The sequence below is a fragment of the Dysidea avara genome, chromosome 6 (assembly GCF_963678975.1).
Source record: "Dysidea avara chromosome 6, odDysAvar1.4, whole genome shotgun sequence".
Lineage (NCBI taxonomy): Eukaryota > Metazoa > Porifera > Demospongiae > Dictyoceratida > Dysideidae > Dysidea > Dysidea avara.
Window position 1 is genome coordinate 8,631,193 of NC_089277.1, and position 288,358 is coordinate 8,919,550.

At 37.9% G+C, this 288,358-nt stretch overlaps 17 protein-coding genes and 2 long non-coding RNA genes across 28 annotated transcripts; 9 read left to right on the top strand and 10 right to left on the bottom strand.

Annotated features, from left to right (window-relative positions):
* Positions 1 to 13,183: 13,183 nt before the first annotated feature.
* LOC136258145 (uncharacterized) lies at positions 13,184 to 37,236 on the bottom strand. Of its 2 annotated transcripts, XR_010702600.1 has the most exons (5): positions 37,126 to 37,236; positions 36,959 to 37,058; positions 36,771 to 36,855; positions 31,669 to 32,320; positions 13,184 to 14,215 (listed from the first exon to the last, which is right to left on the bottom strand). It is a non-coding gene; the product is annotated as an uncharacterized lncRNA (long non-coding RNA). The 2 variants fall into 2 exon arrangements; XR_010702599.1 differs by lacking the exon at positions 13,184 to 14,215 and having other exon boundaries at positions 31,211 to 32,320.
* LOC136258144 (uncharacterized) lies at positions 23,750 to 27,532 on the bottom strand. Of its 3 annotated transcripts, XR_010702597.1 has the most exons (4): positions 27,491 to 27,532; positions 26,353 to 27,155; positions 24,656 to 25,371; positions 23,750 to 24,464 (listed from the first exon to the last, which is right to left on the bottom strand). XR_010702597.1 is itself a non-coding variant. In XM_066051455.1 (3 exons), exons 2-3 carry the CDS (start codon positions 25,013 to 25,015, stop codon positions 24,279 to 24,281), a joined length of 546 nt encoding a protein of 181 aa, XP_065907527.1. In that variant the 5' UTR covers positions 25,016 to 25,371; positions 26,353 to 27,179; the 3' UTR covers positions 23,755 to 24,278. The 3 variants fall into 3 exon arrangements, 1 of the variants encoding a protein (XP_065907527.1); XR_010702598.1 differs by lacking the exon at positions 27,491 to 27,532 and having other exon boundaries at positions 26,353 to 27,356; XM_066051455.1 differs by lacking the exon at positions 27,491 to 27,532 and having other exon boundaries at positions 23,755 to 24,464; positions 26,353 to 27,179.
* Positions 37,237 to 38,350: 1,114 nt separating the features above from the next.
* Positions 38,351 to 41,685, bottom strand: LOC136258905 (uncharacterized). Its single transcript, XM_066052279.1, has 4 exons — positions 41,220 to 41,685; positions 40,310 to 41,155; positions 39,144 to 39,860; positions 38,351 to 38,955 (listed from the first exon to the last, which is right to left on the bottom strand). The coding sequence occupies exons 2-4, from the start codon at positions 41,141 to 41,143 to the stop codon at positions 38,479 to 38,481; spliced, it is 2,028 nt and encodes a 675-aa protein (XP_065908351.1). The 5' UTR covers positions 41,144 to 41,155; positions 41,220 to 41,685; the 3' UTR covers positions 38,351 to 38,478.
* Positions 41,370 to 42,983, top strand: LOC136258907 (pituitary-specific positive transcription factor 1-like). Its single transcript, XM_066052281.1, has one exon. The coding sequence runs from the start codon at positions 41,533 to 41,535 to the stop codon at positions 42,685 to 42,687; it is 1,155 nt and encodes a 384-aa protein (XP_065908353.1). The 5' UTR covers positions 41,370 to 41,532; the 3' UTR covers positions 42,688 to 42,983.
* Positions 42,925 to 56,112, bottom strand: LOC136258908 (uncharacterized). Of its 2 annotated transcripts, none has more exons than XM_066052282.1 (7): positions 55,959 to 56,112; positions 55,700 to 55,865; positions 52,993 to 53,128; positions 44,602 to 44,725; positions 44,205 to 44,353; positions 43,622 to 43,762; positions 42,925 to 43,101 (listed from the first exon to the last, which is right to left on the bottom strand). In XM_066052282.1, exons 1-7 carry the CDS (start codon positions 55,969 to 55,971, stop codon positions 42,943 to 42,945), a joined length of 888 nt encoding a protein of 295 aa, XP_065908354.1. In that variant the 5' UTR covers positions 55,972 to 56,112; the 3' UTR covers positions 42,925 to 42,942. The 2 variants fall into 2 exon arrangements, with proteins under 2 accessions (XP_065908354.1, XP_065908356.1); XM_066052284.1 differs by lacking the exon at positions 55,959 to 56,112 and adding an exon at positions 55,918 to 55,941.
* On the top strand, positions 55,901 to 59,136 carry LOC136258909 (ATP synthase subunit O, mitochondrial-like). The gene is made up of 6 exons (XM_066052285.1): positions 55,901 to 56,033; positions 56,119 to 56,172; positions 56,271 to 56,381; positions 56,433 to 56,678; positions 58,795 to 58,881; positions 58,934 to 59,136. The coding sequence occupies exons 1-6, from the start codon at positions 55,989 to 55,991 to the stop codon at positions 59,045 to 59,047; spliced, it is 657 nt and encodes a 218-aa protein (XP_065908357.1). The 5' UTR covers positions 55,901 to 55,988; the 3' UTR covers positions 59,048 to 59,136.
* A 560-nt stretch (positions 59,137 to 59,696) lies between these two features.
* Positions 59,697 to 67,535, top strand: LOC136258906 (palmitoyltransferase ZDHHC9-like). The gene is made up of 10 exons (XM_066052280.1): positions 59,697 to 59,904; positions 62,622 to 62,788; positions 64,738 to 64,893; positions 65,230 to 65,255; positions 65,431 to 65,542; positions 65,649 to 65,697; positions 65,757 to 65,859; positions 66,804 to 66,907; positions 66,956 to 67,022; positions 67,126 to 67,535. The coding sequence occupies exons 1-10, from the start codon at positions 59,744 to 59,746 to the stop codon at positions 67,462 to 67,464; spliced, it is 1,284 nt and encodes a 427-aa protein (XP_065908352.1). The 5' UTR covers positions 59,697 to 59,743; the 3' UTR covers positions 67,465 to 67,535.
* Positions 67,536 to 78,667: 11,132 nt separating this feature from the next.
* LOC136258459 (uncharacterized) lies at positions 78,668 to 139,484 on the bottom strand. The gene is made up of 23 exons (XM_066051769.1): positions 139,090 to 139,484; positions 131,678 to 131,782; positions 125,333 to 125,434; positions 109,964 to 110,062; positions 98,940 to 99,038; positions 96,369 to 96,467; positions 94,072 to 94,170; positions 92,612 to 92,710; positions 90,253 to 90,351; positions 87,793 to 87,894; positions 83,316 to 85,294; positions 82,889 to 83,253; positions 82,744 to 82,833; positions 82,618 to 82,686; positions 82,461 to 82,514; positions 82,130 to 82,405; positions 81,980 to 82,075; positions 81,843 to 81,926; positions 81,650 to 81,784; positions 81,230 to 81,529; positions 80,893 to 81,174; positions 79,187 to 79,252; positions 78,668 to 79,008 (listed from the first exon to the last, which is right to left on the bottom strand). The coding sequence occupies exons 1-23, from the start codon at positions 139,177 to 139,179 to the stop codon at positions 78,719 to 78,721; spliced, it is 5,079 nt and encodes a 1,692-aa protein (XP_065907841.1). The 5' UTR covers positions 139,180 to 139,484; the 3' UTR covers positions 78,668 to 78,718.
* On the top strand, positions 135,540 to 136,645 carry LOC136257860 (uncharacterized). Its single transcript, XR_010702218.1, has 2 exons — positions 135,540 to 136,346; positions 136,402 to 136,645. It is a non-coding gene; the product is annotated as an uncharacterized lncRNA (long non-coding RNA).
* A 36,452-nt stretch (positions 139,485 to 175,936) lies between the features above and the next one.
* On the top strand, positions 175,937 to 178,864 carry LOC136258221 (zinc finger MYM-type protein 1-like). The gene has a single exon (XM_066051551.1). The coding sequence runs from the start codon at positions 176,020 to 176,022 to the stop codon at positions 178,636 to 178,638; it is 2,619 nt and encodes an 872-aa protein (XP_065907623.1). The 5' UTR covers positions 175,937 to 176,019; the 3' UTR covers positions 178,639 to 178,864.
* Positions 178,865 to 181,714: 2,850 nt separating this feature from the next.
* On the bottom strand, positions 181,715 to 231,969 carry LOC136257909 (uncharacterized). 4 transcript variants are annotated; one of them, XM_066051228.1, is made up of 23 exons: positions 231,611 to 231,969; positions 224,216 to 224,317; positions 216,921 to 217,022; positions 213,607 to 213,705; positions 209,136 to 209,240; positions 204,633 to 204,731; positions 204,269 to 204,367; positions 199,370 to 199,471; positions 186,594 to 188,560; positions 185,543 to 185,907; positions 185,375 to 185,491; positions 185,234 to 185,317; positions 184,721 to 184,777; positions 184,394 to 184,669; positions 184,269 to 184,343; positions 183,957 to 184,061; positions 183,802 to 183,888; positions 183,226 to 183,294; positions 182,894 to 183,175; positions 182,733 to 182,843; positions 182,622 to 182,684; positions 182,514 to 182,567; positions 181,715 to 182,183 (listed from the first exon to the last, which is right to left on the bottom strand). In XM_066051228.1, exons 1-23 carry the CDS (start codon positions 231,686 to 231,688, stop codon positions 181,894 to 181,896), a joined length of 4,788 nt encoding a protein of 1,595 aa, XP_065907300.1. In that variant the 5' UTR covers positions 231,689 to 231,969; the 3' UTR covers positions 181,715 to 181,893. The 4 variants fall into 4 exon arrangements, with proteins under 4 accessions (XP_065907300.1, XP_065907301.1, XP_065907302.1 ...); XM_066051229.1 differs by having other exon boundaries at positions 182,739 to 182,843; positions 231,611 to 231,968; XM_066051230.1 differs by lacking the exons at positions 216,921 to 217,022; positions 224,216 to 224,317; positions 231,611 to 231,969 and adding an exon at positions 210,307 to 210,537.
* Positions 231,949 to 251,562, top strand: LOC136257911 (homogentisate 1,2-dioxygenase-like). The gene is made up of 14 exons (XM_066051233.1): positions 231,949 to 232,068; positions 238,365 to 238,430; positions 238,480 to 238,568; positions 238,627 to 238,732; positions 238,785 to 238,841; positions 238,902 to 238,993; positions 245,716 to 245,830; positions 246,245 to 246,344; positions 246,395 to 246,519; positions 246,572 to 246,676; positions 246,825 to 247,004; positions 247,947 to 248,069; positions 248,699 to 248,853; positions 251,420 to 251,562. The coding sequence occupies exons 1-14, from the start codon at positions 231,994 to 231,996 to the stop codon at positions 251,442 to 251,444; spliced, it is 1,413 nt and encodes a 470-aa protein (XP_065907305.1). The 5' UTR covers positions 231,949 to 231,993; the 3' UTR covers positions 251,445 to 251,562.
* Positions 251,468 to 259,788, bottom strand: LOC136257910 (T-complex protein 1 subunit theta-like). The gene is made up of 20 exons (XM_066051232.1): positions 259,641 to 259,788; positions 259,499 to 259,589; positions 259,192 to 259,271; positions 258,912 to 258,968; positions 257,916 to 258,060; positions 256,937 to 257,019; positions 256,835 to 256,880; positions 256,458 to 256,522; positions 256,332 to 256,392; positions 255,716 to 255,792; positions 255,593 to 255,664; positions 254,988 to 255,094; positions 254,793 to 254,859; positions 254,609 to 254,696; positions 254,100 to 254,215; positions 253,295 to 253,366; positions 253,053 to 253,145; positions 252,106 to 252,180; positions 251,695 to 251,814; positions 251,468 to 251,634 (listed from the first exon to the last, which is right to left on the bottom strand). The coding sequence occupies exons 1-20, from the start codon at positions 259,695 to 259,697 to the stop codon at positions 251,566 to 251,568; spliced, it is 1,641 nt and encodes a 546-aa protein (XP_065907304.1). The 5' UTR covers positions 259,698 to 259,788; the 3' UTR covers positions 251,468 to 251,565.
* Positions 259,743 to 261,512, top strand: LOC136257912 (headcase protein homolog). Its single transcript, XM_066051234.1, has 2 exons — positions 259,743 to 259,883; positions 260,149 to 261,512. The coding sequence occupies exon 2, from the start codon at positions 260,152 to 260,154 to the stop codon at positions 261,391 to 261,393; it is 1,242 nt and encodes a 413-aa protein (XP_065907306.1). The 5' UTR covers positions 259,743 to 259,883; positions 260,149 to 260,151; the 3' UTR covers positions 261,394 to 261,512.
* On the bottom strand, positions 261,465 to 263,057 carry LOC136257913 (dual oxidase maturation factor 1-like). 2 transcript variants are annotated; one of them, XM_066051236.1, is made up of 5 exons: positions 262,798 to 263,055; positions 262,693 to 262,750; positions 262,506 to 262,643; positions 262,208 to 262,454; positions 261,465 to 262,155 (listed from the first exon to the last, which is right to left on the bottom strand). In XM_066051236.1, the coding sequence occupies exons 1-5, from the start codon at positions 262,951 to 262,953 to the stop codon at positions 261,585 to 261,587; spliced, it is 1,170 nt and encodes a 389-aa protein (XP_065907308.1). In that variant the 5' UTR covers positions 262,954 to 263,055; the 3' UTR covers positions 261,465 to 261,584. The 2 variants fall into 2 exon arrangements, with proteins under 2 accessions (XP_065907308.1, XP_065907307.1); XM_066051235.1 differs by having other exon boundaries at positions 262,208 to 262,643; positions 262,798 to 263,057.
* Positions 263,058 to 263,151: 94 nt separating this feature from the next.
* LOC136257908 (dual oxidase 1-like) lies at positions 263,152 to 269,930 on the top strand. The gene is made up of 18 exons (XM_066051227.1): positions 263,152 to 263,346; positions 263,402 to 263,470; positions 263,534 to 263,692; positions 263,744 to 263,931; positions 263,985 to 264,237; positions 264,321 to 264,490; positions 264,800 to 265,032; positions 265,118 to 265,282; positions 265,336 to 265,615; positions 265,697 to 265,858; positions 265,936 to 266,129; positions 266,198 to 267,540; positions 267,603 to 267,890; positions 267,995 to 268,369; positions 268,436 to 269,106; positions 269,162 to 269,317; positions 269,404 to 269,545; positions 269,602 to 269,930. The coding sequence occupies exons 1-18, from the start codon at positions 263,205 to 263,207 to the stop codon at positions 269,709 to 269,711; spliced, it is 5,100 nt and encodes a 1,699-aa protein (XP_065907299.1). The 5' UTR covers positions 263,152 to 263,204; the 3' UTR covers positions 269,712 to 269,930.
* Positions 269,931 to 271,643: 1,713 nt separating this feature from the next.
* On the bottom strand, positions 271,644 to 273,046 carry LOC136257916 (uncharacterized). Its single transcript, XM_066051238.1, has one exon. It carries the CDS (start codon positions 272,852 to 272,854, stop codon positions 271,694 to 271,696), a length of 1,161 nt encoding a protein of 386 aa, XP_065907310.1. The 5' UTR covers positions 272,855 to 273,046; the 3' UTR covers positions 271,644 to 271,693.
* On the top strand, positions 273,038 to 274,691 carry LOC136257915 (metal regulatory transcription factor 1-like). Its single transcript, XM_066051237.1, has one exon. It carries the CDS (start codon positions 273,089 to 273,091, stop codon positions 274,595 to 274,597), a length of 1,509 nt encoding a protein of 502 aa, XP_065907309.1. The 5' UTR covers positions 273,038 to 273,088; the 3' UTR covers positions 274,598 to 274,691.
* A 1,665-nt stretch (positions 274,692 to 276,356) lies between these two features.
* LOC136257190 (dual oxidase 2-like) lies at positions 276,357 to 282,932 on the bottom strand. 2 transcript variants are annotated; one of them, XM_066050261.1, is made up of 18 exons: positions 282,718 to 282,932; positions 282,595 to 282,663; positions 282,378 to 282,536; positions 282,135 to 282,322; positions 281,793 to 282,054; positions 281,505 to 281,683; positions 281,187 to 281,419; positions 280,937 to 281,101; positions 280,604 to 280,883; positions 280,365 to 280,526; positions 280,115 to 280,308; positions 278,692 to 280,034; positions 278,356 to 278,643; positions 277,889 to 278,263; positions 277,124 to 277,794; positions 276,912 to 277,067; positions 276,684 to 276,825; positions 276,357 to 276,627 (listed from the first exon to the last, which is right to left on the bottom strand). In XM_066050261.1, the coding sequence occupies exons 1-18, from the start codon at positions 282,863 to 282,865 to the stop codon at positions 276,518 to 276,520; spliced, it is 5,124 nt and encodes a 1,707-aa protein (XP_065906333.1). In that variant the 5' UTR covers positions 282,866 to 282,932; the 3' UTR covers positions 276,357 to 276,517. The 2 variants fall into 2 exon arrangements, with proteins under 2 accessions (XP_065906333.1, XP_065906332.1); XM_066050260.1 differs by having other exon boundaries at positions 278,356 to 280,034.
* Positions 282,933 to 288,358: the final 5,426 nt, after the last annotated feature.

Consider the following 288,358-nt stretch of genomic DNA (forward strand, 5'->3'; position numbering starts at 1 on the left):
AGTTAATCTTATAGACAGTTCAGCAAGAAGACAGTCACCATGTGGAGAGTTAAGCAAATATATCACTATAGAAATTCAGAACATTACAAGTCACCCTGAAGAAAGTTCAGCTATAAACAAGCCATGCACTGTGTAGAGAATTCAGCTACAATTAAGTCACTCTCTAGAGAATTCAGTTACACAGAATTCAGCTACACACAAGTCACTGTGGAGAGAGTTCAGCTACAAACAAATTACCTTTTAGAGTGATCAGCTACAAAAAAAACACTTTGCAGGGTGTTCAGCTGCAACAAATCAACCTTTAGAGCAATCAGCAATGAACAAATCAACACAAATCTACCTGTAGAGAGATCAACTAGAAACAAATCACCCTGAAGAGAGTTCAGCTACAAAAAATCACCCTGTAGAGACATCAGCTAGAAACTAGACACAATGTAAGGAGTTCAGCTACAAGCAATCACCCTGTAGAGAGTTCAGCTAAAACAAATCAACCTACAGAGAGATCAGCTACAAACAAATCACCTTATAGAGAGTTCAGCTACAAACAGATTACCTGTAGAGAGATCGGCTTCAAACAAATCAACCTGTAGAGAGATCAGCTACACACAAATCAACTTGTAGAGAGATCAGCTACAAACAAATCACCCTGTAGAGAGATCAGCTAGAAACTACACACAATGTAAGGAGTTCAGCTACAAACAAATCACCCTGTAGAGAGATCAGCTACAAACTAGACACAAAGTAAGGAGTTCAGCTACAAATAAATTACCCTGTAGAGAGTTCATCTACAAACAAATCAACCTGTAGAGCAATTAGCTAGAAACAAATCACCCTGAAGAGAGGTCAGTTACAAAAAATCACCCTGTAGAGAGATCAGTTAGAAACAAATCATCCTGAAGAGAGGTCAGCTACAAAAAAATCACCCTGTAGAGAGATCAGCTACAAACAAATTGCCCTGTAGAGAGATCAGCTACAAGCAAAACACCCTGTAGAGAATTCAGCAACAAAGAAACTACGATGTAGAGAGTTCAGCTACAAACAAATTACCCTGTAGAGAGATCGGCTACAAACAAATCAGCCTGTAGAGAGTTCAGCTAAAACAAATCAACCTGCAGAGAGATCAACTACAAACAAATCACCTTATAGAGAGTTCAGCTACAAACAAATTACCCTATAGAGAGATTGGCTAGAAACAAATCAACCTGCAGAGAGATCAGCTACACACAAATCAACTTGTAGAGAGATCAACTACAAACAAATCACCCTGTAGAGAGATCAGCTAGAAACTACACACAATGTAAGGAGTTCAGCTACAAATAAATCACCCTGTAGAGAGTTCAGCTAAAAGAAATTAACCTGCAGAGAGATCAACTACAAACAAATCACCTTATAGAGAGTTCAGCTACAAACAAATTACCCTATAGAGAGATCGGCTACAAACAAATCAACCTGCAGAGAGATCAGCTACATACAATTCAACTTGTAGAGAGATCAGCTACAAACAAATCACCCTGTAGAGAGATCAGCTAGAAACTAGACACAATGTAAGGAGTTCAGCTACAAGCAAATCACCGTGTAGAGAGTTCAGCTACAAACAAACCAACCTGTAGAGCGATCAGCTAGAAACAGATCACCCTGAAGAGAGGTCAGCTACAAAAAATCACCCTGTAGAGATATCAGCTAGAAACAAATCACCCTGAAGAGAGGTCAGCTACAAAAAAATCACCCTGTAGAGAGATCAGCTAGATACAAATCACCCTGAAGAGAGGTCAGCTACAAACAAAACACTTTGCAGAGAATTCAGCTACAAACAAATCAGCTTGTAGAGAGATCAGTTACACACAAATCAACCTGTAGAGAGATAAGCTAGAAACAAATCACCCTGTAGAGAGTAGCTACAAGCAAAACACCCTGTAGAGAGTTCAGCAACAAAGAAACCACCATGAAGAGAGTTCAGCTGCAAACAAATCACCTTATAGAGAATTCAGCTACAAACAAATCACCCTGTAGAGAGATCAGCTAGAAACTAGACACAATGTAAGGAGTTCAGCTACAAGCAAATCACCCTTTAGTGAGTTCAGCTACAAACAAATCAACCTGCAGTGAGATCACCTACAAAAAAGCACCTTGTACAGAGTTCAGCTACAAACAAATTACCCTGTAGAGAGATCGGCTACAAACAAATCAACCAGTAGAAAAATCAGCTACACACAAATCAACTTGTAGAGAGATCAGCTACAAACAAATCACCCTGTAGAGAGATCAGCTAGAAACTAGACACAATGTAAGGAGTTCAGCTACAAGTAAATCACCCTGTAGAGAGTTCAGCTAAAACAAATCAACCCGCAGAGAGATCAGCTACAAATAAATCACTTTACAGACAGTTCAGCTACAAACAAATTACCTTGTAGAGAGATCGGCTGCAAATTAATCAACCTGCAGAGAGATCAGCTACACACAAATCAACTTGTAGAGAGATCAGCTACAAACAAATCACCCTGTAGAGAGATCAGCTAGAAACTAGATACAATGCAAGGAGTTCAGCTACAAGCAAAATCACCCTTTAGTGAGTTCAGCTACAAACAAATCAACCTGCAGTGAGATCACCCACAAAAACGCACTTGTACAGAGTTCAGTTACAAACAAATCACCCTGTAGAGAGATCAGGTAGAAGAATTCACCTTGTAGAGAGTTCAGCAACAAAGAAACCACCATGTAGAGAGTTCAGCTGCAAACAAATCACCCAGTAGAAAGATCAGCTAGAAGAAGTTACCTTGTAGAGAGTTCAGTTACAAAGAAACCATCGTATAGAGAGTTCAGCTACAAAGAAATTACCTCGTAGAGAGTTCAGCTAGAAGAAGTCACCTTGTAAAGAGTTCAGCTACAAAGAAACCATCATGTACAGAGTTCAGCTACAAAGAAACCACCTGTACAGAATTCAACTACAAACAAATTACCCTGTATAGAGATCAGCTAGAAGAAGTTACCTTGTAGATCGTTCAGCTACAACAATTCACCCTGTAGAAAGATCAGCTAGAAGAAGTCACCTTGTAGAGTGTTCAGTTACAAAGAAACCATCATGTAGAGAGTTCAGCTGCAAACAAATCACTCTGTAGAGAGTTCAGCTACAAAGAAACCGCCATGTAGAGAATTCAGCCTCATACAAACCACCTTGTAGAGAATTCAACTACAATCACCCTGTAGAGAAGAAGTTACCTTGTAGAGAGTTCAGCTACAAAGAAACCATCATGTAGGGAGTTCAGCTACAAGAAACCACCATGTAGAGAGTTTAGCTGCAAACAAATCACCTGTAGAGAGTTCAGCTAGAAACAAATCACACCGTAGAGAGATCAGCTGGACGAAGTCACCTTGTAGAGAGTTCAGCTACAAAGAAACCATCATATAGAGAGTTCAGCTGCAAACAAATCACCCTGCAGAGAGTTTAGCTACAAAAAAATCACCCTGTAGAGAGTTCTGCTAGACGAAGTCACCTTATAGAGAGTTCAGCTACAAAGAAACCATCATGTAGAGAGTTCGGCTACAAAGACACCACCATGTAGAGAGTTTAGCTGCAAACAAACCACCTGTAGAGAGTTCAGCTAGAAACAAAATACCCTGTAGAGAGACCAGTTAGAAGAGGTTACCTTGTAGAGAGTTCAGCTACAAAGAAACCATCCTGTATATAGTTCAGCTACATTTCAAGTCACCCAGTAGAGAGATCAGCTGCAAAAAAATATCCTGTGGGGAATAATGGGCATGTAATAAATATATGTATATAATTTGTATAATTACTAATAAAATCAAAAATAATTGAAGTACTAAAATTCTTCTTTAAGTTCTTTTCTTCTTCCTGTGGTAAAGAAAAAAACACATGGGTTAAAAAAGCCCCAAAGCCAGCCATAGGCCGGCTTTGCAGTATACAAATACAAAAAGAAGTGATATCTAATCAAAAACAGCCAAGCTGTAAAAAAAGGTGCGGCCCCCAAAAAGGCCATGGTGAAAAAAGATGTGAAATCCAAGGTGGCGGCCAAGAAATGGCTGTGATGGTAGGTTAATGGTTACATTTTAATAACGACAATTCAGGTGAATTTTGTGCCGCTTGGCCTTGGCACCAAATTCACCTGAATTGTTGATATTAAAATGTAACCATTAACCTACCATCACAGCCATTTCTTGGCCGCCACCTTGGATTTCACATCTTTTTTCACCATGGCCTTTTTGGGGGCCGCACCTTTTTTTACAGCTTGGCTGTTTTTGATTAGATATGATAAACTGGAAGAAACGTTTTCTTCAACAATAATTATTTGTGATCTAAATGGAATAGTGTGAAACCAAAATTCTGTATACGTAAACATACAGTGTATGTGTTTAGGATATTATGAGACCACTGTATGACGTTCAAGTATGTACATACCTCTACAGAAACTTGTAAAGCTGTATCTGCTGCTTGTTCACTACATTTTTCAACGTGATACAAACAAAGCCGACATAGGGTATTTTCAACAGCTGATATGATTATTGGGTGCATCTATATTTATTAAAAATGGTAAATTCAAAAACATTTGTATGAACTAGTTGGACAAAATTACCAGGCAATAAATTTTACTTCACAAATGATTAATGGTAGGTATATAATTTAGAACTTTTGTCTAACCACTACAAGCTTCACTTTTGATAATATGCAAATTTTTATCAGAGGAGTGAGCAGCAAGCAGACAAATCCAATTCCACATTGCTAATGTTGCTATATGCAACTCTTCTTGTCAACACCAATAATGGATCAATGAAAGCAGTGTTGAATCCACCATTGTGCCCTTCCTTAATCAAAATAGGTAGGTGACCACAATTAGGTCATACCAAATTAATATTACGTTTCATGAAGCTTTTATCCCTCTAGTAGTGACCTGGCAGTTTGACAAAAATTTCAGACTGATTTATCAGAGTAAAATGGTTGCTCTATTAGAGTATCTTGTAAGGTTATTTTGATAAGCACTTTTCCTCCCCATTGCTACTACACCTCGTAATAGACTTCTATTTTATAGACTTCCAATTATGCAGGTTGGCAGGCAGTCATTATTAGTTTTGATAGTTTCTCATGTAACTATAGCAAGTGAGAGTACTTCTGTTCCCATTAACCCAGTTGATGCAAATACTAGCGGAGTAAGTGTGATTAGATATTATTTCAACCAAACAAACCAACTACTCAGGGGCGGATCCAGAGTTTGGAAAGAGGGGGGGCACCTTGCTGAAAAACAGTTGAAGACCAACAAAAAAAAAAAAGTCACAACAATAATAACTAGTTATCCTTTACCAAATATATCACATCTATTATGTAAAATAAAATCCTATTTATAGCTTCATAGGTAAGCTACACTGCCTCATAAACATTGTAACTGCTTTATTAGAGTAATTGACTGCTCTATTAGAGTATCTCGATCTTGTATGCAATTTCTTGAAGGGGGGGGGGGGGGGGGGGGCATTTGCCCCAAATGCCCCATCCTGGATCCGCCATTGCTACTGGGGTCACAAACTTAACCCATGACATCTACGTGCAAGCCAGATAGCTATATACTCATGTAGTCTCAGAACATGCAACTAACCAACAATTGCAGTTTAAACTGTCACACCACAGACTACATTAAATTTCACAAGCCACTATTTGTTACACGTTCTTACAAGTAGCCTTCATTCCTTCACTCCCAGGTAGTCTGGCCTCATGCAGTCATCCCATGGCCACATGTTGCAAGAAGATGTGCCTTATTATTATTATTGTTTACTGAGCAGTCAGCCCTGCTGGTGTGCTCAGGAATCACATAAACACAAATACATTCTGAGGTACAATAATATGATCGGAGTCTAGATCAGTATCTGCAATTTCAATTGTATCAGTTTGTAGTATGTTCCAGCCTTGCTGAGGAAGGAAATGTTCACCCACGTAGCTGTCTATAGAGTTCACAATATCGTGAGGAGTACACTGGCTATGTCATGCCATTCAACCAAGAAATGTGGCTCCGTAAAACAAATGAAAACGGTAAGTTCACAAAAGCGAAAAATTTTTTTAAGTCAAAGTGGGCCCAAAAAGAATTCGCATCTTGGCGATAGAATTGCGTGTTCTCTGTAGTGGTGATCACGTTTCAAGATGGCGGCCAGCACCTTATAAAACTATCACAGCAATTTATTTATACGTACTTTAGCCATGTGGATATCAGTAAACTGGTGTAGCTAAAAGAGAAATTTGTGTATTCCAAGTTCATACAATTTTCTTGTTTCACTGCTTTTATTTTTGCATCCCTACTTGGATTGCTTCCCCTTGTTCTATTAACACTGTATAGACAGCTATGGTTAGAGTAAATGTGGTGATATTTATGTTGATTTTGATCTTTGCAGATATGGCAGAATCCACAGTCAGAGCTTCTTCGTCTGAGTCATCAGTACTTCCCCTTGAATATTGTGCATTGCTTCAGGATGAAACAGAACTCCATAGTACACCATTTCCAGTAAATGTTAATATTAATAATTTGGATGATGTCCAATTCTACAATCTTGGTGAGCTTGCAGCTGAAGTAGGAAGTCCATTACACAGTGACAGCGAAGAATTAGCCAAAGAAATTGTAAAGAAATGCGTTGATCCCAATGACACTCTCTATCGGATTGAAACTGATAAAGCATTGAAATTAAAAGATCGTTCAATCAGTATGCTGCCAGATTGTGTTTTCAAATCTGAGAGAAACTGTGGTGACGTCTTAGTTTTCAAAGATAGTTCAACATTGTTATACATTGAAGTGCATTCTAAACCTGCATACGTTCTTACTGCTAGGAAAACTGTTCTTCTTCTATTTGGCTTCCTACGGCTACTTAAAGCTTTTGGTGTCAGTGAACCAGAAATCACTGCATTTGCATTCCCCCGTATTGATGTCAAACGTTGCATTGTCAAAGTAAGCTTAAGATATGATTCCACATCAGTGTCGTTTTGCTATTCCATAAAATGCCTTACAAAGGGAGAAGTTTGTTTAGAATTGCTAGAAGCCATAAGGGGTAACCAAGGTGTGTGTCTTAGAGCACATGATAGGCCACTCAGTGACAATTATGCAGTTTATCTGACAACACTGGAGTGCAACAGTCTTTTGAACAATTCTCGACTTTGCAAGTCGAAGTTTGGAATTTTGCTGATGAACAGCTACAAATGTTTGAAGAAACCATTCCTTATGAGTTCAATCCATCCATTGAATAGTTTAGTCTCTGGAGTGAGCATTTCACAAGGCATAGTTCCTGCTTACCAAAAAAAGCCTCATGGGTTCTATTTATACAATAAAATATGCCACGATCCTTTAACTGATGACGAAGCCAAGGATTGTTGCCTTGAGCTGGTAGAGAAGGTGTACAAAGTCATTTGTGATATACACAACAATGATATTATGCACTGTGACCTTAGAATGCCTAATATATGCTTTAATGAACAATACATGCCTGTTCTGATAGATCTAGATTTTTGGAATGAGTTTTCTCTGTTCGGTCGTGATGTTGACATGGAAATGTTGGTGGCGAGTTGTTGAGATTGTTTCCTCAACAAAATCCAGTCGATGGCTTCATAAAGGAATTTATGGATGGGAAATTTAAAAGATCTCTTCTTCGGTACTCGGTTGTTTCTCGTGGTACAAGAACCTTAGAGCAAGTGATCAGAAGTCGTTGACAATTATTTACTTTACTGTCCATTATAATTAGCATGCTTGTTTACTGGTTACATTTGCTGTAAATTGTGAAGTAAAATGCACCACAGACTATGAAAAATATTTGAGGTTAATCTCTGCACTTGCAAACATAGAGCCACTAGAAGGGATTGCAGTAATCAATGCTAAGGGAGCAATTAATGCCACAAATCTTAATTTAGACTCAAAGAATGCAAGTTAGTAAACTTCTTAAATTTGCCTTGGGAGAAGGGTCAAAATTTGTGCACCAATTACTTGGCAAGTATAAGTTGCTTGTGGCTATTTTACCGCCTATTTACATTCTGTATTTTCCAAGTTTTTACATTAAACTATAATGCCTGTAAGTGGAGGATGAAATAGAGAAGAGAGATAATCTAGGAAATGCGAGTCACAGCAAGTGTGTGTGGTACATTAGACATGTTGCTAAATGAGTTTACTTGAATCTCAAACTAGACCAGCACCCAAACAGTTGGTTGTCTCGCAGGCAACTTGCTTGCATGCTATAGCTACTACCAGGCTTCACAAATCCACATGCTATAGTCACCTATACTTCCTACAAATTGCTCCATGAGTCATGGCTATACAGAAAGCCAATACAATAAGGTCATTTATATACTATGTATAGCTACGTAAATATGCAGACCTTATCATCAACGTTAACCATGCAGAATGTTTTACAATATATATACACACAATTTGTATATGCTATAGGAAATATACATACACACAACTAACAGTTGTACAGTCTTGGGATCCCTGATGTTAATTAGCTATGATGGAAGAGCAGAATTTGATAGCTAATTGTCAAGTTTATCATAATAATGAATTTAATAACACAAGTCACACAGCAGTGACAGCATATAGATACATATCGCACCAGCACATAAGGTATAGTATATAATCTAGATTAGGATGTTTTACTGTGACTGAATGCTTCATGCCAGCATGCAGTCTCTAAATAATTAATGCTTTGCTTTAAACTATTAAAGTGAGGTAATTTAGCATAGCAGTTGTCTTCAGTGCTGGACATATTGATAGCTGTTGTTGTAATTATAAATATCTTGACTTTGAACGCAAGTAACTACATAGCTAATCCTTCGTGTATATAAAATCATATGGATACAAGGGTCAAGTGTGATATTATATAAAGTAAAGATAAAATTTAATGGCAAGTAAAATAAGTAACCACATACTTTCCATACATGGTGTTGCAATTGTGAATGTGGTTTTGTGCACTTGTGAGTGTGAATGTGTTGCAATTGTAATATAGTAGTGACTGACTGGCCACAATCACCACCACATCACAAAACAGCAGTTCTTAGCTACGTATCTCAGTACTGAAATGAATAGAGTGTAACTTGCATTATAAGCCAATCAAGTGTGTGACCTTAGTGTAATGGCATGGCATAAAGTTATAATTTGTAAAAGTTTGCAAAGTAACTTTCATGTATCAACATGGCATGCCCTATTTTTGCAGACCCACTCAGTCACAATTATGTGTACATTGTTATACTAAAGTTTACCGGTGTGCACTATTAATGATGTATGCTGTATTAGGTATTTTTAGTCCTTGAACTTGCTGTATCATAGGATGAACACTCTTGTGAACAGCAGTTTGCATTTCTAACTATTCTGCACACTTTGAATGTACTTTACACTAAATCAATCATGACAATGATCTATTTACATAACCACATTATATGCTACCACTCTTATTATGTCTATTTTATGAACTAGTATACCTGGGGAGAGTATGACAATTATGGTTGTGGGCTGTTGTCTGGTGTACCTTGAATTTTAAATTCTACTGGAGGGAATTATAATAAACCCAGTGAAATTATTATACCAATTACCAAAGTGAGAGAGAAGAGGTAACAGTAATGCATGCAGTTAAACTACAGAGAGCAGCATAGTGTGTACAAAAACTCTGAGATACAAGCATATTATACACGCAAACAAGGTTCAATATATTACTTTGTATACACGTACAGCACATTCGCAGGCCAGGTGTAGCTGCCAGAAATTTGGATTTTCTGTTAGAGACCCAATACTGATGCGTTTAAAAATCTTTAGTCCGCATGCTCTCTTAAACTATACATATTTTGCATACACACATTTAACAGATATCATATGTGACCGGATTTGCAAAAAGGGGACAGACATTCAATTCTACGAGCTTAAAATACCATATCATAGTGATCAAGAAACATATTAACCTGAAATTTGCTCCATCCACTACACTATGTTGGCACTCACTACTAACCAAATTGTAAGTCAATAACATATTCCAATCTGAAGTTATGAGTCATCAAATTTGATATAGTGGTTGTGTGAGGAAGACCCTTTTTCACAAATCCGGTCACATATAGCAGTGGTGACAAAATTAATATATTTCTGTACTACATGTCTGTACAATGAATTTGAAAGTTTTAGAGACTAAACTAAAGATTTTCATTTACACTCATTGCTATTTTTGCCATTTGCATTCACAGATAAATATCAATTTACATCCACATGTACACCTCTGTGACAGTGACAAGGTAACCTCATAAATCCATTATCTGCATAAAGCCATTTAGTTAGCAGTACACACACCCTATATAATACGTAATATGTTATAGTACAGATATCATGGTATTCATAAAATATATAGATATACATATTAGGAAAGGTTGCCATAGTGCGAGTCTTATACCATAATATCTGTAGTATAATATGTTAATACAACATCCTGGTTCTCACCTGGAAGCAGAAGAGCAATCTCTAATTTCTAATATTTTTATACCATTTCTAGTGCTGGTTAGTGATTCCTTGTTTTAAGGAGTATGTGCATTAGTTGCAGCCTGCAATCTTCTTGAAAATTTGTTCTAACAATCCATAGCAACTGTTGCTAGGCTAAAAGATTAAAAGTTTTTGGCAGTTGCTTAGCAAACATTGTATAGTGTCAAAATCATTTTTAGAATTAGTAGTGGTTGCCTAGATGATGCCTAGCAATGGATGCTAGGCAACAATTGTGTTGCTAAGTAACAGGTATTGGTTACTATGGTAGCATTAAATCGGACATGCCTAACTGGTAAAACAACTAAAGACTATCAAAAAATTTTTTGCCAATCAGATGCATATCAAATGTACAAGTGATATACTAATTCTATTGGCTAGTATATCAAAAATATATGACAAACTGCTATTGGAGTTTTAGTACAGGAGATGATATTGATGTTGTATTATTATACAATACTAGCTACATAGGTATAGTAGCATTCATATATAATTATGCAGGTATGTCAGTATTTGGTAACTGCATGTATGGATGTACGCATCCCTGATATCACTAGGATAAAACGATAGAATTTTATATCAAACAGAATGGTCTGTAACTTACCACAAAGTAGCACTAGAAGAATTGAAGAACACACACATGCCATACCAACATATAAAAGTCAATACCAGGACAGTTATGTACTTGTTTAAATCATCCTGAGATACGTAGCATACATTTCATGCTAGATGAATTATCCCCAAATATTTTACCTGGTTATATTTTATATCTTACAACATTTGTTCCTTTAAACATGGTTGTCATGTCTTCATCTCCTCGGTTTCATTATTATCAAAAAAAAACCATGATCAATTTTGCATGAAAATACCTTTCAACTTTATGCCTCAAAATTAAATTTAATTTCAGACCAAAATATCAGCTGAAGAGTCCCTTATGGTAAACAAGTGAACATATGGCAACCAGGTTTAAGTTTCAAAAATATTTTATGCATGCACTCATAATTTAATGTAGTTTTAATTTGTGAAGATAAATGGCGAGCATGCAAAAATTTATTCAAGAGACCACTTTCCATATATGGTATTACATGATTACCAAGAATCAATGTATACTGTTACACACTACTGTGGTTGTGTTGTATTGTAACTATTTTATGTGTACTGGTCTCCATAGAAACTGTATTGTAAACCATTCAAGTGTATAGCATTGTTCAAGGAATGCTGCATAAACTGGAATGATGACTTGATTTCATGTTTGCATACTTAGTTGCTTTGTTATTTACGTCAATTTGTACAAACACATGTACACATACACACATACAAACACACACTACACACGCACACTCACACACACACACACACACACACACACACGCACACACGCACACCCGCACGCACACACGCACACACACACACACACACACACACACACAACATGCACACATATGTGAGTAAGTGCAGCTGATATGGACACCAGTCCATGATCACAAGTATAACATCCACATTTGGTCCACTGATCATGAGTTATTGGCAGACACCAAAATGTACATGGACAAACAGACACAATAATTAGTGGCTAAATAAACTACATTCATTGTGTATAACTTGCATTGGAACTCTTTGCTATGGGCATGGGAACTGTCTTAAGGGTGATACAGTAGCAACTAATTATAACTGACAATGGACTTTAGCGAGTACATTAAAATTAATATTATTATTGATTTAATATGCATAATAAATTAATTTATGATACAAATCAGTATGATGCTTTGATGTGAGTCATTGACATAATCATATGTAAGATGTTGATAGAACACTTTGTCATGTTCTCAAACTTTTAGTGTAGTCTGTAGGAAACCACGGAGATCAAGGGGCTACTCCCAGCCATAACAATTGGTAAATTATTTCACCTGCTGTCTACTGGCTTCTTTGCTATGTATTAAATGTAATATTCATATCAATTCCAGGAACACTGACCAGTTGATACAAGAGTATTGTTATACTTGTTAGGACCATAAGTTGATAATTTTGAATGTGAATACCTTTGAACTTCACCAAAGGGTATTAGTGCACCTAACCTTTAACTCTACTATTTTAAAACAAGAAATTGTTTACATAAACATAATCAAAAATGTGACTAAAATGCTATTATCAGTCTGCCTTTGATTTCCACTACAGATTTCCATGTGGCTGTCATACAAGGACTAGAATGTAACAGAATGTAGCTAGGCTTCAATATATTTTATTATATAATACCCTGCTGTCCTTAAACCAATTACAATAGTTTTAAAATGTTGAAGCTTGATTTGAGTTACAGGTACCTTGTATACGATTAGTAGAACTACCATTACTTGTAGGTACCTGACCTGACAGTTTAAATATGTATGTATGTGGAGAGTATGTACACAACAGTCCACTAAACATGTTACAAATTCCAGAGAATCCTTACAAGTGAACTGTGTAGGTAAAGATGTCATGTTGGCCAACACTCTAATGTGTGGAAATCAATTCTTCCACTGACTAATACAAGATGGCATACACATAGGATTAGCTCACTGTTTACCAACATGAAAGACATGAGATATGATGACAACTACGTATAATTATGTTATAACCACATATTTCATTGCTTTGCTGTAATTAAAATTTTACCGAAACCTCCAATATCACCAATTAGAATTTAATGAATGATTTTGTGAGCTAAAAAAGCATGACAGCATAGGATTAAAGTATGTATTTCAAAACACAAAAAAATGTGTACATTTTTAAAAGTGCTTGGTACAGCATTGGAATGAGGATCTAATTATAACATGTGCAAATTAATCAGCAAGGTATTGCTACCATGATCATGCACCTAATTATATAAAATGAAATAAATGACGCAGTGATACAGATTGTTCTCTTTAACATGATCATATTTAATAATAGCGGTGTGTATAAGCAAACTACATTACATATAAGTGACCAGTACTCTTTATTGAGTTTCCCTCAAACTGACACATCGTCATAAGCTCTGGTGTCTTATACTCCAACATGCTGTAAACTCACCTCTGAAATACTGAACCTACTGCAACATTGAAATGATTGGATGTCAAGTTATCATCTATACTCTACACAGCACAGTCACGTGTGGTTTAATCTGGTGATGATACTCTGGCCATATAGAGGAACATCAGTGTAGCAAAAAAATTGAGTAAAATTAACACTTCCGCACTAGTACTGTTATGCAAAGATATCCATGACTAGGTGCCAGCATCTTGAACTTGACTAAATCCTTTGTAAGTGTAATCATTAGTTGTACTGGTCTTGCTGTTGAAGATCCTTGCCAGTGAAATGTCCCCTTACTCCAGGCATTAATAGGAAGAGGAAAACAACTTACATAGTGGTAATCTATAGCTATAATACTGGACACCATCATTGAAGTCAGGCTAAACCCATAATACTCCTGTATGAAAGTTGACACAACCACTAAAATAAAAATAATAAACATTAACTGTTCAGTTTACATTGTAGTGAGAGAAAACAACACACAGACATGAACACTCCTACCATCAGTAATACCATTAGTAGTTTGAGTAACAGCTATTGAGCTTCCATAAAAACGAAACATCTTATGATCAGAACATATCATTCCACATCAAACAAAAACCACATGCCAGGTCACTTATAGCATTTGTCTTCATGATGGTTAATGCAGTTCATTAATTGTCCACACTAGCTAGCATTTAACCACACTAAAAGGAACGATTTCAAAAATAAAAGCACCAAACAGGATCATGTGTATAAACAACATATGGACATGGTTCAAGTGTTCAGAATAAAACATATATTTTAATTAAATTGTAAAGATAAAAGTTGCGAGTACACAAAATTTATTCAAGAGACCACTTTTAATATAATATCATGGTATTATGTGATTACCAAGAATTAATGTGTACAGTTAAAAGAATGATGTTGATACATAACACTTAAGGAATGGCCTAACCATACCAGATCAAAAGCTTTCACCTAGTCATAACTGTGTATACTGAAATACATATATCACAAGACATGGGTGACAGCAGTTTGTCCTCGCTCACTGAGTAGTGTACTGAGTGTTTTACCAAATCATTATTGATGTGTGACTTTACGTATATTAATTGTAAAAGGTGTTGGCCTTTGTTGAATTGTCTTTTAATTATGAGTGTATAAGCACCCACATATACGTACGTACGTATGTTATATTATACAGGTGTTCTTAGTTTACTCGCAACATAATATTGTAGCTGTGGTGATGAATACCCTTTCAGTGATCATGTATACACACTTTAATCATTGTGTATACTTTGAATATACTTCACACTAATGATATCATTGGACTATCAAATGCTGTAGCATGTTTCACTATACCTCTTAACACAACCATATCAAGATTACAACACTTGAAGGAGTTTCTAGCCTTTAAGAGAAGAGTTAGGATAGTCATAGGGTTGTACCCAATGAACTGTTGTTTGATGTATGCTGTATTGAAGGTATGTGGCATGTATGCATTAGTGTGAGTGTGAGAGAAAAGAGGCCACATTCATGCAGTCAACTCATGCAGTCATAGTACAGTGCTTAATATCTGACAAAAGCCTCTAGATACCGGCATACATATGTCAAGACACCACTACACCATATTATAGTACATTCAAAACTACTAATCAAGCCAATATTTATACAGGGATTGTCATTAATGAAAGGGAGTCTCTTGTCTTCTTATTAGTAAGTGTATGAACAATGGAAAGGATGAGGAGAAGAGGTCTAAATCTATTTTAATACATGACATATGCACACACATAGATATCACATAGTGACACACACTATACTGGATACCACACTACACGGTTAAGACCAGACTAGAGATTTTTTCATATAGTCCAATGTTTCTTTTAGCAAGGTCAGCTTACACCAACATCAGTAGTGACAGGGTTCCCACAATAATAACCTCATGAATTCACAGAAAACCATCATCAGCAATGAAGCCATTCAGTTAGCAGTACACAGTACATGTTGCTGTCAGACCTTCTGTGCTGGCCACTGTAAAGTTATAATAATAATAAAGCCGGATTTTTAAGGGGGGATTTTTTTTGTAGATTGCCACCATTCAAAATTATGAGGGAGAAATTTTTAAGGAGAACGTTTTTGATCTACATACACATCCCTGATATAACTGTAATGGAATGGTAGAATTTTATATCAAATGGAAGTATGGTAGCTACTTGTCTAATACCACGAAGTCCAACACATGTTTACTCAATTAGCTCTAAGAGCCACTTAACCAGTACACACATGCCATATATACCAACATACATACCACGGATTAGGTTGGGTATCATATACTTCAGTAATAAGCCTATGACCCATGGAGGTATGCATTTACATGTAACTATGCACCATCAAATATATTGCCTGCATTTTAGTGCTGTAATTCTGTTTCTTCGAATCTATATAGCCGTATGGTATAGTCGTCTTCATTCAAATAGGTACTGTATAGTTAGCTAGCTATACAGAAACATTTTGTGCTAAGCTGGCCATGGAATTTTTATGAGACAAAGAATTTTATCATTATGCTTTTGAAGTTCATAAGTCCCAAAATTTTACAGCACAATAAAAGAATCCCTCGTGTGTATGTACACAACATATGGCAACTGAGCTCACCTATAAAATCTATTTATACATTATAGCTAATATAAAGGTGTGAAGATGAATGTCGAGCATACAAAATTTATTCAAAAGACCACTTTCCATATATGGTATTAAATTACTACCAAGAATCAATGTATACAATTATATACACCAGTGTGGTTGTGTTGTATTGTAATAATTTATAGTGTGTGCTTGTCAGTCTACCCATAGGACCTGTATTGTAAACTATTGTATGACATTGTTCAAGGAATATTGACAACAGTCACGACTGGATAGTTAGTTCTGTGCTTGATGTGGACACCTGCAGTTCATGGTCACAACACCCACACACATTTCAGACCCCTGAATTATTACTGGTGGACACAAAAATAATATTACCAGAATTAGCATACATTAATAATATTATCTAACAATATCGATACCGCCTTAAATAAATATATGCTTTGATGGGAATCACTGAAATATGTATAAGAATGATGAATAACACTTTGCCATGTTCTCAAACCATCAGTTTAGTCTGTAGAGAACCATGTTGGTTTTATTCAGCCATAACAGTTGAAAAATAATATAAAATTATTTCATCTAGCACAATATCCATGATTGTTTTACATCACAATAAACTCAACACTGACACTTGTTCATTGTTATCTATAATACAATACTGACTGGTACTATCCACTGGCTTCTCTGCTGTGTAAACAGATGTAATATTCATATCAATTCCTGGAACATGTACTAGTGGTATCAGTTGATACAAGAGTATTGTTATGCTTGCTAGAACTGTAATGATAACTTTAAAGGGAAATACCATAAGCAAAGATCAGAGTCTTTGTGCATTTAAAAATTCAATATGTGAATGATTAATTTTAAAATGCTGGGCTGTTAAAAGATGCCATAATTAGCTATCAGTCTGCCCACCACTATAGAGAGGTCCCGTATATGTCATAAACTTATGACACAAGGACACAACTGGACATACTGTAATAACAAGCCTTCAATGTTAATTATTACCCTGCTGTCCTCAAACCAGTTATTTTTAAAAATGGACTTTGAGTTTAGTATATAACTATTAGTTATAGGTGCTTGTTGTGGTCACGTAGACAGTAGTCCCTTGTAGTTTTGTAAGGGTTTGCTTATGATAGCGGAAGCATTGCGTGCAGTGTAGTGTAGGTACCAGGCCCGACAGTTTAAATATGTACGTGGGCAGTACGTACACTAAACATGTCACAAATTCCTTATAAGTAAACTGTGGGTACGTAAATGTGTCATGTTGGCCACCACTCTAATGTGTGGAAATAAACTTTTCCACTGACTAATACAAGATGGCATACACACAGGATTAGCTCACTATGCAAGACATGAGATATGATGGGATGTAAAGAACCATGTTACCACATAATTTGTTGCATAACACAACAATTAAAATTTTACCACAACTTTCAATAAAACCAATTTAAATAATTTAATGAATGATTTGAGTGCAAAAAAGGATCACTGTATGGAATTAAAGTATTCTTACACAACACAAAATGTACAAACGTGTATGTTCTCCATATTGTTATTTACTGATGACTGTGTCATCTTTTTGCTTGCTATAATTTGATGTTTTAAAAGAGGCCGACTTCCCTCTCCTTATCACCCACATGGTCAGAGCTGCAGACACTAGACCAATGATGATTCCAACAATTAACATCCCAATTACAAGGCCCACTGCTGGCCCTGTGTCTAAATCCTTTTTCTTTCCTCTTTGACAAAAGTTGGAGATGACCTTATTATAGAAGCACTTGGCTGAACATTACTGTGATTAGGACAAGAATTGTTTGATTGCATTCTTATTGATGGTGTGATGGTGAGTTCTCCCAGTGTGATACTAATCTGTCCAGAGTTCACCGTGTCCATCAACATGGATACAATTTGGTCCCATGGTATAGTGTTGGGGTGTGTGGAGTAGGGAGGGGTCATTCCATACCAAAATTAATCAACAAAAAAAAAATCCTGACACCTTTAGATTTTTATGAAATTTGGCATAGACATGGACTCTACTAAGAAAATTTCTCACACCAAAATTAGGCTGATTCTATTGATCTCCCTTTAAGATATAACCACTTCAAGTCTATTGCAAAATACTACACTGGTTTAATAAAATGGTCATAACTTTGTCAGTGATTATCACAAAACCTTTCTGTTTAGAGTTTTGGAATGCTTATTAAATTCTCTTTCAAGTAATATATAATTCATTATAATTACTCAAAAGAAAAGGTCAAACCACAAAAATGTGACTATTTCCTCTGATCTTACTTTTTTTCAAAAAAGAATATTTCAATTACTTTCATTTTTTTTGTTCAAATATTCTTCTAATTTCCTTCTTTCATGACAGTATGTTTGAAGTTGGGATGGCAAGTAGATCATGAGTTATGGCTACATATGTAATTTTACATACTACCATGAGTACAAGTATGAACACTACTATAACAATACAAAAATTTTAAATTAAATTATAGTATGAAATCTCATCAGAACGTGGCCAAGTTGCAATACACATACAGTTGAAGACATAGTATAGAAGTATCATCATCAATACGCACCATTGTTGAAGACACACCAATATCTCCTATTGCTATGTATATTGATGCAGTTATGATAACAACATGATTTTGGTGCAAACACCATCACAAGTCCATAATAGAGATTTTATGAACTCCTGATGCCATATAGTGGGAGGGTTTAGTAGCAAATTATCTTATGAAAGGTTTGACAAAATTGTGGAAACTTCACATTAACATTATGAAGTTGGAGGGTAAATCATATTCCTTATTCGCCATATTCGCAAATTCTTCAGCTAAACGTTTCTGTTATTCTGTAGGACATCTGTACATGTCAGCAGACACCACATAATAACAAAAGTTTGGTGGAGGAAATATTTGGTGGAGAATTTGGTGAATAAGGAATGATTACATTGGAACCTATCTAAGCTGGTCAAAACTTTGGGCCAGTCACCTTCAGGCAGGTGGCTGCCTTTGAAAGATGGAATAGTATAAAGATATCTCATTTGGAAAATTTATAGTTGGCCCTTATAAGGTGGCTTTTCTATACAGTCACTGTATCAAATCAAAACCCTCCAACTTTATAATTTTAATAGAGGCCTTTTGTGAAGTTTCCACAATTCTGCCTAGCCTTTCTCTTATAAAACTTACAGTATCATAAGATAATTTGCTACTAAGCCCTCCCACTATATGGCATCAGGAGTTCATAAAATCTCTATTATGGACTCGTGATGGTGTTTGCACCAAAATCATGTTGTTATCATACTGCATCAATATACATAGGAATAGGGGATATTGGTGTGGCTTCACCAATGGTGAGTATTGATGTTTCTGTTTAATCACCTTATGATACTTCTATACTATGCCTCCAGCTGTACGTGTATTGCAACTTGGCCACGTTCTCATGAGATTCTATACTATAATTTAATTTAAAAGTTTGTATTGTTATAGTAGTGTTCATACTTACAGCTGTATACCCCCGGTAGTATGTAAATTACGTATGTAGCCACAACTCATGATCTACTTGCCATCCCAACTTCAAACTTACTGTCATGAAAGAAGGGTATTTGAAGAATATTTGAACAAAAAATGAAAGTCATTGAAATATTCTTTTTTGAAAAAAGTAAGATCAAAGGAAAAAGTCACATTTTGTGGTTTGACCTTTTCCTTTGAGTAATTATAATGAATTATATATCACTTGAAAAAGAATTTACTAAGCATTCCAAAAATCTAAACAGAAAGGTTTTGTGATAATCACTGACAAAGTTATGACCATTTTATTAAACCAGTGTAGTATTTTGCAATAAACTTGAAGTGGTCATATCTTAAAGGGAGATTAATAGAATCAGCCTACTTTTGGTGCGAGAAAGTTTCTTAGTAGAGTCCATGTCTATGCCAAATTTCATGAAAATCCAAAGGGGTCAGGATTTTTCTTTTTGTTGATTTGGCATGGAATAACCCGGAGAGGTGAGTCTAACACATGCAGATTAATCAACAAAGTATTGTTACCACGATCATACACCTATAATAAACGATGCAATGATGCAGACTATCCTCTTTATTTTGTCTATATTTAATAATGGAGTGTATTGGCTTACATTGTGCATAAGTGAATTGCTGCTCTAACATATGTATAAGACTACATACACACTAACTAAACATTCAGGATTTTTTAACACTTAAGTTGATTCCTCCAAGTCTTGTAGCTGGTATGTTGGCAGCTTCTGATAGTGCCAGTCTATTTCTAGCCCTCAGCAGGCTGTGATCAAGAGAGGTATATGGTGTACCATCAGGAAGGGGAAGAGTTAGCCTCAATAAAGTGTACTGGTCAACACCAAAACAAACTGACACATCAAATGGATCATAATCTGGCTCTGATGTCTTAAACTCCAACACCTCATACATTATTCTCTGATATACTGAACCTACCGTAGTAAAGTTACCATCTACCACAAATCTCCACGGGACAGACATGTTGGAAGTGCTATTAAACCAACTAGCAATACTCCATATAGAGGATTGTGTAGAAAAATAACCAGTAATGCCACTTAAAGGCCTTTAACTAAAGTGAAACGGGACAAATACCAGAATGAGTTGAAAAAAATTCCATGATGCAACTGACCATGATGATATAGCTCTTCAATATGTCCATATTTAATAATGGTGTGTATCAAACTATTGACTGACATTATCTATAACACACATAGGTGACCAATACAGTTTATTGAGGCTGACTCTTCCCCTTCCTAATGGTACACTCTCTTGATCACAGCCTGCTGAGGGCCAGAACTAGACTGGAACTATCACAAGCTGTTATATCAGCTACAAGACTTTGAAGTGTCAATGTAAGCATTTTCTAATTCCTGTATGTAGTGTTGGTCAGGATGCACATAGTACAGAATCAATTTGATCAGTAAACAGACTCATTAAATGGATCATAATCTGGCCTTGTTGCCTTGTACTCCAGCTTACAAGTTACAATACTTAGTCTTAAGGTTGAATTTGCAATATCTTTGTCATCTTTATCTATTACAAATGTAATTGCATTTGAACTACTGTTCTTACTGCCCACTGCATTGCATTGACCATTGTAAACATATCTGTGTATTTACCTAGCACCATTCAAAATGGTAGAAAGGATACTATAGATTGCCAGAATATCTAATGGTACAACTACACTCTCAATGAGGGTGCAGTGCAAGGCTTGGCAAAACTATAGAGACTATTTTACAAGCTTACATACGTAGTACTGGGTAGGTCACATGAATTCTATCACGATAATAATTTCTTGCTACCATATCACAATATTCATTATATTGCCCACCACTATAAGCAGAGTAAGCAGCTTGCCAATTGTGGCAAGGCTTGGCAGGAAATGCTACATTTGTTTTGTAAGTGCAATTGCAATTGCAAATACCTAATACAGCATACTAGCTAACAATTCGTGCACACCAGTAAACTTCTAGTATAATATAGCAACAATGGCCTGCAGCGCAGAAGTGATTGTGAGCACAGTGACTTCCAATCACACTCTTTGGAGTAGATCATAGATAAGCAAATATTTAATTATAATTGTGACTCGGTCTGCAAAAATAGAGGATGTGATAACATGAAATTTTCGCAAACTTTCATGACTCATAACTTTATGCTGTTCAGCCATTATGCTAAGGTCACACACACACATTAATCATTTGGCTTTATAACACTGTACTCTGTTACTGAGATAAGACTCACCATTTCGCTATTACAATACAACACATCCGCACATATAATGTAGCCATAATCTACCAATACATTGTTCTTGTTAATCATGTAGCACCATGATTGAAAAGTACATGGTCACTTGAATAATTTACTTGCCATTTATCTTTACAATTTACTTTATTCCTTGACCCTTGTATGCACACAAAGGACTATAGCTATATAGTTACTTGGTGTCTATAACAAAGTCAAGATACTTATATGACAGTGTTGATATGAATACTAAACAGCTTACGTGCTTTGAAGCCTGCAACTCTTTCACAATTTACTGCAGGGATTTGACTAAAAGTACCTCAAGATCCAATCTTGAGATAGCCATTTTCTATTTCATGGTCTATTCTTAATTTCATTAAAAATTACCTTATAAATCCAACTAGTTTTAATTTTCTGTCTTACAGTCTACAGTCCACTATAAAATAAAATTGCCTTATGATCCAATAAATGAGGCTTACATGTACATAATTATACATAGTTATCATGTAAAATTTGCACTTGCTATATCTATATTTTTAAACTCACTTCCAGATCTCAACCATTTCTCTAAAATTAGCTTCCAGATTCATTTTTGGCACAATTGCGTTTCAAAATTTCCCCTAGGGAAGTACGTATGCCCCAAACCGTGCTAGTTAGTCAGAAGCCCCTACAGTTTTCCTCTTTACTGGCACTTTGTCACACAAGCCCTCTCTTTACTACACAGACACAATAATTAATGGCCGGTACATCTTTAAACATCAAAATGGGTCTCAAACCAGCTTCATACACATTAGCTAATTACAGACTTACAGTGGGACCCATTGGCTGCTAGAATGGGCATGCTCCATCGTAAGGGCTATCAGAGTGGTAATCTATACTGCTGAATAACCAATATAGATAAAAGTGCACTAATTAAATTTCTTATGCATATCAAATTATTACTTGAATTTGATGGAGTCATTGATATGATATAAGAATGATTTTGACATATTATCCTACATGTATATACTCAACCCATCAGATTATTTTTAGATACCACTCAGATCAAGGGTATTTCCCAGCCACAAGTAACAATATGATTTAATCTGTCATCATCATCAGCACATCACAAAGTGCTTACTGACACCATTCACTGGCTTTTTTACTGTACCATAACTGGAAAATCCAGTGGGAGCCCGGGAAGCTTTGGGGAGTTTGCCACGATAGGATTTTGGCAAGAAAAAGTTTGTCTAATTTGTTAGTAGCAAATATTATTTGTATTAAACAAATGTTTCAGTGGATTTTAGTTTGGTGAAACACCACTCACTCAGTAACTCACCAAACTTTCCAGCTATATGACATACAGTACATACGCATGTAATACTCATATCAATACCCATGACTTCAGTAACATGTTATTACTAGTGTGGACAATAATGAATACTCTTACAGAAAAGCCGTATAGTATTTAAGCCAACCCTTTATATAATAAGGAAATTTTATTTTAAAGATATATGCTAAAATGCAATTTCTGATTGCCTTGGGTGTCAAAAATTTATAGAACAAAGAAATATGTACATTTCATGCCTAAAGATAACAACTTGTAGCTAGCTCAACATTAATGTATTGTTGGCATTGTTGCCCTAAACCAATTTTTATGATGAAACTAGACTTCCTTTTCAATGTACTCGCACAACACTGCATAGAAGTTGAATGTTGGGCTAAAGCCCTGAAATGCGGGACTACTGTAGCAAGTATCTATAACCAATACCTAAGCTATAATATAATATATATGTATGCATGTACTCAACAATCTGATAAACATACTAAAGCATTACTGAGTAGGTAAATTATTTTCTTTCTCTATAACATATTTCCACAGACTCTATAAATTTAATGAATAAGAAGCATGACAGCACCAGAGTTAAAGCAATTTAAGCAGAACATAAAATGTACAAATGCATGTGTGTGCTTAAAACACAGTTCTTATCTAGATGACTGTGTCGTCCTCCTTTAGCCTGCTGTAAGTTGGTGCTTTAGATGTTGTTGACTTTTCTCGCTTTAACGCCCACGTGGTCAGAACTGTAGCCACTATGCCAATGATATTTCCAATTACTAACATCCCAGCTGCAAGGCCCACTGCTGGTCCTGTGTCTAGTCCTTTGCTTTCCACTTTGAAACAAGTGGGAGATGACCTTATTATTGTAGAAGTCACAGTCAGGCATTTTCTCAAGAAATCATTGCTTCACCATGGCTTGGCACAAGTGGGAGACAATCGTGCTGTGGTAGCACTCAACTGGGCACAAGTGGGAGATGACCTTGCCATAGAAGTCACAACAGTGGCATTGATGAGATTAGGACAAGTATTGTTTGATCACATTCTTATTGATGGTATGATGGTGAGTTCTCCCAGTGTGATACTAACCTGTCCAGAGTTCACCTTGTCCATCAACATGGATACAATCTGGTCCCTTGATACAGAGTTGGGATGTATGGAGTAGGGAGGTGAGTCTAACACATGTAATTTTACCAACAAGGTATTGTTACCATGATCATACACCTATAATGGAATAAATGACACAATGATACAGACTATTTTCTATACGTATATCAATATGTTCATATTTAATAATGGAATGTATTGGCTTAAATTACATTATGAATAAGTGAATAATATTGTTTCTCTACTATGTGCTAACACTACATAATCTGACCACTAACTGAACATCCAGGAATTAACAAAACACTTACGTTGATTCCTCCAAGTCTTGTAGCTGGTATGTTGGCAGCTTCTGATAGTGCTAGTCTGATTCTGGCCCTCAGCAGGCTGCGATCAACAGAGGTATATGGTGTACCATCAGGAAGGAGAAGAGTTAGCCTCAATAAAGTGTACTGGTCAACACCAAAACAAACTGACACATCAAATGGATCATAATCTGGCTCTGATGTCATGAACTCCAACATCTCATATGCTATTCTCTGATATATTGAACCTACTGTACCATTGGGTAACCGATAAGTGAAGTTACCATCTACCACTACTCTCCACGGGACAGACATGTTGGATGAACTATTTAACCCAGTAGCAATACTCCATATAGAGGATTGCATAGCAAAATATTGGAAAAAACCGTAAAATTAGTAATGTCACTTTAAGGCTGATTGTTACGCACAGATATCCATGATTCGGTGTCAACATCACGAACTTGACTAATTCCTTTGTAAGTGTAATTGTACTGGTCTTGCCACTGAAGATGATCCTTCAATCCTTGCAAGTGAAATGTCCCATTAGAATCCCTCACTGCAGATGCACTTGTGGCATTAATGGGAAGAGCAGAACAAGTCCCATAACGGTAAGATATATAATATTGTACACTCTCATTAAAGTCCTCAATGGTGGCAACTGGACTGTCAGAATTGGCATATAAGTCCAATCTGTATAGCTGCTGACTAAACCCATAGTACTCCTGTATGCAAGATGATATGACCACTAAACTAACATCACATTGTAATGAGAGGAAACATGACCCCTACTATAATGTGTTGTTAAGCATGGTCACATCAAAACCTGTTCATGTAACAGCTATTGCTACCACGAAAACAAAACAATACATGTCTTCCCACTCCTATCCTAGCCTTGTGTACCAGACAAAACCTTTGTCAGTAGGTAGGAGAGATAACCCTAATATACTGCTAACAAGAATATGAAAAAAAGTAAGAGCCTTACTTCTTAATATCATGAACTCTTGTTACAAGCAATTCTGTAGATTGCTGATGATAATTTTGATCAACAGTCAACAGAATTTGCTGATTCAACAAACATAGAAAACTCAGCATGATTAGCTATCGGCAGTGTTGGGAGTAATGCATTACTTATGTAACGCTTATGTAACGCGTTATGTAATATTATTACTTTTGTGGTAACTAAGTATTATAACGAAATATGCTATAAAAACAGGTAATATAACTCAAGTTACTTCACTTACAAATGTAACACATTACCTAAGTAATATAATTACTGTAACGAATCTAATATTACATAATATTATTACTACAAGTAACCAAGTTACTAATCTCATTCATAATCCACTGAGTAGCACCTAGCCACAACGAAGTAATGAAGCCTACTGAATGAAGCTTATTCACCAGCTTCTTACTTATAACCAAGATTTGCACATTGTCCAACAACGCAATCATGTCAAGTGATAAGGTCGTAGTTTCACACGTGACAGCCTAAGGCTGTGGACACAAAGTAATATAATATGTAATATTATTATAGTTACTTTATTTTATGGGTAATATGTAACTGTAACTAAATAGTTCAGTTGCAAGTAATATGTAACTAGTTACTTTCAAAAAGTAACTTGCCCAACACTGCCTATAGGACAAAACTTACAATTGGAAACTGTGGTATGGCCATGCAAAGCTGCAAGCACATATTAACTTACTCGGAGGTACAAGATCACTTTGCTCATGGGGTTGGCAGTTTCATACAATACAGTGTAGTAGTCTTGTGGTAATGGAGGTAGTGGCTTGCCTGTTTGTCTTCCAAGACATGGCAGGCCTGGGGGTACACGAAACAACTCATCATCAGCAGGACCAGGTCAGAAGTTAACAAGAGTACACATTATACACTTCATGGATTGAACCATCAGTAGTATTCTTATCAGGATGAGTACTATTGATCACAACCTGAAATGGGATCATCACAGGATTATAGTTCCAATTCGTTTGAGTGAAGTAATAGTCAATTGTGTAATTCCTCTGTGAACCTGTGTTAACGTTACACGACTGCCACCTATGACAAGGAACACCACGTACAGTTTCAATCTCAATATATGTCTCATTGAACTCTGCCCCAAACATCAGAAAATGTGTGGTTTGTACAATGTGAGCCGCACCATTAGCAAATTGTGCACCAAAAAGGAAACGTGCAAATCGAGATAAATTAGCATAAAGTGGAGCGGCCACGCAACTTTTCTGACCATCAGCTCCAGTAATAATGTGAGACACCTCCATCGTATCATAGTTAACAAATGTCACATTGCTCCCAAAAGCTGAATAGCTCTCAATACGACCACGTTGATCAATGTTGTCATAAAACTCGGTCACGTGCAGGGTGAGATTGAGGTGCATGATGTTGGCTTCAATTTCACTTGAGAATTGGTCAGGAAATGTTGGGAGTGACGGGCCATCATTCATGCAAGAAAGACAATCCTGAGCACATCCAGATTCTAGTAGTACGACCATCGTAATCAGTGGCGGATCCAGGATGGGGCATTTGGGGCAAATGCCCCCCCCCCTTCAAGAAATTGCATACAAGATCGAGATACTCTAATAGAGCAGTCAATTACTCTAATAAAGCAGTCACAATGTTCATGAGGTAGTGTAGCTTACCTATGAAGCTACAAATAGGATTTTATTTTACATAACAGACGTGATATAGTTGGTAAGGATAACTAGCTATTATTGTTGTGACCTTTTTTTTTTTTTTTTTTTTTTTTTGGTCTTCAACTGGTTTTCAGCAAGTTTTTTTGGTTTTTCAGAAAGGTGCCCCCCTCTTTCCAAACTCTGGATCCGCCCCTGGTAATCACTTGTGCAATTATGGGACACATCTTCGCCTCTGAAATGATAGTTTACCATAATCAGAGCAAAAAAAACCACCAGTGATATAATAGCCCAATTTATACACTTACCTAGCTTCGATACACTACGATGCGGGCAGGGGTTACCATCACGTGATCCGTAGGGATGGTTTGTACATAATAACGAACCCCAAAAATTTATACGCGCGAGGCGCCCGCGGGCATGAAGCGTTGTGAAAGTGTAAACCCTAAAATTTTAGCCAGCGAGGAGGATTAAAAGAGCACGTAACAAGTGATGAAATTACGTCACCACTAGCTTTCATCCACAAAACAAACAAATTTAGCTATCTTCTCTCATATACAGACTAATTTTATACATTTTTCAAGTCATTTGTACAATGATAGCTAAGAAATTATTTGAACTGAACTGACTAATTCAACTAGCTTTCCAGCTTCACTGGCAGGGGTGGGAAAGATTTATTCACATGTCCTCATACACCCTGTAGCTGTTGTGGTCCTTTTGGTGCATGCCTAGACTACACGTTGCTATATGGGATCAAGCCACAGGGTAATTTTTGGATTCCACAAACTTTTGTAGTTGTAAGATCCGACTCTCCCTGCTTAGCACACAAGCTGATCACTATTCATATAGCTATCAATAGCATGAATATTATTTGGTCAGAAGGAGGTACTATGGTGTGTGTGTTGCTGCACACAAATCTGATACACATGCCGGCATTTACCATGCTGGCTTGGACTACAACTAACTGTTCTCTCTCTCTCTCTCTCTCCTCACACACACACGCACGCACGCACGCACGCACGCACGCACGCACGCACGCACGCACGCACGCACGCACGCACGCACGCATGAACGCACACACATGTGCACGCACGCATGCACTTACAAACATGGAGCCACTTTATACAAGAAGGGTTTGTAGCAAGTAATGCTAAGGACCAAGTTATTTTGACTTAAAATGACTGGTGTACCCAAGCGGTATGTTGCTTTATTTTACATTCTATGTTTCACTTCTATTTTTACTTTTGATTTATTAGCTAAGTGGCGTCACAATAGAAAGAAGGGAATGTGAGTGTGCATGATACATAGTTGCATCAATAATCTTTCTAAACCTGTCAGACCAAGTTGCATTTTTTATTGTTATCATCTGGTACCTGCATGTGCTTGCTACTACCAGTTTTAGTTTGGGCTCCACAAATCCATACACTTACACTTATTATATGAGTCACTCCATGAGTCTACAGAAAATCATCACAGCAATAAAGTAGCTACATATAGTTATGTAGATATACATAGCTTACAGCAGGCCCTAAAATAACATTAGCAACCAGCCATGCTGAATGCTTTGAAAGATTATATGTACGTATAAATACCGTGACATTGTGATTTTACAGTTCTGATGTAAATTAATTATGATAGAAGGATAGAATTTTGGGAGCTACTTGTCAGCTGGCTGTGCACCATGAACTATTAATACTGAATTATTTACACAAGTCACACAATATAACAACAAGCACACAAGACACACACCACCTATTGGATATTTTACTCGAGCTGAATGCTTCATGCATCCTTTTAACTTGAGGTAACTTAGCATAGCAGTTGTCTTCACTGAAATATAGCTAACCAGCTAGCTATTGTCATATAAATATCTTTACTTTTAACATAATAGACACCAAGTCGCTAGATAGCCACTCCTTTGTGTGTACAAACATATGGATACAAAATGGGGGGGGGGGGGGGGGGCAATTGAAACAATGATAATGGAAACGGAAAGTGGAAATGAAAAACGGAAATGGTCAAATTGTCATATAAATGTTGTTCCCTATACAGTAAAATTCTACAGTTTAGAGTCATAGCTACACCAGTGTGGATGTGCGTATTGTATAGTGACTGGCTGGCCACAAGCCACAAAATGGCAGGTCATATCTCAGCAACAGAATAGAGTGTCTGCATTCTGTAACTTGTATTGTGAAATCAATTAAATTTTTAATAAGTGCTGAAAAGCATTTGATCTTAGCATAATTACTGGTATAAAGTTATTAGTTACGAAAGTTTGCAAAGTATGCAAATTGATGTGTCCACATGCTGTATTAAGTATTTTTAGTTTTCCAATCAGTTGTACTTGCTTCAACATTATGTATAGTATAATTATGAACACTCTTGTCAATGGTTATTTGCACTGCTAACCATTGTAAGCACTTTCGAATTTTCTTTGCATAACTATGAATCGTCACATGGTCTATTTACATAACCACATCACATGCCACCACCTTTATTATGTATAATTTTGTAGGTGATATTATGGTTGTGAGTTGTTGTCTGATGTACTTTGAATTTATATTGTACAGTAGGGCATTATTTAAAGTCTGTGAATTATCTATACCAAAAGTGTGTACGTGAGTGAGAGAGAGGAGGTAACAGTTATGCAGTTAAATTCCTGACAGCATGCAACATAGCTAGTGCTTGGTGGCTACAACAGCTTCTGGATATGAGCATAATTTCTATTATCATATTGTCTTATTTTGTATACTCAGCATATTCACAGGTTTAAGTGGAGAATTTCTGGCTTTATAGTACATTCAGGAACCTATTACATAGTGATGATATTTCTGCACTATATGTCTCATCTGTACAACAAAAAGTAGTATAGTTTTAGAGGCCAAACTATGCACACTCTTTGCTATATTTTTGCATTTGCATTCACAGATATCAGCTTACATCCATACATACACACACCTCTGCAACAGTGACAAAGCTCTCACAGTAACCTCATCATCAACAATGAAGCCATTGTAGTTAGCAGTACACATACTATAATTATATAATTTATCAACTATTGGTATGTCAGCTGCAGTAGTCATAACATTCCATTAAAAAAAATATATATATATTTTTTTTTCAGTATTTTGTAACTGCCAGCATAAATGTACACACCCTGATTATGTGTAACTGTGATGTATGTAGAATGTTGCCGTAGTAGCTAGCTACCTACCACACAAAGTACAATTTGATTAGCACTAACAGTCACCAGAAAAAGAACACGCACACATGCCATACCAACGTAGTTACCAAGGCGATATACTCCATACATCACAGTTACACATAATCAGGGTGTGTACATTTATGCTGGTACGTAGGTTAATTAAGTCTTAAAGACTGGGGCAGTTACATGTGCTTGTTTTACCCTGAAATAGTATGTTTCATGCTAAATGAATTATCGTCAAATATTTTACCTGTTACATTTCATATCTTGGTATGTAAATCTTATAGTCATATGTCTTCATTCAAATAACTCCTTTTATTAAAAAAGGAAATCATAATAAGTAGTTGTGATACTGAACCAGAAAATATCTTTCTACCTTTTCCCCAAATTCAGTATTAAATTTTAAATTTAGACCAAATTGGGCATCGAAGAATCTCGTGTGCATTATTAAACAAGTGAACATAATAATAATTATGGCAACTGAGTTCAAGTTTTAAAAATAGTTTGTTTTTAAATTGTGAAGATAATTGGCAAGCATACAATAATTTATTCAAGAGACCACTTTCCATATATGGTATTACATGATTACCAAGAATCAATGTATACTGTTACACACTAGTGTGGTTGTGTTGTATTGTAACTATTTTATGTGTACTGGTCTCCATAGAAACTGTATTGTGAACCATTGTTGATTTCATGCATGCTTGCATTCATAGTTACTTCACTCAATTTTTACACAAGTACACACACACGGTGACACACTACACCCATTTTGGCCACTGAGTTATTGGTAAATACCAAAATCATGAACAGACACACACAGTGAACAGACACATGCAATACTAGATCACCCTTAAGACACCAGTTCTACCACAAGTCTGGTATATACAATGGAGTCGATTTAGATGTGCCTGCATGCCATTAATCATTAGCACCTAACTGACATGAAACTTTAGCAAGTGTATTGAAATTAATATTGCTCAAGTTAGCACACTTGATTTATCATGATTAGTGTATGCTTTCATGGGCCTCGGACTCATTAATATAATCATATGTAAGAATTATCAGTTGATATAACACATGTTCTCAAATATTTCAGTCTATAAGCAACCATGTCAGATCAAGGGCCTAACAGGTGAACATTTCAAACATTATTGTATTATTATTTCACCTATTATCATCATCAGCACAATATCCATGATTGCTTTACATCACAATGATCTCAACACCGACACTAGTTTATTGTTATACAGTACTACCTGGCACTGTCCACTGTATGGCTTCTTTGCTGTGCTTATATTCATATCAATTCCAGGAACATGTACCAGTGGTATCAGTTGATACAAGAGTATTGTTATACTTGCTAGTACTATAAAGTGATAATGATAACTTTGAATGTAAATGACTTCACAGAAGAGTCTTAGTGTACCTAACATTTACCTTAAAACAATAAATTATTTACATAATATTGTGACCATGCTGTGTACAGTAGAGAGAGATAGGTAACTTCAGTTATTAGACATCCAATGTTACAGTAAGTTCAGCCGGTGAGATGGGGTTATTACAAGTTGGAGTACAAGATATCAGAGCTGGGTTATGATCCATTTTGATGTGACGGTTTGTTTTGGTGTTGATCAAATTGATTCTGTACCATGTGCTGTCCTGTAACATTGCATATCCTGACAGGAATTGGAAAACACTTACATTGATGGTATGTTGCAGCTTGTGATAGTTCCAGCCCGATTCTGGCCCTCAGTAGGCTGTGATCAAGAGAGGTATATGGTGTACCATCAGGAAGGGGATGCTCAATAAAGTGTACTGGTCTATAAAATGTAAGCCAGTAGATTGCTACACACCATTATAAAATATGGACATATTAAATTTGTATCATAATATTCCATTATAGGTGTATACAACACCTTATTGGTTAATCTTCATGTGTTAGACTCACCTTCCTACTCCATGCATTCATTCCACCAAGCACTTTTGTTAAAACTTACTGTCTTGTAAAACTACGTGTAGTAATACTTTAATCCTGTCAGTGCTGTTGTGCTTTATATATATATATTTTTTTTTTTTTTTTTTTTTCGCTCTCAAAATCACTAATTCATTAAAAAGTTCACTGTCTGTGCATACTTTCTTCAATGCTATCATTTCATTAATATCAATTTCATGAGCTTTGTACACCTAGAAAGAGCTCATATAAACATAATTACAAAGAAATTATATTGTATTGAAAGTTAAAATTTATTTGATGTACAAAAATTAACAAATTATGCTGTAACATAATTATAGTTGTTTACGTCCCAACGTATCTCATGTCTTTCATGTTGATAAACAGCAAGCTAATTGAAATTTATGCCATCATACACTAGCCAGCTATGGAAAATTTGATTTCTACACATTTGAGGGCTAGCCAATGGCACACATTTAGCTCACTTATAAGGGTTCTTAAGAATTTGTCAGTAACATGTTTAGTGGACTGTTGTGTACATACTCACCACATAGGAACATACATATTTTAAACTCTCAGGCCAGGTATATAGTACCACAGCACTGCATGTAATGGTAGTTCTGCTAACTGTACACAAACCCTTACAAAACTTTACAAGTTAGGGGTTACCATAATTATACGTACGCAACCATGGGGCTAGGTGTCCTTCTGTCACAACTACATAACTATGTAAATATGGAAACTCTATAACTCCTGTATTAAGGATGACACAACTGTGACGTACCAAAATATTTAATAAACATTAGCTGTTTTACATTGTAGTGAGGGAAAACAACACACAGACATGAACACTCCTACCATAATACCATTAGTAGTTTGAGTAACAGCTATTGAGCTTCCATGAAAATGAAACATCTTATCCTTCTTAGGCCTCTCCTATCCCATAATTGCATGCCCAGTCACACATTTGTATTCATGGAAATGCAATTCATTATACTAGCTAGAATTAAATAAATGACTTTGAAATAGAAACACCAAACAGGATCATTTGTATAAACAACATGATATGAATATCAGGTTCAAGGGTTCAAGAATAAAAAATATATATTTTAATTTAATTGTAAAGATAAATGGTACGAGCACACAAAGTTTATTCAAGAGACCAATTTTCAATATGATATTATTATTATGATGATATTACATGATTGCCAAATTTAATGTATACAGTTATACAGCACTATATACTGAATTGTGCTGTATTATAATAATTCATCGTGTGTACTTGTGAACCACACTTGTATGACATTGTAGTCATCATTTAATGACTAGATTATGTTTCTCCATTACAAGCCATCAACAGGAGTGAAGTTTACTGCTTTTGTGCTAATTTGGTTATTACTCTAACGCACACACACACACACACACACACACACACACACACACACACACACACACACACACACACACACACACACACACACACACACACACACACATAGACATACGTGTGTGTGCGTGTGTGTCTAGATTTGACAAAACCATCTTTCACAAACATCCTATTCTTTTACTTTTACCGTAAGCTATTGACCTACAATTTCAGTTCACTCAATTCTCTCATTGCATTATGCAATAACAGGTCAAAATTGAAAAAAGTGATGGCACACTCCTACATTGAGTTATGGTCCTTTAAAGTCACAAATCTGGATGTGTGTGGAAGCCATTAATTGTGACAAAATAATATGAAAATTCATGTCACTTAAGCTTTAATGAGAATGAATATAATACTCATTAAGGAATGGCCAAATCATGCATGCCAGATCAAAAGCTTACACCCAGTAAACATCATAACAGAGTTATACTGTAGGGTGGTAGTAGTGTTTGTTCCTGCTCACTGAGTAATGTACCTAGTGTTTTAACAAGTCATTAGCTACTGATGTGTCATTTGTTAATTGTAAAAATGTTGGCCCTTGTTGGATGGTTTTTATAATGTAAAATAACATGAGTATATAAGTACCTACAGTTTGTAGCTCACACAGGCTAGCCTGCACGAGCCCATGGAAAGAAATGTGTTTAACTTTAAATGGTAACTGATGTATGTTGTATTAGGTGCTCTTAGTCTTCAGTTATAATTAGTGGGAGACTTGCTTCAACATTTTTCATAACATGTAGCTATGATGAATATCCTTTCAGTGACCACATATACTTTAATCATCGTGTGCACTTTGAATGTACTTTGCATTAGTATCATTGGGCTATCAAATGTTAATAATGTATTTAGCATGTTTTACTACCTTTTAGTTAACACAACCATATCAAGATTACAACACTTGAAGGAGTCTCTAGCTTTTAATTTACATCCATTAAATTTGTGAACTAAAATGTGTTAGGATATTATAGGGTTGGGCCCAGTGAGTTGTTGCCTGATGTATGCTGAATTTTATATAATTTGTATTGAAAGGTATTAACTCTTGGTAGTGTATTATACACCAGTGTGTATGTGGTATGTGTAAGTTTAAGTGTGAGTGTGAGAGAAGCCACAGTCATGCAGTCAAGTTCCAGATCAGTATAGTGCGACAAAAGCCTTTGGATGCTAGTGTTCATCTGTTAAGACACCGCTACACCATACTGAGAACATTCAAAGCTACTAATCAAACCAGGCACTACGTTTATACAAAAATACTTGGGATTGTCTATTCACAGGTGTGAGAAGGCAATCTCTGGTTTACTTAATAAGTGCATGACCAATGGAAAGGATGAAGAGGAGAGTAAGCTATGATAGGTACTGATACGTAAAATTAATTTAATCTGGTCAAACTATTTTGACATGACATACGTATGGACACACATGATATATAGATATCACACATATATTGGATACCAAACTATGCATATGTCAAGACTGGCTCTGATCAGACTAGAGATTTTCACATAGTCCATTGATTGATGTTTCTCTGGCAAGGTCGGGTCAGCTTATACCAACATAGTGACAGGGTTCCCACAAATTAATTTACAGAAAGCCATTGTCAGCAATGAAGTCATTTAGTTAGCAGTATAACATATAGTAGAATTTTTTAAGGGGAAATTTTCCATGGATTGCCACCATCCAAAATTTCTATGGGGAAAGTTTTTGCTGATGGATCATTTATAATATTCAAACAATACCAGCTGCAAATTTTGAGGGGGGGGGGATTTCTGTGGATAACTAGCTACTAATCCATGAAAATTGCTAAAAATTTCCCCCTCAAAGAAACCTGCTATGTGGTATACCGACACCAGCAACCTGTATTAATTTAAAGCACTACAAAATTTGTCAGTGCAGGTAGTCATAACATTCCAATTACTATGGTAACTACATACATTCCTGATATAACTATAATGGAATGGTAGAATTTTATATCAAATGGAAGTATGGTAGCTACTTGTCTAGTACCACAAAGTCCAACACATGTTTATTCAATTAGCACTAAGAGCCACTTAACCAGTACACACATGCCATATATACCAACGTACCACACAGCTAAAATATTCTATGGATGGTGGGTATATACTACATACACAGTAATAAGCCTATGATCCTGAAATGCATGGAAATTTTAATGCTTTATGTATTGAAATCTTTAGCTATGCACCCTCAATTAGTTTGCCTACATTTTAGTGTGGTAATGCTTAAGAATTTTATCCCTTCGAATCTATAGCCTTATGGTGCAGTTGTATTCATTCAAATACGTAGGTACTGTATGGATCGCTGACATTTGTGTTATAATAGCCAGCTATGGCTCTTTACCAATGCACATATATGAGACAAAGAATTTTAACATTATTCCTTTGAAGTTCAAATTTACGGCACAATAAAAGAATCCCTGTGTGTGTGTGTACACAACATATGGCAACTGAGTTCACCTATAAAATATATTTATACACTATAATATGTTGGTAAAGTTGTCTAGATAAATGGCGAGCATACAAAAATTTATTCAAAAGACCACTTTCCATATATGGTATTAAATTACTACCAAGAATCAATGTATACAGTTATATACACCAGTGTGGTTGTGTTGTATTGTAATAATTTATAGTGTGTGCTTGTCAGTCTACCCATAGGACCTGTATTGTAAATGATAGTAAAAAAAGGAATGTTACCCAGTACTGAACAGTCACATAGAATGATGACTTCACCATGTATACAGTACATAGATAGTGCTGTACTGCATACATAGCTGCTTGTGTCAACACACATGCACACACACACACACACACACATACATACACACGCACTACAGTGACTATACATATTCACACTGCATATAATTATAACTTACAAATTCTGCCTTCTCAGTCTGACAATATCATACACTTAGTGATCTTGTAAGCAAGCATAATCCAAAGGACAGCTGATGTGGACACCTGCAGTTCACAACACCCACACACATTTCAAACCTTAATGGTGGACACAAAATAATATTACCAGAATTAGCATACGTTAATTATTATCTAATAATATTGATACCTCCTTTAAATCAGTATATGCTTTGATGGGAATCACTGAAATATTTATAAGAATAATGTTGATATAACACTTTGCCATGTTCTCAAATCATCAGTTTAGTCTGTAGGGTACCATGTCGGTTTTATTCAGCCATAACAGTTGAACATTTTCAAACAGTTTTATTTCACCTATTAGCATCATCAGCACAATATCCATGATTGTTTTACATCACAATAAACTCAACACTGACACTAGTTCATTGTTACAGTACTGACTGGTACTATTCACTGGCTTCTTTGCTGTGTATACAAATTTAATATTCATATCAATTCCAGGAACATGTACCAGCTGCAGTGGTATCAGTTGATACAAAACTTTAACAGTGTTATTGTAATACTTGCTAGGACAATGAAGTGATAATGATAACTTTGAAGTGTACACAGAAGAGACTTATAGTGGATTTAAAAAAAACATTATTCATGCTTATGCACCTATCAATGTCAAGCCCCACCCCTGGGGGGTCCCCATACACCTACTGGGGATTTGACATCTAAATCTTGCCCCACCCTGGGGCTTTAGACAGCAGCAGTTTGCTGGCCCACAAATATGTAATAAATAAATCAAATCCCAAATAGAAACCCCTCTTTTGAGGAGGGGACATAGCTTGACAAGCTTCTTAGTCCCAGTACTGGGGAATTTGGCACTAGACTTTGTCAAATCCCCCTGTATTCCCCCACCTAGCCAGGGGTGGATGGGGCATGACATTAATAGACGCATTAGCTATGTGAATAATATCTTATATTTTAAATGCTAGGGTTCAGTAAGTAGGGTTGCTTTTAAAAATTACTCAAATGAAATCATCATTTTCCATATAATGTCATAAACTTGCGCAACAACATGGTCTTACTGAATCCATATGCAAAATCTAGCAAGCCCTCAACCTTCCTGTTGTCAGTTATTTAAAAAAATTGAACCTTGAGTTTATAACCACCAGTTGTAGGCGGTTACTATCATTACAAAGACAGTGGTCTATTACATAGACGGTAGCCCTTGTAGTTTTGTAAGGGTTTGTTTATGATAGCTGAAGTACTATGTGCAGCGTTGTGTAGGTAACTGGCCTGAGAGTTTAAATATGCATGTGGGGAGTATGTACACAACAGTCCACTAAACATGTTACAAATTCCAAAAGAATCCTTATAAGTGAATTGTGTAGGTAAAGGTGTCATGTTGGCCAACACTCTAATGTGTGGAAATCTATTTTTCCACTGACTAATACAAGATGGCATACATGTTGGATTAGCTCACTGTTTATCAACATGAAAGACATGAGATATGATGGGATGTAAACAACCATGTTACCACATAATTTGTTGCATATTACATCAATTAAAATTTTACCACAACTTTCATTGCTACCAATTTAAATAATTTAATGAATGATTTTGAGAGCAAAAAAAGCATGACAGTGCAGAATTCAAGTACTTTTACACAACACAAAATGTACAAACGTGTATGTTTATGAAAGCACTCCATATTGTTATTTAGATGACTGCGTCATCCTTTTGCTTGCTATAAGTTGATGCTTTAAAAGAGGCCGACTTCCCTCTCCTTATCACCCACATGGTCAGAACTGCAGACACTAGACCAATGATGATTCCAACTATTAACATCCCAATTGCAAGGCCCACTGCAGCCCCTGTGTCTAATCCTTCACTTTCCTCTTCTTTGACACAAGTTGGCCCGGGAGATGACGTTATTGTAGAAGTCCTTATTGTAGAAGTCACAGTAGTACTTGGCTCCACGTTACTGGGATTAGGACAAGAATTGTTTGATCGCATTCTTATTGATGGTGTGATGGTGAGTTCTCCCAGTGTGATACTAACCTGTCCAGAGTTCACCTTGTCCATCAACATGGATACAATCTGGTCCCTTGATACAGAGTTGGGATGTATGGAGTAGGGAGGTGAGTCTAATACGTGCAGATTTACCAACAAAGTATTGTTACCACGATCATACACCTATAATGGAATAAATGACACAATGATACAGACTATTTCAATATGTCCATATTTAATAATGGAATGTATTGGCTTAATTTACATTATGCATAAGTGAATAATATTGTTTCTTTACTACTGTACAGTATGTGTTAACACTACATAAACTGACCACTAACTGAACATCCAGGAATTAACAAAACACTTACGTTGATTCCTCCAAGTCTTGTAGCTGGTATGTTAGCAGCTCGTGATAATGCTAGTCTAATTCTGGTCCTCAGCAGGCTGTGATCAAGAGAGGTATATGGTGTACCATCAGGAAGGGGAAGAGTCAGCCTCAATAAAGTGTACTGGTCAACACCAAAACAAACTGACACATCAAATGGATCATAATCTGGTTCTGATGTCTTGAACTCCAACATCTCATATGCTATTCTCTGATATATTGAACCTACTGTACCATTGGGTAACCGATAAGTGAAGTTACCATCTACCACTACTCTCCACGGGACAGACATGTTGGATGAACTATTAAACCCAGTAGCAATACTCCATACAGAGGATTGTACAGAAATATATTGGAAAAAGCCAGTAAAATTAGTAACGTCACTTAAGGGTTGATTGTTACGTACAGATATCCATGATTCAGTGTCAACACCACGAACTTGACTAATTCCTTCATAAGTGTAATTGTATTGGTCTTGCCGTTGAAGATGTTGCTTCAGTCCTTCCAAGTGAAATGTCTCATTAGAATCCCTCACTGCAGATGCACTTGTGGCATTAATAGGAAGAGCAGAACAAGTCCCATAACGGTAAGTTATATTGTAATGTACACCCTCATTGAAGTCCTCAATGATGACAACTGGACTGTCAGAATTGGTGTATAAGTCCAACCTGTATAGCTGCTGACTAAACCCATAGTACTCCTGTATGAAGGATGACACCACCACTTAAAACATTACATTTTAGTGAGAGGAAACAACACACATGCATGAACATCATGTGTTACTGACAATATATTATTATGCACGAAGGCATTAAAATCTACAGCTATTGAGCTACCATGAAAATGAAACATCTTATTACATACATGTCTTCCCACTCCTACCCTAGCCTTGTGTACCAGACAAAACCTTTGTCAATAGGTAGGGAAGATAACCCTAATAAATTGCTAACAAGAATATGAAAAAAGTAAGAGCCATACTTCTTACTATTATGAACTTGTGCTAACAATTCTGTATATTGCTGGTAAATTTTTTGATCAACAGTGCTGACTCAACAAGCACAGAAAGTCATTGTGATTAGCTATCAGACAAAACTTACAATTGGAAACTGTGGTACGGCCATGCAAAGCTGCAAGCACTCATTAACTTACTCGGAGGTACAAGATCACATTGCTCATGGGGTTGGCAGTTTCATACAATACAGTGTAGTAGTCTTGTGGTAATGGAGGTAGTGGCTTGCCTGTTTGTCTTCCAAGACATGGCAGGCCTGGGGGTACACGAAACAACTCATCATCAGCAGGACCAGGTCGGAAGTTAACAAACGAGTACACATTATACACTTCATGGATTGAACCATCAGTAACATTCCTATCAGGACGAGTACCATTGATCACCACCTGAAATGGGATCATCACAGGATTATAGCTCCAATTGGTTTGGGTAAAGTAGTAGTCAATTGTGTAATTCCTCTGTGATCCTGTGGTAACGTTACATGACTGCCACCTATGACAAGGAACACCACGTACAGTTTCAATCCCGATATATGTCTCATTGAACTCTGCTCCAAACATCAGAAATTGTGTGGTTGATATAATGTGAGCTGTACCATTGTCAAATTGTGCACCAAAAAGGAAACGTGCAAATCGAGATGAATTAGAAGCAAGTGGAGTAGCCATACAACTTTTCTGGCCATCGGCTCCTGTTGTAATGTGGGACACCTCCATCATATCATAGTTAACAAATGTCACATTACTCCCAAAAGATGAATAGCTCTCAAAACGACCACGTTGATTAATGTTGTCATAATATTCAGTCACGTGCAGGGTAAAATTGAGGTGTATGATGTTGGCTTCAATATCAACTGAGAATTGGTCAGGGAATGTTGGGAGTGACGGGCCATCATTCATGCTAGTAAGACAATCCTGAGCACGTCCGGCTCCAATTAACACGAACACTGCAATCACCACCTGTACACCGCTAGTCATCTTGAGGTAATGCTATTTTTTAAGACCAAAAAGAAACCGATATGAAAGTGTATAGATACACATAAAAAGCACCCACCTTCGCAACAATCTCTGGTTCAACACAAGGATTCGCTAAGATTCGGGCAGAAAGTAACCGGAAGCACGTGCTGTAAAGAGCACCTGACCTGGCCGTAATACGTCATCGCAAAAATTAATTCAATCACATAACACACTAAATGCGTAGGCAGGCCGACTGTGTAAATTAGAGAAAAAATAGGTCAGTGGCGTGGGCACTGGAAAACACCAAAAATTAAGTGACGGAGCAGTAAGGGTAGCATCACAGAGTGAGTCACTACTGAGTAAAAGTAAATGCTTACAGTTGGCAAAGGTAGACAGTTTTACATGACGTAATGATTGAAAATCGTACAGCTTCGAATTCGCTGCAGCAATTACCCGGTTTTCATTTCTACCTCCAGTCAACCGCCGCTCCGGCCTCCAGCAATTTGCAACAACCAATGGCAAACCTGCACAACGGATTGCCACCTGCGAAACAGCAAGAAATCGTGGAGAATCGCCTATCTACAGAGGTGACTGGGTCGCCCACACATTCATTAAGTTCTGAAGAGCAAAGCCCTACAAGCGAACAGGCGCGATTTTTGTACCCTCCTCCAACCACTACAGTGATTAGCAATCTAAGCTGCACTCCAGTGCCTGTTGGATCAGTCTCAGTGTTGCGATTGCCGGTAACTCACAGTGCCCCCTCGTTTATGCAACTCTGCCGTTCACCGCCAGCTGAACACAACCTGATTGTTAAGCAAGAAGTGGCCAGCACCGGTGGTTATCCTGTTGCGAAAGTTGTACCGTCCGTGATCCAATCTGTAAGTCTAGAGCCTAGCAATAGAGTGCGCCTGAATAGCTACGAAGAGCATTTGGCAGCTACTGAAGAACACCAAGGAATGGCTATGTCTACAGCAGGCGCTACACTAGTTCAGCCTTTCCCTACCCAACCTCGTTACCACACAGTAATCCAAAGCCCAAGAGACATTCATAAAAACCTTCACCCGCTGCAGCCCGTAGATCCGGAATCTCCGGAGGTACAAGGCCTAGAGTCATTTGCACAGGCATTCAAGTCAAAACGTGTCAAGCTGGGCTTCACTCAAACCCAAGTCGGGGCTGCCCTTGCTGAAATTCATGGAACTGACTTTAGCCAAACCACAATATGCAGATTTGAAAACTTGCAGCTGAGTTTCAAAAATGCACAGAAGTTGAAGCCAACCTTGGAGAAGTGGCTAGATGAGGCAGAAAGACAAGGAGGCAACCAGCCTGGTGATCTCTCTCCAGAAAGAAGACGGAAACGACGGACAACAATTGGCTCAATTGCCAGAGAGTCTTTGGAACAAGAGTTTTACCGACAACCCAAACCATCGTCAAGTGACATTACCAAAATAGCCGAGGCACTTCAGTTGGATAAAGAAGTTGTAAGAATCTGGTTCTGTAATCGACGACAGAAAGAGAAAAGAGTGCGGACATCACTAAGTAGCAGTAGTAGCATCAAAGATGAGTAACTATAAGTAAAATACACGCATGCATTCTTTTGTACTGTATAACATAATAGTTGAGATATTGCCACATATGCCATTCGTATGAGATTTTTTAATCAAATGTCCTTTTTCTTAGCTGCAAAGTTTGTTAGTACATTTTCTAGTATTGTTATTGTAGTTTGTGCAGTAGTACCGTAGTAGGCATAAGATGCCTCCGTAAATTACAGATGTGGTGTGCTAATGTCTTCACATGTATATATACAAGTTTTGTATCTGTTTTCAATTAAGATAATCATTACAAGATTGCAACAAATTGTTAATACTAGTTAAATGTGCTGTGAATTCTGGTCGGGTATTTGATAGGTTGTCAAAGTTAGCTACTACTTCCCCCACATCTTTGCAGCCAGTTAAACACTTCTTTAATGGTGCCTCACCGTTCTACACACAAATGAAAAACACACATGTGTGAAACCACTCAGATGTTATAGGCCAACCACAGGCACATGGTAGGTTGGCTTAACTAATCCACAGATATTTGGTGGTTTTTTTGATGGACAGTCATTCAGGTGGGCCTAGACTCAAACACATACCCATGAGCTATAATTGAGTGTGAATAGTCAACAGTCTAATATTGTCATTGGCTGGAATTAACCATAAAATCCATAATGCATTCAGGAAGGAACATCTGTTAAAGATGCCAGTCCATACTCCTACGATAAAGAAGCAAATTCCTCAGTCAGCCTTGATCACATTTGACACCAAAATGATATTCACGACCCTCCCAATATTGTTAACATCGTAGCTCAATTTACCAAACCAACTTTGTTTTAATTTTAGCTAATAGATATGATAACAAAAGGCGACAGTGCTTCAAAACATTCCTGGTTGGGTATGCCAAATAAGCACATGGTCGATTATTACCATTGTTACATCACAAACACACAGTACTACATCACACTTCATTACTACACATCAAATGAAAAGTGACAACTGATCGTCCTGTGTGTGGCTGGTAACCATAAGAGAAAAAGGAATGGACAGAAACATCATCATCCAAACCCAGCTGAGCATTGTGTGGTGAAAACCTTGCCCCTCCATGCTATGTGAACAAGACAAATGATATAACATGTTTATCACAATAATGTCATCATTTCCTCATTGTTTCAGATAACTATTATTTTATAAAATTCATACTTGAAAGTTCCTAATGGATAATTACTAAAGGATATATTTGACACTTGTAAATATCTTTTAAACAATCCGCATCCTCAGTAAGAAGTCATAACCAATTAATTGGGTATTTGTATCTGTGAACTCTTTTTAAGGATACAGAACTGTGGGATCTACATGGTTGTGTAACAAATAAACACACACCGAAATAGAAAGTTCATGGTTGGCTTACACCAAGTATATGTACATGAATATGGAAATCCAATAGCATAAACTAAACAAAACCTCCACTGAACTTTTTAAAAATATAGGATACATAAACAATAATATAACAATGTTTTGATTGTAGACAATTATACTTATTAACGTACAATGTATACAACCAGTTTTCCAGTTCTCTGTACTGGCACTCCATTCAGTTCTTCGACGATGTCTTGTGCTACTTCATGTACTCCGTTAGGTCCAAATATCCCCATCACGACATCATCGCTGATTTCAGGAGTAATGGCCAAGTCTACACCTGTAGCATCCAATGGTATCATCTATTGTTGCTAGAACAATAATAATTGTATAACCTTGTTAAGGATATATTAAATATAAAGAAGCTGATATCACCCACCATTTCTACAAGATATGACTAGAAGTGGCTTGAACTAATTCAATAAGGTACAATAATCAATAGAGGTATGAAAGAAACAGCTGACAGATGGAACCATATAAATACAAGCTTTCTTTGTTTGATGCGTGGTTGTGTGGTGTGGTTCTAACCTTGAAATGCCCACGTGTGGAAGAGAAGGTTGATGTGTTGCAAGCTGGGATCAATGCCATTTTCAAAACATGGCCTGGAGTGGACTGTTAAGAGTACATCCAACTGGGAAGGTTGTGTTGCCATCTGTTGTAACATAAACACCAGGCCACTAAAAATGTAAGCTGATAATAGAACTTGTATGGCATCCCTGCCTACGTCAATTCTACTACTGGAATATTCTAGTGTGTGTTTATAACTTGACTAAAAATCTATAATTAAACACAAAATTATGTTTTCCAAATATATATAATAATAAAATCCTGATTGGCTAAATAAACTGTTTGATGTATATGAATTAAATAACGTATGATGCCATACAAGAATATAGAAATCACATATGTAACTTCACACACTGTGAAGGAAGACCAGCTCCATGCAGCTCACCAAAAGATGTAAAAACAATTCTAGGCTAGAGGTCACTTTTTACATAACTGCTCATTTAATTTTTAGCCCTGTAGTTTATACATGTTGTCTTGCAGCCTTTAATGAGCATTTCAAATATCAATCTATATTCATTGTATGCAATATATAGTATTGGCAATTATTTTCAGCTAATTGTCTCATATTATGTTATACAAAACAAGCTGTTGGAATGCTATAGTAGTAATTGTGATTCATACCCCCCCCTCCCCCCCACAACACACATCAATAAAACATAATTCTCACATTAAATGCTCAAATCGGCAAATTTCTCAATACACACACACACACAAACACACCTAGCAATGTAACAGTCAGGCTATGATAAGCTATTATAAATCATGAGGTGTAACTACTGCCAGTTTATGGGTCAACCATAGCTGATCCATTACAGACAATAGCAGCGTTATTGTCAACAGCTCAGCAAGGAGGACCAGGTGAGTGAAGCTGTAGACATGTCTTGATGTGGTATAGTTAATTGAAAGAAATGCAACAAATTATATCACCATTAATACCAAAAAATTCATTGTAAACATTTAGTAGCTGGTACTAGATGAATTTTTCAGAAGTTACTCAACTGATGTTTTTGGACTGAAAATGTCATAGAAACCAAACCAAGTTGTAGCTAGACCTAAAATGGTTTTGTTAACCATGTACTGAGATATGCACTCATTTAACTTGATCATTGTTTATTAATTATCACTCTAGAGACACACAAGAAGGCCCAAACAGGAGATCACAATCTTGACATTCAAGTTCTGTTGAAATCCCAGAACAGGTGGTAACTTGAACCCCAAACAACCTGCATTCTATGTAAATGCCTAAGGATCTATAAGGAGCCATACAGCTGGCCGGCGATACAGAATGTCCTCCTGCAGACTTGGTGTTCTCAGCATCTTAGAAGTCTTGATCACGTAAGTTACTGTACTTGTCACATTTTCATTGCTAATAATATAGCTGTAAGGATTTCTTAATAGCTACCATAAACTTTTCATGGAATGCCTAATAAAGTATGATCAGCAGTCAGAGGATACCCCCTGTACTGTAGCAAAAAGGGATAAGTGCCTACATATTATAAAGCCTGAGAATAAATAAATGGTGGCTGTAGCCGTATACACAAAACAAGGGACTAGCCATCTGTTGTGTGTACAAATAACTAGCAATTAGTAAACACAATATACATATTGGCGAGGTGCTAATTGTAAAACAGAAACTTTTCTCATGGACATGATTATGTAACAGGTAGGCAAGTGGTACAAAAATCATTTACGTGTATGTCAACTGTCACAGGTCAAGAAAGTTTTGTTACATAATCGACAAAGCTTTTATAAACAACACCTTCAAAATGTAATTATCTGTGTTAGCAAGCTGGTAAGCCCACCTGTTTTGTGGTGGTAAAATAGGACGTTCGACCATAATATAGTTATGTCCTTGTAAAGGGCCAATATTATTAGTTATTACAGGAGTCTAAGTGATTAACTCAAGAATAAGACACAAATTTAGCCATGATCTCTGTAGCAATGAGTATTCTGAGGAACTAAGATGGTACTAAGCAGTATATCTAGAATCAGATTTCCCTCCCTCACACCATGTAGTGGTAACTACTGCACTAGGTGATAAAATACTTATCACTTATCATCATTGTCCTTTGATCCTCAAGATATAATAACACTTTGAGATGGTGCCTAATTAAATTGTCAATACCTCCGCATGCATGTGTATGCTTGGTGGATGTTGTTGTGCAAGGTAGGTACGCATGTTAATATGGCTTTGCAGGTATCCAATTCACTAAAAAATAAACCATAGTAAGATTTTATTGTTGTGGTACATGGGCTAGAAAATTGGAAAGTACAGAGAAAGTTTATGGTATCTATCTATAGTGTAATGTAACGTAGTATATCCATAAACCATATAAGCTTTAATGATATGGATAGAGGAATAAGTTCCAAGTTACAGACAGTTATGAAGTATTAGCCTAAGTGTCTTCTGTACTAGTACAACTAAATGATCCAATATTTTAACTACACAGCAAAATGATGTAACTACACTTCTTCTTCATGCTCATTAAATTATTCCTTTAACAGTCGGCATGATTCAGAGAAAACAATGAAACAATAGTCACTCATGACAGCAACACTGAATACACACAGATGACAGCATGAGTCATACTCCTTAGAAGCACTTTCATTTTAAAAATTAAATAAGTATGCCGCATCAAGTCAGTTTCAACTATGGTACTATCAAGAGTTCATATGAACTCTTGGTACTATGCTATATATCAACCACAGTATGCATGTACAGACGTACAGGTGTATCCACCTATGCAACTAAAAAACGAGAACATCTATCCATCTTGTACTTCTGAGCTAAAATTTTGACAACATCTCAGAAAACGTAAAGCCATAAAATAATTTATAAAATATTATAAATAAAACTATTTTAAATTGGAAAGTTTTAGGCTGATCAACTCATACTAATTTTAAATATATATTTGACATAATTCACTAATTGTAGCTATGTACATACATTCCTTGCAGATGGCAGTTCACTACAGATTTACACACATGCATGTACACATGCATGTATACTCACACACACACAGTTTTTGTCAGTACACAGATAGGATTATTTCCAATATGTACAAACACACTGTATCATGACTTCGAATTCAGATTGTGCACGTAACATGACTACGTATTTTATGTTTCTTAAATGGAAACATGCAGGAGAGATTTTAAATAGAATATTTATGTGACTTACATCAATCACAATTGAGTCCTCAGTTTGAGCATTTCACATACCATTAGATTATATTTTCCCAGAGGTGCTTGCAACATTTCAAGTCATGGCTATACATAGCATCAAATTGCTACGTAGCTTAGCAATCGCAAATTTTAAAAATTCATTTTCCCTGGACCAGGTATTAAATCAAGTCAAAATTCCCAGACACAAAATATTTTTGTGTATTTCATAGACGGAATTAGCCACAATCATCATTTATAGGTGAAATGAGATATTTAAATATTTAAATGTACACATACAATTTTAATTACAGATTTAGTATTAGAAATTTATAATTGGTGCACACTTAGATGGATATGTCACATCTTAATTAGTGACCACCTCATTAATAAGACCACTTTGAAACCGTTACCACCCAAAGACTCCTAGAGCTTCCTTCATATTGAGTTACTAAGATATACCTCTCTTAGCTTGTTAATGAGATCACCTCATGCAGAGACCACATTTCTTTGCGCCACTAGTAAGACTTCATTCATAAACAGACACTTTTTGTCATAACATACTGCAGTACAGTGTGTTAAGTGTATGTCACATACACAGTACGTACACAAAGCCTGAGCCATTCTATGTCATATGTTGTGGTCCCATACAAAACAGTTCAGCCAATTTACTCCTCTTTGTAAATGTTATGATACAGCAATACCACAGAACGTTTTACAAGCCCTAACTAGGATCGTATTATTTTTAAAAACATCTAACTGGTAAAGTATTCAGTGTCCAAACAACGCATAGAACTGTGAATGGTTATGATGCAATGTAACACGTTTTAGCACCAAAATATGGTCTTGACAATGAGGTAGGTTACACATGAAGTATGGACACCTTAGGTACAGAGTCTAGAGGTGGTCGCTATAGAGAGGTAGGGGTGGCCTTACTGGCGGTCCTGTTAAAGAGATAACTCAGTGAGGTTTCACTATAACAACACAGTAAGCATGGATGGTACATCAGACCTGTGTCTAGCAATGACAACTAGTTGCTAGGCAACTAATCTAATTTTGCTGGGCAATGGATTATTGCCTTCCAAAGAAAAACCTCAAGACACTTTCAAGCAACACCAACACATTCCAAGAAATTTAACAAATACAGTACATAGAAACAACCACCAATTACCTGCATGGATAATTTAACTATGCTCCCTCTAAACTATTATGAACTCTTGATGTAACTGATTAGATCTTACATAATTCTTTCTGACTGTAATAAGTAAGATACTGTACATGTAGCTATTTAATTACTTTACTAATCATTTAATTATTGTGTATGTACTGTAATGTACACAATAGTAATATTGAAACGTTGAATAAAGGGCATTCGTAGGACGATGTGCAAACTGAGCAGGTTTCTTTGATATAGCACGAAGCATTTATCACCAAAAGCAGCAGTCATAGACTTAACAATTAAAGTGAAGGTAATCATATCACCAATTTGCTTTGCACTGTCAAAAATTTTAGACATAATATGTATTTAGTAGCTAATATAGCATATTAATATTATAGGTTAGCCAATCAGTGATCCACGACAGCATATTAGAATAATGACAAGCTGTGACATCAAGAATATTGGCCATTACTTTCCCAGGATTGCCTGTAAACAAAACTCATACAAATATGAGACCAAAAATTATATAAAATGATTAATATATTTGGTTATTAATTAGAGGATGTTAGCAGTCAATTTGAAAGGTGTCAATAAAATTTTTCATTCAAACAATCTACACAGTTTACGACAACTGTGCAAGAGCCAATAAGTGCATGGATTCATAAACAAAAGTTAAACCTGGCATACACATTATAATACACAGTTTATTTGAGTTACTATGCTTTAGAAAAATCGTTGTACTATTTTCTGGAGACAGTCCAATTTTGGAGTGGTACATGGTTATAGTTTACCATAGAGAGATCTACATTTGCATCACTACTTACTGTAACATTTTTGTGCCTTAAGTTATTGAAATAACAATTACAGTGCAATTTCCCTCCAAGATTTTGTTCAAATCTAACTCACCACTTTTAGCATGGTAATGAACATGAAAATCCATTGATCCATTATATATTACCAATGTACATTCATGCATATACATCTAAACCTGAAGTACCGTATAATGGCATAATCTCATGGTTACTCTTTTCGATAAGTGAGTTATATCCCACTAAAACATGATATCGAATGTGTGTGTGGAAGCCACATTTCATGTACCGTAACATGTTTGCTAAACCTGGTGATCGATACAGACAATAACCGACAATTCAGTACAAACTCACTAAAAAGACCAATCCTATTTGCAAATTACATTGATATTGTACACCTGGCCACATGACTTGAGTGAGTCACATGTTTGATAGTCAGCATAAACAATAGCCCTGGATCTAAACAGGTTAAAACTTCACAATGTGTTCACCAGGATTTCACTTAAAGCTGTTGTTTGGGAAGTATATGTAGATTGTGGTATTGTGGCAATATATTTGGTCAGTTAACAATACCACAAATATTTGGTTGTGGTCACAATTGTAGCTCATGAACTCCTCTGGTGGATAACAAGTGAAGAACACACTAGCATACATTGAGTACAACAATATATATTACTGTATCTCAGTATGGCGAAAGTGTGAGCAGTGGTGGTACATACCAGTTGTATTACATTCACTGTATCCTGTAGTGAAAGGGTACATGTGTTTGTACACACACACATACACACGCACTTACACATGCACACGCACCACACATACAATCACTACACACACACACACACACACACACACACACACACACAGACACACAGACACACACACACAATCACTACACACAGACACACACAGACACAATCACTACACACAGACACACAATCACTACACACAGACACACACAATCACTACACACACACACACACACACACACACACACACACACACACACACACACACACACACACACACACACACACACACACACACACACACACACACACACACACACACACACACACACACACACACACACACACACACACACACACACACACACACACACACACACACACACACACACACACACACACACACACACACACACACACACACACACACACACACACACACACACACACACACACACACACACACACACACACACACACACACACACACACACACACACACACACACACACACACACACACACACACACACACACACACACACACACACACACACACACACACACACACACACACACACACACACACACACACACACACACACACACACACACACACACACACACACACACACACACACACACACACACACACACACACACACACACACACACACACACACACACACACACACACACACACACAATCACTACACACACACACACACACACAATCACTACACACAGACACATGTGCACACACAATAAAGTAATTGCTATTAATGTTTTCACTTTACCTACAACGAAGAAATTGGTTACAAATTCATGAGCTTGTACTTCATCAAAATTACCATAGTACTACTTTCCCCATACCACACACTATATTAACACCTACCAATAACTTACTACTGATATGCAACAACAGCACAATTGGAACAAATGCTAATAAACAATGGTGCTGTTCAAAGCATTGCCAAGACATCTGTACGTGACATCTGTCTATTGGATGTACACAGAATGTGACCATGCATTGTTAAAGATTTTTTTAAAAAATAAGGACACAGTACATGAAAGCTTCATACAGTAAGGATGGAGTGTACAGCAGGTATATGAAGCTTTCCACTGAAAAAAATCTACACATAATTAAGCAAGGAACATGCACGTAGGTAGATCTCAAAAATGTTTCTAAAAGTTTGTGCTGCACACAGTTGCTACAAGATTCGGTAATTAGGCCGCTGCGTAAAAAAGGATACTAGAACCCTGAAATGTGTCATTTACCTACATGTATGAAGTGGCCTGCCCCCTGCTTAATAAGGCCACTGCACATAAAGAGACCAGCCATTTTTGAAAGTCTCAGATGAATTATTTCAGGAGCTTACAAGCACTGAATGTGCCTTTGGCGCTTATAAACTCCTGGTCATTTATGTACAAAGCAACTTGCCCGACACAGCTGGCCTGGGATTAGATCATGCTTCTATTGAAGGCATATAATACAGTGGGATATCAACCACAAAATAAACTAATAAAAATTTTCGGTTGTCTATCACATGTCAAAACAGCGAAGTTTCATCATCACATGAATAAGTCATAACAAGTTATGATATGATCACGTTTCACTTTAGTTTTCACACGTCAGTACCGGACAGTGCGGATACAACACTGGCCACAAAAATTTTGTGCGTAGCAGTAGTTTGTACTACCGATATGGTAAATCCTTTTAAAACACTTAATTGATAAAAGCCAGGTATAAACATGGTGTTTACCCTAGAAATCACATGTTATCAAAACATCCTTTAGCAGTAATAGCATTTAGCACTACCCCAGAATTTACAGTTTCCCTACAGCTGTAATAACTTCCTGTGTGTAGCGAGTGCTTCACATGTAGTGTTAAACCACAAAGAACACGTCACCAGTTCTAAATCGAATATCCACAGCACGTACATTGTAGAAGGCAGTTATGTTGGCCTAACTTTTATTGCTTCTACGAAATGTAGTGACTCCGCTAGTGAGTATACCACTACACTATCGTGCTTCTGTGAGTGGTTGTAATTAGAAAGAAATACGAGTCATTGTGCTGAGGATTGCATGGTGGTGTAGCTGACAAGGAAGCCATGCTTTGACAGTCAACATGACTAGCAAAACTATTGAAACGGATTTTTATGTACGTATGTAGTAGCAAGTGCTACCATCAATTCTCATACTACACTGCGTTACACTGAGAGGCACACCACCACTACAAGCTAGCTATACACAAACACAATACTTCACTATACCCACCATGAAGCATCAATATTGTAGGAAGACAAGCTGGGTAGATTGGAGCAATGTAAATAAAGCTTTTTGCTCAAGGAAAACTGGGTATCACTGAACATCAAACATGGGACATTGTGAGTATCACTACTATATACTGTGATGTCTCACACACTACAATACACAGACACACACACTCACACACACAACAGTTCTCGCTCACTCACATTCTGATTCAACACAGCCTGCAGTTCAACTGGTAGACAATGATACAATGATCCCTTTTGTATCACTGGTCCACTGGGCAAGTGTACTAGCAGTAGTGGTAGTGCCATGTGATAATCTTCATGACCATATACTCCACTAGTAGGAAATAATATCACAAGTATCAGTACTGTATGTATTGTACACGTGTCCACACACACACACACACACGCACACACTATATACACACACGCATATGTGTACACTACACACATACGAACAATTTTCTTGGTAAGAATCACATCACACAAAAATTTAAATTTACTAAGTGCCACTTCATTAAGGATGTCATATAAGGGAGTGACAAATTATCCTCCTCAACCACCACACACACAAACAAGCAAGACATAGAAGTGCTATGTGATTAATAAATAAATTTGAGTTAAGTTTTTATTCGTTTGCTGAATGGCTTCAAGTCAGGTACAGGGAGATACCACGACCTTAAAAAAGATTTTCATAAACATCACAGTAGAAATATAGATTTGAAGATAAACGTGTTGTGTGACTGGAATAACTCGACATTGCGAAATAAATAAAAGAAAGACAACAACAACAACAAATGAGAGAAAAAGTATACAAAAACAGCTAACGTGTAATAAGACATAATGCAAAATATGTCCACAAAATGTTGTAAAAGCTTACAGCTAATGGTGAAATCTCTCCAAGCAAATTCAGGACATAATTGAAAATCTGAGAAAAGTATTAACAGGTCTATAGTGTAGCTTCATATCGATAGAGGACAATCTCTATATTGTAGTAAAAGGTCATTTCTTTAAATGGCAATAGTGGTATATAAAAATTTAACTACCAACGCTTGTTCTTTGACCCGATACCTATTGGAAATTTCTTACTTGACTGTCGATTTCGACTCTGACCGAGGACAAAGATCGGACTATTTGGAATGTAAGATTTATTGGAATGCCACCTCCTAGCTATAATACAAGTACTATATAAGCCATATACTATGATGTAGATTACACTATATAAGCCATATACTAGGATGTAGATTACTAAGTGCTTGGAATGTCACTAAAAGAAGTATCTGTGGAATTCATCTTTAATCAGTGCCATATTCATTAGTGTGCTAATCTATGATTTTTTTTTTTTTTTACTGAGTGTGACCTTAAGTCTACAAGATGAATGAAATGATGAATCCAGTTACATAGCTACCTGTGTTGAATGTATATAGTGGAAGTGATGTTATTTCTTTTAAATTGAGCATCTTTACTTCCTGTAGCTCAGGGTCTATATTAAAATGTAATGAAAGATTAATGAGCATTAAAATCCCCATCATTCTAGAATCACATAATGTCATTTTTAATGTGTATATATACACACGTATTGGATTTTTTTAAATGTATTAGGTGGCTTGACCAAATATGTACATGTGTAGCATATCCTATACTGTTCTTAAAATGCATAATGTACTAACCTATGTCAAGGCATCTACAGTGTACACGTACTAATGACATTGTATGGCCCCATACAAATATTTTGAATTAACTCTTGGGTACACTATAAAATTTAATGTGTATTCTGTTGGTCAATCACTATAAGCAACAACTACAAGCACTTTACGTTCATCATACATAGCTGTACAGTGCTCTAGTGTAATGGTGATGTTTTGTGTTAACTTCAGGTACTATGTGTATCAAGGATGACTTTATGAAGATGTACCAGAAATTGGTAAACGGTCAATTGTTTTGGGTTCTATTGGGGAACATATCTCGTGATATCTGGAAAGACAATACACACGGACTGCTTGGCAATACTATACTGATGAAACAGGCAACACACAGAAGTACATTAAGGACATTTGAGCACTCCCAAAGGTATGGGTACTATAAGTGTAGTACAGTACAGCTTGGTTCCACACCTTTCGGTTGTCACACCTTGTACGTAGGACTAAAGTAATTGTCTGTTTCATGATCATGGATCTCACTGGGTTATTTTAGTCAAACCAGAAAATACAGTTCATCACATATTCACTTCAAAATGGGCATACAGACATCGTAAACTTTCTGATACATAGTACAATTATTGGTTGTAAAAGCATGCCAAATTTTGCTAAAATTGCATCCTTTTAGTGCGTACTTTACAATCATGTCGTGCCACCAGATATTGATGCCACCCCTATATAAATGCACTATCACTGTTATGCGCAAATTTCAGCATGTAGTGTGCTAGTAGTTAGCAGATACATACATAGCTTATCTGAAGAAATTTAGGCATCTCATAATTAATGCAACAAAGCAGAAAAATTTACTACTAACAATAGCAGTGAGAATTTCTAGGCTTTTTTTGCAGTTTGCAGAAATCCATTAATATATCGATTCCTCCCATATAGCTAGTGTATAAAACTTAACTTATACAAATGGCTATAAGGGAAAAGAGAGTATTTATCCATAATTTTTGTTTTTAAAATCACTACCCCATTAGGGACCTACAAGAAAGCTGAAAGAATAAGAAATATTGTTGAGTGCCCCCAGTCCAGAAAGTGACTTGTTCCCCATTGCAATTTGCTAGTGTATATGTAAAGAGCTACATCTGCACTTCCTTCAGTGTGACATCTTGTACATCCCAAATAAAGCCAAGTGCTGCACTCCATGATTAAACGTTTACAGCAATGGTGATTACACAAGAGCTACAATACACACATATATACATTACCATTGTGGTATACAGAAGTATGGCATCATTTCATGAAGTAGTGGGATGGCCAGAGGGTCTTCTACACTCCATCGGTCCCTCAACGATACTTGGAATGCCCCATTATCCCAAGTACCCAGCACTGTCTTATTCTTCTGCCTAGCAATCCACCATGATTGTTGTTGATCTAATTATGGGATAGAACAACAGCAGTTGGTCACCATAGATACGGTAAATACCCGGTGGTTAGAGTTTACAAAACAATTAGAAACACTCTTACCAGCAGCGGCCATTTTACATCGCAACCAAAATGGCGGCAGCTATCGGTGGAAGAAGGTTGCTAGCCAGTGCACAGGTAATGATGATGTTATAGTACTAATAGCGGTGTTCTTGTTTTATGCTCGCCGTTTTACGCTTACATCTCTTTGCCGCTCTTACAGGTTGCTGGTCGAGTGTTTTATAGCGCAGCAGCTACTCAGGAAGGCTTGGTAAAGGTAAAGGAATTTTTGTACAAGCACTACTTATTTTGTACACGTTTCTATTTGTGCTTACGTCGTAGCAAGTACCGATTTTTATTTGTTTCTATTTGTAGCCCCCCATACCTGTGTTTGGAATTGAGGGGAGGTATGCTCATGCGTTGTACTCTGCAGCATTCAAGAAAAACAAGCTTGATCAAATTGAGAAGGAATTAAATGATTTCCAGGTATGTTATGCCTTTCTTGTTACCTTGATCAAGTGTCGTATGTTCTATTAGAAATTGCTCACTGCAGAACAGAAACTGCAGGATTTCCTATTAAATCCTACCCTTAGGAAAGATAACAAACAGGCTCTGATTACTGATATTATGAAGAAGCAGAATTATTCCAGTATGACGGTAAACTTGTTTGCAGCACTGACAGAGAATAATCGGCTAAACCGGATTGACTCAATAGTCAAGACATTTAACAGGATTATGAGTGGACAACGTGGGGAAGTGGTGTGTACCATTACTTCAGCCAAGGTACATATTTTGTAGCGTGCGTTGTGTGTGCGCACGTGTGTGTGTGGTAAGTAGAACTATTAGCTACATGCATTTTGACTTCCCTGGATTGGAGATGTGATTTAATATAGAACTGGTTCCTTTTTTCTTCAACTGTTTTTGTTATGCTTGTTTTGGAATTGTTTATGTGCAGAAGAATGGTCATACTAAAACAAAAATTGTTCATGCCCAGATCAAATCATTTTCTCAATTCAATCCCACTATTGTGTCAATACTGAATTTTTACAACTGGATTCAAAATATTGACAAGCCCTGCTTACCACTTAAGGTGTAGCATGTTTGCTAAAGGTTTGGTGTGGCTTTTATTGGCTGAAAGCTATATTTGTTTATAGGTGTGATTTCCTAGCCTTGTTGAGCTATCATCTCCATCACTCCTTAATTGTGAGGGTATAGAATAAGATAGAAAAAAGGAACACAAAAGTAATGATATTTATGTAGGTGAATAGGACTACTCATCCATAGCAATAGTTGTACCAGCTCACAATACATCAGACTAGTTTATGTGGTGAATTTTTGTTCCTTTGTTTCTTAACTGGGTGGTGGGTGACTAGGGCAGGTCTGGGCAGCATGGATGTAATTGAGTACAAATTTCGGTTATACCCTAAAGCCATATATTCATATAATTGACATTGACCCATCCTATTACTGTCACCATTTTACGAGTTTTGAGTTCCTCTCGCACATGAAAGAAAATGAAAAGCCAGGACTTTGTCAAGAGAATTTTCATAAATAAAAAAAAATAGACAGAGTGGACAAACTATAAAACTTTTGAGGGTTTAAAGTGATTTTTGTTTGAGTTACACTTTCTGAGTAGCAGTGTATAGCAACATTATTTAGAAACTACAGAATAATTCATGAATTACAAAATACATACAATATTTACAATTGGCTAGATTGTTTATCTAACTAGAAAGGAATACTGCATGGGTGCCAGCAAAAGACTATTTACTGCTTAGTTTCTATATAAACACATTTTTTAAAATGCTACAATAGGTCTCTTTCCCACAGAGTGGGATTAACCAAACACTTTACTTGTACAGGTTAAATCTACAGTGTAATAATATGTGACCCACTGAGCAAAAAAAGGTGATTTTTGCACATTCCACGGTTTCCATTTCATTGTTTCTCTGTTATAAAAGAGTGGACAGTCAAAATTTCAGCCTTTTGTGATGAATATAGCATTGGAGAGACAGTTGGAACAGGAATGTATTTGATTTGTACAGCAACAACATGGCAAATAAGCTACAAGTACTTAACTTATTTAATTGACAAAAAAAGATGACGACAGAAAGCTATTTAGACGGGGTTTGGCTCTGCCTGTTCCTTATGAACTGGCACATCAATCAAGGTATAGTGTTTCCCTGTACGTCTCCATGTGGACAAAGAAGGCCATTTCCACAATGAAATGACAACAGCAAACTTTATTTCTACCGCATCATATTTAGGCATCCATAACTCATGTGCTGTACGCTGTATAAAAGATTTTCTTACTCCCAATGAACAGGAGATGGTTGGGCTTTCTTGCCAAAATACACTTAAAAACCGACATTTATTCCCTAATTTAGTCAAGGCTATGCTCTGTAGGGTTAAAAAAGATGCAATTATTGCATGAGGTTTAATGCGATTGTTTGTTTTGAAATTGAAACACAACTACGCAGTTTGGAAAGTCTGTAGTGTCAATTTGAGTGCTTGTTTTCACCAAAAATACAAAAGCTTTCTTGTTAATAAGTCAACAAATTGACATGGTTAGTGACTGTATACACAAACTGTATCAAATATGAGGCCTAGCATAGACACAAATTTGACAATAAGTACGATAATTATTGCAAAATGCGATAATGTTACGAAGACTAAACATGTGTGATAATCATATTGCAGGGACTTGATTAGGCAATATTGGCAATGTATTGAAATATTGCTCCGCCCTAATACTCTGTATATTACTGAAGTGGGAATTAAATAGTATAGCTGCAGGTGTAGATCTACTCACTGCTTTTTTTTTTGATAATATAGAATTGCTAATACTTGCTCAAAATTTCTTTATGTGGTTCTCAAATTATGTTTCTCTTTTTTGCAGGTATTGACAGATAAAAGGGCAAAAGCAGTTGAAAACATGTTGAGTAACTTTGTGAAGAAAGGAGAAGTGCTGAAGATTGACAGAAAGGTAATCCATCTTCCCGTACATCCACGTTTGTACCTGTTGTCTTTCAATTTAGGTGGACCCATCTCTGCTTGGTGGATTGGTGATCGAAATAGGAGACAAATTCGTAGACATGTCCACCGCTACACAAATTAAAAGGACAATAGGGTCACTACGAGAATCATTGTAACCACTCCAAACTGTTGTGTAGGTTTATGTGTATCATTCATTATATAAAAATGTTATGTGAATTTAAAAAGCAATTTATTTATCTAATGACGTATGGCTTGAGTGTTTGTGATTGTTTTCAGATGCTGGTGAGTCATTGGGTTCTTTTCGTTTGATCTTTGGTACTATTTTTCTTATTTTCTCTGCTTTTGGAGGTAGAATGGTCCTCATTTTCTGACCAAACTCAGGAAACTGCAGTGATAAAAATTCGGGCGCTTGAAGGTGACACATAGTGCGCTTATTAATTAATATGAAATAGTTCAGGTCTATGTAAAAGACACTGCATGACTTACACTTTTTACACCAAGCATCCAGCACACTCCAACTGTCAGAGATCCTACTCCGATCACTGAATAAAAGGTACCCCACATCAGCGCTCTTGATGCTAAATGATAGGGGTTTTCAGCACCTGGTGCTAATTTGGGGATCAAGGAGAATCTTTTGATGCGCGATATACCCAATCTGGCTGGTACCACCGCACACACAAATCCAAACAATCCTCCAGCCAAACTATAACCGATTATCCGAGTGGTATGTGAAGCCCCTTCACTGACCCTTTCATTTTCTTTCTCCATTACATGCAACCCGATTACATGGGTACAGTGGGTGCGCTTTATTTCGATTTACTGCTCTTTAATTGGAGTATGAACCATTCCTAATGATTAAGTATTTACCAATGGTGCAGAGAAGGTGGAAGAAGTGGCCTGGTAATAATTCCTTCTACTTCGATGGACGGTTCATGACCGCAAAACAAGCGGGTGTACTGTTTTTCGTGTTGATATTGATAGCCATTGTAGCCGTATTGTTTTTTGCTTTCGAGTAAGTCCCTACATATTGTGTTGTACTTCTGTAGTAAGTTGTATTTCTGTGTTAGAATTAGCATTCGTCAATCTGCAGAATTTATCCTCGAAATTATTGGTGGAATTTTCACGCACTGTTTCGTTTTATCTACTTACCCCGTGATACACTGCTTGCAGTCTGTTAGCCATATTTGACATCATATATTGTCTGGTGATATTAATCAAAGCAAAAAGATACATGTAAGCACTTTAACCTTTAAACCCACATAACTTAGTCCAGAAAACTTGCAGAAAGTGCTGTAACTTATGTCCTATGGCTACACAATTTTAAAATTCTACCAAGGGTTTACCCTAGCGCTAAATGGTGGGGCCACAACTAGCTTTGTAAGTACCTTTTTGGTAAGGAAACTTATGTACCTTTATCCACATCCCAATGTAATCTCGTCTTCGCAGACCCATTCTCCGGGGTGGCGCTTATCGATTAGAGATTATAAGCGTCCCCTCCGAAAGGGTCTGGTGAAATGCCCATACCATTTTTGTCCGAGAAATCCCCAACTCTGGTGAGTGATAATTGGTGTTTAATACTTACACAAGATTTTACAAAAGGTAACTATTAAATAATATTTGTGATGATGTCAGTAGCTTGTAACAAGAGCTTTGATTAATGTGACAAACAATAAACATTACACTTAGGTCAATGTTGTAACTAGAATATAAAAATTGTGTATTCTAATATTTGATAGATTCTCTGTATGTCACAGTTGTGGTTGTAGTGATTTTGCTCTCTCTTATGATTAAAGAAAGATAGACATTGATTGCCATATTTGCTTGCTTGGGGCCTCCTGGAGTTATAAGGAGGGTCTTCCATGCTACATATTTATCATTTTATGGCTGCGCAGCACAGACTTAACAAAAGCAAAGCTTACCTCAAATTGTCACCTCTTGTGTAGTTACTAAACACCAATTATCACTCGCCAGAGTTGGCGATTTCTCGGACAAAAATGGTATGGCCATTTCACCAGACTCTTTCGGAGGGGGCGCTTATAATCTCTAATCGATAAGCGCCATCCCGGAGAATGGGTCTACGAGGACGAGACAAAACCCAATGGTGGTTACTCCTATTAACTTGCGACAAGTTCTGTTTGCTTCGCCATTAAATTTTCTATTAGCATAGATATGTGATTCATCCCACAATCAAAATTAGACACGTGGCAAGAATTTGAAACTCGAGTGGCTGTTGTTCATCACTTCATAACAAGTAAGCGACTGCAGATACAGTGTGCATTTAAACTTCTTAAAGTAGTCCAGTGAACAGACGTTCAACCAATGTGTAGTTTTCGGCTGTAGGAGTTAAGATAACTAATGTTGCTGTACACGCCTGTATTGTGTAAACACAAAGTTCTGTTTAAGGGTTAAGTATGAGTTACACATACCCAGAATTTGTCTTGACTTCTTGTCATTTGTATACCTGAAGATCTTATCTGTTTGAATTCCTATGATAGTTTGTTCACGCTGAAAGCAATTCCAGCTATACCCTCCACTCGTAGAACCCCCCATGATGTATTGCCATTAATTTGTGTGATATTGCACAACCAAACATGGTACTTGGCAAGTTCTTTTGCCACATTTCAGGAGAAGTATTCATAGTGTGGGTTAGCTAGGAAAGCCACACAAAGTTTTGGACAAAGGTTTCTGAGAGCTGTAATTTATTGATTAGTATACATGTACTTTGTATCAACACTGAATTGTTGGGGGTTGAATGGATTGAACTTTCTTTAATGTTTGATAATGTGTCCTCCTTTGCCCTTGAGCTTACCACTGGCTTCCTTCTCCATTTTGAAACTTTCTACCTGACCGAATGTGAAGAGTTGTATAGCTATGCATTATCAGAACATATGCAAAGGAGCACACATGCGTCGTATTAATACAGTTAATTTTTTGTACTGATATTAGTGTGTATGACTGGATAAGGTGACAGGTGCCTTCTCACATATTGTTATACATGTAAAGTATACCTTCCTTTCTTGTGTGTCCCAGTCCTCTACATTTGCAGTAAGTTGTCTTTAAACATTGACTACAGCAATGTCTAACATTTGTGTGTATGTGCGTGTGTGCGTGCATGCATGTGCATGTTACGTCAAGTCAGGTGAGCAAACTTTCAGTGAATGGTGAGGTGAAATTTGCCATGTACCTACTTTCAAGGGGGATAATCTAGCTAGGCCCATTACAAATTAACCTTTTGTAACTCATGATATCACTAAAGTTTTTTTTGTTCACCTGTAAGAGATTTTCATTAATAGTTTAATGACTACAATGGTACATGTATTTGTATGACATGAGGACCAGCTAAAAGTGTTTTGGCTATTGAGGTATCCCAATTGTCTTGCTATCCTTATGCATGTATGTGACCGGATTTGACAAAACCAGGCGACCAGATCTGTGACTTTGAAGGACCATAACTCAATGTAGGAGTAAGTTATCACTTTCAAATTCTGACCTGTTGTTATATAATGCAATGAAAGGATTGTGTGAAATTTGGAGTTCAATAATGTGCTGAGTGGTCAAGTTACAAGCGGTTAAATTCAAATAATTGGATGTGTGTGGAAGCCTGGTTTTGTCAAATCCAGTTGCGTATGTAGTGTGTGCTAACAGGCTACTTTGTGACCCTATACTATATAATGTAGTTAAAATCTTCTTGGTACACAGATATAGTGAAAACGTGTTTGTTCCTTGCAGTGCTCGTTACCTTGCTAAAGAGGTTAACCCAATATTTCCAATAATTGGAGTATTATTATTATTCTATTGTGTGGCATTTCTACTGCGTACTGGCTGTATTGACCCTGGGATAGTACCTCGAGCATCACAAACTGAAGCTAACTACTTCATCAAATTATCCACTCCAGGTGAGTACTAAGTAATGTACAGTAAGTATTGTAGATGATGTACTGTATGTGATGAAGAATAACTTGATACCGTAAAGTCGAGTTGTTGAGTGCTTGCGCTTATAATTTTCAGAGAACACTTTTTGTTAAAATCATACTATCTGTTAGGTGCATATGCCTAATAAATAATTGTGGTAAGTGTGTGACACAGAATCACTATGTTGTGAGAGTAGTTAATAGTTTGTTCCAGTCGCCGTTCCAGTCGCCACACCAGTGTGCAAGGATATTTGACTCCATTTTTGGGTGAAATCCTTCGTGGTAAACAAGATTAGCTACCACTATCCAGATGGCTGATTTGCTGTATACATAGCGAAGGGAGACCTCAAGAGAGACGTTGGCACTTGAGTAGACAATTATTTTTTCAGTACTTTCAGCTTTTCTTGCTTTCTTTTGTCACATTTTGCCATGTGCACTTATCATCCATGGTTAATTGCAAGAAATGTGTATGCACTTAACAAATAATATGCGCTTAATAGATACATGCGCTTAACAACCCGCTTGACAACCCGATCTTGTTCTTTGCCCGTACTAGGGTGAGAGTCAGAAGATGTCGAAGTATGGATTTGTTGGATGAAGGTGCGAATAGCGGCCATCTGCTCATTTGAAAATGGTTCCACCATCCCGTTGCCCTGTTCCTTCTCCTTCCCCATGTCCTATTACACATTGTCTTCAGCCATCACTCAAATACTCAATTTTCCAGTAAGTGACAGCACGTGTATTAGACTTCACTGCCACTCTCCATGCATGCGCTAGTGCTAATTAAAGCCCACCCGTGGTGCTGCTTTCTCCTATTAACTGTGTTAAACTTTATGTAAAAACAAGTTGTGGGTTTACATTTTATATGCATCATCCTTCATCATAGATGTATAATTTCCATCTTTGGTGTTGCCAATAATGTATTGCTACACAGTCTTCCAAGTGCTCAAAGATAGTTTGCTTAGCCACATACCCAATCATGGACAAGACCATGTTTGGTCGGAAATCATTCCTTACGTACTAAAGAAGTGTGAAGAGGTTAATACATTTCCAGTGCTAGCCATCTTTTGAATATTTTGTAATGATGCTGTTTTTCAGATGTTGAGGGAAATAACATTTACTGTATATTTTCTGCTAATTCTATGTATGCCAATGGATTTACAATATGTCACACGAGTATGACAACAAGTAGGTGTCTTTGTACATTATTATACTACAGGAACGTGCTTTGTGGATTTATTGTGTTCCATTCCTGTTTGTTTGCAGCACAAAGGTATCTATTTATGGGTGGTTTGTTTAGTGCATCAGTACGTGTGTGTGTGTTATTTCTAAGTATGTTTTTGAGTGAAAGCAGTCTGAATAAGTCCATTTATTTATGTGAAGCCGTAAAGGATAAAAGATTGTGGTTGCTTGTGTATTGCTTGTTGCATAAAATCTGTTCTGTATAGAGTCTAAGACCAAAAAACTTAGTCTACGCTGAAGACTTTCTTGCTTCTTTCAAAGTGGTGTTTTCCATTCCATGATAGGAACACATGGACAGGCTATTCAATGTCAGAATACAGTGTTCCCTCCAGTTCAATTAACTGATGATCCAAAGGGTAGAAATGAATGTTCTATTAGAGTATTTTGTCTAAAGTGTACATACCATTATTTTAACAGGACTCTGTAAGTCTGTATATAAATGAATGGGTTTCATTTATCCGAACTCTTTGATTATCTGAATGCACTCGGAGCCCAATGAGTTCACATAATAAGGGACCACTGTACTTTTATAGATTAGCTACTCTAATAAAGCAGTCAGGTGTGTACCTCACATAGCTTATACTTCAAATATGATTGTGTTCGTTGCCACCAGCCATTAGTATCATTAGTACATTATGTGGCTTGTATTCCTATACATCTTCTCATTAACGTTGTTGTTACACACCGTCTAGATCCAATCAGTGGTGCTCAAGGGTTTGTGGGAACTCCAGCTCGCTACAAGACAGTAGTTGTAAATGGCCTGGAGGTGAAACTAAAGTTCTGTGTCACGTGTAACTTGTTCCGGCCACCACGAGCTACTCATTGTGGAATATGTAACAATTGTGTAGGTGAGTTGGAGGCTCGTATTATAACTGTACCATAGGAAGTAAATGGATTTGTTATGTATGTGATATTTGGTGGAAGCCACTTGCTTATCAAATCATACTCTTGTCCATGCATAGCAATATTAAGGGAAGATTCTCACAGTCTTTGGATACACTCTTACATTATTTCAGGCCATTCTGTATGCTTTTGTATGAGCTCTACAGCTGTAGCATTTACAGTACTTGAATACTAATGTATTTACACATGTATGTATGTATGCCTATTAATTATGTGTACTTGCACACTGTTACTTTGTGCAGTATATGCTTGAGTTGAATATGTTCACTTTATTTGTTTAGAACACTTTGATCATCACTGTCCATGGGTGAGCATAATTGTGTGTGTGCGTGCGTGCGTGCGTGTGCAAGTGTGTGTGTTGTGTGTGTGCATCTATGCAATGTCTTAGTGTCTCAGTCTTATTGCCACCATGTGACCTTTGTGATAGTGAGAAGGAGGTGGTTAGTTGTTTGTAAAGTGACCTTGTTGTCTGCTGTTTGTAGGTTGGCAATTGTGTGGCCAAACGTAACTATCGTTATTTCTACATGTTTCTTGTGATGATTGGATTTACTGCTGTCTATGTGGCTGGATGTAATGTTGCTACAATAGTACTGAGTGAGTGTTGTAGATAGAACTACATATGTATGTACGTATCCTACAGGAAGACACATGTTCTAACTACTCTCCTATATGGAGTAATATATCACTTTAATCTCATTAGATGCTAAAGATGATGATATTACAGAAGCTCTCAAGAACTATCCTGCATCGTATCCTTCAATGTTTGATCAACAATCTTGTATGTGTTCCTTGACTATATGTTTTCTAGCGTAATTGAGTTTGCCATTTGTGGTCTCACACTATTATCTGTATCTGGATTGGTTGGATTCCACACTTGCCTGATTGCCAACATGAAAACGACCAATGAAGATGTTAGTAAAATATGTATGAGAAGTGATTCGGTGGAAATGTTTACTGTAGTAAACTCTGATCCCTCATATAACACTATGAGACGAATGTTTAATTAGAATATTTCGATTTTCAGCAGTAGATGTGTACTGCATGTTGTATCTGGCTGAATCTGTTTTGCCTTTTCCATCTACATTCCTTACTACATTCCGTCCAGCATTTTTTTGTATGGAGGAATTTTTAAGAGTACTTATACCATTGTCTGGGAACACTGGTGTTTGAGGTTCTATTGTATAGTTCAGATGTAGTAACTGAACGTTTTTGCATCGCAGTCTGAAAACATTAACCACTGACAAAGTTTGGCATTTAACTTTTAACTTGTGTTAATGCTTTTGTGCTAGTGACTGTCTGGCAGATTTCTCTCCCTTTTTGATGATGGCATAATTATTATTTGGTGACTAGAGAGCTACATTACTTGCCATGTTTGTAGAAATTCTACAACACTGACGCCACAAGTTGTATGTAATCCAACGTTGAAACCGGGTCACTACTGCTGACCCGGATGACCCACTGACCCAGATTTGACCCGGATGTGACCCAGATTAATTAAAGCTGAGACGTGTTTTGGCTAGTCTCGGGCGAGCGAACGAGTCTACATTTTAAGCGTTCGATTCGCATATGTTGGTAATGCGATAAGTGGGCGTGGCTCACGAAAGAGCTACGCAATAGCGTTTATAAGTTCCACGTCGTCAAACGAACAATTTCGTTTCTCACGTGATCCAATCCGGGTCAGACCCGGATAAATTGTAAACCGGGTCTGACCCGGATGACCCGACCCGGTTTCAACGCTGATGTAATCCACTGATTTAATGCAGTCAGTACCAAAATAATTGGCTTTGAAGCTATCTATGACCCATAATACACTTGTATGTGTGCTCCCTTTTACGCTATGATTTATCTTACACAGATCAAGAAGACATTCAGTGGATCACAAGGTGGTACTAATCCATACACAAGGGGAAACATTATTAAGAATTTCTTGTCTACTTTGTGTGGACCACTACAACCCAGGTAATGAAATATTGTCATGTGGACAAATAGGTTACTTGTAGTTTATAGTTTGATCAATGCCCGAGGCTTTGTACGAGATGAAGATGTTCTTGCAGACTATGGGACGACTACAAGTGTAAGTGAACCCTTTGTATGTAGTGGTGTGTGTGTGTGCACATGTGCACATGTGCATGCGTGCAAGCAAGCAACATATAGACGCCATGTTTATTTTCTTTCAGCCATTACCAACAACCAGTGATGAAGATGAGACAAGGAATGATCTCCCTGGCTCTTCAGCAACAGTGGGTGCATGGATGGATGACACCAACGAAGATGATGACATAGGACGTTCTGATTCCTTGACTGTCTTGATCGAATCTGATCCAATAGCTGCTGCAGCTGTGATGAACATTTCACCAACTGAACCACAATCCAGTCAACAAGAATTTGAAGTTCATCCTTTGACATTAGATAGTGTTCTTCACGACAGCAACAGTGGGGGTGATGTTAACATGTTACAACAACAAACCAGCACATTAGATGACAATGATGAGGACACACAAAAGTTGTTATCATGAGTGATTTTTAAAGTATTTTTTGTAATTTAGTTGTATAATGATGATAATAAAAATAATTATTGCATTTTAAAGCTCTTGGAAAATGTTTTTGCACAAACGAACTTTAAAACTAGGGTCATGTTCACTACAAGATGCATGCACTTCTGAGCCTTCATAACTGTAAATGTCTTCAATGTAGTTAAGAGTACAAACATGTTCAGTATGTGGTGAATTTTGGACAAGAATGTGTTGTGGTGTAGATCTATGATCAGGTGAATGCAAATGGATTATGCCTATGTCTGAACATTTGAAATTTTGTTTGAACATTGCACCTTCACTGAATAGAGGTTTTTTGATTATTACCAGTTCTGTGATATCGATGTTGTAGTTGGATGAGTGACCTGCTAGCTAGCTAGTTTGTCTCAAGTCAGTTATAAAAAGGCTTTATGGACTGAATTATGTTGTGATAGTGTTAATAAGCACTAATGTACAATAAGATAACAATAGTGATTCTAATTGTGTAATGGTAAGGTTAATCATTGCAAATAAAAATAACTAGCTATCTTTTGTTGCAACCTATTATTCTGTTAGTGTAGTTTGATAGCGTATAGATAGATTGTAGATCAAACTTAATGGTACTTAAAATAAACACATACATATACTTTGAATGGCTACTGGTTTGTGGTCTGACTTACAACTAGCCCAAAGCCACCTTATCAGAGTTGTACAGTTATTACTATAGTATTATTGAATCACAACCATACCAAGGTGTGAAAGTAGCTATAGTACATAATAGTAGTATATATGCCATAGCTATGACATCTATGTACTTATCTTTATGAGGACTTACCCTCCTATTCATAATATGGTTCGTGCTCACCTGAGCCCTTGTTTCTTGTTAATGACTATCTAATCCAAAACAGCCAAGCTGTAAAAAAAGAGTGCGGCCCTGAGAAAGGCTATGGTGAAAAAAGATGTGAAATCCAAGGTGGCGGCCAAGAAATGGCTGTGATGGTAGGTTAATGGTAAAAATTTTAATAACGACAATTCAAGTGAATTTTGTGCCAAGACCAAGCGGCACCAAATTCACCTGAATTGTTGTTATTAAAATTTTTACCATTAACCTACCATCACAGCCATTTCTTGGCCGCCACCTTGGATTTCACATCTTTTTTCACCATAGCCTTTCTCAGGGCCGCACTCTTTTTTTACAGCTTGGCTGTTTTGGATTAGATTTCACTTCTTTTTGTATTTGTATACCCCAAAGCCGGCCTATGGCCGGCTTTAGGGATTTTTAACCTGTCATTTTTTCTTTACTACAGGAAGAAGAAAAGATGAAGCAGGGTGATTTCTTTGTAGCTGACCTCTCTGCAAGGTGATCCTTCTAGCTGATCTCTCTACCGGATGACTTGTTTGTAGCTGAACTCTCTACAGGGTGATTTGTTTGTAGCTGAACTCTCTACAAGGTAACTTCTTCTAGCTGATCTTTCTACAGGGTAATTTGTTTGTAGCTGAATTCTCTACAGGGTGATTTGTTTGCAGCTAAACTGCTGAACTCTCTACAATGTAACTTCTTCTAGCTGAACTCTCTAAGGGTGGCTTGTTTCTAGCTGATCTCTCTACAGGGTGACTTGTTTCTAGCTGAACTCTCTACAGGGTGATTTGTTTGTAGCTGAATTCTCTACAAGGTAACTTCTTCTAGCTGATCTTTCTACAGGGTGATTTGTTTGTAGCTGAATTCTCTACAGGGCAATTTCTTTGCAGCTGAACTCTCAACATGGTAGTTTCTTTGTAGCTGAACTCTCTACAATGTAACTTCTTCTAGCTGAACTCTCTACAGGGTGACTTGTTTCTAGCTGATCTCTCTACAGTGTAACTTGTTTCTAGCTGAACTCTCTACAGGGTGATTTGTTTGTAGCTGAATTCTCTACAAGGTAACTTCTTCTAGCTGATCTTTCTACTGGGTGATTTGCTTGTAGCTGAATTCTCTACAGGGCAATTTGTTTGCAGCTGAACTCTCTACATGGTAGTTTCTTTGTAGCTGAACTCTCTACAATGTAACTTCTTCTAGCTGAACTCTCTACAGGGTGACTTGTTTCTAGCTGAACTCTCTACAGGGTGATTTGTTTGTAGCTGAATTCTCTACAGGGAAATTTGTTTGCAGCTGAACTCTCTACATGGTAGTTTCTTTGTAGCTGAACTCTCTACAATGTAACTTCTTCTAGCTGATCTCTCTACAGGGCAATTTGTATGCAGGTGAACTCTGTACATGGTAGTCTCTTTGTAGCTGAACTCTCTACAATGTAACTTCTTCTAGCTGAACTCTCTACAGGTGATTTGTTTTTAGCTGAATTCTCTACAGGGCAATTTGTTTGCAGCTGAACTCTCTACATGGTAGTTTCTTTGTAGCTGAACTCTCTACAATGTAACTTCTTATAGCTGATCTCTCTACAGGGCAATTTGTTTGCAGCTGAACTCTGTACATGGTAGTTTCTTTGTAGCTGAACTCTCTACAATGCAACTTCTTCTATAGCTGATCTCTCTACAGGGCAATTTGTTTGCAGCTGAACTCTGTACATGGTAGTTTCTTTGTAGCTGAACTCTCTACAATGTAACTTCTTCTAGCTGAACTCTCTACAGGGTGACTTGTTTCTAACTGAACTCTCTACAGGGTGATTTGTTTGTAGCTGAATTCTCTACAGGGCAATTTGTTTGCAGCTGAACTCTCTACATGGTAGTTTCTTTGTAGCTGAACTCTCTACAATGTAACTTCTTATAGCTGATCTCTCTACAGGGCAATTTGTTTGCAGCTGAACTCTGTACATGGTAGTTTCTTTGTAGCTGAACTCTCTACAATGCAACTTCTTCTATAGCTGATCTCTCTACAGGGCAATTTGTTTGCAGCTGAACTCTGTACATGGTAGTTTCTTTGTAGCTGAACTCTCTACAATGTAACTTCTTCTAGCTGAACTCTCTACAGGGTGACTTGTTTCTAACTGAACTCTCTACAGGGTGATTTGTTTGTAGCTGAATTCTCTACAGGGCAATTTGTTTGCAGCTGAACTCTCTACATGGTAGTTTCTTTGTAGCTGAACTCTCTACAATGTAACTTCTTCTAGCTGATCTCTCTACAGGGCAATTTGTTTGCAGCTGAACTCTGTACATGGTAGTTTCTTTGTAGCTGAACTCTCTACAATGCAACTTCTTCTATAGCTGATCTCTCTACAGGGCAATTTGTTTGCAGCTGAACTCTGTACATGGTAGTTTCTTTGTAGCTGAACTCTCTACAATGTAACTTCTTCTAGCTGAACTCTCTACAGGGTGACTTGTTTCTAGCTGAACTCTCTACAGGGTGATTTGTTTGTAGCTGAATTCTCTACAGGGCAATTTGTTTGCAGCTGAACTCTCTACATGGTAGTTTCTTTGTAGCTGAACTCTCTACAATGTAACTTCTTCTAGCTGATCTCTCTACGGGGCAATTTGTTTGCAGCTGAACTCTGTACATGGTAGTTTCTTTGTAGCTGAACTTTCTACAATGTAACTTCTTCTAGCTGAACTCTCTACATGGTGACTTGTTTCTAGCTGATCTCTCTACAGGGTGACTTGTTTCTAGCTGAACTCTCTACAGGGTGATTTGTTTGTAGCTGAACTCTCTACAAGGTAACTTCTTCTAGCTGATCTTTCTAGAAGGTGATTTGTCTGTAGCTGAATTCTCTACAGGGCAATTTGTTTGCTGCTGAACTCTCTACAATGTAATTTCTTCTAGCTGAACTCTCTACAGGTGACTTGTTTCTAGCTGATCTCTCTACAGGGTGACTTGTTTCTAGCTGCACTCTCTACAGGGTGATTTGTTGTAACTGAATTCTCTACAGGGCGATTTGTTTGCAGCTGAACTCTCTACATGGTAGTTTCTTTGTAGCTGAACTTTCTACAATACAACTTCTTCTAGCTGAACTCTCTACAGGATGACTTGTTTCTAGCTGATCTCTGTACAGGGTGACTTGTTCCTAGCTGAACTCTCTACAGGTGATTTGTTTGCAGCTGAACTCTCTTACATGGTGGTTTCTTTGTAGCTGAACTCTCTACAATGTAACTTCTTCTAGCTTAACTCTCTACAGGATGACTTGTTTCTAGCTGATCTCTCTACAGGGTGATCTTTTCGTAGCTGAAGTCTGTACAGAGTGGTTTGTTTGCAACTGAACTCTCTTACATGGTGGTTTCTTTGTAGCCGAACTCTCTACAAAGTGACTTCTTCTAGCTGATCTATCTACAGGATGACTTGTTTCTAACTGAACTCTCTATAGTGGATCTGTTCATAGCGGAACTTTCTACTGGGCGATTTGTTTGCAGCAAACTCTTTGCATGATTGTTTCTTTGTAACTGAACTCTCTACAAGGTAACTTCTTCTAGCTGATCTCTCTACAGGGCAATTTGTTTGTAGCTGAATTCTCTACAGGGTGATTTATTTTAGCTGAACTCTCTACATGATGGCTTCTTTGTAGATGAACTCTCTATTAGGTACCTTCTTCTAGCTGATCTGACTACAGGGTGACTTGTTTGTAGCTGAATTCCCTACAGAATAACTTGCAATGTAATATAACTGAGTAAATTATACATGCAACTGAATGCTTTATTAGGGTGACTGTTCTATTAGAGTATCTCGATCTCGCATTTGCTGCACGTAGTTGCCTTTCGAATCATAACTCAGTGATTTGTAATCCGATTCTTCTGTACTACTGCAAGAACTTTCTATGATGATTATTCCAGCTACATACAGATTTTCAGCTCGTTGCTCTAAGCGGTTTGTCTGGTAGACACGAAAACTAATAATTTTTTTATTCATAAAAATCGATCGCGTAATTTTGACACAGGTTGGGTTTTGTGTCATATCTCCATGGTCTTTATCTCGATTCCTTTCAAACCACAAAAAGGCACTCCTACGATGGTTGCTCCATCTACATATCAATTTTCAACTGATTCCTCCAAGGGGTTTACCCTGTAGGCGTGACAGACCTTCGACCTTATTTTACGCAAATAATCGGTCATAACTCCGTGAATGTTCATCAGATTCCTACCAAAGTTGGTACGGAGATCCACCTTAATGAGCCCTTTAAGTGTGCCAAATTTCAGCCCAATCCGAGCACGCATTCGTGTTTTATGGCGAATTTTGCGAAGTGTGCGAAATGAAGAAGATGAAGAAGAAGAAAAAAAACGAAGAAATTAAAACGAAATTTTGTTCGCTCGTATCTCGGAAATGGCTGGAGCGATTTTCTTCAAATTTGGTATGTAGACTCCCCTAACTGGGCGGCACGTCTCTAGCAAATTTGGTGCCAATCGGATAAGGGATCACAGAGCTACATAGGTGTGAAAATTGCGTTTTCTTTCTTCCTGTTAATATACTCACGGTGTGGCGCGCCGGCTTCTTGGGCCGCACGACACACTATCGTGTGTCTTGATAGCTACATGGCTGTCGAAACATTTTTGCATAGTATGGCTGTGAAGCCATTTAAACCCTGGAACTGTTTACGGTAGGGACTTAACAAAATATCTGTGGAAGACCTAAATTGGATCTAGGAAGCATGTGTGTCATGATCAAAACTCAAAAGTTATACAAAAAAGAAAGTTTATTTCTCTATAGCTAGACTGCATTTGCAAATTGCTTTCAGCCTTTATAACCTGATAATGAATGATGATAACATTTAAAACATATCACTAAACAGACAGTTTACAGGGAGTGATTATATTATTCCAACAACCTCATTTACTTCATGGTACTTCCCAGCAGGGCCGCCCAGAGAAATTAAGGGGCCCAGGGCAGGCCTTTCACCCAAGTTGTAAGGTGAAGACCAAAAAAAAAAAAAAAAAAAGGTCACAACCTGCTGGCAATGACAATAACTACCCATCACCAACCATATCTCCTTATCTATAAGCTTGCTATACTGCTCCTCTGAAGAATACTGTGACTGCCCTATTAGAGTATTTAGATCTGACTGCTCTATTAGAGTATATCGATCTTTTAAACAGGTATTCAGGGGGCCCTTCATGGGGCCTCCTGGGGCCCCTTTCAGGCTGGGGCCCGGGGAAAAATGCCCCAGTTGCCCCCCCCTGTGGGCGGCCCTGCTTCCCAGTATATAGTGCATACATTATAAGCATATTATATAATATATACTGACATGTCTCTTTGAGTTTTGGATTAGAGAGGTTGCAACTTGCAATATTACTGATCACTGTTGAGTGGAAATTGCTATACTGTTCAATAATACGTTTTAGCAACATCACCTAAAAATGCTCAGATTTGGGCATGTGTATTTTTTTTCTGCAATCAGCATAGTCTTCAGGTTCAGGTTTCTGACTCCCTGCTAACTTGTTGACTCCCTGCTAACTTGTTGCCTCCCTGCAGGTCCCTAGAGGGATGGTTGAACAAATATACTGCAGAAATTATGAAATTGCAACACCAAAAAATCTTTTTCATTACTGATTATACAGTGTACTCACTTGTGGTGACCTCTATAGTAATGTAGGTCATAGTGAATATTGTGACAAAAGTAATGTATTTTATTATGTTTAGTAATGGATTCATGGACACATATAAAACCAGGAACAGAAAAAACATGCAGTCATGTACCATGGGAGATTTTGATATAGGGTCATTGATATATACAATATATAACCCATGCACTGTTGCTTTCATATGTACAATAACTGACTGAACATTTTATTCGCTAAAACCTTTACGCACACAATGCATGCATGGTATTTGAAACTACCAAAACAGATACTATTGCCATTCACTTTAAAACTACTATATTATGGTTTTTGAAATTTACAATAGAAACCAGGCCTCTTATGTAGGCCTGCCACACTAAAGCATCCTCCAAAGATAAATGGCATCAAAATGTTGCATCACTTTAATCTACTCCCATGAAAGGGATAAATGTTAGCAATGAAAGTAACAGTTACCCAGTTTACTTAAAAAATCCAAATCGATGGGAGGGATTGTTTTACCACTTGAATAACAGAGGAAGAAGAGTTCACAATCATCTAAACTGTAAAATTTAGCTTTACTATATACAAAGCTGATCTGCAAGATAGAAAATGCTAACATGGTATAATAATCACTCTTACATTAATCCATTGGTATACATACCAACATGTGCATACAGTTCTAATAACAAAATTAGTGTGTTTTGAAAAATCTTCTGTGCATATGCTTGGCATCTAATTGTATGTGCTTCAGAGTGCTATTGTGTTGGACAAACTCTGCTAAGACTTTAACTGCATTCTCTGAATGTTAGTGCATTTAAGGTCAATATTGCTTTAAGCTTGGAACTTTTTTTATTAACGCTTGTAAAATCAGAACTGTGGATGAACCCAAGTCATTATTAGACAGAAACAACTCTTCTAGGTTAGTGTTGTACTTAATGACATCTGTCATGTGTTCCGCCACTAGTCCTGACATGCCGTTCCTATTTAAATTGAGTTTCTTGAGTTTAGTAAGTCTTGCTAAAGCTCTCACAATCACAACTGCAGAAAAGTTAAAGTTATTGTAGGACAAATGCAGTTCCTCTAAGGAAGCATTATACTTGATAGCATCAGCCAAGATATCTGCAACTTTCCTAGTCATATTATTACCATTCAAATCAGTTTCTTAAGCCTTGAAATTTCTTTTATAGCTTCCAAAATCTTGGTTGCAAATAGTTGAAAATTACAATTAGACAAGTATAGCTCTTCTAAACAAATGTTATTATTAATTACACGTGCTAAGCAATTTGCTGCATTATTGAGCATCGCATCTTTGATGCTAATGTTGTTGAGATTAAGCACTTTAAGCTTTGAAACACTTTGTAATGTTTGTAGGAATATGTGTACAGATGACTGCAAAGGATTATTAGACAAGTACAGTTCTTCAAGATATGGATTATAATTAATTAATTACATCTGCTAAACCTTGCACCAAATTTTCTGACAAACCATTATTGTTAAAGTTTAGCTTTTTTAAAGTTGATATTCTCATCAAAGCATTACAAATAACTATTGCAGAAGATTGCAAATTATTGTTGGACACTAACAATTCAGACAGGGAATTATTATTAGTGATTACCTCAGCCAAACCATATGAAATGCTGCTTGACATCTTATTGTCATTCAGGTTAAGCTTTTTCAGCTTTGACAGACTCTTTAATGCGTGTATGATCACAACAGCACAACCCTGAAAACCATTGTTAGGTAAACTGACTTCTTCGAGTTGAATATTGGTTTCTATGGCTGACACTAAAGTTTCTGCTGCTTCTCCTGTAATAGTTTTATTACTTAACTGAAGTATTTTAAGATGCATACTATCTGTTAATGACTGCAAAATCAAAGAAATGGACAATTGAAAATTATTGCTACTTAAACGTAAATCTTCTAGGCCATTGTTACATTTTATCACAGCTGTTAGTTCTTTTGCAACATTCTCTGACATGCTATTTCCACTTAGATGCAATATCTTTACTGTGGAAAGGACTTGCAAAGCTTGTGCAATCACAACACCTGATGATTGCAATTTATTGAAACCCAAGCAAAGATCCTTTAGATTAGCTTTAGATGTTATGACAATGACTAAGAGCTCACCTACATCACCTGAAATACCATTGCTATTTAAATCAAGCCCTTTTAGATTATTATTTATCTGTAGTGCTCGTAAGATTACATCTGCTAAAGACTGAAAATTATTATTGCCCAAATGCAACTCTTCAAGGCAAGTGTTGCTTCTTATTACTTTAGCCAAGTGTTCAGCTGAAGATAGTCCTGATATATTGGTGCAATTTAAATTCAATTTTCTGAGATGTTTGCAAAATTTTATCTATAGAAAACTGTAAATTGTTGTGGCTCAAAGATAACTCATCCAGGTGGGTATTGCTTGTTATAACATCAGCTAAATGCTCTCCTACTTCACTTGAAATTTTATTGCAATTCAAGTTGAGTCTTTTTAGGTTAGTAACCCTTTTCAAAACCTGCAAAATTGCAAAATTAGGTGAGTGCAGTTGTAAACGATTACCAGACAGGCGAAGTTCCTCTAAATAAGTGTTATTAGTGATGACAACTGCCAAAGATGATGACATAGGATGTTTTGATTCCTTGACTGTCTTGATCGAATCTAATCCAATAGCTGCTGCAGCTGTGATGAACACTTCACCAACTGAACCACAATCCAGTCAACAAGAGTTTGAAGTTCATCCTTTGACATTAGACAGTGTTTGTCACGACAACAGCACTAGGGGTGGTGTTAACATGTTACAACAACAAACTACCACATTAGATGACAATGATGAGGACACACAAAAGTTGTTATCTTGAGTGATTTTAATGTATTTTTGTAATTGTATAATTATGACAACAATAATTATGATTACAAAATATTGCAATTTAAAACTCTTGAGAAATCCTCTACGAGGCACAACCAATCATGAATTTGCCTAAGTGCTCATCTTTCCTTACTACGTTTCTGTTAGCACATGAAAACAGTTATACTATGAAAAACTGTAAATGTCGTAACTAGTGAGATAATTATAAAACTTTATATAATGTAATCAGTTTTGTATGAATGTGTTGTGACAGTATTAAAGTGCTTCATAGTAATTAATCAAGTCTTGGTACTAGATCATTACACTGTACTTTGATTGCAGGAGAACCCCTGCATATATCTTGTGATCATGCAAAGATCTTATTAGTAAGGTGTTCTGGTTTCAGGATCCAGTATGCATATATCACTATGGACAATTCCAAGTGTTAAAGTATTCACATTTCTAGGGTTCCATTTTGATCCAGTGAATGACATTGGTGGGTCAATGTAAAGGGTGAGTGGGGTAAGCCCCATATGGTGAAACCTTACTTTAACATGTTATATCCTAACCCTTGTGGACTACCTAGTGCTCAATTGAAAAATCTGTAGCTAATTCTGAAGTTTTTCTGGTCTGAGTTGGATATATAATGTTCAAAAATTTACTCCACAAAAATGCTTTTAGGTGTTTCCCCTAAATCTTAATTTATGCCCTTCAGTGCTCCCATTATGCTCCTAGACTAACAACATTTCTTATGAACATTTAATAATAATAATTTTAATCAGTGAATGCTTTATTAGAGTATTTCACTACAAATGACTGTTCTATTTGAGAATCTATTGCACTTCCTCTGACTGCTCTATTAGGGAGTATCAATCTAATTTCAAGGAAATCAGCTTCATACTCTACCATAGTTTCAAATATCCACCTAATATACTAGCATTATGCTGGAATAGCATTTTATTATGCTGGCATATTACTTATAAACTCTCCTTAAAACTTGATGGTGGCAATACCTTTAGTGGTAGCATGGAGAATCAAAATTACCAAATAATGTGCTATATTATGTAATTACTACTACTGTTTGGGTGACAGCTGCAGACTTCCCACACAACAGATTTTTCATTTGCAATGATCTAAATTATACCAATTACGTATTCATCATGTTAATATGCATTTGATATGATTAATTTCTATTATTTTATGAATCTCTCAAGCCCATTTTTTGGATGCCTTAAGACCATTCTGATAAGCAATGCTCAGTCACATTAATTATTGAGCTGTGTCCTTAATATTGCTATGGAATTTCAGTGGTAGACTCATGGGAGGGGAGGAGAGGGGTATACAGAAAGCTGTATCAAAATGTTTTATCAAATGTTTAACCATTTGAGGTGGTTTTTATAGCTATTACTTATCAAAATTCTGTGATCAGTCTATGCATACGTATGTGTTTCACAGATATTAACTATCCAGCATAGGCTTTCAAATAATTTTAAGTAGTATGGTGTAGTAAAGTTGCTATCAAATCAGCCTAGGTATAGTATTGTTGTTATTTAAATTCTCAGGATAAAATAGTTAACTAGATACCTAAATCATCTCAAATTTGCTTATCAAGATAAAAGTAAATCTTCGTAATCTGTTGTAAATCAATCATAAAGGTGTCAAACTAGCTGGGAAAGTGAAAAAAAATTGGCTTTACAACCACTACTTGACTTTACATCATTTGACTTTATGTACAGTTGTGTTTACAAAACAGTCCTATGATGTCACATCATTATCGAGATAACATTGATTATCGAGATAAAATGATTGTCACTTATGGAGATATAGGTTATACTATTGTCGCACAGCCCTGTAAACACATCATTACTGCATGCATGTTAGTAAATGGTGCTACTAGGTGAAGTTAATTAAAGAAAAATATGGAATTGTATGTAAAGACATCACTAAAATTAATTTTGCAACAATTTAACTTCGTTTTCAATTTGTTCAGTAGCAGCTTCACACCCTCTAGTTTCTTTAAGAACCTTCAAAAGTGTAGACCAAGTCCTAGGCCCAATACCATAGCCAAGAGACAACCAATCTCGGAATACTTCCTCACAACACTCCTCAGGGTAGTTCCTGTACTTGATATCAATAGTGTTTAAGACTCCACTATCAAATTCCAGTGAATCAGCAAATCTTCTCCACTTAGCAGCAATCTTAGGAACAATGATGTTATTGATATGTTTCATTTTGGGCTCTGTAAATGCAATCATTTGTATTATGTAAGCTGGAACACCTACTCTTTGTACATACAGACATTCTTTAGAAGCATTCTACTCAATTATGCAAAATAAAAATTTTAATTGTGCGCGTGATCTTATAATTCACTTGCACTGGATTACACTTGCCTAGATATACATGTAATACACTCTTACTTTGCTCTAGTATGCTATCACTGGATGCTGCAGTTCTGGTTATTGTAGCTGTTTGCTCCTGGATATCTGTAAATGTATTCACAATGAGCATCTGCATATATACATTGTATGCATGCGTGCGTGTGTGTTGGTGTGTGTGGGTGTGTATGTGTGTCTGGTAATTGAAAAGTTCCAGGATTGATGCCTGATTATGCCAATCTGGTGCTGTTGTTTCCTTGAGCAAGAAACTTTGTTCACATTGCTTCAGTCTACCCAGCTGTATAATGGGTACCTGGTGGCCTGGTGTCTACTGGGGAAGCAGCCCACCCAGCTATAACATTAACAGATACCTGGCGTTTACTGGGGAAGCAAATGCCCATCTGTTTAATGGCATTAAGTAAAACTTCAGGTTCAGCGACCTCTCTCCATGAGACCTGGACAGTCCTTCTACATGCCCTGTCCCAGTAGGATTTGCCTCAAATGCCTGAGTGGTGCACAGGCATCTCAGTGCTAGTTTACTGGATGGTAATAGCTGTGTTTCGGATGGCTGATGGAGGCTATATATGTGCTTTTTGCTTTGTGTGTGTGTGTGTGTGTGTGTGCGTGTGTGTGTGTGCATGTGTGTGTCAGAGCCAAGTAGCTAGGGCATCGGCCTGGTAATTTAAAGGTTCCTGGTTTGATTCCTAGTTACACCAAATTGGTGTTGCTGTTGTTTGCTTGAGCAAGAAACTTTACTCACATTGCTCCAGTCTACCCATGCAGCTGTTTAAATGGGGACCTGGTGGCCCAGGTGCCAACTGGGGAAGCAGCCCACCCAGCTGTAACATCAATAGGTACCTGGTGTAAACTGGGGAAGCAAATGCCAACTGTCCATGTCTCACATAGTGGGTGAAAGTCCAGGTGAGACTTTGGGTGCCCACACCTTCACCTGTGAGCACAGTACAGCCTCCTGTAGGTTACTAGTCCTATTTTCTGCACCTGTGTAGTGCACAGGTGTCTCAGTGCTGGCTCACTGGGTAGGCATGACCATGCTAGCATGATAGCTGAAGGCTTTACTTTTGCTTTTTGTGTGTGTGTGTGTGTGTATTTATGTGGCCTTATTGCTGAGTACATTGTAGTATTGAAATGCTAGGTATTCAGCCTGGATCAATCTAAGGGCCTATGCTGGAAGCATGGTGCACAGTGGCTATGCATAAACATCATTGTGGTACAGTTTTAGCAGTGTGATATAGCACTCTACAGTTCAACAACTTTAATTCTAGACTGTGACAGGTGTATAAGTCTCTGTAGTTTTTACATGAGATACATGGTACAAGAAAAGTTGCATGTCTTTTAAATGGTTATTAATAATCAATATGTTGTTTTTTCAAGCTGTTATACATCACCATGTCCTAGCATGCTATCCTGTGAACTCCATGGAATCGGTGAAATTTCAAGCTTTGTTAGTAAATTTTGAACTATGTTTTGATTCAGAAGGTTGCTATTGATTTTCAATGTGGTAATGCGGTGTTGGTAATGGCAACAATTCCATCATCACAGGATTGGGCAAAGTTTGCTTCTCCGCCCACAGCTTAAGTAAGGCAAAGATTTTCTTTTTTCTTGAAATGCTGTGGCTGTAAAAAAGACTATCATTCAAATCTATAAAAACATTTAATGGCAAAAAGTGGTATATGGTAGCATGTCTACTAATCTGCAAACGCTTAATTTTAAATGAATGCACAACTTACCGTTGATATTCAACTCAAGACAAATCTCTTCAGCAACACATTTTAGTCTTGTAACCCCTTTTAAACTTGCTACCAGCACAGACCAAGTCTTTGGCGCTACTCCACTATCTGTCTTGAGCCATTCTCTAAACGTTTCTTCACAACACCTTGTAAGGTCACCTCTAAACTTCTCTTCTATGAGGTCAATTACAGTGATCTTCAATTCCAGAAACTCTGCAACCTTCCTCCAATGTGCTGCAATATTGGGGATCACATGCTGATGGAGCTGTTTCATCTTTGGCTCTGTGGGTGGATACAGTACAGATAATGTTATGTATAGGTCAAGTTTACTATGCACCTTGTTGACTGAAGTCTTGTTGACTGAAGTCTTGTTGACTGAAGTCTTGTTGACTGAGGTCTTGTTGACTGAAGTCTTGTTGACTGAAGTCTTGTTGACTGAAGTCTTGTTGACTGAAGTCTTGTTGACTGAAGTCTTGTTGACTGAAGCCTTGTTGACTGAAGTCTTGTTGACTGAGGTCTTGTTGACTGAAGTCTTGTTGACTGAGGTATTGTTGACTGAAGTCTTGTTGACTGAAGCCTTGTTGACTGAAGTCTTGTTGACTGAGGTCTTGTTGACTGACAGGAAGAATAGACTGACCTGGAAGACAAAAAGTCATTACATAGCACAATAATTATTATTTCAAAACCAGCACATGCATAAACTTGCATCAATCATCTATGGCTATACAATCATCTGTTAACACATGTATGGCTATACCTGTTCCCGGTGTAAAAGGAATTTCACTGCTAGCTTCTGCTTGCTGTATCATGCCTGATGGCGAATGTACCTTAATGTCATGAACTTGACAAGGGGCTACTTCTTGGTGTAGAACTTCATGAGCATTTAATTTATCTATATACATTACACAGCATAATTATACTGTAAACAGGTTAAGGATTAGTATATAAACCTGGGTCACTGGCAGTACTAGTAGTGGATGGTTGAAAATAAGATACACTTTCTCTGTTTACTTCCTTTGCTTGCTGCTCTTTGGCTATAGCACATATACACAGTAAATTGCTGATCATCTGTAGGCTTAATACTGACCTATATAGTAGGCAACATCAGAAGAAGGTTGTTGGAAACTTGTGATGGAATTACTGACAGATTGTCCAGAACTTAGCTGTAGATTAAGAGTCTCACCTGGTTGTATGGTGATTCACATAAACATAAACCACAAAAGTGGCTATTGCTTACTTTTCAACTCCTGTTCAATTTCTTCACTGACTGTAGCCAGTTGTTTAATTTCTTTTAAGCTTGCAATCAGTGTAGACCAGGTTTTTGGTTTCACTCCATGGTCACTCCTCAGCCATTCTCTTAATACCTCTTCGCAGCATGTGTTGGGCTCACTCTTAAACCTCTCCTGGATTATGTCTATCATTGAAAATTCAATCTCAAGAAAATCTGCCACTTTTTTCCACTCTGACGAGATCTTAGGTATTGCTATTTTGTGTAGGAGCTTCATTTTTGGCACTACAAATTATAATTGCAACAACTGGATTTTGAAAGCAGCAGCTTTAGTGACTACCTTGTTCACTGATACTCCTTTCAGATGGATCAGTAGCAGACTGGACATACCGACCTGCGTATGGAAATTTAAATTCAACATACCTACATATGTATATGTATAGCACAAATGTGGCATACATCTTTGTATGTAATATACATTATAGCCAGATGATTACCTGAAGAAGAGGGAAGATGAGTAACAAATTCTGTGGGTTCATGGTTGGCTTCCTTCAAAGGTTGGTCATCTGCAGTTGGGTATAATAACACATAACTCAGCATTGTACAACACATAATATACTTACTTGATGATAAATTCTGGCATTTCTGAAGTTTGCTAAGTGCAAGGGAGACCACATTTGCAGAATATTGGTCACTTTGTTCGAAGGATTTTGCTTTAACACAAAAAAATTAATGAAGTGTGCCATATTATATAACACAATCTCATACCTGTCAAGATCTTATGATAGTCGGTAATGTCAGCATGGACACGGTTCACTGGACAGTATATGGTGCTACTCTCAGTTGCCTTGTCCACCTTCAAGTGCATCTTCATGCATTGTGAACATGGTATGTAGCAAACCACTGGAGCCTTCATGAAGGTAGCAGTCATGTGTTGTCTCATTAGATCATCAATAAACTTCTGAACTGATCTGACAAGCTCATTGCTGTCAACAAAAGCTTTTTCTTTCTCTACTGAAAGAAGATATGGCTCAGGGATGATTTTCAAACTGATAACATGATGATCAAATTTTGGCTCCAGCTCATATATTTGACGTTTTCCCAGTTCCATGCACATCCATTGGTATGTCAACCTGTACAGTAAATAATGCATGCAATATTATGTGGTTGCTTTACTATAAATTATATCTCTTACTTGAGCATGTCATACTGTTTGCTCCCATTCCATTCAGCACACTTCACAATCAGTTGATGAACCAAGTGTTCTGGAATAAACTTGGCTGGGAAATAGTAAAAGAAATAATAACCAAAAACCGTGGAATGAACAAGATGTTCTACAGGCAAAAGATGTGGCACCAAAAACAAATGCTTCCCAGGTCCTCTGGGTGTTCGGCCAACCAGTGAAGTATTGCTAACATCAACCATCAACTTGAAGTTGATCAGTAGCTCAGCAACACTCATGCCAGGTAAATCCAACATATTGTGTCCCCTAGCTGTTTCATCGTTGGTAAACTGCAGCACACTCCATTCCAACAGCTCCTGCTCAAGCAACCCTGTCTTCTCCAGCTTCTCCATGAAGAGTGCAAGTGGTGGACCAACAGGTCGACATTTCAGAGTGGTCAAGACGTATGTTAGAAGTTTGGCTAACCATTGTGGAGAGAGTATTATTATGTTGGATAGAGCAGAAACATTGTGGAAGTGAAGAAGGACACCTTTCTGATGAAAATGATGCAGAATATTAACCAACTGCTTATCAGTGCAGGTAATGCCACAATTCTCAGCAACCTCCCTTGCCAGTGATTTGTCAATGATACACATTTTATGTTGAGAAGCAAGAAGTATCAACTTCCTTTCCATTTGGACATATCGAATTGGACGGACCTTCCTGATAATGGAGGCTGCTTGCATTACTGCTCTTTTGAGCTTATTGATAACCACTGGATTTCGCATTTCATTTTTGTTGCTCAAAAAGAAGATTGAAGAAGAGCCCTTGGCAAAAAGCTTGTTATTTTTAGAACCCGCAATATGTTTGGCAAATGGCTTTGATGCTAACTCCTTGATTAGTGCTGGCACAATAATTTGAAAAGCCAATTCTGCAGCCTTTTCAACATCAGGATCTAGCTCATCAATGTGAGTACCAACTAGAATGAATGTTGGTAACAATATTGACAGGTCATCTCCATCAGTGCTTCTCTTGCTAATGCGAGAACTGATCAACTCCATCCAGTAGCATATCACCTTGATTGTTGATTTGGCTGGAGTGACATCATTAGCATAACGACGTCTTGGTACCTCATACAGTGACCTGCCTGCATTGAACACTATCAGACAAACAACTTCCTCTGAAACAAACAAGCCATGAGTATGCTGAAATATCTGCTGGCCAGCAAAATCCCACAAATGAATGTATCTCTTTTTTGGATCATACTTTTCTGTCATGATTTTCAACTCCTGGAATTCCTCCTTAGTGATGAAAACAAGTTTTTCCTTTGCACTGCTGTGAACATGGTGATGACCAGAGTGAACTTGTCTTGATTTAGGAGGTTCTGCTATTGCTTGCCTATTGGCTGAAGGTGATGGAATTGGAATATCTGATGCTGTACTGGATTTAGCATGTGCTGGCATGGTTGCAATAGTAGCATGTTGGACTGGCTTAACAGTAGTAGTCACAGTAGAAGATGATAAAACAGATTGAGGGATATTAAGAGAACGACAGCATTCTCTAATTGATAAAAAGAACTCTGATTCCAATAGGGTTTGCTTTTTGAGGTCATAAATTTTTTGTTTTTCATTCATAAGTTCCCAATTGGCAGCTGTTGTGACACTGATCTTCATCTGGTCTGCACCCTCAGTTGCAGGAGTGTCTTGAAAGCTGTTGCCTACAAAAGTGTCAATCAAAGATGTTTTGCCGGATCCTTCACATCCGAGTAGCACCACACGTGGATCTACTATGGGTAATGTGCCATCCATGTATCCTTCATTAACTTCTTCAAGTGTCATGTTTGCAGCGTAAGAGTTGAGTGTCCTAGGAAATCTGGACTTTGGAATGGTTGCTGATTCATGTTTAACTTCACCATGGTTCTGTGCTTGTGGAGATTTTATAGGTATCTCAGTCTTGCTTCTTTCAGGAACTGGTTCAAGTTGAAGGATGACTGCAATTAGCTCTTGCGAATCCTGAGATACAAGTTAAGTGATGCAACCAATAGCTAAATACTGCTTATTGTAACTACCACACCAGAATGATAGGACACAATTGCAAACTGAAACTTTACATAAGTGCATGCCAACTTCTTTCCCGATGTCATCAAACTTTCGGAATAGCCTCCCAACCTGACCTGTTACACTGCAATGCTGTATAGGTTCTGCACTGTATGAGGACAAGCTCCATGTTTTTCTACTTAGCTGCTAGTTTATGTGGTTGTTTGCTTAGTGTGACTTGTTATATAGCTGAACTTTCTCCAGGTGCCTTTGAGCATTGCTGAACTCTCTATAGATAGCTGAGCTCTCTCTACATGGTAACTTGTTACATAGCTAAGCTCTCTACAAGGTAAGTCATAATGTTGCTGAACTCTATACATAGTGGCTTGTATCATAACTGAACACTCTACAGGGTAGCTTGTAATGCAGCTATACTCCCTACATGGTGATTTTATCTTATAGCTGAACTTTCTACAGGGTGATGTGTAACATGACTGAACTCTCCACAGTAACTTAGTATATGGTGACTTGTAACATAGCTTTAAGTTTCTTCAGGGTGACTTGTAACTTAGCTGAACTCTCTACAGGATGACTTGTAATGAAGCTGAGCTCTAGATCTCTACATAGTACCTTGTTTGCAGTGACACTCTGTACAGGGTGACTTATAACCTATCTAAACAGTGACTTGTAATGTAGCTGAACATATATGGTGACTTGTTGTAACAAAGCTGAATGCTCTAATGGAGTGGCTTACCATACATACCTGACTGCTCTAATAGGGTGACTGCACAATTAGAGTACAGTATCTCGACCACACACTTGCTACATATAGTTGGTTTCTGCATATAACTCAATGATTATACTCTGGTTCTTCTAAACCATAGAAAGGCTTTAAAATGACTAATCCATCCACAAGCCGATCTTCAGCTGACCCCCTGAGCAGTTTGTCTGGTGGGCATACGGAAAGAAATTATTTTGTAACAGCAAAACTCAATCCTGTCTTTGTTACACATAGCTGATTTTCATGCTGTATCTTCATGATCTTTAAATAGGTTTCTTTCAACCCCAAAAGGTTTGAGGTTTGATACTTAACTTATCCTCATACTGATTTTCCATAAGTAGTTTACCCAGTAGGTGTTGGTGTGAATAATTGTCAATAACTCTCTAACAGTGTATTGCATTTAAACCAAATTTTGTAGCAAGATTTGTGCCAAATTTCAAGGCAATCAGATAATGCATTTGCATTTTATTTGTGCAAAAAGACAAAGAAAGAGATTAAATCAATAAAAGCGAATGTATCTTGGGAATGATTGTAGTAATTTTGCTCAAATTTGGTATGTGGACTAGTGATGGTGGAGGGCATTTCCATAGCAAAAAAAAATTTGTTTTGTAAAGGCAGCATGGAGCTACATATGTTTGAATATCGCACAATTATTCTTAATACACTGGTGTGATGTGCCAGCTTCTTGGGCTGCAAGACGCATATTGTGTGACTTGATATAAACACACAATTACCCATTATCAGGATTAATTGAAATTCTCAATTATTCAGAAATTCATTAAGCACAATTGGTTAAATTCATTCCTATGGACTCAAAACTTATTTCAGTAGCAAATAAACATACAGAAGCATATTCTGTTTTGTAGTTTATCAATGTGTTAATTTATTAGAGAGCCTTAAGTTTGCATTTTATGTTGTATTATGAGTGGGACATATCCACTTTAACTCAACGCTATTCCTGGTACCTATATATGAGACATGCAGTGCAATTTTGGTACAATACTTATCAGGAAATCTTGACAAAAGTTTTAGAAGGTTATTACTCTAATAAAACCATCTCAGAGCAAACCTCATCTTTTAATAGAGTGTCCTCATTTATAATGTACTGTTGGTTGACTTAGCGGGAAACTGTTTGCTCATTGGGATTAGGACAGATACAATATATACATATGCACAATCGAAATACATTTTTGCACACCAATGTTAGAAAACTAACCACAAACCAATATTAAAACAACCCATGGTAGTGTAATGACTACCAGTCCTAGGTCTGGTAATGTAGTGTTAATGAATTTCACATGTACAAAATAAAAAAAACACTATACTGATGTAGCTATAGCTTTATTTCCATCTACTAACTATTGGACATACGTGGTATACATACAGTAGCGTAAGTTTAATCTGTGCGCAACCTTAGTATTACTAAATTTTAGTTAACCTTCTAAGCAACACATGGTTTTCTATAGGGCTGAAACAATCATGGAATTTTAGTATTCAAGCACTCTCTAGCATTAACAATCGGGTGCTCACAAATATTTGCTACTTTCAGCCATACCATAGGGTAGTTCAATGCAAGCTGGCTAATTCAGCCCTAGTTTTCTTTTCTAGCTGGGGTTCAAATTTGAAATTATTTTATTGATGTATACACCATTGTACATGACAGTCAGAACACATAAACATATATAGTAACTACCTCATCATATTTCATGAGATCAACTTTACCATCTTCTACAAGACACTTTACAATATCACTTCTCTCGTTATCCACAGCAAGATGTAAGGGAGTGTTATTGTCCTAAATGGATACAGTGGACTAACTATACAGATTACACCTGAAGTCTGTTTGTTTGTTAAAATACTTAGGTGCATTAAAACCATTTCAAGTTGATTTCATCTCACTATAGCCTTGGCAATACATGTAAACTTAATAATAAGAAGATTGATGGAATAATTGCTATCTCATACAGTACTACTTCTCATACAGTACAGTAGTACTGTATAGTAGTAATTATGGGAGGTTTGGGTTCCTTGTCCCTTCAACATTGCCCAAAATATAGCCTCACTTTTCCCTCAAGACAGTTTGGTGGTATTATTGGTTATGCATAACCAAGCCCAAAAATTCCTTCAGGCCTTTCCAACAAGTTTCTATGGGACTTAAATTTTTGAATTTCCTACTAACTGACTAACTGATTCCTTTAGTCAAACATAACTTGACAATGGTTAATGCTATGGGCTTGGTTTCTCCACTGTTCAATGTTGCTTTGGCCCAAGACGTGCCTTTTCAACGACTGCAGCAGTTACGGTGCATGCATCAACCCTGTGCAGCATATGCAGCTAGACCTTTACCCACCACCATGTACAGTTGTTGAGCACAGCAACCCTAGATAACATTTAGCTAATGACAACATTTGATTCTGTCCTACGGAAGTAGCTGTGTTTATGATACCACATTTTAAATCCAAATACTGTAACATGCAAAAATTTATGGTGCTTACGTGTTTTTCAAACTAAAAGTGCAATCGTTTTAGTTTGAGAAATAAGCACCATAAATTTTTGCATGTTGCAGTATTTGTGTTTAAAATGTGGCATTGTAAAACTCCAGTTTTATAGTGGTTCAAGCATCAGTGCAGTAAGATAAACACCATGCAGTGGTAAAGACATTGTTTGGTGAAAGTTGATTTTTTCATTGGGAGCTCTTGCTTTAATTGGTAAAAATCTGAATAATTTATGTTTGGGCTGCGCTGCCATCCAAGAAGAGAGAAGCCAGCTCTTCCTCACAGCATGGTGATGCAATTGGATGTACACTCAGTTGCAAGTTTAAAATTAATCTGAGATTGTTTGCTATCTGGCCGGTGGCAATGAAATTTACACCAATAATAGCACAATGAATATGTGGGTATAGCTATTTTATCACCAGATAGCAAACAACTTCAGGTTAATTTCAAACTTGCAATACGTACTGAGTGAACATCCAATTGCGTCATCATGCTGTGAGGAAGTACTGGTTTCACTCTTCTCAGATAGCACAGCAACCCAAACTTGGAATTTCATATTTTCAACGATGTGATATATTTCATAGCCACCAGCCAGATAGCATACAATCTCAGATGAATTTCAAACTTGCAGTATGGACTGACTGAACATCCAATTGTATCACGATGTTGTGAGGAAGAGCTGGCTTCTCACTTTTCGGATAGCCAGGAAGCTCAAACAGTAATTATTTGGATTTTTACCAATAAAAGCAACCCTTTGCAGCATATACAGCTAGACCTTTACCCACCACTACGCACATTTGTTGAGCACAGCAACCCTAGATGACACTTAGTCAATGAGAACATTCAGTCCTGTCCTGTGGAGGTAGTTGTGCTTATGATGCCATGATTTTTTAATGTAAATACTGCGACATGCAAAAGTTTATGGTGGCTAATAAATGGCTATTTCTCAAACTAAAACAATCATACCTCCAGTTTTATAGTGGTTCAAGCATCCAGCATGCAGTAAGTAAGATAAACTGCAGTGGTAAAGAAATTATTTCAATTTCTTTTATTGGAACCCTAGTATATAGGCCAAAAAACTGGCCAAAATACACGTGCCTTACACAAAGTGCTGTAACTTTCAAAGCATTTACATCATTATACTTGTATGGATTTAAATGATACTATACACTAACACTAAACATTAAGGCAAAACTAGCTATGTAAACAACTTTTTTGGCAAGGAGACACGCAACCCTTTACGTACAATGATCTGTAACATGCTGGTGGTTGCTCCTATCGATTTGCAACAAGTTCTATTCGTTTTGCCATAAATTTTCCCATCATGCATTATACGAGTCACATGAGTAAACCCACAATTGAAATTGAAGATGTGGCAAGAATTTCAAAATATGCAGATGCAACTTGCTGTTGTTCATTGCTTCATAACAAGCAAGCTGTTGTAGTTACAGTATTCATTTAATCTTCTCCAAGTAGCCCAGTGAACAGGCTTTTGAACAATGTGCTGTTTTAGGCTATACATATCCCACCTAATGTCACTATGCATGCCCATAATTTTATTGTGTAAACAAGCATTCTCCAAAAGTTCTTTGTGAATTTAAGGGATACATGTATAATATCCAGTATGCAGTTGATGTTAACCATATGATCATACTTACCGCATTCAAACCATCAAGTTTGGCATTGGATGCTACTAATGCTTTTACTACCATTAGGTGACCTTGCTGTACAGCGATATGCAGTGGAGTACTCTGATTCTAAAAACAATATGTACATAATATTATCACTATAAAAATCTACATACATGTACTTATTGCTGTGTTCACAGCTGTAATTTATTCATTACTATTATGGTATGTATTTTGCTACACTTAAAGCATAGTAAACTCATATCTTAATGTCCTGTGCTTATTCTATCATTATGTATATACCCACATGCTCTCAAGCTTTCCATATGCTTGTGTTGTTACACTTACATATGTTTGCATTGTCAAAAACCTTGTCATTACTCTTATTTTCAATGCTTGGAGATTGCAAAGAATGAGTATTTTGACACCCACCTCCTTCAGCAGCCATACACTTCATCCATATACATAATAAAAAATGAATCTATAATGATTATCAAATGTAACATGTATAGAGGTTTTTCAGGATGCGTTCCGAAGTCACATGACTACGCATACGAATACGGACTATCTTTGGATTTTTTTGTGTAATGAGTGAATAAAGAGTGGAGCATTCTACACTGATTTTTTAAAACCACCAAACAAGAAGTTCTGACACAGAGATGTTTTTAACAGGTACAATATACTGTTGCAAAAAGAGGCCTTCTGTAGCGAAACTAATATCGAGGCTCAACAGAATCAAGTTGCAAACTTTTTAATGTATTGTGGGTATCAGTATTTTGCCGTACTCTATCCATTCACAATCATGATCAGTGAATCCCCCTACAAAACCTCTATATACTTGGTTCACAATCTAGCAATTATGATCATATACTGCAAAACATTTAAAAATCCTTTAGAAGCCACCAAAATAGTGTGTGAACATGTGGTAGAAAGGTGCAGAATGCACTTCAGTGAAAGGTGCAGGTTCGATTTCCTAAGTCAGCCCTTTTTCTTCATTTTGTGACTTTGAGGCATACCTTTTTACAACTACTTTGGCTGCTCTATTAGAGTAGCTGACTGTTTTATTAGAGTATATTGATTTTTTTAGTGCAAAGTGGTCGGTCATCCATAACTGGTTCAATAGGTGGTATTCGAGCTAATTGGTTGGTAAATGTCCAATGATCTGCTCTGCAGCTATTCATACTCATTTGATCAATTCGATGGATGTGTACTGGACTGTAAAATGTTAACAGGATCAATAGCATCAATATTATTATCTTAAAAGCAAACATACACATTAATCAGATTACAACATTGCAGTTAAAAATAGACACTTTGTATGACAATCTCAACAAACCCACCTAAGTTCACACAATTTCCAAATTTTCTATTTTTATTATTTCAGCACTACCCTACAGTTCCCAAGGAATGGTTTACCTTGCTATGGTGAGTAGTTCTGGAATTATAGCACTAAATAGAAGGGCAAAGAAATTGATTTGTACAGTATTTATACTGAAAAGAAATACATGCACTTAAATACGTAGTCATAACTTTCATTTGCATTGGCTTACTGAGTTGGGTTTGGCCATCAATTGGCAAATCATCCAAGGTATAGTTTTAGCTTTGTAGTCATTTGCACAGCTCACACTAGCTAGTATCAAGAGTTCATAATATATATACTGAGGAGAGTATCCTAATCTCATATACCCCTGTAGAAGGACGTATCGTGAAGTTATGACGTAGCAATTCTGAGTTTGTCCGTTTTTCTTTGTATAATTAATGATGTCATTAGTTGAACATGGTATTGATTGAACATGTGCATAACAACGTCACTAGCAACCAAATTAATGCCAGCTCTAAGCGTTCTCACCGAACTACAATCGTTCCTTCATGGGTTAAGACCGCTTCGTAGGCGTTTCTTGTTAGGCCATTCACGAATACGGCTATCCTGAGCGTCGCGAGTGTAAAATGGTGCTAATGATTTTTGCACTTTTATGGCTGCTTTTACATCACAAACCACAACATCTTGTCGTTACATCATAACTTCATGATACGCCTCTACAGGGGTATATGAGAGTAGGATACTCTCCTCAGTATATATATATATTTTGAACTCTTGCTAGTATGAAGACACTTTAAATAAAAGAAATGATGGCAATCTTGTTTACTTCTACTGCATCCTAAACAAATAATACTATTGTGCCTACAAAAGATATTCAAACTCTCCATGAGTAGGTGAATAAGATGGCGTATAGGTTTAATCAATTTAAAACTTGTTTTCCTGCTCAATTAAAACTTGCACATGTTTTCTTTGTAACTTGAATATTTTCAACGATAATTTTAATTTTGTTTCTTTGCTTGTGCAAACTAGGTGGGTTCTTGCTGAGATGGTCACATATAATTAACTCACTTTACAAATACAATTTACATCAGCATTTGACTGTAATAACAACTTTACAACTTCATTGTGTCCTAGTTGCGCAGCAATATACAGAGGTGTACAGTTCTCCTACAAGCAGCATATATATACCTTAAGTTTGACTGATGATGCGTCTATACTAGCATTACAAGTCTCACTAACAGGAAGTAGTTACATGTCTGTAATACGGGACACTTACATACTATATAACAAACAGCTACTTTTGTACAAAAAAATGATCATTGTTGTCTTTATAAATCCTTGAGGTATTATTTAACTTGTTAAAAAATGTTACCAAAATAAATACTTGCTGAAATAAATGTCTTGGTTTTATTTTGAAGTCAATATAACCAATTTGATTCATTTACCAAGCCAATTATTTTGTTTAACACAAGTAAAATGTGACTGGGCTGCAAAAACAGGGCGTGTGGGCACCTTATTATCGCCTACTTTTCAAACCTTCTTGACTCGTAACTTTTATTCCATTATGTTATGGCAATTAAGTCTTAGAAAGCATTTTTTTGTCTTTATGATGCAAGTTACAGAATGCAACTATTCTGTTCCAGTACTGAGATATGACCTGTAGTGTGATGGGGTACATAGTATGTTCACGTTGAGCTGAATCCTCAAAAGCATTTAATAACTCATGGATGCAATTACGCACGATCTTGAAATTTGGCTCATTTGTAGCACTGCTTGACCTGCTAAAAACATTTCAAAATCTTTTTGTTTAAATGTTTGACATAATATTTACAGCCAATCAAAATTTTCACAATGCATTTCCTATGGGGAAGCCATATAAATACAGTGTCCATTACAGCCCTTTCCTGAACTTGTAATGGAGCCAAACCGTACGTGTCTGTTGTTGACACCTTTGCTGTTACCAATAATCATCTGGTTGTCTGAAATGTTAACTCTGTTATTAAAAAATCCACTTTCAATTTTTAGCTGTTTTTCAGGATTCAGCTCAACGAGAACATACTATAGTTTGTGCCCACATTCCCTGTTTGGTCACAAATAATGGATAAATACAAACAAAAAAAACGGTCATAATTAAGTTTGCAATGGTTAAATCTGTGATGGCACTATAACTAAAAGTACACATCATGAGGATGATACTATGTTTGTACAATTTTTCCAATTTTGGGTGTTTTGTTCCACTACATGCTAACTAACTGGTCTGTAAATTGATCTGTAAAACAGTAGTGCTCATAAGTGTCAGTGATATATACATGGTAAGTACTTTTGTAACACAACAGTGTAGCATTGTGCTACTTCTTTCTAGCTTCTGTTGACATAATTATAGGAGTTTGAAGAATGTACATAATGGCATCAATTTTGGTAGCATGCAATTTTACCAAATTGGCTACTTCATTTTGATTTTATATAAATAGTAAAGAAGTGAAGACCACCCACAACTATAACATTACACAATTGTTTTATTGACTCACATTTGTTCTGCACTCAATGTCTGTATTATATTGCACTAGCGTCTTTACAACTGGGACATGTCCACTGCGACATGCTATGTGTAGTGGAGTGAAGTTGTCCTACAACAAATATACACATACTCCAATGATGTGACACACTCCACATACATACAAACAATATATCCAACAGAATACACAGTGCACTCTTAGTTATATTTACAGTGTGAACTACAGTGCAAACAGGTGTGCTTGTCAACAAAAAATGGTTAGTTATCTCCTGTAGAGATTGTATTGCTTATTTATCAAGACACATGGTAGTATACCATGCAGCCTGAGAAGCCGGCATGCCAAGAAGGGCTCCAGAAATTTTGGGCTCCAAGTTTTCTGTTGTATGCACACTTAAATCTGGGGAATCTGGGGGCATGCTCCCCAAGTAAATTTTTGAAAATTATATATATATATTCTGAGATTGAATCTGGTAAGAATTTTCACCAAAAATATTTATAACTGACATTTTAGACATATGTAAGACATTGATTGATATAAGGTGTTTCTGCTTGCTTCTGCTGGCATAGTATCAGGAACAGGCTAAAGAGTTAAAAGGTGGAGCTATGTGAAGTTTGAAGCATACAACAGACATGGATGTTATTCTGGGGGTCTGGGGGCATGCTCCCAGGAAAATTATAAACTCTGGAAAATTTTCTGGCATTGAACACTGAGATATGATTTTAGACTAATTTTACTGTGTACAGTAACTTTTAAAATACGAAATGTGACCATTCTATTAGGGTGGTTGACTGCTCTATTAGATTATTTCTATCTAAACTTTTGTTACCTTTGCAAATCAATATGCAAAATCATTACCTCAACATGCTTAACCAGTTTCTGGAGACCTAAAAAAACCCTTCCGGATCTGCCTCTACCAAAGGTATTTTGACAGGAAGGAAGACCATAACACACCGATAAAAAGTACTGAAACAAGCTGGAGTAGAACACGATATTAAATCACAGTAAAATAATAAGAAGTGTTATATCCCTACTGTGCTTAAGATACCATAATGAAAATACACAGTAGGGATATAACACTTCTTATTGTTTTACTGTGATTTAATATCATGCACACCTCCAGCTTGTTTCAGTACTTTTTATCGATGTGTTATGGTCCCTACTCTAGTTGAAATTTCCAAATTTTTCTGTGTACTTGTTTGTTAACTTTTTTGTAAATAATTATTTTGACTGGTGAACCCACGCATACCACATCTGAAATGGTGTCGCGCACTCCAATTATCGTCTGAAAAGTGAAGTATCCATTACGCTTCAGTGTCAGCTATGTTCAACCCATTACACAGCAGTATGAATCAAGAACTGTTTGGAAAGTACCTCTGATATCAAAATAGCCACTATGACAAATACGGATGATTTCTGTTACAAAATCAAAGATCAGTTAGAAGAAGTTACCTTGTAGAGAGTTCAGCTACAAAGAAACCATTCTGTAAAGAGCTCAACTGCAAACAGAATGGCCAATTAGCATAGACGTAATGGCTTAGACTAAGTAGAACAGTGGTTATTTTCTATACCAAATGCTGTATTAGAGTATTGCGATGACTGTTCTATTAGAGTATATTATGATGACTACTCTATTAGAGTATCTCGGTCTTTTTTCAAATTCAAGTAGCTGAAAAATGGTCCGGTGGGCCCTGAATAAAATGGCCCTCAGGAAATTTTAGACTCCAAAATGACATGCACCCAGAAATTTTTCAATATTTTAGAACTCCCTTAAGATTACTTCTGGTGTTTTCTCAGGTAATGACATGTAAACATTTGTACTCTCTTACATTACATACTTCTTGTTCATTTTCAGACACCTGAGAATGACCAGATATAATATCAGTTTATAACTGTTTCTGATGCATTTTGATGCACTTTTTCATCTTTCAACTATTGCTAGAGTTTGTCAAGGAGGTAAGCACCCCCTGCCCCCTCTAAATGAGACTCAGGCAATACATACGTACTTTATTAATTTGGCCTGGTTTATTTGAGGTTAAATAACAGAGCCAAAAGATTCACCACAATATTTATTTTATACATATTTCACATATGCAATGGAAAATGTACGTAGGTGGTATTACAATGTAAAGAGCTACAGGTCCTAGACATTACTGCTGCAATTTCCTGACTAACTTAGTCAGCATGGCATTACAAAATAAGTAGCATTATTAATATCTTAAAAAGTATACATGCTCATCACAACATTGCAAGCAAGAACTATGTACAGTTAAATGGACACTTTGTGGTATATAGAACTGATCATGACTCACTTTACAAACACAATTCACATCAGCGTTTGATTGTAATAACAACTTCACAACTTCATTGTGTCCTAGTTGCACAGCAATATACAGAGGTGTACAGTGCTCCTACATAAAATATACCTAATTTTTAAATTTGACTGCTAAACATGTCTACACTAACATTACAAGTACTACAATGACATGAAGGGCGATGACATACCTGTAGGAGAGGACATTTGCTGTTAGTGGTAGAAGAAGTGCTGTAGCTAAGGTGAGGGGGACTCACCAGAGTTTCTTATATCCTGACTGCTTTTTACCATTTTTAATAGTATTTAAAGGTAGGTAGGCAGGTAGGTAGGTAGGTAGGGAGGCAGGCAGGCAGGCAGGCAGGCAGGCAGGCAAGCAGGCAGGCAGGCAGGCAGGCAGGCAGGCAGGCAGGCAGGCAGGCAGGCAGGCAGGCAGGCAGGCAGGCAGGCAGGCAGGCAGGCAGGCAGGCAGGTAGTAGTGTTGTTCCAGTTATCAGTACTGGAACTAAAAGTAATTCCAGTACCAGCAATTTTATTTTAGTTCCAGTTCTAGAACTAGAACTGGAACTGGAGCAATAATTTTACTTTTCTCAATACTGGAACTGGAACTAGAACAATAATTTATTTCCTAAATACTGGAACTAGAAACTGGAACTAAAAATAAAATTTATCAAGTACTGGAACTAATACTGGAACTGAAATTGGTCATCATCATTTAGTTATTATTAATAAAAAAATCAAATACGATGCTCATTACATGACTACAGTTGCAACAACTGATAAGTATTCAGTAGAATGATGTAAAAGGTTCTATAGCTAGAAACACTGGGCTGAACTGGAGGACTGGACAACTGGACTCATGCCATATATATATAAATATTCAGGCTTGGAGAAACCATTACATTGTTAGAGTTGATTCTTCCTTGTTTCTGAGGATGGTTTTGGCTTTTAACTTCCATGTTTTTGAGATATTGAACTTAGCTATACTGCTATAAAAGAAATGATATTGCTACACATGTGTAGAATATGCAAATGTACCTATCAACTTTTCCCACCTACATTGCTTGTTCATTTTTCTAGGGTTGTTTACAAATAACAACTTAATTGTGTTAGTGTTTTGAGCAGGAAATGTTTGCTAGTCAATCTTGAAACATGTGAAAAATAGCTGTTAAAAATTGAAATATTAAACACTTCCATTTACAGTTAAACTCTTAGCTGTGTGTGCGCGTGTGTGTCCACCATCCTTCTTGTTCTTAACATTTAATATATATATATATAGTGACATGCATCCTCTAACACAAGCTATGGGCATTCGAGTAAGCAAAATTAAATAGCTGTAGTTTATCTGTCGATCTTGCTTTTCCATATACAAGCTGTAAGTTAACAGGTCCAAATTTAGTACCACTGTGGAAAAAATACTGTAGTTGCAACCAGTTTCCTAAATACTTGCAATAAAAAGAAAGAAACTTGTCCAGTCCATGCATGGTCTATCCACTAGTCCAGTCCATGGCTTGTCCACTGGTCCTGAACATGTGGTCTGTCCACTGGTCTAGTCCACAAATCCAGTCCAGTTATTGTATACACCCAATGCAACACTGAAGTGAAACCAATAATTCTCACTACCTAGGTATTTCTGTCATTCCGAAATGTGTTTATATCTAGTTTAATGTATAACTTCCAATCATCCCTCATAATCAAAGCCTTGGAGCATCAATGCCTTGCATGTATAGTTAGTTTTGTAGTAGTTGCTCTGCCTAGATACATAACACAATCAAATCAAAACCCATAGTTTAGCGCACACTGTGCATTGTTTTAGAAATGGAGCACAAAAGTAATTATGCAGAACTAAAAACAGAACTATAATCTTAAAGGTTGTAGTTCTAGAACTAGAACTGGAACTGTAATTCTAAAAGCTATAGTTCCAGAACTGGAACTGTAATTCTAAAGTTTATGGTTCCAGAACTGAAACTGGAACTGTAATTCTAACAGTTATAGTTCTAGAACTAGAGCTGGAACTGTAATTCCAAAGGTTTATAATTCTAGAACTGGAACTGGAACTGAAATAACAAGCTGGTACTGGAACAACACTAGTAGGTAGGTAGGTAGATAGACACACATTTTTGCGAAAACAATTTCAGTAAACCAGGTGCGCCCACAGCCGGCCTTTGGTCGGCTGTAGGCACATTCCTGGTTTAAAAAGTGCACTGATTATAGGGGCTGCACCAGTATACATGCTACGTATTATGGAAAATCCAGTCTGTAAAACAGCAATGCCCACAGTAGCTAGAGTGTTTTCGTTATCTGTGTGTGATGTATGGCACAAGTATTTTAAAAGTATTAGAGAATATTTCACTGTACATAATTTCCATCACAAGAATGCCCATCTCTTAATAAAATACAGCAGTGTAGCACTGTGTTACTTCTTTCTATGTTTTTTTGATGTACAGTAGTTACATAATGACATTAATCTTGGTAGCATACTAATAAATTTACCAAATTACTTTAAACCTGATTTAGTGCTAGCTCTATAGACTACCCACAACTACTACATAATAAAATTTCATCAACTCACATTTGTTATGCACTCAATGTCTGCATTATATTGCACCAGGGTCTTTACAACAAGCTCATGTCCATACTGACATGCTTGGTGTAGTGGAGTGAAGTTGTTCTGCAACAGAAAATACACATACTCCAATGGTGTGCTGATACACACATTACATTTAGCATACACAGTGTACCCTCAGTTATATGAGCAATATTACAGAGTGACAGGGCATAGATTTACTTACTTCAGTCATGGCTATGCTGCATGAGTGAAGTAAGAATTAAATGTCCACTGTTTCTTACTTCATCCATATACAGTCAGTATAACCATGACTAAAGTGGGGATTAAATGGTTAGAATAGCTAAAGTAATAATCACTCTATTAAAGTATTTTGATCTTGAAATACCCGCATACATACACTAGTAAACAAATATCGATGAGGTTTGAATGTAACATTGGAAGCTTTGATGAATATTGTATGTAGCTATAGCTACAGTTAGCTACATGTTAGCTAATGACATAATTTTGAGTACATTGTACCCTATAGCTTAATTCACATATTTTATAAATTAAAACAATAGTTGTCATTTTGACTCCCTTAGTGCACAGCAGCAAACCCACCTTTGAGTATAGGGGTCTTGCACCCCTATGAATTTTGCTATATAGCTAGGAGGATAGTAGAAGCTACAGTTGCAATTACATTGTAAGTGTAGGCAAGAGTATGTATTTATTTTACTCTTGGTATAGGTGATTAAAATGTTATAGCCAATCTCTTCTAAGACCCACTGAGAGGTAGTAAAATTGTTTTAGGAGTTAGGGTTATGATGGTATTGACATGTAATCAAGTTATGTTCTTTGGTTTGTGGTGACCACAAAGTCATGCTCTGATACTATGCTGTGTCATGCTACTTGTCTCAGTCACCTGTACTGCAATAGTAAAGTGTATTTATAACCTGATCCAGTGGCATAGCCAGACTTTTTGCCATGCCCAGGTACTGGGCAGGCAAGCCAATCAACTCCATGCAACACACATACACATGCCCATCTTCATAATGGACATCAATACATCAATAGACATTTTAAAATGTGTTGTGCATCACTACCTATGTATATACTCTACCTACACTAACTGTATGCAAGATAATAACCTTACTAATTGCAACCACTAGCTACTGTAACTATATATTCTCTTCTTATCACATACATACAGCGGTGTCTTAATACCAGACTAGCAGGGGATTTGAATGAAAGCACGGAGCGCTTATAGTAGACTACCTACATCACGTGATGACTTTAAACTGGTTAACAAGAAAAAAGAAGTAAATGCTGACTATAAATAAGTACTCCACACCATCTGAACTACCAGACTAAGCCCCAGTATCCATACACACAGCTTGAACGGATTCCCACATTTCATAACTTCTCATCAATTCAAGTTTTCATCAAGGTTTTCAACACACAGTCCACACTTCACCACAAACATGAAGACACACTGTCCCTATCTGCATAGAAAAATTTCTGTCTTCAGTCCTTTGTCACTTTGTCATAACACTGACCACGTTTTAATCATGTGATCTCATTTCTATTTATTGATTTTCATTATCCATTAATATAATACCACAATTGAATAGTAAAACCCCAGGAGAAACCCAGTTAGCCAGAAAGAAAGCATTGATGAAGTGGATACACAATAAGTTGTGTTAGCTATTCTTGTATATTATAATTAAGTGATTGGTCATCAGTGATTCAGCCAACCTCTTTAATTACTCTGGGTAGCTGATGGTACAGCAAGTGACTTGATGCCCGGGCAATGCCCCAGCTTGCCCAGGTCTGGCCATGCCACTGACCTGATTGCTATTTTCACTTTACTTGTGGTATTCATGATCACCTGTACAGTTTATATTAAGCTAAAATGAACAAGATATCAGTGCATCTCTTATGTTCATTAAGTATAGAGCCACTAGATATTCTAAATCATGGCAGAGTAAGTGAAGTTTGACCACACAGCTTTATAAAAGCAACTAGAAGGCCTTGACAGAAGTCCTTATGACTCCTTTCCCACAAAAGCCCTTGTAACAGAATTATTCTATAGAAGATCTTTCATGTGACCAGTAGCTACCCTTTAAAATACTGTAGTAGTGAGTGGTTGAGTAGTAATCAGCTCTACAGTACATAGTAGCCCCAATGTTTGGCAGAGGCAAACATACAAGTTGGTAGAACCACAGAAAAAGAGAAACAACAGTTATAATGTTCAGTCAAAAATCTCGATGCCCACTCAACTTTTATAATGTCCTGACAATATGTCAGCACATGTCTGAATAGTTATTTTGCACACTGTAAACCATACTGCAGCATTTTTGCAGTGTTCCCATATGACAACTTGGCAGTACTACTGCTATAGACTGATGAATATCCCTTCGAATTAACTCACAATGCATTTGCTGATCAATAAAGCCAGTCAAAATTGTTACCAAATTCAATTTTAGAAGGCTACTGCTTAGATATAGCACATTAAGCATGCTGAGTGTACTACATATGTACACTGTACTTGTTGCATCACAGCAATGATTTAATTTGTTACTTGCTAAAGCAATGAATTCAATCACCAAAGCGACGAATTCAATTACTGGCAAAGTGATAAATTCAATCACCAAAGTGAAGAATTTAATTGCCAAACTTGTATCGACTTCTTTCCATCAAAATTTCCTGTTGCATGGTACAGAAAATACTTATTGCACAGTGTAAAGTACCTTTGGTGGTCAAAACAACCCAAATTACCTACCTTATAAAAATATATAAACTGGTTTTCTAGCTGTTTTAAAAGTAACTACGTAAGTTCTTATGTGGTTACTATGGTAAATGCTTTATTAAAACTTCAAATCTGTCCACTAAGCCTAAAGTAGTAAGATTCATAAGATTTTACTATCACATACTATAGCTAACCAGCTAGTGTATACACTGTATTAGAGTAGGCCTCAGAGTGGAACCCACTTTTTGAAATTCCCAGATCTGCTCCTGAAGTATGCTCAAAGAAATCAAGTCTGTAGTAGTGTTAATCATGGCTACGTTATGCTTGACTGAAGGAGCCATAGATAGTAATCACATACTATAGCTAACCCAGCTGGCGTATAGACTATATTTGGGTAGGTCTCAGAGCGGAAACCCACTTTTTGAAATTCCCAGATCTGCCCCTGAAGTATGCTCAAAGAAATTAAGTCTGTAGCATAGTGTTAATCATAGCTACATTATGCTTGACTAAAGGAGCCATAGATAGTAATAGTTAGTCACTGTTAAATAAAAAACTTGCTGAAAGCACTTAGGTCACACTGAAGGCATGTTTGGGATTAATTATGTAAATTAAAACCAATACTGCCAATCTGTCATGAAGAAAAAGTGAGGATTATTTTTAGGTGATGTTTTTGGGCAGGACACTCATACCTTCATGACCATGCACAGTACTTCTACTACATTGTATTGTACAGAATGATACAGTGTTGTAAGTGGGTCAGTATATACTGCTATATAACCTGACTAACCCACTGACCTGAATATTTATCCAGATGGTCTGACCCAGATGTGACCTGAAATAGAGGCACGTGTCAAAAGTAGATTTTAAAATTCCCGATTTAATTGCAAGCTTTGCTACTTATCCCTGCATTAATAGCACAGTTTAGACAATCTATATATATAAAGCTGAAAAGCTGTCTGTCTGTCTGTCTGTCTGACGGTCACGCTGCTTACTCACCAGACTTGGCGCAAATCAACATAGTCTGTGCTGATAATGAAGCGCTCATCATCCGCCTACTCTAAGATTGTTATCACGAGTTCACGCGTGCTTCCGTTCGTTCTCTACAGCGCGTAGAAGGCCAAGGTGTAGAGAAAACTTGAGCAACATTCCTTTGAAAACCACAGCACATATTGTTCAAGTGGTAGAACGCCTGATTAGCGTGTAAGAGGTCGTGGGTTCAAATCCACGTGTTGACAGATTTTTTTTCTTTCTACTCAGTACCTTTTTGTGAACACCTTTTTAAAACACGACTTTTAGCTCATCATATCTTGGCATGCAAAGCACGTATCGAGGCGGGACTTTAGCGAAATTAAACGCCCATCATCTGGCAACTCGACTGTTGTTGTAGCAAATCAATACGTGCTTTTGTTCGCTCTTTATAGGGCGATGAAGGCACTGGTGTAGGGAAGGATCACTGAAAAGTTGAGCTACATTCCTGTCAAAACCACTGATAAACAACTGTGGCGATTTGTGCACCTCCCTTAATCCCAAGTTATTATAACCAGCCAGGGTTCAATCCCCGCCTAGGTCATAACTTTTTTTTTCACTTTTGGGACCTTTTTGATGCACCTTTTTGCTCTATCTGTTCCATGCAAGTCTTCATCTACAAACTCTTATGCTCAGTTTTTCAGCACTGGCACTGAATTACCTCACGTAATAGGGACTCTTATAGCACTTTTGGGACAGGGCAGACAAATTGCCAACATATTTGTCCATCTGTGTGTTGGTCCAGTGTGTTGTATTAGAGTAGGTAAAAGCTTCTTTCACCAGATTCCAGAATATCTACATCTTTGTTTTAAGCACATAGGTGTGCACTGACATGAAAAACTGTTTGTTCAGACTTACCTCAATACTGCTGTAGTAATAGGCAGCTTGCATGATTGAACAAATACTACTGTGCATCTGAAAAATGATAATACTGGAACCATGCAGATCCATAGTTTACACCGAGGAACTGCATCTGACCTGGCACAACTGTTTCACTATCCTGCTTTCACTCTAAAGATTCATACATTACCTTATTGGTCAATTACACTGCAGGTGTTTCAAAACTGGGTTTTTGTATGGCAAGAGGTATATGTGTCACTGCAACATCAGAACTGAAAGTGCATAGGACAAGTTCTGAACTTTTGCTTGCCATGCAGTAACTATAACTGCAAATTGTGTTGACTTTAAATTATGCTCAAGTTCATTTCTCTTTGTGACAGTCGGTAAGGTAAACATCAAAATGTAGAAACTGAAACTGTACCATGTGTACACAACCTGTATGTAATGTAGGGTATACTGTATACAATTGCCTTAGCTCGCATGCAGTTTAACTAATTAGCTAGCCTTGCATGCATGCTTCACTATAAATTATTATGTACTGCATAAGGATCATGTACTTTAAAGCACTATCGACATGCATGCTACACAGCAAATATAGGACACTAATATTTATGCTTGGTTCCCAATATATTAATTATTGTTGCATTAGTTCTCATGTAAAGCAGCAAAGGTTTCGTTTGATCTATACAGCATGTTGAAGTCACTGGTAGGGAAGATGCACTGAATAATTAAACTACATTCCTGTCAAAACCACAAACAATAAACTTTAGTGTTTTGCATCATTAATGACATAAGAAAACCTCATGCTCTTTAAAAAATGTGACATCACCATGTACCCTACATAGCTACATTAGCAGTGCTGGTGTTTAATGCTTAGTCCCTCTTCGTGGCATTAAAATGTTTAATGTGGAGATGGTCCTGCACATAGGGCAGGTACCAATGCTAGTTGCATTATAAGAAGAATTGTCTTCAAGAGAAAACAGAAATGAGTAGCCACTACAAGAGTTAATTAACACACCATTGATAAGTGGGTGTGGCTTCACATAGGTCTACAGGTAGCTACAGCAACCCACAATTCCCATAATTGGCATCACTTGACACCAGACTAGTTGGCTACAAGCAGTAACACCAATAGTGGGCATGATGCCATACATGCCCACAGACAGTAGCATGCAATCCTGATAAGTGAGAGTGGTTTCACATATTTCTACAGACAACCAAACATATTTCTGAATAGTGGGCAAAGCTCCATGCATGTTTCTTGAATATGTTGCAATATTGCATTTCTACAAATATAATCAAGCTTGCTAATGTACGTTCACACGAAATCACCTGGGTTAGACCCAGATATTAAATGAAGCAGATGAGAGATCCCGACAAAATGTGACCCAAATGACCCGGATAATCCAGATGACCGGACCCACTCACAATGTTAGTATGACATCTGAGTAAAGCCATACCTCAGTTTATCCATAGAAATTATCTTGAAATTCCTTCATAACAATATTGTAATTTTTAACTGCTGGGCAATATACGTAGTCTATCTGTTAGGCATATAATCTTGTAAGATTTAGATGTGTGGCTCAAAGTATGTAGCTACGTATTCTCATATAGAGAGCAAACTGATTGTATTTTTCAAAGAAATGTGTCAGTTGAAAAATGCACGCACAAGTGTAAATTTGGATTCAGCAATAGTGGAATTATCAGTTACAGAAGTACACATATCTACATACAGACATGGTTCACCTCACAACTAGAGGTGCTATGTTTGTGACTGGTATATATATCTAATCAAAAAACAGCCAAGCTTTAAAAAAAGGTGCGGCCCCCCAAAAGGCCATGGTGAAAAAAGATGTGAAATCCAAGGTGGCGGCCAAGAAATGGCTGTGATGGTAGGTTAATGGTAAAAATTTTAATAACGACAATTCAGGTGAATTTGGTGCCACTTGGTCTTGGCCGCCACCTTGGATTTCACATCTTTTTTTCACCATGGTCTTTTTGGGGGCCGCACCTTTTTTTACAGCTTGGCTGTTTTTGATTAGATATCACTTCCTTTTGTATTTGTATACTGCAAAGCCGGCCAATGGCTGGCTTTGGGTTTTTTTTAACCCATGTGTTTTTTCTTTACCACAGGAAGAAGAAAATAACTTAAAGAAGATTTTTAATACTCCAATTACTTTTGATTTTATTAGTAATTATACAAATTATATACATATATTTATTACATGCCCATTATTCACCAAGGATATTATTTTGCAGCTGATCTCTCTACTGAGTGACTTGAAATGTAGCTGAACTATCTATAAGGTGACCTCTTCTAGCTGATCTCTCTACAGGGTGACTTGTTTCTAGATGAACTCTCTACAGGTGATTTGTTTGCAGCTAAACTCTCTACATGGTGGTTTCTTTGTAGCTGAACTCACTACACGATGGTTTCTTTGTAGCTGAACTCTCTACAAGGTGACTTCTTCTAGCTGAACTCTCTACAGGGTGATCTTTTTGCAGCTGAACTCTCTACAGGGTGATTTGTTTGCAGCTGAACTCTCTACATGATGGTTTCTTTGTAACTGAACACTCTACAAGGTGACTTCTTCTAGCTGATCTTTCTACAGGGTGCTTTCTTTGTAGCTGAACTCTCTACATGGCGGTTTCTTTGTAGCTGAACTCTCTACAAGGTGACCTCTTCTAGCTGATCTCTCTACAGGGTGATTTGTTTCTAGCTGAACTCTCTACAGGTTATTTGTTTGCAGCTAAACTCTCTACATGGTGATTTCGTTGTAGCTGAACTCTCTACACAATGGTTTCTTTGTAGCTGAACTCTCTACAAGGTGACTTCTTCTAGCTGAACTCTCTACAGGGTGATCTTTTTGTAGCTGAACTCTCTACAGTGTGATTTGTTTGCAGCTGAACTCTCTACATGATGGTTTCTTTGTAGCTGAACTGTCTACAATGTGACCTCTTCTAGCTGATCTCTCTACAGGGTGATTTGTTTCTAGCTGTGTGAACTCTCTACAGGTGATATGTTTGCAGCTGAACTATCTACATGGTGGTTTCTTTGTACCTGAACTCTCTACAAGGTGACTTGTTTCTAGCTGATACCTCTACAAGGTAACTTCCTCGAGTTGATCTCTCTACAGGTTGATTTGTTTGTAGCTGAACTCTCTACAGGGTGATTTGTTTGCAGCTGAACTCTCTACAGGGCGATTTGTTTGTGGCTGAACCCTCTACAGGATGGTTTCTTTTGTTACTGAACTTTCTACAAGGCAACTTTTTCTAGCTGATCTCTCTACAAGGTGACTTCCTCTAGCTGATCTCTCTATAGGGTGACTTGTATCTAGCTGAACTATCTACAGGATGATCTGTTCATAGTTGAACTCTCTACAGGTCAATTTGTTTGTAGCTGAAACCTCTTGCTTCAAACTGATCTCACTGTAGCATAACTTCTTTGTAGCTTAACTCTCTACAGAGTGATTTTTTTTGTAGCTGAACTGTATATAGGGTGATTTGTTTGTACCTGAACTTTCTACAGGGTGATTTGTTTATAGCTGAATGCTCTGCAGGGTGATTTGTTTGTAGTTGATCTCTCTACAGGGTTTCTTTGCAGCTGAGTTCTCTACAGGGTGACTTCTTCTAGCTGAACTCTCTCTTGTTTCTAGCTGATCTCTTTACAGAGTAACTTGTTTGTATAGCTGAACTGTTTACAGAGTAGTATTTTGGTTGCTGAACTCTCTACATGGTGACTTGTTTGTAGCAAAATTCTTTACAGAGTGACTTGGTGGTAGCTGAATTCTCTACAGAGTGACTTATTTGTAGCTGAATTCTCTACAGAGTGGCTTACTTGTAGCTGAACACTGTATAAACTATAAAGTGACTTGTCTGTAGCTGAACTCTCTTCAGGGTTACTTGTTTGCAGGTGATCTCTATAGGGTAACTTGTTTGTATAGATGAACTCTTTACAGGATAGTTTCTTTGTAGCTGAACTCTCTCCACAGTGACTTGTTTGTAGCTGAATTCTCTAGAGAGTGTAGCCGAACTCTCTACAGGGTGCATGACTTGTTTATAGCTGAACTCTCTACAGGGTGCATGACTTGTTTATAGCTGAACTCTCTACAGGGTGCATGACTTGTTTATAGCTGAACTCTCTTCAGTGTGACTTGCAATGTTATGAATCACTACAGCGATATATTTGTAGCTGAACTTTCTATAGGGTGACTTGCTTCTTGCTGAACTGTCTATAAGATTAACTGTTTGCAGCTGAACTTCCTACAGAATATGGTAATAGAATTCTATAATGGAGTAAATAAATTAGTTGAATGCTTTATTAGGGTGACTGTTCTATTAGAGTATCTCGATCTCGCATTTGCTACACGGGGTTGGCTTTCGAATCATAACTCAGTGGTTTGTAATCCAATTCTTCTATACTACTGCAAGGACTTTCAATGAAGATTATTCCAGCTATACACCGATTTTCAGCTCATTGCTCTAAGCGGTTTACCTAGTAGGCGTGAAAACTAATACTTTTTTATTCCTAAAAATCGATCGCGTAATTGTGACACAGGTTGGGTTTTGTGTCATATCTCCGTGGTCTTTATCTCGATTCCTTTCAAACCACCAAAAGGCACTCTTACGATGGTTACTCCATCTACATAGCAATTTTCAACTCATTCCATGAAGCGGTCTACCCTGTAGGCGTGACAACAAATCGATCTTGTTTTACGCGAATAATCGGTCATAACTCTTGAATCATTCACCGGATTTGCACCAAATTTGATGCTAGGATTCGCCTTTGTACTCCCCTTCTGTGTGCTAACTTTCAAGGCGATCGGAGTACGCGTTTACGTTTTATAGCAATTTTTGCAAGTGTGCGAAAAGACGAAGAAGAAAAAAAAAACGAAGAAAAAAAATCCAAACTTTGGCCACTCGTATCTCGGAAATGGCTTGAGTAATTTCCTTCAAATTTGGAATGTAGACTCCCCTAGCAGGCGGGCAACTCTGCAGCAAATTTGGTTCTAATCGGATGAGGTATCACCGAGATACAAATGTGTGAAAATGACGTTTTCTTTCTTCCTGTCAATATACTCACGGTGTGGCGCGCCGGCTTCTTGGGCCGCACGACACACTATCGTGTGTCTTGATGTATGCATACTGGAGTATACATCTTACACGCATGTACATGGTTGAATCGCACATGTAATAGTTGCATCATGATCCCTAGCGATTTGGTTGATATGTACACCCAAACCTGAGGTTGGCAGATGTGAGGGAGTGGGTTTACATATCAGTCAAATCACGATGGGACATGGTATAAATATCATGTACCTATTGCAGGATAATGGCTTGGGTGACCAATCATTACTTACTCGAAGTATCCGTGTTAGGCAGCCATGATTTTCACCAAAGAAAAACAACAAAAACCATTCCAAGAGTGATACTAGAGTATATTAGTGTGAAAATAAGCAGTAGTTGTGAAGACATGTGTGAACAAATGCACACTACTTTGTAGCCAACACATGTTCATGCAGCGTTTTCTCGAGTGATAGCATATGCTGGTAGCTTATATGTGTAACTGCAAGCTTGTTTTAATGTAGGGATGAAGTTCCAGCTGGATTCCAAACTCATCACAAGATGCTGACTGTGCATAAGGTGGTGTTATCTATCAAAGAGCAACTTTGCAACTCTACAAGTAACAGGAATTGCTATTTTGAATGTTGGTATTTATGGTTTGTTGTAATAACTGGTTGGCATGTGCAAGGTTTACATTCCATTGTAAAACATTATATTCTGGAATACATGATAGTTAAATCTTTACCAAACTTTAGATGACCATCAGTGATAAATTTGCAACCTTTCAGTGCATGGATTTATAATTATTGTAATCCAGCACAAAGTTACAAGGTCTGAAAGTTGAAGTTTGCTTGTGAACCCTTACAAATTGTATCATAACTCAAGAAAGAAGCACGGATTGACAAATCCATGTGCTAAAGTTCCACAAGTTTGTTGAAGTTTCATAGTGATTTTTAAGTAAAGTTTCCATGCAGTATCTTGAAATGAGAAAAAATGTATAATTTGAGGGACTATGGCACATGAATAAAGGAAGGTATAATTTTGTACTTTGGCCTCTGTAGAGTAGAAGGTTAGGCCAATCTTTGAAACAGCTAGTAGCTTATATTCCTGTGGCTTCCCACCTCCCTGAATTGTAAGTATAGAAAGAAGAGCATTTGTGTGGCTTAAAAGGTGCTAGCATCCTTAAGGTGCATGTGCCACGTTCATGTAACCTGCAATATGAATAAACCATTTACAAGACCGGTCCAATCAATAACACAGAAAATAAATTGGTCCTGTATACCAAGTATATATATCAGTCACATGTGCAACTTGAAGTACATACTCATTAATCATAACATTACCAGTGTACTTTGTATACTCAACTTACATCATCCTGACAATTCACATCGGCATTGGCAGCTAGTAAAGACTTGACGATATCATTGTAACCCTGTTGTGCTGCAAAATGTAATGGAGTCCATCTTTTCTATAAGTTATAATGAAAAACATTCAGTGACATGAAAGCATGCATCATCAATCATAACATCAAAATAACATAGTATAAGTTATTGTTATATCCCATTATGAGGGTGATATCATTGTTATTACACGAGTCTGAGGTGGAGCCAAGGATGAGTGTAATAACAATGATATCATCTGAGTATACGGGATATAACTATTTTATATCCCAGTGTGTGGGAGTGCACAGAAGTTAAATTAAGTTCCAGTTTGAGTTCCTGTCAATGTGCTCAAGATTTCGTCCCAGCTGTGTGGAGATTCAACTTCATAGCTACAAGAGAGACCCTACATACTGCCTACAAACTGTAGCAAAGGGCGGTGTTACAAAACAGCAGTTTGAGGTACGATTCTCCTTTGTCAAAAGTTGGTATGGTCATGTCGCATGGTGTACAAGAAGACAAAAGACCAACAAATGGCTACTGTAGTCCGAGATAGAACGATGAAGCTAGAGGCTATCGAAAGAAGTTAGTTTTACACCATAGTGACCATTGGGAGTGATTGCTGGAGCGAAAATCGGCACAGACTATTCTTGACATTTGTTAAACTATTGTATTGGTAACTTGTAGTGCTACTGAGTAAAGGATTAACAGTTTTCTTGTAAGATTTAGCAGGTTAAGTGCTGTACTGGTATGCTTTGTATCAATATTTCCTTATTTGGTTCTTTGTTCCATTGGTAAATAATACCATTCGTGGTTATTATGATGTCACAAACAAGACTGAGGAGCTCCGCAACAGGGTGATAAGTTAGTTGTCACTGGGTGATAACTAATATATAATACAGTAAAAGCGCCGCTCTGTCTAGCTGTACAGTAGTTATAACCCAGCGTGGCACTTTGACACTTCCACACACTGGAGTTTAATTGGGTTTCTAATAGCAAATTGTTTTTATGAGATTCTCAAGGAACATCTGATTTATTGAAATGACGAAAAAACATATATCACAGGAGTTGTAGTACTAATATTACATATTCAGGGGGCATGGTAATTGTGTCTCATAATATGTCGAGTGGAGATGTATGAGTGTATTGTTTGCACTGAGAATTCCTAGCACGGTTGATTGCTCTATTGTCTATACTAAGAGGTGCGAGCTTAGTTTTCATCATTTTCCTGTAGATCCTGATCGAAGGAGATGATGGATTGTGGCAGTGGGCAGGAAGAACTGGAAACCTAATGAGTACACATGGATATGCGGCCAACATTTTGCCACTGGAAGAAAGAGTAATGATCCTTTAACTTCAAACTACATTCCATCCATTTTCCAACATGTACCAAACCCATGCCTTAGAAACTAGGATATCTTATTACAGCAGAAGAAAGGGAGCAAAGAAAAGAAGAATGATGGAATTGTTGAAGCGACAGTTAGCAAAGGAAGCTGGACAAAGGGAAAGAGGCAGAGAGAGGAAAAATTAAAGAAAAAAGCAGAAAGATAGTGATTAGAGGAAATCCAAAGAGAAAGACACAATGCTGAGGTACAACAGAGGAAAAGTGAGCAACTGAGACAAGCAAGGGAGTTGGAGGAGCAGCAAACATGGCCAGGCAATTGGAGGATTTGAAAGCAGCCAATGAAGCACTGAAGAAAACTAATGAAGAGTTTGTGTAGAAGTGTGCTGGAAAGTGTCTGAAGTTTGCAAGGAGAAATAAAAATTAGAGGAAAGGGTAGCATCCCTGTCTAAACAAGTATTAAACAAAGCAACATTGAAAGACAATGCTAAGAAGGTTAAGTATTTTACAGGGTTGCCAAGATGTGCAGTTGTTTTTGAACGTCATTTATAACTTGGCTGCAAAAGAGTTGCCGGAGTTAACAGATTGTTCACTATTTCAGAAGTACCTGATATTGTTAATAAAGTTGCAGCTAAATGTTGGAGACTTAGACCTTGCATATAGATTTGGAATCAGTCAAGCTAGAGTTTCAAGATATATTTACAAATGGGTAGATATTAGGGCTGAAATGGATAGTAGTTTTTACTACCCGGATATCCTGAACAAAATCTTTCCAGATATCCTACGGATAGTGACATCATCACTTGCTATAAAAGCATTGTATATTTTGTTGTGAACATGTTTGTTTTACTAGTACTTTAGAATAAAACATAACACTTAAATGAAGATTAAGTAAGTTTGTAATAATGTTTAACTGGATCTAGGAAACATTAACATAAAATTGCTTCAAATTATTAGAAATTATCCTGATGGCATCAAATCACTATCCGGATAGTAAATTATTATCCGGATATCCGGATAATACGGATATCTGTTTCAGCCCTAGTAGATATCCTGTACACCAGAATGTCTTTTGTTGTCCATTGGCCTGAGAGTCCAGAGCTCATGGAAACTATGCTAAATGACTTTCAAAAGCACTTTAAGAAATGTGTTATAATTATTGATTGTTTTGAGGTGTTTATTGAATGTCCATGCTCCTTACTGGCAAGGGCACAAACATACTCCAATTACAAGAAGCATGGTGAAGTTTTAAATTGGAATTACCCCACAAGGATCTCTAACATCTATCTCTAAGGGATGGGGAGGAAGAGTGTCAGATGTTCACTTGACTGAGAATTACAGTCTACTTATGAAACTCTTACCTGTGATATGATCTTAGCAGATAGAGGGTTCACTATTCAAGATTCTGCTGGACTATATTGTGCAGAGGTTCGTATCCCACCATTTATGAAAGGCAAGAGCCAGGTCAATGAAATAGAGATAAAAAATGCCCACCAACTATCACATGTGTGCATTCATGTTGAACGTATAATTCAAGGGCGTCAGAGTAGGTGCGATTGTGAGGCCAAAGCCTCACCACTTTTTGGCTTAGTGAAATAAAAAAAATTGAAGCCAAAACTAAAAGTAGTTAACATGTAATAGTTGGTATTGATTTAATAGCAATAATGGACAGAAACAACACTAATCTAACCTGCCTTTCACTCAGATAAGTTTGATGTCAACTTCCTTCGTATTAAGCGCCTCTAAAATAATTACTGTTATACTAGCTTTAGCTTTGTAGCTGCTTTGGAAACACTTCTTACTGTTTATTAATAGACTCAAATGATGAAGTTATGAGTTAAACAGTATTATGGAAGTGCTTTTTGGTCAGTCTCCATTGAACACTTGCACATAGTACTACAACCAAAGAATGCCTCCAAATGGTATCTCTAAATGTGCAATTTTAAAAATTTCCTGGGGGGCATGCCCCAGACTGAGCCTTACCACTTTCACTTTTACTCTGACACCCCTGTAATTGGTGTTATAAGACAGAAGCTCTCCATTTTACACTCTACTCTTCCGATCAGCATAATAGCCAGTAGTGATGATGATGGTATATCATTCATTGAAGAGATAGTCAATATTTGTTGTGCTTTATGTAATTGTTGCAATTCTGTTGCACCTTTCAGTGGCGTAGCCAGGAAAAAAAATTAACTGAGGCAAAGTTTATACATTGACCTAATTGAGAAGGTCTGTTTCTGACTCAACTGATTCACAAATACTTTTAAGTATGAGTAGTGTAGCATTTGGAGGTTGACTATCTGGTTGGATGGCAGAAAGTATTTCAGAAGACTTAACATTTTTCTATGTGTCATAAGTAATGCTCCAGCTTAGCTAATGCTACAGTTTACCATGCTACAATTATTTTAGACTAGTTTAATTGCACTCAACACAACTTACCCTGGAGATATTTTGAGTGGTCAGGACTGCAACAGATGTCATAGTCATGCACACTATACTTTTTATTGATCTGATGTGATGTTTAAGTGAAAGATTATCTCTTCTATGTGATGCTCAACTGCATGTGCTAAGCATGTCAAGTTAGGGAGTCTGGGGGCATGCTCCCTCAAGGAAAGTTTAAAAACATAGCTATACTTTGAAATGGCATGTGGAGGCTATTTTTTTTTATTGTAACTGCTATTAATGCATGATATGCATGATCAATTAGCTCAATGTAATGCCATGCAGTTGACTCATTGGAACTTTTGAAAAGACAATTAACATAAATGTAAATGATTTAGACCAAGCAGTGTAATGAGAACAGTGGCAATCTGTATACTGAATGCTCTATTAGAGTATATTATGATGATTGCTCTATTAGAGTATCTTGATCTTTTTACAAATTCAAGTAGCTGTGAAGTGGTCCAGCACCCTGTCACCATGGGTTCTAGCTCTGCTTAGTACTACAGCCATAGATTCTATTCTGTGTGGTACAGTAATGCTGTCTAGCAACGTTTAAGTTGAAAATCCGGAGTGCCAAAACTCAGGCCTGCTCAGTAATGGTAGTTATGCCACTGCCTTTTGATTAGTAAAAAATCGATACTATACAAACAAACTCAACAGTATTATAATTTACATTTACAGTTTATTAATTTCTAACATGACTATGTTATTGTACAACCTTTTTTGCTTTTCCTTTTTTGGATTTGTGGCATTCTGGATAGTACCACTTTCCTTTAGGTGCATGCCTTGGCTCCATTTTCAGGCATGAAAAATGGAACCACTGTATGGGACAATGTTCATTGCCACAATCTATCATAGCTCCATAATCTTCACCTTTTTACAATAACACCACACTTGGTCTTCATCTTCATTTGAAACATCACACTTCTAAGTAGTCTGTTCTTTACTTAGGCTCGTCTTTTGTCTAGTAAACCACTTCCCCACAAGTTCTGGCAATATCGCCAGCTTCACAAATGGTGCTACTATACCTTTTCCATAGCATCATCAATAAACTCCTTTTCCATTGGTATCCTCTGTACAAACAAATCTTCCTTCCAAACAACAAAATCAGCATATTCAACTTGACATATTTTCATCTGGAGCTGGACCTGGTAATAGTATGCATGATCTTTTTTCAGCCAGATACTATCCTTATCTTCCTCTAAACAGAACAATCCTTGGGTAGCTGCCTCTTTAATGATGCTTCTTTACAATGAATGGGACATTTAGTCTCTAAAATGTCAGGTCTGTGGAATGAGCAGTTTACTATCCCATCAGGTGTAGCACCAAAAAGGGGGAATGATGGGTATAAAATATGGCCTGACTTGATGACAAAGAAGTTGTCATGGTTCTTGCCATGTAATTCCACATACTTCTGCCTTGCTATATTCTCATGCTCACAACCATACTTACATGTAACTGGCATTGCCTTGTAAGTTTCAGGATAACAAAATTAATCGATGAGACCAAGGATAAAGATGGTTGTGAGCTGTATGTATGTAATACCTGACTCAACTTTGAAGCTGTAACATGTCCCGCTTGTTGTTGGTACCACTAATGAGAATCTGCTTGAGTTCTGGTACTTGCTGGGCCAGGCTAAATGAAAACGACACTGCTTCATAAGCTTCCTCACACTTCTTGAAGTAATTCTGGATATGACAATTTTGAAAATTCTACAGACAGGAGATCTGTGAGTGGCTTCATCACTTTCCCTGCCTCATACAAAGGTATATATGCCTCAATATAGCTAGCAATCAGTGATAAAATACAGGGCTGCCTCAAGATTGTATAATTCTTTTAAAGAAGCATACTTGTCCTCTTCATTTAGTTTCGATACTAGTGGTGTTCTCTTCTCTGTCTGCTGTACCTCACTAGCACTAAATGAGCTGTCAGGTTCAGTGGTTTTCATCAAGCATTTAGATTTCTGTACAGGAGACGAAAAATCAATTTGTGTTATCTCCGCAAATGGCACTGATTGAAATGATTGTGAACAAGAAAGTGATGTGCACGTAAACTGACTCTTTAGCTCTATGTTAGTTTGTGCTGCAAACAACAAAGCAGCAATGTGAGAACAGGCCTCTCCTAAGCCAGCCATGCAGAAACAATATACACACATAACTTCATCATCATTCTTTGTAGCACCCAAACTTTAACTGCCGGTACAGTTAGGTACTGAGAATGCCTCACCAGTGCCATCAATATAAAAATCCAATTGTTTATGACAAGAAACAACAACTATGTTGTTTACCCATCCATTGACAAGGAAATCGAATGCCTTCATACTTCTGCATGCCTTGAGTTGCTCAGACATACAGTAGCTTATTGTATTGATTAATAAGTTATTTATTGCTGGCCATTCCAACAGTAGAGAAATGGCTACTGTGAAAGCAATTGGCATTACCTTCTAGATGACAACAGGGATCTACAAAGTATATCTTGTTCTTGTATCTTGCCTTTGCATCACTATCCAGTGCCAAATAATATTTAGAATACTGAATGGTAGTTTCAGTCAAGCTTTCTGCCATCAATCATCTTTTTTGTACACTCAGACATTCATCCACTCAAAAGGTTTGGTGGCACTTAGATTAAGTCAAGCACTGTGTATTTAACCTTGATGGACACACCTCCTGAATAAGCTCTATATACACAGCAATAACATTGTAAACTGTTATTGTTTAAGTAGGAATAGCACTTAAAGTGAAGTGCTTCCCAAAAGACTGTCTCCTAGATACATCTTATGCAATGAAAATCACCTTTATGGAATAATATTAGTCCACCTCACACCTAATAAACAAGAAAACACTTACAGGTAGCTGAATATGTGACTGAATTTTGGAAAAACGTTCCAAATCGCACATTAGAAGTTTCGAGATAAACAGTTTTAAAGAATTCAAGTCAGCATAACTTGCCAAGGATAGCAAGCACACGTATGAAAGTTACACAAAAGATGCATCAATCTATTACCTTTCAGACCACTTCCAGCACTTGTAGCTACTTTTAGAGTTTCCTGCCAAATAAAATAGATAATTTTAGCAGTTGGGCGAGCAAAGTAGTATCACAAGTGCTCACAAGTAGTGCAGGGTGGGGGTGGCAGAGTGGACAAGAGATAGACTTCAAAATGGAGGTAGACCACAATTGGAATCCAGACATAAGATTACAGGGCTGTGCTGGCTCTTTAGTGGCTGTTAAGTAGCAAAATCAACAGAAAAAACATCTGGCCAACATTATCAGGAAAACCATTGATTCTTGCCAAGTCAGACCCTTCACAAGGCCAAAAACCACCATTCAAGCACCCCACATCACCCAGAAAAGACCTCTGCTAATACAACCAGCCTTGAGTAGTTTGAGTAGAGTGAAAACTAGTAGTACAATGGTGCAGCTATCCACTGGTGGTGTTAGTTTGATTTTGTCTGATGTGCAATTTAGATCGGTTTTGTAAAATCATATATAAAATTTAAAACAAAATTCCTAATTCTCAAATTTTGGTCTGTCTGTCAGCCAGCCTGCCTGCCTGCCTGCCAGTCCAGCCAACAAATGAAGCAGTGCACAGCCACCATTTTATGCCACAAGAACAAACTCAGTAGTGGCATGAGCCTTTTGAAGTTCTGATGAGTCTTTCCTTTTATCTTAAATCAGGCTAGTTGGTGTCTTCTTTATGCAAACAAACCATATTGAGGTGTTAATTTTCCATATTAACACTTTCGTGGAGCAGCATGTTTAGACACCAGAAAATTTTTAAAAGTGCTTACACTACTGTAAGAGGTACTGAACACCTGGTAGATACCAACATCACAAACCACACCAACTAACAAACTAGGTTGACTATATAGTAACAATTGAGCACAGAAAACCACACCTCTTAACATCTTGTTTACTCAGACATGGTGACCACACCTGCTTATTGGTCTAGCTGTAATCATGATGATAGCATGGTTAATAGAGAATAGTGATAACACCGGGAGTTGACTCAAGATGCTCTAATACAGCAGTCAACCTAACACAACAGTTATGTACGTATGATAATCCACCGGCAGCTGAAATGGCCCCTCATCAGAATGATATCTTGTCAAAATTATCCTTCTGGGAAACCATGAAAAATCGATTTACTCTAGCCACTGACCTCTACCTTAATAGTTGGTGTGTTCTACTGTACCAAGTGTTTCCAGGTGCCTGAAGGCTATTTTGTAGATCTAGGTGAGGGACTATGGGGGCTGAAATCCCCCTCACTTTAGACTTTACTTGATCAATATGCTGAAGATTATAATGAACTTTTTTCTTAACATCATACAGTATGACAGTACTGTATAGCAGAGACCACAAAGGTGTGGGCGTAACCCATGAAAAAACATAACCCAAAAACCAGCCTTACTTTTCCCTGATGATGGTGAAACAGTATTCGTTAAGTAAAACTAAGCCCAAACAAACCTTTAGATTGACCTGAAACGCTTTCAACAATTAACTTGCTATAGATTTTAAAAAAAATTATAAAATGGAATTTTCTACTGCTTTCAGACAAGCGTAACTCAATAATGGCTAAGGCTATGGGCTTGATGTTCGACGTCGCTTTAGCCAGACACGTGCCTTTTGGCATACTGCAGTATGTACAATGCATTCTTCATGGACTTACCAGTGTCCTCCTTTGTGTCCCATTCATCTTTTGCTAAAGCAAAAGGTGTTGATTTGGTGGTAATGTGTGATGGCTTCCCTTCGTAACGGAAATCATCTGTATTTTTCATAGTGACTACTTTGATTGCGGAGGTGCTTTTCGAACAGTTCTTGATTTGTAATGGGTTGAACATAGCTGACAACAAAGTGTAATGGATACTTCACTTTTCAGACAATATATGATAGCTGGAATGCGCTGTGCCATTTTTTCTCTTGATGCGGTATGTGTGGGTTCACCAGTCATAATATTTTTATTTTAAAAAGAAAGTTAACAAACAAGTACACAAAAAATTTGGAATTTTCAACTAGAGTAGGGACCATCGCACATCGATAAAGTACTGAAACAAGCTGGAGTTGCCTTTATTGCATGATATTAAATCACAGTAAAATAATAATAAGAAGTAGTGTTTTATTCCTACTGTACTCAAGATACCATAATGGAAATGCACAGTAGGGATATAACACTTCTTATTGTTTTACTGTGATATAATATCATGCATTACTCTAGTTGAAGGAAACTCCAGCTTGAATCAGTACTTTATCAATGCACTATGGTCCCTACTCTAGTTGAAAATTTCAAACACTTTTGTGCACTTGTAGTGATAGTGATCACTAATATACAATACTCATTAAATCCGTCTTATATAAACCATTTTTTAAGGCATTATCACTGGATTTGTGCTAAAGGTTATCCAACAAAAGTCTGAATCACTGGGATCAGCATTGAAGGTGCACAAAGTTAACATACTCTAATAGAGCAGTCACCTAACTACTCCAATAGAACATTCAGCATATACATAATAGTTGGTTCTGCTATGGGATTTTATATATATATATAAATGTAATGAAGTGCATTGGTCTATTTAAAAGGTTTTCATTAATAACTGATTCATCTACTTGTACAGTCATTACGCATGGCAATACTTTCTTCAAGTATACATATGCACTGAAAGTGCTCTCAGAGTCAATCTCGTATCATTCAAATTTCAAAATTCCTGTTTCAATTACATTATTCTCACATGCACCTGTTGCTGTGCAATTGTGAGAGGGTGTTGGCTGTCTGAACCTATCCAAACCTTTTCATTAACAAATGCTGCAGAGCTATGCCTAATCTAAAGAGCAGTATATAAAATATTTATAGGCAAATTATAAGCGATTGTATGTGAAAACATTTCCAAATTGTAGTATTTTAGCATCTATTTTTGAAAATTTCTTGGGGGGCATTCCCCCTAGTTCCTTTGCACACTTTCACAAGAGAGATTAGTACATTGAGTTAGGCCCCACCTTTGTAAGTCCTAAATCCATCTCTGTGTACTGCTTACACATACTGAATGTTTATTAACCCTGTAGTCAACTTTGCCAAAAGAGTTTTTATTAACTGCAAATCATCAGTTTTAGATACTTTTGACTATAAAAATTCGTTTTAGTTGAAATGTTTCAAAAATTAATTGTGGTGAACTTTAAGACATTTTAAAAGCTATAATGGCTACAGTTTCTGGGGGCACAGCCCTCAGGCCCCTTTCTGCCAGAGGTTCCATATTCTGGTCAGCCCCCTCACATTAACTAATTATGGTTATGATTATATATGAATACTGAAAAGTACAATTGTAACTGATATACTTCCTCCGCCACTGTGATATTCTAATAGAACAGTCATGTGTGGATAGCTGTATGTTATAGCAAAACTACTAAACAAACTAGTATCTTAATTTTAAAATGAAGCAGGGATCCAAGCAAGAAACAAGAGATGATTGATGGTATTACAGTATAGCACAGTAACTGTTGTACAGTAGAGTATAAACCCTAGAAAAAAATACCTATACATAGTCCTACAGGAAATGCTAATTCCAAGTTTAGATGATCTAAAATGTCAGGAGATTAGAGATCTAAGACCACTAACCACAAAGTCTGGTCTTTTCAACATCAAACTTGATAACATCATGTGCCAGATCTGCAAGCTGTGATTATTGGCCTGACATCTCTAGATGAACCGCCTTGTATGGTCACCCTTATGTCGAAAGTCACATACCAGCCTGTCTTAAGGGGTTTCTGAGATACAAGCAACCAAAGTTTTTCTTCGCTTTTTCTTCTTTTACACACTTTGCAAAAGCTACTATAAAGGACATGCTTACTTTCTGGAACAAGAATAAATTCTATAAAATGTCACACTACTATACAAAAGGGCTGTCACAATGGCTAATTATTATGATTATAGGGTGTTGTCCATGTCACGAGTTAGGAAGCTGCTATTGTTGTAACAAGTTCTTTATGTATGGATCATTTCTTTGATGAGAACTCATTATGCCTTTTGAAATTGTGATTGATTATAAACAAGTGGCTAGTTACTAGCAAGATATCACTAAACTCAGCTGACACTGCAAATCATCAAGCTATTTAAGACTACTTAATTGTGACTGGCTGAGCAAAAGCTACGTTTGCAAAATTCTATTTTGTCATAAAAACATATTGAAATAAACTGGGTTATAACATGTGTGCTACAAGAACAATTTACGCACCTTTTACTTGCTTCAATACACACTGAAATAAAGCTAGAATCAACAAAACTATATGTGACCAGCTGAGGAAAAATTAACTCTTTTCGCACAATTCTATATTGCTATAAAAACATATTGAATAAACTAGGTAAAGATACGCATGCTACAAAATTAATTTCCGCATGTTTTTATCAATTCAGTGTGTACTTAAAAACACTCAAATCAAAAAAACAAACCTTTTAGACCATCAGATTGGTGAGAGTAAGTAAATATTTTTTCTACTTCATACGTATAACAAAAGACATATGAGGTATGGGCTTTATTTAGGATGTGGTAAAAATAAAGTTTACCATTGTCGTTTCATTGTTTGAGCCTTCTTCTTTGTCAACACAGAAGAGTACAGAGAAAGAACTATACATTGATAGATTTGCTAGTTTATAGTGAGCAGATTGAGCCAAGTCTTGTCTTTATATGCTAGTTTCATTCATGAGATTGATTAAATAAGAACCAGTAATTTATTTGCCATATTGTTGCTGTACAAATCAAACCTACTACTGTTCTATGTGAGAAAATGACCAGTTTTTACTCAGCTGGTTACAATTGGTCAAAAAGTTTACTCTCTTTCTAACTGGAGTCGAATCTCTTTCCCGCTGGAGTCTAACTGACTTGGATGGGTCGATATTGCCAAGTCCTACAGTCCATGCAAAGACACCAATCGATTATTCATTAGAGTTCTATGGTTTGTTTCAGGCTTTGTTTGTAGTACTAGTTAATGAAAGCAACTTCCCAGGATGTGTTCATTTAGCAATATATTAGGGCCCTTGATGGTTGGCAGGCTGGCCAATACTGCTGTACAATTATTCACTCACTAAACAAGCAGTGTAATAGCTTGCATAGTGATTTGCAGTGCTGTACTCATGCAGCTGACTGAGTTTGCAATGTACTACGTACCTCTTTATCTAGCTAGTATATAGCCAATTGATCATGATCCCAATGAATGTAGTTAATTTTCTCCATAGAAACCATCCACGTATGGAGTGCTTGTAGTCTAGTAGTAGCTACCTAACTATTTTGACATAGACTATGCTCTTGAATTACATATAATTAGCTGTTGTCACAACATGTATAAAATTGTGTCCTGCCCCATAAATTAGTAATGTGACACTTTCTAGAATTGCCCTGTCCTGTCCCATTCCAAAAAGTAAGTGTGCCACTATAAAACACAGATGCGTTATCCAATCAGGTTGAAATGTGGCAACACATGGTAACTGCAAATTACACCATTTCAGAATACATAAACACTCACGATAAAGTTTTCTATTATGTACATGCACTTAACAAAGATATGTAGTTAATATTTTCTCAAATGGATGATGAGCCTAACAACTAGACTTTACAGTACAAAGAAAAAAGTCTTCCTTTTACTGTAGTAAAGTAAAAAGACAAGGCAAATGGAAGCCGCAAAGCCAGGTAGCTTAAGTGATTACAATTATAGAAAGAATTACAGTCAAGCTGCATGGGTGTGGTCCTAAAATTGCAAGACGAAAATAGTTCAAAGGTGACAGCCAGGAAATGGCTGCAACGATGTTATTGTCAATCAATTTTAATAATGACAGCATTGTAAAAAATGATTGACATTAACATTATTTCATTCCTTTGATTTCACAACTATTTCACCCTGACCTCTTTGCATGGGGCTTCACCCTTTTCTACATATTTTCTGTTTATGTAATAGTTATACCACAGCTGCAAGGAATTGTGTTGATATATACACAGAAAGGCCCTAGTGCTAAGGTTGTATATATCAGCAATACCTGATGCAGTCATGGTATAAGTGATATATATCTCTCTAGACACACTCACCTGATAGGTGAAAGAACTACAGAGCACTCACTTATACATCAGTGTCTGATGATTGATAGTGGTTTTAATAGCATCCATTAGAACTTTGTTCATATGTCATTATGCTTTACACACAGTGCCAGAAAAACCACGATTGTAGGATCTGGTTTTTATAGTAAAACATTTTATACTAAATTAAGCCTACCAACTTCACTGTTGGGGCAGTAGATAAGTTAATATATTGAGCAATTAGGACTATAAGTTACTCACCTATTTAAATCTAGTAGTCCTCTTTGTGTTGTTCCATGGTCTGCTCAATGACTGACACGTGGTGGGTAGAAATATGTATGCCCAAGCAATCGTTTTATTGATCATTCATCACTTACTGTAGTAGCTGTCAATGAAACTTTCCAACTATACAGAGCCTATGAAGCCCAACTTATAAACCCAAACCTTTAATTAAATGCTCTGTGTCACTCAATATAACGAGTCAAAATGTATTGTATCTTTGAACTGGTTGGACATTAAAGCCATGACCAAACCACGTTCCCATGATATTGCCAAGACTATTTAAGCAGCACCTACGCTAAAGTGGTGTATGTATAAATATACCCATCCATAACAGCTAATAGCTGAAAAAAAAGTGCATGTCCAAGTAAAGCAGGGTTAACTGCGACAAAATTGTGTGAAGTATGCAAGTTGTAAAATTAATATTAATCAGATAATGCAATATTATTGTTAAAGTGTTAATGAGAACTATGTGACGCTGCTAGTTTTTAAATGTGTGAGCATCTTCATAAATGCCACACAAATTTGATTCTCAATAAAGCAAAGTGTATAGATTCTCTGATAGCAATAGTTTGAGTTTGGCCACCTTTCCTTTGTTCATCGGATACAGGAAAAGCAGCCAAACTCAAACTATTTATCGCTATCAGAGAATCTATACACTTTGCTTAATTGAGAATCAATTTGTGTAGCATTTATGAAGATGCTCGCACACTTAAAACTAGCAGCATCATATAGCTCTCATTAACAATAACATTGTATTATCTGATTAATATTAATTTTACAACTTGCATACCTCACACATGGCCACACTATGATATCATTGCTTTTTGTTGCAGTTAACTCTGCTTTACTTGGACGTGCACTATTTTTACAGCTATTAGCTGTTTTGGATGGGATTTCAAACCTTTTTGTTAGAATACACACACTCTCACTGTTGAAAACAGTAGACGGGTTTCCATGGTTTTGACAGAACCTTTTTAATTTAGATTACAGTGACAGAATATTAAAATACAACTGTAATTTTAGTGGCATGCAACTGCAGTCATTTCAACTAGTAAACCCTTAGTAACACTTTCCCTTTCATCTTGCACTGCATTATAGAGCAGATACAAAACAGCTCTAATACAGCAATTAAAGTTACAGCATAGTTAAACTTCTGCATTGTGTAATTAAATTGCTAGCTACTTACAGACTTTACATTATAAAAATACAGCACTTGTAGAAATGTGACTGTTCTATTAGAGTGATTGACCGCTCTATTAGAGTATCTTGGTCTACTTCAAGCATTGACTAATTCAAACAAAGCTACACCCCTGCCCATATCAGTACAAGCTCTTGTGAAATGAAATGAGAATGTTAGAGAAATGGCTAGCATATCCAGAGACAATAGAGGGGTGTGTAATTATGTTCTATTGTAAATAAGCACATTAAAAATTTATATTACTAATAAATAAGCACACCAGAATAGGCTGTGATCTTTGCGGCTGTTGTCTCATCTCCCGAAGGTTGTCTTTTCATAGTGAAGAGATTTAGTGCCACTGAGACACAATTGGTGAGTTTAGCCATTTGTGTTGTAAAATTTAATTACGTAATTAGCCCATACCATGATAACATGTATTTTATACAGTGGAGTCTCTATCATGACAGGACACAATTATTAGACATTGGACCAGGGTGAAAATTTTACTGCTATATTTGGAGGTTGTATGGAGATGTCTTTGTAATTTCAGTATCTTGACAATTAATCTTTCAATAATATTATGGTGAAATCTGGTCATGATTGTACAGAAAAAGTTTTCTGACCTAGCTTATTAAGAAGGTGGCTGCATTTTGCAACCTTAAGCAATTGGTAAGAAGCATCTGCAATGCAGCTGTTCTAATTTCTAACTGGCTATAGAGATGGATTTAGTGTGCGACAGAGTGTGAGACAGTGAGTGCTGGCAGCAAGGGGACAAACAATCTGTTAGAGCGCCAAAGGTACTAATCCATAAAAACAAAAGCAGTACACTTAATCACAATGTTTGTTCCTAGTACTACAATATGTATACACTCTAGAACCAATAAACTTTACAAGCTGAATTAGTTACTTTACATACAGGATATAAGAAATGTGTATGTTTGATACAAAACATGTGATCATTCACAACTAAACACACACTAGGTATTTAAATATGAGTATGGTGTATAAAACTGAATAAACATCTGAACTATTTCACTATTTGTTTCAGCTCCACTACATAGCTCACCTTGTCCACACATTCTATGTTAACATGTAAGGATATCAATTTTTTCACTATATTGCTATGGCCCTTGTACGAAGCAACGTGTAGAGGTGTTTGTTGATATTCCTACAAAATAATACAAATTATATACTATTAGACTTCACATTACATTTATGATGTGTCACAACTTCACAAAATGTAGTACAATTTTACTGCCTGCAATGTTACAAAACAATAGCTAATATCATACACACTTTTAGGTTGGTAAGTCTACCAGCCTGTACATCACTATTATTATACAGTAACCAGTGTTGAAGGTCTGGAAGCTACTTGTGCTGCAACCTTTGGATTACCTATCCTAACATGAAGAGACTTTAAGACAACTACACTTGTAAACAAGGTGAATAAGAAAACGAACAAACAAAAAAAAATGGCATTGCTATGCACTGCTAAGGAAGGATAACTCTAACAAATCACTTTAAACCACAAATTATGCACAGACACAGCAAAAAATATGTATTTGCACTACCCTATCACAAATGAAGCACATATAGTCATCTTTTTTACTATAGATTTGTGCAGTGTGCACATATGTAGTGAAGTTGCAAACATGTATGTGCTACTGGAGGAAATGTGTTGAAATACCGTTCCACTATATGTGATCATGATGTGCTGTAGTCACAAATTTGACTTATTCTACATATTTCTGCAAACACATTACTATGTTGTAAATTTGATCTATTTTATCATACAGTACAATAGTACTGTATAGTAGGGACCACAAAGGAGTAAGCGTAGCCCACAAAATAACACACTCAATAACCATTTCCCAGACGACGATGAGGCAGTATTGGTTAGGTATAACTAAGCCTAAACAAGCTTTCAGATCAAAACAAAATGCTTTCAACAAGTTGCTACAGAATTTAAAAAAAAATCATTTAATGGAATTTTCTACAGACTGACTAAGTAACTGACTGATGTCTTCTGACAAGCGTAACTCGATAACAGCTAAGGCTACGGGTTTGATTTTTTCACTGTTTGATGTCGCTTCAGCCCAAGAGGTGCCTTTTGGCATACCGCAGTACATACAATGCATTCTTCATGGACTTACCAGTGTCCTCCTTTGTTTGTGTCCCATTCATCCTTGCTGACAGTGATAAGCGTCGATTTGGTGGTAGCACATGATGGCTTCCCTTCGAATTGGAAATCGTCCGTATTTTTTATAGTGGCTATTTTGATTGCAGAGGTACTTTTTGAACAGTTCTTGAATCGTACCACTGTGTAATGGGTTGAACAAAGCCGACAACAAAAGCGTAATGGATACTTCACTTTTCAGACCATAACTGATATAACTGGGGAACGTGGTGCCATTTCTTTCTTTCGGTATGCGTGGATTGCAGAGGTGCTTTTCAAACAGTTGTTGATTCGTAATGCTGTGCAACAGGTTGAACATAGCTGACAATGAAGCATAATGGATACTTCACTTTTCAGATGATAATTAATATAGCTGGGGTGTGCGGTGCCATTTTAGATGCTGTATGCATGGGTTCACCAGTCATAATAATTATTTACAAAAAAATTTAACAAACAAGTACATGCACGGTAGGGATATAACACTTCTTATTGTTTTACTGTGATTTAATATCGTGCACTACTCCAGCTTGTTTCAGTACTTTTTATCGATGTGTTATGGTCCCTACTCTAGTCGAAAATTCCAAATTTTTTTGTGTACTTGTACATGTGTTAAACATGCCCTTAGGTGGTTTTATTTATTTATTTATTTATTAATGTTTTACAGCATGTAAGTACTGAAAGCCATTGGCAAGTCCTGCCAAGGACTAAATTACACTAACATAAATTAATTAACTACAAAACTATTATACTAGATAATTAATTAATTACAGATTGATTAGTTTCTTATAGGAAAAGTGGGAGGGGTTAATGTTATGATAGTTTGTCATAAATTCGAGGTTTTGGCATTCTTACACAGCAGCTACAGAGACAGATGTAGTGGAAGGTATGTACATTGTTGTCGTTGAACTCTTGTGCAAATCCAAGTTTTTTTTGCAGTGAGAAGTATCTTCTTGACTGTTTTATAGTGTGCCTATTGTGTTTTCTCATGTGAATTGTTTAGAGAAAGCCTCAAGGCTGCCCTTCATTTTCATTCATGTAACTATGGGACATGCCCTTTTCTCTTTGAAGGAATTTGTTATTTCTGGTATGATGCTACGAAGCCTATTATGCTGTTTTTCGATGGTATTACACCTATATAACCCATTAGAAAAGTTGTTTACAATGTGTTCTTCAGCCCGCTCAACTCGAATTCCAAAATAGCGGCCTCAGCATAAACCTTAGAGTGTAATACAATGTTTACAAAGCCACACATGCAGGCTGCTTTTGACGCAAAACTGTTTGCTCACATGAGTGAAATGACAAGGACTCACACACACGGACTCACACACACACACCCACACACACACACACACACACACACACACACACACACACACACACACACACACACACACACACACACACACACACACACACAATCACTACACACACACACACACACACACACACACACACACACACACACACACACACACACACACACACACACACACACACACACATTTTCCAAAACATTTACAGTAACCAGGCGCATGCCCCACAGCCAACCTTTGGCCAACAGACTTGGTCAAAAACACACAACCTATGAATCAATACCTTTGTGATACAAATGGAACACAAATGAGGACAAAAGTCCTTGATGCATGCATTGTAGTTGCTGCAGAAGGAAAAAGGGCATCCCTCAATGTCAAACAGGGAAAACATAAAGTCAGAAGTGTTAACCATAGTTGAGTTATGCTTGGCTGATCAGTTATTTAGTTAGTAGAAAGTTTAGCTCTTATAGATTCCTATTGAAACCATTTCAAGTCACTCTTAAGGCACATAATTATGGGTTTATTTGTGCCTAACCAATACAGCCAAGCATCCATGATAAGCGAGGAAGTGCATTATTCATCATCCCTATTATAGAGTATGCTACAGTACTACCATACTGTATGATAAACAATATCACTTTTTGTACTCTTGCTATACACATCAATGACTAAATTGATGAGCCGACCTAATCATTGTAATATACATAGTTTAGTTGGTTTAAATAGCTCATACCTCTGCTTTATCACACTGCTGTGAACATTTTCATTTTGCAATAGCACAAACATCCATGCAGTTGTAAATTTAGTAAATGAAAACATTTCCAGGTAGCACACAACAACATTGTCCTGTTACAATGGAGGATCTAGGTGGGTTCTGTGGTTTAGACAAAAACCTGTTTTAATTTTAGTTCAGTGGCAGTTTAACTAGCTTTTAATATTATTTCTGTAGATTTATCATAGCAAAAATTATATATCACTTTATTTCAGTAGTATGCATGCACAATTGTGTTTAACTAATACCCATCATGGCTCAGCAATAATTTCCTACTTGCTTAAAATGAATACTCTAATAGAACGGTCACGTAGCTAACTACTCTATTAGAGCAACCAATGCTATAGCTTAGTCATAACTTTGTCCTGAAATCTGTCACTTGTTGATACTTACACAGATAACACCTCCCCACAACCCTCACAGACAAAGCTTTACAGTAAACCTATATATATGTGTGACCAAATTTGGGAAAACTATTGATCAGTACTTATGTACTACAAGTTTCAGAAAAAAAATTATTCAAGTTTTTATCGCTTCACTGGTCATAAGAAGAAGTTTACTGCATGGCACGGACATTATTTTGCTTAATCATGGAACACTGTAATTTTTGCAAACTAACCTGCAGAAATAATTCACAGTGCTTTTGTTTCATTGTAACACTAATGTAGTGAAGGTTAATGGCTGTCAAGACATCAAAATAACTCAGAGCATTCCCTTCCAAATATCTGCCATTCAATTCGCCATAGAAAAAGTAAGTGATTGTCAACCTTAAAAATGACAAGCTTAAATTTCCTCTGATTTCCTTCTGCTTTAGCTCATTTTAATTGCTATTCACTGCTCTTTCCAAATCTGGTCCGGAATCTGAGGTATCTATCACGTGTCAGGGGTTGTCACGCATTTTATTGCATGCTCTTGAAATGCCCAATACAAAATGTATGGGGAAATTTGTTACACTCGATCGGTTTAGGCCATTTTGACGAACCAAAATTTCCACGAATTGGACTTCTATTGGCATCACTGCACTTGCAGAGAGTTGCTCTACATGTATCAAATCCGTAAAGTTACTAAACAGACTCGAAGTAGGTGGTACACGAGAATTAATTTAACTTTTAATGGTTTTTCAATCGAAATGTATTGGACATACCTGTTCCAGCTGGCATTTTTGGCATGAACAAAAGTATAACAAATGTCCAAAAACTTCTTGATATGTGATGAATTAACACTTCAATGGATAAATTCTGGATATCATCATGCTTGCCTGCTCATAGGGAATTCAAAATTTCTTGTTTCATTTTTATACATGACGGGTTTCTGAGTTGCAGATGTTTGTTTATGTTTCAGTTATGAAAATATTTACAAACAACTTTTCAGTGAATTTACCTTCCTTCTTGCATATCTTGTGTAGGTATTGACAGTTTTCTAATATCAAGTCACATATTATTTTGGTCAAGCACACTACACTTTGTGAGTATTACTGTATATCAGGGCCATAGCCATACTTTTATCTGGGTAGGTTTTTTTAGAAGAAAAGTGGACCGGCATGATGCAGATTATATTATGGTGTGTGCACCCAGGGGGTCTGGGGCGTGCCCCCAGGAATTTTTTTTGAAAACAGCTAAAAGGTTGAATTTAGTGGCATTTTAGTCAATAAAAATTTTTTTTATGTAAGCTCAAGACCAGCTGTATGAATGACATCTGGGAAAATATCCCTACTGCTACTGTAATTATACCATCTGTACATGCCATGATCAACAGGGGCAGTGGAACAGAACAAAGAGTGTCTTAAACAATGAAATTTACACATTGCATGGAGTTGAAGCATGGATGCTTTTCATGGGCTCTGCATGGAGGGGCTTGTCCACCAAAACTTTTACATTTTAATGAAAGCTCAAATTTAGACAATGTAAATAGGTTTTTGCAAATAAATTACGTAGCTACATACAGCTTTTAAAAGAAAATGTAATTGTGACTGTTCTATTAGAGTGATTGTTCTATTAGAGTGGTTGACTGCTCATTAGAGTATCTTGATCTTGCATTGCATTAAATACAAGCACTGAATGAGCTACTCGAAGCACTTAATTTTATTAGTTTCTTATTAGTGGTGTAGCTAATGGGCTTTTGCTACTGAAACGTTGGACTTGTATACTAAAATTGTGGACCTTTTCCAGGCTTTTTGGTAAAATTGTGGACTTTTTTCCTAGAGGGTGGTTCTTCAGAACCCTCCAAACACCCTGGCTATGGGCCTGTATATACTACTAGTTGTCATAGCAACATCAAATGCATGGTAGATTCACAAATTTATGGCAAACACAATGAGCCAAGATTCAACTCCATACGCCATTGTATCAGTAATTTATGATGGTTTATGTAAGCGCCTGTAGATTACTTTCTTGATACACATATACTCATCCGGCTGTCTAGAGCTGTATTTCCCACACTGCTTAACTTATGAGGCTGAAACTTAGCCAGTCCATTCCTGGTAGACAACAGAGAACTAATAAAATTATTTTGAAATATTATTTTGGTCAAGCAGACTACATTTTGTGAGTAGGTAGGCTACATTTTGTGAGTAACTAGGTACCGTATTTACTCAATTTGAGCCCCAGGGGTACTATTATTTTTTTAGGATCAAACCCTTCAAATAGTGCCACACTGCAGCATTATTAGAGGTGCACTACTAATATTTTAAACCTACCACTACTATAGCTATTCTACATTATAGTTTTATAAAACAATCACAACATGTTGCTACTTACTTCTATACAGGACCTTTGTTTCACTCAAGTCCTTGTAGTACAGCCATGTCATGCACCTCGTGCTATGTGGTCAATTTACTAACTACTATCTGGAATTTGACAACCATTTAAGGTTGACCAAGCCAATTCCTTCCTTAAATCGAGATGGAGATTAACACTAAAGGTTGAGAGCACTAGTAAGGAGTAATTACAAAAGTATAGTGCGGTACTATTCAAGCATGTGGTACAGTTAAAATTATTTTCAGAAACAAGGATAAAGACCTTCGAATAGTGTCACACTGTGGTACTATTCGAGGGTGCATGTGGCACAAATCGAGTAAATACAGTATATACTACTAGTTGTCATAGCAACATCAATGTATGTATACACACTAGATACCACTGACACACATACCACATTTCCTGTATAAGCATTCATATCAACTCCATCATTTGATAATCTAGTAACTACCTCCATATCACCCTTAAAAGTAGCATTAAATAACAGGTCATGTTCTTCCTGTAAGGAAATAGATAAAGACAAGCTAACACATTTATATGTCACATAGATATGTACACACCCTAACTACCTCCTCCTACTGTACTGTGCAAAACTTTACTAGAAATACTGACAAGTAAAAGGCTATGAAATAAAGCTGAATTAAAGCAACAAGAGTATGGGTAGCAGAATGGGAAAGGATGAGCTGGGGGGATCAAAGTCTCACTCAGTTAGCCTGGGGGCTTAGCCATCACTCTCTCACAATAGGTCTCGCTGAAATTAAAATTTTTAAGAGTACTAAAATCTGCAAAAAGAGTTGGTACTCTAATGAAACATTCAAATACCTAAACAAAACAGCTAAAGTGTTTCATGAAAGCATAGCAAGGACTGAATAGATTTCCTTCAGAGCTATGTATTTAACTACTGTACTCCTGCTGTTTCAAATAGTACCATACTGTTTAAGTAGGGATTGCCCCTAAAGTGACACGTGCTGCCTAAAATGCTGCTTTTAAAAATCATCCTAGAGACATCTTACACGATGAGAACTGAATCATATTAGTCCAAATGCAGAAAATGCTAACAGGCAGCCAGATAAAGTTTTTTTTAAATCACTTCAACTCAAATTTTGGTCTGCCAGCTTGCCTGCCAGTCCACCACCTTGCCTGCCAGTCCGCCACCTTGCTATTATTTTCTATTGTATAAACGTCAATTTTTATTATTTTTAATGCATGCATATTTGCTGAAAAAATATTCAACTAGGATGACTAGTCTATTTGAGTATCTCATTTGTGAATAAATACACATTTTTACTTATAACTCTGTAGCTATCTTCCTAGTTATAATCCATACTGTGACTTGTTACTACTGTAACTCACATTTTATGTAAAATCATGATAAAAATTTGTGTGTAAAAATATTAATTTCCATATGATTTACACATAACGAAAATTGTTCTACATGAACACTCTATTAGAGTATCTTAATCTTTGTAGCACTATGTATGCATATTTAGCCATGATCTTGATGCTTAACAACTAGCCGGAAGTCACAGTATAAGCTAAAGGCAGTAATCCATGCAGTTAGAAACTCTTGAAAACTTTCTTTAGCTAGCTATGCAAATAAATTTCACGTAACATAATTTAACATAACAGAAAAGCTAAACAGTTTTATTCATTTGCCTTGCAATGATCAGTCATTTTATCATGAATCTCGATAACAAGTACACTAGTTACCAATGCTTTGTTTTTTGTTACAACTTTGTAGCTGATGCTTAGACATCTACAATACTAAAGGTGTATGGAAAATATGTGTGGCCTACCAGTGGTTGATAATTCCTGGTCTTAGTCTATGTACTGCTCAGAGTGTTGGGTCTATGAAAATAGGACCACAACTGATCGATAGCTGAAATAAAGCCAAAGCAGATGGTAAAAACGAGGAATTTCTTCCTTCACCTAGTTAGGAGTTAAATGATGAAACTTGGTTGATAACTGGTTACTTAGAAGGAGGGAAAACACAAAGAATTTAAGTTGACTTTTAAAGCTTGTATCTGAGGAATGCCTGGTGCAATTATGATGTGCAGTCTATTAAGATAGAGGACATTTTCAACTTAGTCTTATTTTACAGAGGCACCACAAAGCTATGTATGTTTTGGGGAGCATAACACACTACACTGCAACCATACTGTAATCCAGAATACCTCTATAATATGACACTGCTTTGTATACCAAAAAGACTTTTTCTATATAATACTGCCTCAATAATCTGGCATCCTTGCTAATCCAATGCAATTTTCTTATCCCAATGAGTGTCGGATTATTGAGGTTTCACTGTACCATGCATCTTGATTAGTTATTCAGTAGACATTTAGTTAATTAAAAACTTTCTAAAACTTGTTTGAAGCATTCTGGTTTGTTCTGAATGCAGCCCAGCAGCTATTCATTGTGATCATGATTCTTGTATAATAAAAATATAGATCCCTTCTAAACCTGAAATCCCTCTGAGAATTTCTAGATCCACCACTGTAGCGGGAGCAGGAGTTTCCCACCAATGACTTGCTACACCTAATAAATAACTTTTTGCTGTTTACAATCCCAGGAGTGTCAAAATTCTGCACTGGGTGATAATAATACCAGACAGCTATACAGAGCAGCTCTGCTACTGTGCAATAAGTTAGTTATCATCCAGTAATAATCAACTTATCACCCTGTAGCAGAGCCACTCAGACTAGTTCATACATTGCACATATCAACCGTGAGTGGCATGTTTAGCTACCAGTAGAGCAAATAAAGTATAGAAGAACTGGCCCTAATGGCATGCCCATTCACCCACTAACTCTACACCTAATCTGTTCACAGAAACTTCATTATTAGGTTAGGTAACTCAAAGGCTGTAGCACAAGTTGCTGTTAGACTTTCAGTGCTGGGCACTACAATGTTCTAATTATACAACCAATTACTAAACATACGTAATAAGAAATGCAGTTAAAATTATGTCATAAATAATACTGAATAAATAATAAATAATGTTCGAGGCCTGCAGACATGTACTAACTGGGGATAAATTTGCCTGTATATGATAATACAAATGTATATTATAATAATTGTACCTGCTCATGCAGATGACTGTGTAATTCTATATAACACCAAGGTAATTAAGGGAATACACCTCACGAAGGAGAAGATTAGCCACCATCTGCAGAGTGAGTGCAGAAAAGTCAGAGGCCACCGTACACACAAAAAAGAAAAAACAAGTTTACAAGTATTTTTAATATCAGTATTGTTTGCAACCGTTTATTTCCATCCAGAAAATATGTGATCCTGGTGCCACCAGCTGTTGCCAGCTGAGCTGATACATTTATGAATAACCAGTTGATGTGTTTGTGAACAACTATATCCCATATACTTGGATGATATTGTACTCATCCTGGCTTGTTTGGACTTGCATAATAACAATGATATTACCCTCATAACGAGATACAACTATGTATAACTCAAAGACCTTATGCAGTAGGAACTGTCCATTGTCCTCCCAGCATCTGGAATATTCTTACATGGGCTTTAGTGTATGGAAGTCACTCAACAAGTGTGACTCAGCATGCAAAGCATGCTCCATCTAGGGGTCTGAGGACATGCCTCCACAGAAAAATTTTGAAAAATTAGCCTTCTGAGACTGAATTTGGTAACACTTTTGATTGAATAAGTACTATATGAAGTACTGCATGGTGTTATTTTACTGTCCAAAACTTTAGCAATGGCGATTCTAAAAGCTGACATTCAGAGGGCAAAGCAAACTAACTGAATGCCTGTCACAGAAAAGTTTTGACATTTTGGCCTAATTTAGTGCTGAACGTGTCAAATAAACATTAATTGTACGTGATTATGTTGAAAGATAGCTCATTATTCAATACCAATCTCTAGAAGTGGCAATTATCAATCTACATGACATGTAAAGCATGTGGCACAACATTAAACCAGACTTTTAAAGGGGTTCCACTCTGGAACATGGAACAGTAGCTAGCTACTCACAAATTCAGTCTAGCCAACTATATAGCAGGAATATTTAATAGTTATACCATGGCCACTCGGGATTTGCCTGATATATATCCCTGTGCCCAGGGGCTAGGGCATATATATCAGGCAAATCCCGAGTGGCCATGGTATAAGTTATAGTTATATCCTGGTACGAGGGTGATATCATTGTTATTACACGAGTCCGAGGCGGAGCCGAGGACGAGTGTGATAACAATGATATCATCCGAGTATACAGGATATAACTGTTTTATATCCCAGTGCGCGGGAGTGCGCAGAAGTTTACGGATAGTAAATTAAGTTCCGGTTTGAGTTCCTGTCACTGTGCTCAAGATTTCGTCCGAATTGTGTGGAGATTCTACTTCGTAGTTACAAGAAAGACCTTACATACTGCCTACAAACTGTAGCGAAGAGCGGTGTTATGAAGCAGCGGTTCCAGGCACGATTCGCCTTCGTCAGAAATTGGTATGGTGGTGTCGCGTGGTGTGCAAGAGAAAAATAAAGACCAACAAGTGGCTACCATAGTCCAAGATAGGACGATGAAGCTAGAGGAAGTTAGTTCTTCACCATGGTGACCGTTGGGAGTGATTGCTGAAGCGAAAATCGTCACGTACTATTCTTGACATTTGGTAAACTATCCGGCGTATTGGTACATATCAAAACATGCTATTGGGATTTGTAAAGTCAGAATGGCAAAATCAAATTTACAGCCAGTAATCATTTTATCAGCAATATTGTACATTACCAGTGTCCTTTGTTTGTTTTCTGCCCTTAGATCATGAAATGGACTGATTAAACACTGATTTTTTCAAAGGTTTCAGGTATGATGGATCACTTTTTCAGTTTCTCCAATACAAACTCCATACATTTTACATCATTTTGTATATTCAATAATTGCAAGCACTAGACACGATCAAATACCATAAAACTTAATATCATTGAACTCCTTATGAATTGCTCTATCCGATTCCGGCCGAACAAAATTTGTAATCGCTATGGTAACGGCGTGATGCCGCTATTTAATTAGAACGCGAAATTCGTGATTTGCTCTCCATTGCGTAAGTTGCTATTTACCATCGTTTGTTGTAAATTTGCAAGCTGTAAACACTTTAGTTTCGAATAAATTTTGTTACCATCGGATAGAGGAGTGTTATGCATGTATAATGGCGGCCGAACAGTTTTGATACCGCCTTCAGAACCAGAGTTATGATGAATAATGTAACTTAAAACTAACTTACCTATTGATTTTACGCATAATAATATTTTACGGAAAATTGTAATGTATGGGTTAATTTGACATGAGTTTTGATATGAACTTGTAGTGTTATTGTGTAAAGGATTAACAGTTTTCTTGTAAGATTTAGGTAGTTTTAAGTGTTGTATTGGTGTGTTTTGTATCAATATTTCCTTATTTGGCTCTGTTCCATCGGTAAACAATGCCATTCGTGGTTATTATGATGTCACGAAAGAGACTGAGTGGCTCCGCAACAGGGTGATAACTAATATATCGTACAGTAGCAGCGCCGCTCTGTCTAGCTGTATGGTAGTTATAACCCAGCGCAGCGCTTTGATACTCCCACGCACTGGGGTTTAAATAATATATACCACTCTGGTATGCTCACCTAATAGATGAAGGAAGACACACCTGCATTATTTTTATACAGAGGTTTGCAAACATCGATTGTGGGTTTAAATTGTGGGCACAAAAAAGAAATGGTTGTGGGTTTCACTGGTTGTAGTGATACCATTTTAAACCAAATAACCACTTCGTGGATGAATAAAGTAACCTAAGGCATTAAAATAAACACTTAGACATATAGGTTGGGAATTAGGCCTCCATCAAATATGTCAGGAGCATAATAGGCTAGAGTGCTATATATGCTGGCATAATAGGTAAATATTTCAAAATCTGGAGCTTACTTCCTTGAAAATAGATCGATACTCTCTAATAGAACAGTCAGTGGAGAATTTAAACTGCAATAGAGCACTCAAATGCATTGTATATAGCTCCTTAGATCGATACTCTCTAATAGAACAGTCAATTTGTAGCAAAACACTCTAATTCAACAGTCATTGGTTTAAAGTTTCAAAGGTGATACTAAGAAATGTTGTCAAGCTAGGAGCATAATGCAAGCATAATGGGAACACTGAAGAGCATAATAGGTGAAATTTTTGAGAAATTCCTGAAAGCATTTTGGGTAAAATATTGAGCATATTTGACTCAGGCCTATTGGGAATGTTTGAGGCAGCTTTCATGCAGTTGAAATGAACTGTGTAGAAAAACAATCCCCACATTGCATTATAAAATGATTATTTAGTGTTGCCTAGTAACTGAACTATGCAATGCTGACTCACTCAATTCTTTTTGCTTCACAACAATGCCCCTAACTAAACCAACATGTTTAACTCAAACCCACAATGCAAAATTTAAACAGCTCTATATAAATAATTAAAGGGAGGTGATGCTTTGTAACTGCCTCAGCATCAAAAGCAGTTGTGGTCAGGTCTATATCATGATATCGCCCTAACCACAGGGATATATCGCCCTTCAAATGTGACATCAGGTGTACCTCAAGGAACTGTACTAGCCCCCTTCTTTTTCTATGTTTTATAAATGATATATCCCTAAATGTTACCTCAAAGATTAGATTATATGCTGATGACATTTTACTGTACCACAGAATAATCTCTCATGAAGACTGTACCCTCTTGCAAAATGACATAAACAATCTCATAAAGTGGTCCATAGATTGGCAACTTCTTTTTAACTTTGACAAAATTAATATGAATTTTTTACGGATAACAAATAAACTCTCCACTACAGTCGCCACCTACAATATGGAATCAAAGATTATAAAACAAGTGTCGTCGGTAAAATATTTAGGGATAACTATAAATGAAAAATTGCAGTGGGCAGAGCATATTTCAAATATTACTAAAAAGGCAAGCAATACACTGGGATTTTTACACGGAAATTTAAAACACTGTCCTCCTCATATCAAAAGCTCATGTTATAAATCTTTAGTGGTACTAGTTATCAAATATGGATGCACAGTATGGGATCCGCATACTCATAAAGACATCGACAAGATTGAAAAAGTTTAAAGACGTGCAGCTAGATTTGTTAAAAATGACTATTCATGGCATACAAGTGTATCTGGTCTTATAAACGATTTAGAATGGCAGAGTTTACGGTCAAGAAGATCCACCCTAAAAGTGACAATGATGTACAAAATAATTCATAATTTAGTATCTATTACCATGCAGCCATTACCTTGTCCCAAGTAACTCAAACACACGACATCACAATTTCACCTATCAACTACCCTACTCCAGAATAAACAGCCATTGTAGCTACTCATTTTTCCATCAACAATTCGACTTTGGAACAGCTGATCATGAATTAGTTAATAAATCTTCTTTACAACAGTTTAAGACTATACGCTACATAATCATGCACTGTAATTTGTATTTTAAGTAGCTAATCACACACCACACTTTTGTATTTTTGCACTCGCCATGCACAACATCATTGTAATTTGTGTTGTGCACTCACACTCTTTAGAAGTTCTGCACACTATAATAATAATACATTATTCTCCTTTTTAAACCATAACGTCATGTCCCTCCTTCTACAGTACAGACAAAGTTGGTAATGTGTATAGCTACCGGGGTATATGTTGGTTTTAAACCCTGATGTGTACCGGCTATTCTCAGACAGAACATTAATACCTCTCGTTACAAAAAAACACAATATTGATAGCTAGCTAGCTAGCTACAGAAACATTCTCGCCATTTTACCTTAATTGGTAATCGTTTCTTGTGAGTTGTACTCTCTTCCGCTACATGGGACGACTCCTCGGAAATATTTGTAGGCCGTACGTCCTCCATTATTGTAGGAAATCGTGCTACGTGAGTGTGGCTACTCCCGGCGAATCACAAGTCACTGCAACCTCTCCGGGATCTCTCAGTGCGCCTGGTTGTGGCCGAGTCTACTCAGGTACTGCTATAGCTATATTAATCATCGGTTAGTCGATCAAATCTAGACACATTAATATATTATAGTGCTTGTTTCTTCCTGTTTCTTCTCGCCCTATAGTAGAGTTGATAGTGACAGCGGGACACTAACGAAGTTGAGTATTGTTAGCTACGGCAGCCATGCAGAAATATTTTGTCAATGTTGTGACCCACACGCATATTTGTGGTGGGGTCTATTTTACGGAACGGAACGGAACGGAACGGAATGATGGACTAAACTGCGGAACGGAATGCTTTCTCAGATTGAAGCTTGCAGCTTACCATTGCTGTACAAGTTATCAGTGGCACTTCCAGCAGGTAATCAAACGTACCCTAAGAAAGATAAAACGAATTTAAGGATCGATTGTGGGTTCTTGTTGGTTGTCATTAGTAACGAAGTACTAATTGTGGGAATAGCTGACTCAGTGTGTTCATCTTCGGATATATCAAGTAGGGAACTTAATGCATGACTTGTTTTTACTAGTATGTGAGTTATTTTTACTTACTTGACTTTAGAATGTACAGTCTGAGGCCCAGCCTTTCTAATCGGCATAAATCAGTATGTGTATAGCTACACTACAAAGGAAACAAGTATGGTGACAAGCTGAATCAACTCAGTCTAAGCAGAATCTAAAGGAATTTTGTACAGTGTGTGAGGAGCAAACATTCAGATACCTCAAGGAAGCTATATTGTGTGAACATCAATGATTCATTAACAGAGTAGTGGACTATTGTCAGATATCTCAGCCTGAGTACTGAGTTGAATTCTGGATGGGATCTATTTTACAGAATGGAATGCTTTCTGAATCAACTTGCAGCTTGGCTAGCTGCTATCATTGCTGAAATTGCATTTTATCAGTGGAACCTCCAGGAAAATGGAATAGGATAATTATAAAACATTAATTAAGTGATTGTTTAGGTAATCATGAATTTATTCAGTCTAATAAACAGAATATATGGTTGATTGAGTGAGGTATCACTTTCAGAATGTTCAGACGACCAGTGATGAAATGCATGGATTCGTCGAATTTTTGTTGTGGTTGGAGACATTAAATATCCAAAAGCAAACTGACTGTATAATAATTCACTTTCTTTATATTTTCTCAATTTTGAGCCTGTATACAAATAATTGAATTTTCCTTGTCAATAGAAATCCTAGAATAAGATGGGAGAGAAACTTATCTTTGTTTACCTATACTGTACAACCAAGAGTTCGTAATACTGATTTGTATGGGGGAGAGTGTCTAACTCTCAGTATGGCCTGTACAAACACCCTGCATAAAGTTCACCTTTCATCAAATCAACACCTTTACTGGGGGATAGAAAACTGTTGATTAGTTTTGCTGAAGAAGGTAAAGCCTTTGTTCTGAAATAAGGTCGAGGTGTTACTTTAAGCAGGGTGTTTGGTGAATGCATTCAAGTTAGAGACTCTCCACCTTATTATGAACTCTTGGTACAACTTCAAAGGAAAATGAAGAAAACATACAGATGAATCAATAAAATCACTACAGTAAGGTGAATTACAGACTAGTGAGATCTTGGTTAATTAATGACAGTGGTTGGAGATTAAGTGTGGTAGCTTCTTGTTCTTGAATATGTTGCAAAGTGGAAGTACAAATCAAAATGGGATATCAATTTCATTATGAAAAATTTGTATACATAAATAATCTAGCATTACTATTTCATTTGTCCTCCACTTAAACATGCTACAACAGTACTAGTGTCAGTACATTGGCAGTGAGTCTACCTTGAAATTTCAACTCTAGAGTAGATCCAACACAGGACAGCCCGCACTGTAACAAATATGTGCGATCCCATTGTAATTTCATGGACCAGCTGGACTGGGAATCACTTGAAAATAGGTGAACAAATCTAACCTGTTTTGTTTGAAGTGAAGCATGTGAAATGTTACACTTAAGAAATCCTAGGATTCTTAGGTGGTATATAATTATTGTGTTCCATTTCAGGTCTGACTAGATACATTGAAATTACACACACATCCTGGTCCAAATCACGTTTGCCTGGTGGCTACGGGCATGGTTTCACATGCGGCTTATAATAGAGATTTGGCTGATCTTGGAGTTTTGGCATTTAGCCTGATTCAAGGCTAGCAGTCAGACACATCCTTGAATTGTGCAACAGATAAAATCAGCTCACTATTGAATACGGCATTAGTCCACTGCACCAGCTGTTAATATATAAATAACTCCATGCATACACTTCAGTGATGTTTGCAGAATATACCCTCCTTGCGGTCTGCCAAAATATTTGCTCCTCACACACTGCACAAAATTCTTCAAGTTTTAATTCAGCTGGCTCTTTCTTGTTACCAGTATCTTCCTGCTTGCTTTATTTATAACTGACTTATGACTTGAAAGACCGGCCCAGACTGTTTTCTAAAGTCTAAATAAGAAAAACAGCTCACATAAAGTTCCCTTCCGTATGGATGAACATCACTGATACAGCTCATCCCACAATAATACTTCGTTACTAATGACAACCAACAAAAACCCACAATCGATCCTTTAATTCTTTTTATCTTATGTTTAATCACCCACTGGAGATGCCACTGCTAACTTATAAGGGAAGTTTCAGCAATGGCAAGTTGCAAGCGTCAATTTGAGAAAGCGTTCCGTTCCGTGGTTTAGTCCATCATTCCGTTCCGTTCCGTTCCGTTCCGTAGAATAGTCCCCACCCATATTGGTCCTATACGCGTATGGGATATATACGAGTATACCTATACGGGCTTCCTATACGCGTACAGGGCGCCCATACGCGTATGGGTCATTAGCTTAAATCGATGTATTAGCTAAATCTTTCATACAAGGAGATAATAAAAATTCATTTTAAACTTTCTGGTTGACCAACTAGCTAGTCTAGGCAAGCTAGCTAGCGGCTACTCAAGTCCTGACAGTTTCATGCAGTGGCGAATCTTTAAATCTTTACTTTTGATTTGATAGAACGCTGTTCCTAGAGTCACGGCACTGTGACTGGTGCTAAAGTCACGGCGCAGTCAACCAGAATTAAACAGTAGTTGTATGAAGGTAAGTTTTTGTTGAGTTTGAGGCGAGCTAGGGTTGGCAGAGTCTAGTATTCCCCGAGCATTCGACTTTAGGGCACACGCCTAGTAGTACTCCCCGAGCATTCAACTTTAGGGGATGCGCCTGGTAGTATGCCCCGAGCATTCGACTTTAGGGGATGTGCCTTGTACTTTAGAGTTAGGGTTAGGGTAAGGGTTCAGGTTTAGTTTCGTCTTTATTGGTGTTATTTATATAGGCTTCTTCATGAATGACATATATAAAGTACAAACTAAGGGAGTAGGGTAGCTGGAACCGCAGTGATACACCGGCTGGTAGAGCGCTGGGCTAGAGTATGGGACGTCCTGGGTTCGATCCTCGCTTTATCCAAACTTTTTTTTTTGGTTTTCTTAGGTTTTTTGTCTAAGTTTTTTATTATTCACGTGATTTCCGTGACTCTAGGCACAGCCTTTATAGAAAGTGATCGAGATACTCTAATAGAACAGTCACTCTAATAGAGCAGTCAGGCTACAATTTTATTATTTATTATTATTATTGTTTTTCAGTACACACACAAAAAAGGTACTGAAAGCCACTGACAAGTGCTGCCAGTGACTCTACTACAATTAATTACAGTAAATAATTACTTATAACAGTACTGCATATATTGGTGATGGTGACGCTGTTGAACAGTGGCAGCATTGACAGAGGTAATGGAAGGTATGAATGTTTGTATCATTGAATTGCCGCATGAAATGATCCCTCATGTAGTTGTACAGTTTGTGTTTAATAATGTTTGTGGACAGAGATAGGTCTACTTTTGGTAATGAGTTCCAGAGACGTGGTAAACGATAAAAGTAAAAGTTTTGAGCAGTGTTGGAGGAACATCTATGATGAACCATTTTTTCAGATGCACCAAATCGTGTATTAGAGGTACTAAACTGAACATATTCAGTAATGTTGAAATGTGATGACTGTTGCTTGTAGGACTTGATGAAGAACATAATATCATTCATTTCATATCAAACAGTACGATAGTACTATTTAAGTAGGGATCAGGTGGATTTGGCGCGCGCCTCAAATTTCAATCCCTCAAAAATCATCCTAGAAATATCTCACGCAGCAAATAAACCTTTTACTAAAGAGTCTTCAAGTTTCTAACTTTATTTCTAGCGTTATATATCAGGAAACGACTAGAAAAGTGCTGGAATATTATTTCTAAAAAATTGCTAAAACAGAAATTTTCGTCTGCCTGCCAGCCTGCCTGCCTGCCAGCCTGCCTGCCAGCCTGCCTGCCTGCCTGCCAGCCTGCCTGCCTGCCAGCCTGCCTGCCTGCCAGCCTGCCAGCCAGCCTGCCTGCCAGCCTGCCTGCCAGCCAGCCTGCCTGCCAGCCAGCCTGCCTGCCAGCCAGCCTGCCTGCCAGCCAGCCTGTCTGCCAGCCTGCCTGCCAGCCTGCCTGCCTGCCAGCCTGCCTGCCAGCCTGCCTGCCAGCCTGCCTGCCAGCCTGCCTGCCAGCCTGCCTGCCAGCCTGCCTGCCTGCCTGCCTGCCAGCCTGCCTGCCAGCTTGCCTGACCATATTCGCAAGGCTACAGGCCAAACGAAGCAGCGAAGGATCACCATTCTTTGCCACAATATCTAACTCGCTGCTGGGATGTGCCTTTTCGGGTTCCGACGAGTGTCTGCCTTCTGCGCTTTGCCTTTCCTTTTATCTTCAATTACGGATCGTCTTCTTCTTTTCCAGTCACGGAGACGTTAATAATTCGTATCGACACTTTCCTTAGAGCAGCCGTATTCGGACGCCACAAAACTAATAACGGATTCCGTACTGTAAGGGCAAGTAGATGCCTGTATAGCAACACTTGCAAAGCGATCAAACAGCCTAGCGAAGTAAGCGCAATAATAACACACTGCCACGCCCTTATCAATCAGAGCGCGCGCTCGTACTTAATGATCAGTGGACCACGCCCATTATTAATGGTGCAGCTGTAACTAATTGTAGAAAACAGGAGATAGAAACCCTGCATGCCTTTCAATTTAGTAATTGAGCAGCTTGCATAAAGCAAGCAGCAAGATCGAGATACTCTAATAGAGCAGTCAGTGCCAAAGATCAATAATAGCTATATACCTATACCCAAAAAAGTTAACAAACTAGTGAATTTAAAAAATTGTTAATTTAGAAATGGAAGTAGGGATCAAGCCATAAAAACTACTGAAACAAGTGATTTGAATAATGGCAACTATTACAACATAGCTTTGTGGGGAAATTCCTACTTTGGCATTGAACATATATGGTGAGGTGGTGAGATGCCAATGTAAGGATTTCCCCACAAAGCTATGTTGTAATAGTTGCCATCATTCAAATCACTTGTTTCAGTAGTTTTTATGGCTTGATCCCTACTTCCATTTCTAAATTAACAATTTTTAAAATTCATACATACATTAGTGGTAATAGATGTAGAGTGACCAGGCGTGATCTATATGATGATTGGTAGTCATTCAAAATCCACTTTGTAGCTCGCCTCTGTATTCTTTCTAACGTATTTATATTTTTAATTAGATAAGGTCTCCACACTTGTGAACAATATAAGATTTGTGAACGAACAAGTGAGATATACAACTTTTTTCTAGTCTCAACTGGTCCCAATACCTGAAAAACTTCTACGAATTAATCCAAGAATTTTGTAGGCCTTGCCTGATATTAATTTGTAGTGGTTCTCCCATGTTAAGTTCTGTGTTATTATTATCCCTAGATCTTTAGTGCTATCAACAGTAGCAATCGGCTTGTTGTCAATAAAATAGGAGGTAGCAGTCATGTAGCTCTTTAGCCAGAATTGTAAGTGTGCAAATTTGCTGAAATGGTAATATAAATCAGATGTTATGCCCCATTGGAAGAGGTTATCCAGATCTTTTTGAAGGAGGTTCATTTCAGTTGTATTCAGACCACTTCGATGTTTCAGGCATTTGGTATCATCAGCATAGATAAATGCACTAGAAAACTTTAGACACTTAGGTATATCATTTATAAATAGAACAAAAAATAATGGGCCTAGGATACTTCCTTGGGGAACCCCAGATAACACCGGTAGAAACTCTGAGAGACTGTTGTTGACTCGGACATATTGTACACGATTAGAAAGATATGCTACAAACCAGTTAAATAATGTTCCAGTAATGCCAAAAGATCTTATTTTGTGTAGTAACTTGGTATGAGTAACAGAGTCGAAGGCTTTCTTGAAGTCTAAATAAATGACATCTGATACCTTAAGCTCGTTTGTTCTTTTCGCTTCCAATAGTTCATTGATGAATAATAACAACTGCTGTAGGGTAGATCTACCAGGTAGAAAGCCAAACTGATGAGGGGTAAACGAGTTGGATAAAAACTTGATTGATATATTAAAGATGATCTTTTCCAAAACTTTTGAAATGATACATAATAGTGATATAGGACGGTAGTTGGATATAGTAGCACGGTCCCCACACTTGAAGATTGGAATGACACAATGTGTACGCCATTCAGATGGTAAATAGCTATTTGTAATGGTTAACTGAAAAAGATAACTGATGGATTGACAAAGGGCGTCTGCACAATATTTTAATACTTTAGGGCTGATGCCATCAGGTCCCATTGCTTTGTTTGGATCTAATTTAGTACAACTCTCGCCCTACACTTTAGTAGCTATATCAAGACGATTTTAAAAGTTTTTAAAACCAATATTAAACCTTTTCATCTTGTAGAGCTAATCACGAGCATCACATTGATATATAGGTGTCCTGCATTTGGTTGATCTAACACTTTCTTTTTGAAAGATTAATATTTAGTATAACCTCCGTAAATTCAGCAGCCTAGATATATTAGTCCGTGGCACAATACGACAAAATACGTAATAAACGAAAAATGGCCACTGAAAGTGATTTTGCGGTGAGTATATTGAAATTTGTGTAAAATTTTGCATGGTGGAGGGATGTTTCAATGCAATCCTGAATTTCTAAGGAAAGGTTTGTACTGTTCTATTTAAAGCACACTAGCAATTCTCGAGGAGTAGGGTGTAGCTTTATAGTACGCTGTGGTACGCGTTAGCTACCAACTATCGTTACGATAACATGTTCTTTTATAGACAATACAGTATGCAGCAGAGAAGATACATTGTGTGTGGCTGTCTGATGGCAAATTGAAAGTGCTGTTTGAATGTAATGATTCCACGGACCTCCTGTCAATGGATGTCAAGTTCATTAGCAATAAAAGCTTAGTGCAAGAGTATCTGAATCAGATGGATTTCATCTCACATTTAAAAAAAATTGTAACAATGGAACCAACAGGAATAAGTGTATTCAATGACCATTAGCTGTACTGTATTACTGTAAGTACTGACAAGTTTTAAGTTATACAATAATGTATACAATGCTGTGCACTAAATACAAAAATTATGCTAACATTAAGTCGCCACTTTTTATATCATCGAGGAGTGGGTAATGGTACATTTCATCTTCACCATCATATAAGACTTGAAATTCATATGTTGAAGGGTTCATTTTTAGAACAGTTCCAAAATACCATACTAACTCGGAGCTCTCCTCTACCTTAAACCTCTGCCGAATGTTTACCACTATTTCTTCAAGTGCACATGACATCGGGGTATGCCTGCTGGATTTCTGTTCCAGAAGTTTACATAAATTGTGCTTTAATTGCTCAACAGTGAACTGCTTTTTATTTTGAGAAAATTTAAATAAAGAGTTGTTGGAGGGTAGCTGTTTAAGTACTTTGTTATGAAAATTAATTTGGAGCTTTAAAATCTTAATCTTCTCCGTTTTGTTGCGGATTTTATTTAACCCATCATCCACTTGTGTTCGGTTGGTCCAAATCCCAATAATTTCAATTGCTTTTGCTAACTTCTCTTTTTCTTGGTCCTTCTTGTACTTTTTCCGAGCTATATCTTCCTGCTTTTCTATGAGCCTGTCCTCATTCTGTTTTTGTATCTCTTGCTTTCTTGCTTTGAACTTCTTTTTTGTAGCTGGAACTAAAGTCCTCGCTGCTTTAAAAATTACTTTTTCTTCCTCAGTCTTTTTGTTTAACCAGTGTGATGTTTTGTTTCGTGAAAACAGAATCATCGCTTCTAATGCAATAGCGTTGGCATTTGGCTTTTGGCGCATCAGTCTGTCTAGAATTGCGAAGTCTCGTTCTGGTGATACATTAGTGGTAGGGACACTAGCTGTTTCATTGATTATTGTTGTGTCTACAACAGAATGGTACTTTCCTTTAGGAAGATGGTCAATCAGTAATCTCTGTGTTGTTGTGGAAAATGCTTTAAATAGTATGTGGAGTAGTTCCTGTGTTTCTGTATCATTTTTGCTTGATTCTGTCAGTGAATTCCAGACCTCATCTTTATGCAGTGTAGCAGTGGATTTCAAAGTAGCAGCTCCCGTTAGTACACTTGAAGCATCCACACTCCATGCGTCAAAGCTTCCTTTCATGTCACAGTACACCTAACCCATATCTAAGATAGATAAAGATGATTCTTTCAATTTTCTCCAAATTGGGCCAGTCACTATCTTGTCAATCAGACCGAGGGCTCTGCAACCCACAATATAAGAAGGATTCTTAAGGTCAGCTTTGACGCACTGCAGCAAACGATTAGCTTGTGTACCATGAATTTCATCAATAAATTGAATCATATCATCTCTCAAGTAGTATATGCCTGCTGCATCATAAAACAATATGTTGAAACGATTTCCAACAAATTGAGCTAGTGGAATTTTATGGATGCCCTTTCCCTTCAAGTAAGCATGAAACAGAGTATAACTGCCACATTGTTGGGACCCCCTGTGGTGAAAGGCTTTCCATGCAGTACGAACCAATCTTTGTGTTCCAGACCCAGATGCTTCTTGTGTTATGTTATCATTTTCCCAAGCTTTTAATGCCTCCTCTGCACAATCTGCAAGACCAACAATATAATGAAGACCACAAAAAAAGTTATTAACTCGTGTCAAATGTTCTCGCTCATTTTCCGACATGATGCTCCAATTTTTAGCAACTGTGGGCAAAATTTCCGCTCTATACTCAGCAAGTAGCTCATTAAAAAGTTTCTCTGCAGAATGGCGATCAGACATAGTATTTTTAAGCTTTGCAATGATCTCAGCTGAGCTAGAGTTTTTACCTAATGCTCGCTGTACACCTTCAACATCAGAAAGAATTTCTTGGAAAGTTTCTAGTGTGTTTTGTGCAGATCCCGAAAAAATGTGTCTAATCCCAAGAGTGTATGTAACTGCTTCTTCAGTCCTAACATCAAAAGTTGAAAAATGTTCACCAAACTTGGTAGTCCCATCTGTCTGCAAGGTGGTAGAGCCAGGGGTTTGTAAAAGTTCTTCACCAAGTTGAGCTTGTGCAAGTACTAGAGATTCAAGAATCATTTGGCAAGTCAAGCCATAACTTGGTAAGCGACTAACAGATTTATGTACTAAGCACTTTAACACACAGCGAATTATTAGTACAACATTACGGTCACCAACATTTAGGGACAGCAATTCGTATATGCAAGCTCGAACATCATTCGTATACTTTCCATCCTCAAATGCTTGAACTACTGTATCCTACATTGTGGATTCTATAGTTTCAGTCATCTCAGCATTGTCCCGTTTGAGACAATACAACTCTTCCTTTAGTTTATCGATTTGATGTTTGTAAGATGCTTTTGATGAGCTTTGATGGTCCACAATTTCTGAAGCTCTTTTTTTCCAGTAGAGTGCACGATGGTTAACCCTGTTTAGCTTTACCCTTAACTGCTCCACTTGATCATTAGCTCGTTTCAGCTTGCCTTATGAAATTTGATCAGCTTCTGCTGGCTTGCAATACAATTTCTTTGCTCAGCAATAACAACTTCCCTACGTTTAAGCCTTTTATTGGCATTTCTGTTAGCTGCATACATTTTTTCTAACTTCTGTCAATTTTGCATCATCCCTCGCAGCACCTTGTAATTGGGATTTCTTTATGGGACTAAAATGTACCACTTGACCTTTGAAAATTCCTAGTTTCGGCAATACAAATTCCTGCTGTAAAAATTCAGAAATTTCCTTGCCTTTAAAGCTTTTTGCCTTATCAAGCTTTTGATAAATCTCCATCAATCTACGGACACTTCTAGTAATTGCCTTAACAGTTGGTGGACGTTCATGTGGCCATGTTTCACCATAAAGATCCATTAGCCATGCATATAGCACTTTAAAATTACACTGAGAATGTTGATCCTTAAATGTTAGTAGTTCTAAAATTAATTGGTTGGAAACTCTCTCTACCTTAGGTAGCTGCTTGATAGGCTTACTTAAATAAGACAGAAGTGATGAACAATCAAAACCATTCAAATGAAAGCATCTCGCCATAACCACATCGGTTTTTCAACAATGTCGCTATGATAAGCCGTCCACAGACCTTCACCAGTGCCTGCAAACATAAAAAGAATGATTAGCTAGTCAATAAACTTAGTAAAAGACGCCTAACGAAGCCATAAACCATAATAACTAACAATATTCACGGAAAACCATAGCAACATTTGGTTTCGTCGTGTTTTCTTACCTATAAAACAATGAACACTACTCACAACAAGCTGCACAAGAAGCGCGGGTAATTGTGCCGTTTTGCGTATTCAATTTTTCGAAGGTAAAAATAATTTTTTCGATTACGTAATTGACATCGCTACACTTAGTTAGGGTCCGCAAACCGAAAAATCGATATCTTCAAATCAACTTACAAACTATAGTCATGTGTAGGGGTAGGTATAATCAAGAAAACACTAGAGTGGCAGCAAATTTCGTCTATGTCTTCTAGCTAGTGAAAATAACGCGAAATACCTTGATTTTGATCGATTTTTCACCGTCGTAGTTTGCAGTGTTACTCTTTTGGGCCAAAACTCTCTCTCAAGCTTTGAGAGGTTGCCCACTCTTACTATAGAGTATAGGTAGTTTAATATAATTAATTAATATCTGGTGGTGGCGTCGCGCGCATCGCCGATCGGCAAAAAAAAGACGTTTCGTGATCTGGAGTACAACAGACTTGCAGGAAATACTGTAACATTTACTGTAGTGATCACCTCCAAGTCAAGTACCTGTGTGTAGAATATGGTGTGGATTGAAGTTTGTTGACCATCTGGCTGAGACCAGCCTTGCCAGATTTAGCGAAAATTCCTCCACGATCAAACAAATACTGAAGTCTCGTGCAAATAAACACCTATAGATTGGCTGACGTATGGAAATGATCACTCGGAGCAAGTATAAACTTACAGTGATGGCTTGATTACTGACGGTAAATTTTACAGTTAGCTTATAACGGAATTTATTGTGCAATACTAAAACTCTTGTAATGAAAGTTTTACGGTACTCAGCATATTACTGCTGACTTGATATGGTTATAAATCACTGTAAGCACAGTATAAGATTATCATTTCTGTAGCAAGGATGGAGTCCAGAGGTCTTGAGTGCATGGCCAGATCTATATAGCTATAGCTAGATATGTACATGCCGGTAGGTCACACAGCATAGTTACAATCATGCACATGCACCTTTTTAATAGTTAAATCAGAGCTTTTAATTATGTGATCATCGTTTTCATGTGATGCCCAGATGCAGTAGCATGCAAGGTCAGATGGTATGCTCCCCAGATAAGTTTTTACATGCTTTGAAATTAAATCTGCATGGAAAACTATCATACAAAGCTGTGATATTTCCAGGTACTAGTAGCTAATTTTGTACAAAGTACCAACTTATTCAGTCTCAATTGTGTCTAGTATAGCAATCATTATATGCTGTGCAAGACTTTAAAAACATAGTATTACTTGTCTTCCATGGCACAAAATCTCTAAAAATGAAGTTTAGTTAGCTATTTGTGGTTTGGAAGAAATTTTGATTTTAATTATAACAGTTGTAATGAGATGTCAATCAGATGATTTACTGCATGGAACTTGAAAATTGACATAGTTATAATAGATTAGATCAAACATTTAATAAGAGCAGTAGTCACATGTCACTGAATTTAGAGTAATTATTGTAATGAGTTTGGCGTATTTATATATTAAGATCTTTTCACAAAATTCAAATAGTTGAAAATTTGTCCTGCACTGGGTCCTAATATTGAAGTTTTTAAAGGTAGAACTTTAGTAGTTTGGAATTGGAGCAAACCCTTGGTTTCTGCTTTTGATAGCTACTATAATTATTGCTAATACTGCCTCATGAATATGTGGGCTCAGCATATATATTGAGACGGATGCGGGAGTGTCTCCAAATACCGGTCGTCTCAGCTACCAGGTTCTCTTGCTGGAATGTTTGATGAAAGCCACTTGACTTCTATCACCATGCACCACGAGGCGGGAAAGATTCTATATAACGCACACACACCCAGCTCACGTGTACAACCACAATTGAAAATACCTATAGCCTAACCTAGTACAATAAGATAAAACATAAACTTGCTATATTAGAGTCACTCAGTCAGTCTTCATTCTTGACATATATACCAAATAGTGCATTGCATATCAATATGAAAATGCAGATACTATAGGTCTAGACTATATCTTTTAGCCCTGTTGAGTATGAGGAAGAAGGTATTTTTCAGAAAAAGGCACAATGATTTTACTGTTACAGTATAGCATGCAGTATGCCAGCATTAAATTATATAGGTCAATTTGCAACATTGCAACATAGCTATAATATGTATAACTTGAAGAAACTCTCCAATAGAGTTTGTACATTCAATATGATTTACATACACATGCATGTGAGCTAGAACATGCAATGCAGAATTATACTAAATAATTATACAGAGCAGTCAAATATTCTTATAGAACAGTCAGAAATATTATTGATTTTTCATACACAATGTCACTGAAATTGATCAACAATCACAAAAATGATTATTTAACAGCACTCAGAGTAGTTGTGTAGTATTTGTTTTGTAAAATTATATAGCTGCTGTAGCTATACGAGAGGCTTGGTTTTGTGCAATAAATCGTGTTTTGCATGCCGTAATTGATTAATGCGTTTGTAATCTATACAGCCTTTGCTGGAAGTTTGTACCTGTGCTGAGTAATCATTTCCATAATTCAACACACTTAAAGGTGCTTATGTGCACGAGACTGCAGTATTTGTTAAATTGCGGAGGAATTTTTGCTAAATCGGGCGAGGCTGGTCTCAGCCAGATGGTCATCAAACTTCAATCCACACCATATTCTGCACACAGGTACTTGACTTGGAGGTGATCACTGCGGTAAATGTTGCAGTATTTCCTGCAAGTCTGCTGTGCTCCAGATCACGAAACGTCTTTTTTTTCGCCGATCGGAAATGCGCGCGACGCCACCACCAGATATTAATTAATTATATTAAACTACCTATACTCCATAGTAAGAGTGGACAACCTCTCAAAGCTTGAGAGAGTTTTGGCCCAAAAGAATAACATTGCACATTACGACGGCGAAAAATCGATCGAACTCAAGGTATTTCTCGTTATTTTCACTAGAAGAATGGATGAAATTTGCTGCCACTCTAGTGTTTTCTTGATTAGACCTACCCCTACACATGACTATATAGTTTGTAAGTCGATTTGAATATATCGATTTTTCGGTTTGCGGACCCTAACTTAGTTTATTTCACAGTTATTAAAACATTCACAGCATAAAAGTTGGAAGTCTACAGAACTCGACGCGACGGTCCTGTAGCCTGAAAACAATTTGAAATACATGCAGCCTTGCATACAGTGTAGGCATGAGTGAATTAGCTACAAGTAAATTGTGTTGAGTCACTGATCAGAGTTAATTGTGTTAAAAGTGTGGAAATTAGTTAAAATTGGAATGGCTGAACATCAATAACAGGGATAGACGGTATGAAAATTGCTGAGTGTAAATCAGGATGATTAAGAGTTCTTCCTGCATGGAGATAGTTTATAATGTTGCTTAAGTTGATGCACTAAAGAGATGTGCATGTCGATTACAGGTAGATGGTCCCACAGTCTGACAATTCTGTTGAAATAAAAGTGCTGATGTATGGAAGAAGGTGATTTGGAATGAACTGCGGTAACTCGGTAACTTGCAAGAGTTTCCAGATCTTGTATATCTTATACAGCTATTTTCATTAGCTTACTGCTAATTTTATGCTGATGAATGTTAATGATCAGATAGCTGCTTAGGGCACTTTACTCAAACATTAGTCATTGACTTCATAATGTGTAGTAGTATGTCACGGTGTACATCAGTAGTAGCAATTGTAGCTGTTCAAGTTGAGTTTTTAAATTCATAGTTAAATGATTTAATATGGATTTCATTGCCCTGCATTGAATGTAATATGAATTTCATTGCCCTGTATTAATGCATTCCAATGTGAGTATATATGTCCTTGTTTAAGGTTACGGGTTAGGCGCTTAATAATAGGTTATTATTTTTCGATGCGCGATAATGGTTGGTGCAATATTGGCACGAAACTCGAGCAGGTGTTAGTGAGAAGGTTGTTAACTTTAAAGCATTGTATAGCCACGTGATAATAGCGGAGGAATCATACAAAGTGAGTGTTAATAATTTACTGCGAAGGTAGTCAAGCGTAAAATTAAGTCCCCGCAATGTGGCGTTAAGCGCTACTGCTTAATGTGGTTATTATTCATCAAAAATAGCAGCTGTCAGCCAATTAGCACTAATTTTTTTATGGCAGTGTCAATGGGTGGTTATATTATCTAGGTCCTGTCGTGGAGACTTTGTGGGAAAACTGAATAGAAGCTGGTTAATTATCGTATCTTTCAAGGATAATGGCGATTAGTTCTGCTACGGAAATACCGCGAGTGCACTACAGTGCTGTTATGCACTTGTCAATTTCATGCCCCACCCCCCCACCCCCGGGTGTCCCCACACCCCAAGTGGGGATTTGACATTGCTTCTTGTCCCCACCCCTGGGGCAATTGACAGTTCTCCAATTCACTGACTGATTTTTCGGTAGTTGCATTTCTAAACAATTAAATCGTACTCACTATAATTTTACTAGCTACAGGTGTATACCAGGTTAATTATTAGTTGCATGCATGAAATATGCGCTTATCCTTGAGGTGTTGTCAAATCCCCTACTAGGGGGTAGAGGTGTACCGATATGGGTTTTTGGCATGTACCGATATCCGATATTGATGTAACCAAAAGAAGCCGATAACCGATATTCGATCCAATATTTGCATTAACATTTTAAGCAAACAAAAGTGTACATTTACCTACCCTACAACAACATGTGCATGTATTCATTGCTATACTCTGCCTGTGGTGGTGTACAGCTTGGGTTTCTATTGTGCAATCCAGACAATTAGGCACCCTCAAACATTTTTATGTATACTCCCATGAAGCCTAAAACGGACATTTCTGCATTACTCCGCATTCTAATGCCTTGTGAGAAAGCTGGTACAGCAAGTTTCCGTTATCCTGTGATTCTTCTTTTATTACAAAGGTACTCTATAACTGCTTCATTTGTAAAGACTGTGATAAGCTTTCCAGCAACAAACACTAGAATCGCGTGTATTTATATGGCTTCTCGTAGCGTATCGCTTGTTGCAGAGTGAACAATAAGCCAGAGCATAAATGGCCAGAGCCACATGGATAACGTAGAAAACCAATGCATAATCCGTTTATGTACAAACTATTGCTACTGTATAAATATCGGTAGCGATATCGGTCCTTCTGCTGTTCTGTACCTATACCGATATTGGTAAAAAGTACCATATCGGTGGCCGATATTGTAGCCGATCCGATTATCGGTACACCTCTACTAGGGGGTGGGGACATAGTGGGGATTTGACAGCCGATTTTGCCCCAGTAGTGGGGAATTTGACACCACGATTTGTCAAATCCCCTGTATTCCCCCACCACCCCCGGGGGTGGGGGGTGGGGCATGAAATTGACAAGTACATTACAATCGGATAACAACTCAATTCGTTCGTGAGGACCTAGAAATCATTAAGTAATAGCTTATTAATGCTGAATATCATGGTCTGGCTTCCCATGAAACCTGGTTTTTGATGAATAGCAACTCAACAGTTTCGCTGTTTAGTGTCTGCATTTCTGTACAAGCGCATCCCTTGTTGAGTGTATCGCCACTTTTGGTATTTCTTGTACATTAATATACCATGTTATTTTAGTGTGTTCTTCCGTGCAAAACGGTTAAAACAGAACTATAAGCAAAGCGCCTACAAAATTATTTAATGGGTAACCGTAACCTTAACTGTGGACTCCATAGCTGAGAACAATAGAGCAACTGATCGAGATCTGACTAAGAAAACATAACTGTTTTTCTAAATCACTAGGATAGTGTTTGTCCCTAAAAGTACGATGGAGAAGTCCAAGGGTTTGTTAGGCTTTTCCTGCAATGATTTTATAGCTATAGTGCTCTGACCATTGCGGGTTGTCAGTAAAAGTAATACTGGGGTCTTCTTTGTGCAATGTTTTGTTTGGAGAGTTTAAGTTCTTGGCCAGAATTGTACATGAATAGCTAAATACAGCTTCGTTGAAAAGAATATTAGTGTTGCAGCTCCACAAAGAGATGATCTTAAGTCCTTGGTTTATATGAATTGATAATAGATCTGCAGTCATTTAGCATAATCAGCAAACAGAAAAGGAATTGAAGAGCAAATGCTCTCAGGAAGATCATTGATAATAATGATGGCCCATGGACACTACCTTGTGGTACTCCTGCATGTGAGAACATTGCATAGCATTTTGACACACTGAGATTGGTACTTTAAGTAAGATTTGAGCCATTTACACTAATTAGTTCAGTAGTTAAGGTAGCCTAAAATCTAGTAGAATCTCAAAACTTTCTAGAATATCAAAATTTTATAGCTAGCTGGGTTTCCTCAGAACTTTTGTTATATTTATTTCCATTATTATTTCAGAAACCTCAAGACCCTATTTCAGTTTCTGGAAACCTCAGAATCGCCCCTGACTGGCCTGGGCAGAGACAGTCAGTAGCTAATACTGCCATCTTTCAATCACATATGCGGCTGGGGCGAGCTGGGGATGGCGGTCCATCAAGCCCAGGTATAGCTTATATATAGAGGGGAGAGCTGTCCCATACGCGTATGGAGTGCCCATACGCGTAAGGGGCCCCATACGCATATGGGCGTCCCATATGCGTATGGGGCAAGCGATCTGCCCCATACGCGTATGGGGTATCCCATATGCGTATGGGATGCCCCATACGCGTACGGGGCAAAATACGAGTACAGTTCATAACATCAACAATTAAATTTTTTTTTAAATGCCACGTCTGAGCTGCTCTGACAATTAAAAAAAAATTTAATTGTTGACAAGCTATTGTTCCGGTAGTCCACTACATTTCTCTCACCGTCAAGCACACTAGTTTTTTTCCTTACTTTGGCCCATTTTCTGTTACACCTTTTCATTTAGTCAGTAAGTCAAGTCATTAGGTCTAAGTACCTGAAATTAGGTTAGGTAATCCTAAGGCTGCAGCACATGTTGCTGTCAGACCTTCAGTGCTGGTCACTGTAAAGTGCTAATAATAATAAAAATAATAATAGTTGTATGCTATGCCCGGCGGAGTATTCAATTGACATGCGTCTGATAGGTTTTCCCGAGCATTCAACTTATTATTATTATAATAATTGCAGGACTCTGAAAGAGTATACGTGCAATATAGTATGTAGTTAAGTTAAGTAGTTAAGTAGTTAATTAAGTATAAAAAGAATTATAAATTATAATTTGTTTAAGAAATCAGTAGCAGATCTACGGAATGCCTCAAAGGAATCCAAATTAACAACTGAGTCAGGTGAACTATTCCACAATCTGACAGTAGCTGGGAAGAAACTGAATTTGTGTATATCAATTCTTGAAAAAGGTGTTTGATATCTTCTATTGTGCCCTCTAGTAACAGTGTCAATGAGAGATATCTCATAGGGTAGTTCTAGTGCGACAGAACCTTGCAATATCTTATAAAACATCATCAGTCTACTTACTTGTCTTCTAACCTCAAAGCTACACCATTTAAGCTCATTCAGGATACTGGTAACACTACTTAAAAAATCATAATCAGACACCACAAATCTGGCAGCACGTCGCTGAACACTTTCAAGCTTCTCAATGTTAGTCTTAGTATATGGTGCCCAAACTATTGATGCGTATCCTAGTATTGGTCTCACATACAAGAAATAGGCTTGGCTTCATATTTGAGAATTACAATGATATAGATTACGCTTAAGAAGCGCCAATACACTATTAGCTTTTCTGCAAATAGTGGTAATATGTTTGTTAAAGTTCATCTTAGAGTCCAATATCACACCAAGGTATTTTGCGTGACTAACCATTCTTAGTTGATTATTGTACAGGAAATAGTTTGTGGGTTTTGGATTACTTAAAGTAACTTGTAATACTTCACATTTATCTGTGTTAAATGTCATCCTCCATTTATTAGCCCACTCTTCAATTCGTAACAAATCCTCCTGTAAGAAACGACTATCACCTGTAGTATGTATTGGTCTATAGAGCAGACAATCATCGGCAAACAAGCCACAAGAAGATGATACACAATCAGGTAAGTCATTAATGTAAACTAAGAATAATAAGGGTCCGAGGACAGTGCCCTGGGGCACTCCACTAATAACATCGATGGGTGATGATTGGGAACCATTACAAGTAACATATTGAGTGCGGCTGCTCAAAAAGGATGAAGTCCATTCTAAGATCTCATGACGTATTCCATAATGCTGCAACTTATGTAGGAGATAACGATGTAACACCTTATCAAATGCCTTAGATAGGTCAAGTAAGATGGCATCAGTTTGAGATTTCTGGTTAAGGTTTGACACTAAGTCATGAACTGTGTGTAACAATTGTAGCTCAGTAGAGTGTTTGGCACGAAAACCGTATTGACACTTTGAGAGCATATTCAGACTATTCAGATGTTCCATAATATTAGTGTGTACTATTCGTTCTAGAGTTTTGCAACACACAGATGTTAATGAAACTGGCCTATAGTTTGTAGGGTTACTACGATTGCCCTTCTTAAATATAGGGACCACAGAACTTTAGGGGATGCATCTAGTAAGTTGCCCCGAGCATTCACCTTAAGGCCCGGAACGCGAAAAGTAGTACTAGCGTTAGGTTAGGGTCGGGTTCAGCATCAGCTTTGGTTTCTTCTTCACCTTTGTCTTCAATATATACTATAGAACCTCGTATAGAAGTTATGCACTTGTCAACTGAATTTCATGCCCCACCCCACACCCACTTATTGTTATTATTGTTATTAAAGCTTTACAGTGATCAGCACTGAAGGTCTGACAGCAACATGTGCTGCAGCTTTATATGACAACTTACTAGTGTTACAACATACACATTCAACTGACTCACAATGCATGGGTAAGCTACCTGGGAGCCACATAGCACAATGGCTAAGACTCTTTTTTTTAATGAACAAAGATTCATCTCATTTACAAACACATAAAAGGTTACAAATATAACATACAGCGATCCTTTTAATTAGCTACCAGGTTGATGCTCTAGCCACTTGGCTATGCTATACATACCATATTTTACAGAAGACTAGCTTGCCTGTTGTCTGAGAAATGGAAGGAACCTTATGCATCAGTATTTGGTTGGATCAGGTGCCAACTAACTTTTTGCTAGTACTTTGATCAGCCATACAATGTATCAGAGGAGCCCGGTATTCACAAGGCCACTACATAAAGTGTGCTCTAGTTGACCTGATCCAACAAAATTGATGTTGTTGTTTTCCTGAGCAAGAAACTACTCAGAAATTTCCAGTTTACCCAGCCAGGAGCGGTTCTAGAAAATTTGCTGACTGGTTTTCAACTTTAGGGTACGGGCAGGGTCCATACAATAATTAATAGAACCTACTGTATGGTTAACTATGGGTAAAATTACCCTAAAATATAGGATTTTATTCTAAGTCTACACAAAGAGAGATTTAATACCTTATCGAGAAGTTGTCTAGGGCGATAATTGTTTTTAGATGCGTTTAATGCTTGAAGGTTTATTTTGTAGTGGAGAGTTACAGTATATGATCACTATACTAGTTACAGTTAAATGTGTTATTTTAGGCTTAAAGTTTGGTGAGCATTTTAATTATTTTTCCGATCTCAAAAACCTGACTGGTTTCCAGAAACCAGTGAAACCCCCTTAGAACTGTGTCTGTACCCAGTTAATTAAATGGGGACCGGCGTAACACACAGCTGTAACATTAATGGGTACCTGAGAAAGTAAATTCCCAACTGCCTGTGTCTTGCTCTTGCTTAGTGGGTTAAGATCCATTCAGGTGCCCACACCTTCACCTGTGCGACATGGTACAGCCCCTGCAGGTTACAAATCCTGCCCAAGGAGGAGTTTCCTATGTTAACTCATAGCACCTGAGTAGTGCATGCTGGTGTCCCAGTGCACTGGCTCACTGTGCGCATATGATCAAGCTAGCAAGTAAAGAAGGAAAAAACAGCAGAACTTAGAAATTAAAAACATGGAACCTCCTACTGAATACCATGTCAGTGCTCTACAACTTGGCTTACACACACACACACACACACGCACATGCACGCACGCACACGCATGCACACACACACACACACATGCACTCAAAAGCAAAGCCTTCAACTGCCACACATTGCTCTAGATGAATGTGTGTCTGTGTGTATATAGTGGGGACCTGATCTAATTAAGGTTATAAGTGCACCCTTCAAATTCCAATAGGCAATAAATAGAATATAGTATATCTCTTGTATACCATGGAATTCTGTACTGTAATCTCATGTTTGTAGATTGTATTCTTTGATTGACAGTTTAATATTAAAGTTACAGTAACCAGGAAATGCTCAGTGGATACCATAATACTACAGGTGTCAGGGGCGTATGGAAGGGGGTTTCCAGGGGTTTGTGGAGACATATAGCTGCCATAAACCACATCCGTACCTGTTTGCCTATGGTAAGGGTACTGTTACATAACACAGAGAACAAGGCACCCACACCCATTTTTCACTAAGACTTAGCTATCTGGATTACCCCACACTTTATTGGATGGTCAATATTGCAAGTTCTCTGCTTATTCTGGTAAGTGCTTCAACATTACAACATTACATACACTTAGATGGCTTCTCAAACCAAGCACTTTATAGCAAGAAAGAAAGTGTGCAAGAGTATTATGATGTATAAAATACTAAATCATTTTATTGATTTACCCACCTGCTACTTTGTACCTAATTACCATTACACAAGAAAAGGATACTTCACTCAACTACCCACAAGAATTGACTCCTTTAAGTTTTCATTCTTCCCTTCTGTAATTAAAATTTGGAACACCTAACCCTTTTTTGTAACTAACTCCCCAACCCTTGATCACTTTCATATTAATTTAGACAAGCACATACAATGTAACACACCTGTGCATTATAATCTGTATTGATTGCTGTACAGTAATTAATATAATAAGATAATAAGTGTTGTAAAAACTGATAAAGATGCAAATAGCAGTATTTACCCTGTATGTATACTTGCCACATAAGCAATGGTAACAATATCGATTCATAAAGTGTTTTGTACAGTTCACTAACATGGTAATTATTGCATATCTGTAGCCAAAAAGTTTCTCAATGCACATTTCTAGTGCATATATTTAGACCCCTCAAATTAGGACACATCAATACTTAGAAGCTTGTCAATAGTATGTACACATTTACAAAAAGATGTAACATAAACCTGTTAGTTGTTATTGTCATCAACAACCAGATAAATCATTGTGAAAGTCCATTACAATATAAAAGGGGATCATGCCACATTTTGTTGTCTTTGTATTCTCCAGAAAAATGTCAAAATCAGTCAAATTAGACTGCCAATATCATCCATGGCTTAATCTAAGCTAAGCATAATGGATATAAGGATATCAAATTCCAACAATGGCCTTGATAGAATGTGGTATATGTAAGGATCATTGTAAACTTGTACAGTGACTACTGTACATAAACCCAGAAATATTTGTGATAAAGCAAGTTGCAATTGATTCTCTACCCACACCAATATAAACCAACTTGAATCCATCCAAAGGAGAGCAGCCAGATTTTGCTACAATAATTTTTCTAGATTTAGTAGTGTAACAAGAATGATGTCATCATCAAATTTACCTACCCTCGAAGAAAGAAGAAACAAGTCTAAAATAACTACAATATAAAAGATAATTAATGGCAATTTAAGTATACCTACAAATGATCTAATACCTAATCATCGTCCATCAAGGGAAGGATATTATAAACAGCTTGTCACTATGATTGACATTTATAAATTTCCCTTTTTCCCTTCTACAATCAGACTCTGGAACACACTCCCCCCTTCGTAATTCACTCCCCTACCTAGGCTACCTTAGATGAGTTTTGTACCAACATGAACATGCATTATGATCACAACAATCTTTTTGATTTCTGCACAGTAACAAATATAATAATAATAATAATAGTTCTTAAAATTGGACACCTGCATTGTACGTTCACAAGTAGTAATTGATAATCATATAATAGTTTTGTTTAGTATGTATATAAATTGTGAAACTGATTATATAAACATTAATTAATCACTAAAAAACACAAATGAACACAAATAAGATTAAGAGTTATATATTATGTACATGTGAATTCTCTATAGACAGCATCCATGACTACAGTTTTGCATGGGCACAATGGACTGTTCAGGTCAAAACACTTCATTGTTGTTTCTATATGGGGTTGATAGATAGAAATTTTTGCTTATACAATAGGCTATCCCTCATTAAGAGTGTTTTAGTGATGAGACACACCACTTCAAGTAAACACAATTAATACACTTTTATAAAGTTACCTTTCATACACTCCATAAATAGCCATATTTTCTGAAACCTGAAACTCAAGTGGATATGTGGGAATGCATGAGGTCATAGACATCTGGTAACGAGGTCACAATAGCACAAGCATGAGTTACACAAGTTGTATTACTGAGGTATACAGTTGTATTTGCTTGAAGTTTATTCTATCAGCTTAAAACTCTTTGAGATATTAGCAATGTGTTGCAGTAGTTATAACTATTCTGTAACTGTGTGCATAGTGTTTGTGTAGTCATTTGCATTTAATGCATAACACAAAGATAAAGATATATATAGAAAAGTTTGTAGTTACAGGCAATTCCATTGGAGTGTTTACACTCACAATAACATAATTATTGTGTTCTGTGATTCACTATAATCCTGCCAAATTCTTCTGTGTTGTGATTTTCACTTTATGTTCTCCTATAATACACACAATACCAAATACAAAATAATCAAGTTTCCAACAAAACACTGTATCATATGTGGCACACCATCTGCGATGTTGTGTGTAGTGAAACAACCTCAATTGTGATTGTTCTATTAGAGTATTTTGTGCATGTAGTAAGTGTATGTTCTATTAGAGTAGTTGAATTAAATATGGATGGGCTTTGTTATCTGCACAAAAAATATTTGAACAATTTTGTGAACTATTTAATAACTCAGGGGTAGAATTATGTAAAACTGTGGAATTTGGCTAATGTGCGGTATAATTGACCTATCAAAATATCATTCGAATGTCAGACACACTATGCAATCATGGTCCATAAATGTTCACACCTCACATTTTCTGTGGGAAAGCCATATAGTGCATGATATGATACATTTCTCTCTGAGAACTTGTGATGGAGTCAGCTACTATACTTGTAGTAAAGGCGAATAGTTACTATATATAGACTACTGTGACACATATTCAATTCCAGGCTGCAGCTGGTGTGACTGCAGTGACTACTATGTCCATCTACTAACTGACTCATAATGTTCCTTTACTAAATGGTGTAGTGTGGAAATCAAATTATCAAACTATATTATGTGACTGAAATTGACAAAGTCAGGCTTCCAAACACAAACTTTACCACTTAGTAGGCTATTCATCTAAAATTTTCACACAATTCTTCCATAGACCATAGTGTTATAAAATAACAGAGCAGATTTTGAAAGTTAAAACTGATGGCATTCTCCTACAGTGAGTTTTCAAATTCAGCCATATATAGAACTATATATTGTACTTGATTTAACTATAAGGCTCCCAAGCACACTGGTAAAATAAATACACTTGCCTAAGTGGGCTAGCTTTGGGATCTCTTTGAAGGATCCTTTGAATAAAGGACTATTACAAACAATTCTACCTTTGTAAAGGAACAAAACTTCCTCAAAATCAGTTAACCACAAAGTGTACGTATTTTGTAATAGACATCAACATTATTGAAACAGTATATGAAAGAGATCACCTTATACAACACTTCCTCTATTGCACACCACAGGTGTCTGGCTAATTTCTGGAATCTTTGTAACTGGAATAATGTACACTTGTCATGTGGTTATAGTATTACCACTTTGTGAGTAATGTCCGTAAGTGTTGTGTTTGTATTACACTGGACACTCCTCTATAACGGACACTGTGGGCAGGGCCGCCCAGCGAAATTAAGGGGCCCAGGGCAAAGAGTTAAAGTGGGGCCCTTGACCCAAGTTGTAAGGTGAAGACCAAAAAAAAAAGGTCACAACCTGCTGGCAATGATAATAACTACCCATCACCAACCATATCTCCTTATCTATAAGCTTGCTACACTGCTCCTCTGAAGAATACTGTGACTGCTCTATTAGAGTATTTAGATCTGACTGCTCTATTAGAGTATATCGATATTTTAAACAGGTATTCAGGGGGCCTTCATGGAGCCTCCCGGGGCCCCTTTCAGGCTGAGGCCCGGGGAAAAATGCCCCAGTTGCCCCCCCCCCCTGTGGGCGGTCCTGACTGTGGGACCAAGAATTGTTGTGTAATGAGTCCATTCAAAGGGTTTGTATACTAACAGATTTAACTGCATTCAGCATGTACATGTAATCTGTTTACCTGGTACAGTAGTCCCTCCGAGCATATTAGAATTGCACACTTCAATATTACCCCACCAATATTTTACCACATACAGTAAGATGAACAGTAATGTAGTACATGTCACATGCCATATTATAAATAAAACATGTGTGTGACTGTGCATATAGGTAGTGACTGTCTACCAAATCATCTTCACACAGTGATGTTTAGATGAAGTTGTTGACTGTAACACTCTAATTTGATGTTGGCATCACTTTCTTCATGCAAATAGTTCAATTACAATTTTTGTAAGTAATCTGAAATTAACTGTATATAGTATCACCCTAATATAACAGTCACATATACTAAGAAGTCTAAGATTAACTAATTACCAGATGGTACATGGACAGTGTAAAAACCTAATACAACCTTATTACAGTGACCAAGGGCTGAGGTGTACTTATTACCTCTTTATACTAAGACCACTGATACTTCAAAATTATTAATATTATTGTTGACGTTTAGAATTTACTAAGTGGGTTCTCTATGTCTATTTCATGTGTCTTGGGACCACACTGATGTGTCCTGATTTCTTGTATATACACTATTGAAAATGGGACCATGGAGAAGTGTCAAGGTGTTCAACACATTTAGCAGCATCCTATTTAAGTATTATTCCACTTTACTTAGTAACACACATTAGTTCAGTATGTTTAGGACCAATAACGTGGTAGTAACCATGTCAAGTAGGTCCTCAACATAGCAAAACTGTATTAATAAGAACATTTCATTATTGCATGACCATGTCAAGTAAGTCCCAACCATACCTAAGGTAATGAGGTGGTTTTAGTACAGAGCTGTTTTAGGAACTACACATCTTACAGAAATACATACTCCAACACCACACATTTTTGTCTGCTTCTAGAGCTGCAGAGCTAGCCATCAGCTACCGATCATTTTCCAACATACCGGTATTACACAGGAGAAGCCATTAATAATCTACAAAATCTGCCAATTTCTAGCAATGGAAGTAGTACAACCATTATTAGACCCTTTTTGTGGTGGATTTGGTGGATTTTGGAGATGTCTAAGTTACTTAGACCCTTTTCATGTTTACTTAGACCCTTTTCATGTTTATTACGCGCACCTGCGCTAGCAGCGTTGGCAACGCATCGCCACCTGAAAATTAATTTTAGGTGGAGTAATGGCTTGTTTCTATACTAATGAACACTACATTTCTCTGTTACAAGCAGCTGTCAACAATTTTAAGGTACAACTACATAAAGGGTCTAAATAACTTATAGACCAGACCACAGGGGTCTTAGTAATTTAGTAACCCTCAGGCCCTGTAGTAGTACCTTCGCTTCACTCAGGTGCCACGACACAGGGCCATCGGATTACTAAATTACTTAGACCCATGTGGTCTGAAGTCTAACTATTACTTAGCTCACTACAAACACACAACACTTCAGTGACTTCACTACATCTAACTAATTTACATTCAGTTGTGACTGGATATCAAAATATCAGCCCTAACATCACATTTAACAACTCACATTTAATACGTAACTCACATTTAACAACTCAAACATTATGACCACAGTAAGGCACCTCAAGCTATCAGACAGTGTTATTCGTTCCCTTGGTTGTGAATTTACATTAAATATAATTCTAGTCTAAGTAATAGTTATAGTGGATTTCGTGGTATTTGGAGGTGTCTAAGTTACTTAGACCTTTACTTAGACCCTTTTCATGTTTATTACGCGCACCTGCATTGGTAGCGTTGCCGGGCAACGCATCGCCCACCTGAAAAATAATTTTAAACCCGTAATGGCTTGTTTCTACTAATGACCGCTACATTTCTGTTACAAGCAGCTGTCAACAGTGTTAAGGTACAACAACTACATAAAGGGTCTAAATATTAAACTTAGACTTCAGACCACAGGGGTCTAAGCAATTTAGTAACCCACAGGCCCTGTAGTACACGACACAGGGCCATAGGGTTACTAAATTACTTAGACCCCTGTGGTTTTAGACTTCAGACCACAGGGGTCTAAGTAATTTAGTAACTCGATGGCCCTGTGTCGTGGCACCTGAGCGAAGCGAAGGCGCTACTACAGGGCCTGAGGATTACTAAATTACTTAGACCCCTGTGGTCTGAAGTCTAAGTTATTTAGACCATTTATGTAGTTGTTGTACCTTAACACTGTTGACAGCTGCTTGTAACAGAGAAATGTAGCATTCATTAGTAGAAACAAGCCATTTCTCCACCCGTAACAACAGTTACGGATTAAAATTAATTTTCAGGTGGCGATGCATTGCCAACGCTATAGCTACCGGTGCAGGTGCGCGTAATAAACATGAAAAGGGTCTAAGGGTCTAAGTAAACATGAAAAGGGTCTAAGTAACTTAGACACCTCCAAAATCCACCAAATCCACCACAAAAAGGGTCTAATTCAGGGGCGGATCTATCAAGATACTAACCTCTTGACTTGGGTAGAGGTGTGCGAAGTTCGCACACTTCCCAGCATGCTAAGAAACTAGGGGGTCTGGGGGCATGCCCCAGGAAAATTTTGAAAAATAGATGCTAAAATAGCTACTGCAATTTGGAGATATTTCCACATAAAATTCATAATATTTTCTACCTCAGTGTAGATATTTTATATACTGCCTTTAGATTATAGATATGGCTCTCTGAAGCATTTTGCTAATGGAAAAGTTTGGGTAGGTGCAGACAACCAAGTACATGATGCACCCCTCTCACAATTGCACAACACTGAAGTAGGTGCATGTTAGAATAAGCCGGAATGTTGAAAGTGGAAAATTTTGAAATTTGAACACTGAATACAAGATTGAATCTGAGAGCATTTTCAATGGAAATTGTGTACTTGAATTAAGTATTGCCATACATATTAACTACACAAGTAGATGAATGAAGCCCTTTAAACAGACCAATGCACTTCATTGTATGTATAGGTGCAGGCAGATTTGGAAAAATTCCATAACAGAACCAACTAGCTACATGTTTCCAGTGAATGTTCTATTAGAGTAGTTAGCTGACTGCTCTATTAGAGTATCTCGATCTTGTACACCTCCAATGCTGATCCGGGTCCTTGTTGCATAAACTTTAGCATAAATCCACTGATAATACCTTGGAAAGATGTTTATAAGGTGGTTTTATGAGTATTTGTATTAATAGTGATCATATAATTATGCTAAGACAAAATTTCATTATAATACTCAGCATATTGATCAAGTAAAGCCTAAATATGAAGGGGGGGCTTCAGCCCCCAAAGCCCCCTCTGAATCTGCCCCTGTAATTGCTGATAAATTGGTATACCTACTAATAAAGCTGTGTATTAAAACCTGGTCAGGGGTGTAGGAAGATATTTAACTTATGGGTGCCCAGTGGAAAAGCTGAATGCCAAAAAAGTCCAAGTTGAGTGTGACTGCTTTATTAGAGACATTGACTGCTCTATTAGAGTATCTCAATCTTTTCAGTAATATATAATCTAATCCAAAACAGCCAAGTTGTAAAAAAGAGTGCGGCCCTCAAAAAGGCTATGGTGAAAAAAGATGTGAAATCCAAGGTGGCGGCCAAGAAATGGCTATGATGGTAGGTTAATGGTAAAAAATTTAATAACAACAATTCAGATGAATTTGGTGCCGCTTGGTCTTGGCACAAAAATTCACCTGAATTGTTGTTATTAAAATTTTTACCATTAACCTACCATCACAGCCATTTCTTGACCACCACCTTGGATTCCACATCTTTTTTCACCATAGCCTTTTTGAGGGCCAAACTCTTTTTTTACAGCTTGGCTGTTTTGGATTAGATTTCATTTCTTTTTGTATTTGTATACCCCAAAGCCAGCCTATGGCCGGCTCTGGGACTTTTTAAACCTATCTTTGTTTCTTTACCACAGGAAGAAGAAAAGATGAAGCGGATGTACTTTAAATATTTCTGATTGTATCAGTAAATGTACAAATTATATATATAATACATATATTTATTACAGAACTCTCCATGGTAGTTCTTTGTAACTGAACACTCTATAAGGTAACTTCTTCTAGCTGATCTCTCTACAGGGTGATTTGTTTGTAGCTTAACTATCTACAAGGTAACTTCTTCTAGTTGATCTCTCTACAGGGTGATTTCTTTGTAGCTGAATTATCTACAAGGTAACTTTTTCTAGCTGATCTTTCTACAGAGTGATTTGCTTGTAGCTGAATTCTGTACAGGTGATTTGTTTGCAGCTGAGTTCTTTACAGAATGGTTCCTTTGTAGCCGAAATCTCTACAAGGTAACTTCTTCTAGCTGATGTCTCTACAAGGTCACTAGTTTATAGCTGAACTCTCTACATGGTGGTTTCTTGTAACTGAACTCTCTACAAGGTGACTTCTTCTAGCTGACCTTTCTACAGGGCAATTTGTTTGTGGCTGAATTTTCTACAGGGTGATTTATTTGCAGCTGAACTCTCTACATGGTGGTTTCTTTGTAGCTGAACTCTCTACAAGGTAATTTCTTCTATCTGATCTCTCTACAGGGTGATTTGTTTGTAGCTGAATTCTGTACAGGTGGTTTGTTTGCAGCTGAGTTCTTTACAGAATGGTTTCTTTGTAGCTGAACTCTCTACAAGGTAACTTCTTCTAGCTGATGTCTCTACAAGGTCACTAGTTTATAGCTGAACTCTCTAAATGGTGGTTTCTTTGTAACTGAACTCTCTACAAGGTGACTTCTTCTAGCTGATCTTTCTACAGGGTGATTTGTTTATAGCTGAACTCTCTGCAGGGAAACTTTTTCTAGCTGATCTCTCTACAGGGAGATTTGTTTGTTGCTGAACTCTCTACATGATGGTTTCTTTGTAGCTGAACTCTCTACAAGGTAACTTCTTCTAGCTGGTCTCTCTACAGGGTGATTTGTTTGTAGCTGAACTATCTACAAGGTAACTTCTTCTATAGCTGATCTCTCTACAGGGTGATTTGTTTGTAACTGAACTATCTACAAGATAACTTCTTCTAGCTGATCTCTCTACAGGGTGATTTGTTTGTAGCTGAATTCTGTATATAGGTGATTTATTTGCAGCTGAGCTCTTTACAGAATGGTTTCTTTGTAGCTGAACTCTCTACAAGGTAACTTCTTCAAGCTGATGTCTCTACAAGGTCACTATTTTGTAGCTGAATTCTTTACATGGTGGCTTTGTAACTGAACTCTCTACAAGGTGACTTCTTCTAGCTGATCTTTCTACCGGGTGATTTGAAACTTCTTCTAGCTGATCTCTCTACAGGGAGATTTGTATCTGAACTCTCTATGCAGGTGGTTTGTTTGCAGCTGAACTCTCTACATGATGCATGGTTTCTTTGTAGCTGAACTCTCTACAAGGTAACTTCTTCTAGCTGATCTCTCTACAGGGTGATTTGTTTGTAGTTGAACTCTCTACATGATGGTTTCTTTGTAGCTGAACTCTCTGCATGGTAACTTCTTCTAGCTGATCTCTCTACAGGGCAATTTGTTTGTAGCTGAACTCTCTACATGGTGGTCTCTTTGTAGCTGAACTCTACAAGGTGATTTCTTCTAGCTGAACTATCTCTTTCCATAGTTGCATGAACTCTCTACAAGGTAACTTCTTCTAGCTGATCTCTCTACAGGGTGAATTCTTTGTAGCTGATCTCTGTATAGGTTACTTGTTTCTAGCTGATTTCTTGAATTCTCTTCAGGGTGACTGCTCTATTAGAGTATCTCGTTCTGGCACTTTCTACACCAAGTTAGATTTCGTGTTATAACTTTAAGTATGATTCTTCTACACCATCCATTCTAAGATGAATACTCCATCTGTACAGCGAATTTCAAAGCATTAACCCAAGCGGTTTTTCTGTTAGGCGTAGCAAGTAGTCGTTTTTTTATTAGCTAATCTCGATTGAGTAATTGTTAAACACTGTTGGTTTTTTCGTTGTATCTTCCTGGTTTTTAGCTCGATTTCTTTCAAACCACAAAATATTTGAGGTTCAATAGTTAACCTATTCACCCACCGATTTTCAGCTTCTTCCCATACGCGGTTTACCCTGTAGGCGTGACAACATATTGGTGTTATTTTTCGTGAATAATCGCTCATAACTCCAGGGGCGTAGGGAGGGGGGTTCCGGGGGGTTCAGGAACCCCCCTGTAAAATTTAGACTTCTGCAAGCAGGATTCTAACACACCATTTAGTGTGGCAGGACAAAATGAGTGAGCAATATAGTGTAATGGCACAGCACAACAATTGATAAAACTTACATTCATCTCTCAGGGAAGGATTTACAGAGGTAACATGAGCCCTCTTCAAAACTTGTTAAAAATATCGATATACTCTAATAGAGCAGTCAGGTATATACTCTAATAGAGCAGTCAGGTATATACTCTAATAGAGCAGTCGGGTATACTCTAATAGAACATGCATGTAAATATCCATGTCCATATGAAGTTTTTCAGACATTCCAACATTAAATGCAAAACTTAGCATGACCTTATATATACTGCTATAGCTTTGCTGTGCAGTGTTTAAAGATATAGAGCTCCAGTAATTTATCACTTGTGTTATGCAAAATGAATTCATGCTATGCATATTTGTATAGTTACAGACCTTCCAGGTTATCTAGCTAGTTCCAGCCCCCCTAGTACCATCCCAACCACTCTTTCCTCCACCCTCAGCAGGCCTGACTTGGTATTGGTTTCTAATGATTTGTTCGAATTGACAGTACCAACTAATACCCAGCAACATCTTCTTGCTGCTAGAGCTAGATAGGAAGATCGATATAGCTCCTTGCAATATGACCTTCAGCTTTCTGGGTTAACTGTCAAATAGTGTCAATCTTGTTCCCATTGAAATTGGTTGTTTAGGCCACTTTTTGTCAGAAACAATTGCTCAAATGGCTACTGCTTGTGAAGTGTCAAAGAAAATAGTAAGATCCTTGTTTGAGCAGGCAGCTCGCATTACTGTGTCCTGTTCTTACAGAATTTTTAATTCTAGAGCCTCCGATCCTTTAGACCACCTTAGGTAAACTTTAAGTATTACATATAGATATATGTAGATTTTTTTGGTGTATTGTAATTTAATTTAATTTTAGTTAATGTAAGTCTTTCCAGGGCTCCTGTACTGATCCATCAGCACATGGTACCCTTGAGTCTAGGCCCCTGTATGCTTGTAATGTATATTTTGTCTTAATCATTAAGATGTTTATTATCTCGTTTTGATTGTCATTTGTATCAGTGGATTCATGCGGCTCCTATACCATAGTGAGATATAACCATCACTTACAGATTACTATATATGTGTCTGTATGTGTTATGCTATCTGTTTCCACTAGGTGACCTTATCTAGTACTACCTTCATCCCAGGGGTACTTAATGCATCATAATTAATGTACTTTTTGCATAAAATATAGCAATTTGCTGAGTTTTGCTTTATTAAAATATTGAAAGGCTCTCAGCGGCTGGGGGCTGCGCCCCCAGACCCCTGCTTCTAGTAACTCAATGCTGGTGCTGGAACCCCCCTTCAAAAAATCCTGGCTACACCCCTGAACTTTGCCTGCATGTTTATCATATTCCAGCCAACGTTGGTACAGAGATGCGCCTTTATGCCTCTCTTATGTGTGCCAAATTTCAAGGCAATCGGATATGGCGGTCGCGTTTATAGCAGTTTTTGTAAGTGTGCGAAAAGAGGACTGAAGAAAACTAAGAAGGAAAAAAAGCGAAGAAACTAAACCAATTTTTGAAGTCATATATCTCGGGAATGCTTGAAGCGATTTCGCTCAAATTTGGAATGTGGAGTGCTGAAGTTGGAGGGCGTATCCACAGCATAAATCGTCTTGTTTCATCAAGGCAGCACAGAGCTACGGAGGTGCGAAAATTGCGTTTTCGTTCTTCCTGTTAATATACTCGCTGGTGTTGCGCACCGGCTTCTTGGGCCGCACGACACACTACCGTGTGTCTGATAGTGTTTTTCTAGTATACTAGAACTAGAACTAAAACAGTAAAAGTAGTTTTAGTACAGCCTTTTCTTTTTAGTTCTAGGAACTGGAACTAAACTATAATTCCATTACAATCTATTTAAAAAACTGGAACTATACTGACTAGAAAAGTGTTGTTTTTAAGTTTTTTAACAAGAACTAAACTAAAATTAATAGCTTTATTGTACCGATACTAGAACTAAACTAAAACTTTTAGTACTGCAACTACTACTGCAACTGTTATTTGAGATTTAGCAGGAGCCTGATTGGTGAACTGACTAACTGGCACATCAAGTTAAAGCCTGACTTTGAAGTACATATTAACATATAAGATGCATGATTAAGAACAAAGGCAACTTTCCATTACTATCTCGAGTGGCTTGTGACATTGTAGCAACCACTGCCCTGGTGGAAAGAATAATTTCTTCTGGTGGAGAGAGAAACAAAACCGTGCAACAAATGAAAACTTAGAAAGAGAGATCTTCTTATGTGGAAACAATAAGTGTATTGTTTAGGTAGGATGTTTTCTTAAATCTTTGATTAGGTAATTTCTCAAAGTAGTATAGGACGATAATTCTATTACACCTAGTTAGTGATCATTTATTCGTAAAAGCAATGAATAAGTATGACTAAGTATATATTCTTAGCATCACTACAGTACTATAACTAATACTTACTAAATTGCAAGTACTATAACACTAACTAAACTTGTTTCAGCCAAGGATACTAGAACTAATACAAACTATTATTGTTTCTAACAAGGTATACTAGAACTAATACTAACTAAATTGTTTTAAACAATGAATACTAGAACTAATACTAACTTAAAATATTTCTGGCAACTGAACTAGAACTAGAACTGTACTAGAGAAATATACTTGTACTAGAAAAACACTAGTGTCTGATAGTAATTGAAAAATGTTATGTACGTATATACACCTGTAGTTGTATGTGTGGATGTAGTATAGCTCATTCAGTGACATTAGTCCTGTTGCATGATCTGCTATGCAATCCTATTTTTAACCCTTCTCAAAAGCATATGTTTAATTTTATGAGCGTAACAACCTCATCCCTAACAGTCTGGTATAGCTATGCAAACATGAGACCTCTGAAAGTTACATCCTTTTGAATAAAACTAACATTTGATTAAGACACCTATTAATAATTACTACAAGTATAAGGAAAATTAGGGATTTTGTGGTTGATTTGGGATCATAGAAAAAGTACATAGGAAAACAAGGGAGGTCGCCTACACCTGCAGATATACTAGTGGTCATTTATATAATTCATGAGTGAATATAGAGAGTAAATGTTCGTATCTGTAGGTGTAGGCGACCTCCCTAGTTTCCCTACTTTATCTTTCTGTGATCACAAATCAAACTCAAATTCCTAATAACTTAATAACTTAACCTGAACACATCGATCTCTCTTGACTTAATTATCATTTAATCTCCCTTACTACTCATTGCATGACCTAACCAACTAAGAAAGTAGTCATTTTGTTAATTATTAGAATTTAAAAAATGTGTTTTAACTTCTTAGTACCAATAAAAACTTTTTACTATTTATTGTATTAACATATTCATGTACAGGTACCTATTTGTAAACAAAGAATGAATACACTACAGTATATGTAGGTTTACATTATTCCACGGAACGGCACGGAACGGAATGGCATATTCCGTGGCATTATTCTCCGGAACGGAACAGAGCAGACATACGTGTCCTCCAGCGCATCAACTATAGTATTAGCTACTTGGTGGCCATGGCGTCCTGGAACGGCTAGATCTATAAAAGGAAGTTCTATAGACTACATTCAGCTCTAAATCTATAGCTATCAGGCTGCAAAGCTATAACATAAAAACTAGTAGCCGCAGTATTATAGGTATGTCTGTTTTATTACAGTACTAATAAACTTAAAGTTGTTGGACCAGTCTCTAAGTCTCCACTATGTACGTAGCTATACAGCAGCCGATGTCTAATTTAACCTTGCTACGTAGATTGATGCCACAGTGAAAAAAATTCTTAAGAATACAGTTAACAGCAAAAGTTAAATACAACTATGTTGATAACACCAACATTATCGAGTAAATAAGTGACAAAGTAATAGCATATACAGTAAATTAACACAATTAAAATACAGCAAATAAATGGTACAACGATAGACTACAAGGTAACAATTACTAAACACTAACTAGTTTCAACACAGCTTTTACAACTCCAGTGTACATTCTTTGCCTAAGGTGCTTCAACTGAAACTGGAGAAATGCATACATCCCCATGGCACCATTCTGAACACTCCAAACAGCATGTCATTGGAGGTTGATGTGGCATTATATAAGCCTTCGCTTGTCCAGTTTATTTAACTTTCAGATTTTTCTTCTTTTGCCTCTGATTGGTATCAGAGAAAAATATTGTTGTTCAATACAAGATGAGAGATGGCTACACATCTTAGGGTAGTCAAATACTAATGTGCCAGGGTTTTCACCTAAACACAGGAGCACTGCATGTATATGCAATGCTGAACAAACCACAATCATTACTTCCAGTCTGTTTATATATGAACATCTACAAAGTTCAGGGTAAATTCTGATTTGCTGGTGTGCAGTAAACAGGCCATTTGTATTAGTTGTCATAAGAAAACATACTGTCAAAACCAACACATCTTTCTGGTTGAGTTACTAATTGTCACCCAGTGATTTCTGTTACTGTCATGTATAACTTGAGTGAAAGCACTTTCAACAATCAAATAACTCAATAGCCAACATCCTGAATTTTGTTTGAACTACTTGTTCAATGTTATATTGGTTAGCATTGATAATTGCAACATTAATCCAATCACCCGACAATACCACAGCTTTGTTCCCATCCATGAAGTGTAATTCATCAATCCAGGAATGGGTGTCTTCATCTTTGGATGATTCTCTGTATGTATCAGCAGTCTTTTATTTTGCAGGAGGATGCTGCTTCTTTTCACTGAGTCGTATACTTTGAACAAGTTTTTGAAGCTTCATTGACAAGTTGACTCGATGAAGAGCTGTCCAAAAGGAGTGATCCACTGTGTGATGAGCCTTCCTCACTGCACACTAGATGTCGTTACAAAATTGTTGCATTTAAGAAGATTATAAAATTGTAGCTAGGTTTGGAACAGTCAGGCTGTTCCGTTGAGAGACAACATGTCAAACAAACACACTCACCACTTTTACTGATACCCAAAAGATTCTTGTCCACTCACGTAAGTTTTCAAATTCTGTGTTAGGGCCATACTTATTGCAACATACAACAGTACTAAATTTCTCTTTCATAAATCAAGCCAAAAGTTCAGTTTTCAATTGAGTGGCCTTTGTTTATAAAACTCTGAATCTCATCAAAATCACGGAGATCTGCTATAGTACCTAAAATGTAATTCTCAGTCCTTCTTAGCTCTGGTCTACCACACTGGTTCTGCCGTCCAGGTTGTTTTCCACTCTGGTTCTGTCATGTCATCCAGGTGGTCTTCCACTCTGGTTCTGCCGTCGGAATTGCCTTCCATTCTTGTTCTTCCTGCTATAAGCATCGTTTCTATAACTACAGCAAAGACTGAATTCACCACAAAAGGACTTCTTTACATTCGTCACCAACTCATCTTCTTCATCTTGTGTTCCCTCGTGTTGTCACCTCTGATGACAGCTGCAGGTCACGTGATAAAAGGTCACGTGATAAAATCCCACATTAGCATAATTCGAGGCATAATTACAGGGGCGTAGGAGCCACAGGTGCGCCGGGTGCTGGCGCACCCCTTTGATTTTAGCACATATCACGTGATCGTACATCACGTGATTCTTTTTGTATTGTACCCGAGTAATGGACAAGTGTCAGAGACGTATCGTCGAGTTTGTGGCAAGCAAGAAGAAAGCTGCTAGCACAGGTGCTAGGCCGAACAGCACAACCCAAGTTATAATCATCGATGATTCCGATCGAGATTCCGATAGTCAAGAAATGGATACAATTGAAGCGACCACGTTTTCATCCGTTTCCGCTGATGTTCCGGTTCGACAGTTAGACGAAGATTCGGATGAAGACGTTGAAAATGAAGAGGAAATACAGCTGATCCCACAGGTTAGTGCTGTTACACAACAATCACGCGAACAATTAAGCGAAGAAACGGTGTCTCAAGTGGACTCTCCAAGTAGTAATCTTGTAGGCACGCCGGAAATTAGTATTAGTGTAGCAAGGAACACAGCTTCTGACAGTGCCACTGTTTGTAGCACATCAGATGGCTGTGGTTGTGTTGGTTGTAGTGATTTAACTAGGCCAAACCAGCCATTGGATGTGTCCAAATCAAAATGTATGCAATCACATCTTAGCAAAGAAAGGCAGCTAGGGCAGAAGAAACAATACAATAGATCCATACAAACATCCTGGTATAATAAATACCCTTGGATTACTGTCTGCACCGGTCGGTATAAAATATACTGTAGGATCTGTTGCTTAGCAAAGCAACACGGACTATTGTCAACTTCAGTGCTTAAAAATTCATCATTTATCGGTGATGGATTTGGTAATTGGAACAAAGCCCTTGAAAGATTTCACATGCATGAAAATAGTGATATGCATCGTGAAGCAGTAGAGCGGCTTCAGTTGAGGGAGTCTAGTATCCACATTGGCTGTATACTAGACACCAGAGCTGCTCCTGAGCAAGAATTTCACAGGAGCATGCTTCTAAAGTTGTTACGGGCAATCAAATTTTTAGGAAAACAGGGTTTGGCTATTAGGGGTCACAATGAAAATGCAGAGGCTTTTCAAGGTAATCTGTACCAACTTCTCCTGTTACAAGCAGAAGATTGCCCAGGCATGAACGAATGGCTGAGACAACGTGAGTACATTTCACCAACAATTGTAGATGAGCTAATAAAATCAATGGGGAAAAGCATTCTCAGAGACATCATAAGTGAAGTCAGTAGTGCCCCATGGTATGCTATAATTGCTGACGAAGCCACTGATGTTTCAGGTACTGAGCAAGTATCTGTATCAGTTCGTTGGGTTAATAATTGCTATGAAGTTCATGAAGACCTCTTGGGCTTGAAAGAACTCCCTAATACTAAAGCCGTGACCATCCACCATGAAATCAAAGATGTGCTGATGAGATGTTCGTTGTCTATTTCTCAGTGTAGAGGGCAGGCTTACGATGGAGCTAGCAACATGAGCGGCATAAGGAATGGGGCCCAGGCACTATTCAAACAAGAAGAACCTAAAGCTCTTTATGTTCATTGCTTAGCACACAGTTTAAATCTATGTGTACAAGATGTTTCTAAAAAGTGCAAGCTTCTCCGAAACACCCTGGATTTTATTTATAACTTGGTCCAGCTTATAAAATTTTCTCCTAAAAGGCTAAACCTTTTTGAAACTTTAAAAAGCGATGTGACAGTGAACACAGGTGAAACACTGCCTTCATTGAGGACTCTCTGTCCAACTCGATGGACTGTGAGACATGGGGCTATAGCGAGTGTTTTAAAGAATTACAAAGTATTGTTAACTGCTCTTGATACCATACAGGAAGGGCATGATGAATATGCTGCAAAGGCAAGCGGGCTGTTAAATCGGATGGAGCAGTTTGATACTTTTTTTGGCTTAAAACTGGCTCACCAGATATTTGCTCCAGCTGAGCAGTGCTCCACCAATATTCAAGCAGTTAACATTACTGTTCAAGAAGCAATGAAGGCTGCCAATGTGCTTATTTCTCATCTTCGTTCAATACGAAATGAAAGCACATTTAATTGTTTTTATGAACGTGTCATCCATGAGTCACAGTCTCTGACTGCAGAACCCAAGTTGCCTAGAATCCACAAATTGCCTAGAAGGCTGGACCATGGGTCTTCTGCACCTCATCAACACTCGTGTACAAGAGACATGTATCGACAAACTTACTATGAGGCCATTGATACAGTATCAGAAGAAGTTAAAAGGCGATTTGATCAATCAGATATCCAATTGATCCGAGATATAGAGACCCTGTTGCTAACATGTGCTAATGGTACTGGTACAGACTCGTTGTCTCAGGCTTTAGTTAGGTTTCTTGAAGGAGATGTAGATGTCGAGCATTTGAAAGTTCAGTTGCGCATGCTGCCTGATGCGATAAAAACTGCACTCAATGGTACCATCAAAAGAGTCACCAATGTTAGAACTATAGCAGATGCCATGATGCAATCAGAAATTTATCAAAATATGCTCTGTGAAGTTAATAAAGTTCTTTTGCTATATTTCACATTTCCTGTGACTACTTCCACTGCTGAAAGATCATTTTCAAGTCTCCGTAGAATTAAAACTTACTTGCGGAATACGATTAGTGCCTGTAAATTGAACAACCTGTTGCTTATGCATGTTCACCAGCATAGAACTGATAAATTAGATTTAGTTTCAATTGCGAGGGAATTTATATCTGTCAACTCCAGAAGAATGAACTATTTTGGCAAAACAATGTAACAAACTATTTTGGTAAAACAATGTAACACTCTATTCATAATATGTAGCTACTTAGTTTTATTGTGTGTATTAACTTTCCTTTACAGCATGCATTCTCAATGCTCATGTACATAATGCCATTATACCAGTAGCTATACTACATATATATATCAAGTCAGTATTAATTCCATTGATTTTATGTTGTAACATGTTCAGTTTAATCTAATTACATGAATTTTATGCAGTATTTTTGCTATAATGTCGTCAGCGTCTGGGGGGCTGCGCCCCCCAGACCCCCTGCGGGTGAGTCGCCTCCAGCCTCAGCACCCTTGCCCTCAAAATCTTCCTACGCCCCTGAATTATAGCCGAAAGACTAGTTATCGGCTACAAGAAACAGCAGGCTCGTTTTGTTTGTCACAAAAGTTACATAGTACAGTGTTTGAAAGTGATTTAGAGGATATACCTAGGCACTTTAGGCGTTCCGTTCCGGAGAATAATGCCACGGAATATGCCATTCCGTTCCGTGCCGTTCCGTGGAATAATGTAAACCGTATATGTACGTGTTGAGCTGAATCCTTAAAAACATTTAATAACTCAAGAATTCAGTGTTGGGAGTAACGCGTTACATAAGTAACGCGTTACGAAATATTATTACTTTTGTGGTAACTAAGTAATATAACGAAATACGCTATAAAAACAGGTAATATAACTCAAGTTACTTTACTTACAAATGTAACGCGTTACCTAAGTTAGGGTCCGCAATCCGAAAAATCAACTTTTACAAATCGATCCCCCTACCATTGTGGGATGTTCATTGTGGTATCCCATTGCTAGATCCACCATGAAACCGGAGGCACGATTGTTGTCTTCACAGAAATATCGATTTTAGTATTTCGTGAGATGCAAAAATTGTTTTTAAAATTTCGTGCTCCACACAAAGAACGGGATAGAACTTGCTGCTTAGCTAGATATTATCTAGAGTTAATGTAGTTAAAAAGTATGTACAGTAATAAGCAAATGATTCACTGAGTTCCCAGCACAGGGTTGCTTTCTCTCAAAAAGCAGAAACCGAAACACAAATTTTCGAATTCAAACTGTCCTACCAGCCAAGCCAAGGAAAGCCAACTCTTCCTCATAGTGATGTGATAAGGTTGGATGCATAGTCTGTCTATGCTGTTAGTCTGGAAAGGATCTGAGACTTCTCACCATCTGGGTGAAGAACGTCAAAATTTTCGTGCGTCATTTCAAGGGATTCTCTCAATGGTACCAAAGCGCTTTCCAGTACTTCTGATGCCACACTGGTCACTTAATTTTGTTTAGAATGATGATAAATGATGGATCAAAACGTTTAGTAGTAGTAGTAGTTGGTGTTTCTGTGATTTCATATGATGCAGTATACCAGCAGCTCACCAGGAGCTCCACACAGCTCGAATCAAAAATGAAAAATTTTGTACTTTTTTCGGTTTGTTTTTGGATGTTTTGCAGCATAATAGTGATGTAGGGTGATCTAGTAAAGATTTGAAGCTGCTGTGGAGCGTGAGAGGTGAAGTCAAATTTGGACGATTTTGCTGCCTCCCTTGATGCATAGCTTAGAACGAGGCGTGGAAGCCGTGGATGAAATAATAATTGACAACCGCTGCTACCAAACGTTCAGGGACATCTTTTGCCATAGTTTTAGTTTATAATTGATGATTGTTGTGGTTGCAGGAGCGCTGGAAATGGCTAGAAAGCGTGACACAATCCTTTAATGCTGCAGAAAATTTTGACACTCGTCACCCAGATGGTGAGAAGTCTCAGATCTTTTCCAAACTAACAGCATAGACAGACTATGCACCCAACCGTATCGAAACACTATGAGGAAGAGTTGGCTTCTCTTGCCCTGGGTGGTAGGGTAGTTTGAATTCGAAACTTTGTATCTCTTTGTCTGTTTTTTTCAAAGAAAGCAACCCTGTGCCGGGCACCCAGCAAATCATTTACTTATTTCTGTGCGTAGTTTTCAACTACAACAACTCTGGATACGATTTGGCTAAGTAGCAAGTTTCATCCGGTCCTTTGTGTGGAGCACGAAATTTTAAAAATAAAGTTTGCATCTTGCGAGATACTGAAAACAATATTTCTGTGAAGACAACAATCGTGCCTAAGGTTTCATGGTGGATCAAGCAATGGGATACTACAATGAACATCCCACAATGGTAGGGGGATTGATTTGTAGAAGTTGATTTTTTGGATTGCGGACCCTACCTAAGTAATATAGTTACTGTAACGAATCTAATATTACGTAATATTATTACTACAAGTAACGAAGTTACTAATCTCGTTAGTAATCCACTGAGTAACGCCTAGCCACAACGAAGTAATGAAGACTACTGAATGAGGCTTATTCACCAGCTTCTTACTTATAATCAAGATTTGCACATTGTCCAACGACGCAATCGTGTCACGTGATAAAGGTGGTAGTTTCAAACGTGACAGCTTAAGGCTGTGGGCACAAAGTAATATAATATGTAATATTATTACAGTTACTTTATTTTATTGGTAATATGTAATTGTAACTAAATAGTTCAGCTGCAAGTAATATGTAATATGTAACTAGTTACCTTTAAAAAGTAACTTGCCCATCACTGCTCATGATCATAGATGCAATTACACACGATCTTGAAATTTGGCTCATTTGTAGTACTGCTTGACCCACTAAAAATATTTCAAAATCTTTTTGTTCAAATGTCTGACATAGTATTTATGGGCAACCAAAATTTTCACACCTATGGGAAGCCATATAAGTACACTGTCCATTACAGGTCTTTCCTAAACTTGTAATGGAGCCAAATCGTACATGTCTGTTGTTGACACCTTTGCTGTTACCATTAATCATCTGGTTGATTGAAATGTTAACTCCATTGAGAAAAGTCCACTTTTAATTTTTAGCTGTTTTTCAGGATTCAGCTCAACTTGTACATACTATAATTTGCATTACTCTTTCATCATTCAATCCATGTGCACCTACTAATCAGTATTAGTAGTATATTACAAAGCTGCTGCAATTTATAATGTTGTTGAATTATTGCAATTTATACACATTTCACAAAGCTTCCAAATGTAAGTATATACAGAAAGTTGGTTAGTTGTGTGATCAAAAACAATACAATGGAACTGAATACATGGCACTAGTAATAAAAATAATAACAGATGGCATAAAACTAAGCTACAAATGGTGGAAAAACCATGACTGTTTATGTGTTTGCATGTACAATGAGCACACCAAAGGAATGTCTGACACTAAAAAGATAGTCTATTGATTTCAGTTTCAATCAGTTCAGTGACAGCTGCACAACCTCTGGTTTCTTTAAGAGCTCTTAATAGTGTGGACCAAGTTCTAGGTCCTACACCATGATCAAGAGACAGCCAGTCTCTTAGTACTTCTTCACAGCACTCTTCTGGGTAGTTCCTGTATTTGACATCAATAGTCTTTATTACCCAGCTCTCAAACTCAAGGGAATCAGCAAATCTTCTCCAATCTGCAGCAATTTTTGGAACAACAATGTTGTTGAGTTCTTTCATTTTTGGTTCTGTTGTGAAACAATGAAACCAAGCTAACACAGAACCTTGTATTGTGCACTGGGGTAGCATGAGCTCAATCATTCAATAACACATTGTATATAAGTGTGGCTATAGAAACAGAGTAAAATATTATTTTGAAAAGGCTGTAAGCAGTTACTTTCTACGATGCCAAGTTTTACATACTTGACATTAATTTTAATGCAAAGTTCATGTAGACAGAAAGTATTGTGTGAATATCTTTTAATTGCTAATGGTGATGAATTCACAAATAACCCAACATTTTATAACATTAACACAACATCTACTGGTACTGGTATATATACAGATAGTACATTTACTTTGATCCATTATAACATGTGTGGTTTCATCCTTTACAGACTTTTCATTATTATCTGTAGAGAAGTATAATTAGAGTGTGCACTGCTTTTATTAATCATAACATTAACCTAGATTAGTATCGCTGAGGATTTTTGTTTTTGTGTGTTTCATAAACTGCTCATCTTGGGAAGCTGAAATGAGTGTAATATCATATAAGCGCAGATACTCTATGTACTTGCCATTACATTGCTGCATTATATGGTGATCTCTTTCACTTATTGGACTATCATGAGAACTTTCATCCAGAGAAACTGTCTTCTTGCACTGCACCTCATCATTCATTGTTGTTACTAGAGTGGTACATTAATATATACTCCATTGCTAGTATGCTAACACTTACTATAAACTTTCAGATCATGAGAAATTTGCTCTGTAATTGTTTTTAGTTGGTCAATCTCTCTTAAAGTGGTTATCAGTGTAGACCAGGTTTTTGGTCCCAGTGTTTCCTCACTCTTCAACCATTTTCTAAAAACCTCTCCACAACATCTTGTTGGATCACTTCTAAACCTCTCTTCCACATGATCAATTGTTGAGGTCTCCAACTCTAGAAACTCTGCAACAGTTCTCCAATCTGCTGCAACCTTTGGGATCACATGCTTGTGAAGTTGCTTCATTTTTGGCTCTATATATTACCAATAAGGTAGCTAATATTTAGGATAGCATCATACTTGCCTTGCTCTGTAATTTTGCTAGTAGTGTGAATGTTTGGAGACAAGTTGTAGGATGACAGGACAAACTGGTCTAAAAGAAGATGATACTGCAATGTTACATGTATAGAAATAAGCCATCAAACTTTCTTATAACTACAACGATACAAAATGAACTCGTACACTATAATTGCAATATTAATACAGGAAGGAACTGATCTACTCACACATACATGTATTTCCCAAATGTAGTAGTACATTCTATGATTCCATCATGTTGAACTATAATGTTCTTTATGATAACATAACAACATAGTGATGTTGTCTACTACAATTGGAAATACTTTTAAAGTCTGCTAATAAACACTCTTCTATAACTTATCCATTATCAGTTCTGTACATCACTACTAATAAGGTGTTAAAATGTAAAACTTTGCTGAATGTGATACACCACAACAAATTTAACATTTCCACTTGCATACAGTAAACTTGTTGGTTAAACTTTTCCTTGCAATTTGCTATAGCTTAAGTAACACAACATACATACGTATGGTGTCATATCTACAAGTAGGCAATAACTTGGCAGCAATTTCATTATCACCTTTTTGATTCTCCATCACGTCTGATGGTGGATGCATATCCTCTGTGCTGTGAATATGTGCATCAGCACTTAAAGTTTTGAGTTCATCTATGTAAAAGTACAGGTCAGCATGTATAATAAGCAGTAACAGAGTGAGGGCAAAGTGTTTTGCTAACCTGGATCAGTGTTGAAAGTATGATTACTGCTCACTTTGGAACACTGTGTGGCAGAGGGATGCCTGTCTGAACTTTCATCTTCCTTTGCATACTTCCCAGGAGTTGCTGTGCAGATATACATTATATATATATATAAACTTTGGATATGTTAAGTGTGTTGTGTATTAATGGAATGTTTGGTGGGATGCAGAGTTAATACAGGGAATTAAAATGTAATGTTAAAATAACAGTTGATTTTCAAACAAAACATTGCTTTTCACCAAAATATTTCATTACATAGTAGCCATGCATGGTATCATAAAAGTTTGCTACCTGTGTAGTGGTGGTCACTAGAAATCTCTCCTCCTTTAGAGTCCTTAGTGGAAGCTGAACATACATGTATTTCACCTATGATTGTATATATGTATAAACTCTTCATTTGAAAAGCTTATTCTTACCTTTCAACTCCTGTTCAATTTCTTTGCTGACTTTTGACAGTTGTTTAATCTCTTTCAAACTTGTGATCAGGGCAGACCAAGTCTTTGGTTGCAGTCCATGGTCACTCATTAGCCATTCCCTTAGCATCTCTTCACAGCATTTAGCTGAGTCATTTATACACTTCTCTTGGATGTTGTTTACTACTGAAAGCTCAAGTTCAAGGAAATCTGCTACTGTCTTCCATTCATTTGAAATCTTTGGAATTACCATTTTGTGTAGAATCTTCATTTTTGGCACTAAATGATATATCATGAAATATCAAGTCAATGTGATTTTAGTATAGCTACCTTGTTCAGTGATCCTAGGAGGGAGAGTAGTAACAGTAGTAGTTTGGACAAGCTGATCTACAAAAAAAAAATTATAAGAACCACACCAGGAAGATATTAATATTTAGGGCCGCCCACAGGGGGGGGCAACTGGGGCATTTTGCCCCGGGCCCCAGCCTGAAAGGGGCCCCAGGAGGCCCAATGAAGGGCCCCCTGAATACCTGTTTAAAAGATCGATATACTCTAATAGAGCAGTCAGATCTAAATACTCTAATAGAGCAGTCACAGTATTCTTCAGAGGAGCAGTGTAGCAAGCTTATAGATAAGGAGATATGGTTGGTGATGGGTAGTTATTGTCATTGCCAGTAGGTTGTGACCTTTTTTTTTTTTTTTTTTGGTCTTCACCTTACAACTTGGGTCAAGGGCCCCACTTTAACTCTTTGCCCTGGGCCCCTTAATTTCTCTGGGCGGCCCTGTTAATATTTGCACATGTCTTAACACATACGGTGGTATCATAACTTAATGCATGGTTACCTGATGAACATTGGAGATTGTCAACAGATTCTGTGAATACTTGCTGAGAAGCATTAGCATTCTTCAATACTTGTTCATTTGAAGCTGTATAAACAACATATTTGTACTCTGCAATTAATTATTACATTATACTATACTTACTTGACAACAAATTATGATCGTTTAAGCTCTTTAAAGGTTCTTGAAGATTGCTAAGTGCTAGGGGGGCTACAATAGTAGGATCTTGATCACTTTGTTTTACAGGTTTCTTCAGGTGAGCTTAAAAATCGAATACAACATTTAATGTATTGCTATAGGTATATGTCATACCTGTCAAGATTCTATGGTAATCAGTAATGTCAGCATGGACACGGTTCACTGGACAGTATATGGTGCTGCTCTCAGTTGCCTTGTCCACTTTCAAGTGCATCTTCATGCACTGTGAACATGGTATATAGCAAACCACTGGAGCCTTCATGAAGGTAGCAGTCATGTGTTGTCTCATTAGATCATCAATGAACTTCTGAACTAATCTGACAAGCTCATTGCTGTCAACAAAAGCTCTTTCTTTCTCTACTGGAAGAAGATATGGCTCAGGGATAATTTTCAGACTTATGACGTGATGGTCAAATTTGGGTTCTAGCTCATATATTTGACGCTTTCCCAGCTCCATGCACACCCACTGGTATGTCAACCTGTATACAGCAATACACACAACATGTGACCAAATTTGTGAAAATCATCAATGTTTGCACACACCACTGAAATTGAATTTTCACCATGAATGGATAGTCGCACCAATGCACTAAACAATTACACTGCAGCGTGCTAGTTTGTTCAAGGTGTGAATTTATGGAGATGTGTGTCAGCCACTGAGAATGCTCTGATGCCTTGCAACTGGACAGCTGGACCACTATGCTGTGGACATGGATACTCATGCATGGTCAGTTGCCCAGATGTTGTCTACAAGTATTTCTTTTACTCTGAGTGGGTCAGGAGGCCCTAAGCCCTATATTAAGACTGGAGACTAGCTGGCCATTTTCTGTTGGGTACATCAATCGCCCATTCACCATCCCCACCACCACTATGGTCACATTGTTTGTGTCATACAAAAAGGTTGTTCAAAATCATAGCTATTTCAGTAACTACGTAGCTTACTATGACTACAGTAAGTAAAAGCACTACAATGGGCTGCATTCATGGTAAAAATTTCAAACCAGTACTTTTGACCTTACAAAGTTACATTGAATTGAAATCTTTAAAATCATGTACATTCCAAACTACTACATGAGCAAACATTAATGGTTTTCAAAACTCATGTAATAATTATACAGTAAAATTAATGTTAATGCTACTATTATATTAATTATATATTGCTTACTTGAGCATGTCATACTGTTTGTTCCCATTCCATTCAGCACACTTCACAATCAGTTGATCAACCAAGTGTTCTGGAATAAATTTAGCTGGGAAATAGTAAAAAAAGTAATAACCAAAAACTGTGGAATAAACAAGATATTCTGCAGGCAACAGATGGGGCACCAAAAACAAATGCTTGCCCGGTCCTCTGGGTTTTCGGCCAACCAGTGAAGTATTGCTAACATCAACCATCAGCTTGAAGTTGATCAGTAGCTCTGCAACACTCAGGCCAGGTAAATCCAACATTTTATGCCCTCTAGCTATTTCATCTTTGGAAAACTGCTGCACACTCCATTCCAACAGCTCTTGTTCAAGTAATCCTGTTTTCTCAAGCTTTTCCACGAAGAGTGCAAGTGGTGGACCAACAAGTTGACACTTCAGAGTGGTCAAAACATATGTTAGGAGCTTGGCCAACCATTGTGGGGAGAGTATTATCATGCTGGACAGAGCAGGAACACTGTGGAAGTGAAGAAGGATACCTTTCTGATGAAAATGATGCAGCATGTGAACAAGCTTCTTATCAGTGCAGGTAATGCCACAACTCTCAGCAACCTCCCTTGCCAGTGATTTGTCAATGACATACATTTTATCCTGGAAAGCCAGAAGCATCAATTTCCTTTCCATTTTGACATATCGAATGGGACGGACTTTCCTGGTGATGGAGGCTGCTCTCATTACTGCTCTTTTAAGCTTATAGATAACTGCTGAGTTTCGCTTTTCATCCTTGCTGCTTAAAAAGAATATCGAAGAAGAATCCTTTGCAAATAGGTTGTTGTGTTTAGACCCTGCAATGTGCCTAGCAAATGGCTTAGATGCTAACTCCTTGATTAGAACTGGTACAATAATTTGAAAAGCCAATTCTGCAGCCTTTTCAATGTCAGGATCTAGCTCATCAATGTGAGTACCAACTAAAATGAATGTTGGTAACAATATTGACAAGTCATCTCCATCAGTGCTTCTCCTGCTAATGCGAGAACTGATCAATTCCATCCAGTAGCATATAACCTTGATTGCTGATTTGGCTGGAGTGACATCATTGGGGTAACGTCGTCCTGGTACCTCATACAGTGACCTGCCTGCATTGAATACTATCAAACACACCACTTCCTCTGAAACAAACAAGCCATGGGTATGTTGAAAGATCTGTTGACCAGCAAAGTCCCACAAATGAATGTACTTCTTTTTTGGGTCATACTTCTCTGTCATAGCTCTCAATTCTTGAAACTCCTTCCAGGAGATAAAGGCAAGTTTCTTCTTTGTACTGCTGAAAACATGGTGCTGACCAGCATGAGCGTGTAATAATTTAGGGGACTCTGCCATTGCTCCTTTTTTGGTTGAAGATGCTGATAATTCTGAAGACATACTGGGTGTTGGAGTGGCCACAGTAGCAGTAGAAGGAGAGACTGGACACTGTGGCTGAATACAGGCAGGCTGAGTAGAAGAAACTGACTGAGGAATATCAAGAGAACGACAACATTCCCTAATTGATAAAAAGAACTCTGATTCTAACAGCATTTGCTTTTTGAGGTCATAAATTTTTTGTTTTTCATCCATGAGCTCCCAGTTGGCAGCTGTTGTAACGCTGATCTCCATCTGATCTGCACCCTCAGTTGCAGGAGTGTCTTGAAAACTTTTCCCTACAAAAGTGTCAATCAGAGATGTTTTCCCAGATCCTTCACAACCAAGAAGCACCACACGTGGATCTACAATTGGTAATGAGCCATCTATGTATCCTTTATTAACTTCTTCTAATGTCATGTTTTCAGTGTAAGAGCTAAGATGCTGGTGAAATATGGACTTTGGTATGGCAACTGATGTATGTGTAGCAGATCTACTGTGCATCTGTGGTGATTCTTTATGTACCTCGGTCTTGCTTTTTTCAAGAACTGCTTGGAACTGTAGGAGATCAGCAACTTGTTCTTGAAAATTCTGAGAAATAGGCATGAAGAAAAGAAGACTGTCTACTTAAATGCATACAGAAGCAAATAAAACAGACACACAGAAAGTCACACACAGATATAAATGAAAAGGTACAACAATTCTTTATGCAAGTGCTTCAGTATCCTGAACCTTAATATTTTTTTTTATTCCACAATCCCATCCTCGCCACATATTTTCTAGAAGAAAAAGATTGATATGGTTATACGTACCTTAACAATCACCACCACAGTGGGATGGGAGCCCTACATTCTGGATCACTACAACACCACACCCTGACTAAAGACTAGCTTAACAGATGAGATGAGCACACACACACATAACAAGCCATCTTTGGGTAGCTCTGACTTCTCACATGTTTGCTAGGAATGATGATGAAAATGCTGGGTCTCATAATGCAGCAGTCCATCAATAGACAAAACCAAAGGTGTATCTTCTACCGCCCTATACTTTGCCCTCTATGACTGCACTCACTAGGACTGCCTCAGGTGTTCATCTCACATAGGAGGAGACATCAGTGTCAATGACAACTGCAATGACTCAACCTGAGGTTTTCATATGCAACATTACATCTCAAACCAGAATCCACAGTGACCACATTGGCTTCTGTACAGGTTTCTCCACTACTGAAGACCTCACAAGATTACACAGACAGTCCCAAATCTCATTGTCATATGTCCCCTTTCTAAAGGTGCCCCGCAACTGTAATTAAAACAGAGAAACCAACAAGGTTAAGATAATGCACAGACCATCTCTATAATCTCCACCTGGACTAACTCAAAAATGTTACTGGATTTGCAAGAATCCCACATAATATTATTTGTACAAGCCTAATATTACTGCAAACACAATGGGTGGGATAATAACAATTTTCTACAAATTTTTGAGCACCAGATTTGTGATGAAGGATGGCAAAAAATGTTGTATCCCCCAAAGCAATAGGAGTTTTAAAATCTTTGTTTCATGTTAGCACTCCCAAGGAGATGCAAGATATGAACATTAGTTCATGTAGCTCACATCGGATGTGCAGTTCACTACTTCTTTTCCCAACACTTTTCACCTTCTCGCTCATTGTAGGAAGAATCTGTGAAAAATAACTTTCTCAGCAAGAGATTTACCTGCTTATGGGAACGAAATGGATATCTCCATATAACACTGCCTGCATCTGTAGGTGAATTAAGCACCTATAGCCTATTTTGTAAAGTAGGGAAACAAGGGTCTACACCTGCAGATATACTAGTGAACATTTAATCCCTACTTCAATCTAGCTCTGAATTAGGGATTAAATGTTCACTACAGGTGTAGGTGAGCTCCCTTGTTTCCCTACTTTTTTCTATGATCCCTAATCAAACTTAAAAATTCCTATACTTGTTTGGTTACATTTTTGTAACATTATTATGACCGGTGAACTCACACATACCACATCAAAGAAAAGGATAGTGCATTTATATCTGAACACAAGCCACAATTATCAATTACTGGCTCAAAAGCAAAGAGTCATCATGCTTCGCTTTCAGCTATGTTCAGCCTGCTACACAGTGCTACAAATGAAGACAGTATCAGAAACACCTCTGCAGTCACCACGGAAGATACAGACGATTCCCATTTATAAATGGGAATCCATGCACCATGCTACCACGAATCAACACCTTGGGTAGTGAGCAGAAAGAAATGGGACACAAAGGATGACAAAGGTAAGTCCATAATGTGTACATTGTACATACTGCAGTATGCCCAAAGGCACGTCTCAATGAAACAATGTCGAACAGTGAAAATATCAAACCCAAATGTAAGCCATCGAGTTATGCTTGCCGGAAGGCATCAGGCAGGCAGGCAGGTACAAGATTTAGATACCTGTAAGTAGCCAATAAAATTCAAGTATTTCAACTTGTTGTGGTCTAAAATATATATATTATATATATATAATACATATAACACATTGAAGCTATAGTGTAACCAAGATTTTTGTTGCACATTCATTGCAATGCATAGTGGTAGAGCACATAACTTACAAGCAGGAAGTCACTTCCAGCTGTTGGCATAGTTTGTTTTAGCTTACCTTTTGTGCACACTTTTAATGTTGTTTGTTCATTGTTAGTAACATTCCAGAATACATTTTTTAAATATAGGAAAGCATACAATGCATTGATAGGTTGGACATGCAGGAATGGGCAGGTCAATCAAATACACATCCATATGTATGTGCTTTCCCTGTGTGCTCTACTGAACTCATTCAAACTTCACATACAAATTAAAGCACTCCTGCAAGCACAATAATTATGTATATATATATATATATATGCTAGTGTTGTGAGCTGGTATCAAACCGGTTTTGTCTATGTCAAGTCAATCATTGGCTCAAAAGCCTTTAAGCCACTGTTGCCCACCCACCTGGTAAACCATAAATTACTCTTGCTGACATCACAACATAACCTCAAAGCATGTATGATTGTAAATAACTGTTATCGTAAGGCAGGATGTGGATGATCACTTTGGTACCACCCTAAGGCTTCCAACTGGCTTGTTAAGTACCATTATGTCTGCTAATTTACAATGGGACAATCACTGGTCAATATCCAATTATTCACCTTCCAATACCAAACATGCAGAAATTTTCATGGTACATAATTTTCACAGATTTCAAAGTTAACATAGCAACTATAAAATTTCATAACGTGTAATGACTGACAATGACTACTTCTACTGACCATAAGTAGTTGCATCCATGGGCTACTATATATATATATATATCCACCAGCCCAGTTGGAGAGACAATGTAGTGTGAAAGGGAACATAGTGGGAAAAGGGGTTTGTGATAAAGCTTCAAAATGGGATTGCGTAGCTGGTGCCTGCAGGCAATTTCTTTCATTAACACATTTGACTGCAACACAATTCTTAACAAAGAGCTGGCTTAAAGTTATGAGTTATATCCATCTCATAGTCAGTGTAGCATGAGCTCGAATATGAGACAACTCTGCAACCACAAAAACAAGAATAAACTTTAGCTACAATTGGCATGGAACAGTGCAGTGTTTATTCTAGGATTTCCACTTTGGGGGGAATCGGGAATTTGGGAGCTGACTAGGTGAAAGTCTATATAGATAGTTTTCCGAGTTCACAACACTGTGTCATGAGTGTTGAATTAAATTTTATGATCATATGTGACTGGATTTTGGAAAAACAATCCAAATCGCACATTAGAAGTTTCAAGATAAACGGTTTTAAAGAATTCAAGCATAACTCTCCAAGGATAGCAAGCACGCATATGAAATTTACACAAAAGATGCATCAATCTATTACCTTTCAGGCCATTTCTAGTACTTGTAGCTGCTTGTAGAATTTCCCACCAAATAAGAGAAAACCTGAGCAGTTGGACGAGCGAAGTAGTATCACAAGTGCTCACAAAGATTACAGGGCTGTGCTGGTTCCTTAGTGGCTGATATGTAGCAAAATCCACGTAAAAACACGTCTGGCCAACATTATCAGGCTGTCCACCAGTAAACCACTGGTTCTTGCCAAGCCAGGTCTTTCACAAGGCCTAAAACCGCCACTTGAGCTCTACACACCATCCAGAAAAGACGTCTGTTGAAACTATCCTCGAGTAGTTTGAGTGGTACTGAGTGTCAAAACTATTAGTACAATAGTGTAGTTATCCACTGGAGGTGTTAGTTTGATTTTGCCTGATGTGCAATTTGAATGGTTTTGTAAAATTTGGTCACATACATAGGTGCAGCCGGATTCTGTAGAACTTGACTGATACATAAGTGTAGTAGTGATAGCATAATAATGTAATATCTAGAACAACCATGTGCACTTCATGTGCACTTCATGTGCACTTCATGTGCACTTCATGTGCACAATAAATATTATCTATTTTATTATAGCACACTATACATGAATATGATGAATCTGTTGAATAAACGAGATAACTGAGTATTGATATACCACAAAGCGCTAGCAAATTAAAAGATCTGCATCGGTGGATGTCTTTCAAGAAACTCAGGCTATTTGAAATTGAATGTTACTCAGAATATTAGGGTATTTCCATGATTATGGAAATTTTTAATATCACGCTTTTTGAAATTAAATCTGGGGGTATTTTTGCTGGGTGTATGCCATTTTGAAAGTAAACTGACTTGGAAAGTTAGACTTTCTGAGATTGAGAATTTAAGGACATTTTTGAGAGTTAAGCATATAGAAAAAACTAAGAAGCTGAATAATCACACATATTGAATAGCCATCACTATATAATTTTTTGTTAGTTGTATACCCTTTATAGGAGATTTTTAAAAATTAAATTGAATCTGATAGTATTTTAAGGTTGCATTTGTAATTTTTGGAAACAGACAGCAGACAGCACAACAGATGATATGACATAGAAACACATTATAGTAATCTGTAAGTGGTAGTTATCTCACTGGAGCCATAAATCCATTGATTGAAATACAATCAAAACATTGTAACTATACAAAAATAATATGCATAGCATGAATTTATTTTGCATAACTCAAGTGATAAATTACTGGATTTCTATATCTTTAAACACTGCACACCAAAGCTACTGTAACAGCGGCATAAGGTCATGCTCAGTTTTGCATTTAATGTTAAAATGTCTGAAAAACTCATATGGATATGGATATTTACATGCATAGAGTATACCTGACTGCTCTATTAGAGCATATTGAATTTTTAAACAATTTTTGAAGAGGGCTCATGTTACCTCTATAAATCCTTCTCTGAGAGATAAATGCAAACTTTATTAATTGTTGTGCTGTGCCATTATTATATTACTCACTCATTAGTTCTGCCACACTAAATGGTGTGTTAGGCTCCTGCTTGCAGAAGTCTAAATTTTACAGGAGCCTCCCCCCTCCCCCCTCCTCCCTATGCCTCTGGTAACTGGTTTTAGTAAACTCAGTAGGTTCACAACACTAGTACATGTTAAGGAATTGCCACAAGTACTAAACTGAAAAATAAAACATGAGGCATGTGGCTGACATGCTAATAAAGCATGAGATGAAGGCTGTGTTTTATTTGTATTGAAACTAAGTTCCAAGTGTTTTATTGTTTGTATAGCATGAGCAACATGATGCTTTAAATTATAGGTATGGAACTTTCCAGTAGATTGAGGCACAATACATATAACGCACCAACATGGTAGCGTACATATTCTGGTTGTTCACCTACACATGTTAATAGTACTAGTTCAGGTGAACACAAATAGTGCATGTTATGACTAGTGTTCCACCTTCCTGCGGAGTACAACGAAACTGTTAATTATTGTAGCAATTGTAAACCTCCTGTGAACTAAGCTGCTGACTACTGGCTGAGTTCTGGTATAATGTTGGCCACGCCCAGCTGTTCTGAGGAGTGTTGGCAAGGTGGCTGCATTTTAATTACTGTCATTACTGTACTTATTATTACAAGTAGCTACACGAAAAAAATTGGAATTTTCAACTAGAGTAGGGACCATAGCACATCGATAAAAAGTACTAAACAAGTTGGAGTAGTCCATGATGTTAAAACACCGTAAAACAATAAGAAGTGTTATATCCCGACTGTACTCAAGATACCATAATGGAAATGCATAGTAGGGATATAACACTTCTTATTGTTTTACGGTGATTTAATATCATGGACTACTCCAACTTGTTTCAGTACTTTATATCGATGTGCTATGGTTCCTACCTATATACTCTAGTTGAAAATTCCAAATTTTTTCATGTACTTGTTTGTTAACTTTTTTTGTAAATAATTTTATTGTGAACCTATGCATATCATATCTGAAATGGCACTGTGTGCCCCAGCTATATCAATTATCGTCTGAAAAGTGAAGTATGCATTACGCTTCGTTGTCAGCTATGTTCAACCTGTTACACAGCATTTCGAATCAAGAACTGTTCGTAAAGCACCTCTACAATCCACGCATCCACGCAAACAAAAAGAAAGAATAGTGCTATGTGCCCCAATTATGTTAATCATCATCTGAAAAGTGAAGTATCCATTAATGCTTTGTTGTTGGCTATGTTCAACCCGTTACACGGCAGTACAAATCAAGAGCTGTTTGAAAAGCACCTCTGCAATCAAAATAGCCACTATGAAAAATACAGACGATTTCCGTTATGAAGGGAAGCCATCACGTGCTACCGCCAAATTGAAACCTTTCACTGTCAGCAAAGATAAATGGGACACAAAGGAGGACACTGGTAAGTCCATGAAGAATACATTGTACGTACTACGGTATGCCAAAAGGCACCTGTTGGGCCAAAGCGACATCAAACAGTAAAAAAATCAAGCCTGTAGCCTTAGTTGTTATCGAGTTACGCTTGTCTGAAGGCATCAGTCTATCAGTTACTCAGTCAGTAGAAGATTCTGTCGAATTTTTTTTTAAATTCCGTAGCAACGTGTTGAAAGCGTTTCGAATCAATCTGAAAGCTTGTTTGGGCTTAGTTTTACCTAACCAATACTGTCTCATCATCGTTAGGGAAAATTGAGGCTGGTTTTTGGGTGATATTATTTCATGGGCCACTCCTACTCCTTTGTGGTCCCTACTATACAGTTACTATCGTACTGTATGATTAAGCTTTGAAGTTTCATAAGTACAGTTAGTGGGTACAGTGCACACCTAAACTGTGCTTTCCGAAAAAAAAGGTACACTTCTTTGTTTGATGTTACCCACACAAAGTTGTTTAAAGAAATAAATAATCTGTGAGCTTGTGAAAGAGACTAACATAAGTTAGTGCTACACTTTTTAGGCTTGAGACTATGCCCAAAATATCTTTTCCATATTAATGGTGCTTTAACTGGTTTATTGTACTAAATTATCACAGGGTGATGCCATGCAAGTAGCAGGTGTGTGTCTATCTGCTCTCAGTAAGCTCGAAAATATTCTGAAGTTCTACACTCATACTTCAAGAATGCAATTATGCAGCAGCTTGCTGACTGCTTGTTGTGTGCTGTATTTAAAATAAAGAGCGCTGTTAAGCAAATGTACGTAGCGTAGTTGAACTCTGCTATTCAACACAGCTGCACTTTGAAGCATGCAGTCAAAGGAGAAATAAAAGCACAATTTTTATTTTGACATCACTCCATGCAAAGTACAACAATTTTAATTAATGTTTACATAACTTCTTTGCTGCTATAAAATTAATAAAGCTCGACACCACAAAGTGTTGCACACTAAGCTAAATTACTGGTTAGTTCTAGCATGTAGTAACAGATAATATGCAACATGCATTATATGGTAGACACTGATTTCAATAAGACTGCACATGTGTGCTGACTTTTATTTCTGATAAGACATGGCCAATTCTCAGCATGTGTAAATTGATGGCATGTACAGTGTTCTGATAGGAAGGGCAGACATGTGCCCACAAAGTGTTCACCTGTGTGCTAAGCTAATTAAAGTTTAACTATGTTACTAAATCACTTAGTCACCTGACATGTTCATTTAGTCACCTGACATGTTTATTTAGTCACCTGACATGTTCATTTAGTCACCTACATGTTCACATAGTCACCTGCCCTCAAGCAATCTTGCACAAAAGGCACACTGCAGTACTTGATAATAGTGTAATACTCTTCTTCTCTGTGTTCTGCAAACAATTCTGGACAAATAGAAGACTAAGCAGCATATCTACTGTAGATCTAGCTGTAACTCTGGTTACTGGTTGAATAACCATTTAGTGTACGCTGTAAGGACTTCAGGAAGAAACTGTTCCACTGTTCTGCATTGCTTTTTCACCCCATACTCATGCTCTGGTTATAAAGGTACGTACTTTAAACCATAGCCTAGACACTGTGACCAACAGGAATTAAGCAATTTAGTAACCCCTCAGGCCATTAGTAGCACCCTCGCTGTGCACGGGACACTACAGCCTCAAGCCATCGGGGTTACTACATTGCTTAGTTCCCTTGGTCTTGGTGTCTAACTATTAGTTAAAACTTGGCCTATTCTTAGCATGCATATACGTATAGTAGCTTATTTGTTATATCTGCAAGAATCCCAAATGCTCATGCAAGCCTACCTTTACAGCAGAATGCATTAAACACAATGGATGAAATACTTACAAATTATTTTTAATGTTTCATAAATTTTTAAGCACACGTTTCAGAATGAAGGAAGGTGTTAAGGGCAAAAACCCTGATATCATAAAGCAAAAGAGCTTTAAATATCTTTGTTATCAGGGCAGTACTCACAAGATATGAGCATCTGTGATGTCCTTGTCTTCTCTCCCAGTGTTCACCTTTGCGCTGGTTGTAGGATGGACCATTAAGACATAAGTACCCAGCAATGGACTTGTCTGTTTATGGGGAACATGATTGCATAAATTACATCTCCAAACACAATACTGCATTTGTACATAAGTCATGCTTAATTAAGCACCCGCAGTGTATTTCCCAAATCCATCTCTGTTGTTACCACTTGGTAGTGCTATACCTTCTTTTGACTTTTATGACTGATTGAACATTCCTAGGCTGTCTAGATAAAGGGAATATACTAAGTGGAATTGGAAAGTGCACAAACATGCAGTTTATAGATCTGGTCACTGGTCACATACATAGGATACGCCAGGCCATTTCTTAGTACACACAAACTGATGGTGTGCATGTAACCTGCATAATAAAGCAGGTACCAGTGCTAGTTTATTACAACCAAGTACTATCATAAAGAAGAATAAGTGTGGTTAGGATTAATGATAATGAATTAATGAAGTGCAATATCATACTGAATCAAACCAGATATGGTTCATCAAAGCTTTCTCTGGCTTTGTCAGGGATTTTGCTCAATGTATATCTTACCAATACTAGCTCTTTCTATTGATTGATGTGCAAACATTCAAGCCATACTGGATGCATTAATAGAGCAGGCAATTATAGCTGAAAAATGTGGCCCACATTTAAACTCTTCTTGTCTTATACCACTCAGAAATTGTCTGCCATAAACCAGGATTAAAAATTGAATAAGGTTTTGTCTAAATTCTCTTGTGCATTGGATCATGCATGTTCATCATGGCATCTTACTAGATAGTAACGATGGAAACATAAACAGATCATTGCTGCATGGTTGGTATATTCTGAAGAGAAGAAAAAGAAAGGAAGTACAATATGGGAGCAGCTTTGAAGAATTCTGTTCTATTAGAGCATTGACTTTTAAATTAGAGTATTTCAGTCATTCAGTGCATGAGAATTACACACCTCAAAAGTAATTTTTATATCATCTATATATATATATATACAAATTATAGAATAGTACTTTCAACAATCATTTAAAGGGTGAACATAACAAATGCTACAAGTTATTCAGTTGGAACCGTGCTTGGTTTTTGCATACAAGGCTATACTTGTGAATAAAACTTGCTTGTGTTACTGTTTGGTTAATATACATCAGCACATTTAGCTTTCACTTTTGCAAAAGTTCTTTGTTAAAACAATAGCCTACATGTGTTACAGATCTGGGTCGATGGATCATCTGAGTCAGTGATGCTGACCTTGCATAAAACTAAAGTATGTCCATAATTCACTCCTTTCCTTAAAATTGGGAATGGTTACCATCCACCTAGCCTAACTCCACTGATTAAACATACTTGAAATGCTCATGTGTATTGTAATACATTTAATACATTGTAATACATTGTAATATGTGACCATTTACGTTGGGACATATGCTGTATGTCATGATCATCATAGTATCTCTAGTATACGTACATGTCTGATATGACTTCCTCGGTATCAATGTAATCATTTTACTGGTATTAAGACATTCTCTCCTTATACGAAGAACTCTTGTCATATTTCATTCTTTGGAACACACAGTGTTTGCCATACACAGAATACATATGCTCGCCACCCCATAATAATTTTGGAAATACATCATATAGTTTGTTTATATTTTTGCTACAGCACAGGCATAATATATATGTGTGACTGTTCTATTAGATTATCATACATGGCTGTTGAAAGTTGTAATACATAGAGACTCTTGATCCCACCGCTGATCTTGAGTCAGCATCCAGTAGAGGCACTCGATGTGATAGATTGCTTAAGGGACAACTGATTGTTATAAGTACAATTGTCTGCTCCCTGACACAGGTAGCATAAGCACTTAATCATTTTGTATGCACATGCCTGTAAAGGAAGGTGTCAATATGACAAATTTATACCCAAGTAAGGTTTGTGCCTTAACAAGACAACGAAGGGCAAAGGCACAGTGCAGAAAGCAGAAACTCAAAAGACACACGCCTCACATGATGTCTGCTCATTGTTGAGTAATATCAATGCTGTGCAATACATTGTTTGGTCCCTAGAAGACATTCAGGCAGGCAGACAGGATGGAAAGCAGGTAGACCTGACATTAGATACACTAGACTCACCTGTGAAGGCATCATTCATCAAGTAAAAATGCAAAAACTTTTAATCTTGAGAATGCCATTACTACACATTGTTATGGTAGTGCTCTGCAATATACCTACAATTAGTCATACCAAGGTATTATCAAAGCCACAACACTACTATATATTGAGGCCCAAATCCAAACCCGTGACACTGAAATATATATATGTAGTTGCGGTAAATTAATAGTAAATTAGAATGGTTTTGCATCAAAAATAAACTTTGTGTTTACAAAAGGGCAATTTTTTTGACTAAAATATAACACCTTTAGGATGATATTTTTGTCCACTTAAAGGCAATACATATACCAAGGTATTATGTTTAAAATATACTGAATAAAGGTTTTTGACAATATTGCAGAGCTTTATACTATGCTACTTTGTGATACATTAAAATTACATCAATCACCTGATCAAATTTAGTTAAATCAACATTACCATCTTCTACAAGGCATTTCACAATATCACTCTGCTCATTTTCAACAGCAATTTGCAAGGGAGTAATGTTGTTCTAAAAAACAGCAATTCAAAGGTGAAATATGTGATATATATAGTGTACAAGAAGAAAAAGTTAAATAACATGAGTCCATAGCCATCAGGCTGGTGCACATACATCAGGTAATGCACAAGTGGCTATAGTGCCATGTGATGTGACTAATTACTACAAAGTCAAACCCCAGTGCAAACAGCTGGTGGTGGATCAGTATTAGTATGTTAATCAGTGGCGGATCCAGGGGGAGTCACATGGGGCATGTGCCCCCTCCCTTGCTTCAAAAAATTGCATACAAGATTGAGATATTCTAATAGAGCACTCAATCACTCTAATAAAGTGTCACAGTGTTCATGAGGCAGTGTAGCTTACCTATGAAGCTATAAATAAGGATTTTGTTTTACATATGTGATATATTTGGTAAAGGATAGCCATTATTGTTGTGACCTTTTTTGCTCTTCAACTTTTCAGCAATGTGCACCCCCTCTTTCCACTCTGGATCCATCCCTGTTAATGGTAAGCAAACTACATTAAATAAAATTTGCATCCCTTGAGAATAATTACAATAGTACCATGCAGTCATGTGAATGTCAGTGCAACAAGTGATTACTCTTCTTTTCCATCCCTCCTTGTTTGTACACAATATACTCTGTCTGCCTCTATGGAGGCTTTTTAAGATTTAATGGCTATTGGAGATGCCAATTTACTTCAATTCTAGCTGTGCTTTGTCCATTATACAACTTTACATGCAAGGTTAAAAATCCAGACCCAAAATGGCCTGAATGGTCAAAGAGTTAACAACTACCATTGTTTGTGCAAAAAACCTTAGTTTCAGTTCCTACCAGCCTTAATTCATCTCAAATCTGCTCTTACTGCTTCCTTTGGAGGTAGAGCCTCATCTACTTTCCCTGATTCAAACACTTCTTCCTAGATAGTTGTGCACAGCCCCTAGCAAATGACCCACCTGTCACACCTGTCACACCTGTTACACACAACCACCTGCTGATTGTAAGATATCACCCATCGGAGGGGAAGTCTTCTGCCACTATCCTCCTACTTCAAATTCCCAGCTTCTAATTTCTTTGCTTGAATCAACAGTTGTCCATCTGACCCTTCTGACTTGCATGATCTACAGGTACATGTAGGTGAGCTGTGTGTCACCAGGTAGGACTCCAGCTCTAAGGTGGCTGCAACTGCCGCTTCAATTATCTTAGGCTTCCTCTACTGTGCTGCAGCTGATGATCAGGGTTAAGGCTTGGCTTTCTACAAGTGGAATACTGTATATTGTCTGGAATCTTTTCACTTTACCATTGTTGGCACAAGGTGCAACCAGTTCAAACCAGCTGGCAGTAGACAGATTTATTGGAAACTACTATTCTGCATTCAAGATCCTGGTGTCTCTCCTCCTCTCTATACCCCAAGAAACCAACAATTTATATGGCACTGGCCATAGTTGAGGCAATATGTTAGTGCTTACCCCAAAAACAACTTGCTTATTTTGAAGCTGGGATTAAAAAAATGCTGTAGTGACAACTGCTGTCTAGCATTAAAATTTAAGTGGATACATATATGATTATTGACAGGTACATGCATACACATATAATGTCATCGTATGGCACATTTTGTATGAATACTAGCAGTGTTGGATATACCTTATCCACAAGGATCCTCAGATCCTCACAATAGTCTGCCCAGGTCTCTGTCCACTTTTTATAGCATAGTGAGCTTTAAACTGTGCAAGATACAAATCTCTCCCACTCTGTGGTTCAAAACAAGACTATGATGATTTTGAAAGATGCTCTTAGACTAGTTGTCATTGGAAATTTCTTGTACACTAAATCAGACAGACCTTAGCCACACTAAAGCTTTGGTCCCTCATCCCAACCATTAATCGTTGTGATGCTTTTGAACTGGTCAATTTCAGTCGTCCCATGGCTACTCTCCTGAATACACTTCCAGAGTAATAAATTTTCTGTAATAATGACATGTGTACAATATACAAAAAGTGATTGTACAACAGTTTATCTCTCCTGAATTATTCAGTAATTTTCCATGAGGAATGTTCTAGATTTGTCTATCTTCCCACTTTCTTTATCTCCCTTTTCTACTACTACAGAAAGTAGCCATAGCTGTGATGATTAACACTAAACAATTTAACACCAGACAAAAGTACATGTACGGCAAAGGCAAAATAGACTTTTTAGATTTAAAGAACACCTTAATGTAACTAAGCTGGTGGATGGGAGGGCTCAAATGAGTGGCCAGAAAGTGAACCACACCATACCAGCGCAAAGTACTCAGCTGAATGCTACAAATGCAATTGAAGTACTTACCTGAATGTAGCTACCTCAAACACTCAACAAAAATGTTGAATGTAACAGCCTGTTTACATTACAGATCGAGATTGTTTTAGTGTGATCCAGATTGATTGTTGAGTGGCATTTACGTATACTAAAAAACCCAATCAGATCAGCAAAAAAAACTGAAATTCACAATCATAATTTTCATCAAAGTAGAGATTGTTAATGGAGTTAAAGAATTTTTGCTCTTTATTATCATTAGGTTAGTAGGGCTTAAGTGTTGATGACAACCTCTCAATTCGGTGAAGTTGGTTGACTATTCACTAGCATACGTACCTGTTTGTTTTTGAGCCCTTATGTTGTTCTTGAGGTTGTCCTTCTGTACCGTCACCTAAATACTTCGCTGTTGCTTCATTTCATCATTCCAGTCACCATTTTTGCTGTAGTCCTCCATATCTTTATTGCATTTATCAAAGCCAAATTGAACTGCACAGTTGCAACTGTTTATACTGGGTAAGTAGAGCGAAATTAAAGACCCACATCCCTAGCAGGTCAATTTCAGAATGGTTTGACACAGTTGGGTTCGATACAGTACACTTTTACACTAACTTGAAAATCGCTGTTTCTAGATGGCTAGTGTAAACAGGCTGTAAACTGTCACGCATTTGAACAGAAGTGCTTGCACATGCATTCAAGCTTTTGAAAGCTATTTAAAGTGGATATGTCTGCCTACCTAGCTGCTACACTGCTGTTTGTGCAGCTTATTTCACTAGGCTATTAAATTTACTGCATTGAGAAATATAGCTTTAACTAGACTGACTTATCACAGCTTCAGCTACAGTATTTCCACTCTGCTGTACTTGCAAACAGCACTTTTTCATATCCAGCATTGCATAGTCACTATTCTTTATTTTCACCATGCAATCATAAATATTGTTAGACCAGCAGTAAAGAGGAGAGGTGTGGTCTCCACGCTCGATTGTTATTAATCAACCAAGATTGTTAATGGGCATGACCTCAACCTATCATGAAGTAACCGGTGTCTACCGAGTGTCCAGTACCATTTACAGTAGCATAAAGCACCTTAAACAATTCGTAGTGGCTAAATATAAATATGCCGCTCAAGGAAAGTGCTAATTCAGAAAATTTACACCTCAATATGATTTGGATGCATGAAGAAGACAACGACCAGCCTGATTGAAGATAAAGAAAAAGACAAGGTGCATAGGGAACACACTCATTGAAACTGAAAAAGGTACATGACACAGGTGGGTTTGCCATTGTAGCATAAAAATGTGACAGTGTGTTGCTTTGCTTAGCCTCCAGTCTTGCAACTGCATGTGGTAAGGGAGGGAGGCAGACATGCAGGCAGGCAGGCAGGCAGGCAGGCAGGCAGGCAGGCAGGCAGGCAGGCAGGCAGGCAGGCAGGCAGGCAGGCAGGCAGGCAGGCAGGCAGGCAGGCAGGCAGGCAGGCAGGCAGGCAGGCAGGCAGGCAGGCAGGCAGGCAGGCAGGCAGGCAGGCAGGCAGGCAGGCAGGCAGGCAGGCAGGCAGGCAGGCAGGCAGGAAGGCAGGCAGACCAAAATTCAAGCTTTGGAAATCAGCCTCCTATAAATGCATGTTTTCTTGTTTTAGTGCTGTATTTGATGTTATCTTATTCTGTATAAGTGATTTGTCACGTAAGATGTCTCTATAGGATGTTCCTTTAAAACAACATTTTAGGCGGTGTGTGTAGTTTTAGGGGCAATACCTAGTACCACCATACTGCTTGATGTACCTGCTGTAGTGGTTAACTCAAACAACAATCCTCCATTTGTGATTAAAAAGTGGCTGCTTGTTAAATCAACAACGTTTATTCTATTGTAGTTAGAAGTACTTATGTCAAAGCAGAAGTGTACCGTTAGTTTGACAATTCACAAGGTTGGTATAACAACTGTTTTCTTGTAACCTTAGCAAACAGTTGGTTTGTCAAACTGGCTGACAATATTTCCTTGTTAAAATAACAAGATCCTTTTTACAACACATGACATGGGTATACTTGATAAATATATTTTCTGAAAATGTAATGCACTTGGTGGATTACACTATTATTAGACTTTCACTGTGTGAAATGCCACTAAAACTTTTAAAGAGAATTGGAAAATTTAAATAGCTAGCTACCCATGATTCTACCTTCATGGGTTAACTATCTGTTAACTTGGATCAATGAAATGTCAAAACGATGTTACGAAAAAAGCCATGAACTAATTAGTGAAACCACTTTAAATGATTAATATTTTAAAAATATGTACTTCATTGAATTTTCATGGAAGTCATTCAAGACCCTCAATTTTATGGTTACCACCTCCATATAAATTTTATTAATTTTTAGGTGCTGTATGCAGTGACTGTTCTATTAGAGACTCTCAATCTGAGTTTGGTTTGCTAGGGAATGCGCCATGTGTCTCTTGTGTCCCCACTGGATCTGCCACTGATAAACATGGACAAATCTTATGCATATAATCATTTCATCATACTCACCACATCCACACAATCAAGCTTCACACTGAATTCCAGTAATGTTTTCACCACCATTAGGTGACCTTCCTCTACAGCAATATGCAGTGGAGTACACTGGTCCTACAAACAATGTACACAGTCAATCAGATTAATGGGATTACATATGAGACTGTGTATTTTACAAAATTGATGCTTGTACAGAAATATACCTATATTAATTTTAACGCCACAGGTTGTAGTAAACCACTTAGATAGCAGTCAGTAGCAAAAAATGTAATATGTAAATTGAAACACATAAGTTCTTTTTTATCAACTCAGCTTTCTGGATTATGTGGGTTTAACGGTTAAGAACATTTTGTGATGACATACATATTGATTAACTTACAATACAAAGGCAATTCACATCAGCATTTGATAGCAGCAACACCTTCACCACTTCATTATGGCCTTTTCCAGCAGCAAGGTACAAGGGTGTACAATATTTCTAAACAAAATATACACCACTGATAAACATTGATCAGCACTATGTACGTATATTAATACAATTCTAAATACCTTCCATGTCCTATACCAGTAAACAGTAACATGTGTGGACTATAAATACAGTACCAAGACTCACAGTAGTGAGTCATGTGGCTAAGAGAGTAAAAATGTACACTGCAAATAAGTAAAGCGTGACCACAATACTGTGGATTAATTTACTTGTAAGAGTGATCTTGCAATGCTCACTGCAATTCACATGACTTCTACTACTTTTAACAATTTGCTTCTGACAGACACACAACAAGCTTTCAACCTGATATAGAGACAGGCAATTCTTGCATCCATACTAACTTACTAAGCCATTCACCTATATCTGAAACTAATCAGTGTCAAGAAACTTGTATGATTTTTTATATCATACAAGTCCTGACTCATCACTAATGAATTATGTCATTACATAAAAGTAAATGAACAAGTGTAAGGAAAATTAATATTAGGGTTTATGAAATTAACCAATAAAACAAGGGAGGTCCTTTACATCTGCAGCTATACTATAGTTGACAATCCAAGGCTATACTATTGGATATGACTGAAGTGGGAATTACATAATTGTTAAGTTGTATAGGTGCCGGTGTAGATGACCTCCCTTGTTTCATTGCTTTTATCCTACTGAAATGCAAAATTTCTTACACTTTTGCCACACATAGCTACTGCATACATAGATACACGACCTTTAATAGAAATTGTAAATGACATCACATGCCAGAAATAGTAATGTTTCAAATATGCATGTGGGTTCTGTAATTTGCACTGCGTATTGACCATGCATTAATGGAGTTCTGGAAGTTTAGTGAGAGGTATTAAAACCCCGTGAGCAGCTCAACCTTAGAGAACTTCCAATTGTACAAAATCTACAGTAATAGTCTACAGTAAGAAGAAATGTTAGTCCTTTCATGCTCTTCAAAGCAGATGCAAGCAAAACTTTCCTCATATTCAACCAGTGACATCAATTGTACAGGTAGTAAACTGGACGTGTGACACCATTTCCAATCTCTATTAAGAGTTATATATTTGTGCTGCATCAAAGGAAAGAATGATGCCAACTGAATAAGTGCCTCAACTATCTATTACTGAAATGCAAAAGTGGCCATTTTGCTTCAGTTTCAGCTATGTTCAATCCGTTATAAATGAAAAACAGTACAAGAAGTGCATCTGCAATCAATCCACAAAAAATTGAAGCACTGAAACCACGATGCATTACCTTCAATCAATATCTACGTTAGTAGTAGTGGAGAAAGAAAAAGGAGCAAGTCTATGATGCATCCATTGTACGTAGCTGCTGTGGTTGGAAAAAAGTTATGTCTTGGGCTGAAGTGAAGTCAAGCAGTAAAAACATCAAGCCTTTAGCCTTAATTCAGACATAGAAACATGTTGGAAGGGTTTGGAGTCACTCTAAAGGCTTGGTTATGCCTAACCAATACTGCCAAGCTGTCATGAAGGATGAAGTGAGGCTGGCTTTTGGGCTATCTTTTTGCCAAACTTTCATGATCCTTACTATACAGTACTACTCAATCTGTGTGATATAGTGGGTTCACAAAAAAATTCTTTATAAATACATAGTAAGCGTATGTACCTATACAAGTCAGAGTCTACAGTATAAAGGAAAACTAATATGTCAATAGCAATAGGAGAAGTTGAAAAGTAGAGGTAGTGAAAAAATCGCATAGCTTTGTATTCTTTAAATAGCTTTGTAAATTGCATGATAAAAATGAATCTCAATAATTAGCAACTACTCTCTCAGATCCTTCATGTGTTTGGGACAGTACAGCACCAATACCATCCTGACTGGCATCCATGTCCAGGATAAAGGGTTTGAAACAGTAAGGAAAAATTAAGATGAGTGCTGATGTGAGCCATTGCTTCAATACTGCAAAAGAATTAGCACATTCAGTTGTCCAAGCAAAAGCTCTACCACGCTCAGTCAGATGCCACAGAAGCCTTGCAATGGAAGCAAAATTCTGGATAAATTTACAGTAATACAAAGCCAGGCCCAGGGGAACTGCTAGACTTCTTGTGTGGAAGTTGGTGTTGGCCAGTGAGCAACCTTCTCTACCTTTGCTAGGTCTGTAGACACTCCCTCCCTGGATACCTTGTGTCCCAAGTACAAGACTTCCTTCCTGCAAAAGGCACATTTAGGTAGTTTCAGGTGAAGGTTAGCACACTGTAGTTTTTGTAGCACAATATTGAGATTTGAAGGTGTTCTTCATATGACTTGCTTAGCACAATAATATCGTCAAGGTACACAAGACATTTGAACCATTGGATAACAGCAAGCACTAAGTTCATGAGTCGCTGAAATGTAGCCGGTGCATTGCAGAGACCAAATGGCATAACTTTAAATTCAAACAGCCCTTCCTGGGTTATGAAAGTGGTCTTGGCACAGCCACCTTCACTTGCCAATATCCACTGACCAAATCCAATGTGGAAAACCACTGGGCCCCTGCCAATGTGTCCAATGTGTCGTCTATCCTTCATAACGGGTAGGCATCCCTGTGCGTAATAGCATTTAGTTTACTGTATTCTTTCAGGTGGATTACTCCTTGGCTTGCGTTAATAACACTTTCCAGGAAGTCCAGACCCATGATGGCTTCTGCATTTAATGCCTTAGCAACTAGGAAATCATTTCTTACTACTGTTACAGCTAATGTAATATCAAGTGTAGTTGCTACCAGGACAGACAGTGGGCTGCCTTCCACTCCAACTAAATTTCTGTCCAGTGATATGTCTGTCCCAGCTTAGTCCACACATCTTCTCTTATCAAAATAACAGCTTCCCCTGTATCTATCATAAACCTCACTGTTATGTTATTAACAACCCCAGTTAAGTGGTAAGTGTTGGCAGGATCAATCGCCCGCAATAAAATTGTTTATCAGAATCAGTTAAACGTTAGCGGTTGTAGAGTTGTTTATATGGGTCACACTGTCATCTGCTTGACCCTTCGCAGGGAGGGTGGCTAGTTTCCCTTGATTGGCAATTAGCACACCCCCTAGCAAAATGTCCAGCCTGGCCGCACTTGTGGCAAATAATTGACCCACGTCTTGCTGTACTAGATCTGTCCTTCTGTTGTGCCCTCTGTCTTGGAGTCGTGTTGGCTACATCATTACTAGTTCGGTTATCAATACAAGCAATGGCAATCTTGATCTGATGATACAAGCATATGAATCAATTCACATATCTTGCCATCCCGACTAGCTTGGGTAGGAGTGTCCATCCTCTCATCCAGGCTTGCGACAGTTGAAGTAGCAGAACAATTTGTCTGGTTTTCTAATGATACAGTAAATAGGCTTCTATCTCAAGGGTAGCACTGACTGCATCATTAAGTGATTTAGGATGATGCTGGAAAACTTCCAGGGAAACATCAGGCTTGTCCAATAATGTGAGGTAACAGTCAACTGATAGTTTCTCCTTTGCTGTCTCGTCCAAATCTGGAAACGCCTTGTCTGCCAAGCTTCATTAATTATCGGCCAGTTCTCCCCAACATTTGTTCAACTTTCTTTTACACATCTGAAATGCAGCAGCGTATGTAGAGATCACGTCTGCTCTCTGGCTCAAAGCGTCTTCAAAGAGCCACCACGGCTGAGTTGTAGTTACTTTTCTCCGACAGTTTCAAACCTTCCTAGCCTTACCAACAAGTCTGACTTCAAGCCATAAATACTTTGCCTCGTCATTCCATTCATCGCCCCTAGTCGAAATGGCTTATCCATTCATCCCAGCTGTTATCCCCATTGAAGGCATCTGGAGTGTTAAGAGGTCTAGGAGTCCTGTGAAAAGTCACTATTTCATGGCCCTCTGTACCCTGCGAGCCCTGTTCTGAAGATATTTTGTTTCATTTTTGTACAAAAATTGTTGAAATTATATGTTTCTAAGTATTAATAATAGAAATTACTTTATCTCTAAGCTTCTGACATAGTCTGATTCACAAAAATGACTTAATTAAACCTACAGTGGAGAGTCAGTTGTCAATCTACCCAAATGAACACAATTAAATTTCAATCCAATTGAACTCTTGATATTACAGTAGCATTATGGTTGATGCTTTTGCTAGCCTATTATGCTTGAAATTATGCCAGCATAATTGGTGCAAGCCTAATTAGAGAGTAACAAACATATGTAATATAGCTCTGTAAATGAATGCTTGTTTAATTTTACACACTTACATATGAACACCCCTCACAACATGTTTAGTTTTGATAATCAATTGTCAACTGTATGAATTCCAGACACTTTTGTGTCCTAATAAAAAGATTTTTACTGCAGAGATGTACTGTGGAGATGACTGGAATAAGCTTGATTTACTTATAGTAAATACTACCCATAGAATGTACATAATATCATACCCACTCACAATTGTTCTACATTCAATCTCTGTATTATCACTATTACTCAGCAGCATTGTAACCACCATAGCATTCCCTTCCTGACTAGCTAAGTGCAGTGGAGTGAAGTTGTTCTATAGCAGAAAATATACACACTTTGATAAAATGTGATCCAAAACACACACACACACACACACACTATTAACTGCAAATATACAGTGGACCGTCAGTTACCTCATCACAAGATTATAACAAAATGTGGTCTATTTATCAACCAATGGTCCAAACACTCTAATAGAAAATATACCTCAGCAAATTAGCCAGTGAGATGTTTTACTTGTACTAAAAGATTTAAATACACATAACTGCATGTACATATTAATGCATGTATTGTTTAACCCTTGCAGGCCATAAAACGTTTGGGAAATGCGTTGATACAAGCATACAAGGTGGAGTGTCTTGACTCCTTTAGCCTCTAACTACACACTGATCAAAAGTCTATTCACAGAGCTCCTTAGGAAACTTTAAACAAACACTGTAACAGCAGCAGCTTATTTATTATGAAGCAATGACAAGGCACACATAAAGACACATGGAAGTGTTCATACAGTCCAACAAAACCAGCCCTCCACACCATCGGTATATTGACAGGTAGGAAGAAAACTCAATTATTATGCATGCATAGTTTAATGATCCCTTGTCAGAATGGAACTAACTTTATGGTGGAGTGTATGGCAATCCACATACCAAATTTGAAGGAAATTGCTGCAGCCAATCTTGAAATACGAACAACCAATGTTTCAGGGATTTTTCTTTACAATCTTCTTCTGCTTCTTTTCTTACTACAAACCACAAATGCGTAATGCAATTGAGCTTCTGAAATTTGGCATAGTTCTAAGTTGTTAGCACACATGCCAGCCATGATTTGATCAGCATTAAATGGAAATAATATAAACCATCTTCAAATTGTTCTAAAGTATGATGGTGGAAGCAAAATCTGTACAATAGAGAACGGTACAGTAAGTTTGTACTCATGGTATCTCTAGCAAATGTGATGTATTCTGGTAAGGTAAGGTCCACAATTTCATAAATAATTTTGTACATCATTTGAAATCTCAATATATTCCTGCAATAGTTTAAACTGCAGGTTGCATGAGATGCATGGCAGTGAATATATGTAAATTTGCATGTTGATCTCACTTAGGGTTGAGAGCTATGCATTATCATACAAACTTCCAAGATAGAGACTGTGCCCTCTCTGTACTATGGTCTAGCTGTATACTTTCCCCCACCGTCCTACTCAAACTACAGATTGGCCACGCAAGACTAGCTGCCACCTAGAAATATGAAACAGATGTTAAGCAAATACAAACTAACCTCAAATGATAAAATGACTTTCAACACATTTGCTCATTGAGTGGGTGTAGTTACCTATTATCAAAAAGGATCTGGCATGTTGTGAGGCTATCATGGCATCTAACAACATAAAACTGTATAACACTTGAATAACACACTAATGTGTTCTTTACTAGAAAATGTTGCTGTATCCATGTCCTATGAGCCTACGCAGTTGACACACGTGCCAGATCTGATCAGTGTTAAATGAGAATGTCACTTATCTCTGACTACCAGGAAAACTCCCACAGTTTGCCACTTCATCCAATACCTATAGGCCTTGTAGTTCCGCATACATTAATCCATTATTTACTTGTTTATTTTTAGTACTTGGTTGTATAATGATTACCATTTTAGAAGTTCTTTGACTGCTCTATTGCAGTTGCTGACTGTTCTATTAGAGTATATCGATCTTTTTTAGCAGAAGTGGTCAGCCATCCTTGACTAGTTCAATAGGTCTTCAAGCTAATTGGTTGGTAAATGTCTGATGGCCAACCGTTATAATCCGGATGCTCTGTCTATCTCTTAACCACATTATATGTGAATGGATCTGTGAAAACGGAACATAATCATGAATTCTTGATTATTAAATATTTATAATCTACTTAAGCAAGTGTATGCTTTGGAAAATTTTCAGCATCATATGCAAATAAATTTCAGAGTTACAGCGCTACAAAGTAGCAAAACAGAAAAATCTATTTGTATAGTAAGTATATTACAAGTGTTTACTAAAACAGTTGTAAATTATGAACACAGTGACATGGAGTTGAAACTTACACCATCATTTTAGCTGTGAATAGAGGAATTTATTGCTGGGTACATTTTTCCTTTCTTCACTACATACAAAAGCAAATTCAGTGAGGAATGATTAATAGCATACTATTGCTTCAACCAGATGTAAACAAATGCCCGTAACTTACGTATCCTTTTGTCTACTACAACGAAACAAGAAAGTTTTAACTCCTCTTTAGTAGGCGGATAAGATGATATCTAGGTTTTTATTATTAGACCCTTTCTTCGCTAAGAACAAAGCATTCAAAAATATTTTTTGTCACAGCTAAAGGGTAAACCGCTTGAAGGAATAGCTTGAAAATCAATCTGTGCATGGAGTAACCATTTTAGTTCAAACCTTGTGTGGTTTGAAAGAAATTATGCTAACAATCATGGAGTTGTAACAAAAATACCAATTATGTGTAAAAAATGTGCAATCAAGTTTTGTTAACAAAAAAGTATTACTCGTCACACTTACCAGGCAAACTAGTTAATGGAATGAGCTGAAAATAGGTGGATAGGTAGATTAATTATTTTAGAAAAATCTTTTAGTGGTTTACAAGTAATCAGTTTAAAAATTACTGAGTTATATTATGAAAGTCACTAGGAGTAACAAGCATGTGATTGAGATACTCTTAATAAAGCGTTGCCTTATTAGAACATTCAGCTACACAATAAGTCACTCTAATAGAGCGTTCAGCTGCAATTATGTAAGTCACCATATGGACAGTTCAAGTACAACCAAGTCACCCTACAGTGAATTCAGTTTTGTTACAAGTCGCCCTGTAGAGAGACCAGCTACAATGTAGAGAGATCAGCTACAATCAAATCATCGTGTAATGAGTTCAGCTACTAAAAGATCATCCACCCTGTAAAAATTTCAGCTATGAACAAGTCAGCCTGTAGAGAGATCAGATGTAATCTAGTCACCCTGCAGAGAGTACAACTACAAGTAAGTCACCCTGTAGACAGATCAGCTACAGTCAAGTCACCATACTAGAGAGTTAAGTACAACAAGTCGATGTTATGCTACTTCCAAAAATCAGGCACCCATGCAGTTAATACTATCCCATTCTAACTAAATATTTAATTAATCAACCATGTATATAATTTAGTTTATATTCATTATTAATTCACAAAGACAAAAGATAGGTTCACTATCAAATTAAGCTACCAACTCCTCTAAATAACACCATAAACTGCCATTTTTAAACATTTACATTTTGCGACTGTATAACAGGCCTTAGTTTAATTTTTAAGGTGCCGAGGACAAATGTCCTTACATATTCACAAATGTACAGACATAGAGTCAAATTGTACGGACATGAGCTAGAGGAGCATTTTGTATACACTGCTGGAATTGGAATAGGGAGTTTCCATTGAAAGTTTTGAGGTTAAACACAACCACATAGCTGCAACATGTCACCAGGCTGTGGTCTTTACAGCTGCTGGTGATAGCAGTACACAAAGGGGAGGTGGCATTGGTAAATCCTTAGGTTGGGAAAATGTAGTATCTCCTAGCAACCAAGTGACAGTTATTGTTAGCACTACAAACAAACATGTACACATCGGCTTTTATGGTACCACTATTGGTTTTGCAAGGACATGTGTATCCGCCCAAAACTAATTATGTGCAGACATTGTGCTATTTGTGCGGATTTTGTCCGTTGACCGCACGCTAATTTAAGGCCTGGTATAATCTTCAGGCAAGGAGATCTTAAACTCCATATACTCATGAGTGACCTCATGGATGCAAAAATTGAATCAACAAATTGATTCAAATTTTCATTCAGAAAGAAAAATTATATTTAGAATTTTCGTGTAAATGGATTTTTGATAGGAATTATCGATTGATTTTCAAAATGGCGATTTTGTTTTCCCGGTACAGGGTGAAACAAAGAATTTTCTGGATAACTAGGTACTTGAAAAGTACAAAATCACTTTGATCACTACAACTTTCAATGTTAAATTATGAAAAGTCCTTTAGATGCATGTATTCGTCTTTCAAAAGATGTAATAATGGCAGTTTTCAGTTTTCAGCAGCTTTCCAAGATTAAATGTGTACCTGTCTGATTAACAAATATTAACGAATAATGAATATTTCTTAGCGAACTAATAAAAAAATATTCATACTACAATATTTGCTTTGGCCTTACAGTGTCTCCCAAGCATTTACAGTTACCTTATTAATAAATTGACTGCCGGGGTATCACTACCAATTTGAGTGTCAAAACTTAAGTCACATGAGTAACTTGGAAGTATAAGTATATTCAACAATCATCATAATTTCATAATACCAATATCATACTCTATATCACAAACACTGCAACTCACTACATTCCGACAGTTGACATTGGCATTAGCAGTTAAGAGAGATGTGGCCACATCACTGTGGCCATGTCCTGCTGCAAGATGTAATGGTGTGAATGATTTCTAAAACAAAACAAAAACAACAATCAGTGATTTGAAGATATACATCATTGATCATCACATCAAATAATTGGATTTCTAATGTGAAATTGTTCAGGGAACATGATATATGTATGTACAGTATATATTATATGTCACAGTGGCAGCTTCGACTATGGCAAATCGTTTCACTAGACATGTGGTTAAGACTCTAATTAATTCACCACATGTGACTGTGTATGTGCATGACACGTCCCATTTACAAAATATTACAAAAAAAAACTTACAAGATTTGGGGGAAATATTAGTAGTGTAACCTAACACAATGTCACACGTGTATGCATAATTGTTCAGTAAATCAAATTCTAGATAGAGCATCTGCAATTACATTTTCCTTTCCACAAACATGCTGGATCTTCATATTGTATTCTTGAAATAATAAACTCCGTCTTAGCAGTCGCTGACTATTAGTTATTCATTTTATTGACAAAAACAAGGGTCGTGGTAGGTAAAAACAACAACAGGGAATACAGTGGTGTTTACATAAACATCAAAATGTTGAAGAGCAAGCAGTAAAGCTAAGGTCTCTTTCTCAATAGTCAAGTAGTTCTTTTGATGTTGGTCAAATTTCCAGTAGAAATAACACACAGGGTGTTCTATGCTGTTGGTATCACATTGCATTAGGACTGCTCCTTTGTCACTAGCATCAACCATCAAATAAAACTGTTGTAGGGAATCTGGAGCCTGAAGGACTGGCTTACAAGACAGCATCATTCTGATTCGCTGAAAAGCAGCTTGACAGTTTGCTGTCCACTGATAAACTTGCTGCTTCTTCAACAGGTTTGTAAGGGGGGAATAATAACAGAAAAGTTTTTTTACAAAATCGTTGATAAAATCCTACCTGCCTGCTGCCCGTTGGTTGGCAGTGGGTAGTTTAAAAGAGCCTTAATCTTGGCATCCACTGGCTTTATCTAGCCATTTCCATCAATGTGTCCTAGAAAAGTCACCTTTGCATAGCCAAACCCACTTTTGCTCAAATTAAAAGTCAAGTTTGCTTTAAGATAATCATCTAAACACAGCCTGTAGTCATATTAGATACTGTTTCCATAAGTCAGCATAAATTATAAGATCATCAATATATACACCACAACCATGTAGCCCATCTGCAATCCATTTGTTCCACATGGGGTACTTTGAGATAATAAGTCACTCTCTAGAGTTCCTTGGATGCACAAGGGCGGATCCAGGAGCTGGCAAGGGGGGGGGGGGCACAAACAGGGTAAGTTGTAGGTGGTGGGGAGAGCCGGATTCTCTGCATTTTTGAAGCAGCAAATAATCACCTCTTAGTAGTGTCTTACTGTTGATTTTTGCCATTTTGGCCTTTTCAGATGGTTGTGAAGTATAAAAGCTGTTGTAAAAGCTCTGAATGTTTCAAACAACAGCAACTCGATAATTATTTTTAGAGGCGCTTAGTACACACGAAGGTGCTGAGTGACTATTTTACAGCTAGTTTGACTTTGGTTCACTTTGGTTTCAGGTGAATTTGTCATAAATGCTAGTAAAATATTTGATGAGTTGATAAACTGATCTTGGCCTGACATAAAGTTTAGGAGCTATTTTAACCAGCATGGCTGGCTCCTCCACAAGGTGGGGGGGGGGGGGGGGAATTTGCCCCAAATTCCCCATCCTGGATCCGCCATTGATACATAAACATGAAATTGACAAAAAGAAAACTTCCTGACCACCTGGCAGACTCCTGTAAGTGCTCCAGCATTAATCGAATGGCTTCAGGTTCAAAGGTCCAGTCATGGATTTTTTCTCCTTTCTCCACCTTTTCAAACACACTTTCTTTAGCAACTTTAAACAGGCTGTAGGACAAGGTGTCCTACAGACCTTCGGCACTTGTGCTGTAAAGCCTTAATAAATAAATAAAAATCCTGTTAACCATTCTTTTAAAAGTTGTTGTAGCATTTTTTCATGCCGAATGGCATGACTCGATATTGGTATAAGCCATCCAGTGGCACAATTACTGACAATTCTTTTGCTCTATCAGTGAGGGTTACTTGCCAATACCCTTTAAAAGATCTAGTGTAGTTACAAATTTGGCCCTACCAATCTTATCAATGTAGTCCTCTATTCTTGGTAGTGGAAAAGAATGAGCTTTTGTGATAGTGTTCAATAACTTCAATTTCCTGAGGTCGATACAGAAACGGTAAGTTCCATCAGGTTTGGGCACTAAAATACATGGACTGCTTCATTTAGCACTGCTGGGCTCAATAATCTTATTTGTCAGCATGTATGCAATCTCCTTCTTTAAATGCTGTGACTTAAATGTATAATATCATCTTAGAGAGTCCGACATGCACATATCAATTACTGTCATCTAGTTGACATAAAAGGCATATGTGATACTGACTGTTTCCTCACACTGTAAATTTTGGAAGCATGAATTTACAGTGTAGAAGAGTCTCATGGTTGCAAAAACGGGTTGTAATCCAAGATGGCAGATGTTGCTATGGCAGCAGCTCACTTGCAAAGGGTCTATAGTGCTGTGATCATGCAGCTATGTAGTGGTTAGCATGTACGTATGCAATGGCTTTCTACAGACAATGTGGCATCATGTGGTGGCACCCACAAAAGGAACCATAAACTACAAAGACTAGCTTGTCAGAACATTCTCAAATGTAAGACTGGAGATAACAAGCTGTTGAAACAGAAGTAGAAAGAAATCTCTTGTAACCAACTTTTTAACACTGCAGCAAATAATTATAGTAGTTTACTGAGGCTACATATAAGCAACCCACAAATGTATACTAATCATGCCAAGGAAAAAAAACATTTCAGAACGAGCCTTTGTGCACAGGTTAAGCTTCCTAGCTTATTTGAACTTAATACAACAGATGTGATTACCAAGAATCTACCTTGCAAAAACAACCAAGCTATACAAATAGGGTGTGGCCTTCAAAAAGCCTGGGTGAGAAAAAGCTGTGAAATCAAAGGTGGCGGCCATGAAATGGCTGCAATGATGTTGATGATGATAAATTTTAATAATGCATTAATGAAATTTATTATCATCAATATCATTGCAGTCATTTCATGGCTGCCACCTTTGATTTCACAACTTTTTTCACCCAGGCTTTTTGAAAGCCGCATACGTTTTCTCAAAAAAAGGGATTATTTCTATTATGAACCACTACATATCATAGTTCACAGTGAAAACTCTGTTGCTATTAACTCACAATATCCACACATTCTATGTTGGCACGTAAAGATATCAATTTCTTCACTATTGTATCATGACCGTGTTCTGCAGCTGCATGTAGAGGTGTACGCCATAAATCCTAAAGAAACAATGCAAAATAGCAACAAACATAATAAGTTGATACTGTACATACAACTGCTATAAACCAGGCACCCAGTAGTGTTAAAAGGAGTGCAGCCATCAAACTGAAGTTACTTTGAAAAATATATATGTGACCTGGTCTGAGAAAACCGGTCTTATCGCCCATGTCAGCAGATTTGATCTTTCACCCAGGACACAAAGCTACATGAATAAACTATCTAATTCCACAATCAAAATCAGCTAGACTTAAGTGGTCTGGTTTTGCTGGCTGCTTTTTCCCAAGCCCAGTGGCGATCCGTACATGTGGTGTGGGGCCCCAATGGAGCTCTGGTCAGCCTGGGGATGATTGTATGTGGCTGTAAAGCTCTGTGGTGTTGAATAAGTACCTCTGCTGTGAATTTTCTTTCATTTTAGCCAGTTTTGAGACCCCAATGCCCCAAAACTTGGCCTAATTCATCCCTTGGCCTTCCTTTTCAATTTTTGAACACCATCTTTCCTGCCTTCCAGGGCCCCAGCCTCCCACTCAATTTGCAGCTCGCCTGATAGAGTCAACCTCGGTTTAAAAACTATCTAAAATGGCAGGAAACTTAGTTGTTGGCTACTTGCACAGTGGATGCTCTGGAAGGTATAGAATTGGTGTAAAATGTGTGAAAATTTGGTACACATAGCTTCAACCATTGGCGAGCTACAACACACTAAATATTTAAAACTGGCGTTTCTCCAATACTTTTAAATAGGCGATAAGCCCGGTTTTCCCAGACTGGGTCACATACAACTACAGATTTATAGCCAGATACTCCAGAACAGCTAACTTACCAATTTCAGCCATGAAAGACATCCAGAAGTAGTGCCAGCCACTTAGAACAGCCACAGCAGCCAGTTTATAACTTTGTATTATTGGGTGGATCATGTGATCTCACATGACACAGTTGTATGTGACCCAGTCTGAGAAAACCGGTCTTATCGCCCATGTCAGCAGATTTGATTTTTCACCCAGGACACAAAACTACATGAATAAACTATCTAATTCCACAATCAAAATCAGCTAGACTTGAGTGGTCTGGTTTTGCTGGCTGCTTTTCCCAAGCCCAGTGGTGATCCGTACATGTGGTGTGGGGCCTCAATGGAGCTTTGGTCAGCCTGGGGATGATTGTATGTGGCTGTACAGCTCTGTGGTGTTGAATAAGTACCTCTGCTGTGAATGTCCTTTCATTTTAGCCAGTTTTGAGACCTCAATGGCCCAAAACTTGGCCTAATTCATCCCTTGGCCTTCCTTTTCAATTTTGAATACCATCTTTCCCGCCTTCCAGGGCCCCCACCTCCCACCCAATTTGCAGCTTGCCTGATACAGTCAACCTCAGTTTAAAAACTATCTAAAATGGCGGGAAACTTAGTTGTTGGCTACTTGCACAGTGGATGGTATAGAATTGATGTAAAACATGTGAAACTTTGGTACACATAGCTTCAACCATTGGCGAGCTACAACACACTAAATGCTTAAAACCGGCATTTCTCCAATATTTTTAAATAGGCGATAAGCCCAGTTTTCCCAGACTGGGTCACATATGTGATATCAGAGGAAATTCTTGGCTGCAGTAATGTATTATTGAAGTCAAAGAATTTGTAATTCATTGGCCATTTTATAGTCCCCACCCTACGATATCACATTTCTTTCAATTTGGGGGGTAGGGGGCTGCACTCCTTTTTCACAGTTCGACTGGTTGCATTCAATTGTGTAATTGTATAAGCAAACCTCAAAGTTGTATTATAAACAGTTTTATGACTTCCTATCTATTTATCTTTGTTTCACTTTTCTACAGGTGAATAGCAGGCCCATAATACTGTTTCACGTTATTAACTATATTAAGTAATGTCATACGGGGGAGCTGATTTTTAAGTACCACAAACACTCTGATAGTAGAAGTAGAAAGTAAGCAACGATTAAAACCATGTGAAGCTAGTTAGTTTTGTTCCAGATTCTTGGAAAGGTAGAATATCTGACCATGAGATTACTGAGAAATCTGGGCTTATAGATCTCTTAGATAACATGATCATGGCTGATTGTGGTTTTGATATTCAGGAATCTGTGGCAAGCAAACAAAGTTTGGTGAATACTCCACCTCGGCTGGACCCACAAAAACAGATGTGTGCATTGGATGTTGAAAAGACATGGAGAATAGCTGAATTTTGTATTCACGTAGAGAGAGTATAATTGAAAGAGGTCGTCATTACAAAATTTTAAATCACAAGTTTCCGACAGTTATGAGTGGTTGAGTTAGTGATGTTAATTCTGTATGCATGTGTTAACAAATTTTGACAATGCATAACATGTAAATTTTTTTTGTTGTTACTTCAAGAGTAAACAAAACTTCTTAACAAATTTGTCAGCAATTTCATTAGATGTAAGAGTGACAGTGACAGTGCCATCAATGCTGTAAGGACACTTAATTTCTAGCAACCATAACAGCACATATCCACAGAAGTACACAACAGTTTTCCACCTGAAGACACTCTCAAATAGCACTTTTCAGGTAACAAATACAAACCAGTTGGCTCAAAAACAATGGTCTCATCATTCTTCCTTTGCTTTCTAAGTAGCACTGATGAGTAGAAGGCTCATTGTCTCTTCCCCAACGGATTTGTGGAGGCAAATTCTTCATTCATTCTCCATACTCCATAATTTCTTTCATCAGCCATCTTGGATTTGTAGAAGATGTCCTATGCAGTATATTCATGCAAACCTGGAACTTGTTATCCTTCCATTATGCAAAGCTAGCCAAAGTTTGTTCTCCACCTGGCCATGTGTTGCTATTTCAATGTACAATACTTCATCTGTTGAAAGTCTCACGGAATTCATGTAGTCAAAACATTCAGCATTCACATAGTAGTTACAATTTTAAAATTAGCTAGATAGCTACATATTTACATACCCTGATATGCAGTTGCGTATTTAGCTGAATAAACATCTCTGTTATCTACATTCAATGAGACAAACACTTCCAGAGAAAAATCACAACTAATGTACATAGCCATGAAAATAAATAATACCAAATGTAGAGGCCCTTCACTAGGAGGAAATTCATGTAGCCACACATTCTTCACAAAACTTTGCTGTAGACTAGGCAAACAACCAAATTTATAAAACTGAAAGTTGAAAAGAACACCCACGTCCTTGCACCAGCCTTTGACAGATTGAAATGGTGGTAAGCTTTGTCACACTTTCTTTACTTCTTCGGTAATATAACTAATCATAAGCTCTCTGTCATTCATCAATGGATCCCTAACAGCTCTCACCTTCCTCATAGCTGTAAGACAATCGATGACATCATGTTTACGAGAGGAATCTGTTAGCCTCACAGAAACATTCTTAGCCAGTGACTGCAATTCCTTTAGAATTTTCTTATTAAGTGAGTTTCAAAGCTTTGACAATTCATCTTCACTCAGCTTCTGCGCTCACATTAATAATAAAATCTCTTCACTGTTAACTTTGCTGTTAACTGCAGTGTCAACCACAGAAACCAGAGTAGCATTGACCACTGCCATTGCAGCATCCTTCTTGCCTACCAAACATGGCAGAATAGTTTTTGCCATGGCAACCATAAATTTTGGAAAAGGTCTATACAGGTTGGACTCTTTGCAACTGAATACTTCACAAGGAAATGTGTATGTAGCTGAAACTTCTACAAGAAGACCTGCAACATAGCTGTACTATTAGACTACATGGTTAATGGTTTGTAGTTGAATTCTCCACAGAGTGACTCTTAACCTAACCAAACCCTCTACAGAAAAAAAATTGCAGGGTGATTTGTTTCTAGCTGATTTCTCTCTTCAGGGTGATTTGTTTCTTCCTGATCTCTGCACAGAGTGATTTGTTTCTAACTGTCTACAGGGTGACTTGTTTCTAACCTATCTCTCTACAGGGTGATTTGTTCTAGCTGAGCTATCTACTGGGGGACTCATTTCTAGCTGAACTTTCTGGATACACAGTGATTTGTTTGTAGCTGATCTAGTTCTCTTCTGGGTGAATGGTTTTTAGCTGAACATTATACTGGGTAACTTGTTTCTAGCTGATCTTTCTACAGGGTGTTCTAGCCAATCTCTCTACAGAATGACTTGCAGGGTGACTTGTTTCTAGCTAATTTCTCTACACGGTGACTTTTTTCCAGCTGGTCTTTCTACAGAGTATTTGTTTCTAGCGCTAAGCTCTCTACAGGATGACTTGTTTCTAGATAAACTCTCTGCAGGTATTTTTTCTAGCTGATCTCTATATATGGGTTGATTTGTTTCTAGAAAAACTCTTTACAGAGTGATTTGTTTCCAGCTGATCTCTCTACATGGTGACTTGTCTAAAGGTGATTTGTTTATAGCTAAACTCTCTACAAGGTGACTTGTTTCCAGCTGAACTCCCTACAGGGTGACTTGATGTTGTTGAACTCTCTGCAGGGTGACTTATTTCTAGCTGATCTCTCTAAAAGGTTACTTGATCTCTCTAAAGGGTTACAGGTTTCTAGCTGATCTCTCTACAGAGTAATTTCTTTCTAGCTCAAGTCTCTACAGAATGACTTAATTGTTTCTAGCTGAAGGTGACTTGTTTTGAGATAAACCCTCTACAGGACGATTTGTTTCTAGTTGAACTCTCTATGAGGTGACTTGAAATGTAATTGAACACTCTACAGGGTGACTTGTTTCAGTTGATCTCTCTACAAGGTAATTTTTTTCTAGCTAAAAAGTCTTTACTTGATGACTTGTTTCTAGCTGAACTCTCCACAGGGTGACTTGGCTTTCTACAGGCTGACTTGTTTCTAGCTGAGGGTGGCTTGTTTCTATCTGATCTCTCTACAGGGTGAATTATTTGTAGCTGAGCTCACTACAGAGAGACTTCTAATGTAACTAAACTCTCTACATGGTGGCTGAATTGTACCTAAACTTGTTACAGGGTGAGTTTTTTGCAGTTAAACTCTATACATGTTGGTTTATAACAGAGTTAAATTCTCTACAAGACAAATGTTTTATAGCATAATTTAATTCTTAGCTGACTGCTCTATTAGAGTGACTATTCTATTAGAGTATCTCAATCTCACACTTGCTACACAAAGTTGGATTTCGTGTTTTAACTCTGTGGTTTTAAAGCTGATTCTTCTAAACCATTCAAGGGCTGTTATAAGATGATTAATCCATCTATACACTGATTTTCAAATCATTCCCCTGAGCGGTTTATCTGGTAGGCATGGCAAGTAATCATTCTTTATTAGCAAATCTCAATTGCATAATTATTACATGCTGTTGGTTTTTTTGCTGTATCGTCATGGTCATTAGATTGATTTTTTTTCTTCAAACAACAAAAGGTTGGATATTCAATAGTTAACCTACCCACGTACTGACTTTCAGCTTCTTCCCATGAGCGGTTTACCCTATAGGCGTAACAACATACAGGTGTTATTTTCATGAATAATCACTAGTAACTCCTTGATTGTTTATCGTATCCAAGTCAAACTTGATACCATGATACGCCTTTATACTCACCTACTGTGTGCCAACTTTCAAGGCAATCAGATATTGCATTCGTGTTTTATAGCAGCTTTTGTAAGTCAAAAAGAAGAAAAATTAAGAAGAAAAAATTAGGGATTCAACACCACCCAAAACTCGTGAATAAGATTCCAAATCTTACCAATTTTTTGCAACAATTCAAACTAAGATTCCAGATTACAAATTTCTAAATTTGCATAGCTAGCTACACATCTATTAACACTTTTATGCACTCATCTGGCTTCCAGACTAATTAGTCACTAGTGAGGTCAGAAATTTGCAGCTCATTTAATCATCAAACTGTGCATCCAGTGGAAGAAAACATTAACAAAGCGTAATGGATGCTTCACTTTTCAGATGATAATTAAAATAACTGGGGAACACGGCACCATTTCTTTCTTTTGGTATGCATGGATTGTAGAGGTGCTTTTCGAACAGTTCTTGATTCGAAATGCTGTGTAACAGGTTGAACATAGCTGACAATGAACCAAAATGGATAGTTCACTTTTCAGACGATAATTGATACCGCTTTGGCACACAGTGCCATTTCAGAAGCAGTATGTGTGGGTTCACCATTCATAATAAAATCATTGACAAACAAGTACACTGGAATTTTCAACTAGAGTAGGGACCATAGCACATCAATAAAAGTACTGAAACAAGTTGGAGTAGTGCACAATATTAAATCACAGTAAAACAATAAGTAGTATTATATCCCTACTGTGCATTTCCATTTTGGTATCTTGAGCACAGTAGGGATATAACACTTCTTATTGTTTTACTGTCTTTTAATATTGTGCACTACTCCAGCTTGTTTCAGTACTTTTATCAATGTGCAATGTCCCTACTCTAGTTGAGCATTCCAATTTTTGTGTACTTGTACTTTAGATAGATTATAACTTTCAACTAGCATAGTTTTACGTAATAAATTGGTCTTGTATATCAAAAGAATCGCCTACTAATGGAAAATAAAATGGCATTTGTTCCAAGCCCATAGCTTCAAATGCTGCAGAGTTACAGCTCTTTGTTTACTTTTTGTACACTAGGACGTACATGTATGATGGCAGTCTTTAACGTAAGTTTATATTTGGATGTACATGTACAATGCTGGTCCCCAAAGGGTTAATTAAATTAAAGGATGCTTTCCAAGGCGAATTTTTGGTATGCATTCTATTAAGATTTTTACAAAAAAAAGAGGACAATCCAGGGGTGGATCCAGAGTCTGGAAAGAGGGGGGGCACCTTGCTGAAAAAAAGTTGAAGAGCAAAAAAAAAGGTCACAACAATAATAGCTAGTTATCCTTTACCAAATATATTATATCACGTATGTTATGTAAAATAAAATCCTATTTATAGCTTCCTAAGTAAGCTACACTTCCCCATGAACACTGTGACTGCTTTATTAGAGTGATTGGTGATTGACTGCTCTATTAGAGTATCTCGATCTTATATACATTTTTTTAAGGGAGGGGGGGGGGGGGCACGTGCCCCCTGTGCCCCCCCCCTGGATCCGCCCCTGCAATCTGTATTACGAACCTACTATTGTGGTTCATGATATGAACTCTTGCTATAACTACATAATTTCGTATTTGGAACCCTACAATAACATGCCACATGACAACATTATCACATGTATACACACCAGACAATATTAAGATCTACACACCTCATGTATAATAGCATCCATATCAACTCCATCATTTGATAGTCTAGTAACTACCTCCATATCACCATCTATGATACTATTTCGTAATAGTTTACATTCTTCCTATATGGAAATAAATGAAAAAAAGTTAACACATTTACATGTCACTTGAATAGGTATACACCCTCACTACCCTGTAAAACTTTGAATATTGACCACAAAATTGGCACAAAAGAACACTGTATAGAGCTGCTATTCATTTATTAATTTCACAGCAAATAATATACAGTGTATACATATGCTGGTAAAGAAATAACCTGGCTCTAACAAAGAGCTTAGTAATGAAATCAAACATTTCATAAATCGCCTTATTATTGAGGTGGTATATACCATACAAAACTGGCTTCTGAAAAGTTCATATTAAACTATGTAGATGGTAAATTGAATTCTCTAAATATGACAAATAGAAGAAGTTGCATTAGGGATAAAAGAATAAAGTGAAACAAGAGAGGTGCAGATATACTTATGGACAAATAATCCCTAATTCAGTATTTCTCTACTTTTCATTCTTTGATCCTTAAAATTCTAATTTTCCTTATACTTGATTGTTTTTTTTATAACATAGCTATGACTAATGAATGAGCACATACTGCATCAAAAGAAAGAATGACATCAGGCATGCCATAAAATTAATTTTGTGTCTGAATGCGCACCCCAACAATTAATTACTAATAGGTGCAGTGGCCATTGTGCTTGTTCCACCTGTTACACAACAGTACAATTGAAGAACAGTATGAGAAGCATCTCTGCAACCACTATGGAAAACACAGACAATAAGCATAACAATGCCATAGGGAAACCATATCATGCTACCGTAAGTTGATATCTTGTGCTGTCAGTGAAAAGAGCTGGGACACAAAGGAGGACAAAGGTAAGTCCATGATATGTGTATTGTACGTATGTGCCATGGTTGGCAAAAAGATAGGTCTCAGGACGAAGTGATGTTGAACAGTGCAAAAATCAAGCCTGCATCCTTATGTGCTGCCACATTATGGTTTGCTGAAGGCATCAGTTAGTTAGTTAATGGCTAGTCAGTTTGTAGAAAACTCAGTTTTTAAATTTCCATAGAAACTTTTTGAAAAGATTTAGGTCATTCTGAAGGCATTTTTGGACTTGGTTATGCTTAACCAATACTGCCAAGCTGTTTTGAAGCCTGTTTGTTACGTGATTTTGAAGGGAGAAAAAGTCCGAAACATCATGATCCCTAACATACAGTGCTGTGATAAGGCCTAAAATGATATGCAGGTAGGGACCACCCAATTATGCTGGCATAATTATGAACATAATAGGTGCCTGAAAGCATTGAGCATAATGCTAGCATAATAGGAAGAATATTTGAGCCATACTACAAATCCTTGATAGTCAAAGTACATCTCACAGAAAAAGATCAATATACTCTAATAGAACAGTCAATAACTTCAATAGAACAATCAGGCAGCTAACTGTTCTATTAGAGTATATCGATCTTCTCTGTCACATGTATTTTGAAGAGCACAGATGTGCTTCAACCACTTATTATGTGCCCATAACTGCAAATTTATTAGCAAACCATAAGAAATGAGGTATAAAGTTTGAGCACAATTTGAGCATAATAGGCTGGTCCCTATATACAGGCACTACTAGTCAAGTAGTCACAACATGCTGTCTACTGTGGAGCATGCCCAGGTAATCTCTGAACACATAAATGTAGAAGTAAGGGGGTAGAGTACTACTAGTGAGCCACAAAGATGATCCTCTGGTAAAGAAAGTGCACTGTAATGCAATCGGGGTGATATCGCAAGCCCAATAAGTGCACACAAATTGTAGACTTATTCAGCCCAGAGGGAGATAGCGTAAATGACAGAACTGTCAAGCAGCTAGCCAGCCTCTCAAACACATGTACATCAGTAGATGATGTTGTGGCTGCGATTAGTAGGCTGGGTAGGGGTAGTCTGTTTATACCCCACAGGCATAAGAAATTTTCTAGCGTACCTATCAGACTGTAACTATCTGGGAATGGAATACAAGGTATTTATTAAATGTCTACATTGATGCATATCTCCCAATCATTCACTGTATTGGCTGACACTGTTAAATAGGTCATGCATGATCATGATACAAGAAGGTGTAAGGTAGATATTACATATACATAATTGACATTATAACAATTGGGGATCTAGGCTCAGAGGAATAAAGGAACCATGGAGAAAATATGTCACAATCTGGGTATACCAACTGAGAAGAAGACAGAAGGTCCAGCAACACGCATTACTTTTTCAACTGGATATGGTTTCCATGGAGATGCATTTGCCTGCTGCAAAGCTGAACCAGCTAAGAGGAGGTGGAGGGGACACGCATCAGTGAAGAAGAGTCCCCAGAGTCCTTGATTGGTTTTCTATCATATGCTTGCTAGCAGAACCTTCTAGGGGTGCGTAATCTCTGCATCAGAACAAGTTGAAGAGAAAGACTACTTTGTGAGATGTAATTAAGCTGACGTGAAATGATGGCATAATTCAGTACAACATGAAATGGTGTGTACATGTTGCTAAAAGTAACTCATCTTTTCATTGACCACAGGTGCCTCAGGGTTCTGAGGCTTCTCCAGTCATGAAGGTTTTCGATGAGGTGGAAACCCAGAGCACTGCCAGTACACATCACTGTCCAGGTGTTAATACCTGTTACCATTGCAGCTGGCAGGTCAGACAGTGCTAGTGTGGTGCAACAATAAAGCCGTCACCAACATCATTAATACAAGGACAGACTTAGAGGCACTGCACCTAATGAGGTCCCTGGCATTCATTAAAACTAAGCGTGAGTTCTACCTTTTTGCCACAAGGGTATGAGGCTATGGCTTGCAACACTTTAGTGCCCTAGGCACTTGCTCCAGTCATGCCATGGAGCTGATGTTGACATTGTCCAATTGATGCTCTGAATGAATTGAAGGTGCCTAAGGGTCTACCATTGGAAAATTTGAAAAAGGGCCAAGTTCTGTACCTCTCTGGATAACACTACTGCCTATTGGGCAGAACACCTTCTGGGTTTGACCTATGAAGCACATCTACACTGTACTCCAAGATAGAAACGATCTATCTTTAATGCTTTGATATGGACTTTCAGAAGTTTACGGATACATCTCCAAAACTGAGGTGTCATTGATGAAACTGTAATTTTACAAGACTGCTTTAGAAAACTGTTCTGTAGCTACTAGGCTGCTGTGTTTGCTTCCTGGGCGGTTCTGCTCTGGATTTGAACTTTGGATACTTTCCATTGTTGATGGGTCTGACTTTCGCCTTCAGAACGTTTCAGGGCTTCACTCTCTGCAGCTTCAAAAGTAGTTGCTAACTGAATCAAATCATCCAGAGACTTGCTGTGGTCCTCTGCAGACAAGTGTCAGTTACATGGGGCATGTTATTGATGAGGACGGAATTTGTCCAATGACAGACAAGATTGAAGCCATTCAGAACATGCCACTACCCCATGATCAGGAGGAGCTCAGGTCATTCCTAGGAATAGTGAATTATTATGACAGATTTTTACCTGGCCTAGCTACCAAGTGTGCTCCCCTTCATGAATTGTTACACAAGGATAAGAAGTGGTACTGGAGCCGTAAACACACCAATGTAGTTGACCAGATCAAAGAGGCTCTGACATAATCAGATTCCTTAACTCACTGTGATCCCAAATTGCAATTAACTTTAACTTGTGATCCTAGCCCAGTTGGAATGGGTGCCGTCCTCTCACACACCCTTCCGGATGACCGATAGCACATGCTTCTCGTAAGTTGACCAAGGCTGAGCAAAATTAAGCTCAAATCCAGAAAGAAGCACTGGGAATAGTGTATGGTGTTTGGAAGTTTAGGCAGTATCTGCTGGGTAGAAAGTTATACACTGACCACAAATCATTGTTAACTATTTTCCACGAATTCCTGAGATTGCTGTCAGCAGATTACCCTAGATCAAATGGGAAAGTAGAGGGACTTGTCGAAACTTTTAAGAACAGTGTTGAGAAAACTAATCCTACTTCAAGAAAAGAAGTTCAAGATTGTGTTACAAATTTCCTTGCAAGATAGAGAGTTACATCTTATTCAGTGACGAGTCAGACACCTTCAAAACTGTTGAATGGACGACAATTACGAACACTTTTAGATCTCCTCCATCCTCATGATCAGTTACAACGAGCTAAACTGAGACAGGAAGACTTTACTTGACGCCGTCATGCAAACCAGTTGAAAACCAGATTGGCAGTTCCACATCTAGTGGATCCTCCACAAGCTTCTTCTCAACCAAGTGGCAGACAGCCAACCAGAACAGTCAATAGTTGAACTGCTACCTCTAAGAAAATCTGTAGGAATGATGAAGCCAAGGAGATCCTGGTCACCTAGTAACAATTAAACAAAGAGGGAGGAGATGTAGTATCTTATGAATGTAATGATTAATCTGGCTTACATGTATTATTGTTCTTTTGTTGTTGAGCTTTATACACGTAGTCCAGTTGTAAATTTGTTAGGCTTATAGTTGTAGCTTTGTATGATTTCTCTTGTACATGATTGGTAAACACTGCTAATCATTCTTAATTGAACCAAAGCAATTGAGAGACCAGCATCTTCAAACAAAAATGAAAGAGTGCTTCAAAACTTCAGGCAGGAAACATGCACAGATAGTTACATAGTTTTGTATGCATGGGCATTATACATGTGTCTAGGTAGGGGTGTCTATCATACAGTACAATAGTACAGTATAGTAGGGACCACAAAGGTTTGGGTGTGGCCCATGAAAAACATCACCAAAAAGCCAGCTTCACTTTTCCCTGAAAATGATGAGACAGTATTGGTTAGGTAAAACTAAGCCCAAAAAAGCCTTCAGATCAACCCAAAATGCTTTCAACAAGTTGCTACGGACTTTTAAAAAAAATGCTAAAACAGAATTTTCTAGTAACTAACTGACTGATACCTTCAGACAAGCATAACTTGATAATGGGTAAAGCTACAGGCTTGGTTTTTCCTTGTTTGATGTTGCTTCAGCTGGACATGTGCCTTTTGGCATACCGCAATACGTACAATGCATTCTTCATGGGCTTACCAGTGTCCTACTTTGTGTCCCATTTATCTTTGCTGCCAGCGAAAAGTGTCGATTTGGCTGTAGTGCACGATGGCTTCCCTTCACAATGGAAATCATACATATTTTTCACGGCTACTTTGATTGCAGAGGTGCTTTTCGAACACCTCTTGATTTGTAATGCTGTGTAAAGGGGTTTAACATAGCTGACAACAAAGCATAATGGATACTTCACTTTCAGACGATGATCGATAGCTGGGGGTGCAGAACCATTTCTTTTGATGCAGTATGAGTAGTCATAATAATTTTATTTTACAAAAAAAATTAACAAACAAGTATACAAAAAATGGAATTTCCAACTAGAGTAGGGACCATAGCACATGTACTGAAACAAGCTGGAGTAGTGCATGATAGTAAATCACAGTACAACAATAAGAAGTGATATATCCCTACCGTGCACAGTGGGGATATAACTGAGGGGCCGCCAACGCCCACACAAACTTCTAAATTGTGTACAAGAGTCCCAATATTTCAGTATTATTTAAATAATTCATATATTTATAATTGGATTTCTCAGATAGTGTACAAGAGTCCCAAGATGTTAGCTACCCCTCAGATATAACACTTCTTATTGTTTTATTGTGATTTAGGCCACTCCAACAAAATTCCTTGTTTCCATTTCATTGACCTTAACAATACATGGGCAGGCGGTTCATTATCCATTATTCGTTATAGATATTTCCACAATTTTTCGAAATTCTACAGGTGAATAGAGTAGAATGTTTAAACTAATAACCTTAACGGGCTTTCTGAATGCTAAACTAGTTACTGCTATGCTGCTGGCCTAAGTAGTCACAGGATAAATAATGAATATTGACAGCAATAAGAAAAGAATCTGCATGCAGGCGGGAAATGTGAAACAATGAATTTTGTTGGAGTGACCTTAGTATCATGCACTGCAACTGGCACTACTCCAGCTTGTTTCATCGTTCTGCTATGGTATTCCCAACTCTAGTTTCCATGGGGTTTTTTTTATGGACTGACCCTACAACACAAGCTACAGCATTAAAGTGAGCACTACCTTCAGTGCTGCCGCAGGTCACTGTAAAGTGTCAATAATAAGGCAGTGGTTACTGAACTGAAAGTCGGTTCAATAAGCCGGGCTCGCTATTGAACCGACAGTAAAGCTTAGACAAAAAAGGGTCACTAAACGAAAAAAAACCCACAAAAACTCAACCTGGATTCGCACCCTCGACTACTGGAACTGTGGGCAGTGGGCATACCACTGTGCTACCGCTGCTAGCTACCCCTACTTTTCTACCTTATAAACGCTACTCACGTAGTAGTCTCACTACCCTAACGCTAATGTTACTTTTCGCGTCCCCTAAAGTTGAATGCTCGGGAAAACTACTAGACGCGTCCCCTAAAGTTGAATACTCGGGGAACTACTAGACGCAAAAATAAAAAACTTTTCGGTCAGTTCAGTAACCACTTCCTAATAATAATAATCTTGCGCATATATGCTTCTCAGCTACTGAGTTGCCCTGCAGAAGTACTATTATTATTATTATTGTGATTTTGCTACTGAAAGACATGGATACAAACTGGGGGGTTGGTATAAAACTAAACTAGACTATAAAATACAGCAGCTGGTGTGCTGATAAGAGCCAATTATAAGTTAAGATTACAAGGGAGCAACAAAAAATTACAAGTAAACTAATTAATTAACAAAGGGGTAATTGGGATGGAACTACACCTATGACAAGGACATACAACATGATAAGTACAATAATTATTGTCATCAAAGTTTGAAGTGAACATGGCCCAGAAGATGTTGTTTAACTGTTTCTTTAGTGTTGCTATAGATAGATCTAGATTTAAAGGTGGCAGTACATTCCATAAACGTGGTAAACGGTTAAAATAAAAGTGGCGGGAGGTGCTATATTTCGTATAATTATGAACTAGCTTGGAATGGGTTGATGATCTTGTAGAACTGTTGCTGTTAAAATGGACCCACTTGGAGATGTCAAAGTGTAAAGATGGATTCTTGATGGATTTAATAAAAAATAATAAGTCATTAGTTCGTAAGTAAACATGAGGGGAAGCATCGACAACTTTAATAGTCTAGTTTTATAGGATGAAGTATAATCATTAAGAATGTACTTTGTGGCTCTCCGCCGAACCCTTTCCAAAAGCTGGATATCTTGAACAAGATTGGGTCGCCAGATTTGGGAGCAGTACTACTGGTTATACATGAATGTTATGCATCACTTTGACACAAAAAAAGTTATCATTCTGTGTTGCAAATACATACACAGTTTACCTTCGTTGGCAATCTTTTCTTGTGTTCCTCTTCTACATGGCCGAACGGATCATCAACGTTTGTAGGCAAGTCCGCCATCGCTATATAGGCCAGCTATGTGGGTGCTCGTCCAAGAATCACACCCAACACAATCAAACCGACTAAAACACTTCGGGATTGTGTTTATCAAACGGATCGGATCCGGGTCTCAACGTTCGATCGTTCAGTAGCTATAGGGCTGAAAAATATTCTGAGCCAGACCCTCGGCCGGACCGAGGATCGTAGATAACTCTTCCTCTCGTATATCAATACTATAGTTAATTGTCCAGTTTATTGCTGTGGATGAATGATGTCGCTGTATAAACTCTGCTTCTGAGCCTTTTCATGTGGTTAAATTTTCGCGCATGCTCCATAATTATCTTATTATTGCACCCCAAACACTTACAACCCGAGTTTCAACCTACCCAATGGAATTGAAGGTATAGTGAGTCTTTTTGTTTTGTTTGTTGTTTTTTTACCTTGTACTACCTTTGTGTCCACGTGTATGTGTATTTGGAGGGAGCCAATAGCCAAGGTGTTGAACCTTGAACCTTACGATTACCAAGCCAGTGCCCTACCAATAAAAATATTGAGCTTATTTAATGGTGTGCACTAGCCTGAGAATCGTAGGGTTCCAGGTTCAATGCTTTGGTGATTTTACTGTTAGTATTGTTTCATTGTACTATACTCCCAATGCTCCAGCCTACCAACTGTAAAACCAGAAAACATTATTGCATGGGCACAACTGAACTAGTTTTTCTTTTGTGTGAGGGCGGAGAATAAATAGGGTGCAGCTGGATCTACCACTTCTAGGTCATAGTTGAGAAACAAGTTGATGTGCTGCTTCTAAAAACCAAGCGCCATGCAGCTAGCTAACTCATATTACTATTTTTATTATTTTAACCAATATGTTATAGAGTGTATTCACGAAGAAATTACAGACGAGGCGCTTAAAATATGTGTGGTAAGAAGCCCAATGCTACAATACAAAAATATCACGTTTTCATTCTTTCCACCAGAGCCAGTACAGCAGCAGCCAATTCGTGGCTATGTGGTAATCACCAATAGATGGGTAATAGCATACTAGAAGTACAACCTCGTAGCCGGTCTACTTTCTGATATCGCAATAGAACGCCCCATCTGCTCACCCACGCATGTCACGGTATAGCGGGTACTGTGGTGAATATTTCAAAAAGCAGACCAGCTACTCCGTTGTGCTTCTAGCATGTCATTATCCATTAACAGACCGTTGCCATACTGCCACGAATTGATTTTCTCTCTACCTCGGTGTCAACAAACTACAGGCCAAAACAAAACATTTTTTTCCACTCGTCTTCACCATCACAAATGCACTGAACAGTCACTTAATGGCAGTTTGGTAGTCGCCTATCAATGGAGAATAAAGTACTACAGGGATATGAGTGTAATTAGTATAGTTTCTGAAAAAATGACCTTGGAGTCCACCAAGTCGCTACACAAGATGAAGCGTTCCACTGCTACATCAGGAAGTAGACCAGCTACGAGTTCATGCTTCTAGTATGTTGTTACCCATTCATAGGTGGTTACCACATAATCACAAATTAGCTGCTCCTGTACAAGGTCTGTTAGAAAGAACGAAGGCGCAATTATTTTCTATTGCACCATTGGGGCTTTATCCACACGTCTCAAATAAACGCCGCACGTGAATATGCTCTATTGGTTGTGCAATAGTGCATAATTAATTTATTGTAATGGTTGGATTTCATAATTCATGATTTTTTTGTAATTCTTGAATTACATTGCTACGAACTGCTAAGGAAGCACTTGTTAAACAAACCACTTTTAACAACATATTACGCACAGAAGTATCTTCTGTTTTATAGTTTGGCTATCATGTGTTTTCCCACAAATTCTCTCGACAAAGCCTCAAAGCTGTTCTTCATTTTTGTTCACTTACGTATGAGTACACCCCCTTTTGAGAAGGGAAGGCTATTCCTGGTAGTCTACAAGGCCTACACCATTCTTTTTCAGTTGCCTCTAAAACCCAAAGGGAAGGTAATTTACAAAGTCTGAGGAGAGTCGCCACCTGTATTTGAGACCGCCGAAAAGAAACCACCTCGGAGCAAAGTTAACCTGTGTAGAAGTTTAATACAGACTTCATTTCGCTTTTACTTCTTACTTAAATATTACTTTTACCATTTGATCACATGGGCACATACGGACAAACATAGATAGATAGGCACACACACACACACACACACACACACACACACACACACACACACACACACACACACACACACACACACACACACACACATACACACACTTTTACGAAAACAATTTCTGTAAACCAAGCGGCCGCTCACAGTCGATTGTGGGTGTGCGCCTGACCTTATGCTAAAATTTCTTGAGACCAAATTCTTACATAGTTAAATTACGGTTGTGTTTCAATTTTAAAAGTATCAAGTAGTATATATACACTAAATTTACAAATGAAGCTTGTCTTTTAACCTACTGCAAAATTCTTTGACTTTCATTTTGACCAAGGACAGAGATTGGAGTACAGGATATATGGGAGTGCCACCCCTTGAACTTTTGGAAATCATTGATTAGTGGTGATGAATAGCAAAGGCCTGTTAATGAGTGGGAGAAAAAAGACCCCAGCTACACCAATTCGTAAAATCCTGCTCCATTTATACCAGTCAGTTATGCATCTGTTTGGGATGGTGCTTATCTCTGCCATGAAGTCCCAGTAGCTGTGTTGTCAAGCTGATAGATGGTGTAGTTTGTGACATAGAAAAAAGGAGAGAAAGGCTCGAGCGACTACAGCAATAATTTTGTTAGGTTCAAAGGTATATCGTATATATGTGTATTAAAACTGGGCCACACTGGGTACTTCATCCCAAACTATAGGATACAAATTAACCTGGATCTGTATAGATGCCAACGTACCAAAAACTAGGCTATAATTCTAATAAATACCAGAGTCGTATGCTATACAAGAATGGATAAACACACTTCACCTCATAATTCATCGTTGCAAAGTGAAGATTCTAAAGTGTAAGTCGACTATATAAGTACTCTCAGCACCATTTTGTTCACAATCACCCTTCACCTTGTGTGTGCTCTAAGAAATAACGTCTAGGCCTGAATACACTGTATTCAGTGTATGCTGGGCTTGTTTACACGCCAGGTCCAAAATCACTTATAGAAAATAAATTCCTGGGCTCTTGTACGGATAAGTACAATATATTAAGGGTAGCAAATTAAGATTTTTGTGTCTTACCAAAATAGTTGGAACTGAAATCATTTTAAAAATAGACATTGTTGCTCTCCTTTGAATTGTAATATTCTTGATAAAGTTTGGTCTCCGTGTCATTATTCGAATAGTTCTTGGCTGTCACTGTTTGGTGCCAGGCAGGCCTTGCAAAAATTTTGTAAAACCCATTTACCAAAAAAGAGAAATTTTATCTGCTTACGTTATACATGTATAGTGACTACGGTGGTACCATAAAGTACAATATTTCAAAATGTGTGATTTCTGTGATCGTATAAACTATCACAAAACAATTTCACTTTATTATATCACTTATGCAAATTTTTATAATGGTAGATTACAAATTATGGTACACGTGTACCAGTACTTCAGCTTGGCAGGTCCACAAAAAGTATTTGTTGCTAATAGCAACTCATGCAAAGAGCTATCTACAACCGGAGATACAATGCTAAAATTGATAAACCAACCAGCTGATGCAAATCTTAGATGAGTTATTTACTGTAAAAAGTGTAGAACTGTCTAAATAAAAATGTTATTGCAATGAAATTGTCCACAGACGTAGACATGACCTGCTCAGTTTCTTACAAACTGCATAAAATCGTCAAAAAAAAATAAGGCTGAATTAATCACTTCTTTTTGCGATAGAGTGAAAAGTTTTGCTTCACCACTGAGCTCAAACATGGAATAATTAAATAACATGGATAAGGAATTTTGGAATGTACAGTTGCTATTGGAGTGCACAGTTTTGTTCCATATCCCAGGTAACAAATATAATAGACAAATTCCATAATAAGGCTTTATAGCATATAATAATAACCGTTGCCCCTAGCAACCTGAATTTCCCATGATGTTTAGGTGATAATGTCTAAAGTAACTTCTCCAAGTTTTGAAAGGATAGCATATATATGTCATAAGATATGACATTTTGAAATTTGTGGTTTTCCCATACATGTCTATGTGAGTGCTCCTTCTGGGCAATCACAAAAATGGGGTATTTCAACGTATACAAAAACCAAAAGTTCAAAAGTGCATATATCTCACTTTTACATAATTTGTAGGTGTGAATGTCAACAATAATCTCTCCAAGTTTTAAATAGATATTGTACAGTAGTCATGAGATATGACATTTCAAAGTTGCAATTTTCTCATACATTGTCAATGAGAGGGCAAAATTTGCCCCTTCTCAGAAATCACACAAATCATGGGATTCAAAGAATGTGATATCTTATGACTATAAATCCACATGTACCACATTAAAAGAAAGAATGGTGCCAGGCACTCCATAAAATAATTTTGCGTCTGAACGCATCCCCCAATAATCAATTACGCACTGACTCAGTGAGGTGGCCATTATGCTTCGTTTGTAGCTATGCTCCGCTCATTACACAGCGTTACAAACGAAGAACAGTACAAGAAATTTCTCTGCAATGAATCCAGTTACTGCAGAAAATGCAGGCGAAAAGCATGACACAGCCAGAGGGAAGCCGTATCGTGCAATCGCAAATTGACACCTTACACTGTCAGTAAAAAGAACTAGAACACAAAGGAAGACCATGGTACGTGTATTGTACGTACTGCGGTTGGCGAAAAGGCACGTCTGAGGATGAAGCGACATTGCTAACAGAAGCCTACAGCACCAAACTTATTGATCAGTGTTACATTATTAATATGTGACCACAACATATAATAGATAGCTTGTGGTGGCCACAAGACACATAGTTGAAATATATGATATCTTTTTAGTAGGCTTGTTGGTTATGTTACTGAAAACAATATTTCTCCTGGCAGCTGCCACTTATAAAGGAAGACCACCTCTTGGAGTCTTAAAAATCCCCATGTATCCTGTTTATACAGTTAACCATCTGTTAGTGCAGCCACTGGGATGCATACTTCATTAGTCTGTTTAATTATTATCTCTTTGCATGGTTTAGATAGTACCATATTTGACCAGTTAATAGCCACTCAGCAAGGGCTACTATCTGAGGGCAGCTACTATGGGTTTATGGCAGCAGTCCACAGCATTTATACGGATTTGTGTGTGACTGACCTAGTTTAGTCATCCTTCAATACTATCATTCATTTTAACTACTCCTTTGCCCAGTTTCTGCTTCAGACGTGTCTTACAGTATAAATTCAGATAGAAGCTGTGGCTGAAAAAATCAAGCCTGTAGCCTTATCCATTGTTGAGTTATGCTTGGCTGAACTAAGGCATCAGTTAGTCAGTAGAAAATTCAGTTAAATAGGAAATTTTTTTAATTCCATAGAAACTTGTTGCAAGGGTTTGTGGTCACTCAGAAGGCATTTTGGGGCTTGGCTATGCCTAACCAATACTGCCAAGCTGTTATGAAAGAGAGGTTTTACGGTGATATTTTTGGGCAAGAAAGCCCAAAACTGCATGATCCCTAATATACAGTACTATATATTATGAACTCTTGGTACTACCATACTGTACGATTACACTCTGGTTAAGCCCATCAACAAAGTGGAATGTCAGTATTCCATTTCATATCCCAGGTGACAAATATATAATCTATGGTGTCAAAGGGTGCACACACCGTATCTCCCATTTTCGCTTCATTGACAGGCCTTTGTCATTTATCACGAATCAACCATCATCAAAAGTTGTAGATCCGGCTGCACAAGATGGTATTAGAAGTCCACTAGACCCTTTCTTTCTTTCTTCGTCCCCAAAACAAAACAGTCTGGGCACATGACTACTAAAGAACAGCCATTCATGATTGTAGCTCTTCCCTGGATAAATTTGTAGTATTTTAACTCCATACCCTACACAAAGAGTCTGATGAACACCAATCCAGACTACTCATGAGTTACATATGCCATCACATCACAAAGCCATGCCAACCTTGACTTTTGTGAAACATGGCTTGGCATAGCTTTCTGATGTAACAGGCCTATACCCCTCATTCACCACCAATCAGCTAGGTATCAAAGTTGCAAATCTTTAGAGATTGGCTGGACAAGACTGGATGCAGATGCACATGTTCTCTAGACCCTTTCTGATACAGTAGAGTAGTATAGTAGAGTGGTATAGTACTGTACAATCAAAATGTGTATTTTGTGCACTTTGTGATATAGCCATGAAATTTTCCACAAGTTTTACTCCTTATGACATTTTAATACAACCATTTTTGTATTGAAGACTTATCAGTTTTGTCTTCATCTTGCTGAGTATTTGTTTACATTATTTGAAGTTCTTGATCTAAAAAAACAACTTGGTTTTACTCATTTCACTCCTAAATTATGATCATTTTATTAGCCACTAAATTATAATTGTTTGAATTTTTCTTTCCTTTGGGTAGATTAGAATTTCATGGCTAATAGACCTTTAGATTGAAATCACCTTTAATTTTAAACCAATGTAGATACAAAAATTGAATTTTCAATGCAAAAATGGCTGTAGAGGGCACCAAGTGACAAGACTATGTACATGTTGTGTTATGAAAATGTGTCCCACAGTACCATCCAGGTTTTGGTAGTGAAATATCATCTGAAGCATTACCACATGCTCTACCAAAAGGACAGGTCAGTAACATTAACACACTAGATGAACTACTAATAGTCACTATTGTAGAATAGTCCTCAGCAATGTCCTTATGGACTTTATGCTGAACAACTTTCAGGATCTGCTTTCACTTGTCCCAGGGAAACTAACCGTCGAAGGTATTCCAGTAGTATGGCAAGTGTACATGTACCATTATCATCACCCTGTGCTGTGTAGTTGGTTGTACAGGATTATTCCATCTGCTAAGCATAAACCGTTTGTTTCCATTGAACAAGGAAACATGTCAAACAACTTTGACAAGTGGCAGCCAAATCCCAATCAGGTGTGGTACCGTGACAATATGCATAACTGGTTTGACTGGCTTATAAATTCAGTTGAGGTGGAAGCCATTCAAGTTACCAGAGGACGGTAAAAATGTTGACTTTGTAGAAGTGAGTTGATGGGTGTGTCATGGTTGCATCACAATAATACTCATGTGATCCACTATATAGGGGATTTCCACAGTGTGTGGTGCAGGTGATCCACGATGTCGCAGTGGATGTGTAGTACATGTTTACACTTGTAATAAGTCAATGAAGGACAAGTGAGTGTGCGTGTTTATGTGCATGTACTGTATGTGCATTCCACGTACCATATACGTATAATGGTATTTCTTTGTATAATTGAATAAATGCACAAATCTTGATCATAAGCCAAGACCTTCGGAAAAAAGTGTCATTGTATAAGGAAAATATATGTCTAGTCTCACCTGGGGAGTCTACTGTTTTATGGTCTTGATTCTGTTTTTTTTTTTTTTTTTTTTTGTCTAAAGTTAGTTAGCGCCATCTAGAGGGATTAAGATGCTTTGACTAACACGTGAACATTATATGTCCGATTGCATGTTGTACAGACACTTACCATCCAGTTGTTTTGTTATTTTAGGCCTTGGCTATGCTCTAGCAATACAATAAATAAGAATTCTCTATGTAAATGCTTACCATTTAAAATACAAAAGAATGTGTTGTACAGTATCATGCCAGGGGACTATTTAAAATAAATACCTAAAGATCCTACTCTTTTATAAGCCGGGTCAAAAATATTGGAAAAGAGGCAAAAGCCTGGGTCATAGTACATACCATGGGCGATGACTTCTTGTGGTCACGGTGAACGTCACTCTTACTGGCGGTGTTGTAATAGCAAGCGTATCAGCATTCCTTCAATGTCCTACAACAAGAAACCCAGCAAGTATGCAATAGTTAGCATCAAACTAGCTGTAAACAAAGAGTGTAAGCTGTGTCGATGATGTTACATCTCTATAAATTTGATGAAAGCACTATTTGTTCCTAACCATTCAGCCAGACAGAAACTGTATCACAATAAAATTAGGTTTGGATGGAACAGTTCTAATGAAATAGTAGACTATATTACTTCTTAGTGTAAATTTAAGGGAGGGGGGAGGAGTAGCTATGTATGTGTTATATGTAACTGTAAACTTCACGACAGCAGCACAATGAAGTTGTTAATAACAACCACAGTTCACACATGATTGGAGGAGCATTAATTAGAGTACAACAACTGGATGTATACGTCATACTATTACATAACCTCCCCCCCTTAAAAGCAATCACAAATTTACGAATTTTGTACATGTGCATGAAAAATGAATATGTATATTTTGTCAATATCCATAATAGTCAACTGGCCTCACAACTCGTCCACTTCTGGTAGTCACAAGTTGTCATAATGTAGAGCTGCTGGCATCTGTGGCCAGTGTTGGATGATCATCACAAAAGTACTGGAATAATGGCGGACTCCACTCACTACTTAGATCAGGTCTTAAGAGTGGTCTTAGTCTATTAACATGAACAACTCACTCTTTATGGTTCATCTCTATTCAGGGGTCCCTTCAACTCTCTCACTGTCCAAGGTCCAGTCCAGCATGGATCTAATTTTCCCTTTGTGGGATTATCCAGAAGGGAAAAGTATGTTTCATGTTCACTGCCACAATAACTCAGTTGCTGCCTGTTTGCTGCTTCCACAGTGTTAGCCTCCACTTTTTCTCTCAATTCAAGGAGTAGTAGGAGCTGTAGTTTTATGTGACAGCGCCAGCTGTTGAAAGGTTTAGTGGTGGTGGATTTGATCCAAACAGAACCTCATATGGGAAGAGGCCGGTTGTGGCATCTTTTGGTATTCATTAGATATAAGAGTAGTTGCAGATGTTCCTCCCAACTCCAACCAAGCCACAGAGCAGGTTCAGTATGGATCTGTTCATCCTTTTCACCAGTCCATCACCCATGGGGTGATATGGGGGTTGTTCGGGACTCAGTCACTCCAAACGCCTTCCATAATTCACTGGGTACATAGCTCTCAAAGTTTTTTCCTTGATCAGAGTGTAGCCACTGTAATCATGAAAGAAGATTTGCTTTAATACTTTTTTTTACCTTACTAGAAGCTACACTGGACAACAATAAAGTTGTGTAAGACATCACAAACTGAGTATGGTAACAGCATGGCTTCCTTCGCTATAAATACAATAGCGACATATACTGTAAGTTGTAGTGTATGTTGTGAATTGAGTGAGTGTGGTGACATGAGCGCAATAGATTTCTCTGGATCAGGAACCAACCAGGAGGTGGATGATCATGGCTCTGTTCTTCCAGGGTATGTTCCCTACTTCTCCTTGGTGTTCAAGGTGATTACTACAACAGCCAATGTTCTACTCTCTGGCTGGGTGGTCTACACTATCATAACCACAAGAAGGTTACACAAGCCTCATAATATATTTGTAGCTAATCTACTGGTGTCTGGTACAGCAACTATTTCAATAGTTTTCATAACTCAATGTTCTATGATGTTGAGCTTTCAGCTGGGAGTGGAACCTTTAATCAGTTGCTTCGCCTTCAAGTTCATGAATATCCCGATATTTGCAAGCAATCTTTCATATGTGATAATTGCAGCTGACAAGTTGCTGGCCATGGTGTACTTTAAGACGTTTTCTTTCAAATACAAGAAGATAATGACACCTCGTGTTGTAGCTGCTGTTGTCACTGGTACATGGTTGTTAGCAATCATACCTGCTGTAGATGAGGTGACTGAAGTGCCAATATATGGAGCTTGCATACTAAAAGGAAATGTGTTCTTTAGAGCTTTCTCTGTGTTTGTAATGCCTATGATTGTGGCACCATCTCTTGCAGTAGTCCTCAATGTGTACTTTACCATCAAATATTATCAGGCTAACAAGCAAGTCAGAGGTGAGACAACAGGGGCTACTAGCCAGTCTGGGAACATCAGAGACTTAACCAGGATGCTACGCAGAATCAAACGGAACAGGAAGCCAATTATCACACTACTTGTGGTCACTTTGGGTAGTACATTTCTTAATTTGACAGTTATACCGCTGTACATCATAGGAAGGTTTAATGTTGACTCACAAGTTTATAATGACCTGATGGAATACCTCATTATTCCAAATATTGCCTATGCAATACACTTTCTTCAGCCATTTGTATATGGTCTGTACTTTAAGCAAGTCCGCGAACCAATGATGAAGTATTTGAAGGGATTTGTGAGGATGAATAAAGTCACCTCAGTTGCCCCACAACCATGAAGGACTGCATGGACAATTATGCATCTTATCATTAACCTCATGTAATACTATATGAACAAATGCTACATATTAACCGCTGCTGCATATTTAACCACCTTTATTCCTTATTGTACCCATGTGCCATTAAATTGTTTATTCAATAACATACAGGTTTCATATTAAGAATGATGAACGTCATACTGTATGTAAATCGATGCATTTAAGGTGTAGACAATCAAGACACATGAATGACATGATAGCATGTCATGTGGTCCAAGAATCCAGTACACCACATCAGTGTGTTATTAACAAAACATGTGTATTCCAATGAAGCAATTTTTATGGTGCAGCTGCACACCAGGTAGGGCAAGTCACTTCCCAAATTTTGGAAAATTGTCACATCTTCAATTATTCTTCCTTCTCCTCCTTTTTACACGCTTCCCAAAAATAATCACAAAGCACCCTGTTGTCCATTCAGGCAGTGTCTGGCCACATGCCCTGTCATTCCACACTCCACCCTTCGAGGGCAGCTAGTTATTATTATTGTTATAATAATTGCAGGACTCTGAAAGAGTATACGTGCAATATAGTATGTAGTTAAGTAGTTAATTAAGTATAAAAAGAATTATAAATTATAATTTGTTTAAGAAATCAGTAGCAGATCTACGGAATGCTTCAAAGGAATCCAAATTAACAACTGAGTCAGGTGAACTATTCCACAATCTGACAGTAGCTGGGAAGAAACTGAATTTGTGTATATCATTTCTTGAAAAAGGTGTCTGATATCTTCTATTGTGCCCTCTAGTAACAGTGTCGATGAGAGATATCTCATAGGGTAGTTCTAGTGCGACAGAACCTTGCAATATCTTATAAAACATCAGTTGTTATGTCATTTGTAACAATGATTGCTCTACTTTATCTAGGTCCTTGTCAGTTTTCTGATGGAGCTCAGAGGGTGAGTGTTGCTATTCTGGCTGTTGGAGCTCTTGTGCCTTAGCGATGGTGGCAGAGTATTTGGCCTGAGGCTGGAGCTTAAGTTGAAATGCCACATTGTCTGGCAAGTTGATAAGATGGAAACGCAGCTCCATTTCGCAGGTTTCAAATAAGAGCCCTGGTCAAGTAGCTTCTCTAGGTCTCTAGCCAGCTTGTCAATGCTTTCTACTCCTTCATGTAGGCGTCTGTGGGCTAGCTGTTCTCTGGCAGCAAGGCGGTGTTCATCTGTGTCGAAGCCCAGTCATTCAAGGATGGCCTTTAACTTGGCAGTAAGTATCCTAATCAGTGTCGCCGAGAGACTCATAAATTGCCTGTAATCAACCTCAGAGGAGTGTTGGAAGGCATAGCAGCTGTTTTGCAGCATCTCACTCATTAGCGGCAGCACAAAGTTCAAATCATTTAAACCACAACCTGACGTCATCACATTATAGAATCTCAGGTAGACAGACGCTACTGATTGCCATCATGTCCAGGTTTCAGCACCAATGTAAGCTTCACAACAGCAGAGTGTTACTAACAACCACAGTGAACACAAACTCACACTTACAATCACACGTGATTGGAAGAAGATAAAATTGGAATACAACAACTGGATGTCTACATTATACTATTACACAATTGTGCCTAAAGGTGGACCGATACTGATTTTTCCAATAATTTTGATACCGAGTACTATGACTATTATTTATGCCGATACCGATATTTTTTTCATTCATTTGTAATTTTGACAACTTGTACATGTAATGAAAGTTATGAAACATTTTTGTACTTTTTCATAGTGTATACAATTTTATTATAATGATTAATAAGTTAAAACGTGTTGTTTGATTGCTTTCTTGATTATATGCTTCCTAGTCATTCTTTAAAAACATGTTCTTGTTTAAAAACAGTAACATTTCCACTTTTTCTGCATCTAGCTTTGTTCTTTTATCAGTAACAATGTTGCCAGTTGTACTGAACAGCCTCTCCGACGGAACAGTTGTACATGGTGGTGCCAAGTACTTTCGAGCTAAGGTAGCAAGTAAAGGCCATGATGCCTGTTTCTCATTCCAATATACTACTGGACTACTGTGCCGATGAGCATTGGCTTCACTGAGGTAAGCATTCACCATCTTTTGGCTAGTTGTGTAATCATTATCAGGCTCAGTATCATGCACCTTTACCATTTCATCAACCTGCGCCCACAAAACACTTGCAGAATCATCCTATCAACGTCGCTTGGCTGCTGACTCTAATGAACTTGGGTTAGCCTCAGACTGGTTGGACTCCAGATAATCTTCACATGTAGATATCAGCATTTCTTTAGAAGAAACCATTTTGGACTGGCTAGAAAATACCCTATCCTTAAATCTCGGGTCCAACAATGTGGACAAGCAGTAAAGATCTTCAGTTTCACAACTTGCAAAATGGCTTTGCATGGATAGCAACATCTTCCGCTTCATAGCCATAATTCCATGGTCTTCTTCATCTACCTGGAGCAGTTTATTAAGGGAGTTCACACAATAGATATAAACAGAGCAATAGAGGAAGAATTACTGCTTATGTCTTCAGTAGCCTCCTCAAATTGCTGCAGCAACTTATCACCTTTTCCGCCAATTTCCACTGAGCAGCACTGAGATCGAATGACGCACCAGCCTCAGTATTAGCAGCACTGATAACTTTCCGTTGCTCAACAAGCCTCTTCAACATGTAGTAGCTGCTGTTCCATCTGGTTGGCTCATCTTGGTATAATGCACACACTTTTAGCTCCAATTGGGCCTGTATTCTCTGAAGCAAATGGAAAGCAACATTTGAGTGCTTGTAGTGCCCAACTATCCTCCTTCCAGCGGCTAGAAGATCTTGAACATCCCGCTGTGCTAACACGCCATCATGTATTACACACTGAAGACTGTGAGCTAGGCAAGTAATGCTAGGGACACCAGAGCTGTTAAACCCTGCAACAAAATTGGATCCACCATCTCGCAAAGCACAAACAATTTTGGATTCAATTTTCCACTCACACACACAATCAGAAAATACTGTGGCAATGTTGTCTCCAGTATGACGTTCATTGAGCTGAGGAATCATGGTTGACGAAAAATACTTGCGGCCAGGCACCTGGTAACGGGGCTGTAGATAGTTCAATAGACGTACAAACCCATGGTCTTCAACTACACTAAACGGCTGGCAATCCAGAGCCATCATGTCAGCAATTAAATGAGTAATCCTTTGTGCTACTGGATGGTCAAATGGGTAAGGACGCGACCATTCTAAACAATCTTCGAGCGTTGCTTGTGAGGAACTTACTTGTTGTTGGGCACTGGCTTTTTTCTTGCTGGCAGCCTTTTCGCTTTCCTCGAGTTCCCTTAACTTATCTGGGTGACGATTTTTTAAATGCTTCCGTAAATTGGAAATGTTAAATGAATTTGTTTTGTCTCCTCCACAAGCTACATTCTCATTGCATTCATGACAAACAACCTTCTTGTTGTCAGAGACTGAAATTGAAAAATAATTCCATACTTTGCTTTTTTTTTGTCCAACGTTCGGGATTTCTAATCAGTGTACTCTAATAGGAAACTCCATTAGTATCGAGCCTTTAATTATTTCGATACCGATCCTAGCCGATACCATGAGTATTGGTTCCAATACCGATACCGGTATTGGTATCGGTCCACCTTTAATTGTGCCCCACTCTTAAAGCTAGTTTTCTTACATGTAGTTATTTAGTGTTGAATATATTGAAATTACTACATCTTCTCATTGTGTAGGTGTTTCTACAATTCTGATGGAGACTTTCTCATTGTTCCTCAGTTGGGTCCACTCCATATTAAAACAGAATTTGGAGAATTACATGTCGACCCACTTGAGATTGTAGTCATACAGGTAACTCATTGTAATGTGTACATACGTGTCAATATATGTTTATACAATATAAACTTCCACATTTTTTACTTGCCACACAGTCTTGATTTTCAGTTATACATACTTAGGTTTGGATTGTTCCATTCCTGTTAAGAGTGGCTCTGCTTTAGAATATAGTCTAATTTTTAGTTATTTGGAAACAGAAGGTGACAAGATAATTGTTATATTTGGTCAGGACCCTATGTAACATACCCCATGCTTTGTGCTCTCATAATCTTTTAAACTGTTATTGAAAAAGGCAAATAAGAGCAGAGATATGTACTTGTATTATATTTGTGTACAGTTAAATATTTGGTTGCACTAAAGTTTACAATACACAAATCTGTCTAGTGAAGATACAACTTTGTATGTACATTCATATTGTATTTCTTATAGCAAGGAATGAGGTTTAGTGTTGATGTCACTGGTCCATCACGAGGCTACATCCTGGAGGTGTTTGACACTCACTTTCAGTTACCGAACCTTGGACCAATCGGTACTCTAACCATTGGAAGAATGCGAAGTATAATTGTTGCTCAATTCCAGGTGCCAATGGTCTTGCTAATCCAAGAGATTTTCTTGCTCCAGTTGCCAAATTTGAGCAATGTGAAGTCTCAACTGGTTACACTGTAGTTAGCAAATACCAAGGAAAGCTGTTTGCTGCAACTCAGGTGGGTGGGGCTCTCACTTGATGACATCACTGTGATGTAATGATTATTCTAGTATCATTCACCTTTTGATGTGGTTGCTTGGCATGGAAACTACTATCCATACAAGTATGACCTCCGCAACTATATGGTGATAAATTCAGTCTCCTTTGATCATGCGGTAAGTGTATCGTAGCTTAATAGCTGCTGCCATGTGTGATAGCTGCATGTGGCCGTTGTATGCTACGTATCTGTTGTGTGTGCTGCAGCCGCCACTGCTACTGCTTGTGCAACATGCATTTCTCTTTCCTTTCTTGTTATGTCTATAGGATCCCTCCATATTTACTGTGCTCACATGTCCATCAACAAAGCCGGGGGTGGCAGTGGCAGACTTTGTCATCTTCCCACCACGCTGGTGTGTACAGGAGCACACATTCAGACCACCATACTATCATCGTAACTGTATGAGTGAATTCATGGGGAACCTATGTGGACAGTATGATGCCAAGGTGAGATCTGTGTTTACACATCAGTTGAGAATAGTGTGTACAAAACAAGGTTGGTCATATCAAGAGTTCATAATATATCTTTTTTATATATTATAAACTCTTGGTCATATGTCATATATATTTATGATTGTAAAACTCACAAATTTGAGTATAAAAACAATGTCTTTAGATTATTAATTACTGTTTTCATTGAATGTGTCAGTGTTGATTGAATACTATCAAAATCGTTTCGGGAAAAAATATCATTGATTGGTAGTTGATTCCATAGGGTAATTGATCTTGGGTAAAAACTAAATCTGTATGCATCAACAGTAGCAGATGGTTTGATGAATTTATCCTGGTAAACATCTTGTAGAAAGTACAATATAACTGGGGATAGGAAGCTCTGCTAGGTGATTGACAATCTTGTAGAACATCAAGAGACGAAGCCTTGTATGGTGGTACACTATGGATTTTAGCTTTAGTGAATTTAGGATATGTGATATACTACTTAATCTGCGGTAATCTGACACAATGAAACGAGCAGCACGCTTCTGAATAGCTTCTAGTTTATTGATGTAGTATTGCGTGTGTGGGGACCAAACTGTCGCAGCATAGTTTAAAATTGGTAGAACAAATATCTTGTAGGCATCTAGCTTAACTCTTTGGTGACAGTGTTTCAGATTTCTTCGTAAGAATGCTAAAGTGTTATTAGCCTTTTGGCAAACAGTGTCCACATGATGGTTGAATGTAAGCTTGCTATCTAAATTGATACCCAAGTATTTAGCATTTACAACAGGATTCAGTTTTTTGCCATGGAGGGTGTATTCCATATACAAGCCCAAGTCTTGTAGAAGTATTTATAGCCTTGCATTCTACATTAATAGGAACCATAGAGATTTCCTGACCAAAGTAAACCAGTTTGAAAGCATGTGTATGATTTTCTGTGGTCTGTGATTACAGAAGGACAATCTTCCTGGTGGTGCTACCCTTCACTCCATGATGACACCACATGGGCCTGATGGTAAAACATTTGATCACACCAGTCAGATGGAGTTGAAGCCTGTGAAGGTGGAGGGTACCATGGTAGGTGTTGTTGTTTATACTGTGGAACCTCACTTTTCCCTAAAATCCCTAGGGGCCACCTAAAGTGAAGTTACAAAATTACCTTTTAAAACAATATTTGCAATTAATACTACTCTAATAGAACAATCATTTTGGGATTCAAATCCACTGTATAAAGCTGCTGCCTTGCTGGCCAGCACAAGCTGTATGCTACACACGCACGCACACACACACACACACACACACACACACACACACACACACACACACACACACACACACACACACACACACACACACACACACACACACACACACACACCGAAGCTTCGAAGTTACAAATGTCATGTCAACAATTGAACACAATTGATTGATGGTTAGTAGGGCATACACTTTAGTACAAACTCCTTTGTTTAAATTATAGCTACACCAAAAATATTTTAATGGCAGCTTCCCAAGGAGTATCAATACTTGTGCAACTGGTTTAACTTGTTAGTATCCATGGTAATGAAGAGTAAAGCAGCATCCAAATGTTATGAAACCGAGCAAAGCTTCAAACTATTCCTACCACACAACACACATAGATACATACATTATACATGTGATTCACGCATGATGTGTACTGATTCACACATGTTGTATTCACATAGTCATTCATGTTTGAGAGCTCATTCAGCCTGGCCCTCACAGAGTGGGGAGAGAAGACATGTTGTACACTGGATGATGACTACTACAAGTGTTGGCAAGACCTCACCAGCAAGTTTGATCCTAACTGGAAACCTTCTGAGGATGATGGTAAACAGAGGTGAGTACAACAGTTCGTAATTGGCCCCAATATTAGTATAGCAGGTCTAGGAGTGCATGCATGGGACTTGGTGCACTCATGATAATAAGCTGGCCTTATTAGTAATGAAGTATACCCTGGTCACTATAATGAGGTGGTCTTATTATTATTATTAATGAGGTCATGAAGTACACCTTAGCTATGTTTGGGACCTACTTCACGTTACCATTAGACTGACAATTATTAATTCCTTGTTTCCCATCACCCACCCACATGCCACTTTGCCTACTGCATTGGTAATTATTATTGTAATTAAGAATTAAAATTACTTAGAAATACAAATTACTTTTGTTTAGATTGAGATACTCTAATAGAGCAGTCTGTAAATGTAACACATCAACCCTACTACAGCAATCATAACTATTATTTATTTACTGGGAGACATTTTATTTATTCAAACTTTTCTATTACGTGTTAATTTGTTACCAAATTTGTTGGAAAGTGCTTTGTTGTTGTTTGTTACACTTACGAAGAGCTTGAAACACTAATCTGTTGCTTGAAACTATTTCACTGGTGGACAGTGTATTGTCATTTTGAAGGTTCACCAAAATAATGAAGTTTTAGTCATTATAAAAATAATAAAAACCACCCACCCTCATTACCTGATTGCTAGGGATCTTATCATGTTGGCCTAATGAGGTGGTCTTATTTATGAGGTCATGAAAGTACACCTTAGCTGTGTTTGGGACCTACTTGACATGGTCCCTATATATGGTGGTCTTCAAGGTACATAGTGTAACTTCATTTATGTTAAAATTAGTGTTGGTCAGTGGTACAACACAATATATACACCCTCCTGTATTAATAGTGTGTGAAGTTTGAAAAATAGAATCCATCAGCAGCTATCCTGTAAATCACCTAATATAGCAGTCACTCACCAAAAACATCTCTTATAGAGCAATCAACATAATGTGTGCACACACTCAATGCAGCCACCTTAACATGTGACAATGTGTATTCTACAGCAGTTCATAATACACTGTTTAGTTTACATGTATTTCACCAGTTTATGTTGAATGTCTTATAATAAGCTTGTAGACATGACCATGTACAAATACTATCATGTCTCGGACACTTGTGAAGTAGATACAAAATGTGTGAAATAGTCTTGAGCTTTTTATCAAACAAGCGTTAACATATGATCACTTAGCTATCCACTGAAATGCTTCAGGCTCTTTGCTACAATCGATTTTGCTTGCGAATGCTATTAAACAATTTGCACATGTGATTTTCGAACGTGATCATGTGAGTGTTTTCCTGTAGTGTTTGAATAACTACCTCAGTGTGTCCCTAGCATTGTCTAACAATCTAAGAAGGAAAATAATGTAGTTGCGTTGTTAAAAGGAGCTTGATTAAAAGGGAACTGCTCACGTGTTCAAGCAATCATGTGTATGAATTGTTCAATTGCATTCGCAAGCAACCTGAAATCGACTGTACAAGTTACCTTTAGATGTAGCCATGTGCTGTCCTACGTTGACCCAATGAAATATACAGTGAAATATCATTAATAGGGCCACTTATGAGGCCCATGATAAGTGGCCCTATTACCAAAAACCTCATTAATGTGGTCATAAAACAAAATGGCCTATTGTTGAGGTTTTCAACAAACCAGCAACTGCCTAGTTGCTGTATCTAAACACACTGTATATAGTTTATCACAGAGGACATATATACAATGTACCAATTATTTTGAGACGTAATGGTTGGAAAAGCATATAGTATACAGTCAGAATAATGGGTACCGCTTTCAGTAGTTAAATTATGCACTTAAGAGCAGCAACTTTTGCAGTGATACCTTGACTGCCTGCTCAGCTGGCCTCTTTACTGAGGGAACATTGTATTAGTTTTACTAGTTTGGTCCTGTAGTATGTGGCCTTATTAACGAAAATTAAATATATCTAATGGAAAATACATTTGGACTTGCTGGACCTGGCCACTAAGTGAGGTTTCACTGTATTATCAATCTTCTGTCAATGCATGATGTATGGAGTTGGACTAAGCAGTCATCCCATCATTTGAATTTTAAATGACACTATGCTACAAAGGCGTTTACCCCAATTTTTCCACAATAGAGATACTAACAAGCCAGTCCTGCCTTGTCCAGTGTCACAGATGTACGCCTGTCCACATTCTTTTAGTTTTTAATATGACCAGCCTAGCTTTTGAGTCTTTAGAGGGATCTCTATTAGAGTGATTATTATTGTATGAAATACATATTATCAAGAGTTAATAATAGTGGTAGGGAGAGTGTCCAACCCTGTATGGTCTGTCAAAAATGAGCGCGCAGAGTATAAATGCATTCATAGGAAGTCAAAGGGTTTCTATGGAATGAATTCTGTTTAAGGGCTTTTGAGAGAAAGGAACTGGGTAGGTTTCTGTTATAACTAAAATGGCTTCTGTGAAATGAATGCAATTACACTCTACGCGCTCATTTTACACAGACCATATTCAGTGTTGGATACTCTTCCTACCACTATTATTAACTCTTGATATTATGTATGTGTATTTACTTATTTTTCACTTGTAGCCATACTACTTCTACAACTACTTAGACATGACCTGAATTGTTCTTGAATCTAATAACAATTGATATTTCATTTTATTGTTAATGCATACGTATATTACACTATACAATTTTAAAATATTAAGTGTTTTGTGATGTCATAGAAATTTTCACCTATCTTCATCCCAATTAGGGTTATCCCGAGGCTTCGGCCCTCCAGCCGGCTTTGCCATGATAATCTAATGGTAGTAGATCACATGATCACAAGTACCACACCTACCCCTGAGGGGCTAACTAACCTGATCCACCCTGAGGACAGTGTTGACTGCATTAGTAGCTAGTTTGATGGCCCACACCTTCAACAAGTAGCAATCAATAATCCAAGCTGCTGCGGCATCTTTAACTGATGCCCCTTCACCCTGAAATGTACAATTAATACACATGAAAAGTGTAGTGGATGAGACCTGTGGAACTCTGCTCTTATGTAGTCTCACCAGCTAGCCATTAGGCCTACTAGCCATAATTTATTTATCTTTGGAAAAAGGGCTTGGTTTGTCTTTTCTCCAAACCAAATGAAAAAAGAAATACAAGCTGGTTGGTGATAAAGCCATAGGCCACGTAAATAAATCACAGCATTATCACTCTTGACTTCACTTGGTTTAACTGACAAAGCTACACAAAACAAGTTCCAGATATTACACTGTACTGACCTCATTATCAAACCCGATATTCTGACTACCATCCTCTTGATGGGCAGCATACAACTTGGATATCACCTCAGTACCCTGTGAGAATGAGACAGTGTGTGTACATGAGTGTTTACAGTATAACAGAATTACATTATATAGTGTAACACATTTGAAGGTACAGGTGTTCACTTTCTGTTAACACACTGTAGTGTGCTAAGCTGATGGCCTTTGATGTGCGGACAAACTACTCTCTTCTATATAATTCTCGGTTGAAGCACAACCTATATGAGTATATACAGGCATTTTCACAATGTGCATGTATGTCGTGAAGGAAAGGCCCTTCACTGAAACTTTGAAAGACTCCTTATGAAACAACCACATCAGTGCATAACACCAAGAGTTAATAATATTATTAACTCTTGATAACACACTTAGCCAAAAAGCCACACTGTCTATACCTCTTGTATGGCTATATCTACCACACTAAAGAACCATGAATAAACACTTATCATGATCTAGTAATACAATAAAATCTTACAAGGTAAACTGGTTAGGAAGAAGCCCCAAAGTGTCCTATTTGGCTAGTTACAAAACCTGTAAAGTGCTCTATAGTTCATAAAATATTTTTATCCTTTCACACCTAACACCCCAAGAGCTTTTATAACCTGTTGCACAATCCACCACAAAACATGATACTGATTCCCACAAGTGGGAGAATGACATTCCACAATCATATTAGGTTAGGTATATTAGCCTGAAGCCATTGTGACAATATGTCAATTATCCATATAAGGTCAGGTGTATATATAGTATCCCTCCAATTTACATGTGCCTTGCATGTGATCAAGGTTACAGAGGGTTATCAGAACAGGAAAAGCTCACAGGGAAAGTGTTAATGCTGGTTATGGGCTCCTGGTATTTGTACAAGCTGATAGAAGTGGTAAACAAGTTACAGTAAAGGTGTTCACCTTGTATCCAGCATTTTCAGCTAATGCTCTCACTAAAGATTCCAGTCCTTCTCCGAATGCCTTGATGGCATACTGCTCTAGACCAGGACATGTCTGTGGAAACAATGTAATCAGTTCTTGTGACCATCAGCTGTAATGAGTTATGACTACTATACTTTATTCTGTGTGTCTGTGTACCTCATGTGTGTATCTGTCTGTCACGTGCGCATGCGTGTACAGATATAAATCAACTGTCAACGTACCTGAGCATATGAGGATAATTGTCGTGCTAGTTCAATTTCAGTAGCCCCAGCTCCAGGAACAAATCTCTTATCCTGTTAACACAACACGTTACATCACTCAACCAACACAGTTACCCAGAACTGAACCACCCATCCCATCCCAAACTAAGGTGTTTAGTATACTACAACACCATAACTGGCACACAGCAGGATATCATGTCACTCATGTGCTTGAGATGTGATATAGTAAATGCCATTTACATGGACATTGTGTACGCAAGTGTAAAGAAGTTCTTTACACACACCAGTCAGGGCATCACTAACATGCCATAATAGCATACAAGGATATTGTTACATATCAAAGCCATTATAGCTGCAGACCTACCCACTGATTGTGGTAATTAATGCATTCAAAAGAACTGCTATCTCAGCTACAATGCAAGTGTTCCAAAAAGTGTGCATATGCAATCAAATGACTAACTTTTAGGAGTTAGTACAATGTTGGTACAACAATGCTGTTACAATTCATCACTGAAGGTGGCCACACTAGACAGGTACATTACTGCATGAATTTCCAAATTGGCAAGGCAGCCATTCTACGGATACTGGTACATGCAGCAGCCAGTTTTCACCTATTTCTCATTCTGGTTGGGTCAACTCAAATGTACTTGTAGTGGATAAGCAAGTAATATGGCCAATAATATATGTCCCAGTAACAAACATAACGCAAATCCTCCAGTGAGGTTTAGCCTATGATTTCCATAGAGACAGATTTGCACTGTACTGAGCCATGCAGGTTCCACAACATTCAGTAGGTAGCAGTCACCTTTACGATGGTCCTGAAGGTATTAATCCCATCATCTACTGCTCTCTCAATATCATCCATAATATTATCAGTAGAGCCTCTCACTATTATAGTACTGACTGCCGACTCCTCTTTTTCTAATAAGTGACCACCAGAACACATGACAACAATCAAACACAGGGAGTAGACTAACTATTGTGTATGCATGTGTACCATACACTATAAGTTAAATAAGAGATGTGGAGGCTGCATAATGTGGACACATAGTGTCCTGATTTCGAAGTCAGTTTTATGTACAAGGGCTATAATTTGGGACCCCAGTCGCATTATGATACAAGTGTATGTGTCCACATTAACAAGTAACAATGAGATGCGTACATATAAATTACAACAATCACTAGTATGGTGACACTAAAGTGATTTATATAGAATCTTGAGCCACAATATGGCTTATACAAGTACAAGCACGTTTTATATAGCTCGACCCACTAATGTGATACTGCACACATTTCTATACACACCAACCATACCTTGTTTAAATACAATAATGTTTGTGTCACCAATTTCTCCAATCTCAACAATATCACAATGTCCTATCTCATCCTGACTGGGAGGAACCTGCCAATGTCAATGTGTATGATATCATACCATAAGTACATTACACATAACATGTACACTGTACACACATACAAAGGGAGTTATACATATACATACCATTTTAGGTAAGGACGTTGCCTGGACAGTATTGCAGAGTCTCCGTACATCAAACTTCGATAACAATCTACAAAAGCAAAACCAAAGCAAACCTCCTTGTAGTCACTACCAACAGAATATATTATACAGTATCATCTTTGCATCTTGTACAAAGTTCATACTCATATAGCACCACATTTACTAATACATACCCACCTGACAGCCATGATGTTGTACTTGTTGAGAAAGTGTAACGACATCTCTCCTACTTTACCACCAGTAACCACAACATTGATACCTAACTCTGATAACTGCTTCACTTGCTGTAGAGGAAATGGAGGAAAAGTTGACTATGGCAAAACAGACACACGCACACGCACACACACACACACACTACACAAAAGCAAAGCCTTCAGCTGCTGTGCTAGCACAGTCACACATACCTACCCAACGAACTAGCACTGGGATACCTGTGCGCTACTCAGGTGCTAAGAGTTAGGCAGCCAAATCTTCCTGGGGTAGTAACCCGCAGGAGGCTGTACCATGTCCCACAGGTGAAGGTGTACGGCACCCAAAGTCACACCTGGATGCTATGTGAGACATTGACAGTTGGGCATCAGTTAATACCAGGTACCCATTGATGTTACAGCTGGGTGGGCTGCTTCCCCAGTAAACACCAGGCCAACAGGTACCAGGCCGATGCTCTAGCCACTACACACACACACACACACACACACACACACACACACACACACACACACACACACACACACACACACACACACACACACACACACACACACTCTTGCATATGCACGCACTTGTTCTATCTGGTCTTCTTCTCCTTTACTAAAGTTCATCAACTCACTAGCAGACTTGATCAACACAGTTCCCTACAGTGCATCATACCAGTAGTACACAGTAATCATCACCATCATGGTTACCTTCGTCTCTGTGCCCATTGCATCAAACTCACAAGTGTACACTACTATCTTAGCATCTTTGACTTTAGTAACATCACCTAAAAAATGATTGAAATTTCACCAAAATATTTATAGTGTAGCTGTGCTCCATGTACATCTGTGAAGTGTGCTATATTTTGTGCAATGTATGTATTTTTACCACTACGGATATCATCTCAACACTATGACCCAATGGCAACATACAAAAGCCTGATAGTTGGGACAAACATCTGATGCTATCACAAGGCACACTACAAGCCTGATACCCTTGCAGAGATTGTGCAAGCTTCAATATAGATGACAAAAGGAGTAAGGGCAAAAATAGTTAAGTAGTTGTCACTATATGCCATGGGCATATGTTGTTGCTGGAATTACAAACCAGTTTGAAACAGGGTTATCTGGTTTCTATGCATGCATTTGCACCATGACCAGTAAACCAGGCACACTGGCAGCACGTAAGGGTACATTTTAGCAAGAGTTCATAATATAGTAGTAAGAGGAACTCTTGATTTTAGATACTACCTACAAAGCAATGAAAAAAAGGTAGTGCGCAACTACATATGTGTACATATAAAACACTTTACACAGAACACACTACCTTCTACTTCTCTTTTAAATACCATTCCGTGCATTGCTTCTGAGCTCAACACACCAGACCCCTATAGCACACCAACACACAGTCACACACTATATCATCTATACAACACATGCAAATAATGCTCACCAATATTTTTGATACTCTGACATTATCCACGCTAAAATTATTATGACTCTTAGGAAGAATTGAAACTAAAAGAAAACAGACAAAGTCAAATTATACATAAAACATTTACGTCATGAAACCCCTCAAAAAACAGTTTGATACTTGTCCATCCATATGTCCCGTTACATTAGACCCTAAAATAAGGACACCTCACTAACATGAAATATAGGAAATCCATTCTGATCTAGTCACTGTGTAACAGCTACTGCAAATCATGCAACCACCCAGATAAAATATATGTATACACTTATCAGTATGTACTGCATAAGGCATTGGCTGGATTTCATTACAGGCAAATACCCAACATCATATGGTGTATGTATAACATATTCACCCACCACAAGCCTCAGCTACTAGATCTGATAAGAAGTCAGCGTTGCCGTACTGCACAGAGAACAATAGAATATATTACACTAGTAGAAAAGAGTCCCATCCATTACCTGCTTGCTGGCTATGGCAGTATGAATGGCTCGTGAGACCTCCTTTACATCCTGTAGGTCCTTTAATGTGTAACACACTAGGGCTGGAAATTGAAAACCACAATCAAATCACTGCTGAGATAATGTTAACACACAGAATATAACTAATTTCGTACAAAGACGTTATATTACAGCCAAGCTTATGTCGCCAACACCAAAGCTTAAAATTACAAAAACAGTAGAGGTCGAGTGGTTTTGACATTACTACTCGTTGTAAAAGTAATTATCAGTATTTCGCTCAGCACTACCATCGAACTATAAACATACTACAACTTCACACATACAGATATAACACACTAAATTGACCCAATACGTGTGTGCAGATTGAAATAAACAAGTTGATGTTGTGGTTTTAATAACTACCAGGTGCCAAGCAGCTAGCAGTGTATAAATATTGCATACTATACTATTACAGCAAATAGGATTTGGTTTGATTCATGGATTATTTTGTAATTCTCTACTATGCACTGCTAAGGAAGTGCTATTGTAACAAACAATATGTACTGTACCCACACCCATACATGGATACTTGAATTTTAAACAAACCACCTCAGTGCAAAGCTTACTTGTGCTGAAGTTTAATACAGGCTTCATTTAGTGTATAATTAACACATACTGGCTGCTGTTACCATACATCGATTCGCTAACATGGGCACACATAGGTAGATAGGTGTAATGCACGCACACGCATGCACACACACACACACGTTTTTACAAAAACAATATCAGTAAACCAGAGAATGCTAACACATGCACGGACAATTCTGTTCCAGTTCCAACTGGATAAACTAGGTGCTCACCCAGCTGGTGGGCACGCACCTCATTATACTTCAGTAAAACAGTTTAAAAATTGATAAATACACAGCCACAACACAAGTAACACAATAGATTTAAACTGTAAGACAACAGTAGATACACCATATAAGGTTACACTCCTCACATGGTAGAATCTCCAAAACTTTTTTAGCAGCCATTTCGTAGCCTTCAATAACATCACTAGGTGACAGACCCATCCTCAACAGACCCTCAGCTTGTTCCAGTAATGCTCCACTGAACACCAGAACAAAATTTGTACCATCTCCAACCTAGTATAGTATGAGACAACACGGTAACTAATATTTCAAAACCTTGAGCAACATTATATACATGAACATACAATAAACACAGCATAATTGGACAGGGTACAGAACTATTTAAGGGTTAAGAGACCAAACAGGTTGAGATTGTAAGTACACATGGAGATAAATTAATGTAGAGAACTGTACATGTTTATGCACACACGTCCTGTACAAGGAGATGAAAAGTGGAAAATCATACGTGCATGACAGTGTACATGCAATGCAGCACCGACCATCTTTAATGAAAGCAGAAAATCACAACCACCAATCTTCTTACCACAATGGAATTTTACTGTCTGTTTAGACACATCATCAAACTCCTAAACTCATTAGACTTCATTCCTGGGATTGTTTTTCCCAGTGTATATACTGTAGATTTCCAAGTGTAAATGTGAAACGCTCCCATTCATGCATGTATGTGGTTGTCATGGAGATTAGTAGAGCAAAAACATGATACACCTGTTAGCTTGAACATAAAAACCATCCTTGTAACCTTATTAGGAAATGACATGTCCCATTACTGAACACATACGTATTTCATGAATTCCAAATCACCCTTTGCTAAAGTTTGTGGTTCCAGATTTATGCAAACACATGGTGCTCCACCATATAGTTCTACATAGCTACTGTACTAAATGATTTTGCAGTACAACATACCAGTAGTTAGCTAGTAAAATCACACGTACCCAAAAATCCTAAAACATTTGCAAAGTACGTTTTTGAAATTCATTGCCACCAACTTTTAATGAATAAATTAAGTTTTCAGGTTTTCTCCCAAAGCATGACAATGTTACATATTTTGTGTATCAATATCATACCTCTTGTTCTTGCATCTCTGTTGCCATGACAATCATTTTGGCAGCAGGGTGTTGGACCTAATGTGGATATCACACAGTGGGTCACATGTATGTAATTCAAAAGTTACATAAAAACCAGCTAATCAAATGGCATTTCTACAAAGTAATTAATTAGACAATATTCCAATTAGCAAAATGCACTCATCTTATACTTACAGGTAATAGGTCAGCAATAGTTACTCTATGAAAATTAGTATACCTTGTACAATAACCCACTATATGAAGTACAACAACATATAACCTCTAGCTCTTTCAAGATGGTAGCAGCATCGTTTGTGACAAATAACTTCTCCAAATGATTGACGACCATTTTATCCATACCTGTATCAACACACAAAAATCAATTAATTTGAAGACTTTAAGAACAAAAAAAAAACTGAACACTATGACACCCGTCCACGGTTCATACAATATTGTATGACTGCATGTACGTACCTGTCTATTATACATGCAGCTAATATAGCACTGCTATCATTGCTATCATTGCTATAATATACACAGTATAGCTGCATATATAATGTATGTATTACACACGTACATGTACGTACCATTTGGTCCGTATGAAGTTCGTGTTATTTGAGCTAGATCTCTGCAAGCTGTGATGTTTCTAAATACTGCCTCCTCTAGTCCATGGTAATGCTATAAAGCCCGCTGTACAAGACAACTATTGGTTGAAACATGTAACATTACCTTCGCTCCTTCCTTTAACATGGACGCAAACCCCGCGGATGGTACGTGCATGGCCATCTCGACTAGTTGGTGTCTTACACGTGCAAGAAAAAGTCACTCACGTGAGGTGGAATTTAAACCTCGCGTGAGTCAGATGTAAATGGCGATAGGAGCGGTATTGCAGTCGATGAGATAGAGATAAAGCTACTGCTCCACCGTGAAGCTGAAAACTAAGTTATTCACCTTAAAACCTGCATTTTCCAGGTATGCTGCAAGCAAACCGATCGCTTGAAACACCAATCGACGTGTATTCCTTGTAATTTTTAAAGAAAAATTAGAGTCTTACTGTGCGCGATTAGTGTTTGTACGTGTCTTTATCACACTGTAAAATTAGTGTACATTCGTGTCCAGTGCGCCTTATAAATCGCAAGATTATTTTAATTGATGCACATCTCTACACATTTGTATGTATGTTATTGGATTACCGATTAGTCAAGTATTTGTGGTTAAACTTTGTATCTAATTTTAGATAATGCCAGTGTCCCGCAGCAAACAGAAATGTAGCAGCAGCGCAACCACATCAGAACCATCTGGAGCATTTTCTTTCCCCACATCTGGAAAATCAGGTTTTGGTGAAACAAATGGTGACGTTGGAGATGAAAGTTTATTTACGTCTTCGTTTGATGACATCTGTGCCTGCTGTAATCCAATGGGCTGCAGTTTGAGGGACATTGATAGCAGTGACCCCGGCCCTGATGCTGTGAAGTTTTCATGCACTAATGAATGTTGTCCATACAGCTCTTTCATGCATGGAGAATGCTTTGCTAATTTGGAGGAATCCCTTGTTAGTATTCTAAAGCAGTCCAGTCGTACAAAAAACTGGAATGATAAACAAAGGAGGCAAGCTGTTTGGAGGAAGGGGTGCGAGTGTCGTTGTAAAAGAGGCAATTTAAAAAAGGATACCAACTACGTACCTGTAGTTACTGAAGGTGATAGTGATAAAAAGAAAAGGAAGAAAAAGGCTCATGATAAAGCTGGTATGCCAACAATTAAAGCTTCAAGTTATCCACGCCAGAATGGATTCGTGCTTCGTCGCAGGTGTCGTAATAGTGACTCTCAGTCGAGTGACAGTGGTGCACCCACTGGCAACCCGCAACCATTTCTTCACCGATCTCCAAATGACTATGACATATTCAGTAAATATCTCCCAAAAGCATTGACTAATTCCTATCACATTAAAATGGAGGATGATGGGTACGGTGCAGGCGATGATACACGATCATTTGTTTTAACTACACTAGCATCTAATCGTGTCAACAGTGTCTCATGTGTCCTCTGTTCTATGGAGCTAAAAGTTTATGATCGATATCCCTTAATAAATGGAACCCTTTTCCTGACACCCAACCAAGCTAATGAAACATGTATGGAAGTGGAATCGAAAGGAAATCATCCGTTGTACCTCTCTGCTGTCTGTCTACCATGTTTGTCAGGTCACAACAAGGTCACATGTAGTTATTGCTCTGCCGATTGGCAAGGGAACATTCATCAAGTTGGTACCATGTACAGCTACGATTTGTTTGCTGCTACACCTTGTTGCAAGGGGCGAGCTGCGTGTACTCAGTGTTGCCAGCCAGTTATGGATGTGAAGAAGCATTCACTGAGTTTTTGGCAACTATCACAGCAAGTGGAGTGCCCCCATTGTAATACATCAGGATTTCATTTGGTCAAGCCACCCAGTGCATTTCATGTCAACATAAACCCTCTCAAAGAGTGACTGCGACAGTGACAATTATATCGACCATACATGCATTATATGTTCCCTTTCGTTTAATACTGTATTGACAATTTTGTTTATAACATTATTTGAGTTTTGAAACAGTACAGAAAAATTAACATAGGCCTATAAACAAACTAAATACAAAGTTCAGTTTCTGAAGTCCAGGCCATTATTGAGGGCTAGAATGATTAGGCTTTAGTAGAGACAGTGATTGACACTGGTCCAGGGCCTTGTGGTAGATCTTCCAGAGGGATTGCAGCTTCTTTCAGACGCTGGCTACCACCACGAGTTGAACGCAGTGTGCTACGAGGCTTGCGCTGCGTCTGCCTGTAACGCGTAAGACCCCTCTGTGTCTTGCGAACTCCACGAGTTGATACACCATATTCTTCTAGAGTTGGCTGCTCCGGCTCTGGTTCCTCTTCCTGGAAGAATTCATCATCCTCTATTAGACTGTGATTAAACACCTTTGCAATCTCTCGGGGGAAGAAATAGTCCATGAACCAAATTAAACAACCACAGAAAACGCAGCCAATTCCAGTTAACATGCAGAGGTAGAAAGACCATCCAAAATGAGGATCAATTGTGTTATCTTCTCCAGGACCAAACGGTATTAACAGTTCAGGGTCATTTATTGTTATAATTCCAAAGAAGAATATTGCCAATATCATGAGAACACCCAACCATATCATTGATATTGCTCCATATCTTATCACCAGCCAAAATAGTATCATCGTAATCAAATAGACAGCAAACGCCAGCCTGAAAAACGGTACATTTCATACACAAAGCTAGATGTGTTTACCACACTCACCATAGTAATATGTGCGTGTACCAACCAGCAACTCTGAATCTTCTACCCCATCGAATCTGCTCTCCATCTAGAGTGAGGTATTCTGCAATCCACTGGATGGGGTACGGTACGCCTCGGAACTGTGAAGCGCGGAACTCCTGGTTGAAACGTCCAGCATTGGGTCCAAAACCAGCACGACCTTGAGCCCACGTCCACCTGTACGCCTCGTTGTAGTTGATACGTTCATTGTACTGGTACTCCGGCGCGCCTAAAACACGAATGCAATAATGATAACTTGGTGTGTTATATAATCGCTTACCCTTCAAAGTTATGTTGACGCCACGCAGACCAATATGCAGGCCAATATCAGCCGTAATCTCAAAATTCGCGAAGGCTTTATACTGCGTGTGCACATCCTTAATCTCGTCCTCTAACCACGCGTAGCCGAAGTTACATTCTGCAAAAATAAACCAGTCACTAAATGAGGCAAGCAACTTTGAACTGACCCAGCAATATTACTCCAACCCATAACGCCACTAACACTCGAACTGTCGCCCATAAACGCTGCAGAGTAAAGCATTAAATTGTCTATCATAAAGTAAATTACGTACCTCCCATCCTCTGATACCAGGAAGGATAAGAAGGAAGGAAAAGGCGATCATGCCGCAAGCGACGGCGAGACCGACCTCCAGTACATCTGCTGCAAATGGTGTCTTGTCATCCGGGTAGAGAGCCGGAGCCGGCTGGTTCCTAAAAGAATTTCCCATCGCTGTCTCTCTCGCACCTCACAGCTACTCGGAAACAACTAAAAAATAATGCTGAGATACACCCGCTAACACCGCATTAACTAGGTGTTAAATGTGTTAAACCCTGATCCGTACTAAACAGGAATTCAATTAACTGTCACGTGTTTCCTGTCCAATTCCATATTGGTAAGACAATAAATGTTTGAAGCCATACAAAGTTGCATAGTTGCCGCCCTTGCTTACAGTCCAACCGGAGATTGAGTTCTAGCAAAATGGCTCGGCTTTTGGCTGGCTTCTTTGCATTGTATCTAATTACTACTGCTTATGCAGGGCCTTTCGGAAGCCATGAGAACATTCTTGTAGTTGATGAGATATACGAAGGTCGTAATTTATCACTGTATTTCGCGGAAGAAGGTAATATAAAAAGCTGTGCTATTTGTGCAATAATATTTTTTTTGCTCTATTTCAGGTGAGTACGAATACGAATCTTACGATGGATGGTACAACAATCCTGCTCACCCGGATTGGGGCGGTGCAGGTATGCAACATGTCGCATGCAAGAAAAGGTCGCTGATTTTGATGGTGTGAATTTTTTTTCCAGATATGCCCCTGGAACGAAAAGTACCCATCCATTACCTGGACGGCGTCTATGACTTGTCAGGATATGACCGACCAAATGTGCTAGTTATCAGTAACCTCACCTTTGAAGGGTTAACAGGAAGAGGCTCTGATAGAAGAACATCCCTTTTTACCTTTTATGGTAAGAAGCCACGTAACGCTCTTTAGATTTTTTTTCCTTGCTATTAATTAGGTCAGCAAGTTGTAGAGGAAGTATTGGATGCTCAGAGGCCTGGCTGTCCACCAGAGTATGAGAACATGAAGATCCCAATTTGTCATCCTCTTTATGATCCCTACTGTCGTGGTGACCTCTCAATACCATTCTTGAGGACACGTTACTCTTTCCTCACTGGCTACAATCCAAATAACCCTCGACAGCAGGTTGGTATATGTGCAATGTTCCTGTGCAATATGCATGTATATGTGTTTCTTAGCTGAATGAAATCACTCCATGGATGGATGGCGGTTTAGTGTATGGACCATTCAAGGCATGGGCCGATGTTCTTAGAAGCTTTAAAGATGGCCAGCTAGCTCATGTTCCCAATCCACCATTTGCTGGCAGAGATACTGTTACTGAAAGAGATATCCATCTGCAAGTTCCACGAAGTAACGAAGATTTCGGGTTGCCCTTCATTAACCCTCCACCACCCGCCAACCATTCCTTGTTTGAAGTAAACCGATTTTGGAGTAAGTTTATATGTATGTCTGTCTGTGTGTATGTACCATTGTGGTTAATTGTGTGTGGCTATAAATAAATGTACTTTTTACAGCCATTGGTAACCCAAGAGGAAATGAGAATGCATTTTTGCTCACTATGGGCATCTTCTGGTTCCGTGTACACAACTGGTGGGCACTGCAACTAAAGGAAGCTTATGGTGAAGAAAAAAGTGAAGAATTCTTGTTCAACCGTGCACGTCACTTCACCATTGCCACATACCAGGTAATATTGAAGCACTCACCACTACTATTATATTATTGTATCAGACTTTTAACTGATTGTGTTTACAGTAGATGCCCTCTAAACAAAACACTGTTGGATGCTCAGCCTGGTTTCCTGCTTTTAGAGGTCTATTTCTATCCACACAATTACAAATGTACTGTAGGACAAAACACATTTTCATGCATCCTTTTTTTCCTACTTGAATGCATTAAGCACTTGCTTTCCAATAAAAAAAATTCTTTATATAGCATCAAGCCTTTGAATTAGCAGTTAACTTTAATGTATGTCTGTTTGTGTGTATACTTGTAGCATGTCACCTACAATGAATGGCTACCACTGTTTCTGGAGGACAAGTTCAGAGATTTTGGTGGCCGATTACCACCATACAATGCTAATCCAGGCTACAGTGCCTACTTTGAGTCATCAACTGGCTACAATCCTGCCATTAATCCTCAGATTGCACACATCTATCAGTCAGCTGCTATGAGGTTTGGACACACCATGGTAACCCCTGCCAACTGGAGGAGAAGAACTACATTTGAGTATGTCATTTATCAACAACATTTAGTTTACACACACTGGCACATTATTTTTAAAAATTATGCTGATCTTTTTGTTTACTTGTAGAAATGGCCGGAGGATATGCTATTTTGGGCCAACAGTCAGTAACGATGCCTCAAACAGTCATCTTGAGGATCACAGCACGGCGAATAATCGTTCCATGAATTATGTGCGAGGCAGTTATTTTGAGATTGTTGATCGTTTCTATGATCAATCAGATCAGGATGGATTGTAAGTGGAATAAATAGTAAAATGGTTATAATACCATTTTGTACCTTAAATAGCAACTACATCAGTGAGAGAATCACTACAACAGGGTTAGACTTGCGGGGTACCAGTAATGAAAGCCGGACCTACACATGGGTTAATCCTGATGATCCCACAGACACTGAGACAATGACGTATCGTAATGATCCCAGCATATTTGCTGTGCGTACCTGCCAATCTTATTTCAACCCACAAGAGACAATCAAGTATTCCAACATTGGACCATTCATTGAGGGAATGGCCTCTGGTGCCACAGAGAGAGAGGATTTCATAATCACTCCTGATTTGAGAGGACAGGTAATTACTGCGTATATGCTGTGTGTACAAGTGCTTTTGTTCCTAATGTTTGAATAATTTAATTACCTGTAATCTTTTCAGGTTTTCGGACCATTGGATTTTTCACGTCGTGATTTGATGGCTATCAACTTGCAGAGAGCCAGGGACCATGGTCTGCCTGACTACAACACTGCTAGATTTGCTTATGGCCTTGTAAAACTCAATGGATTTGAGCAAATTAATCCATACTATGGAATTGATGATGTGAGTGTGCGTGCGTGCGTGCGTATGTTAGTGGGTGGGTATGAATACTTGCATATATATCTTTCTTAAAATCATAGGAAATTACGGCAGCTATTGAACGTATCAGGGATGCATATGGTGATGACATTAGCAAATGTGACATCTGGGCTTGTGGTATGGCAGAGACTACAACAGATGGACCAGGCGAGCTGTTCTCTGAAATCCTGTTTGACCAGTTTATGAGGATAAGACATGCTGACCGTTTCTGGTACGAAGATTATAGGCAAAATGAGTAAGTGTGTGTTCGCTTGAAGTATATTGATACCACGGCTTCAATTGTTTCCTCTCTTTTTTAATTAGACTTTTCAATGAGGAAGAGATTCAGTCAATCACCCAGTTAACCTTCCGAGATCTAATTCTGCTGGTGACCGACATACACCCTGATGCTTTACAGGACAATCCTTTTGAGTATATTGGCCGACGTAATGATGGTAGTGAAGGACCCTCTGCACCAAATTGCCCCCAACCATTCCAACTCAGTGAACTGTGGACAGATGACTGTAGGCAACTAGAGACCTTTGACTATTTCACTGAAAGTGACTACCAAATTCCTCTCATTTGGGGATTGTGTTTCATCTATGCTGCTGCCTGTATTATGGTTCTGTTCCTGCTGGCTGCGTACAACCAACATCGTACAGCTAAGTTGCTTGCAAGTGGAAGACCATCTCGAGCCAAGAAAATTGAAGGCACAGATTTGGTTGATGGTACAGGAGGACCCATGGTTGCACTAGAATTGAGGGCTGGTATAAAAAGTGAGACACGTACTGTCAGCATCAAGTTTGGTCCTGGAAAACAGATGACACTATACTATGGTAGTACAGTCTACCGCAAGATTGATCTACGCAATCAAATAAAGATCACAATCCAACGTGCTTTTGATGATGGTCGCCTCTTGTGTCTCAAGATCCCTCATGAGTACGACACCATAATTCAGTGCTACAGCCATGATGAACGTGCCACCATGATCCAAAAGATTGAGGCGTTCCTTGATGAAATCCAGATCGGACACGAGATTGAAGAGCCAGTTAAGGGCATTCTATTGGCCAGTGCCTTCACCAAGAAACAGAGACAGCAACTGTTGGAGGCTTTCTTCAAAGCTGTGTTCAGTGAGAATGCTCAGGAACAAACTCAAGCTGGTTCTGTTGTTAGGCAGAGGAAAGATGTGCTTGACTGTGAATTGACCAGAGAAGAATTTGCTGAAGCCATGTCTCTGAAGGCAGATTCCTTGTTCGTTGATCAGATGTTCCAACTTATTGATCAAGATGGAAATGGTTTTGTCAGCTTCCGAGAGTTCCTTGACATGATCGTCATCTTCTCCCGTGGTAGCCCTGAAGATAAGCTGAAGCTGATGTTTGACATGTATGATGTGGATAAGAGTGGTTCACTATCCCGGGAAGAATTCCGCAACATGTTGAAGGGAATGATGGAGCTTGTTAATGCCAGCGTCAGCCCAGATCAACTTGACCAACTCATCGATTCTATGTTTGCTGCTGCTGGCTTCCAGAACAAACAGCAACTAACCTTGGAAGATTTCAATGTTCTACTTCGTGACCACAAGGAAGAATTGCACAATGCTCGTCTCAACATCACTGGCTATGATGTAGATGTACCTGATGCAAGCATCAAGAAGGAGCAACCAGAAGGTGAGCTATTTAACATAGAGGCATTTTAACAGTGTGTAATATTATTCCTCTGTGATATCTAGATGATCAACCATCAAGGTACCGTCAGAGGGAGACTGCACCAGCTCGTGCTCGTCGCACAATCATCAAGGCATACTCTCGTACCACCAAGACTGATCCACGTGGTGGAGCACCAGCTGAACCAACTGTCACTGCCGACATCCCAACTACCACACGTTCACGGCCATCTACTGGACCAGCAAGAATGTTTGCCAGCTTCAAGCGATGGATTGAGAATTACAAGCTACACATCTTCTACCTTTCTATGTTCTTTCTTGTAACTGGAGCCATCTTTGTGGAGAGAGCTTACTGTAAGTTTTTAGAACGAAAAGAATGTATATATGTTTGTTTTGTTCAGTGTTGAGCATATCTTTTCTGTTACCTATGTGAAAGATCCCTGTCTCCTTTACTGTAGATTATTCTGTAGAGCGTGAACATGGTGGTCTACGTCGTATTGCTGGTTATGGTGTCACAGTTACTCGTGGAGCTGCTTCTTGTATGATGTGGACCTATTCTATCTTGCTGCTGACAATGGCTCGTAACTTCATCACCTACCTTAGGGAGACACCATTGAACCAGTATGTCCCCTTTGATGCCGCTGTCTCCTTTCACAAGATCATTGCTCTCACTGCACTGTTCTTCACTATTATGCACGCCATTGGGCACGGCATCAACTTCTACCACATCTCAACTCAGACAGCCAATGATTTGACATGTCTGTTCCGAGAGGTGTTCCATCGTACCCATCAGCTGCCAAAGTTTAGCTACTGGCTCTTCCTAACTGCTACAGGTTAGTTAGTTTATGCATACTCTTATAAACATGTTTGTGAAATTACCATATCTTTTTCTTTTACAGGATTTTCTGGTTTTATACTTTCACTAATTACAGTGGTGATTTATGTGTTTGCGGTGCAGTATGCTCGTCGCTATGTCTTCCAGGCCTTCTGGTTCACTCATCATTGGTACTATGTGTTCTACATTTTCATGTTCCTCCATGGCTCTGGACGTCTTGTACAAGATCCTTTGTTTGGTAACTTCTTCCTGGGACCTGCCATCGTGTTCGCCATTGATCAACTGATCAGTGTTGGTCGTAACAAAGTTGAAATTGTTGTAGTTCGAGCTGACCTCCTGCCATCTCAGGTTATCGGAATCTACTTCAAGAGGCCAATCACTTTTGAATACAAGGCTGGTCAGTGGGTGCGTATTGCCAGCTTGGCTCAGAACCCTGGAGAGTACCATCCCTTCACACTCACTTCTGCACCTCATGAGGAACACCTCAGTCTCCACATTCGTGCCGTCGGACCCTGGACCCAGAACTTCCGTGAGAGTTTCAACCCATCCATCCTCCGTGGCCAACCTTATCCCAAACTGCTACTTGATGGTCCATTTGGAGAGGGTCACCAAGATTGGTACCGATTTGATGTTGCTATCATGGTTGGTGGTGGAATTGGAGTAACTCCATTTGCTTCCATCCTTAAAGAACTTGTAAATCGTTTCTCCATCGGAGCACGTGTCCAAAGCAAGAAGGTGAGAGCTGTGATGTCTTCATGGATGATGTATTGATAGCTGTTTCATCTTGCAGGTGTACTTCATCTGGGTGACTCGTACTCAACACCAGTTTGAGTGGCTGACCGATATCATCCGTGAAGTTGAGGAGAAGGATGTAAAGAACCTTGTTGAGATCCACATCTTCATCACACAGTTCTTTGACAAGTTTGACCTCAGGACCACCATGTTGGTAAGAACAAGTAACTATATAATTATACTACACACACAGTCACATTGTGCAAAACAAGATATTTAGACTTGTGTTTTTCTTCTTAGTACATCTGTGAGCGTCACTTCCAGAAGATTTCTGGCAAGAGTTTGTTCACTGGTCTGCGTTCAGTGACTCACTTTGGCAGACCAGACTTCAACCGCTTCTTTGACAACCTTCAAGAGGAACATTTCCTGGTGCCTAAGATTGGTAAGATAAACTACCAATAGAGTTTTCATCTGTTTCACCATGTTCTATTCTTGTAGGTGTATTCTCTTGTGGACCACCAGGAATGACAAAGAATGTTGAAGCTGCTTGTGCTGCTACGAACCGATATGAAGGACCTGCCTTCCATCACCACTATGAGAACTTCTAAGCATTCTACTTACTGCTACATGCTATTGTTTCTTGGAAATGATCTTTGAGACTTTTTAATATAGGCCTAAGTTGCAAGTTAGGTTAGGAAATTTATTGTTTATCTAGTGTTAATACTTTTTGCTTTTACTTTTGATTTTTGTTGCTGATAAATAAATACAAAAAGTGTATATTTTCTATGTACACTGCAAAGTATACATCTCTGTGTTTTGCAAGTCAAGGTTATAAATTAGGGCTCAAACGAATATTCTATTATTCGAATATTCGTTCAAAGGAAATATATAACATCAGTGGTAGAGTACATGGAAATTTTTGATCCTACATAAGCATATCTATGACATAAGTGATCGAATCATGTTGATTCTGAATTGTAGTAAAGAGACATCTTGTACAGCCACAGGATTATTGATATCTCATCCATATCAATGCTGAAAAAGAATATTCGGTTGTTGTGAATAAAGAATATTCAAATAGTAAAAACCACTATTTGTTTCAGTGAGCCCTATTATAAATGTGCTGTAGTATTCAAACAATACTCTTGAGTATACAACTGAGTAAATCAGAGCACATTTTTTAGATTAGAGTTGCAATGTTCCACAAACTCTGTCTTACAGTTAGAAAGATATATGTGTAACTGCAGGTGCACATGCTTTTTGAACTTAAAAGCACAATCAATAGTTTTCTTGACAAAATATTCATTAGTTAGCAAGCCCCAAAAGTGGTAATTCAAAATAAATAGCTACATGAGGTGAAATCTGCAAGGATAGGTTATTAATGTTATTGATTTGTGGACAATTCCATTCAGGTAACGTTCTTGGTGAGTATCATGTACAGGAGGCCATAGGATTGAACTGATGTGGTAAAATGTATCTGTTGGTGAACATGAGGGTAGGATCAATCTAAGATATTTACAAAGAAAATCCACAGGATGAATTTGAAGTGTTGGTCATTACAGTCCATGAGGACAATGCACTGACTCAGTTGGCTGATGTGTGTTTGATGGTCATGACTCATGAAGTCCCAAATGCAGTAATAGAAGCACTAGTAGGCTTGTAGAGCAAGTTCATTTCTTACACTTCTTTGTAGGATCGAATCATGTCCAAGTTTGCATGACAATAATATGGTCTTCAGGAGAGTTTATGCAGTCATCTGCACATAAATGAAGTTGTCTTTGTACCACATTTCCTACTACTATTATGCACACAAGGAAAAGAGTAGGGCCAAGAATGGACCTAGAGAGGGGACCTTACATGGAGAAGACAATAAATTAAACCACTTGTTGAGAATGATTAAACGCTTAACAGTGATGATGCTGGCTACACTTAAAAACAAGCAATAATGGATGTAAAAATGGTTTTGCCAATGAAAAAAAGTAGAGATCACAATAAAAACTGCATGCAGTGTCTCCTTTTTTAAGGGAAGACCACTATAATAGTGCTTTAAGTGTTTTGCTAACTATTACAAGCAGTTATACAGAGCAGGAGCTCAAACTTTGTGCCTTGTGGCACTTATGAGCTCCTGCACTGAATAACCAACCAAACAGTGCTTTTTGTTTGATGCAGAAAAGGTGCCCGATATGTCTAACCAAAAGTTCATAATATAATTATTTGGGAACATTACCATTGAATAATAACGAACTCTTGGTCAAACCAATTGTACATCCAGCAATTCTAGGCCTGCTATGCACTACTATTCAATAGCAGGTGGATCAGACTAGGAGAGTAGAGTTGAACCATGGCCTTGCCCAAGTTTCAGTTGCTGTACACAACCTACAATAATTATAGTTATGCAGATCTATCAAACATGCAACAAAATCATTTAGCAGCAAAGCATGCAACTCACTCTAAACTAACATTAGCATGCTTAATTAGAGTGCCATATACAAATTAAGTTTAACAACTTAACATGACAAGCACATGTAAACTCTATCTGCTCGTGTACTTCCACTTTCATATAGATTGATAAACAAATAAAAATTAGCTCCTAACTTAGTTTAGTTAGTACTGACAAGTCCTTTTCAGGAGACACCTTCAGTTCAGATGACTGGAGTATTTCTAGTAGGGCTGGAGCCAATGCAGTTCCAAATGGAGCACGCCCAGTAAGAGTAATACTCCACTTGTTAAAGTGTGCCGCTAATGATGATGTAAATCCGGAGTGATTACCAAAAAAACGTTTCATGTTAAAATGCTCTGCAAAGTCCTTTAGAGACCCTCTGAAGTCAGCTGACAGCTGCATCTTCTTGCCTTCATTTTGGTACTCAAGCAGCAGAGGACATTTTGTGTGAAGTCTTTGCTCTACATTAACTAACAAACTGGCTACTCGTGAAGTATCAATGAAATTGTATGTGGCTGAGAGATGTGGGAACCATTTCAGTTCTTCATGACTGTAACCTAGAAAAGACGAATCTTCTTTGCTATACATTTTCCCCAATCCCACAACACAAACATTCATTTCCCCTTTCTTGGTATGCTGAAATATTGTCTTTTCTGCTAACATTTTACTTCTCAAAAATGTACCACTTTTTCTCAAATCAGCATCACTAGATTCATTGGGAATGGACGTGTACACAAGATTCTTTACACCTTTTTCCAAACAAGCAGATATCAGATTTTCAATTCCTCGTTTGTTTACCGTCCAAACATCTTCGTCATTGGTGTAAACATCTGGCAGACCACAGACACAGTAAAACACACTGTCAACACCTTCAAGTAGTTGGACGAAACCATCGTAATCAGATACATCCAGTCTCACGTAAGCATCCACTTGTGGATTTCTGTCCTCCTTGGGTGGAATACGTCTACTGACAACGTACACGTGATACAGATCCGATCTCAGAAGACTGTTCACAATATGGTTTCCCAGTACACCAGTTCCTCCTATTACAGCGCATGTTCGCTTCTGCTTTTCACCTTCTTCTTCTAATATTTGTCGCTGAAATTTGTAATCGACTGTTTCACTTCCTCGCCGCTTCCTGTACATGTTCCATACCCAAGCGATGAACATCGCGGTGACAAGAGCAACATAAATGTTGCCTATCTGCCAACTAATTGGCTCATACACATTCTTAAGGTCCGATCCGTCCCAGTCAACTAGCTGGTCTAGCAGTCCAGCACGAATCGCGTCTTCCGAGGCGCCTTCTGCCATTTATCAACCTGCGTTGGAGAAATCTTGGAGAAATGATGGAAGTGAATCACCGAAAAAATGAAATAACTTGTTCTGATATCAGTATACACACACAAAGTCCACAAGGCGACAAGGATTGGGGTTGAACTGAACTCTGAGCTAAACCGAAAACCACAATCGATAAGCAAACGCCTTTCGCGCGGTGCAGCCATTTATAATAATGAAACTTGTGTGGCATTTTTCAAATATTTTGTCATGGATGTTGAAGAAGATGGTTACCCAGACAAAGGCCCACAAAGTGTGGGTGCAAAGTCGTCTAAACGGTATGACTGCAACTACCAAGGTTGTGAACGTTCTTATACAAGTGGGTCTGGTCTGCGTACTCACATAATGACCCATAAAGGAGAATTCCCGTACAAGTGTCGCTACCACAACTGTGACAAGGCGTTTCTCACGTCTTATCGTCTTAAGGTTCACGTACGTGTGCACACGGGAGAAAAACCGTACCAGTGTGAAACTAGTGGTTGTAAGAAACGCTTCAACAACAGGTATAGACTGAACGCACACAAACGTATACACACCGGAAATACGTTCTCGTGTACTCATGATGGATGCAAGAAGCAGTTCACTACCAGAAGTGACTTAAAGAAACACACAAGAACTCACACAGGAGAGAGACCCTACTCATGTACAGTGGAAGGTTGTGGGTGGTCATTTACAGCTTCTCATCATCTTAAGAGTCATGTGTTAACACACTCAACTGATCGACCTTATGTTTGTGACCAAGGTGGATGTAGCAAAGGCTTCTTGACACAGCAGAAGTTGCAGTCACACACACAACGAGTACACACTTTCAAAGAACAAGACACAGTAGCTTCATCCCCAGCAGTCTCGTCTCCAGCAGTTGATGGTGAAGAAATTGGACAAGAAATGTCTGTTGTAGAAATGGCCGAACATCAGCTGTTAGATGATGTCTCACTTCCATCAGTTAATGTGCCGCAGTCTGAGGAACAGTTTGTGTTATCAAATAGTATGCAAGGAAATCAGACTATGCTTCCACCGTCAACAGTATTTCAACCTGTCATGGTAAATCCACTACAAGCTAGTGCAATATCTCAGCAAGGAGTTATGATGAATGCGGAAATACAACCAAACCTGGTACATCCTGAAATCCTGATGGATCCAATTTGCACAACTATTCCTAACTCTGTTCAAACTCAAACAGGAATTATGGTTAGTAGAGAAATCCAGTCAACTCAATCAGAATTGTTAATAAATCCAATGCAAACTGTTATCCCAGCAAGTTCAGTACAGACGCAAACACAGACTGACCCACTACACCCAGACAACCTTCGTGGTCTCTCAATCAGTACACACACGTTGCAAGTAACTTATCTTGCGTTACAGCAGCTGTTCAGAATGGGGGCCCTTAGGAGCATCTTCCAGAGTGTCATGAAAGAGATGCAATGTCGGTGTGTTCCCAACACAGAGACGATGTCATCTGAAGAAATGACCAAGATTATGAACGAGATTCTCAACCCCTTGGCAGCATTTCCAAGTGTCGGAACTTCCCAGGATTTTGCAAATATGCCAGATGATGATCTCTGGAACATTTTGATGCAAGGGAGTACCACTGAGCAACCAACTGAGACTACTGTTAGAAACATGGTAGGTAGTTCTGTTACAGTCGGCACACAGACAGATGATCAGGGTACTCAAACTGAGCCATCTTGCTGTGATTGTAGTTGTCAGGAATGTAAATAAACCAGATTTATTATAAGCTCTTTGTCATTGTATTTCCAGTTTTATTGGGACATATTTATGTAATTCATTTTCATTGTCAACTAATTTGAAATTATGACTGGAGTAGTAAACCCTGCATGAGTCAGGTCCCTGTGAGATAAGGCCACCTGTTGAACCATACTATGTATCATCAAGATTTCATAATAATTCTTTATATCAAGATTTCATAATAATTCTTTATATTATGAACTCTTGGTATCATTCACAGTTGCACATTATGCACACAAAAAACTCAGTGGCCTATCCATACATATGAGTGTTGATTACAGTAGACTTTCGGCCAATTTTTCATCCATGAAATGTGTTATTTTAGCTGTGACCTGGATGAAGTATCCACAAGTAATAGGTCTTTATAGGGCAATTACATTTTATTACAAGCATCTCAATGAATCAAGCACGCTGTTTGACATCAAAGATGTGAGGCAGTTGGTCTTGTGTACTAAAAGTGCACCCTTAAACTATATGGCCATACTGGTAGCATTATTAATTAATCACTAAATTACAAGTTGCAGAGTCTATTCAGTTCTATACTGCCTTGGTATATATACTGGTATTAAGACTATTACATCATGGAGATGGGGTATCAATTTTGTTTTGTGGCACCATCTTGTGTTGTTTGCATATTATGTACTGGTTAGCTCTGCCACTACTAGATTATACACAGAACACTTGTTAGCTTTGATTAACTCCACCATTATAACAATTACCACAATTACATAACAAGGTTACAGTTTAGGATTAACTAGCTGACAACAGACCGGATTTGCGAAAAGGGATCTTCCACACACATCCAATTTACCAACTTTGACAACTCATAACTTTAGATTGGAAACTATTGATTTGAAACTTGATCAGTACTGAGAACCAACATAGCTTAGTAGTTAGAGAAAGTTTCAGGTTAATATGTTCCTAGAATACTGAGTTTATGGTCTTCTGAATTCATAGAATTGGATGTGTGAGGAAGACCCCTTTTCGCAAATCCGGTTACACCTTGTTTTGAAATCTCAATTTAATTATTGTTGAGAGCACTGCATAATATTAAAGTAAGATCACTTGATCCAACACTCTTGAGTTAAAAGCAAAGTTGATGCTCGGAATTGGGAAAAGACAACATTGCTGTTGACAGTTGTTATACTAATAACGTGACGTATAGACAACTGATGTGGTATCATAAGGGCATGTTGTCAAAAAGATTTTATTGACATAGTAGGTATCTATTCTTTATTAGTAATGAAGAATTATATAATTGTCAATAAAATCATTGGGCATAACACAAACTAATATAGCCATAGCTATGCACAGACCACATCCAGATAGGCTCTCATTTTTCATGACTTTGAAACAGGTATATACTAAGAATAACATTTTGCATGATTACAGTTAAAGCAAGTACCACACATCACGTGTTTTAACAACTAATATTTATAACAGGGCCAGTATATTATGGGAAAACTTTTATATGGGTTGGAAGAAAATATATAATTATGGCTGAACGTAGATTTACTGGTCCATTTTGCACTATATTCACACAGTGAGTGAATTTTACCACTAATTTCTTCCACAACACTCCATGTACTGTTGTAGTACCAACAGTCACTAATATTGTAGTTACCCTCACTGCACGACTATCATGGCAACTTCACTAGTTTATTTTCCTGTGTAAGATGTAGCTTATAACTTATAGATGCACTACACTGCTGTACCTTTGTTAAACCAACAATTAACCAAAATGATAAACAACAAAATCAACAATAAAAGGACAAAAATATAATGGTAAACTTCCTAGCCTAACCTAGAACCTAAACTATACACCTAAGGCCTAGAAAAAGTTTCATAGATCTTGTCCAGAAAACATAGCTTGGGTTTAGTTGGGTAGAATGCTTAGAAGTTCTCGTAGTGGTGATAGAAGGCAGGTCCTTCATATCGGTTCGTAGCAGCACAAGCAGCTTCAACATTCTTTGTCATTCCTGGTGGTCCACAAGAGAATACACCTACAAGAACAAAACATGGTGAAGCAGATGAAAACTCTATTGGTAGTTTATCTTACCAATCTTAGGCACCAGGAAATGTTCCTCTTGAAGGCTGTCAAAGAAGTGGTTGAAGTCTGGTCTGCCAAAGTGAGTCACTGAACGCAGACCAGTGAACAAACTCTTGCCAGAAATCTTCTGGAAGTGACGCTCACAGATGTACTAAGAAGAAAAACACAAGTCTAAATATCTTGTTTTGCACAATGTGACTGTGTGTGTAGTATAATTATATAGTTACTTGTTCTTACCAACATGGTGGTCCTGAGGTCAAACTTGTCAAAGAACTGTGTGATGAAGATGTGGATCTCAACAAGGTTCTTTACATCCTTCTCCTCAACTTCACGGATGATATCGGTCAGCCACTCAAACTGGTGTTGAGTACGAGTCACCCAGATGAAATATACCTGCAAGATAAAACAGCTATCAATAAATCATCCATGTTACAATCACAGCTCCTCACCTTCTTGCTCTGGACACGTGCACCGATGGAGAAACGATTTACAAGTTCTTTAAGGATGGAAGCAAATGGAGTTACTCCAATTCCACCACCAACCATGATAGCAACATCAAATCGGTACCAATCTTGGTGACCCTCTCCAAATGGACCATCGAGCAGCAGTTTGGGGAAAGGTTGGCCACGGAGGATGGCTGGGTTGAAGCTCTCACGGAAGTTCTGGGTCCAGGGTCCGACGGCACGAATGTGGAGACTGAGGTGTTCCTCATGAGGTGCAGAAGTGAGTGTGAAGGGATGGTACTCTCCAGGGTTCTGAGCCAAGCTGGCAATACGCACCCACTGACCAGCCTTGTATTCAAAAGTGATTGGCCTCTTGAAGTAGATTCCGATAACCTGAGATGGTAGGAGGTCAGCTCGTACTACAACAATTTCAACTTTGTTACGACCAACACTGATCAGTTGATCAATGGCGAACACGATGGCAGGTCCCAGGAAGAAGTTACCAAACAAAGGATCTTGTACAAGACGTCCAGAGCCATGGAGGAACATGAAAACGTAGAACACATAGTACCAATGATGAGTGAACCAGAAGGCCTGGAAGACATAGCGACGAGCATACTGCACCGCAAACACATACATCACCACTGTAATCAGTGAAAGTATAAAACCAGAAAATCCTGTAAAAGAAAAAGATATGGTAATTTCACAAACATGTTCATAAGAGTACGCATATGTGTGACACATGGGTTACAGTATATCATACTAACTAACCTGTAGCAGTTAGGAAGAGCCAGTAGCTAAACTTGGGCAGCTGATGGGTACGATGGAACACCTCTCGGAACAGACATGTCAAATCATTGGCTGTCTGAGTTGAGATGTGGTAGAAGTTGATGCCGTGCCCAATGGCGTGCATGATAGTGAAGAACAGTGCAGTGAGAGCAATGATCTTGTGGAAGGAGACAGCGGCATCAAAGGGGACATACTGGTTCAATGGTGTCTCCCTGAGGTAGGTGATGAAGTTACGAGCCATTGTCAGCAGCAAGATAGAATAGGTCCACATCATACAAGAAGCAGCTCCACGAGTAACTGTGACACCATAACCAGCAATACGACGTAGACCACCATGTTCACGCTCTACAGAATAATCTACAGTAAGAGACAACACAATTACACTACTATTTTCACACAGCTAACAGATACCCTTTATACTTAAGCCATGTGATTTTCCTTCTACTTACAGTAAGCTCTCTCCACAAAGATGGCTCCAGTTACAAGGAAGAACATAGAAAGGTAAAAGATGTGTAGCTTGTAATTCTCAACCCATCGCTTGAAGGCGGCAAGCCATCTCTCTTCTGCAGAGACAGGTCGTGTACGTCTGGTAGTTGGAATATCGGCAGTGACAGTTGGTTCAGGTGGAGCTCCACCACGTGGATCAGTCTTGGTGGTACGAGAGTATGCCTTGATGATTGTACGACGAGCACGAGCTGGTGCAGTCTCCCTCTGACGGTACCTTGATGGCTGATCATCTACAGAACATAAACGATTATTTAAATACTTAATTTTTACAAAGCTACCTTCTGGTTTTTCCTTCTTGATGCTCGAGTCAGGCACATCTACATCATAGCCAGTGATGTTGAGACGAGCATTGTGCAATTCTTCTTTGTGGTCACGGAGTAGAACATTGAAATCTTCCAAGGTCAGTTGCTGTTTGTTCTGGAAGCCAGCAGCAGCAAACATAGAATCGATGAGTTGGTCAAGTTGATCTGGGTTGACGCTGGTATTAACAAGCTCCATCATTCCCTTCAACATGTTACAGAACTCGTCACGAGTCAGTGAACCACTCTTATCCACATCATACATGTCAAACATCAGCTTCAGCTTATCTTCTGGGCTACCACGGGAGAAGATGACGATCATGTCAAGGAATTCTCGGAAGCTGACAAAACCATTACCATCCTGATCAATAAGTTGGAACATCTGATCAACGAACAAAGAGTCTGCCTTCAGAGACATAGCTTCAGCAAATTCCTCTCTAGTCAATTCACAGTCAAGTACATCTTTCCTCTGCCTAACAATGGAACCAGCTTGAGTTTGTTCATAAGCATCTTCACTGAACACAGCTTTGAAGAAAGCCTCCAAAAGTTCCTGTCTCTGTTTCTTGGTGAAGGCACTGGCAAATAGAATGCTCCTAACTGGCTCTTCAATCTCATGTCCTATCTGGATCTCATCAAGGAATGCCTCTATCTTTTGGATCATGGTGGCACGTTCATCAGGGTTGAGACAGCGAATGATAGTATCGTACTCATGAGGGATCTTGAGACACAAGAGGCGACCATCATCAAAAGCACGCTGGATTATGATCTGTGACTGATTGCGTAGATCAATCTTGCGGTAGACTGTACTACCATAGTATAGTGTCATCTGTTTTCCAGGACCAAACTTGATGCTGACAGTTCGTGTCTCACTCTTTATACCGGCCTTCAACTCTAGTGCAAGCATAGGTGCTCCAGTACCATCAGTTAAATCTGTGCCTTCAACTTTCTTGGCTCGAGATGGTCTACCACTGGCAAGCAACTTGGCCGTGCGATGTTGGTTGTACGCAGCCAGCAGGAACAGAACCATAATACAAGCAGCAGCATAGATGAAACACAATCCCCAAATGAGAGGTACTTGGTAGTCACTCTCTTCGTAATAGTCAAAGGTCATCAGTTGCCTACAGTCATCTGTCCACAGTTCACTGAGCTGGAATGGTTGGGGGCAATTTGGTGCAATGGGTCCTCTACTACCATCATTACGTCGGCCAATATACTCGAAAGGATTGTCCTGTAAAGCATCAGGGTGTATGTCGGTCACCAGCAGAATTAGATCTCGGAAGGTTAACTGGGTGATTGATGCATACTCATCATCATTAAACAGTCTAATAATTATACAATATACAGAGGATAACAACACACACCACACTACACACACACACAAACATGCACACACCACACTTACCTATTTTGTTTATAATCTTCATACCAGAAACGGTCAGCATGTCTTATCCTCATAAACTGGTCGAACAGGATTTCAGAGAACAGTTCGCCTGGTCCATCCGTTGTAGTTTCTGCCATACCACAAGCCCAGATGTCACACCTATCTATGTCATCACCATAAGCATCCCTGATACGCTCAATAGCTGCTGTGATTTCCTGTAAAACAATAAACATGTCTGGTCACTTAACCACCACACACAGCACACACTCACATCATCAATTCCATAGTATGGATTAATTTGTTCAAATCCAGTTAGTTTCACAAGACCATAGGCAAATCGAGCAGTGTTGTAGTCAGGTAGACCATGGTCCCTGGCTCTCTGCAGGTTGATAGCCATCAAATCACGACGTGAAAAATCCAGTGGACCAAAAACCTGTAATACATCATAAGTTAGTTAGTGATATACAGCAGCACATATACATACGCTAAAGCAGTCATCATAGCTCATACCTGTCCTCTCAAATCAGGAGTGATGATGAAATCTTCCCTCTCTGTAGCACCAGCAGCCATTCCCTCAATGAAAGGTCCAATGTTGGACCACTTGATTGTCTCTTGTGGGTTGAAATAAGATTGGCAGGTACGCACAGCAAATATGCTGGGATCATTACGATACGTCATTGTCTCAGTGTCTGTGGAATTATCAGGATTAACCCATGTGTAGTTCCGGCTTTCATTACTGGTACCCCGCAAGTCTAACCCTGTTGTAGTGATTCTCTCACTGATGTAGTTGCTATTTAAGGTACAAAATGGTATTATAATCATTTTACTATTTATTCCACTTACAATCCATCCTGATCTGATTGATCATAGAAACGATCAACAATCTCAAAATAACTGCCTCGCACATAATTCATGGAACGATTATTCGCCGTGCTGTGATCCTCAAGATGACTGTTTGAGGCATCGTTACTGACTGTTGGCCCAAAATAGCATATCCTCCGGCCATTTCTACAAGTAAACAAAAAGATCAGCATAATTTTTAAAAATAATGTGCCAGTGTGTGTAAACTAAATGTTGTTGATAAATGACATACTCAAATGTAGTTCTTCTCCTCCAGTTGGCTGGGGTTACCATGGTGTGTCCAAACCTCATAGCAGCTGACTGATAGATGTGTGCAATCTGAGGATTAATGGCAGGATTGTAGCCAGTTGATGACTCAAAGTAGGTACTGTAGCCTGGAGTAGCATTGTATGGTGGTAATCGATCATCAAAATCTCTGAACTTGTTCTCCAGAAACAGTGGTAGCCATTCTCTGTAGGTGATGTGCTACAAGTATATACACACTAACATACATCCTCATTAAAAAGACATCCTATAAGGTAGGAACACCTTGACAATCAGCAAATATTACCTGGTAAGTAGCGATAGTAAATATGCGGGCACGGTTGTACAAGAATTCTTCACTTTTGGTGATATTGTATCGACTATAAGTTGTCTGTAGTTGCTGTGCCCACCAGTTGTGTACACGGAACCAGAAGATGCCCATAGTGAGCAAAAATGCATTCTCATTTCCTCTTGGGTTACCAACGGCTATAAAAAGTAATCAACATTATTTTATTGAAAAATGTGAACTAGCTACAAATACAATTCACTCACTCATGCAGGCACACACAGACAGACTGAATACTACAACACTTACTCCAAAATCGGTTCACTTCATACAAGGAATGGTTAGCAGGTGGTGGAGGGTTTATAAAAGGCAACCCAAAGTCTTCGTTACTTCGTGGAACTTGCAGATAGATAGGCAATTTTCCATCAGGATCACGAGCTTTTCCTTTAGCAAATATTGGATTGGGAGTATAAGCTAGTTCGCCACCTTCAAAACTTCTAAGAACATCAGCCCATGCCTTGAATGGTCCATATACCAAACCACCATCCATCCATGGAGTGATTTCATTCAGCTAAGCACAAACACATTAGAGTAAAGCACCAACAACACAAAACTCTAGACATTCAGCCTGCATACTGGCAATATACCAACCTGTTGTCGAGGGTTGTTTGGGTTGTAGCCAGTGAGGAAAGAGTAACGTGTCCTCAAGAATGGTATTGAGAGGTCACCACGGCAATAGGGATCATAAAGAGGATGACAAATTGGGATCTTCATGTTCTCATACTCTGGTGGACAGCCAGGCCTCTGAGCATCTAATACTTCCTCTACAACTTGCTGACCTAATTAACAGTAGGAAAAATTTTAAAACTTACACAAAGTTGCATGGCTTCTTACCATAAAAAGTAAACAAGGCAGTTCTTGCATCAGAGCCTCTTCCTGTTAACCCTTCAAAGGTGAGGTTACTGATAACTAGCACATTTGGTCGGTCATATCCTGACAAGTCATAAACGCCGTCCAGGTAATGGATGGGTACTTTTCGTTCCAGAGGCATATCTGGTAAAACACATTATAAGTTGCGGTCCAAATATGACCAATTGTTATATGCGCCTACCTGCACCTCCCCAGTCCGGGTGAGCGGGATTGTTGTACCATCCATCGTAAGACTCGTATTCGTACTCGCCTGAAATACAACAAACAAATGTATACAAACTACAGGTAGTTGACAAGTAACTACCTTCTTCCGCGAAATACAGTGATATGTTGCGAGCTGGTGTGAATTCACTAGCGTTAATCTTTACCTCTATGTGAAAATTTTCCTCATGAACTGCATACGCAGTAGTGGTTAAAAGTACGGCACAGAAGGCCGCCAAAAGTCGAGCCATTTTTCCTTTAGGACTCTCAACCAGTATGGCAAACTCGGCTAGACTGACTACGTGCGAGGCTGCAACTATGCAAATTTATACGTGGTAACGAAGTCCTACAAATACAGGACGCTACACTGGTGGACTCTGTACTTATGCCAAATCACACAGACCTTAATACTTCTCAGGTGTTTTCGAGGGTATTTACTGCTCAGTCCTTAGCCAGCCAACACTGATACCATAGATTATAGCTATAGAGGACACGCACGCCTGCATGCCGGTGCTCTGTCGTCCTTTTTTTTTAGCGTACAGCTTTATGGCTTTGTGCTGTGTAGCAGCCACGTGTTCGTATTTGCTACACGTTCGCTATAGCTAGTAGCGATAGCTATTTTATATGGGAGATATTCCCCACGTGATTTCAACGAATATTTTCGCGAATATTAATCCACGGAAATATATCATGTACTCCAGTGTTTCGGCCACTCCAAATAAATTCTCTGTTTCCCGTCCTGGACTCAAGCATATTTGCATGCGGGCGGGCGGTCCATTTCCATTATTTCATTATCAGATTGGCATCTTTTCAAGCCTTTATTTGCCTGGCACAACCATAAAAAGCTGCACAAAAGCATGCTTAAGCTTGTTCCTTCCCTTTTAAGTTGCAAATTAAAATAGCACAAACGTGAAGTTTGTGCCGACTTGATAGCACTGCTGACACGTGAGCTTACCCTGTTTCAAGATGGCTTTTACTGAGCCTGTCAGTATGCAAGAATAACCGGAAAATAATGGAAGAATACGGAATAATGAAATAACTAGATGCGGGCGGTGGACGGGAAACAGAGAATTTATTTGGAGTGGAGGAATTCTCCTTTGGGGGGGAATCAGGAAGTGGGGGGTGACCAGGTGAGAGTCTACATAGCTATAGTTGTCCGAGTTCACAACAACAATGTCAATGTGAAACAGTTAAAATAGTTTCCAAACTGGCTAGTCATTTAGCTACGGCTGTGTCATGAGTGTTGATTTTGATTTTGGTGATTCGGTGAAGCCAGATCCTATGGTTGGTAGAGCGTGAAGCAATTCAGAGACGAGCTGCACGCTGGGTGTGTGGTAGCAGATGGAATCCTCATTCACATAACTGGTCCAAATCTTCTACTTCTTGTTTGCAGGACCTAAGATGGCCTGCGCTCCATACTCGTCAGTCCTATTTTACTATAACTCAAGTACACGATATTTTACATGACAGAGTTTCTATCCTATTCAACTCACATTTCAAGTTTTCAAGCACCAATACTAGATCCCATTCACTTTCACTTACCACATCATCATCCACCATTAACGCATACCGTTTTTCTTTTTTTATAAATTCTCCATTTCTTTGGAACTCAGTACCTGTAGAAATTTTACAAATTTCCAAAGCAATTCCTTTTCGGATGGCACTTCGTCGATTTCTGCTCAGCTAACCTGATTTTGTAATTTTCTTTGTTTTCTTTTTGTATAGGTATGTAGTTGCCATGTGTCATGTTTCTGCTGTATGTTTTATTTTGTACTTGTAACTGTATGTATGTATGTATGTCTTTGTAAGGGGAACACGTTTGCAGGCTTTGCCTTTTGTGTGACCCTTGTCTTTTGACAAAAATCGATAATCACAGGGCACAGCTGAAAAACAGCCTCTTCGCTGGAAAAACAGCCTCTTCGGCTGATGCTGTTTTCCCTGTATAAATACTACTAATAAATAAATAAATAAATAAATAGATAATCTAATCTAATCGTGATGCATGAGTGTAGTAGTGATGGATGTACAATCATGTGCACCTCATGTCCACAATTATTCTATTAGTAGCACGCTGTGTATGTTCAATCTGTTGAATATATCTAATCAAAAACAGCCAAGCTGTAAAAAAAGGTGCGGCCCCCAAAAAGGCCATGGTGAAAAAAGATGTGAAATCCAAGGTGGCGGCCAAGAAATGGCTGTGATGGTAGGTTAATGGTAAAAATTTTAATAACAACAATTCAGGTGAATTTGTGCCACTATCAAATTCACCTGAATTGTCGTTATTAAAATTTTTACCATTAACCTACCATCACAGCCATTTCTTGGCCGCCACCTTGGATTTCACATCTTTTTTCACCATGGCCTTTTTGGGGGCCGCACCTTTTTTTACAGCTTGGCTGTTTTTGATTAGATATCACTTCTTTTTGTATTTGTATACTGCAAAGCCAGCCTATGGCTGGCTTTGGGGCTTTTTTAACCCATGTGTTTTTTTATTTACCACAGGAAGAAGAAAAGAACTTATAGAAGATTTTTAATACTTCAATTATTTTTGATTTTATTAGTAATTATACAAATTATATATATATATTTATTACATGCCCATTATTCCCCACAGTATATTTTTTAGCAGCTGATCTCTCTACTGGGTGACTTAAAATATAGCTGAACTATATACAGGATGGTTTCTTTGTAGCTGAACTCTCTACATGATGGTTTCTTTGTAGCTGAACTCTCTACAAGGTGACTTCTTCTAGCTGAACTCTCTACAGGGTGATTTCTTTGTAGCTGAACTCTCCACATGATGGTTTCCTTGTAGCTGAACTCTCTACAAGGTGACTTCTTTTAGCTGATCCCTACAGGGTGATTTGTTTGCAGCTGAACTCTTTAGGTGGTGATTTCTTTGTAGCTGAACTCTCTACAAGGTGACCTCTTCTAACTGATCTCTCTACAAGGTGACCTCTTCTAACTGATCTCTCTACAGGGTGATTTGTTTCTAGCTGAACTCTGTACAGGTGATTTGTTTGCAGCTAAACTCTCTACATGGTGCTTTCTTTGTAGCTGAACTCTCTACATGATGGTTTCTTTGTAGCTGAACTCTCTACAAAGTGACTTCTTCTAGCTGAACTCTCTACAGGTGATTTGTTTGCAGCTAAACTCTCTACATCCATGGTGGTTTCTTTGTAGCTGAACTCTCTACATGATGGTTTCTTTGTAGCTGAACTCTCTACAAAGTGACTTCTTCTAGCTGAACTCTCTACAGGTGATTTGTTTGCAGCTAAACTCTCTACATCCATTGTGGTTTCTTTGTAGCTGAACTCTCTACATGATGGTTTCTTTGTAGCTGAACTCTCTACAAGGTGACTTCTTCTAGCTGAACTCTCTACAGGGTGATTTCTTTGTAGCTGAACTCTCCACCTGATGCTTTCTTTGTAGCTGAACTCTCTACAAGGTTACCTCTTCTAGCTGATCTCTCTACAGGGTGATTTGTTTCTAGCTGAACTCTCTGCAGGTGATTTGTTTGCAGCTAAACTCTCTACATGGTGCTTTCTTTGTAGCTGAACTCTCTACATGATGGTTTCTTTGTAGCTGAACTCTCTACAAAGTGACTTCTTCTAGCTGAACTCTCTACAGGTGATTTGTTTGCAGCTAAACTCTCTACATCCATGGTGGTTTCTTTGTAGCTGAACTCTCTACATGATGGTTTCTTTGTAGCTGAACTCTCTACAAGGTGACTTCTTCTAGCTGAACTCTCTACAGGGTGATTTCTTTGTAGCTGAACTCTCCACCTGATGGTTTCTTTGTAGCTGAACTCTCTACAAGGTTACCTCTTCTAGCTGATCTTTCTACAGGGTGATTTGTTTCTAGCTGAACTCTCTGCAGATGATTTGTTTGCAGCTAAACTCTCTACATGGTGCTTTCTTTGTAGCTGAACTCTCTACATAACGGTTTCTTTGTAGCTGAACTCTCTACAAGGTGACCTCTTCTAGCTGATTTCTCTACAGGGTGATTTGTTTCTAGCTGAACTCTCTACAGGTTATTTGTTTGCAACTAAACTCTCTACATCCATGGTGGTTTCTTTGTAACTGAACTCTCTACATGATGGTTTCTTTGTAGCTGAACTCTCTACAAGGTGACTTCTTCTAGCTGAACTCTCTACAGGGTGATTTCTTTGTAGCTGAACTCTCTCCAAGGTGACCTCTTCTAGCTGATCTCTCTACAGCGTGATTTGTTTCTAGCTGAACTCTCTACAGGGCGATTTGCTTGTTGTTGAATTCTCTACACGGTAATTTGTTTGAGGCTGAACTCTCTACATGGCAGTTTCTTTGTAGCTGAACTCTCTACAAGGTGACTTTTTCTAGATGAACTCTATACAGAGTAATTTGTTTGCAGCTGAACTCTCTACATGATGGTTTCTTTGTAGCTGAACTCTCTATAAGGTGACCTCTTCTATAGCTGAACTCTTTACATGGTGTCTAGTTTCTACCTGATCTCTCTACAGGGTGATTTGTTTGCAGCTGAAATCTCTACAGGGTGATTTGCTTGTAGCTGAACTTCTTACATTGTGCCTAGTTTCTAGCTGATCTCCATAGTGTGATTTGTTTGTAGCTGATCTCTCTACAAGTTGATTTGTGTGTAGCTGATCTCTCTGCAGGTTGATTTGTTTGTAACTGATCTCTCTACAGGGCAATTTGTTTGTAGCTGAACTCTCTATAAGGTGATTTGATCTCTCTGCAGGTTGATTTGTGTGTAGCTGAACTCTCTAACGGGTGATTTTCTTGTAGCTGAACTCCTTACATTGTGTCTAGTTCCTAGATGATCTCTCTACAGGGTGATTTGTTTGTAGTTGATCTCTCTTCACATTGATTTGTTTGTAGCTGAACTCTCTACAAGTTGATTTGTGTGTAGCTGATCTCTCTGCAGGTTGATTTGTTTTAGCTGAACTCTCTACAGGGTGATTTGTTTCTAGCTGATCTCTCTACAAGTTGATCTGTGTGTAGCTGATCTCTCTGCAAGTTGATTTGTTTGTAGTCGATCTCTCTACAGGGTAATTTGTTTGTAGCTGAACTGTCTTTAAGGTGATATGTTTGTAGCTGATCTCTCTGCAGGTTGATTTGTTTTAGCTGAACTCTCTACAGGGTGATTTTTTTCTAGCTTATCTCTCTACAGGTTGATTTGTGTGTAACTGATCTCTCTACAAGCTGATTTGTTTGTAGCTGATCTCTCTGCAGGTTGATTTGTTTCTAGCTGATCTCTCTTCAAGTTGATTTGTTTGTTGCTAATCACTCTAAAGATTGATTTGTTTGTAGCTGAACTCTCTGCAAAGTGTTTTGTTTGTAGCTGATCTCTCTACAGGATAATTTGTTTGTAGCTGAACTCTCTGCACAGTGATTTGTGTGTAGCTGAATTCTCTAGAGAGTGATTTAATTGTAGGTAAACTCTCTACAGGGTGCATGACTTGTTTATAGCTGAACTCTCTTTAGTGTGACTTGTAATGTTCTGAATCTCTACAGTGATATAATTGTAGCTTAATTCTCCACAGGGTGACTTGCTTCTTGCTTAACTGTCTATAAGATTAACTGTTTGCAGCTGAAGTCCCTACAGAATAACTTGTAATGTAATAGAATTCTATAATGGAGTAAATAGATTAGCTGAATGCTCTATTAGGGTGACTGTTCTATTAGAGTATCTCGATCTCGCATTTGCTACAGAGTTGGCTTTCGAATCATAACTCAGTGGTTTGTAAT

Excerpts from the sequence above, each read along its gene's own strand:
- LOC136257910 (XM_066051232.1), bottom strand. The coding sequence starts at position 259,697 with ATGGCCATGCACGTACCATCCGCGGGGTTTGCGTCCATGTTAAAGGAA. Across the intron at positions 255,095-255,592 it reads AAGAAGACCAGATAGAACAA|CAAGTGAAGCAGTTATCAGA; the intron begins GTGCGTGCATAT and ends TTTCCTCTACAG. Across the intron at positions 251,635-251,694 it reads CTGTCCTCAGGGTGGATCAG|ATTATCATGGCAAAGCCGGC; the intron begins GTTAGTTAGCCC and ends TACTACCATTAG.
- LOC136257190 (XM_066050260.1), bottom strand. The coding sequence starts at position 282,865 with ATGGCTCGACTTTTGGCGGCCTTCTGTGCCGTACTTTTAACCACTACT. Across the intron at positions 281,684-281,792 it reads TGAAGTGAACCGATTTTGGA|CCGTTGGTAACCCAAGAGGA; the intron begins GTAAGTGTTGTA and ends TACTTTTTATAG. Across the intron at positions 276,826-276,911 it reads ACCTCAGGACCACCATGTTG|TACATCTGTGAGCGTCACTT; the intron begins GTAAGAACAAGT and ends TTTTCTTCTTAG.
- LOC136257913 (XM_066051235.1), bottom strand. The coding sequence starts at position 262,953 with ATGGGAAATTCTTTTAGGAACCAGCCGGCTCCGGCTCTCTACCCGGAT. Across the intron at positions 262,751-262,797 it reads CTGGTATCAGAGGATGGGAG|CGTTTATGGGCGACAGTTCG; the intron begins GTACGTAATTTA and ends TTTACTCTGCAG. Across the intron at positions 262,644-262,692 it reads GGTTGGAGTAATATTGCTGG|AATGTAACTTCGGCTACGCG; the intron begins GTCAGTTCAAAG and ends TTATTTTTGCAG.
- LOC136258144 (XM_066051455.1), bottom strand. The coding sequence starts at position 25,015 with ATGCAATCCTCTATATGGAGTATTGCTACTGGGTTAAATAGTTCATCC. Across the intron at positions 24,465-24,655 it reads CAAGACTTGGAGGAATCAAC|GTGTATGATCATGGTAACAA; the intron begins GTAAGTGTTTTG and ends ATTCCATTATAG.
- LOC136257909 (XM_066051228.1), bottom strand. The coding sequence starts at position 231,688 with ATGGCGGACTTGCCTACAAACGTTGATGATCCGTTCGGCCATGTAGAA. Across the intron at positions 217,023-224,215 it reads TGGATGCTATTATACATGAG|GATTTATGGCGTACACCTCT; the intron begins GTGTGTAGATCT and ends TTGTTTCTTTAG. Across the intron at positions 183,176-183,225 it reads TAGCAAAATTACAGAGCAAG|AGCCAAAAATGAAGCAACTT; the intron begins GCAAGTATGATG and ends GGTAATATATAG.
- LOC136258906 (XM_066052280.1), top strand. The coding sequence starts at position 59,744 with ATGATTAAGTATTTACCAATGGTGCAGAGAAGGTGGAAGAAGTGGCCT. Across the intron at positions 59,905-62,621 it reads GTATTGTTTTTTGCTTTCGA|TGCTCGTTACCTTGCTAAAG; the intron begins GTAAGTCCCTAC and ends TGTTCCTTGCAG. Across the intron at positions 65,860-66,803 it reads TGAAAACGACCAATGAAGAT|ATCAAGAAGACATTCAGTGG; the intron begins GTTAGTAAAATA and ends TATCTTACACAG.
- LOC136258907 (XM_066052281.1), top strand. The coding sequence starts at position 41,533 with ATGATTGAAAATCGTACAGCTTCGAATTCGCTGCAGCAATTACCCGGT.
- LOC136258908 (XM_066052282.1), bottom strand. Across the intron at positions 44,726-52,992 it reads AGGCTGTGTTGAATCAGAAT|ATGGCAACACAACCTTCCCA; the intron begins GTGAGTGAGCGA and ends ATGTTACAACAG. Across the intron at positions 44,354-44,601 it reads CCACACGTGGGCATTTCAAG|GTGTAGACTTGGCCATTACT; the intron begins GTTAGAACCACA and ends TGGATGCTACAG.
- LOC136257911 (XM_066051233.1), top strand. The coding sequence starts at position 231,994 with ATGCTCCATAATTATCTTATTATTGCACCCCAAACACTTACAACCCGA. Across the intron at positions 238,431-238,479 it reads ATGCTCTACCAAAAGGACAG|AATAGTCCTCAGCAATGTCC; the intron begins GTCAGTAACATT and ends TCACTATTGTAG. Across the intron at positions 248,070-248,698 it reads TGAAGGTGGAGGGTACCATG|TCATTCATGTTTGAGAGCTC; the intron begins GTAGGTGTTGTT and ends GTATTCACATAG.
- LOC136258905 (XM_066052279.1), bottom strand. The coding sequence starts at position 41,143 with ATGACTAGCGGTGTACAGGTGGTGATTGCAGTGTTCGTGTTAATTGGA. Across the intron at positions 39,861-40,309 it reads ATGTGATCTTGTACCTCCGA|GAGTACTATGGGTTTAGTCA; the intron begins GTAAGTTAATGA and ends TCCTTCATACAG. Across the intron at positions 38,956-39,143 it reads CAAGACTTGGAGGAATCAAC|GTGTATGATCGTGGTAACAA; the intron begins GTAAGTGTTTTG and ends ATTCCATTATAG.
- LOC136258459 (XM_066051769.1), bottom strand. The coding sequence starts at position 139,179 with ATGGAGGACGTACGGCCTACAAATATTTCCGAGGAGTCGTCCCATGTA. Across the intron at positions 81,530-81,649 it reads TCCTTTTACACCGGGAACAG|GTCAGTCTATTCTTCCTGTC; the intron begins GTATAGCCATAC and ends TTTGTCTTCCAG. Across the intron at positions 79,009-79,186 it reads TGATAGCATACTAGAGCAAA|AGCCCAAAATGAAACATATC; the intron begins GTAAGAGTGTAT and ends TTGCATTTACAG.
- LOC136257912 (XM_066051234.1), top strand. The coding sequence starts at position 260,152 with ATGCCAGTGTCCCGCAGCAAACAGAAATGTAGCAGCAGCGCAACCACA.
- LOC136258221 (XM_066051551.1), top strand. The coding sequence starts at position 176,020 with ATGGACAAGTGTCAGAGACGTATCGTCGAGTTTGTGGCAAGCAAGAAG.
- LOC136257916 (XM_066051238.1), bottom strand. The coding sequence starts at position 272,854 with ATGGCAGAAGGCGCCTCGGAAGACGCGATTCGTGCTGGACTGCTAGAC.
- LOC136257915 (XM_066051237.1), top strand. The coding sequence starts at position 273,089 with ATGGATGTTGAAGAAGATGGTTACCCAGACAAAGGCCCACAAAGTGTG.
- LOC136258909 (XM_066052285.1), top strand. The coding sequence starts at position 55,989 with ATGGCGGCAGCTATCGGTGGAAGAAGGTTGCTAGCCAGTGCACAG. Across the intron at positions 56,034-56,118 it reads GGTTGCTAGCCAGTGCACAG|GTTGCTGGTCGAGTGTTTTA; the intron begins GTAATGATGATG and ends CCGCTCTTACAG. Across the intron at positions 58,882-58,933 it reads TGCTGAAGATTGACAGAAAG|GTGGACCCATCTCTGCTTGG; the intron begins GTAATCCATCTT and ends CTTTCAATTTAG.
- LOC136257908 (XM_066051227.1), top strand. The coding sequence starts at position 263,205 with ATGGCTCGGCTTTTGGCTGGCTTCTTTGCATTGTATCTAATTACTACT. Across the intron at positions 263,932-263,984 it reads CAAATAACCCTCGACAGCAG|CTGAATGAAATCACTCCATG; the intron begins GTTGGTATATGT and ends TGTGTTTCTTAG. Across the intron at positions 269,546-269,601 it reads TTTCCTGGTGCCTAAGATTG|GTGTATTCTCTTGTGGACCA; the intron begins GTAAGATAAACT and ends CTATTCTTGTAG.